Source organism: Hypomesus nipponensis, chromosome 18 (assembly GCF_054491055.1).
Source record: "Hypomesus nipponensis isolate SF chromosome 18, ASM5449105v1, whole genome shotgun sequence".
NCBI lineage: Eukaryota > Metazoa > Chordata > Actinopteri > Osmeriformes > Osmeridae > Hypomesus > Hypomesus nipponensis.
Genome location: NC_140378.1, coordinates 12423766 through 12699633, shown reverse-complemented (window position 1 = coordinate 12699633; position 275868 = coordinate 12423766). Strand labels below are relative to the sequence as shown.

The 275868-nt window shown below is 44.8% G+C and overlaps 30 protein-coding genes across 41 annotated transcripts in view; 14 read left to right on the top strand and 16 right to left on the bottom strand.

The window, feature by feature from the left end:
- Positions 1 to 5013: 5013 nt before the first annotated feature.
- Positions 5014 to 8319, top strand: LOC146252192 (uncharacterized). Of its 2 annotated transcripts, none has more exons than XM_084680853.1 (6): positions 5014 to 5147; positions 5247 to 5304; positions 5434 to 5512; positions 5785 to 6275; positions 7402 to 7542; positions 7680 to 8319. In XM_084680853.1, exons 1-6 carry the CDS (start codon positions 5014 to 5016, stop codon positions 8220 to 8222), a joined length of 1446 nt encoding a protein of 481 aa, XP_084536979.1. In that variant the 3' UTR covers positions 8223 to 8319. The 2 variants fall into 2 exon arrangements, with proteins under 2 accessions (XP_084536979.1, XP_084536978.1); XM_084680852.1 differs by having other exon boundaries at positions 5716 to 6275.
- A 3492-nt stretch (positions 8320 to 11811) lies between these two features.
- Positions 11812 to 18311, bottom strand: uckl1a (uridine-cytidine kinase 1-like 1a). Of its 2 annotated transcripts, XM_084679931.1 has the most exons (16): positions 18213 to 18305; positions 17316 to 17434; positions 16248 to 16432; positions 16047 to 16153; positions 15135 to 15305; positions 14935 to 15006; positions 14623 to 14812; positions 14323 to 14384; positions 14155 to 14171; positions 13832 to 13930; positions 13633 to 13726; positions 13456 to 13518; positions 13233 to 13355; positions 12851 to 12958; positions 12445 to 12601; positions 11812 to 12270 (listed from the first exon to the last, which is right to left on the bottom strand). In XM_084679931.1, exons 2-16 carry the CDS (start codon positions 17378 to 17380, stop codon positions 12188 to 12190), a joined length of 1596 nt encoding a protein of 531 aa, XP_084536057.1. In that variant the 5' UTR covers positions 17381 to 17434; positions 18213 to 18305; the 3' UTR covers positions 11812 to 12187. The 2 variants fall into 2 exon arrangements, with proteins under 2 accessions (XP_084536057.1, XP_084536058.1); XM_084679932.1 differs by lacking the exon at positions 17316 to 17434 and having other exon boundaries at positions 18213 to 18311.
- Positions 18312 to 18475: 164 nt separating this feature from the next.
- Positions 18476 to 24220, bottom strand: samd10a (sterile alpha motif domain containing 10a). The gene is made up of 5 exons (XM_084680808.1): positions 23984 to 24220; positions 22494 to 22675; positions 19327 to 19495; positions 19021 to 19161; positions 18476 to 18849 (listed from the first exon to the last, which is right to left on the bottom strand). Exons 1-5 carry the CDS (start codon positions 23994 to 23996, stop codon positions 18827 to 18829), a joined length of 528 nt encoding a protein of 175 aa, XP_084536934.1. The 5' UTR covers positions 23997 to 24220; the 3' UTR covers positions 18476 to 18826.
- A 4774-nt stretch (positions 24221 to 28994) lies between these two features.
- emilin3a (elastin microfibril interfacer 3a) lies at positions 28995 to 32463 on the top strand. The gene is made up of 4 exons (XM_084680965.1): positions 28995 to 29134; positions 29285 to 29404; positions 29529 to 30085; positions 30349 to 32463. The coding sequence occupies exons 1-4, from the start codon at positions 28995 to 28997 to the stop codon at positions 32310 to 32312; spliced, it is 2781 nt and encodes a 926-aa protein (XP_084537091.1). The 3' UTR covers positions 32313 to 32463.
- Positions 32464 to 43238: 10775 nt separating this feature from the next.
- On the top strand, positions 43239 to 45052 carry opn7d (opsin 7, group member d). Its single transcript, XM_084680580.1, has 5 exons — positions 43239 to 43487; positions 43583 to 43745; positions 43860 to 43987; positions 44078 to 44412; positions 44564 to 45052. The coding sequence occupies exons 1-5, from the start codon at positions 43400 to 43402 to the stop codon at positions 45050 to 45052; spliced, it is 1203 nt and encodes a 400-aa protein (XP_084536706.1). The 5' UTR covers positions 43239 to 43399.
- A 1503-nt stretch (positions 45053 to 46555) lies between these two features.
- On the top strand, positions 46556 to 52627 carry rad21l1 (RAD21 cohesin complex component like 1). 5 transcript variants are annotated; one of them, XM_084681318.1, is made up of 14 exons: positions 46556 to 48089; positions 48396 to 48567; positions 48783 to 48912; positions 49018 to 49117; positions 49282 to 49391; positions 49512 to 49619; positions 49741 to 49845; positions 50047 to 50154; positions 50240 to 50469; positions 50550 to 50637; positions 50768 to 50916; positions 51015 to 51125; positions 51240 to 51311; positions 51640 to 52627. In XM_084681318.1, the coding sequence occupies exons 2-14, from the start codon at positions 48418 to 48420 to the stop codon at positions 51832 to 51834; spliced, it is 1656 nt and encodes a 551-aa protein (XP_084537444.1). In that variant the 5' UTR covers positions 46556 to 48089; positions 48396 to 48417; the 3' UTR covers positions 51835 to 52627. The 5 variants fall into 5 exon arrangements, with proteins under 5 accessions (XP_084537444.1, XP_084537443.1, XP_084537442.1 ...); XM_084681317.1 differs by having other exon boundaries at positions 46556 to 48251; XM_084681316.1 differs by having other exon boundaries at positions 46557 to 48251; positions 48377 to 48567.
- Positions 52628 to 54031: 1404 nt separating this feature from the next.
- Positions 54032 to 56244, top strand: snpha (syntaphilin a). The gene is made up of 4 exons (XM_084680169.1): positions 54032 to 54075; positions 54249 to 54380; positions 54699 to 54848; positions 54957 to 56244. Exons 1-4 carry the CDS (start codon positions 54032 to 54034, stop codon positions 56191 to 56193), a joined length of 1563 nt encoding a protein of 520 aa, XP_084536295.1. The 3' UTR covers positions 56194 to 56244.
- A 1417-nt stretch (positions 56245 to 57661) lies between these two features.
- Positions 57662 to 59689, bottom strand: fkbp1aa (FKBP prolyl isomerase 1Aa). Its single transcript, XM_084680170.1, has 5 exons — positions 59547 to 59689; positions 59388 to 59435; positions 58648 to 58760; positions 58380 to 58551; positions 57662 to 58138 (listed from the first exon to the last, which is right to left on the bottom strand). The coding sequence occupies exons 1-4, from the start codon at positions 59581 to 59583 to the stop codon at positions 58423 to 58425; spliced, it is 327 nt and encodes a 108-aa protein (XP_084536296.1). The 5' UTR covers positions 59584 to 59689; the 3' UTR covers positions 57662 to 58138; positions 58380 to 58422.
- A 152-nt stretch (positions 59690 to 59841) lies between these two features.
- On the bottom strand, positions 59842 to 65122 carry mfsd2al2 (major facilitator superfamily domain containing 2a-like 2). The gene is made up of 14 exons (XM_084679012.1): positions 65006 to 65122; positions 64557 to 64676; positions 64291 to 64415; positions 64075 to 64207; positions 63567 to 63645; positions 63206 to 63372; positions 62396 to 62486; positions 62011 to 62132; positions 61821 to 61904; positions 61453 to 61536; positions 61227 to 61339; positions 60811 to 60954; positions 60373 to 60549; positions 59842 to 60261 (listed from the first exon to the last, which is right to left on the bottom strand). Exons 1-14 carry the CDS (start codon positions 65120 to 65122, stop codon positions 59946 to 59948), a joined length of 1872 nt encoding a protein of 623 aa, XP_084535138.1. The 3' UTR covers positions 59842 to 59945.
- A 536-nt stretch (positions 65123 to 65658) lies between these two features.
- On the bottom strand, positions 65659 to 68913 carry fam110a (family with sequence similarity 110 member A). The gene is made up of 2 exons (XM_084680688.1): positions 68730 to 68913; positions 65659 to 67445 (listed from the first exon to the last, which is right to left on the bottom strand). The coding sequence occupies exon 2, from the start codon at positions 67316 to 67318 to the stop codon at positions 66068 to 66070; it is 1251 nt and encodes a 416-aa protein (XP_084536814.1). The 5' UTR covers positions 67319 to 67445; positions 68730 to 68913; the 3' UTR covers positions 65659 to 66067.
- A 461-nt stretch (positions 68914 to 69374) lies between these two features.
- On the bottom strand, positions 69375 to 86233 carry prickle3 (prickle homolog 3). The gene is made up of 11 exons (XM_084681325.1): positions 85816 to 86233; positions 80624 to 80703; positions 73689 to 73872; positions 73448 to 73561; positions 73184 to 73321; positions 72859 to 73062; positions 72316 to 72502; positions 71812 to 72138; positions 71361 to 71663; positions 70820 to 71194; positions 69375 to 70725 (listed from the first exon to the last, which is right to left on the bottom strand). Exons 1-11 carry the CDS (start codon positions 85855 to 85857, stop codon positions 70280 to 70282), a joined length of 2400 nt encoding a protein of 799 aa, XP_084537451.1. The 5' UTR covers positions 85858 to 86233; the 3' UTR covers positions 69375 to 70279.
- A 1001-nt stretch (positions 86234 to 87234) lies between these two features.
- Positions 87235 to 94449, bottom strand: plp2b (proteolipid protein 2b). The gene is made up of 5 exons (XM_084679101.1): positions 94000 to 94449; positions 89939 to 90094; positions 89751 to 89849; positions 89547 to 89643; positions 87235 to 88543 (listed from the first exon to the last, which is right to left on the bottom strand). Exons 1-5 carry the CDS (start codon positions 94096 to 94098, stop codon positions 88530 to 88532), a joined length of 465 nt encoding a protein of 154 aa, XP_084535227.1. The 5' UTR covers positions 94099 to 94449; the 3' UTR covers positions 87235 to 88529.
- A 756-nt stretch (positions 94450 to 95205) lies between these two features.
- Positions 95206 to 103775, bottom strand: sypb (synaptophysin b). The gene is made up of 7 exons (XM_084679007.1): positions 103758 to 103775; positions 102288 to 102353; positions 98793 to 98917; positions 98363 to 98561; positions 97984 to 98175; positions 97406 to 97741; positions 95206 to 97281 (listed from the first exon to the last, which is right to left on the bottom strand). The coding sequence occupies exons 1-6, from the start codon at positions 103773 to 103775 to the stop codon at positions 97436 to 97438; spliced, it is 906 nt and encodes a 301-aa protein (XP_084535133.1). The 3' UTR covers positions 95206 to 97281; positions 97406 to 97435.
- Positions 103776 to 104578: 803 nt separating this feature from the next.
- cacna1fa (calcium channel, voltage-dependent, L type, alpha 1F subunit a) lies at positions 104579 to 122023 on the bottom strand. The gene is made up of 46 exons (XM_084679181.1): positions 122011 to 122023; positions 120494 to 120686; positions 120284 to 120389; positions 117870 to 118009; positions 117606 to 117751; positions 117315 to 117467; positions 116887 to 117083; positions 116672 to 116775; positions 116412 to 116554; positions 116176 to 116241; positions 116021 to 116087; positions 115882 to 115908; positions 115595 to 115755; positions 115253 to 115478; positions 114892 to 115099; positions 114680 to 114800; positions 114426 to 114498; positions 114250 to 114313; positions 114057 to 114114; positions 113877 to 113973; positions 113626 to 113755; positions 113328 to 113387; positions 113109 to 113215; positions 112893 to 112980; positions 112653 to 112760; positions 112502 to 112554; positions 112191 to 112337; positions 111836 to 112037; positions 111565 to 111723; positions 111254 to 111364; positions 111058 to 111141; positions 110769 to 110792; positions 110456 to 110584; positions 110268 to 110333; positions 110044 to 110135; positions 109483 to 109642; positions 109222 to 109349; positions 109025 to 109121; positions 108075 to 108177; positions 107835 to 107936; positions 107462 to 107697; positions 107063 to 107310; positions 106721 to 106957; positions 106089 to 106591; positions 105553 to 105995; positions 104579 to 105208 (listed from the first exon to the last, which is right to left on the bottom strand). The coding sequence occupies exons 1-46, from the start codon at positions 122021 to 122023 to the stop codon at positions 105008 to 105010; spliced, it is 6381 nt and encodes a 2126-aa protein (XP_084535307.1). The 3' UTR covers positions 104579 to 105007.
- Positions 122024 to 122735: 712 nt separating this feature from the next.
- On the bottom strand, positions 122736 to 124995 carry timm17b (translocase of inner mitochondrial membrane 17 homolog B (yeast)). Of its 2 annotated transcripts, none has more exons than XM_084680510.1 (6): positions 124748 to 124995; positions 124240 to 124339; positions 124083 to 124146; positions 123820 to 123948; positions 123571 to 123711; positions 122736 to 123487 (listed from the first exon to the last, which is right to left on the bottom strand). In XM_084680510.1, the coding sequence occupies exons 1-6, from the start codon at positions 124900 to 124902 to the stop codon at positions 123399 to 123401; spliced, it is 678 nt and encodes a 225-aa protein (XP_084536636.1). In that variant the 5' UTR covers positions 124903 to 124995; the 3' UTR covers positions 122736 to 123398. The 2 variants fall into 2 exon arrangements, with proteins under 2 accessions (XP_084536636.1, XP_084536637.1); XM_084680511.1 differs by having other exon boundaries at positions 123571 to 123681; positions 124748 to 124987.
- A 43-nt stretch (positions 124996 to 125038) lies between these two features.
- pqbp1 (polyglutamine binding protein 1) lies at positions 125039 to 126689 on the top strand. The gene is made up of 6 exons (XM_084680513.1): positions 125039 to 125298; positions 125398 to 125509; positions 125634 to 125734; positions 125882 to 126052; positions 126159 to 126216; positions 126323 to 126689. Exons 1-6 carry the CDS (start codon positions 125232 to 125234, stop codon positions 126471 to 126473), a joined length of 660 nt encoding a protein of 219 aa, XP_084536639.1. The 5' UTR covers positions 125039 to 125231; the 3' UTR covers positions 126474 to 126689.
- gpkow (G patch domain and KOW motifs) lies at positions 126683 to 130954 on the bottom strand. The gene is made up of 11 exons (XM_084680509.1): positions 130747 to 130954; positions 130442 to 130608; positions 130140 to 130279; positions 129514 to 129620; positions 128733 to 128937; positions 128464 to 128596; positions 127914 to 128076; positions 127597 to 127717; positions 127293 to 127362; positions 127079 to 127164; positions 126683 to 126969 (listed from the first exon to the last, which is right to left on the bottom strand). Exons 1-11 carry the CDS (start codon positions 130926 to 130928, stop codon positions 126841 to 126843), a joined length of 1503 nt encoding a protein of 500 aa, XP_084536635.1. The 5' UTR covers positions 130929 to 130954; the 3' UTR covers positions 126683 to 126840.
- Positions 130955 to 132681: 1727 nt separating this feature from the next.
- On the top strand, positions 132682 to 161344 carry magixb (MAGI family member, X-linked b). The gene is made up of 17 exons (XM_084680606.1): positions 132682 to 132764; positions 139860 to 140149; positions 142071 to 142187; positions 145601 to 145720; positions 146696 to 146896; positions 147902 to 148082; positions 148216 to 148286; positions 149371 to 149532; positions 150715 to 151258; positions 151345 to 151897; positions 151996 to 152059; positions 152157 to 152600; positions 157468 to 157668; positions 157835 to 157911; positions 158184 to 158330; positions 158412 to 158550; positions 159539 to 161344. The coding sequence occupies exons 1-17, from the start codon at positions 132682 to 132684 to the stop codon at positions 160570 to 160572; spliced, it is 4428 nt and encodes a 1475-aa protein (XP_084536732.1). The 3' UTR covers positions 160573 to 161344.
- Positions 161345 to 180238: 18894 nt separating this feature from the next.
- On the top strand, positions 180239 to 189617 carry iqsec2b (IQ motif and Sec7 domain ArfGEF 2b). The gene is made up of 14 exons (XM_084679178.1): positions 180239 to 180978; positions 181080 to 181359; positions 181483 to 181809; positions 182007 to 183055; positions 183218 to 183379; positions 183492 to 183614; positions 183707 to 183873; positions 184087 to 184226; positions 184421 to 184546; positions 184687 to 184786; positions 184966 to 185127; positions 185277 to 185471; positions 185815 to 185864; positions 186139 to 189617. The coding sequence occupies exons 1-14, from the start codon at positions 180929 to 180931 to the stop codon at positions 187306 to 187308; spliced, it is 4101 nt and encodes a 1366-aa protein (XP_084535304.1). The 5' UTR covers positions 180239 to 180928; the 3' UTR covers positions 187309 to 189617.
- Positions 189618 to 190359: 742 nt separating this feature from the next.
- kdm5c (lysine demethylase 5C) lies at positions 190360 to 203512 on the top strand. Of its 2 annotated transcripts, XM_084679176.1 has the most exons (29): positions 190360 to 190682; positions 191987 to 192134; positions 192278 to 192355; positions 192463 to 192585; positions 192751 to 192921; positions 193080 to 193214; positions 194547 to 194603; positions 195502 to 195625; positions 195871 to 196148; positions 196458 to 196616; positions 196769 to 196888; positions 196967 to 197125; positions 197290 to 197471; positions 197633 to 197795; positions 197892 to 198011; positions 198110 to 198304; positions 198486 to 198667; positions 198764 to 198888; positions 198975 to 199122; positions 199245 to 199335; positions 199453 to 199817; positions 199940 to 200078; positions 200215 to 200394; positions 200570 to 200689; positions 200815 to 201579; positions 201730 to 201772; positions 201874 to 202073; positions 202161 to 202352; positions 202436 to 203512. In XM_084679176.1, exons 2-29 carry the CDS (start codon positions 191991 to 191993, stop codon positions 202442 to 202444), a joined length of 4767 nt encoding a protein of 1588 aa, XP_084535302.1. In that variant the 5' UTR covers positions 190360 to 190682; positions 191987 to 191990; the 3' UTR covers positions 202445 to 203512. The 2 variants fall into 2 exon arrangements, with proteins under 2 accessions (XP_084535302.1, XP_084535303.1); XM_084679177.1 differs by lacking the exon at positions 194547 to 194603 and having other exon boundaries at positions 190361 to 190682.
- Positions 203513 to 204705: 1193 nt separating this feature from the next.
- LOC146252172 (PDZ domain-containing protein 4-like) lies at positions 204706 to 216101 on the bottom strand. 2 transcript variants are annotated; one of them, XM_084679179.1, is made up of 8 exons: positions 216042 to 216101; positions 209923 to 209976; positions 209086 to 209396; positions 208771 to 208858; positions 208549 to 208647; positions 208392 to 208454; positions 208144 to 208245; positions 204706 to 206697 (listed from the first exon to the last, which is right to left on the bottom strand). In XM_084679179.1, exons 1-8 carry the CDS (start codon positions 216099 to 216101, stop codon positions 204706 to 204708), a joined length of 2769 nt encoding a protein of 922 aa, XP_084535305.1. The 2 variants fall into 2 exon arrangements, with proteins under 2 accessions (XP_084535305.1, XP_084535306.1); XM_084679180.1 differs by lacking the exon at positions 209923 to 209976.
- A 10804-nt stretch (positions 216102 to 226905) lies between these two features.
- Positions 226906 to 230968, top strand: LOC146252171 (uncharacterized). Its single transcript, XM_084680501.1, has 2 exons — positions 226906 to 227004; positions 229111 to 230968. Exon 2 carries the CDS (start codon positions 229124 to 229126, stop codon positions 230057 to 230059), a length of 936 nt encoding a protein of 311 aa, XP_084536627.1. The 5' UTR covers positions 226906 to 227004; positions 229111 to 229123; the 3' UTR covers positions 230060 to 230968.
- A 380-nt stretch (positions 230969 to 231348) lies between these two features.
- On the top strand, positions 231349 to 236082 carry LOC146252170 (protein-serine O-palmitoleoyltransferase porcupine-like). The gene is made up of 15 exons (XM_084680168.1): positions 231349 to 231504; positions 232073 to 232228; positions 232369 to 232561; positions 232703 to 232746; positions 232855 to 233036; positions 233154 to 233284; positions 233378 to 233398; positions 233713 to 233727; positions 233842 to 233967; positions 234070 to 234170; positions 234358 to 234434; positions 234519 to 234582; positions 234759 to 234844; positions 234947 to 235057; positions 235170 to 236082. The coding sequence occupies exons 2-15, from the start codon at positions 232093 to 232095 to the stop codon at positions 235269 to 235271; spliced, it is 1389 nt and encodes a 462-aa protein (XP_084536294.1). The 5' UTR covers positions 231349 to 231504; positions 232073 to 232092; the 3' UTR covers positions 235272 to 236082.
- Positions 236083 to 237780: 1698 nt separating this feature from the next.
- Positions 237781 to 242415, top strand: wdr13 (WD repeat domain 13). Its single transcript, XM_084681362.1, has 11 exons — positions 237781 to 237948; positions 238156 to 238278; positions 238800 to 238893; positions 239001 to 239232; positions 239553 to 239662; positions 239810 to 239940; positions 240021 to 240328; positions 240516 to 240696; positions 240818 to 240959; positions 241097 to 241215; positions 241481 to 242415. Exons 3-11 carry the CDS (start codon positions 238853 to 238855, stop codon positions 241663 to 241665), a joined length of 1449 nt encoding a protein of 482 aa, XP_084537488.1. The 5' UTR covers positions 237781 to 237948; positions 238156 to 238278; positions 238800 to 238852; the 3' UTR covers positions 241666 to 242415.
- Positions 242416 to 242954: 539 nt separating this feature from the next.
- On the bottom strand, positions 242955 to 249143 carry LOC146252168 (putative G-protein coupled receptor 173). The gene is made up of 3 exons (XM_084681364.1): positions 246705 to 249143; positions 246422 to 246569; positions 242955 to 245707 (listed from the first exon to the last, which is right to left on the bottom strand). The coding sequence occupies exon 3, from the start codon at positions 245484 to 245486 to the stop codon at positions 244305 to 244307; it is 1182 nt and encodes a 393-aa protein (XP_084537490.1). The 5' UTR covers positions 245487 to 245707; positions 246422 to 246569; positions 246705 to 249143; the 3' UTR covers positions 242955 to 244304.
- Positions 249062 to 251220, bottom strand: LOC146252167 (uncharacterized). Its single transcript, XM_084681363.1, has one exon. The coding sequence runs from the start codon at positions 250614 to 250616 to the stop codon at positions 249285 to 249287; it is 1332 nt and encodes a 443-aa protein (XP_084537489.1). The 5' UTR covers positions 250617 to 251220; the 3' UTR covers positions 249062 to 249284.
- On the bottom strand, positions 250478 to 255004 carry LOC146252166 (protein phosphatase 1 regulatory subunit 3A). 2 transcript variants are annotated; one of them, XM_084681367.1, is made up of 5 exons: positions 253360 to 254995; positions 251877 to 251917; positions 251633 to 251709; positions 251241 to 251267; positions 250478 to 250616 (listed from the first exon to the last, which is right to left on the bottom strand). In XM_084681367.1, the coding sequence occupies exons 1-4, from the start codon at positions 254193 to 254195 to the stop codon at positions 251241 to 251243; spliced, it is 981 nt and encodes a 326-aa protein (XP_084537493.1). In that variant the 5' UTR covers positions 254196 to 254995; the 3' UTR covers positions 250478 to 250616. The 2 variants fall into 2 exon arrangements, with proteins under 2 accessions (XP_084537493.1, XP_084537492.1); XM_084681366.1 differs by lacking the exons at positions 250478 to 250616; positions 251241 to 251267 and having other exon boundaries at positions 251337 to 251709; positions 253360 to 255004.
- A 152-nt stretch (positions 255005 to 255156) lies between these two features.
- tspy (testis specific protein Y-linked) lies at positions 255157 to 259968 on the top strand. 2 transcript variants are annotated; one of them, XM_084681360.1, is made up of 8 exons: positions 255157 to 256726; positions 256810 to 256887; positions 257002 to 257113; positions 257321 to 257475; positions 257588 to 257664; positions 257814 to 257977; positions 258284 to 258328; positions 258496 to 259968. In XM_084681360.1, exons 1-8 carry the CDS (start codon positions 255785 to 255787, stop codon positions 258660 to 258662), a joined length of 1740 nt encoding a protein of 579 aa, XP_084537486.1. In that variant the 5' UTR covers positions 255157 to 255784; the 3' UTR covers positions 258663 to 259968. The 2 variants fall into 2 exon arrangements, with proteins under 2 accessions (XP_084537486.1, XP_084537487.1); XM_084681361.1 differs by lacking the exon at positions 258284 to 258328 and having other exon boundaries at positions 255164 to 256726.
- A 4204-nt stretch (positions 259969 to 264172) lies between these two features.
- On the top strand, positions 264173 to 273176 carry LOC146252164 (semaphorin-3F-like). The gene is made up of 18 exons (XM_084679738.1): positions 264173 to 264460; positions 265501 to 265631; positions 268646 to 268806; positions 268915 to 268977; positions 269097 to 269216; positions 269298 to 269391; positions 269480 to 269599; positions 269754 to 269899; positions 269974 to 270088; positions 270184 to 270253; positions 270409 to 270553; positions 270650 to 270872; positions 270977 to 271065; positions 271168 to 271209; positions 271301 to 271458; positions 271561 to 271628; positions 271734 to 271861; positions 272089 to 273176. Exons 2-18 carry the CDS (start codon positions 265520 to 265522, stop codon positions 272494 to 272496), a joined length of 2262 nt encoding a protein of 753 aa, XP_084535864.1. The 5' UTR covers positions 264173 to 264460; positions 265501 to 265519; the 3' UTR covers positions 272497 to 273176.
- Positions 273177 to 273263: 87 nt separating this feature from the next.
- The window catches only part of LOC146252163 (actin nucleation-promoting factor WAS-like), a 3766-nt gene continuing 1161 nt past the window's right edge, over positions 273264 to 275868 (bottom strand). Inside the window, exons 3-11 of the mRNA XM_084679739.1 lie at positions 275842 to 275868; positions 275622 to 275715; positions 275430 to 275465; positions 275286 to 275321; positions 274929 to 275112; positions 274511 to 274686; positions 273859 to 274385; positions 273632 to 273743; positions 273264 to 273502 (exon numbers count right to left, since the gene is read on the bottom strand). The exon at positions 275842 to 275868 is cut by the window's right edge and continues 60 nt beyond it. Of these exons, the coding sequence (XP_084535865.1) occupies positions 273444 to 273502; positions 273632 to 273743; positions 273859 to 274385; positions 274511 to 274686; positions 274929 to 275112; positions 275286 to 275321; positions 275430 to 275465; positions 275622 to 275715; positions 275842 to 275868 (1251 nt within the window). The 3' untranslated portion in view covers positions 273264 to 273443. The remainder of the gene's footprint in view (positions 273503 to 273631; positions 273744 to 273858; positions 274386 to 274510; positions 274687 to 274928; positions 275113 to 275285; positions 275322 to 275429; positions 275466 to 275621; positions 275716 to 275841) is intronic.

Sequence of the window (275868 nt, the reverse complement as noted above, 5' to 3'; positions counted from 1 at the left end):
CTCCATTCAATCCCCGACACTTCTCAGCCCTTCCGAATGATGACGCTAGACGCAAAAGACAATCATAATTGGGGGTCTCCAGTTCTCTCCGTCACATGGAACCACAGCCGTGCCGAGGAATTGAGAGCAGGCTATAGGGATGGAGGGGGCTTAAAAACTGTGGAGGAGACTATCGGTTCGACATAACATTGGGCGGAACATAGTCGTTTGTGTGCTTGCTTTTCTTTTCGGAAAGGGAGACAACAGGGCGCGTGAGGGATTGGGGGCGTCGTAGAATGCCAAATGCAATGCTGCATTTATGTCTTCACATGAGAACGAGACCCAAGCAATCGACTTTGATTGATTATGCTTGCGGAGAGTGCATGGTCCGAGTGGAAGCAGAAATTGAAGAAACCGACCAGAGTAGATGCTGCGCGCCGTCGCGCCTCCAGAATCTTTGAACTGAGTAAGTAACGCAATGGTCAGCCCAAATGTCGCTGTCAGCCTGGGAAATACCCATCTCTTCCCATAAGTGCATATATATTTAGTTGAATGTACATCAAGATAAGCCTAATTATGCATGGTAGGTATATATATTTGGTGCTCCAGCAGTTTTCACAGCTCGATTCTTTGTGTTCACAGACCCACCGCCGTTAAATCTGATAGCCATACGATTATTACAGACACGTGTGCAGGATTTCCAGTTACTGCATTGCCTTTTGTGATTGCGTTGTTAACCAGTTCATCAGAGGACTTCATTGGTATTTCATGTGTGGAACATTCAAAGAGACGCCTTCCGATGAAATGTAACTGATATCACCTTGTATGTGAGTCGACTGTGTGAATCATTAAGGATAATTAACATTAGACCCATATCATTAATGGTTTGCCCCCTCCCCTCCCTCTTAAAAGGTGGTGTGGGGGACTGGCTTTGTCATGTGCGTTGCAACCTGACCTCAGGGATTCAACGCTGCGCGCATACATTTCGCTTTGATCTTCAAATGATTCAGAAATGCCTTGATGATCACGGAAGAACCATCAAAAATAAAGATCAACTGCTCTTTATCTAACAAGCGTTTCTAAGTGATGGTGGGAGAACACAGCATCAATTTGAAGCTTATTTGCACAGATAAAATGGCATTCGTGTTTAATATCGCTACCTGGGCATGCCACATTCGACTTTCATCTCTATTCCTCTGTTCACGCCCAGGTTTGCCTGTCAGCTGCTATCACTGGGTCCACTCAGTGGTGTTTTTATAACCTGTTGTGTACAGAATTGTCGCCGTTTGAGATGTCAGGGTTCTTTCTCACTGAAGAGATGGAAAAGCCCGTTCTAACCACGACGTGGTAGCATGGGCGCGAATCATTAACCACAAATATCGTATGATTGATTCTCAATGAAGGGGTTGAAGAGGAAATATAACAACCCCTCTCGCCCTGGCGTGGGGTTATTCTTAGAATATAAATGTAAGTAGAATTTGGGTTGGTTTAACACTCCTGTCAAGTGAACAGTGATCAGAGATTTGGCTTTCGATGTTAGCACCAGTGAGTGCATAGGCAACCCAATTGGAGTTCAATGAAAGAGACTTACAAGACTGTCACGCAGTGGGGTGAGCTTGTCTCATAATTAACCTATTCATAGTACCTGTGGATGAATAAATTAGACATGCAAATACACATGAAAGTTACAACCTTTTTTACCAATTCACATAATCATGCAATTTTCCACACACCAAAGACGTTGTTGGTCTTGCCCTCCCGGTACTCTACATCGATGCTGCCAAATAACAATGATGTCTTTGAGTGGCCATACTGACTCACTGGGAGTGATGTGCTTCAGATCTGTATTGGTTTATCATGAACCTATCAGATATAGGTTACTGCCATGCATACTGTGGATGGGAGATTCTAAATGTTTTGATTGAGAGTTATTATAAATTACTTACTTCTAACCACAATTACTCATCTGACATGATGAGAACCAAACGGTGAAGACATCAACTTGCCCTTTCCTCTGAAGAGTGTGTGATTGTTAATTAAAACATTACTATTACTGTTGGGTAGTGTAAGTCGCTCTGGATAAGAGCGTCTGCTAAAATGACTAAATGGGTTGTCCTATTATCTGATAACAATACCATATATCTTGAGCAAGGGCAACAGGTGCATGACCTTTAGTCTGTTACCCCAAAGCAGTGGACCTTGAATAACAACTTTTTTTCTTGCAAGCTAAATAAGGAAAGTGCCCTAACTGAGGAGAGAGACATTTTGGGGGGGGTGGGGGGGGGGGGTACTGGACACCTAGATTTGAGAGAATAGAGACAGAATAATTTGGATGGTGTTGATGGCTAATGATCCAGTTTGTTACTTCTCTTCTCCCCCCCTGACCTGACTCACGCTTCCTGGGATGTACAGGTAGGCCAACAACAGGCCATGCATCTACAAACAGGGACATGCAGAGGAACATATTTTATCTGACTGTTCTGGTTCAAGGGCTCAGTGTTGTGAGTGCCGTAGACGGGGCGACGTGGTCCATGGCTTGGGAGAGGGCTTTTGTTTAGCAGGCAAGCTGCTGGTGGAGGGCCATTTCACTGCTCTGCTCTGAGAACTACGTCCAATTGGTTGGCTCGGAGAAAGCTGCTCCAGGGCCAGAGATTACACTGCAGTGCTGAGGCGTCACTCTGCCTGAGCACCGCAGGGGGAGGCAGGGGGATAGAGAGAGAGAGCTACTGAAACCGTGTGTGAGAGAGAGAAGAATGGGTGGGGAAGTGGACAGACTGAGACAGGAGAGTAAGGCAGGGAAACCTAGTTGTTGAATATGACAGGCTCTTCTCATCATCAGCTTGCTTTTAGCTTCTTCAAACACCTGCCACAGGACACCCACGCACAGACTGATGTGCCTGGCTGTGTCTCTGTGTTCGTCTCACCCTTCCACCCCCTGCTTCTCTCTCCTTCACCATGCTCCTGACACTCTATTTCTTCTTTGTTCCAATTAGAAACTCATTCAGATATAGAAAGACTTACATTGGTCAACATTGTAAATGAATGTAATATTCAGCATAGGTTTAAACGTCCAAGGTGTCAATGTTATAGACATGGCCATGAAATATAATGACATTGTAGAGGAAGCCAAGAACATCTGAACATTTGATTAGAAGCATTGACATTCCTTCTTTTTCCCTAAACCCCCTACTGTTGTGCTAGGCTATACATTGTCTGTTTGTTGGCGTTACTGGAAGTAGCTCAAGGGAAGATGGAAATGTTTTAAAGTGTGTCGTCCTGATATGTTTATTGGATTACCAAGTGTTCGCACAAAAAACTGGATCAGAAAAAAAATCTGACTAACGTGTACTAATATTAATCATAACATAGATAAGTCTGGAGTCAAGGAAAGCTCTGCATGTTTTTGTACTTGGTCGAGGCAACTGCACTAAACATGATTTTTGGAGGCATGAGAATGAATGAATCCTCACCCACTTGGTTGTACAATGTATCAAATATTCCCTCATAGGATTCTACAGATCACCAAATGGCAATACTAAGGCTGATTTATTTGAGCTGCTTCAGCCATTTTGGATTACCACACAAGTATGCTAATGAGCTACAATACCATCCATGTTAGCACATACCAAATTGGCACATAAGTTGTAAAAATCTACTAAATTGTGATAAAGGCACTTGATGCTGTACAAAAATCAATGTAAGTACATATATTATTTTGTCCTGGAAACATAAACAGATGTACATATTTGTTTTAGACAAGTAGGACAATATAGCTGTTGGCAAAGAAGGATCCCTGTTTGAAAGCCCTTATTTCCATTTGGTGGTTCATCATTCAGAGCCTCATCTGTTCTGAATGGGAGTGGATGATGTCAGGACATCACTCATAACCCCAGTTGTCATAGCACACTTGCTCTTCGCTTAATAGTGAAACAGAAGGATTCCCTCTATTCTCTGTGGATATAGATATCCTCTGTTTCACACCAGACTGTAAAACAATTATACTTCCTTGTCTGTTTCACCCCAGACTGATTGACAACACTTTGCTGTGACTCGGCAATCATTTTCATATTTATGCTGTTGTGCAAGAATTATGAAAGCATTGGACGGATCACAATAAACACAGGGATGAATCTCAGTTGCTCATCTTGTCATGTTTGTCAGTAACTGTGTGTGTGTACGTGCGTGTGTATGTGTGTGAAGCATGCAGACCCACAGTGTACTCTGATCTGTCACCAGAAACCTGCTGTCAATATGAGATATTGCTGTTCTCCTTCCATATCCTCAGCCTACAAAGTTATTTTGTGGTTCATCTGCTGGATGCAGGCTACCTGATGTGTGTGAACCTGCCAGGGTAATAGAAAGTTCAAAAATCCCCTCAAACCCTCCGAACCTGGGGGTTTGAGACAGATGCGGTTGAGAAACAGAACAGTCAATGGAGAGGAAAACATGGAAGGCAGGAGAGAGGACTGAGCCAATGAGGGTGGAGAGACTGGAGGTTTGCCTGGGTTGGTTGAAAAAAGAAATACTGTAAAATACATACCCTTTCAGTCTAATGAGGTGCTAGGCAAAGAAACGATTGACCTCATTAAGGGAAATATATTGTAACCTGTTGTGATACATGGTTCCGTTGTTTGTTGTGCAGCACCAACAAACAGCACTTTGATATTTTGTGACAAGTTTGTGTGTCCCATCACAGTGGGAGTCTTTGGCTTGGCTTTGTTCCTTGTGGCCTGTGTTGAGTTTATTTACACTTGTGCTGGCATTGGTGAATAGCAGTTCCTCTATTCTTTTATTCTAAGTTGTAACATGTTCCTTGTCTGTTTGTTTGCCCTAGTTCTGCTGACTCGCTGTTCAATGCGCTTCTGTAAAAAGATCAAATGAGCACAGTATCAAGCAACCTGTACTCCCTCCCTCCTCTCTTTGGTAGATCCCAGGGAGACTGTGGCACTTCCCTGTGTGCATGTGTGTAAGGGTGTGAGTGTGTGTAAGGGTGTGAGTGCGTGTGTGTGAGAAAGCGAGCGTCAGCGCTCCCACATGGCCTCCATGCAGGACGGGCTGAACTTCACTGCTCCTCCCTACGGCAAGGTCCTGCTGCTGGGCGCTATCGCTGCTGCCTCAGCCTTCGTTGTAACTATCCTGATCGTGGTGCTCTGTGTGGGCTGCCAGAGGTGAGAGCCCCCCCCCCCCCCCCCCCAAGATTACACCCCTAAACTCACATATTCACACACAAATGTATTACACATACTGTAATTGATATCTTTATTTAGGAAAGGGAAGGCTCATAATGTTTCCGGCGAGGGTGGCAAACACAGGTTGATGGACATGGTGAGCATTAATCTGCAAATCCTCACTGCAGCCCCCTACTTTATCACTGGCATGATACCTTAACATGTATGTATCTGTGGACCATAGAGACCCCCCCCCCCCCCTCATGGCTGGTCTGTGTGTTCTCAGGGTATACTCAGGCAGTCCAAGCTGCGCTCCATCAGCAAGTCGGACACTGAGATGAACAAGCTAAACTGCAATGGCAAGAGTGAGTTCAACATTTAGTTGTTGGGGTTCTAAAATCTTCAAATGGTCAGTCGGCCCCAAACACGTGTGACACATTTTTGGTAAAGAAAAAGATCTTCCCCTCCCAGACAACGTCCTCATTCACATGCCCCCTGTTGATACCAGATGATGTGAGCTGCCAAGGAGCTTGTTTCTAATTGACTATGATGTTCGTGTGCTTTACAGAGGCTTCTAAAAAGAATCGTCCAGCCAGTATGGATCTCCTTCTGCTGCCCAGCCGCAGGTCCAACTCAGACCTGCGCTCCCAGGGCCGCCAGCTGCCCCAGATTCCCTCGGGCACCGGAGAGGACGGGGAGCACACCTACTCAGAGGTGGGGCACCGCTCCTCTCCCAAACGTGGGACTGACGATACCCTTTACGCCATGGTTGGCAGGGCTGGGCAGACGGACACTCCAGCCCCTCCGGCTGTCCCTGCCAACACCCCAGCACCCCCTGACCTAGATGGGGATGGGGTGGAAGGGGAACTTCCTGAGCAGGAGCCAGTGGCCCAGGTGATGGCTCCACCCCACCCCCAGGAGGCAGCAGAGTATGCCTGTGTCCGGAAGCTGCGCAAGGCAGACAAAGCCCCCCAGAAGAGGGATAGCGGGACGGATATGGGGGAGCCACCGGCTCCACCCCCACGCCACGCCCCGCCATCACACCCTGCCCCTCCACCGCCACACCCTCATAGCCAGAAGATGCCCCGTAAGAACATGGAGGCTTTCAATCTTCCTAGTTTCCCCAAGGTTAGTGGCCCAAATATACAGTGTGAAATGATAAACAATGATTGATTGAGAAGTTCTATGTGCCTCATGTTAGCCAAGTGCACATATATACTGTACATGTTTGCACACAACCTCCCTGTGTGTGTTTTGTGCTGTGCTGTGTCTGCATGTGTGCATGCAGAGAGTATACATTAGTGTTCACGGTATAGATTTCGGTTCTGTTCTCTCAGCAGTGCTGCTCAGTCTTGGTGGATGGTGTATGGATGACGCAATTCATTGAAATACACTTTAGTAGTGCATAGACAATGCTGCTTATAGTACTGCCGAATGCACAGCAAGCTGCATCATTCATTCAGCAAATTTCAATATGATATGTCAACAAATATGCACTTCTCAAAGCTGTTGGGAAATGCAGTATTTTTTAAATGTCAAATATTCCATGTGTCTCAATATTATGCAAATTGTCTTTGCATAAACCATCTTGATCCTCTATCAATACCTCATATTCCCATCTGCAAGGATGTTGAAGCAAGAAGGGATGCACATGTGTATATATATATATATAGCATATATTCATCTGCTAGTTACCATGGTGTTTTGTTAATGACTCTATGGCAGTCAGAGGGAACAAAATTCATGTCATAGCGTGCCTGTTTCCAGGCCAGGGATCTGTGTCTGCGACCTGAAGGAAGCCGTCTGAATAATGGGTTGAGGGGGTGCCTGGGGTCATGTTTAATGGTACTTGCTCTGCATGAAATGATCTGGCCAAACCGTTTTGGAGTTGGTTCCTATTGGAGGCAGTTAACATGTTGAAGACACTGGGGGAACATGTAAGCCACAACAGAAGGTGGGGGACAACAGAAAGCGCTTTAAGTTTGCATATGGCGGAAAATCTTTGTTGGGAGCGTCTGTGGGTGTCAGTAGTGTGCTGTTCAAAGCTCAGTTTATTGTCCGGTGGTAGTCTGAGGTATCTGAAGCACTACACCGTCTCAACAGCTTCATTAATGATGCAGATGGGGTTGTGGGTGGAGCTTTGCTGTGTGTGCTGGAATTGTTAATGAACAGTTCTGAAAGTGCATGTGTGATTGGCAGAATACTTATTATAACATTTGGTGACAAATTCCTCGCTTTTCTGATTGGCTGACAGGAAGCAGTATTTATGGGTAATGGCGAGCAGTACATCTGGAAGCCTCCAGAAGATGATGACATCGCCATGCTCCAAAACAAGCCTTTAGGCCCTCTGAGTCCTCACAGTGGAGAGAATATCATACAGCCATCCACAGCTGCGGTGAGTCGGGATGGAACGAGGGCTCTTTGTTGCTGTTTACAATGCACAAATTATCTGTGTATGTCTCTTTGTGTGTGCAGAGTCTGTACGTTCAAATTTGATTTATTTGTACTGAGTGTGGTCCTGTTGGCCTGCAGGTTGCAGAGATGTACTCCAAGGTATGCAAGCCGGGTAAGAAGAAGAGAACTGTGCCTGGGTCTCCCCCAGCCAACAGTGGCTTCCGGACCTTGGGGCGTGGCGACCGGGAGCGAGATGGGGGGTTCAGTGTGGTGGTCAAGCCCCAGACATGGGCCCCATTGGAGGGAAAAGCAGTTGGAGGACCCCCCGGCGTATTGGATGACCACTGTTATGAGTCCATTGGGACGGAGGAATGCGATGCGGCCTATGAGGCCATGGATGGAAGTGGCGGCTGGAAGCGAGAGAGGCCCCCCAACACCTGTGCCACATTGCGGCCCCGGAGGAAGAAATCCCAGCAGCCTTTGCAGCAGCAGCAGCCTCCGCCACCACCACCTACGCAGCAGACCCCCAAGTTACAACACCTACCCGCCAAAGCCCTTCTGCTGCCAGGGGAGAACCTCTATGAGAGCATTGGGGACCTAAAGCAGGGCTCCACCACCTCCAGTACCACCACCATCTTCACCTTCAACGACGGCATGGAGATGTACGTCACAGGGCTTTAAGGCTGACCTGTGCTATGACACCTCATCCCCGCACAAAGAACAGCACAGGGAGAGCAGGTGGAGAAGCCTCTCATGCTCACTCACGCATACTGTTTACATTTGAGTCATGACATCCTGCCTTTCAGAGCCTACAGAGGCCTTAGGGCAATCGAGTTGGCTCGATGACCTGGGTTACAGAAGTCCCTGGGTGCAATCTATACCTTAAAATGAATCCAAAGGTAGTAATCAAAACAAAAAAGAGCACAACACTATTACAGAAGTTGTTTCTGTATGATCATTGTAGCACTTCTATTTTAATGATGTGTATAGCACAATTTAAGGGAAAAGCCTAAATTATTCCCCTATTTTAGTGGGTAGACATTGTCCTTGTCTAACCTGGACCCCAATTAGGAAGTAGCACAACATTGTGTTCACTCCTTTGGTAGCACTTAGTCTGGGTGTGGCAGACCTTCCCTGTAGTTGGTCAAGATGTGAATCTGGAAGGAATTGAAATGATAATCTAAAGAAGATAAATATTAATCAGAATACTTGAAAGCTCAGGGACTAAGAGTAAAATGAGAGTATAATTACAAAATTGCACACATTTCGCATTCCTCCTAAAATATATAGAAATAATTTTGACCATATTCATATATGTGAAAAGAGGCCAGATATTTTACCCTTTTTCATATTATGTTTCATATTACATGGACTACAAAACTGTCTCCACTGCCGTCTGTAAATGAAGTGTTTTAATTTGTCTATCCTGTTTCTGCACTTTGCCTGCTAAAACTTGCATGCTAAAAAAAAGAACGAAAATTGAACAAAAAAATCAAGCACCGTCACGTGATACCTATATTGAATGGTTTCTTTTTTTACTGTTGTTGACTGTTTAGTTATTTTAGCGTTGCTTTGTATCTCTTTGAGAGAACTATGTTAAGTAGATTCAGCACATGTTTGGTCACTGAGCCCGTGGCTGTGAGTGGAGTCAGGTTCCTCTCCGCCCACATCTGTGGCTTGTTAACACGAGACTATCAGAACTGCTTGGGTCAGACAGGTTGAGGCTGGCCACACCTCTCTTCCTGCTCCATCCTCAGTATCAACACAGTGGACCAATCAATCTGCTGTGTGGTCATACTGGGTCACACCCTGCTGCAGCCGTGGAAGCTGGTTAACCTGAGAACCACTACATTAGCAATCTTTGGCTTATTGCTATAATGATGAACATTCTTTTTTCTGTCTCTCATTCTCTCTCTCTCTTTTTCTCTCTCTCTTTTTCTCTCTCTTTTTCTCTCTCTTTTTCTCTCTCTCTCTCTCTATTTCAGTGATGTCTTTTGGAAAAATATGGAACAAATAAACAACAAGACAATGATGTGAGCAAAAGACAATACTACGGTATAGTTGTTGTTGTTGTTGAGGAGAATATCTTCTGAACTTGGACACTAAAGAGGAATTTATTTGACCAAATATCCCCAGCACACAATGTGATTATTCTGTATGTTGATGCAATGTGTATGTACGTTACAAAAGAGAAAGAATAATAAATATATAATTGGTGTCAAGAAATCTATCTTTTACTATTATGTTTAATTGTGTTTTTGGAATGACTTTGTCTGGTTACAAAAACGGCAAAACAGCTACAATGTGAATTTTGATGTTTTGTTTGTTAATTTTGAAGCCATTTAAGCTATGGTGTGTTCTTTGAAAGCCCAGCTAAGTTTAATGTGGCAGCTAATGTTGTGTGTTTGCTATTCAGACTACAGGGTCTTGTACTCGAAACGTGTAATTAAGTGCTAAGTGCAAAAGATTGTAATGTTTTATATCAAGATTACTATTCATGAAAATGTCAGTCAAGTTTATACTTTTGTAATAAAGTGGCACTTAAAAAAATATGACCTCTTTCATAGTTTCACTTTTTAATCCATCCTACATGTGCCTTAAAACCGATTTTCTACTGAAAGTAGTTGCACTAACTACTAACTTTTTCAAGCCACAACACAGCATAAACAGATGTCTTCCCAACAATCCAACCATGTGATCAAAGCCTTAAATCAAACACACAGCAGTATTTCTGATGCTCCCTCTACACCAAAGATACGATTCTTAAAGTAACATTAAGCAGCTCTGAAATCTGTTTTTACAAAGTACAAGACATGCTGTTACAGATGAATTCTTATTGCTTTAAAGGCTAACTGTAGCTTTATGAAGACAGATCGTAAATGTTAGAATGAGTGTTCATTGTTGTAGTTTGCCCAAAATAACCGAAATTGTAACGAACGACTAAACCAATTTTCACAGGCTAAATAATGCACATACATGTCATTATAATATTCAAGCTTTTTTTCAGTTGTCACATATAAGTTAGACCTAATTATCCAAATTCCGTCGCTTATTTTTCGTCTTGTTTGTATGCATGCTCTTTGTGTATAAGAATATCCATATTTGTGTGTGCGCGCGCGTGTGTGAATAGTGGGGTCTGCGTCTGAGTAGCTGTAGAAAAAATAGGTCACCCTTAAAACAAAAAGCTTGCAGTCAACGTCGCAACCGTCTGCTGAATTTTCATTGGTGGACTTGTCTCCATAGTAACAGGTTAACCTTGAGGCAGTAGTCACATGGGCAGGCAAGTCTATCGCATTAACTCTATGGTCTATCGCTGTCTTCGAGAATACAGCATGCATCGCATGACATCCGTGATCACGGAGTCTGCGAAGGCTGAGAGATAACCCCTTAACAGATCTGTCTTACGCTTCCGTCTGGTCACCAGTGGCTGTAAAGTACATATATTTAAGCTATATGCAATGTCTATGGTTATATAGAAACCAATGAAATCAATATCAACAGCTTACGAAGCATAGAACGCTAAAAGATAAGGCTAGAATTTGTTGAAATTATCATAAAATAAGTATGTCTTAATGTACACATAGGCCAACAGTAGACCTATATGTCGGCACGTTTGTTGTTTTGTTTTTGTTTTTTGTATGAAAAGGCCTTGGAGATTGAGGGGTTTGAGTGCACACTAACTTAGGTTAAGTAAATATTACCTGGTGTAGGCCTACGCATTATATGCATTATAACAGCAAAATACCATGTTATCAAGGGAGGGTGTGAAACCATTCAATGGCATTGAAATGTTGAGCAATTTAATCTTCTTTATGAATATAAATATACATTTCCTTGACAATGACGTGAATGGAACCTAATAATTATTCATATGACAATGCTGTCTATTATATGGTTGGAAACAACAGACAAAGTACTCCAAACACGTCGGCAGAAAATATGAATTAACCATACTTGCCCCTACAGGTCAAGCAGCACCTTGCAGGGGCAATCGTTTCACCTGTGCCTGACACACCACAAATCCAGACAACCGTAGTATGTTTTATTTGTGAGATGCGTGTGTAAGCGAATCGTATTTCCTATCAATGTGTCAGAATTGCCAGTTGACAAGTCCAGACTGAGCTGTCTCAATGCTGCTGTTTTCAGTCCCACATCAAATATCTCCACGTCTGCTTAGTGCATTATTTCTTTATACTGTTCACTAAGCTGTTGGATACTTGTGTATACAGTATCACTATCCACTATGATAAAGGATACTGGACACCTCTCATTTGGATTCATTTCAAATTTATTATAAAAATTTCAACCACTACTGTAGCTGAGATGACATAATTCGTATTCAAATGCACACTTGAGTCAATTACAGTACATACTATAAAGTAACATTAACTTAATCCTCAGAACAGAGGAGATCCAACTGATTCCGTTTAGTCGTTCCCAGACACAGATAAACTAATCTGGATAGAGAACTACTATGTCTAATAAAATCGCTACAATACAATACAAAATATCTTTATATACATTATACAGAATACTGACTTTGTATGTTTATCTTTGTATGTGCAGAGTACGACCTGAGGGGAATTAGGAATAGCATGGCTGTGTAGACCTGAATTGAAACTCTCCCATGTTAGGTTTAGAATGTGTTAGCATGAGGTTCTCTCCAGGTCCTCTTCATCACTCCAACAGGACGACCCATCTGTCCCAAAGTAGCGATCTCCAAAGTCACCTTTGACAAAACAAAAGACACAGAGTGAGATACATTGTTGATAACAGGTTTTGATATAAGAGCAAAGATGCAAGGACAAGTGGTCACACCTCTGTGTTCAAATGCAGTTCAAGACCAGAGCTTCAGTGGACTTCAGATATGTGGCCCATGTGTTTGTGTGTTAGCTGGACCTACCTATCCCTGGGATGACTTGCAGCATGTTGTCTAGACTCTTGTCCACGGCTGTGGTGATGATCTTGACCTTGGGGAAGGCGTAGGCCACAGAGTGCACCCCCAGCTCCGCCATCAACAGAGACACCAGGGCTATCTTACTCTCCTGAACCTCATGGTCCTTCACATACACAGCACGGTCACAGTAATCAACATGATTATTGATCATGTGTAAAGGTGGAGATGGTGAATTTGTCCTCAATAATTTATCCTATGTAAGTAGAGCCCATAGTTTTTCTTTGAATGGAAACATTTTGAGTAGAAAAGGTTCAACCTTGGGCCCTATCAATGACTACTTTGACATAAGTTACATTAGGGAGCTGATGGGTGGGTCATGTTCAGAGGTGTGTCTGTCAATGGTACCACCCACCAGTAAGACCCGTACAGCCATCATGGCTGCAGCTCCCGTAGACACGGTGCTGTCCATCAGGATGACATGGTCCTCACTGATGTCTTTGGGCAGACGCAGGTAATGCAGCTGGCAAGGCCAGGGAGAGAAGGAGGAGACACAGGGTTACCATAGAAACAAAATCAGGAAGGGGCAAATCTAGTTACCAAGGAGACAACTCCGTGAGGTGGAATAAAATAGAAATAAAGAAGAGATTTTTTGCATTTTTATTTCGAGGATTTTTTCAAGACACAATTCCACAGGCAATTAAAATGGCAAGAGGTGAAAAAGAAGCAAACACGTAGTCACGTCAGAGCGGTACCTATATAAATATCGGACTTCTCTTTCTCCCTCACCCGCCTACCTCTGGTTCTCCTGAGTCCAGGTTGGTCTGGATAAGAATCTTCCCGATACGGACATCCTTACACACAGCTCTCAGGGCAGGCTCCATGGTCTCCCCTGCCCGCAGGATAGACACCCCTGTGATCTGAGCACAGGAACAGTCTACTTTAACATGAGGAGGACAACTCAAAGGACATGATGACAGATGTTTTCCCTCGAAGGAGTAGCAGGGGGGTGTAACTCACCCCTTTCCCACTGTAGCTGCGCCCCTCATACTCCTCGCCTTGTGGAGTCTGCACCCTGCAGGACTGTCACAGAGGGCAGCAGAGCAGAGTCACACACATGCATGTCCCTCACCATGTCACAGTCAAACACAGCATGTCATTAGGTAAACAGGTGTCCAGTCAAACACACATACACACCTGAGTGGGTAGAAATGTTAAGGCATGCTCAATGAGAAGGCGCATCAGTCTCTTTGAGTAGAAGATGAACTCGTCTCGGCTAGTTTCCTTATTCCTTCATGGGAGAGGAGGAAGAGAAGCATAGGGTTGTTGATGAGCCTCAGTACACAGAGCCGGGGTGGAGGTGCCATGTGAGCACGACAGTCTGGTGGTGTCTAACCTGATGATGGTGTGTAGACCTTTGACCTGGGGCGTACTTTCTAACACACTGAGAGTCTGGGGGAGGGGCTGGGTCTGTTGGGCTGATGCCAACACAGCTCTGGGACCATGGATAGAAAGATAAAGAACGAGAGAGAGAGAGAGAGAGAGAGAGAGAGAGAGAGAGAGAGAGAGAGAGAGAGAGAGAGAGAGAGAGAGAGAGAGAGAGATTTGTGTGCCTGGCATGTCATTTAAATAAACAATTAATCACAACTACAACATACAGTATAAGCTAGCTGGACGGTACAATACACAGGAAGGATGAGGAGAGATGTTCAGGCTTACCGTACACTGAGCTCACGCTGCATAGAAGGAAAAAACAGAGAAAGGCAGAGAGAAAGAAAGAGAGAGTATCAAGGAGAGACGCACTGGGAAATATTTTTACTACTCCGCCACAGGGTGGCGCCCTTCTCTGATGAATCAGCAGGCTCAGTGTTCCTGTTCCTGACTCACCTCCTCCAGCTGACTGTGGACATGTTGAACAATCAGATCAATGGCCACCATGTTACCTCCACCTGCGGAAAAGAAAGGGAGAAAGAGAGAGAGAGAGAGAGAGAGAGAGAGAGAGAGAGAGAGAGAGAGAGAGAGAGAGAGAGAGAGAGAGAGAGAGAGAGAGAGAGAGAGAGAGAGAGAGAAACAGGAGAGGATGAAGTGATAACTGTGAAAAAAAGCCAGGCTGTTGTTGCAGGGTGACTGTGTGGACACAGTTCAGTAGTTCTGCGGAGGTATCGACCGCCAGACACCACCACTGACCTCTAGGCACCACTATGTCAGCCAGTCGCATGGTGGGCTCAATGTACTGCTCGAAGGCTGGCTTCACAAACTTGTTGTACTGCTTGATGACGCCCTCGATGTCCCTCCCCCTCTCGGTGATGTCCCTGCGCAGCCGACGCACCAGACGGATGTCTGAGTCCGTGTCAACAAAGATCTTCATGTCTAGCAGCTGCAGACACACAGTACTGTAGCACTGAGAATAACCTCTGACACTGAACTGGACGCAAGAGTGCTTGTCTTCTCTTTCTTTTTGTGAACCTATCTTTGAATGTCAGTGGCCCTCTGTCTTACCTGCAGAAGCTCCTTGTCTGCAAATGACATGATTCCCTCAAAGATGATCACGCTGGCACCATATACCGTTTTCTACACCAAGGAGAGAGAAGTTTGAGTTTGGTCCCCCACAGAATATGCTTCACAGCATAAGCTGCTGGTCAAGTCCAATATTTAGATAGGCTTCCTCTTTGATATGTAGAGTGTGGTGCTGTGCTTACCCAGTCTTTCTGTCTCCCGTGTGTGGTGAAGTCATACACAGGGATCTTGACACTCTTTCCCTGTTTGAGTCTGCGCAGTGTGGCGACCAGCAGCTCAAAGTCGAAAGCCCCAGGGTGGTCAAAGTTGTAATCATTACTGGCTGCCAATGTCTGCTCCTCAGGAGACAAGACCTACAGAGGACAGGATACTATCCTCAGCACATCACTGAAACGACAGCACATTCATGGAGATGGAAAAGGGACTGATGTCAAAGGAACGTCCCCGCTGAGGCGAGTGTATACGTGAAAAGAAAAAAAGTGTCTGTGTTCAGAGTCAGATGCCTGAGCGGTGAGGGAGTTGGGCTAGTAATCAGAAGGTTGTCGGATCGATTCCACGCCGTGCCAAATGACGTGTCCTTGGGCAAGACACTTCAGGGAGGAATGTCCCTGTACTTACTGTAAGTTGCTCTGGATAAGAGTGTCTGCTAAATGCAAATGTTCAATATAGGAAGGTTTGAATGGGAATATTTATATGTGTGAGTGGATACCACACAGGCCAGCATGTTAAGGGTTGTTCTATAAAGAGAAAGGGCATACGGCAGGCAAGGGATTAATCTGCCATGTGGGACAGACTCGAAATGAACCAAGTGACTAACAACATTAACATGGTAGGATTCTGGATAGCCTGAATCACAGGTTCAAGCTAACCTACTTAAGACACAAAGAATGACACTTGGCCCCTCAAAAGCAACAGGGTTATCTAGAATGATGGAAATGCCATGGTAATCACTACAGTAATTATAATGATATTAGATGGTGATTTGGGGACAGTCAAATAAATGTTAAGGTACTGGTAGTGTATCACAGAGAAAGAAAGCAGTGGGGCTAATTGGAACTGAGGCTAGGAGCACCCTATACATTCAGACATGTCACCTTGTAGAAGGAGTCCATGGAGAGAAGAACCACCCAGGGCACATCCAGAACCTCGATGATCTTATTGGCCACTGTGGTTTTCCCTGAAGCACTTCCCCCACACAGACCTACACAGCCAACCAAGGTCCACGTGTTTAACGCAGCATCCATGGTATTGGATTGGCATTATATTGGTAACAATGGCATTCATGACCCACATACCGATGACAAAGGCCTCTTTGGACTGGGTGCCGTGCTCATCATACCAGGGGGGTCTGCCAGCGGTGTAAATGGTGCGTGTGCCGGTGCGGAGCAGGGGAGGCTCAGTCTTACTCAGGGACATGCTCTTCCTGCGGGGGGTGGTGATGGGGGGCAGGAGCCGGTCCAACGAGTCCTCCCCACTTCCACTGGAACAGACAGCAAGGGCAGGTCTCAGCAGGTCAAAGCACTACATCACACTGAGCTGTTGATCAACACACTGGGGAGTTTGGCAAATGCTAAGTCATGCTATTATGAGTGTTTCCAAAACATTCATGTGAATGAGCGTATATTGACCTGATATTTTGTAAATAAAGAATCTGTGCGAGGGATGTAGGGCTAGATCATTGTCCACAGACTAGTGACACGATATAAGTAAACATGTTTGAAAAAACTGTAAGAAAAAGCTGTTAGAAGTTCCCTTCTAGATGGAGGAGAGAGCAGAGTATAGAAGTTGTTGATTTCATCCTTCTGAGGGAGGCTAATCTAATGTTCTGTGCTGTGCTGTACTAAAGCACGAGTTCTTACAAGCTCTGATTATAGTATTAATCCTACACCCCTATTTACTATCAAGTCCAACTGAAGCCTAATTGTCAACTTAGTTTGCATACTTAGAGAACAGGGTATTTGTCTCCTGTTCTAGCAAGTGGAAACATTACACAACGTTAGTTTCCTTGTTGATATCTCTGGTATTTGGTCGTGCCAAACAGCTTAAGACAACTGCCATGCAAACGTCAGTCAAATTGTTTAAAAATCTGCCCAATGAAACAGCCACTGACAAACAGTTAGTTCAACCACAGTGTCTGAACTCATGTATAACCACCATTCATCCCACTGCAACTATAAAACACCTTGAGTTGGGAAGCACTGACCTCACCCAACAGACTCAACCCACTGAGCCTAATGCCTATAGCCCTTACTTTGCTTGCCTGATCACAACAAAGACAGCATTCATAGTGCACAAGCTCCCTTTGCACATTACAAATCTCTGCAACTCAGAGGACATAACCACAGTAGATACAGGGCTCTTACCTGCAGTCAGGTCTGAGAGACCAGCAGCCTGATATTCTTGCCCCTGTGTAGTCTGGCAGAGTCATGTCTGCCTCAGAGAAGGACTTCCAACTGCTCTCCAGTTCAGCTTCTATAGGCAACTATCCCACAGTATTTCACAGCTGGACACTCTCACTAACATTCAGGGAGGTGTGTCACTCTGAAAGCTAAGGCAGTATACATTGTGGCAAAACCACTAGTGACCCTGTCATTTTGAGGTAAGGGGAAATGCCCTAGCTACCTCTCTCTCCTTTCCAACTACAAATGTTCTGAGTTTAAGAGGATCACAGTAACACGCGGACTGCAGAGCGCTGTTTGGCTGGTATTTTTGGAGACTTATAAGCAAGGGACATCCTCTGAAATCCTGTCCCAAGCGAGTGCAATAATGGTCCATGACAACAGACAGAAGCGGACTACCAAGACATGGCTGCCATGCTCTAAATAAATAAAATACATTATTTTCTGTGGGCATAGACAGAGAAACACTGCTCTTCGATGTTTGAGAGAGTTCAATAACGATAAAGCTAAACAATTATAAAATTGACAAATAAAATACACTTAGCAACGACTACATTTACATAGGGTGATTATCACGTCCATAATTAATAATACTTATCGCCCATGTGAAACTGTAGCATAAGTATTAGATTCAATACTTCGAACAATGATCGGAGCAGGTGGGATTTATGGCGTACAGTATCCAACACCCGGTCCCTGCGCTCTCGAGGGGGAGGAAAACGAGGTCACAAAGCTTGCAGGGCTACTGCCGGTTAAGACAGCATAGGAGTAGCCTACTGAATGAGTTCCTAAAATATGCGTTTGATCACAATAAGCAAATTGGAGAAATCATGTTAAATATCTATTTGAGACGAAGGCTACCTGTCCGAGCGCGATGACATCTTTTTTCCGCACTCCGTTTCCATGGGGATCCTGCGCCCTCAAAGTCGGTACTGGATGGCAAACGCCATGAATTCTCCGTAATCATTTTCACAGGATTGTGGGAAATGTAGGCTAGTTTCTCGCCAAGACTACAATTCTATGAGAAAACGAATCCATTCTGTTTCTTGCTTTACCATCCAAACAGGGCCACAATATGTTAATTCATAAAAACAATGTATTTATTTTTTCAGAAAAAAGGTTTGTGAACGAGATTTACTACAGATAAAGAAAGAGAGAGACGTAGAGAGTTACATTTTAGCAGACAACTACATTATTTAAAACATACATTTTGCACAGCAAATGTAGGCTAATGGGTGAAAAAAGTGGAACCATTACAACTGACCACACTGAAAAGGAACTGGAGCTGGCAGTACATTAGTTCCTTCATGTATGATCTCCACGCTGTCAAATTCAAGAAAAATCCCTGTTGTAATGTGAACACAATGTTCTTGCTTTTTCTTGTGCTTCACATTTCCGGCAGGCTACGGTTGAAGTAGGCTAAGTCCAATAATTCCAGAGTATTCACTTCTTGTAGTCTGGAGTTGATATATTTGTTATGATAGGTTTCCAAAAGAGCCTATAAACAAATACAGGAATAGTGCAAATGCAGTTTCACCATTATTGTGTACATTTATGATCACATTCAGTATTTTCCCAATCATTCAAATTAAGTCAAATAAATGCTCTCTCTCACACACCCACACTCACACCCACACACAAACACACAAGCACACACACACAAACACACCTCTGCTAAGCAGCTGCAGATTGCGTCCCTCTTCTTGCACCTGCAGTTGCAGAACCTGTTGTAGGAGCTCCTGTCTCAATGTCTCCTGCACTAACCCCATCCTTTCCAACTTCTCCCCATTCAGACGCAGCAAAGCACGGCCTGGTGGGAGCAAAGATATCTGAGACACTACAGACATTTGCTTTAATCAACAGGTTTTGGTACCAATTTTTGTAATAAGCTAACAGTTCAACATCCTCAAACCCCTTGTGATGATGATGTAGGCATAGCTTTGTGTGCTTCAGATCACCCTGTTGCCATTATTACCTGTGATAGCATGGTGGGAGAAGGCCTCGACGTAGGTGAGGTAGTTGTGAGGACAGTGTTTCTTCAGCCATCGGCAGACATCTTGCTGAGTCCACAGTACTACAGGCCGGATCAGGCTGGGCTGGGAGGGGCTAGTATGGTATATTCCATAGGAGTCACTTGACCGATACTGTAATAAACACAAAGATTATGAGTGGAAGGGACTTGAAACATCTGCATGTGCCCCGTTGCTGTATTTTTATATAGTTCTTGACTTTTCCTCCGTACTGTCATCACTTTATGTGTGTCTGCTCTGTCTTTGACCTTGGGTGTCTCAGGGGATGCCAGCCCCTCCACTTCACTCATGCTGAAACATATCCATCAGGCAGTGGGGCTGAGACACCCAGGGGGCCTCCCTCACTGTACATAAGAGACCACTTCCCTGTCATCATGCTCAAGCATGATGCATCTCAGTCCAAAGGAATGAACGTCAGTAGAGATTCATTACTCCCTTTGTGCTTACACACTATATTTTTTAATAAAGCTCTGTGGCACCTCCGTCTGTGTGGAAAAAAGAGTGTACATGTCACATCCCGCCCCACTCTCTAGTCATGTCTTGGTTTTGTGTGTGTACTCTCCTCTTATTTAGTGTCTCCTACCCTGCCTGTGATTGACCTCCCCAGCCCTGATTGACAGCACCTGTTTTCAATTGAGCCCCAGTGTATTTAGCCCTTGTGTTTCAATCTCTCATTGCTAGTTTGTCTTTGTACCTCGTGTCAAGTCTCTGCCTTGACTTCTGTATCCAGTAAAACCTTTTTTGTGAAAATTCTAAGTCGTGCTTTTGAGTCCACCACCTATTGCCGTTACAGTACAGAGTTTAACATGTTAGAATGTAAGGAAGCACACCAAGACCCATAAATGAGGATTATCACTTACAGGTCCCCGTGGAGATCAAAACTATACTTCTGAGAGAAGAAGAACATGCAACAGTTCTGAGATGTCCTGCATCAGATAAAGGTTCATACATCGGCTTTAGTTCTTGGATGAATTTAGTCCATGCTAGAACTAAACTCCTAAATTTAGAAGTATGCAGTATGTGGAAAAGCGGGCAACTAATCAAATGAAGTCTTTCATCATCTATTCTGTTTTTTATCCATGCCTCTAGTCTTCTCTTCTTCTCTAATCTTCACCTCCTATGTGGACCATCCTACTTAAAGTTTTAGAGGTTGGCCCTGCTGAGCTCATGCCAAGCTTTATACATCAAAGTGACCAGCATGAAGCAAACAAATCTCTCTTCGTGGTTTTTATTTTACAATAATATAACAAATGAGCGTTCTGAGGTGCACATCAGATCATTGAAAAAGGCCATAGGAATGACATACAGTAACAGACTGTATAAATTGTCTAAATTGCAACATGGGCTTCACAGCCTCAACAAAGTACTTCTGAATGTGGAAGACATGAGAGTGGAACTGCACCCTGTTTAGGGCCCTGCCTCTGTCCCTGCCTGTCGGTGCGGCGTCCGCAGTGATGCGGGCTCTGCATCAGTCCGTCGTGGTGAAGAAGGAGCTGAGTCGAAAGGCGAAGCTCTCTATTTACCAGTCGATCTACGTTCCTACCCTCACCTATGGTCACCAACTATGGGTAGTGACCGAAAGAACGAGATTGCGAATACAAGCGGCCGAAATGAGCTTACACCGCAGGGTGTCCGGGCTCTCCCTTAGAGATAGGATGAGAAGCTCGGTCATCTGGCAGGGGCTCAGAGTAGAACCGCTGCTCCTCCGCGTTGAGAGGAGCCACTGGGAAGAGGCCCCGGGGAAGACCCAGGACACGCTGGAGGGACTATGTCTCTCGGCTGGCCTGGGAACGCCTCGGGGTCCACCAGGAAGAGCTGGTGGAAGTGGCCGGGGAGAGGGAAGTCTGGGCCTCCCTGCTTAGGTTGCTGCCCCCGCGACCCAACCCCCGGACGAGCGGTAGATAACGATGACAACGTGCTGATCTCTTTTTTCCATACAGAAGAACACAAACACCACAGTCTGCCTTTATTCCAGAGAACAGGAACAAACTATATCTTCACTGCAGCTTTGCCAAAGCTTCCATCCAGTGTAATGAAACCCCCATTCATGGATCCTTTCATTGGCTGAAGACAAAAGCAAGGGCACATCGCAATAAAAGGATTTAAAAGTCACTTTTGAGCTCAAAAGATATGACTTTCTTGGCGGCTGCTGTAAAACTGTATAACAAGGACAATTCACTTTATCAGATCATCAGAACCGGTAATTGGACTGCGTTAAATGACAAAGCCAGACCAAATTTCAGATGAATGGTTACTGAAACTATGAATGTGGTCAAGTGTTGTAAAAGAGAGGCACACTCTCTCACAGTTATCTGCAAGAGCAAATTCTGCCTGCTTCACACCAGCCATTAAGTACTGTCCTCCATATAGCTCCCCTTAGCTTTCAGTCAACAGAGCATTGCTTCTGCTGTTCATACTGAGGGTCAGGTCTATTTAAACCACTCTAAGAGCCTATGAGTGCCCCAGATCCCTCTGGGGAAACGTCCACTTCCATTCTCTATAACAAAGTGCCCATTAGTAACAATGGACAGTGACCATGTTTCTGTTTGTTTGCTTTCTGAATAAAGTCTTTGTGTAAATGAATTAAAGAGCATCAGAACAAAGGTTACACGCAAGTTGATCGCATGATGGGAAACTAAGGATTTCTATGACTGCTTTAAGATAAATGAAACTTGTGAAGCTGCCTTGTTTCCTACAGTAAATCTACATTATAAAGACAAGAGCTAACTTATTAAAATCAGAAGGAAGTGCTTTGATTGCTCAAAGGAAACACTAAAGCACATTTTTTAAGTGCAAGAGAAAGAGGCAGGGTTTTTCAAAACCTACCAGCAAGAGCCGACAAAGGGGGCAAATCAAAAGGGCATCTAACTAACAAATAAGGGTTTAATCTATCTTAATTTATGCACACATGCTGAAAACACTCCAGACATGTTTCCTCTATATACCAGGCACCTTTTAAATCACAGCAGGATAAAGGTACTCAACTAATGGCCCATCAAAATCCTTTGATGAGCTCAATGCGATGTTTTCTTTGGATGGGATCAAAACACTGAAGATCATGCACAAAACTGTTGATTTATTGTGAATTTCCAAGGTGGTGTTGGTTCTCTACCTGGTGGGCCTCTGTCCCTGGCTGTTGGAGTAGCTTCACAGTCCTCCCCCCAGCTGTCTTCTGACCACGCCCGTCGTGCCAGGTCAGGTTCCCACCTGTTCGTCGGCTCAGCTGGTGCTTAAAGTCCTCAGGCAGCGCCCTGTACTCCACAGCTGGACGGCAGAAACTGAAGCTGGAAGCAGCTGGACACACAGAAGTGGGCACATGCTGAGAATTCGACTGTTGTGTACAATATCAACACATTCTGCAAAAGCACATTCTACAACACATCTCATTACCAGTTTTAGAGGTTTGAGAATCCTTCACTATCCACTGTTTGTGCTGAAAAGCCATGTTTCTGTTGACTATAACCTGCGTGTCACTGATGTGTAAAACTATCTGGGGCCCTTGTCATTTCAGAATGATCTCATTACTGGGTGTTTTCAAAGAATAGCTCGGATACCCAAGCTGCTATGAGGTAAAATTCCAAAGAATTTCAAAGTCTGTACTCACATAGCTCCAAGGCAGTCCCAAACACACAAGTATCACAACATGGAACAGCACATTATATTGTAACTTCACTGTTTCAGCTGTGAGTTTTGCTTATCATTATAAGTAATCTTTTCTATCAATTTTTCTAGCAGGTGGGCCTAGAAGAAAGTGGTACCAGAATAAACAGGCTGTTACTGCAACACACCCTGGCAGTAAGCCAAGAGTCATTACTTATTCATGTGCCAGATTGGGTAGACGTTCTTGTTGTGTTTGAGGCCATCTGAGCCGTGTGTGATGCTCATTTAAATATATTTCCTCTAATTGACACAGAGGGTTTAATTGAAACAAGGACAGGATCAGATGGAATGGAGATTAAAGTCTTTGGATGCTCCTGCTTTGTAACTCTCCTCTGCATCAGTCAACAGCCCACATCCCAGACCTCCAGCAGAGATCAACTGTACTGAGGCAGCTCACTTTTCACTGTGAACATCAAGATTGTGCCTACAGAACTCATTATAATCCTAGAATGGCATTCGATGTGAATCTTTGTGTTCCACAGTACATAAGTAAGTCTGGAGTGTGTAGGAGACACCAGAGCCATGTTTCTTTCTTTGCACAATTCTTTAATGGTGATGTCATCACGCCTGTGAACCAACGATCCAAAGATCCACTGCTGTCTACATTCCACACACAAGGTGGCTTGCAATGCATAAACCCAGGGCAAAACATGTTTCACAATTTCTGATATATATATTTATTTTGTATTATAAGTCCATGGCTAAAAGGACACCATAAAGGTCGCTGTCCATTTCAGCACCAGCTGACCAGCCCTGGTTTCTCCATTAACTCACTTCATGAACTGAGAGTAAGCTGCTCACAACCAGTTAAACCATAATATCAGCCAAGCAGGCTGAAGTGAAACTGTATTGTTTAATTTGTCAAGAAACTATATTCATCAAGACACACTGCCTCATAATTATGACATAAGAAGTCAAAATGTAATTTAATGTCTAAATTACCGTCCACAGCCATGGCTCGCGCTTTCCTGGTTTCCCCGTGACTGTTCTAGCAAAAGTATCTCATCGTCTCCGATGACCGCAGTCAGGCAGACAGAAAGGTTGTTTCTCACCTCACCGGTTTTCTATGCAGCCAGTTGTCCAAAACTTTATTATACCACTGCTTTAAGTAATATGCTCATCTATAAACTCCGCAGATATTCTTCCTGTAGCCTACGTCTGTGCCGTTGTGCCGGGAGCGCCCAACTAGTTATATCAGTTATTGCGCGTGTGGTGAAGGCTGTCCGGAATGCCCCGCCGACGTTACTTGACTAATTCTGCTGGTGCGGTGTATGTGTGTGTCTGCATGTGTGGCTATGGTTTATCTTGTCGTGAGAATCAGATGCAAAGTTTTTTCTCAAGAACCAGTTACAGCGCACTCAAAGTGCTGCCCGGGGCCCTATAATTAAAGCAGCCAGTGCAGATACTTTGAAAACAGGCTGATGAAAAGCCAGCGCGCGGTTTACACGCGAAAGGCCAAGCAGTATGGGGGAAGCTCAACGTCAGGGAATTCCCATGTTTCTTAAAGAAGAAGAGCTCACTAAGTATGCCAGCCGGGGACCACTGCCATGATGGAGTTTTAGTGAAGTCTTAAGCACGAGACCCAGGGGGTGACCTTTCTGTAGCGGATCCAAGGACTGAGCACATAATTGCTACAGGTCCAGGATAAAGGTTTTGAGGACGTTAGACTACTAAAATAGCACCATGAACGGGTTATGCCATTTTAAAGCAAGTGTAACCAAGATCATTTTAAGCTCGCCCAGTTGATGGATGGTATAACTATTGCAATAGTCTTAGTCTTAGTCAATAGGATTCTGTGCCAACCAAAGCCACCAAAACACAACAAACAGATAAGTTAATTACAGGCCAGTGTGCATGGGCACAGCTTTTGGCCACGTTACCATGACAACAGAAGCATGGAACTGATATTTGAGTGGGCACATGGGGGATGATCTTTTAGGTTAGCTGGGCACATGTGCCTTGGCTAGAGGGTAAAAAGATGAAAGGAATCCTTTTGAATTAACAGTTTCCACAAGAGAGAACATCAAAGAGCCTTAAATATTAATAGCACAGTATTTCTGGTGAGGGGCTTTTTTTTGTTATCCAGTGTAAAATTGGTCAACTGTTGGTATTTTTTCCAAACTAGATCATTTGACCAGAAACATGGTATTCTAATTAAGAAATACACGAACACACTCAATGCAAGCAATCTCCACTTGGCTGATGGTGGAGTGTTCTGTCATGTCTTCTTGAGGTAACTGTGGATGTAATCTCCAGCCTCCCATTCTCTTCCACAACACCAGGGGGCAGTCTCAACATTCAGGAAGTGGGTGAAAAAACAAAAGTTTTAGTCAGCTGGTCCTCACAACAAGCACAACTTTTTCCCCTCTGTGAAGCGCATAGTGTTCTGGTATAAAATGCGCTATATAAATAAAGTTTGATTTGATTTGATCCACTGGGGCCTAGAATTTTCAGTACAATTGTCTTGAAACTATCTCTCTCGATATCATCCCATCCCTTAGGCAGGGCAGACTTGACATGTTTGTTGATGGATCTTCTCATGGCAGTGGGGTGCTCACATACTATAGAGTGAGATGGGTTCTGGTTCTACAGCCTTTGGGCCAGCCTCCTCAAACATATAACCTCTCACACTGCTGTCAAGTGGGAAGGAGAACCTCATTGTGTTGCCAAGACATGGAGTTTACTCACACCAGTGTTTGCCAAATTGATTAATATATGTCAAGATGTGCCTTTAAGCCGTAAAAACAATCTTTGAGATATCACACAAAACAAGATGACATTTAGACACAAGCACATTTAGAAACATGTTTAAAAAGTAACATGATTGTATTTTCAAAATGGTGTGCTTGGTGGTTGTTGGTCCATGGCTTTAGAAGTGTTGGTACTGTTGGTCAGTGTGTTCCTCTGACTGCTTCAGACAAAGGGGTTTGGTGGGGAAGTGGGATCAATTAAACCTATTTGCTCTTCCACATGGCTGTCAACTGACAGTTACGGATGCAGGCTACACTTAAACACACAAGCAAACAAATAAACAACTGTAAATAATGCAGGGTTTAAAGTTTTGTAACCTGCAATTTGCTGATACTTTTAGTTTGTCAAACTCCCTGAAACATGATTTGCCAGTGGTTGCTACACATAGACAAGGTTATTTTGTTATTTACTCATATCATCTGAACATATATGCGTATAAGGTAAATGCTAGGTAAAAAATCACTTCTCTTAAAACACACTGAAGGTCAAATAAACAGAGATGCTATAAAACTCACTTAAAGTGGTCTGCAATCAGGCAGACTTAGAATGTAGACCTCTGGTGTCAATAGTAAACACAGATTGGACAACTACACACACATACACCCACACACATACACCCACACACATACACCAACACACATATTCATTTGTTTAATTCTCAACACTTTTCCGCGCATGTGGACAGGCAGGTTAACTGGGCCCCATCCTGTTCAAAATGGCTGTGATGATAGGTTTGTGAATAGCCAACAAGTGATGTCAATCTTACCATGGCTGAAGGAATGGAGTCCGAAACAGCTGCTACATTGTGAGATCATTTGCTAGATGTCTTTGGTGGAAAGGCCTGGTGTGGCTGCTGGAATAAAGGTGTGCTTGTGTCGAAGGACCTAACATTGGTCCTGTGTTAAACGTCTAAAATGTTTTACATTACACAATGAAAGCTTGTTGACGGATGAAGTGGTAAAATAGCTATGGGAATTAAAGTGCATTTTAACACATACACACATGCACACACATACACACTGTTCTGTTGTTGTACACTGGCAAGTGACAGGGAGTTCCCAGGTAGGAGGTGTTCCCTGGTACAAACAGGATACAGGAAATGACATTTTAACAAGGACCAATCCCTTTGGTCCTTGAGTGCTCTAAAATAATGGACACAATGTTAGTTCAGTTTTTGAAAGACTGCCAGCTGATTAATTCCAGTTTGTGATTGATATGCAGAGAAAGCAGTCCACAGCATGTGTGACTCTCACATTAACTCTGTAATACACATGTGAAAAACATGAAATGAAAACCAAATCATGACAAAGAAGCATTACACATATTTGTGGTTTGCAGACTTGAACCTACATAGTATTTAATAGAAAAAAACAATCAGAGGTGATGGTCAGGACTCTTGACAAGACCCCTGGACTTCAAACTTTCATCATAAATCATATATCATACATTGTACATGCTTGACAGGGTTGTCAATGTGCACTGTCAGGATGAGTTTATTGTTGTCACTTTTCATTTGTAAGCTAAATGTTGTAATACAAATATTTTACCAATCATCTAAGGACAAACTGAAACTCACAAAACACTTTTCCCTGTAAGGATAAGAGAAACGTTGTCATCACTCAAGTTTAAAAAGCCTCCAGTGCTGAGGACATCCAATCTGTTCCATTCGTCCTTCAAGGATATCTGAAGACATCACACCAATTCAAAAGATTTTGTTCAAAAATTGAGACCGAGGTGAGATACAAGGTAAATAAAGAACCAGTAAAATTGGACAAATTGTACTACTGAGACATTTGTGAATAGAGCACATTCCCTAGAAACTCCCATTAACTTCAGCCAATACTAGTGAACAAAGATGTGTTGTGATGGAGTGGTGGGTGGGGGTTTGTTTGTGTGGGTGAGCCATTCAGAACGGTGTGTGTGTTTTTCAACACAGGGCATCTGTACTTATTTGTTCCGCAGGCCTGGTGACTTGCCGTTAGGTTTAGTGTGTGTGTGTGTGTGTGTGTTTGTGTGTGTGTGTGTGTGTGTGTGAGTAGCAAAATGAGACAACTTTAACGAATATGTTTTCAAACCAAGTTCTGTTTGGTGGTGGGTCAATCTTAGGAAACTGACATACAGCTCTGTGTTTTGACTTGTGGGTTTGTAAATCCTTCACAAGGCCATTGAAAGTGACCTGACATCTACATGTGATGTAGCTCACTGTTGCATGCTGGGCAAAGGAAGGCAGAAGAAGCGTCTTGCTTAGTTTCCAGCATGTCCACTTTGTTGTATAGCAAACGTGTTTAAAATATTTGTAAGGGTTAGGGAGTCCAACACTGTGAAGCCGTTGAGGCAGTTTGTCAACTCTTCTCAGTGTCGAGGCGTATAATGTCACCAGACCAAGAACAAGAACACAGCAGAAACAGCAGTCTCAATGCAGACAGTGATGACTGCTCAATAAGAATTGTCATTTATCATTATCTTGCTGAGCGTGACAGGTTTCGACAGATGTGTCTTGCAATTTTTATTTTATTTATTAGTAATCTTAGCCTAAATAAAGAGGAACAGAGGGAATACAATGGCTAATAACTCTACACTGGATAAAGAGCTTGAGGTTGAAGTATTGGCGGTAGAAGTGTGTATGGGTGTAAGAAGGTAGTAATGAACCTGAACACAGATGGTGGAGATGGTACCCTTCCATTCTCACTCCTGTGTGACCGTCAGCAGGCTATGTGGGAGGAGAATATGCAAATATTGCCAAGGGAGGCCCTATTAGGGGACGGTAGTGGTGCCCCAGCTCACAGTAGACTGTTGTCACCCTGACAGAGAGTCCACCACGCCCAGAGCCTTAGCCAGGGTCAACACAGACAAGGAGGCAGTCTGCTACACCTTCCCTCTCAGCATTTACTTTCTCTATTTTCTCCTCCGAACAACATTTTTGTACTTTCCTATTGTGGATCTGGATTTTTATTCATTAGTGTTTAAGTCACAGCCTTGTCATTGAGAGGAAAAACACTTATCCACAGGCTCTTTGGTGGTGAAATGCAGGTGTGTGTGGGGGCTGGCATTCCAAACAGACATCCATCTCCCATCAGTTGGACACTCCAGAGGAACCAGGGCCACTGATCTCCATTGATTATTTCATTGTTTCTGTTACTCTTGGAGGCAAAATCTTTGGGACTTAAGCCTCTTTTTCCCTGAAGATAAAAGACAAACAAAGATGCACACAGTTCCAATTCTGATCTTGACAGTGATAGTGTCACTGGCCGATGCCAAATTCTACAGTCCAAACCAATACAATCTCTACAAGGCAGGGGCAAGTCCACAGCATGGCCAAGGGAACCCAACAGGCAGACACAAGTAAGTAGTATCTTTGTCAACAATATGTCTTTCTTTGTCTATATTCTTGTTATGCTCTCTTTTTTTTTTTCGCCTTATCTACTGTGATTTTTACCACTTTAAAACCCAAAGTATGTGTTATTTGATGGCTTCTTGCTTCTCCTCTCCTAGGAACCACTGTACATATGTAGTGGAGAAGAGCGTGTCTTTCACCATGCAGGATGGGGCGGCCCCCTATGTGAAGGCTGAATATAACAAGTGCTCCTGGGGTCAGAAGTGTCCAACTCTCATGTGAGTCCTCCTTTATAAATGATTTCCAATAGTAGCATGGTCATAAATAGACACGGACCATTCCTGCCACAACCATGTTGAGTCTGTATGATTTTCACGGGCTCGTTTGTAAATGCCCTTTCAGATATCGCCTGATGTACAAACCACACTACAAGGTAGCATATAAGACCCAGACAGAGCTGGAGTGGCGTTGCTGCCCAGGATACTCTGGCTATGGCTGCATGGAGGGACCTCCAGCCTACCACCACCCCATGAAGATGATGCCACCTTTTAAGGGCTCCCCATTTAAGGGTCCACCTTTTAAGGGACCACAGTTCAAGGGTCCACCTGTCCACCCTGGTCTCAAGGCCAATCCCTGGAGTCAACCCAAGGGACCTCCCAGCAATGTCAAATCTTACCCCATGCGTCACTTTGGGCCTCCCATGACCTCCTACACAGAGACCTCCTTTGAGCCGTTTCCTTCGGAGCCAGAGCCAGACCACCACCCTCAGCAGCAGCCTGAGCCAGACCACCCTGAGCATGAACGTGAGCATGAGACTGAACAGGAATCTGAACATGACCATGACCGTGAACATGACCATGGCCGTGAACACAACCATGAGCACGAACAGGAGCATGAACAGGAGCGTGAGCGCCGCCCCCAGGAAACACCCCCCCCTGGTGGCAGCCATGATGTTGACGGTGAGATTGGCTGTGCATGTGTTTCCAAAGTCATAGTACGTTCATACCCACACGGGTTGATTACAATTACCACAAAATTAATTGTAGTTCATGGTAAAGTATCACATGCATGCTCATTCAAAAGAATTACTGTATTATAATTCTCATCTACTCATTCCAGTAGACTTACTGTAAAGTGTTTGGATTAGGAAGTGTGCAGTATGTGTCCAGACTTTTGACTGGTACTGTATGTAAACAGCTTCTACTCTCTCTACTCTCTCTAGGCCAGGATCCTGACAGTGAGACTGAGGAACGTCTGGGCCGAATGGAGGAGGACGTGCGGCGCCTGTCCCAGGGCCTGGAGACACTGAAGGGGACCCTAACAGGGTTGGAAGACGGCCTCCGTGCCTCTCTACGCGAAGACGCCAACAGAATGCTGTCTACCCTGCTGTCTGCTGCCCCCGGCCCTGTCCCTGCACCCGCCCTGGCCTCTAGCCACTTAGTCGTGGGCTTCGGGCACATTCCTGGTGGAGACCCTGAAGCAGAGGGGCTGGATGGGGGCCTGGCTTTTACAAGTCTGGGGGAGCTGACTGGCAGGGTGGAGGAGCTCAGAACAGAGCTGAAGGTCAAGAGCACTGAGCTGCAGGAGCTGAGAGGAATGGTGGTGGGCCATGACGGAACCCTGAGGAGGCTGTCTGGTGACCATAGCTCAGCCCGCTCTGCAGGTAAGGGTTCCCAGAAGTTTACGGAGGAGCTGCTGGATGGCAGACTGGGTGCTAGCAGGGCAGAGATCCTGGGTGGGTTTGAGCAGAGGATGGAGGTCGCTGAGGGCCGCTGTGAGGAGAAGGCTGGGGAGGTGAGGCGACAGTGCCAGCGGGAACAGGAGGAGGCACAGGAGCAGCTGGAGCAGGCCCTAGAGGGGAGTGCCACAGGCCTGAAGAAGGAACTAGGACATCTCCAGGCTCAGATCCAGCGCCTGGACACTACAGAGGGCTGCTCTAGCAGGATGGTTGGCTTAGCTGAGAGGGTGCACATGCTGGAGCAGTCCGTGGCTGGGCTCAACCAGTCCCAGGGCCACTTGAGGGTAGAGCTGGGTGGGCACAAGGATCATGTGGAGGGCATGCTGGAGGGGCGGCTAGGGTACGTTGAGGCCTGCCTTAACCTGACTGGAAAGGTGAAGGGGGTCAGCGGTGCCACTGCTGCTGGTGAGACCAGAGTTATAGAAAGGCTGCTGAACACCACTGAGGTGGGATTGGATTTGGAGGCTCGTCTGGAGGGGAAGCTGAAGGCTCTGGAGGGCCGTCTGCTGACTGCAGTGGAGGAGTTGGGCAACGCAACGGCCCCGGCCCTGGTGGAGGGCCACGCCGTGCCCACTCTGGAGACAGAGTTTGAGTCCCTCCGCCGGAGGCTGGAGCTGGACGTGGACAGAGTCCAAAGACAGCTGAGCGGCCTTGAGAGTCTTTGCACCTCCTCCTGCAGCTCCTCCCCTCCCTCTGGCCTGCAGGGAGATGCAGCCTCATTACACTCTCGCCTGGTGGAGGAGGAGGACAACATGAAGGGGCTCCTGGATGCCCAAGCTGAGCGTCTGACCAGCCTCAACAGCACCCTGCAGAACCTACTGGTCAGACTGGAGCATAAGGACCACCAGCAGGAAGACGAGGCGGGGAACTCTCTTCAGGGAGAGCTCATGGTGCTCAAGTTTAATGTCCGCTCTGTTAACCGCACTCTCCGGAGTCTGAAAGATTCGGTGGGGTTGGTTGCGCGGGAGGTGGGCCGCACCAACAGTACCTGGCAGGAGCGGGAGGAGCGTCTGGCCCAGCAGGTGAAAGGGGTGGTGCAGCTGGTGGGCCGGCAGGCATCCATGCTGGGGGCTGGGGAGCGGAGGCTGACCCGGCTGAAGGCAGAACTGCAGGAGCTGAGGAGGCGTCTGGCTGGGGAGGTGCAAGGATGCAAGAGCACGGCGCTGGGGGTCCAGAAAGAAGTTACTGAGGTGGGGGGCCGGGTGGCCAGCGTGGAAGGCCAATGCAAGGGTCTAAGTCACTTGGCTGAGGACCTGGAGAGGATCAGGGCAGAGCTGGAGAGGCAGTCGGATGGACACCTATCCCAGGTCAACGGGACCCTCAGCAGCCACGCTCTGCAGCTGTCGGAGCTGAGAGACGGCTTGAGAAACTGCACAGCCAAGCTAGAGCTGAGCCACCAGAGACAACCTCAGAGTCTGGAGCCAGAGCAGAGGAGAGGAGATCAGTAACCACAAACATATTACTGTAAAAGGGAGGCCACAATCTGAGTGATGCTGTAATGGGCCATTATCTAGAACTCCAGAGACATGGGGTTGACGTTGATCATGTTGATGTTGGGAAATGTTCAGAAGTTCGTTGTACAAATGTATCGCACTGCAAGTCCATAGACAATTTCAAATTGTGTTATTGAGTTTGAACTAGTCCAAAGTTTTATATTGATTGATTTTTATATTGATTTAGCCATTGTTTAGAATATCCTTATAGTATCCAAGATACATGCTTTTATTATGTTTTTACTTTGCAAGTAAGTAAGTATCAGAGAAGCTTGTGATTCACTTTCATTCTGGTATTTAAATGTTGTTTTTCAAATAAATAGTCATTACATCATTTGATCTATTGGCTGCATATTATGTGAACAGAAATTCGGTAACACAGTAAACAAAGGGAAATGAGTCCACCAGAGAGCAGTAGAGATGCGCTATGTATCTCAATCACTGCCAACAGTAAAGCTTATTAGATGAGCACAAGGCTGATTCTGCATGCTCTGTGTGGATCTGTCCCTCCCTGTCACCTCATTCAGGGGGACAGTGTTTACCAAGCAGGAATGATAAAACACCACCACTAATGATGGGTACAGCATTAGTAAATCTTTTAAGATTTTCAAAATGTGAGTAACCACAAATATGAGGACCAACCATTTTGCTCCCCCCACACATTAAGATTTCTGATTGTTAATATTCAACATGTTGAATATTTTTTATTTGCAATCTAGGCGGCTCCAACGTTCTTCCGAGCAGTTTTGGTTGCTGTCCTCTCTTGTCAGAAGGGGGAAATCGGCCCGATTATCCTGTGTTGTGTACCCAGCATTAGGTGGGACAGCCAGACTCTGAGCCCTTCTGTCAGGCAACCAATCACAGTATCTCTCATTATTCCCTCCCCCTGTTGCTTCATCTCAGCTCTGATTGGAGTGTATGATGGGCCATGGGTGACCTTCCTATTAAGCCTCAGACGTCAGCCCCAGTGCCCCATCAGACTCCTGGGCCATTAAAAATGACATTTTTGTGGGAGATGAACTGCTGTTATAGGGAAGTGTTTTAGTCACTGAGCTGAGGCATGCAGTGCATAATAATGGAGCAGAACAGGAGAAGGAGAGCAAAAGAGAACACAGCGATGTTAGAGGAGCTGGAGGAGACACACATACACACACACACATGCACATGCCCACACACACACACAGTATCCAGGGGGGCCTTGTCACACATGATCACTTTCAGACCATCTCTTTGTAAGCACTCACCCGCTCCTCTCCATCTTTCAGTCCCTGAAACCATTCCTTTCTCCCTCTGCATCTTTATTACTTCATCATCCTATTTTTGCTTTACCTTCTGTATCTGCATCTCTTGGCTTTTTCCCAGTTCTTCCCCTAGTCTTTCTTTTTTTCTTTCTTTCTTTCTTTCTTTCTTTCTTTCTTTCTTTCTTTCTTTCTTTCTTTCTTTCTTTCTTTATTTCTTTCTTTCTTTCCCTCTGCTTCTCTCGCTCCATTCAACCCTCAACACTACCCACTCTTTCTAGCCTGCTACACACTAATCAGGTATTTATCCAAGCAGATAGTCAGACCGTAAATAATCACCTCTCTGTTGAGTTTGTCCCTCAAACAGAGGGTCCTTCCTATGGCTCATCTCCTATTTTAGTCTCCTATGTCTGTGTGCCTCACTCATGGCCTTTGGCCATGGAATGTGTTTATTAATGACTGGCAGCCGACACAGGCACACAAACAGTATACATGGCGAAGCATCTGATTGGAAAGACAATAGACAGCATTTATCCTAAATATGAATGGCTTTACTCTGTATCCCTCTGAAGATAATGGGAGAAGAAAATAATTGGCCACATAACAGGGAGAGTTAACTGTGTTGAAAACAGCAGGGTCTTAGATGAAATGATTACAACAAGCAGGCCATGTATGCAAACCTCACAATCACACTCGAGATTGGCACACAGTGCCTGATCTCATCTAGCATCTAAGAACTGTGTGGGAGCTTTGGGAAATATTTGGCAGCTAATCATTTTAGCATTTTACAATATAAATGTCCCCCCTGGCATGTCATGTAAATCCCCACTGCCTTCAACTAACCCAATGTAGGACAAGCTGGAGCGTCAGATTATTTTCCCACTTCAGGAATCATCAAATAAATTAAAACCATTCCTATATTTTCATCAGAGAAAGTACGCAAACGAGCAAGCTTGTTATCTCACCTCAGTCGAACCACCGAGCATCAAAATTCTCTGAAGTTTCATGATGTCCTTCTCCGTCAAACATTCAAGCAGGCATGGTGTTATTCTGCCTTATGAACATGACTGTCACACGGAGGTTAACAGAACTATTTCAGTTATGAGATAAAGGTGCAAATCAGTCTAAGACTTTTCAATGTAAGGCACACATTTAGCTTCTCAAACATGGCAATTGGTTTAGCCCACATATGCATATTTTGTGTGGCACCTGCTATTTTGTTTGGTCCTTGGAGAAGGGAGAAGGGAAGGAGAAATAAAACAGGACTAACAGTAGCATTTAACCCAAAATTAATACATGGAGAGTATCAAGCAAGAAGATACCGCTGTGACCCAAATTCCCATGGTGTGATCTCAGCTCTCACTTTTACTACAGTGACAGGAAGGAATGGTGATTCATGTAAACACAACAAATAAGAAGTACAGTCATTACTAGATTATCTTGTTAAATAGTTATTGTGCATTATTTGTCGACCATTTCCTGAATTTTGTTCAGAAAATAAACCTTCTCATGGACCAAAGACAAAAAGTAAAAAAGTAAATATTGAAGGTGATGAATTGGTATGAACATTTGGCCAGCAAACATTTTTAGCATCAGCAATTTTATTTCTAGAATTTAATTTCATTATAGTCATACAAATGCTTTCAGGGTTACTGGAACCACTGTGCTGTATGTCTTGATGAATTATGTTGTTTATATTATTTATTTAAATTAAGTGAATTAGAAATAAAGTTTTGGTTTATGGATGAATATGATATCTTCACAGCCGTTCACTTGAATCATATCCATTTTGTACCTAAATTCTATTTAGTCTCTGCAAATAAAAACATTTCCACCAGAATACAGTTGAAGTGCCTAGCACGTCTGCAAGAAACAGCAAGAAAGTTTCCTAAGTTCTTGGAGTTCTTTGGAAATAGAATGTCTTGAAATTGAGAAGAATATATAATTAAAGGAAGGGTTTAAGATGCATCTGCAGTAATGGACACAGCAAGATGCTGTCAACTGTGAGGACTTATGGAAAAATGATTGTAAATGCAAGACTTTTCCACTTTGTCTTTCTTCAGGATCAAACATCCTCATACTGTTCATATATAATGAGCAGAGACTTTATGGTGCACTGTCAGCTGTTGACTTTCATAAGCTTGAGAATGTGTTTAAGAAAATCCCCCTTGGTGCTTTCACAATCCCCAGATATTTCTTGGCTATGGACAAACCTGTTTTCAGCATTGTTCCCACCGTCCCTCAGATGCACTGTGCAGTAGAGACCCAGTTCAGCCCTTGGCTCCTATACTGGATCTCGTTGATGGTTTGTCTCATCTATACACACTGCGGTATTCATAAACCTTCAGCTTATTAGTGAAACAACCGTTATGCTTGGTCCTATGTAGACCAACTGTCTTTTAGTGTGATGTTCGTCATGATTGTTCTTGCTCATACAATAATCAATAATCAACCAGAAAATGAATGGCCAATTATTTCTGTCGAGGCCAAGTGTTTCCTAATGAGGGCCGACTGGTCATTGTAATCATTTCTGATAGTTTTCTGCTGGACATCAGATTAGATTAGCTCACAGACAGACACATGAGCTCTCCAGAGCAAGGATGTGGTCCAACATTCGTCTAAGTTAGTCAGAGGAGGTGAAGATCGCTAAAGTTCCTGCTGAGGCATGAGTTAATATGACAGCACTGCTTTTCATGGTTCCCTGACAGGCCCTGTGCCTCAGGACAGCCCAGTGAGCGTGCCCACAGGCCCTAAACTGCTTTCCACGCCTGTCAGTCCAGTGATGTCCAAACCCAAACCAACCTTATGTGTGGGACTGATAAGGATGGTGGGAGCAAAGCTTCAGGTGCTGTGGGAGGGTCATTGTTACAAAGTGTCAAAGTCTGTTTTTCCAGATGGGTTTAAAATTTCATAATTTTATTTTTGCCCTGAAGAAACACAGTATGAGTTATGAGTCACCTAGTAAGGTGGTGTTCAGCAGCCAAACATTGACTGACTAGTTTTGTTTTTGGAATGAAAGCATTGGCATCCCTGTATAACAATGACTGGCCAAACATGACCATGTATATCAATAAAAAAACTTCTAGCAGAGAGGTAAGATTAGCCAAGGCTACAATATGGGTATTAGTTGCCTTGCTTCCCAAAATGAATCCATGTTCTTAGAGAATCAGCACATTTTCAGTGTCAACTCATAACACTGCTTAGGGGCTTATCCACCCCATTTATGTTTGTATAAAAATCCATCCTCTATTCAGAGATGAACTCCTTTGAAGAACACACTTGAAAATTGAATTTAAAAAAAAAACCTAGAGACCTGATTTTCTTGATCAATGCGTTTCTGAGAGCATACTGCAGTACACTGCAGGTAATCTCAACCTAAATTATTTTGTTTTACAGCACCGCTATATGTCAAATTACAGTAAGGTTAAGGCTCTTGCTTAGAGAAATATGGAGACCACTGGAGATCAGGAGTGATAACAGGAAAAGGATGGAATGGACAATATATAGTATAATATATATAATAATATAATATGGAACAGGGACAGAGAAAGAGAGTGTGTGAGAGAAAGAGAGAGAGAGCAAAACAATTAGAAGGGGAATAGAGAAAGGGTAGAGGGGAGAAGGAAACAAGTTGTAGATACTGTAGATACTGTAAAGAGCACAAAGACAGACAGCAGGAGCGAGAGGCAGGGAGAGAAAAAATTGTGTGCGAGAAACAGAAAGAGAGAGAGAAAAAAAAGAGAGATAGAGAGTGTGCTGGAGAAAGAGAGTAGGGGGTAGGGTGGTACTTCATGTCATCAGTGACACTCAGAGCTTTCCAGTAATGTGCCGTTTCCTCCTCTTCCTCTCAGTGGTTGGACTGGTTTCCCTCTGGGTTGAGCCTCCTGCTCCCACACGCTAGGACCACTGCTGCTCCACAATCAGGACTTCATGTGACCGTGTGTGTGCCAGTGTGTGAACGTGTGTTGGTCCGTCTCTGTGGCTGCTCGTCTGCTTGGATGAGTGTGCATGTCAGAGAGGAGAGAGGCTGCAGCTGGACTCACAGTGTGGGTCTGTGAACCTGGTCGGGTCTTCCTCTGTTCTCTCCGTGGCTGTCCGAGCTGGTCTCTCCCGTGGTGTGGCAAGGGGCAGAGGCTCTGTCCTGCTCTCCACCTGGCCTCCATGAGTTTATCTGAGGACACACATCTCCTCCCAGGAAGGTAAGCATGGCGCGGGCTCACCAAGGATTCTGTCTGCTGTCGGCTCAGCTCAGCACTGAGGGATTAGTGGATAACAAAGCTGTTACTGGGAATCACAGGCACAGGCTGATCTGGGCTCTTCCAAGTCCTGCTGTTATTTGTGTTGGCTGGTGGCGGTGTCAAAGATAACAAATATTTGATGTTTGATGTTTTCATATTTTGACACAAAAAAATATTTGATTTTTTTATAGGATAAAGTTGACACATGTTGTAGGTTGTTTTTCTCATGTTAGCTTTCTCGAGTCCCGTATGCTTGCCTACGTCTGTCTCTGGATATTTCTGAGATGTGAAGACATTTTTGCTGCTTGAATTGAGTGGGATCTAAAAATATATAATTTGGATCTCCAAATTCAAAGGCTTTTCCTTTCCTTTGAAGAGAGAGCGATACAGACAGAGAGACAGACAGACAGACAGACAGACAGACAGACAGACAGACAGACAGACAGACAGACAGACAGACAGACAGACAGACAGACAGACAGACAGACAGACAGACAGACAGACAGAGATGCATTTTAATAGCCTGGATACAAAACTCTGTTTGACCCCTTGAAAGTCGTAACCTTCAAAAACTCCACATGCAGATGTACAGACTCCATTGCACAAACGTACATATGCAAAACGTCCTTTTAGAGTGTGGAAACTGAAATGTCGCTGTCATATTCATCCACCTATAGGTCAGTTTAGAATGGGAAAGGTTGGCAAATGATCATATCAATAATAGTGTAGTCTCTTTAATTTTGTTTGTAATACAGTCAATAACTGGTTGTTTATGTAACATGGTGGTGTAGATAGTGGGGGGAGGGAAATACATAGGAAACAGACAGCGTGATGATGACACAGCTTGGCCAGCAGAAACATTTAGATGCATTCTTTACAGCTCATCTGTTTCTGAGAGTCTTGGGACATGGCCTGGAGGTAGGCCAACCCTCACATCCCCCTACGAGCATGGGTGCAAAATCCACCATGACATGGGCCAAAGGTGATGCAATCAATCTATGTAGATTAGTGAGTCAACTCAGATCCGGTTGCTGTCATGGACATTGGTCTGTCACACTGTCATGCCAGACTGGGTCATACACACATTTGCTTACTGCATAGCAGTATTTTAATCACATGCCTCCTGTGCTGTATATTCTCACTCATTCCTCAGCATTACACTCAAGTGTAAATACCACTGTTAGGTAGCAAAGCTGTCTGAAGCAGTGTATGGGAGGGTTGCATTGCGTGCCTAAATCAGGATTACCACAAGTTCAAATCCCGGTGTGGGCAAGAGAAGGAGGAAAAGTGTACTGACAAAGCGACACAATGACACCTGTGATAAATGCAGTTTCAGAAACTCACACTATCTGCTTGTGCATAAACAGTACATCTAATTGCAAAAACATCTGCAGGCTTTTTCCCATTCCCATCAGCTCTAACTGGCCTGATCAGGTTACCTCCTGAAGTTTCACATTCCCTTGAACGTGATGGTAATATTCTCACTAAATTCTTAAAGTCGATACGATTAAGGACTTAATTTTGATCAATAACTGCCAGAGCATAGTGCTCCAGATGAATCCCAAACCTGTATTGGTGGATTGATCTCTTGACCGTTTTTACAAATGCCTTTTATTTAGTCTTTGCCTTTTATTAAGATTTTGTCTACATTTAACCACCTACTGTATATAATGCACACCAATTTCCAGTAAAATACGACACTCGCACCCCATTGAACTGCCTCTGAATTAAGGCAGCAAATATACTGATGGATGTTTCTTTGTGGCACACCAGAGTCCACCTCTTTTCACTTTTTAATTGGTGCTCCACTGGGTATGGGTGCTCTGGTCCATACAGCCAACATCAAGACATGCCATCATTCTGCAGTGTGCCTCTTGCAGCATGTGCAACTTAACTTAAGTTTGAGACATGCTAGTAGGACATAGTGTGAAACTGCCCCGTTGTGAAAACAGTTCTGGAATGAAGAGCCAGCTACAAAGAGAACACACAGAGAACACACACACAGAGAATGCACACGGAAAACACACGGCTCACCTCACTCCCGTGACCTTGTGGAGCCTCGGCAGGCCTGAGGGGACATGACACACTCATCTAACCACATGTGACACGTGTTACAATGCAAGTCAACAGGGTTTGCATTATATTACATAAGGTACCATCCAATCAGAATAGCATGCAGCCTGATGCACAGCATGCTCTCTGGTGTGGAACAAAAAAGCATTTAGAAACACACCTTGAATTTTTTCTTGCACCCATAAAGCGTCATTCATTCATTCACACAGTGACCGTGAACAGTTGTGAACAGACACATCCTGCTTCAAGAGGACAGGTTAATGAGACAGAAACAAACACAGTGAAAGGTTTGTTAAGGTTTAGTACAAGTCAGACAGACAAAATAATAGTATCAACTAGAAAAAACGCCTCGAGGTTTTATGTCTGCGCAAACCCGTCAAGTTCACATCCCTGTCTGTCCAGACTCATACTTATGTAAGGGACATCCAAACAAAGGGTTTGGATTTGTATTAAGGATCTTGTCTTATGGTTGTTTTTGATGGATGTGTGCGCAAAATACTACATTAATTTGTGTGAAATAGGCTTTAAGTATCATGTTTGTTGCTGTCAGTTTTTATCTAGCTGGATCACTATATTAAGCCATTAGGTTTGTTTGTCTACCTGGATCTTGTCATCTTGGCAAAGATAATTAGCTAGCCAGTTTTGACCAAGAGGTCTTCCTCCAAAGACCTCTTAGTCCTGGAAGAACTTCAAAGAGTCAGTGCAAGTTGTTTTGTGAAACAAAATGTGGTGTTACTGATATTCATTTGATGTTATTAATACTCTTCAGACATTTTTTACCATTTCAATTACAAATACTTTATTTTTAACCTTGGAACACCAAATTCTAATCAGTTTAACCTTGAATCCAAGTGGACATTAATGCCAAATCTAAATCAATTATTTTCATTCCATTTTTATATATTGTGTTCACGAGAATGGAACAGAAGGATGTGTGGACAACCTTAAAAATTATCATGCCTCTGGCTCAGCTGTTGCTGGCATAGGCATCACAACACTCACTTGCTCACTCAAGCAGTGCCTCTCCCAGGCAATTACACTCCATATACGGCCAACATGGTGCAAACAACTCGGATTGGGCGATTATTTCTCTTACCATCAGACAGAAGCAGTTGAGGGGCAGTTCCAATTCCTGTGGTCAGTCTGACTAAAAGTAGAAGAGGAGCAGAAAAGTCTGCCTGGAGACAAGAACAAGATTGAGAGGAACTATTTACTACACTGATCAGAGCCTCTACATTTCTATCGCTGAAAAATAAACAACTTCTTTGTTTTGCTTGTGACAAATAACAGAACAATTTACAAAGGATAGTGGAAGGTTTACAACGTTAAATAGATAGGATAGAATGAATGTGTGTCATTCAAATATTAATTGATTGCAGACACAGTTTGCTTTAGTATGTACAATCTGAGGGTATGGGTCTTGCATTGAACAAAGTCATTTGATTATGCACAGTTGAAGAGTACAGCTGTCCAACAGATCGCAAAAACGTGTCAGCAGTGTCACAGCTCAGTCGCTTTATAACACACAATCAGCCACAGCTGACCAGCTCCTCTGGGCATCCATCTCTTTAAGGTGTTCACACACACACACAAACACACATAGACATAGCTGACAGGTTGCTCTAGGGTTCGTTGTGAGAATCATCCTCAGAGTTCAGTGGGCATGCGCATTTTACATAAATGAACTCTGGAAAAGAACAGAGAATGTTTGGCACTGATGACTCATGGTCATCTGTAATGAAGCCTTGTGATTCATGTTCAACAGGATCAATTAGACACCCTTAGCTTTTAGGTTGTTTATGAGAAATACCGTCGACTTTGCAGTAATCAAAAATACATTCTGAAATGTGATTGTAAGGTGGACCCTCAGCAGTGAATGAAAGAGCTGTATGAAGATTTTCTGTGAGCACCAATGAACCATGTGTCTTCAATGAACAAGGGAAACAACCTCAGCTTTATGCAACATCTGAAAGTAAAATAGGTTGAGAAGAAGGGGGAGAAATATCATGAGCTCATACTGTAGCAAGCTTGTTTTGTGTTCCCATGTCACTTTGAGTTTGGATTTATGTGTATGTGTGTGTGTGGTTTGGAAATACTGTGTAGAGTTTGGATGCTGATTCAAGGACCATTCTAGGGTCATCCTGTGATTGAATGATAACCTTATTGTTTATTTTTTTAACATTTCATGTTGATTCTCTGTCTCTGCTCTGTTTATGTTAGATAAAAAGAGTATAAAATGTTGTACATGTAGTAAGAATGCAACATCTATTATTAAGATTACATTTGCTTGCTTGAAACTATGTACTACTGTCGGTGTACAATATTCTTTTACTTTTACATGTATACTGCACATGACATAAACTGTAGACATAGCCCAAAGAAAAAAAACATGTTCTCTACTAAAATTAATTCATGGTGATGATAAACCTTCAGTCAGGCATATCTGTACAATGGAGAAAATGTAGGACCATGAAGACTATGTTAGTTCAGTATTAATCTTAACACTTCTCCCAACCCTTCATGTCAGGACTTGTGATAACAGAGGTATTGCTTCCTCTACATTACATACACCATGACATACAATATCATACATCACATTTTCAGGTTTAAAATGGTTTTGTCTTGCACCTGTCATGCTGTGCTCATGGTGAAGAGTAGAACCATCTGGCTCCTAAAATCCATTCCAGTTTAAATCATGTCCTAAACCATGTGTCTATATGTATCCATGTATATATTTTGTATATTTGATTGTGTGTGTGTACAAGCAAGCCTGCACAGTAGTCATTTGATGCATCAGACGTAGAAAAAAAGTAGATGATCTGCTCTGTGAAGCAAATTTAAATTCAAATTATCTCAATCTCCCTTGCCTTCAACACTGCCTTTCTCTATCTGTCACTATCAATCTGCTCTGCAGGACCGTTTGGCTCTTTAAAATAATCTGACTTTTACGGAATTATAGTTGGTCTGCAACTACATAAGCTGCAGGCACTATGAGGCCCAGAATCTTTTGGCTCTCCCATTTGATTTCCCTTGGACACAATGTTTCATGTTTCGCACATGAAAGCATTAAGCAGGAGTTCAATGTGGTGAAAAACACATTGCATCATTTTCACAACTCTCTTTTTATGTCTGCAAATACGTAAATGGTGGTAGTAATATTCCTAAGGAGGTTTCTGATGATAAGATCTTTCTTGGCTTTGTCTCTCCTGCAGCAGTGAATACAATTAACCTAACTAAACACACTGACTGCAGCCTGTCATGCCAGATACAATCCTGGTCATTCCCTGCTTCTGCTAATCACAGACAGATGAAGTGCATACGGAACCTTTTTTTTTACTTGACTACTTTCTCCCCTCAATATGTCTTGACTTGACTCTGAGTAAACAACGGTGACAAGACTTTTAATTATCTACAGTACTGTACAGATGACAAACAGGCCTCTAAGTAAACTACTGTACAGCTCAAACAATAACCTTTGACTGCTCTTCCTCAGATGGGAAATGCTTCAGACTCAACCCTATTTGTCTCAACTATCTCTAAGGAGTATGATATCCTCATGGGTACATTATATATCCTGTTCTGTAAGTCCACTGTCTCATTTTACTCACATTTATACCAATGTCTCTGTTTGTATCCTTTTCTTTAATCTATCCTATTTTCCCACCTTATCTTTCAGGTGTTATGTCACTCCTGGGGAATGGTGTCCTGCTACTTGTTGCATATCAGAAGCGGTCGACCTTGAAGCCGGCTGAGTTCTTCATCATTAACCTGGCCATCAGCGACCTTGGGATGACCATATCTTTGTTCCCTCTTGCCATTCCTTCAGCTTTTGCTCATAAGTATGTTGTATCTTGCTCCCGTCACACTCGCACAGGATGATTCATATCATTCCCCAATGATAACCAGCAGATTTTTCAATAAAGTGACATTCATTCTCTCTTCCCTTTTTGAAGGTGGCTGTATGATGAGGTTACCTGCCAGATCTATGCTATGTGTGGGGTTCTGTTCGGTCTGTGCAGCCTGACCAACCTCACAGCCCTCTCATCTGTTTGCTGCCTCAAAGTCAGCTTTCCCAACTACGGTGAGTTAACATAGGGGTACACGCATCTACTAATGTCTACAAATAAGCGATGGATAGAACCTCATCATTTACATTCTCCCTTGTGACCAGGTAACAAATTCTCTTCGTCTCATGCCTGCCTCCTGGTGGCTGGAGTGTGGTGCTACGCCTCTGTGTTTGCTGTTGGCCCCTTGGCACATTGGGGACGCTATGGGGCGGAGCCTTACGGCACAGCCTGCTGCATCAACTGGCATGCTCCCAACACTGAACCGACGGCCATGTCTTACATTGTCTGCCTCTTCCTGTTCTGTTATGCTCTGCCATGCACCATCATCTTCCTCTCCTACACCTTCATCCTGCTGACAGTACGTGGCTCTCGACAGGCCGTCCAGCAGCACGTCTCGCCCCAGGCCAAGACCACCAACGCTCACGCCCTCATTGTGAAGGTAAGCCCTGGATTAGCAGACTATCAGGCTCTTTTGCATGTGAAAGATTCACTGCTTTCTTACAGTATGTGAGTGCATGCAGAACATGCCCTGAAGTGTCCTTCTTTGTTTCTCTCTCCTCTCGCCTTCTTGTGAGTGTGTCTCTCAACAGCTGTCGGTGGCAGTGTGTATTGGCTTCCTGGGCGCATGGAGTCCTTACGCTGTGGTGGCCATGTGGGCAGCCTTTGGGGATGCCACTGCCGTACCTCCGGTTGCCTTTGCTCTGGCAGCCATCTTTGCCAAGTCCTCCACCATCTACAACCCTATTGTGTACCTACTTTGCAAACCTAACTTCCGTAAGTGTCTGTACCGAGACACATCCACGTTCCGTCAAAGGATCTGCAGGGGCAGTCCTCGTCTTGAGCAAGCCGATCCTTTTGGATCCACCTCCCAACGCAACAATAAGGACATGAGCATTTCTACGCGCTTCTCCAATGGACAGCCAGAGTGCCACGGGGTGTGTCTGCACTGTGCTGAGGAAGGAACGCCAGGCGGTCACTCGGCCACGCCCCAGAAGACTGCATGCATGATGACAGGCTCCACCTTCACTGCGGTGACTGTGGGTGAGCTCTCGGCCAAACTGCAGTCTGAATTTCTATAGGGCATCATCCTCTCTGAGGAAGACAAGGAGAGACAGACTGATGTGGAGAAAAAAGTTGACATGGGAGAGACAGTGTAAACAACAAATCGTTGAATTGTACATGACTGGTGAGTCTGTGTCAGCAACAGAGAGGAGTGCTACAATGACAAACCTTTGACAGCCCTTGAGCAGGTGCTGCCAGGGCTGCAAACAGCATCCTTCCTGGACTCTGTACCCTCCGGTGCCAACCCATCTGAAATATTGGTTGCTTGCTGTCCAGGGTGCAGTTGGTGGCTGTTATCAGTACCATGTTTGTCAGTGCCTCTGTTTCAAAATGCAGGACATCGATGAATGCAGTAGCAGGTATTATAAGAAGATAAGAAGAATAAAATTGAAAAAATAAGAAGATAATTCTTATAATGTTTTATTGTCCTTCAATATCACCATGGACAAGGGATGCTTCAAGCAAGCTCGAGTTGGTGTTCACAAAAAAAAAAAAAATGTAACACAAGACAACATAAGAAGATAAAGTATTTAACATCAGAGTAAAATACTATAAATCAATTCCAAGTTTTTTATATGAGAAATGTACTGTGAAAAAAAGGGCAATTAATTGTCTTAGACAATCAAAAGGCTGGAAAACAGACCCAAAGGGAATGTAAATAACATATCATAAAATAATGATCAACTTGTCTGGTGATTCCATGCCTGTGTAGCAACAGGCCTTAGCTGACTTTTCCCTATCATACTGAAGTTGTGAAGTAGCTGTAGTGTTTCCTTGGACTTTTGTTTTGTTGTATTGTTGACCTTGATTTGAGAATAAAATCAGAGAGCATATGATTCCCTGAATAAAAATCCAAATTAAAAACATTTAACAATCTGCATGATGCGTTAGTGTGGTTTACAGTGTTGTAATTGTTATTGGTTACAACTTTGGGAGGTTAAAGAACTGTAAATAACTTAAGTCCTATATAAGTCATTAGTGTATCAAGGGAAACCCATCTCATTGGCCACAATAGTTCAGTAAACACATGGACACATGTTAACTGCTTTGCCCTCCCAAAAATTGAATCTAATAATCATAAAGTCAAGACTATGAGCTGTCTTAGGAAAGGAGGAGGAGGAAAGGAGGAGGAAGGACTTCTTATTTTTGGCAAAGGAGCAATGGATCCGGGCAGTTTTGCCTGCTTGTAATTCTAGACAGGTAAGTGTGTATGAGCAAACAATACTGAGTCAGGTTTGCATCCAAGTTACTGCTGAAGGAGTGCCAACATTGTTAGAATATGTTAATGATCATTATTGCATCTCTCTGTAAACTTAATTGTCTTAAGTCTGATGACAATAGCTCCTGAGTGTAAATCCTCTACTGGATAGTGTAGAACTGTTGCAAATTTGGTGCAAATCCAAAACATGTAAATCTTCTTTATGAGAGTGGCTAAAAGAGAGAGAGAGAGAGAGAGAGAGAGAGAGAGAGAGAGAGAGAGAGAGAGAGAGAGAGAGAGAGACAGAGCTGTGGGGTTCATATACAGTACAGGTTGAATATGTAATTAAGTGCAGAGTGAGCATTTTCCTCTGAGGTAATTCTATCTCAGTACCCCCACAGTGTGTAAACTGTCTGTTCTACAATACCCCTACAGCTTTGTGTCTTCTTAAGGCGTGTGACTAAACCCTTCTGACAAAATCCAACCTGACAGGGTAAAATAATGAGCGCTTCATAGAAAAAGCAATTACATAAGAACAAGTTCAATACACACGCTGAACTCAAGTCCCCCCCCCCAAAAAAAATCAACAAAAGTTTTGACAATCATTCCAGACAAGGCGGGTGTAGCCTACTAGTTTGTCTTATCTGGATAAGCAGACAATCTAACATGTTATCTGTGAACAGCAACACTTCTTATAGCATTCATTTTGTTGAGGAAACTCTGACATCAAATTCACGTGCACAGCAAGTATAATATGCTTTCTCCAAATAACATCTTGCTTTATCTTTGCCAAATATCTTCACCCTCACTTTTCACTGCTCATTATTCAGCAATTTCTTCAGTAACCCTCCATATATTTTTCTTGTTATCATGCTAAAACCCTCTGGTATTCATACTGCATTGTGGGGGTTTGAAGACTTTACAAAGACTTGCCACACCAGCTGTTCCAAAGCTTCCCCATTGCTCCAGGCATCAGCTACTTCAAGAGGCAAATTTATCTTGGCGTGTTGATTTCTCAGCCTGCTGTCCATGCCTCAGCAGACACTAGGGAGGCAATTTTGCTCTGGAGTGTATGCTACTGTGAGACTGTGCTTATCTCTCTAACTCTTTCTCTCCATATCTGTGTGGTCACACAAATTAGAAATTAAATTTCTCCTTGGATATGTAACTGGGAGTTGTATAATAGAATGGCAGAGATAGCTCCCCTGCTCACGTTGGGTTGACCCGTTCTCCTGATAATTAGGGTGATGATGTGTAGGCTACTTGTATTAGCTGTCACTGTGAATCCTTCAACTTTCATAAATTCCTTCTTCTGAACTTTTATAGTTTAATTCGTTGGTCCAGACAGGCAGGCTTTTAACTTTCATGAGTAAAATCTCATGGAAATGAACACTTTTCAGCTCAAGCAAGATTGATCAGCACTCCCATTTACATGTTTGTGTCCTTGTGATGCTCAGCCAAATGCTCGTATGTTTTTGTCATTGTTCAAAGTCTACTCTTACTGTGGAGGCCGACAGTAGTCCCTAGCCTACTAAACTTGTTTTCAAGTTTCCTAACCCTGAACACGGAATACTTCCGAACCATCCACCTCGGACGTCTCCATTCTTCTCATTCATTGTTGTTTCGCCTCAACACCTGTGTCAATCACCCTCCACCCGGTTGTGATTGTTCGGTGTTCCGCAATGTTTCAGTTGGAAAAAAGATAAATCCTTCGAAGTCGCTCATGCGAGTGATGCAACATTTTGGAAAAAGTATTAAGGCTGCTCGTGACCTGTATGCTCTCGTGCATGCCCAAATGCGCGGTACAGCTTACCCGCTTTATTGTTCCAACTAAACACGAAGTATTTTGATAACGTGTGAGTAGCATAGAGTGAAATAGACCTAGTTAAATATATTATACAGTTGTTTGATATCTAGTTAAATTAAAACTACGTATATAAGTTGACTCGCTTGCAACTGGAGCTTGCAAATAGGCTAGCCTAGTTGGATGTGGACTGTTGAGGCCTAAAGAATATACTGTGAGCTTTATTTTTCGTAGCTGGTCTAGTTGGGTCTTTTTTGTTTGTCATAGTGTCATAGACGGTGGTTAACTTCTACCTACTGTATTTCGTTTTTAACGTTACTGGGACTTTTTTTGACACAGTTTTTATTGTTGGATGAAGGAAACAAACCAAGGGTTTCACCATGACAGCGTTTTACACTCAACTCTTCACTTCCAAACGTGGATCTATGGCTAAAATATGGCTAGCTGCTCACTGGGAACGGAAAATCACCAAAGCTCATGTGTTTGAATGCAATTTGGAGAGTACTATCAAAGACATCATCTGCCCGCAGGTAAATTGGCAAGTGGCATGCTAACAATTGCCCGTATAGACACATATAACGCTAGCTAGCTACATACGTTATTTCAAGTCCTGTCATAAATGTCACCAATCCTGTTACAGTAAAGACTGCATGTCTAATGACCAAAGCCCAAAGGATGTTTTTAAGTAAATACTATAGCCAAAGGTCAATATAACAGGTCAAAGTATGTTTGTTAAATGTTGTAGATCAATATTGGCTTGCGGACCTCTGGTCACCTACTCTTGGGTGTAGTGCGGATTTATTCCAGAAAAGCCAAATACCTCCTAGCAGACTGCAGTGATGCAGTGGTCCAAATCAAAGTTTCATTCAGGCCAGGTTGGTCATCAATACTTAGTGCTTATTACAAGGGCAATGTTTCATTGATGTCAATAATTGGAAGTAGTATATAGAGCTCTCTGAACTCCTTTGCTATTCCAAAAGGCCAGACTGACTTGCCGGTTGAGGGACTGGAGGCCACCCTCAAAGCTATCACATTGATGGAAAATTTCCCTGACTTTGAGTCACAGCTACCAGACTTAAAGTATGTTTGTCCTAGTCTCCCTCATCTCACTCACTCAATTCATAATGTTTTCTGCTCTCAGATTATTGTTTTTTAATTTAGTTTTTGTTATGTGATGTGTATGTCGAATAGGCAGCCTATGTCATTATTTCTGCTGACTTTTCTATAATTCGTTTTTAACATAGCACCATAGACGATGTGGACCACTTCTCACTGAATCAATCTCGAACTGAGGAAATCACTCTCAAAGAGGATTATGGAAATGCTTTTCACACATTCAAGGACATTGCTGATGGTCAGGACTCTACTCAATGACTACGCCTGTGTCTCGAACCTCAAATAATTACATTCCCTACAGTTACTTTCAGCCATGTTTTTTTCTTAGTCCTCATTTACTCTGTATGTATCAATGTAGGAGATGAGAGCCAGTCCTACCATGGGGGTATAATGGACATGAGCTTCCAAAGTCTGACCCACCATGGAGATGGTTTTGGTGATGAGAACAAAGGATTTGACATCCTTGGTACTGTCTTATCAGATGTTTTTTTATTTATTTTTTACAAAAGATTAAAGTGATATGTTCTTTGATTCTTTCTCTCGCATACAATTCTCAATCCTTGTAAAATCTCTTAATTTCTTCTCAGATTTCATGTCCAACTCCAGTGAGCATACTCTGTTGACGGGCATCCTCCCATATGAACCTCAAAATGAGAGACCCGAGACTCCACTGATAGCTATAAACCACAAAGGTATTGCTATGTGACAGATTCATGTTTCCAAATGTCAATACTAAATATGCACTTATGCGTTGTTTAATATCATAGAAAGTGAGCATCAATCTGAATATGAACCAGTAACGTTGGATTGTGGAATTTTGATGCTTGGAAGTCAGCCCAAATGAGGATTACATCAAAAAAAGACATCTTAACATTGTATTGTCTGTTGTTCAGATGTGAACAGCACAGAGGCCATGGAGGAAAACCCCCCTATATTAAATGAGACCCCTCTGCTAGTCAACGAGGCATCAGCCTTTGATCTGGAACCTGTGGATGTCACACGTAGGTCTAGATCTTTCTCTTCATACAGTATGTCTGATCCAAAATACGAAGCAAACCCCTCAATGTAGTTCTTGGCTGTCCTCAGCCTCGTCTGAGAAGAAGAGGGGGAAGAGGAAAAGGAGACTTGTGGTGGATGGCACCAAGGAGCTGTCCAACAACGCCATCAGGGAGCAGCTCACAGACTGGCCTGACTTGGAGGTTGCCATGGACATTGCCCCTCCCACCCGCCAGCTCATGCAGTGGAAAGAGAGTGGAGGAGTGGACGAACTCTTCAGTCACCTGTGTGGTGTTATCATACATCCACAGCTGCTGCAGGTACTGAAAAGGAGAAACCCAGTCCGTAATCAACTTTCTCTGAGTAGATTAGGATCTGGATGCAACCCTTGTCTCTGCAGCTGTACACCAAGTATGTGTTCAGAGGGAAAGCACATACAGCTGCTAGTGAAGTTGATCAAGAAGTGATGCGAGAGGACAGACATTTGGGTGAGAACCGCTTCCGAAGAACACAGAAATGTCTACCTCAACACAAGAGGCCTGATATTGTAGGACTTGGAATCAAACAGGATATTAACTATTCATGACACTGAACACTTCCAGTGCCTGTTCTTTACAGATCAAAGCGAGATAGGTGATGTGCCTTTTGTGAACGCCAGTGTTCTCCAAGAGTCTGTTGGTCCCGAGGCAGTGAGGCACAACGTTGAGCTGACTCCTCTTCATCACATGACTGACAACTCTTCTGACCACTGCTGGGACACTGCAAATGTAAAGGGAATGTACTGTTCACACATACATGGAAGATGACCCCTATCATTCCTCCCATCCCATTATTTCCTATTCCCTCATGCTGTCTGTTTTCCTAGAACGGGAGTAGGTTGGAGGTTTTTCACCCTGATCTTCCATCTGAGGATTCCATGCTTGTTCATCATTCTGGATTCCAGGAAGCGACTCAGTCCTCTGTGATAAGGACTCAGGTGCCTCATATGCTCTGAGTACTCTCCCACACAAACCTTTGAAAATCCCACATCATCATTACTGTCAGTATAGGTTTGCTGTACCCTCTGATGTGTTGTCATCTGTAACCCCAGTCTATGCTGGACAGTCAGGACTTTGAGAGGAGGATGAACAGTCGAGCACAAAACCTGCTAAATGCTCTTAAAGTAAGAAACAACCACACATACAATATACCCAACTTGCAATCATTTTTGGACATAAGGATACAAGAGCATCATTAACATAACTTTAAGTTAATGTATTTGAATTGTGCACATATGAAGTTATATACACACGTGCACACCTTCACAAGCACATATTTTATGATCTCCTCTCTCAAGGTACCCTACCACAGAGCCTCCGTATTCCATTACAATCAAATGCAGTCACAGAGGACAGGGGTTGAAATCTTAAAGGGCCAGAGCAGGATTAGGGGGTGAGAGTGGAAAGAAACTAAATAGCAGTGCACATGTGTTTTGGTGTGTTGTGTCACAGAGGCAGAGCAGCAGCAGCAGCAGCACTGCCATGTTCAGCTTGCTGACGCTGTGCGAGGGGAGCAACCGCTCCCAGGCCGCCGCAACCTTCTTCTGCCTCCTGGTGCTGAAGAAACAGCAGGCGCTCAGCCTGCACCAGAACGGGCCTTACACTGACGTCACTGTGACACCTGGACCCCGCTTCCACCTGTCATAGAGCAGGAGCTGTCTTGATGATACGACATGCTGATATAGAACGACTCAATGCTGGTGTGTCTTACCAGCAGTTTGACTTTGCAAGCCTTGTGATGAATTCTGCACCATCATCTGTAGTGGACATTTAGATAAACAACACTGATGGAAAGATATATATATATATATCCCACTTCTGTAAAAAAAAAAAATATATATATATATACATATATATATATATATATATATATTTTTTTTTTACAGAATCGGGATTGTGATTGTAGGTCACTCTTTCAGCCATTTTTGAAATGGTTAAATCGCCTTTGCTATTCACAAAGGGATTAGCTTCCTTGTATTCCTTCCCACATGCACTGTTTGAATGGTTGACTTTGTGCTAATGAAATGTTTAGTTCTGCATTTTAGTTCTGCAGTTTCATACAATTAATAACGGAGTCATTTTGTTTGTCTTGTTCATTATGTCAACTTTGATGGCAGCCCTTTTTAATAGTGTTTAATCCATATACATTTAATCACTAAATGTGTACACATGTTCAGATATTTATACCTACTGAGATATTTACTAAATTATATAATTCTAACCCTATATTATATAACCCTAACCCCATGTTATACAGCCTCAACTTTAGGCCAAATATGTTATTGAAGTCCAGATTTAATGTGGATATGTTTTCATTTGATAACACCAACCACTAAACCTGTACTTATCGTAGTCAACATATTGATGATAGTGAGAGAGTAAGTGACGCATTTGCCCAATAAATGTTTTCGAAAATAACCGTAAACCATCAAAAGCGTCATTGTCTACTAGGCCACTGTTTCTTTAAGACGATGCGGTATACGCAATTGACTAAGCTTAGGAATGGGCTCTCATCAGCAGCACCTTATGATCAGCATCAGCACCCATTTACATGCTTCTGGTGACGTTTTTGCACCCATCCACAGGTCCAGCGAGGACACATTGCACACCACGATGTAGGACTGTTCATTGATCTGGCGAAAATGGTAAATTCTCAGACTCGTGCTTTTGTCAGGAATCTTTCGTTCCGGGTATGTCTGCATCCAGGATTAAATCAGGCGATACCCCTACAGAATCGTAAGTAGGGCATAGCTAGGACGAAATTAGTTTGGCCAGCTATTCCTGTCCTGTCCAGAAGATTTCACAGTATTTTTTTATTCATCATGTAAAGACATGTAAGATTAAGTGTGAAAGTATACAGGCCGTGCAATATAGATGTAACCTCTGTCGCAGAGCAACCAGAAGTATTTAGAGATTTTACTATGAATCCAGTTAATACGCAGAATTGTTGAACTGCTATGGTGATGTAGCCTATGCCGCTTTAAGCACTGGCGCTATATCGGTGTCATTGTTTTTTTCGCACTAATAGACATGTTCATTCTTGGACTAATTTTCTTATCTATATGGCAACATGTTTGCTTATTGCACGGGATTGTTCCTTCAGCTAGGCCTTGTTAGTAAGCCACCTTGTTCACCTGTCAACCAAGTATACCGCTGATGCTCACACACGTTACGTAAAGCATTGCGTGTTTCAACCACTTGTTGCGGGGGTCCACGCGCAGTCTTGGTCGGTATGTGTCTCACAAAGTAGACAATTCCACTGCCATGCTCCGCATAATTAAAATGATTAGAATTAGAAGGATTAAATGTTATGTTTGTTTTTGTTAGTTTGTCACTTTCAATTAGTACTTCGGTTTAAACTCAGTGCCTGTAAGCTGTCCTCAGATCCTATGTCAATGAATCTTGTTTCTGGCCATGGTTATCAGAGATGGCAGGCAGTGCTCACTGCAGTGATGTGGCGATGAACTCACTGTGTTTCCTTGTGTCCTGCTCTGGTTTGTAAATAAAGCCATTATTGTTGAAGAGGTCCTGAAAGCCAGACTGCTAGCCCTCCCATCAATGATTGCCAAACAGGCTGGCCAAAACAGTGCACTATACATTCACAAGAACAAACCTGTTTTATTGTCTTTGGTCTATGTGTTAGTGTTCCATCACAAACTTAGAGGTGGTTCAAATACACTGCCTAAGAGTTGATCAGAGTTTCCCCAAAACAAGTATGTGAAGATACAGGGCTGATATTCAGTGGTATAAAAACACTTGTTTTTGCAATATGCTTGATTTCTGTAGCTCTAAGGCATCCATCTAGCCAGTAGCCACGGCAGCAGATGTAGAGGTTGGCCACACCATGTCTCTCACTCCTAGTCGAAAGCCCTCTGCTGGTCAGCGCAGGTACTGCTATTTCCCTGTCCTCTGCCAACAAAAGTGATGTTAGGAATGATTGTATTATATATTACATTTTATTTAAGGATTTACAAATTGTTGTTTTGTTGAGAATTTTTCATTTTTCAATGTTAATAACAGTCTTGTTTCAATGTTTTAGTAACATTACATTTCTTATCTAGGCGGTCGGTGGGCACCAGTGGAGGAAGTGGGCGCCACTCCCACAGTGATGCCTCCAATACCAATACCTACCCCTTGTCTGGCAGGGGTAGTGAAGGCAGCCCTACAGCCCGGACATACCCTGGCACACCCAGGTAGGATGCAAGCCATCTGACTTATACCAGTGGGGTAAAAATAACTTGGGTCAGCCCCCACCGCAAGGAGACTTCCTGCACTCTTGAAAAAAAAAAAATCAACATCTACTTCTGACCATTTTTGCTGAGAAATGCAGTCTTGCAATTCATAATTTATCATGAAATATGGAAGATAGAGAGCATGCGCAAAATCACTGTCAGCAACTCGATACAGGAATAAGACAAATACAGGATTCAACCTTCAACGAACGACAAGTTCATTCGGTGCCTATGATAATCGAATGCCTGCCACCACTTTGCACCACCATGTAATTGCAGGCGCCAGGCAAAACAGACCACATGCAGTGACAACCATGGGATTCGACCGCCCACTCCAGAGCAGTACCTCACACCCCTACAGCAGAAGGAGGTCTGTATTCGACACCTGCGTGCTAGACTGAGGGAGAATGTGGACAGGCTTCAGCACAGGTGAGTCAGTGGTGATTTGTCTTTAAGGCTGTACCACCCATGTGATATCTGACAGACAAATACATGTTGGTCTTCAGATGGTAATAATCCACACTCCAACCCCACCAGGGACTGTGAGATTGGTGAACTAAGGACCCAGCTGTGCAGAATGCAGGAGGACTGGATCGAGGAGGAGTGTCACCGTGTGGAGGCCCAGCTGGCCCTGAAAGATGCCCGCAGGGAGATCCAGCACCTCCAGGAGGTTGTCGAGTCAGTAAGAACTAACCTCACCACCCGAGAACAAGACCCCCATGACCATAAGCCATACCTAAGGCCACAGGGACCCTGGTCTGGGAAGTCCAGATCCTGTGGCTGCTCTCCAGCCAGCACACTGAGCCGCAGCACCACATACACCCGGCTCAGTAGTGAAGGGCTAGCTCTGCAGCTAGACCGTGACGGACACGCCCCGGACTTCTGTGGAGCGCCACGTGTTGATGGGCGAACCCACCTGCTGTTGGAGGCTGCCCTGCTGTCAGAGCAGGCCACACCAGGCCATGCTCGGGGGCCCCCCACTGCCAGCGTACCACGCTCCTCCACATACGAGAGGCTGTGTAGTGGGGGGGCTGTACTGCCCGTTTCCCACTCCTGCCAGTCTCTCAGTAGCAGCTGCAGGTGCACTGGGCACACGTACCTCCCACACCACCACCTGTTCTTGCACTTGCCCCAGGAGGAGGCCCCACCAGCACCCGTAACTCCAGCTGCTGTCCCTGTTCCTGTTCCTGTGGCAGAGAACAAGCCAGAGGTCAGATCCCAAGCCTGTAGCCCCACCATCACTTGGCTTTCTGAGGAAGGAGGGGGCGAGGAGCTGAGTATCATCTCTCTAGCAACAGCCAATGTCACCCCCTCTGAGACACAGCCATTCCCTTCCTCCTTGTCTTCCTCGCCCCCTCCCCAGCTGGCCTACAACATAGAGCCACTGCCTCCAGACAGACCTGTGGAGATCACAGTGGTGCCGACCATGGCCCAGACCTGCCAGCCCTCTCCTGGGGTCCAGCAGGCAGCAACCGTTGTGGAGGTGGAGGCGGAGGCTGAAGCAGAAAGTGAAAATAATGTGGAAGGAGAAGAAGGTCCTCCACAGCGGAGCCACTGGAGCAGATACTTCCTGGTGGATTTGTTCGCTCTGGCCATGCCAGTGGTACCAACAGTGGCCTGGCTGTGCCGTGGGGCACCACGGGAGGTTCTGCCTGTGTACCACATTGGCTCTCTGTTAAGGGGCTGCTGTGCTGTAGCGCTCCACTCCTTACGCCGAAGGGGCGCTGGCAGAGGTCGTGGGCCTACCACCATGAATGGTGCAACCTTTATCTGAGTACCGCTTCACCTTGGATCTCTTTTAGTTGCCATGCAACCCCACCTCCAAGAACCACAGCCACAACTAGTATTACTTTAGTCTTTCCTCTTGTCTTAACCACATAGTATGGCATGAGGATGACATGATCGTTCTGTTAAAACTGTTACAAGACTGCAAGGTTTATTTACTAGGTGTTGTATCTTCCCAGTCATGCCTTGCTATTGAAGAAGAAATCAAATGCAATTTCTAGTGCAATTTCAATGCTCTGCATTCTGAGCTGCTTCTCAAACTGAACATCTCATTGCACATATCCCTGGTGATACTCCCCCCCCCCTCCACAAACCATTGAACTGAACTTTCTAAACACAGGACATATTTGACCCTTGAACCCTTTGATGCAATGCATCCCACTGCTCCTTGAACTCTGAAACGTTTTTGTAACACCTGAACCCAGTTTGTTTTTCGATCCAAATCATTAACAGTGTTTCCCTCTTGTATGAACAGCTAAATGAATGAAGACCAGAATGAGACAGTTCTTGTCAAATGTTGAATGTTAATAATTATTCTGTGGAATCTTGAATGAAAAAGCATAATTTGCACGGCTGTGTAAGATAATTATTTTATTTCAGGGATCCCTGGTTTCATTGGTTAAATTGACTGTCAAAATCAAAGACTAGGTAGTAATAGAACTGATGTCACCATAAATACCAAATGTTACATTACAGTGAGGATGCCACTTAGTTGGAACGTCACTTTTCATCTTTATCTGTACAGTTATAAAGCCGAGACCAATCTTTATTTCCAGTAGCTTATCCCCAATTTTAAAAGAAAATTAAGTTGCTTTGTATATCATTAAATCCTGTATTAACTGTATTATAGTGCTATTACTGCAACAGTAGAATTTCCAATCATTAAATACAGATGTCAAAAGGAATGAGAAAAGCAATGTTGAAATGTGATGAAAATGCACAAGCTGTAGAATACACAATTTGAATAGGTTTGAATATCTTGTTTCCTTTGAAAATAAATTGGAAGTTGCCTTGATTTCTCTTTTCTTCTTAATACTTCTACTTCTTGCATGCTACAAAACAATGCCTATGGGAAATCAGGGAGTTTGATAAATTAGACGACTCCCTCCGAAGTCTAGAAAAACCCTCTCCAAACCTCCAAAGGGAATAGAAGAAGAAGTGCGGTGTGAAGTTAACACTGATGTGTAGAGAGATGCACAGTGGAGCATTGGAAACATCCAGATTGTTGTCTAGAAATTAAAGAACATTTTTTAGAATACCTACGAAATACTTTTTGATTATAGTAATTGATTGTGGCATGTCCCGTGACTGCTGCGAACATGGGGTTAATATACCAATACACGTGCAATATTCTTAAAACATTGTGTCAAGTATTCAACAAATATGAGAAACTCTAGAAGCACCATATAGACTAAACTAAAGCCAACTTGTTTTAATATACTCATACAACTAATCCATGTGGGAAACAGTCATTTATTCTTTTTTTTGTTTTGTTTTTTACTCTTCAATCAATTTTTCATAATTGCAATCAATACATTTTCTAAAGCAAGGCCACTCCCTGACCCAAAGGAATGAGATTGATTTAACATTTGGGTAATGACACTTTATCCAAAATTGTGTTTGTGTGTGTGTGTGTGTGAGAAACCTGGTCCTGGTGGCAGCTAGGACTAGCGAAATTAAAGGAAAATACAAAAAAAAACATCACCATTAAAATAAAAAAAACATGACATCTCTAAAAAGGTATGGCCTATGAATTGTTACAATACAGGTTCTACATTACAGCTAGAGAATAATTGAAGCAAGTGACAACAATTTGTATCTAAAATGGAAAGGAGAGTGAAGTGGTGAAGCTATAGGCATGAGTCCTTTACAGGAATCAAGTGCAGAAATCTTCTGTTAGCTTTTTCCTCCATGTTCCCGAGATAGGAGTCAACCTGGGGACAGTGATTAAAAAAAACAGTGCTGTGATTTACCAGTAGAGACACAAATGAGAGGATTATAGGAGATGAGTACCAAAGCTTATTAAAACACACACGATTATCACTTAAACTCTCAATCCTGTATAAATGTTCCCTAAGAGTTTACACAGCATCTGAGTATTTGCAAGCAACAATGGCACAATGAATAATTTGATGCTTGCTTAGCTTCTGATTTTAAACAGTTAAGTGCTCTCACCCTGAAAATCTGAGTGGAATTAGACAAAGTGAGAGCATGCGCTTCATTCCAGGCCAAGCAGCTCCACATCGAAGATGAGGGTAGCATTGGGTGGGATTATGCCTGGGTGTCCTTTGCTGCCATAAGCAAAGTCTGGTGAGCAGGTCAACTTTGCCCGCTGGCCAACACTCATCTGTAAAACAATCACAATAATTTGAAATTAAATCGTTTGGATTGTGTACAGTTTAGATTACTATTTAGGACATGCTTTAGCCAAAAAGACGCATACCTGGGCAACTCCTTCCTCCCAGCCACGAATAACCTCCTGCTTCCCAATCTTGAATTTGAAGGGCTTGCCCCTGTCCCGGGAAGAGTCGAACTTTGTTCCATCCGTCAGTGAACCTGAAATAGCAGTAATCAATGAAAACCATTAGCCTTCCGCTTGTTTATTTATACATACCGCGAACGATTCACACCTGAGTTCACACAATTGCACGCCCTAGTAATACATTTGTAACCATTGGGAGCGCCACTAAATGATCATAATATCGGTTTAATCCGTAACTAGTTCCAGTGGTGCACGAGTTAGCACTATCTACATAGTATACTACTGCTTTTGGTTGAGCTAGCTAGCTAGATTTGGGCCTAACCCGATCAGTTGGCTAAACTAATGTTAGCTACAGTAGCAACAATAGCTGGCCAGCTACCTAGCATTGACAAAAAGAGCTAGCTCGGAGGCTAAATACAGATCCAATTTAGGATGTGGATTTATCATCAGTAACCACCCACTTCGAGGACAATGGTATACCAGGATTTAGAAAAACAGAAAAGTGTGAAGCTAGCATTAAAATAAAAGAAACATTTGTAGGGCACAAGATTGATTCACTGATGACAGCTAGCACTAGCTACGCCCTAAAAGCTAAACCAACATTCATACAGTAATACGATATAGCAATGTTAGCCTAGTCACACTGGCTTAGCAGTTAGTGTAGCTATGCCATTCTCGCTAACCCTCGGAAACTGACTCACCGACATAGTGCACAACGACGGTCTGTCCCTTTTTAGGAAACGTTCGCCCTGAAAGAAGAAATATGGCGAAAAAGCAGATATAAGATGGCCACATTCAAAATCCAAATCTTCGTATTTCTTGTAAAAAATAACCATTATGTCAAAGCAATCATGCCTTACCATCACCAGCGGTTATAGTCTCAATTTCTACTCCCATTTTGCTTCTCTCTCTCCTCACAATGCAAGCGGAAGCCGGAGGTTCAGCGGATTTAAAACAGGGGGAGGGCCAGACATAAATAGGCCAGAGATAGATGCAAATTAATATCCGTTGTTGTGAAACGATAAATGGTGATAGCTTACAGACATCCAATTACAGCAATTTAAATCAACATCATGACGTTTAAAAAATGTCTTTATTGTGGATTTAGCGTAAGAATAAAGCTAATAACAATTGCCTAATACTCAAACGTGTATTTGTAAAACATTTTACAGCGTATGATTTCCTTTCTTCAAACAAATAGTCTCATGGTTAATCAAACGTCCATTAAAACATATATCTACGTGGATTTGTAATTTGGGCTATACCCACGTAACTTTAGATTTAGGATTATGTTGCTCATCTTGTCCAGAACCTAATGAAGGGTATCCCGGGTGGCTCTCACATGAAGAAGAATGGAGATTCCCATCGTGAATACAGTGAGTGGGCACGAAAAAGGTAACACATGGGTTTTTCAACTTGATGTGGTTTCTATCATAATTGTGAATTGTCTTTGCGTAAGACTTGACTGAGCTGGACTTCAGAATTGGCTGAGACTTCAAGCCTGATGTCTGACTGGATGGTCTGCGTCTTGATTGGGCATAATTTCCTCCATATGTTGGTAATACAGCTTCTAGCCTGATGAGTAGAACAATGGAACGTAACTTTTTTTTAAACATTAGAACATGTTTGAATTCCTTTATTGTGAGCTCTACTGATGAACTGTATGCCATATACAGGAAAACGCACCGCATTCTGGCCAGCTCTGATTGGTTCTGGAGGCGGCGTTCCTCATTGATTGGGTAAAAGAAAAAAAAGAGCAACCCCACAAGCAGCAGAATGATGGGCACGAGGCCAAACAGCACAATCAGAGCTATCACCACATTGTCACCATGGCTACACCCACCCGCATTGTAACCAGCAAAACTGTAAAACACAATACAAATACAAATGCATTAAAACATTCACAAACATCCACACACAAATGTCACTGACTACTACAACTGGTAAATGGCAATAGAGGAGGAACATAGAAGGGAACAAGAGACAGAAGGAGAGAGAGAGAGAGAGAGAGAGAGAGAGAGAGAGAGAGAGAGAGAGAGAGAGAGAGAGAGAGAGAGAGAGAGAGAGGGTAAGAAAGTCAAGAAGGAGCAGGTGGATGGAGGGACTGATGGAGGGATGACTCACTGTAATACCATGGTTGAGATTCCAGCAGACAGTCCCCCCCCTAGCTTACTGCAGAATGCATAGCAGGAGAAGAACAGGGGCTCCAGCTCCTTGCAGCAGGGGTTTCTTACAGCAAAGTCGTCGACCACATCTGGGAGCATGGACCTGCAGAACAGAGTAACATTGCTGGTTCTAATATCCCAACTAACGATTCTTGTATTGCATGAATGATCAGTTTTCTAAACTGTACGGAACATTCAACACTTGACAGACAGGCTGTTCAAGAAGGGAGGGTTATGTAAATGAATTGGGTGCAAATCTCAACACACTGTTGTTGCTCTCAGTGTTGATTCTCATTAGGAGTGACAGAGGCCTAGGCAGAGTGTAGCAGCGAGGCAGGGCTGGGGGCTGGGGGCTGTGTCTGAGCTCTGACTCACCACGGCAACAGGAACATGGTGGCCAGACTGCATCCCATCAAAACGCACATGATCATGAAGACTGGCAGGTTGCTTGGCACAGAAGCTATGACCACTACAGCAGGGATGAACAGCTACAGGATGTAACATACACAGACACAATACAGGAAGCAAATATGATGCAATGCCATCTTAATTGTGATGCAGAGATTGACATTGTAATGAGGGGGGGAAGCCACGTGCTTACTGATAGGCCGACGAAGAGCGTAGTCTTTTTCCCAACTCGTACCAGAAGGACCTGCCACAGTGGAACTGTTATTGTTGCTGCAATCTGGTAAGATGCAAGAAAAATATATGAAAAGCACACAGTTTGCTTGGCAGATCAAACTTTCACATATTGAAACCTCCCCTAGGCCGTGTTTGCCATTCTATGCTCCTTTCAGTGTATGCTTGTGTGAGATACATCTTGACATGGATGAAACTATAGGGCAGTCAGTGGGATGGCGGTGGCTGTGTCGTCACGTTTGTGCCTGATACATAAAATGGACAAAATGCCGTGGGAATGTATGTGACACAGCCAGGGTCTATTGTTTTCATCAATTGGTGAGATCTAACCAGAAGAATCAACAGAAGATGTTGGAACTGAGCTCCAAGCCCAGCTGCATGGCTGCAAAACAGGGCAAAGTTCCCCAAGGACATCTATGGAAACAAGGAATAATAGATAAATGACCAGCCACATGGAGAAAACTATGATGATGTATACACAAGTTATGTGATTAGTTACTTGATTCAGGCAAGACCTTACCTGGAAGGAAAGTGCAACAAAGAGGAATCCAAGTACCAATCTTTGATATGGAACGTGGCCCACAAGCATCTTAAGAGAAGATAAATAGGATATGCGCACTGTCTCCTCCGTGCAGAGCGGAGCTGCAAGTAAAACACAAAAAAGAAAAAGGAGAACCTAGAATTAACTTGAAAATATCTGAATTTACTGTGGCATAACTTGCTTAATATCCTTCTTCTTTAAAGAAGTGGAAATGCAGTTTGTGTTATGAAATCATCTTACCCCAATGCCTCTCAGCACTAAGCTCTTGACCCAAAGGTGGCGTTCTATGATGTTTATTTGTCGTGCCTCGTAGCCCAGAACTAACCCAGGATTGCCCACCTCTGACCTCTCACCCCTGACTCACCCTGCTGCTCTTTCACCCCCAGGAACAGGACCAGGCAGGAGAGGAAGAACAGGCCACTCATGACCAGGGCAGAGGTCATGAATGCCTTTCGCTGCAGTGAAAAGCACAGAACTCACATTAAAAGATTCTGCAGAGATGGGAAGTAACAAAGCACAAATACTTCATTACTGATTTTTCTAGTATCAGTACTTAATCTTACTCTTTATTTTTTGAACTTTTTACTTTCTCACTGTCATTTCACTGTTATTACACTGTTCAACAGGACTGAGCATAGAGACATTCCTGATCACCCATGGCCATATATGAGGGAGATGATCAAAATTGTCTGCGTCAAAAAAGGATTCCTGGCAAATGTATTCATATGATGTGAGGTCCAACTACTGGCGTGACACTAAAACAGGTGTCTACTAACAGTAATAGTGATGGATATTTTTTACGTGTCATGTTATGTGTCAGAGCCCATGCTTCTTTACTTTAAATTGAGTGAAGAAGTGTAGTCAGTACTTCAACTCGTATTATTCTTTTTAAACATGAGTATCTGCACTTCTACATGAGTGAAGAATGTGTGTTCTTTTGCCAACCTCTTGAGATTATGTGATGACTGTATATTGATAAACACACAGATTGTTGTGTATTACCCATTACACTCACCCACCGACCCACACACACACACAGGTCCAACAAAGCCCTTTGTTAAGTAAAGTAGAGGTAATTTTAGTGTAATGCTATATCCCTGAGACTGCCAGTGTTTGTGGGCAAAGCAATTCTCACACCCAGCATTGAGTGTTTGAGGTACATAGATAGGGTTACCGTGGGCTGCAGTGTATCTGTCTGTGGTGGGGTAGGGATGTTCTGAGCTAGCTCGGTGCTCTGGTTCACTTGTGCACATGCTCCTTGTCGCTCAGTGTTGTATACTGCCACAACCTGGCCCTGAATCATTGAGCCCACAAGCATGGCCATCATCTCCACACTCATTCCTTGGCAGAGGGGAGAGAGAAGAAAAGACTTGGGGAAGAAAATGTTGTGGATAGACACAGTCACTTCAGGAATGCTATGTGGGGTCTTACATGTGTACAATCAGGACAGAAATGAAAGCCAGGGAGTCAGGAAAACCCAGGGCTGACACTACTGAATAAGTAACAGTGTGAAAGAGAGCATGACAAGCTCTTACTGTAGGCAGTGGCAGAGTCTCTGTCCTTCTCATCTCCCCCCAAAAACATGTTAAGTGAAAGGTAGGGCACATGGAAGCACTGTGAACAGAGAGGGACAGAAACCATGGTGACATTGTAAACTAGGGTACTGTGAATTTGAAGGATGCTGTAGCCATAGTGACAGTGCAGTAAGCAGAGCTTGAGGCATGCAGCAGTAACCATGGTCACAGTAACAAGGGAAGAACATGACATTTGATGCAGTTACCATGGCAACACTGAAAAAGGGAAGAATATGGCGCATTACATGTAATTCATTTTCTAAAAACATAATCCACATGATAACAGACATATTCATACTCTTAAAGACAGTAAGATTGCAAACCACTGCATTTAAATAACACAACACCGGTGGAGCCTTCTAATCATGTTGAAGGGGATGTAACACCAAGAGATGAAATGGGGGCTGTGTGTGGGAGGTGAGAAGTACTGTGTGGTTGCAATGGTGTGTGACAAGGCTGTACATCTCACACTCATGAGGGTCTCAAACAGACAGCTGGCTGTGAGGTACCACGGAACACTGAAGGCCTGCGACATGGAGCCCCGAGGCACAAACCACAGCAGAAGATAGGAGAGGACTGCCAAAGGCATGGAGACTACCACCCTGAAAGATACAGAAACACAAGCTGAAGATGGAAGACAGCATGACACAACATGATATCAGTTTTGTCACTGAGAGCCACTGACCATGGCATGAATTTTCCAATGGGAGTCCAGCGACTCCGGCTGACCAGATATCCCACCAGCGGGTCAGTTACAGCATCCCAGGCGTGACTCACAAACAAGATCAGAGACACATAGAAGGCATCCATCTGTGAAGAACCAACACTTACATGACCGACCCAAGATAGGGGTTCACACAGACAGTCAATAAGACAGTAGACTGACAAAGTAATGGCAACATTTGTAAGCACAAGTAAATGACATCATAAAGGTCTAACACCCATACCCACCTGTACTACATCCAGTAAAAATATCTGTATGGAGAAACCTATGGCAACATTTGTCATGTTATTGGGCACTCCTCCAACTGCATAGCATAGCTTCCTGACCAGAGGAATCCCTCCTGGATGCTACAATGACCAGATACCAAACAGAGACAGACAGATAAGTCTTACGTAGAGAGGGAAGAGAACAGGAAATGTTTGGGTATTATATGTCCATGTTTCGGCCATCCTAGTAACAGAACCCCGGCAGAAATCAATTTATGTGTAGTGTGCCTATCACAATGTTGCTGAATAAATTGATTATGACCATAGCGAGCATATTTCAAAAGTATTTTCAAGAAGAACAACATTATCTTCCAAAGTTAGTAGGTATATTTACAGTGTAATATGCTATGCAGACACAAACTAACAAATGAACAAACCCATAAAATAATGATTTAGTTCAGTGAGCTTACGTTTGTCTGGGGCTGACTGTCCGTGCACTTGTTTCTGCTCTGACAGTCAGCGCCACCGGCTGGTAGCTGACTCTTCAGGCTCTGTAGCTGATCTGTCAAGTTCTTGAGGCAATTCATCTTCAGACAGTGAGCAAAATGCCCTCACTTGTACATTCAGTCCACTCCAAAAGATCAATCATACGCCTTGCTACAGAGGCTCTGTTTTAAACTTTCAGCATTGTGTCTTGCTTCTGGTGTTTATATCAACTACTATAGTGTTTCTCTGTCGGCAATGGGTACTTAACTAACATATTACCCCACCAGAATCTGACCTAACAGGAAGAATTGTCCCATTCAAACATAAAAGTTCCATTCAAAACCTGTAACTCACACCACCAGAGGCTGAGAGCGTTACTCAGAGTGCCCCTTGAGGGTAAAACCACTCAAACCTGCTCTAAAGCCATGTTCCAAGACTCTTGAGTTGAACCAAGTCACAAGGACTGTTATGACCTCTAGTGGTTAGTAACTGTAACATAGGCACTCACTCTCCCTTCCAAGTTGACAGGTTGCAAAAACGGACGATGGTTCACCTCAAAGTTGACCACACTTTGAAGTAAGTTTTTGGAATCTATAAAAAAAAAATATGAACCAAACGAAACTATTGAGACACCAAGTTTGCTTCAACACAAATCTTTATTGCCATCCATGCAGTGAAAATATATGGAACTGTACAATTACATTGTAATCAAACACAGGGACAACCAAAAAGGAAACCTGGACACAACTCTAGAAAGAAAACACATCTACATACATTTTTGTTTTGTTTTTGAGGGCCATCCTAAAATAACCACACTTCCAAATGATTTCACAATTCAAAATGACATTTCCACAAAAACAAAAAGATCCTGCGTCATAATTTTGAAAAGGATCAAATAAATCAATAAATAATGTATCGAATGACAGTACAGTCACTTTGGTCTCCAACTTTAGTACTCATCAGTGGTGTCAGCTTCCTTATCATGGTTTCCAGAAAGTTCCTCTCCTCCCATCATCATGGGACTTTTAGGAGGCGTAGTATTTATTCTACATGTTGGTGCTCCTCGCACTGTCTTTAGCCTGACGGAGGCCGTAGAGCCATTTGATCACCCTGGCATTCCTCTCAATGACAGACACCCCATACGGTGTCCGCTCTGCCACCTCGTCTTCCTCCTCTTCATCCTCCTGACCAGCACCTGCACACTCGGACCCCGGCGCACTGGCACTTCGGAGACGGGCAATGGACACAATGTCAGAGGCGGGTCCGGCCAGCACCTGCAGCTCTGTTGGGTCCAGACCACACAGGTTGAAGAAGCGCTCCAGGTCCGTCCCGGCCCGGGAAAACCTGTCGCTCATGTCTGACTTGGAGCGTGTGAGGGAGGGCCGCTTTCTGGAGCAGGAGGAAGACTGGCGGGTGACAGCCGGGGAGGGAGGGGTGAGTACCAGGGGGTCTGAGGAGAGCAGGGCAGCAGCAGCAGCAGCAGGGGGAGGCACAGTGTGGTTGTGGGTGGGTGGACTGGAGACAGATTTCAAAGGAGAACAGCCAGGGGCTGTCCTGAGATGCAAGTGACGCAGGCGTGAAGCAACAATGTTGAGTGGCAAGTGAGGGTGTAAAGGCGAGGGCTGGAGGGGCTGGCGGACCTGCTGCTGTAGTCTGGAGGTTGTCCTCAGGCCTGGTCCCGAGTGGGGCATGACATCTACTCTCCGTACAGTCACTGCAGTGGGAGAGCCAGCAGAGCCAGCAGAGCCAGGGGGCTCCCCCTTCACTGGGCCATGGGCTTGCAACTTCATCTTAGCTGTGCCAGACCAGTCTAAACAGGGTGAGCAGGGCGTCCCCTCCCCTACTTCCCCCCTGACAGATAAAGGCGAGGGGCAGGTGGGGCTGCTAGGAGTACAGTTGGGGGCCTGGCTTTCCTCTGCGTCATCTGTGGTAGGGGACAGGCTTACGTCACTCACCCCATTGATCAGGTTACTCAGGTGTTTTAGGTCCAGGGAAGCGGCCCCTTGCTGGGGGCTGGAGCAGGGCAAGGGGGTTCTTCGAGTGGGGCGCAGATCTGCCCTCGGGGACAGCATGGGCTTAGACATGGTGGTTGGTCTGATTGGCTGCTGCTTGGTAAGGGCCCCCTGACTCTTGACATACTTGGCCTTGTCTGCTTCGAGCCTCTCCACAGCAGTCTGCCTACGGCCGGCTGGCTGTGCTGTCGCTGCCACCGCTGGCCTCTTGATAGGTAGATGGTTGGGAGGAGATGCAGCCTTTAGCGGCCGTCTGAGTTGGGGCTGGAGGGTATCCACAGACATCCTGGAGGGGGGGGCGGAGAGCCTGCTTGTCCACAGCTTCTTTCCCACTGTCGCTTTCACTGACCAGTCAGGACTGTGGGGAAGTCATCGTCAGTCCGGCTAGATGAATGTTAAAAGCCTGGAAGTTCTGAGGAAGAGGAAGACGGCATTAGTGAAGAACAACACACACACACTCACCATGGCAACCTGGAAAATGATCTATCATGAGTAAAACTTGTTATCAAATCGTGCACTGAACACAAACACACATATACTGCAGACCAACCAAGGATATCTCTGTTGAGTCTTTGTTCAACTGCTCCACTGAGACACACCAAGGGTTCACTCATACACTAAAACACCTCAAGTAGCAGTGCTTGTCTCAAACATAATTAAGAAGTTAAATCTCCTCCAGGAAACATCCAAATTCATCCAGTCTGGAGAAAATGGCGGGTCCAAAGAAAAAAGACTGATGGACTAAATTCAACAATCTATTGTTTAAAGAATACTTGTATCACACATAGCAACAGCTGTTAGTCGACGGGAACAATGACACTACATCTGCTCCTAGTTGCCAGGCTTGTATTGGCTGACCTCTTTAGACGGAAGACCCGGATTATTTAAATCTGTGAATCTATATGAGAAATTGTTACCACACGTTTATGTTCTGAATAGCAGAAAGCACAAACAAGCTTTTATTCTGGGAGAAGCAAGGCCAGGAGAGTGTTCTTCTAAAGATTTTCCTGTAATGTGTTGTACAGAAAGCACATCGAGGTCAACCACCAGTTAAATATATATGGGAGGAGAATGGAGAATGCCCACGTTTTAAAAGACACCGCTCAAACCCTATGTATTAGACAGACATTCTCAACATGTTTCTCATTCCAGCAGGAGCCAGGGCTAACCCAAGCAGAGGATATAGCTCCACAACTGTCTCACTGCCCAATCTCCTTTCCTCCCTGCATGGCCCAATTCCTTCACCTCCATCTCCCTTCTTCCTTATGTACCACACAGCATGATTCATTCACTTTACAGACCATTAGGCAAGCACACTTTATGGTGCGTCCATAAAGTGCACTGGTGTAGCAAACACAGAGGAATGTAAAGTGGTATGTACATAAGAACAACCAACAGATACCTACATTCAGTGTCAAGTCGCCACATGTTTTGTTTTGGAGAAGGTAAGGCAAACACCAATTTGTTGAAACAGGCTGATCACAAAAGACAAACGGAAACTAAAAACCCAAGTGAATATATGAGACTGAAAACATCTCCCGCATACTGTAAATACACACACACACCCATGCAGGCCTGTACAGAGTCTTGCCCTGGCAAGCTCAGGCCTATCTTTATGTAGGCGTTAGCAGAACGCAATCTTTAAACAAACCAAGCCTGTAATACTCTTGACCTTTCACTCCTAGGAACACCTCACCTTGAGAGTGGCAGCTGAAACTTCACGCTGTCCTGCTGAACTGTAGGTCTCTTCTCAACCAAGTACGTCACACAGGAGAACTGCAGAATTCTACTGTAGAGTGTGAATGTGTCTGGAACCAGAGAACACTGTGAGCAGCAACATTCTGGCCAAACCTGTTAGACTACTACTCGTGTGCTCCTCCTCCACCCTCCCCTCACAACAACTCTAGCCAATCCCTACCACACCAGGAAGTAGCCGGCTTCTGAAGTCATGTGACACTCTTCTTTCCCTGTGGTGTGACAGCTTTCCCATTATCGAAACACATCGCTGTTTGCTGTTTAAGATCATGGCACTGTGACTGGTGATCGGTACCAACTCGGACAAAAAAGATCTGATTTGACATCTCAAAGAACTAACATCTAAACGACAGTAAATATACGTCTTAGCTTCCCACTCATTCTGTCTTACCTTTCAACACAGTCAGGTACTGGATGTCAATTCTGCACTACTACCACTCTAGTAAATCATGCATTTTGACTTCAGCTGCCTGACATCGTGTATAGCTAGTTTAAGGTTAATGTGCAGCCGGCTTAACTAAAACTCCCTCTCTCAGCCACGCAGAACTGGAATGTGAAATGCTTTACTAAACAGAAACAGAATAAGGATGTTTCACAGAATTTATTGTCTCTACATTTAAAGCAATGTACAGAAATGACCTGTGCTCCGTTTCTGAAAAGGACTGTTTGATTGCAGTGTTTTACATCTTAAACATAAACCAAGACCCCAGAATACAAAAATGACAGCAGACAACACCTTAGAAGTATAAGAATGTGAAGTGTTTTGTCCACTGACCATATCTTACAACATATAAGTATACAAAGACACACCGTACATTCAGATTCAGCACAAACCAATGCTTTAGAATTGTGCAGTATGGAAATGCAGTTTGGTTTCGGTTATCATTTCATCTTTCCCAGACGTCCATCCATCCGATGGGCTAAAGTAAGAACCAATCATTATTTTCCAACATAAATATTTGAATCTGAGAAGGAATGCCCCCATCATGTCACCTGCTGTCCCATACAACAGTGAATGTCCACTGGACTAATGTTTGTCTCATCACATCTTTGTGTGTTTGTTCAAACACAATTAGTATGGACAGTTTAACACTGGTAACTCCTTCTTAATCTAATTGTGAGATAGCACTTTGAGTATGAAAGTGAACACAACAAAAATTAAAGCACATTTAGAATATGTCGTATTTTCCCACTGTGTGGACACAACCACCCTTTTAAGCGAAGGCTTCCTATCTCTATTATTGGATGTATGTACATGCTGTGCAAAAAAAGTGCCTGAACCAACAAAGAGTATGCTATATAAAAGTTGGAAAATGTATAAAAAATCATCACTACATAGTCACTGGCATGTATAAATCATCACTACATAGTCACTGGCATCTTTCCAAAATGTGTTTCTTAGTAATCCTTTAACTACCACCGTTTAGAAAGCCAGGGACGGGAGTGAAGCCAGACCCAGGGCAGAGGTCAAAGATCAGGGCAGGAGCAGGGTTAGGAGATAGCACAGTTCTTGTCTTTGTCCTTTGCTCCGAGGCTGCTGGTCCTCCTCCTTCTCCTAAAACTGTTTCTCAGGCCCCAGTCCTTCTCTGCTTCCCTTTCCCCCTCCCTATCTCCGTCATCTGACGCGGGCCTGCGGAGCTGGGGGGGCAGGGGGATGCGCTGCCCCAGGAAGTAGCCCTCCTCCTCTGATTCGGACGAAGAGGAGCAGGTGGAGCAGGAGTCTTCGTGTTTGTACTGGCCAGGCTGGAGGGTGAGGGAGGACGGGTCTGTGCAGGCCATGGAGCCCCTCTCCCCCTTCCACTCCAGCGTGTCCAGTCGGGGTCGGTCACGCCGAGAGTGGCGGAAACGTTTCTCGGTGCCCAGGTGGAGGGGGGAGTCCGAGGACATGCGCCCACGATTCAACCCACGCCGCAAACTACGATGGTGGTATGACCCATCTGTAAGGAGAATGGTTAGATCATCAGTCACGGGAAATGGTTTCAACATTTTCATTAACAGAGCCCAAGACAAGAAGTGATCCTATTCTCTTACCTAGGAGGTCCAACTGAGGGGGAATTCCCTTCTGGAGGCGGAGCTTGTGCCCAAAACCCCCCTCCATGTCCTCCGCCTCCTCTTCTCGCTCCTCCACTCCGTTTACTTGTTCTTCCTCAAGCTCCTCTTCTTCCACCTCATCCACAGAGTAGCTGCAACTGATTGGCTCCCGAAAGCTAACCCTAGCAGTGCCGCTGCGCCCTGATTGGGGAGGCGGCTCAGGGAGGCTGGGCTCTGTATGGGGAAGACTTGATGTGGCACCAGGGGTTGTCTCGCGTGCCTTGATGGGGAGAGGGGGTGGGAGAGTGGGTGAGACAGGGGGCTGGTCGGCAGGGCTTTCCTGGGCAGGCAGGCTGTTTCTCTGGAGAGGGAGCTCTGGGGTACAGAGAAGAGACACACACCAGATCAACATGAATACAGCGACACCTTTAGAGAACAGAGTACATCCCTGAATATCATCGTGAAAACAGCTGTTACACCTAGAATATGAAACCCAGCTTTGAAGTGATCCTCTGTAGTCCACAGGCCTCATGTTTGATACCTTTCATGAACTGGCCGTTCCTCTCCACCCAGTTCCTGCAGTCCTTAGCTGTAGACGTCCCTCTGGAGGTTAGACTGTTGGACAAGAGGCCAGTGTAACCATCCAGCTCTTCCAGAAACTCCAGACTGCTGACTGGTTGTGTGATCCCAAGGTGCATGCTGCTATGTGATTGGTCGCCAGGCCACAGCGGCCCCCAGCCATTGGCTGAGTGACAGTGGGGCAAGGGAGAGTTGGAGCCAGTGGGGTTAGGATGCCCATTGAGCGGGGGAACACCATTTGGGAGCTGAGTAGAGCAGTGGACTCCTGAGATATAGAAAGAGAAAAAAAGAGAGAGTGAAAGAGAAAATCTGTGTCAAACATAACCATAACCCACCTGTGACTATGCATTTGACAAATAAAGACTAGGACATGACCTATATAACATGCCCATACTATATACTCTCAACAGTACCTCGGCTTTCTCTAGCAGTATGTCTGCACTCTTTCCCAGAGACAGAGGGGATGATGGCGCCCTCTGGTGGCTGCTGAGGGGAGCTGCGCTGTGGCTGCTGGATCTCACAGCGCCGGTGCTGCAGAGACCGGCTCTGCAGGGCCGAGTCGCAGGAGTCGGAGTTGTCAGGGTCCTCCCCCAGGGAGCAGGGCCGGGAGCAGAAGATGAGGCCGCCCCGTGGGAGGAAGGGCCGGCCCAGCAGGGGGAGCCGACAGCGGGCACAGCAGAAACATGACTCAGCAGCGTGCCAATGTTGGCCCTCGTAGGTCATCTGACCTTGGTCTATACCTGCAGCCCACACACGGGGGGGAGGTTACACGTTAACTAAGCCGACATTTCTGGACTCTAAAGAAAGTCTTTTGACATAAGTGTTTAACAAGCAAACATTGAACACCATTCTATTTCTTGGAAGTGTCTGAAAGGTCTGTGTCTGTGTGTATCCAGCAGTGTGTGTAGCGGGCCTACCGATATGTTCCCCACACGTGTCGCAGTACTCTGCGTAGAGAGACTCGTAGCAGGAGCAGCAGTAGGGCCGGCTCTCTCTCATGATGTAGCGCTGGCCGCCCAGTGCCGCCTCACACTCGAAACAGCAGAAGTGCTTCATGTGCCAGTGTCTGCCCTCTGCTTCTGTACATTCGTCTGCTAGTATGATCTGGAGGGAGCCAACAAATAGAGAAATGACACAGACAGACAGCAAGTAAAAAACATGGTTATCTTAGCAATGAAATCAGTACAGAAATGCCATGTTTTTAAATCCCTTTAAATACTGAGCGCGTGTTGGGTTTAAGACACTTTGGCACCCTGTAGGTCTAAAGGACGTGTTTCGGTCAGGCATGCCAGATCTATAAGTGTTCTTCCACTAATCCCTTAAGTCATGGATGGAGAGGGTATTCAAAACAGAAGTGCAGGACCAAGACTAGAGTGATGTTGCTCCTGTAAGTCTACACAGCTGTTCGAGTAGGTCTGCACAGCTGTTCCTGTAGGTCTCCACAGCTAAGCAGTTGTCACCTCGTCACAGGCCTGGCACCGGGGTTTGAGCCTCTCAGCGTGGTGCCGGCCACAGTAGATTTGCCCGTCCTGGTAAAAGTAGATGAGGTCAACCAGCAGTTCGCTGCAGGAGGCACACTGGAAACACTGAGGGTGCCAGCAGGTCCCGTGCCCTGCCCGACTGGCGAACACCGCAATGTCCCCGCCACAGATCTGCCTGCCACACTGAAGAGGGACATGGCACATGATTAGACACCGGGAAACCTGTGGTTTGAATCCCCCTCACCCCCCTGTGGCTGTCAGGCCTCCATCCCTGCCCCCCCCCCCCACCCAGCTTCAGCCTCACCTGCTGACAGATGGCCCCGGTCATGGTGACAGGGAAGAGCCTGACGATGCCCCGGCCCAGGTTCTCTCTCTTCCTCTGCTGGCTGAACAGACGCAGCTCCTTCTTCTCCTCCTCCAGGAGGGAGTTACAGTACTGGGGCTGAGACACACACACACACACACACAGGTTAACATGCCAAGTCCCATGTGAGAAATGCAGATGATAAGTTAAGGCTTCTAGCAGTATCACCACCATACATGTGGGATATGGTATGGTTGGTGTTACCTCACTGTCATGGGCTGGCAGCTGGTGGAGCAGCTGTTTGATGCGGTACCTCTCCCCTGGACTGTTCACATAGGGCACCCTGTCCTCTGGGATGCAGCTGAAGTACTGATACACCTGCAACACGACATGGGGACATTCATACCCAGACACGCTGTCTCCAGGCTTAATGCTTCACTTATTGCGTTTGATGAATACTTTGTGGACGTTTCAACAAATGATTTGTGTGTGTGTGTGTTGTGACCTGCTCAGGTTTGAGGCCCGGGGGGACCCAGGCATACTCCTCGGAGGCGCAGCCAGAGTCGTCGTCGGAGATGGAGTGTCTCTGGAAGTCAGACACCAGCTTCATCATCATCCTCTCCAGCTGACCAGGCACGGGACGCACAGCATGCTCCTCACGCACACACTTACAATGCACACAGATCTTCCTGGGGGGCACAAACAGAAGGATGGGGTGAACTACACCTGGCTACCTTGGCAATCCCATGACGCTGGTTCGCTAGGTACCCACAACAATAAACCACTGCACGAGAGATGCTTTACCAATCCAAGGCAGGGTTGTAAACACATTCCTCAATGCATAAATCTACTCATAATGAATCATACAGAGTATCAAAAGTATGTGATGATTAAAACAACACACCCTGCGCCAGTACCACCTACAACACCCGCACCCTGTGGTCATGTGATCAGGAACAGACTTTGCGTTGGAGACATGATGTCAATCCCCACCCCCAAACATTCTTGTCTGGGACTCAACCCAACTCCCTGCAGCAACATTATACTGCCATGACAAACAGATGTTCCTAACAAATGGCACATAGTACACAAAGAAGTCTTTAAAATGCTTCTTTTTTTTTTTTTTTTTTTTACAATTCGAACCATCACAAAGAGTAACTCAAGTTAGACACATCTGGCTAAGACAACTGACAACTTCCTTATCTGTGGTTACCTGGACTCTTTGGCTGTATTCTACTGAAGAGCACTGACCCCAGAACTGTGGATGGTGGTCTGACACCCTCTGTAGCTAACACAGAACTCTCTCATCTACCCACATCCCCAACGTCCCATCACTCCACACTGCCCGCAGGAAATGAGGTCACCCATGTAATCCTGGCCATGCCGTAGCGGTTGAAATAAAGGGTGGAAGAAGATGGCTGGAAAGTAATCCTCCCCCTCCTGCCCCTCCTCCCCCCTCAGGGAGTTCTTAACCGCCTTAGAGTGATCTGTGATTGGCTGTGCGTGTGAGTGTCTGCTGGTGACAGAGTATGGTATGTAGGCTGGGCGAGGAGTTCTATACTGTGTGCTATATGATGTGGAAGTATAGCTCATATGATTGTGTAACAACCCCTCAGCTGGTATTTGTGGCTCAAGGCCTGGTCTTCAGGCACAGATGGAGGGCAAAGCTGCTTTGAGTAGATATGCCCCCCCCCCCAACACACCCACAACAGCACACTAAACACACACGGCATGTATGCGCAAACACACCCGCACACCGTACCAACGCAAACAAGCAGACCCTTTGCAAAAGCCGATCCTTTAATGTTGATAAACTGCCTCAATCCCCTCCGACAAAGTCTCCCAGAAATCCTTTCTATTCCCTCCGTTCTCAGAAATAAAAGTGCAGGTCAGGCATATCCCATCCCCTCAGCTGATTTGGCAGAAGTGTACTCCTAAGTGTTCATGCCTGTATAAATACCTAGGTTAAACAAGAAAAGAAAGGCCAGCAGCAGCTCTCTCTGCGGGCCTTGGGGTATTGTACCGTCCTGGGACACACAGGCTCCTTATTTGGCTGTGACTGTCTGCATGTCCACTCTAAATAATGGTAAACACAGCAGGTCACCTGAGGATAAGCCTGGCTGGCAAGTCTTACTGCCCGCAAGCTGGCCCCAGCTGTTTGTCCTCAGTCTGTGTGTGTGTGTGTGTGTGTGTGTGTAGGAGACACAGTGGGACATGGGGCATGTGAACAGTACAGATGGCCCGAGACAGCAGTAAGAGTAGCTCTGCAGATGTACCATTCTACAATGACAGACATCATCAGCAGAGAGCCCTCGATCACTGACCTCATGAAACCTAATAGAGATATGACCACGGTTGAGTATCTAAACCGTTCCCCATCAAGACATGTGCACATGGCATTAACCTCAGGAACCCCAAAGCATATCTCTGGCATCTTGCAGATTGCCAATGTTTTCCACATACCAGTCAATGTGCCAGCATTGACAGGTCTGGGGACATACTATTCACATGTCTGAGGACCAGTGCCAATAGTGTCACATGCATACCACACCCAGCTTCTGGCCTATCAAATGACTAGCGTTACCAGGGTAACGCAGCAGATGCTCGTCTCTGATCTGTAGCGGAGGTAATCTGCGTCCGAGTCATGGTTACATCACGACCTGCTGGACTTGGCATGTCAGGGCTGCTGCTGCTGCTGTTATTGTTGTTCAGGCATTTTTCTGTGTGTTTATTGTTTATGTAAACACGGCCTGCTGGCTGGAGATAATCCTGCGTGGGGCTGTAAGGAGGTCCCAGTCCTGGTTGACCCTGCAGCTTGAGGCCCCACCACTTGGGAGGCACAGACACAATCCCAGGGAGGCCTGGATGGGTCCTCCATATGGTTTGCAGCTTTGAAACATCCCCATGTCACAATCAACGCTCAACTTTCTGTGGTCCTACAATGGGTTTTGTGGTACTATAATCTGCTCTAAGCTGCTACACCACTTAAATGGTGTGCATTTTGAAGAAAAACTGTTACAGAGTGGGTCACAATAGAGGCTGTCCCATTAAAGTTCTGGGATATGTAATCCAGATCTAATCCCCTATTTAGACTCAGAACACACAGAACTTCTATTTAGACTCAGAGATACAGTAGGCACATCTCTGTTTGCTGTCACAGTTGGTTAGAAACCCTGTTCTTCTGAACCTCCCAACAGAACAATTGGATTGTCCCTGTAGCAGACAATCCACAAGTATATCGAGCACATCAATCAATTTACATTAACATCACAACTACTAATGATGGCATTCACCTCTGCATCAGAAAATATCACGTAATCCACAATACCTTCATCCCAAAACAACTCCTAACTCCCGATCCCGTCCACTATTAAACAAACTTGTATTGAAACGTCCGATTATCAAAACCCAACATTAATACACGACTCACAACGTTACCTTGCTTCATTGTCAGGTGTCCCATTGTGCCTTGTCAACATCCTCCCATCCAGATTAGAGATCTACTGGAGCTGCTTCAGCTAGATCCCTTAGATCCCAGTCAGTCTCTAACACTCACATAGTCACCCTCCTGCTTGCCTGCCTGCCTGCCTGCCTGCCTGTGTGCGTGACAGGCTGTTAGAGAAGGTCATTCTAAGGCAGCTTCTTGCCAGGGGTAATGAGTTTAAAGAGTCTCTGGATGTTGCTTTTCAAATGCTCCCATCCTCGCCTACCTCCCTCCCCCACTCCAGCACTCTCCCTCACAGCCGACAGTGTGGCCCCTAACAATAGGTGGCACACACAAACACAGACACACACACACACACGCACACACATTAAACAGAAAGGTTGTCCTTTCAAAATGAGAAAAGCTAAGTAAGAGAGATACTCACAGTGCCACTGAATATCTCTCTGAAATGCCACCCTAAGTGAAAAGGCTACTGAAGTACAACAGATGATGCGTCAGTGCTGCTGTCATTTTTATAATACAAGACATGACTGGAGCAGATAACCGTGACGCATCGTTGCATGTGTGCCATTCTTCTGCCAACTGAAATAAAGAGGAGCATGTGTGATTACAAGGGCCTGTGGTAAGAAACCGTGGTTGTTTGCTATTTCACAGGGGCTTGTGGACTAGCTAGGGGCAGAGCAGTGAGAGAAAACTCAAATCACAGCATCTGAGCTGACCTCCCTGTCAATCGTAAGACAACCCACTAGAAGAGCTGTTGTCCTTTAAAATGTGTTACTGGTTACACCTGTCAATCATTCTTTTATCTCTCTTTTTTAAATGTCAAATCTTCCTCCTAATCTTAAATCGGTCTCTTTCCGCCAACACCAACACCCTGTTCAGGAACCTTTAACAAGGGTAACTGAACACATCCCCCTTATAAAAATGAATAGTTTGTCATGCATTAAAAACACTCCTTTCTAGTATGTTTAGTGGGACACAGTGAACAGTGCTCCAAATAAACGTGTCCCGTCGTCCTGGGGATTTTTTTTTTCTTTCTCTGAATTTCAACCTTTTTAAACTTTTTTCGAAAATAGTTTTTTTCAAATTTTTTGTAGAAAACTTTTTTAAACCTTGAGAAACTTTTTTTTCAAACTTTTTTTAACCTTTAGAAACTTTTTTACTACAGCCACACAACAAATTGTGTTTGAAAAAAGCAAGAAAATGGTCTATTCTATTGTGTATGTATTCACATTTAAATTTCAGACACTGATTTGAGCCCCACGACAGCATGCATTACTTAAATAGTGTTGCAAATAACCTAGACCCATGTCAGAATGCAAAAACAAAATAGTTTCCATTTTGGGACAGGTCAAGTTCAGTTTGGGACCATTCATTTTGCCGCATTTCGAGACGGTACTGGGACACTGAGGAAAAAAGTTAGTTGCGAGCCCTGACAGTGAGTAGTCTGTAGCCAGTCCCAGCCTGATCTCCTGGTTCGGAGGCTGATTTGCAGATAGTGGTGTGTACAGTCCTAGTGTGATTAGATAATCCTCAGGGTAAAATGTGTGTACTTGTGCTGTGATTAGCCCTGACTGAAAGTGAGTAGCCTCATTGGCGTGTGCTGCTGTGCTGCTTCGATCCCTCTGAGGGAAACAGATGGACATTGTCCCAGTGCGCTTCAACACTAATTACAGACTGAGTAATTGCTGCCTAGCAGCCCCATCTGATTGGGGTGGCCATCCTAGCCACTTCTACGGTGTTGTTGAGACCCGTGGGTCAGAGGTAACTCAATTGCTTCTGGGTGTTGCAGTAGTGGAGCCATCTGCCCCACTGCCTACGCCCCAGACGTGTCTGAAGACATTCGTCATGGAGATGGATCGCTCTCACTCTGCTCCCCAGCTGAGCGTCCTGGTACTGAGCTGCCCCAGACACAGGCCTGGGTGGAAGGCTCTACGGCCGTTTGAAGGACATCAGATTCATCAGAGACTGTGGGGTCTTTCAGCTGTGACCCCCATAAATCTTAATTATTTAATCATTCTTCCCGGCAACAGATTCCACTCTCTTCTGGGTCTGACAAAAGACGGGAACATAAAAACAACATCCCCAGACTAAAATCCCCTCTCCTCTGAAGAAAGCCCAACCCTTCATCTCTAATATTGACTGATAGCTTAGCGTTGATGTTACACAGATTCACATGTTTGGTAAACATGATGTGGTTGTGGATGTAGAACTGCTTCAGATTAAAACCCTGGATACTGTAGAAGTCGACCTGAACACAGGGACAATATAGCCACAGGCACAAGCACTCAATTAGAATCTTTTGGTTTCATGAACACCAACCCCTTTTCTTTCTTCCAAGTTTATGTCTTGTATCTATTGTGGTATTCTTTCAATAAGAATACGTGGTTGGCTTCATTCCTGCAGGGCTAATCTGTGTTTGTGTTCTGAATCCTGTATTATTAAACTCTCCTCTCATTCTGCTATTCCTTCATCATGACTAACTTGCCATGAAATCCATCTAGAATTCCCTTTCACTAAAACAACTCAAACACAGCACTCAGTTAGGGGCACATTTGTATGGGACAATGAGGCCTGGGATTTACCAACTAAAAACAACTTGGATTTTTTACTGCCGTCCTTCAGTGAACTAGTAGTTAAAACTACTGTAATTGACTTGTGTACGGGGAGGGAAGCGTGAGGTGAGGAAGAGAGAGAGTGGAGAGTGGAGGGGGGAGAGGAAGTAGAGGAAGGGGAAGAGAGGGGAGAGGGATGAGAGAAGGGGTAAAGTGGAGAGAGGTGGGGGAGAGGGAGGAGATGGGGTGAGAGGGAGAGGAGATGGGGTGAGAGGGAGAGGAGGGGGAGAAGGAGGAAGGGTTACGGCTCTATCCTGGCAGTGGCAGCAGTAGCAGGAGCAGAAAGGGCTAATCTTATTAGGGTGACGGACAGGATTAGGCCCAGCCGAGAGACCCAGCCGGCTGGACACACTAAGGAGGGGACGGGGGGTCATACTGAACAAACGCAGAACAGAACAGAGAAGTTGTTGTTGCTCCAAATTACAGTAATACACAAATGATCAAACTGACGCCCCAACAGACCAGCCATGTAAGGAGTATGGAGCACTTCACCAGGCTGTCTTAGACACGGGAAACAAACGTGTTCAGTATCCTCCTGCACACACAGACACACACACACACCTTCCCCCGAACAAAGACTCGGACACACTCTTCTGAGCCGTGTGGAATTCCCTTCCTGTCCACAAGAGTTTGTTCCAGCTGGCCACTCAGGCATTCCCTATTCTTCTGTGTGTGTAGGCACAAATCAACATTACATGTTTTATCAGAGTGGTCTTTGATGCTTCCATTTACTCCACGCAACCTACTTATCTGTTCTCCTTGTATATGTGTGCTAAATACATTATACAACATTATATATATTTAATGTTGTCCATCTATAGAACAGTGGTTTAAAGGGATGTCCTAATGCCCTGTCCAGCTATGGTTTACAGCATGTCTCTGCCATCAAATCTTTCAGCAGTTTGAAATGATTATAAAACACTGCATGACCCCTCGTAATCCCTCAACCAGTGTTCTAATGTATTGCGTGTGTCTGGAGTGCAGGGTATCAGTGACCTTCACGCAGTGCTGTGAACCAGTGTTGTGGCTGGATAAATGTCTGTTTGCACAACACTATCTAGTCTACACAGGGGTGTTCTAACAAGCTCTCTGAGGGCAACACTGTGACCCTCTCCACTTTGACACACTAACACAGAGAACAGCTGGCTCATTTTTTCTCATTTTCACATAGAACTGGTCCTCCCTTACAATACGGAATAGAGGAACAGAACCGGCCCATCTAGTAGACCGAGACTTTGTCCTCAGGAGAAGAATGATCACACTACCGAGACCAGCCGGAGAAGGAGGAGTCAGTGTGTGGTTTGTGAAGGTACACACCAGTAGTGTGTCAGAGGATGCAGTAGGGGTGACTGTATGAAGGCACATGAATGAGTAGCCTACCTCCATCCATGCATGCGGAAGCCTGGACACTGGTCTCCACAGCGCATGCACGGCTGCCCTCGGTCTGGGTCCTCTTCCTCCTGTTGACACATGCACACACACACACATTAGTTGACTACCTAGAGTACCATGAAACATACGAAGAGTATGCATTCCCTACGTGATCTAATGGTCGGCAGCAACATTGTATATGTCTGTCCATCTCGAAACAAAATGCAGTATGGACTTAGTGTAGGCTCATCCTTTTTGCTACACTTTCCAGAGCCTTTGGATGGAAGGAGCACACCATAGATTATTCTGGATGATTCTCTGAGTCGATTTATGGTTATCCTGAATGGATCAATCCACTCCCCTCTCATGTGTGGCTTTTAAAACCTTGCACCAGTACTTCTGACCATTTGTTTGCATAATGTGTCTGAACCTTGTTCAGACAAGGTTTCACAACCACAGGGACTGCTGTTACTAATCTATATTATGACATGTACAATACTATCAAACGATTATTTATACTTAATAGACCTGTGAGTGTGCATATGTGTGTGCGTGCATAAATGTGTGCGTGTGCCTGTATATCAGCACTAGTGTCAGTGACAAAGACAGTCAGTGTATGTTAAGAGTTCTGTTTGAATGACCAAACGTACTGTATGTTGGGGTGTGTATGTATGTGGTAGGTCTGTGGTGGGGGGGCTTAGGAATCAGGACAGCAAGTCCATTACTCAGTGTGGAGTGGGGGGATTACGGCCTGACTGCTGCTGCATGTGTGTGTGTGTGTGTGTGTGTGTGTGTGTGTGAGATAGAGGGGAGGGGGGGGTGGGGTTGCAGGGGACGGTTGGCATGGAGAAACAAGAGCTATGGTCTGCTACACAAGAGACAGCACTGGATCCTGGATCTTGTGCCAAAACACTAAAAGTCCAATGTGTGTGTGTGTGCGTGTGTATATGTCTGTGTGTGTCCTGCTCCAGACTGTCTCTTTATAGAGGTATCAGGAAGGAAGTGAAGGCTGGAGGAGAGCTGCACCCTTTCCCTCACTGCAGTCACTAGGTCTGCACTTTCCTTTCCTCTCTCCGCGTCATCCTGACACAACCACGTCCTCGCCAACCAGTTCATCTCCATAACATCCAACTCAGCCAGTGGCTCACTCCACGACCTCGTTCTACTTTCAGTTTCTACCTGTTTTTGTGATGTGTGTAACAATGGAATTGACTTGGGTTTCACGAAAACAAAAAGGCATTCGATTCCTGTTCCAAGAGAGAAAGAACGGAAGAGCAGTGCATGAAACCCGACTGGCTCGGGATCCTGGTAGACACAGTGTGACACAGACTCCACCAGTCAAGCAACCATGTGAAGAGAGTCAACCTGGAGACTCCCCTGTGTGTGTCCACACACGTGTGCACACACACACTCACACACCAATAAAGCAACGCCATGAGACCTGGGAGGACACCTGTGCATACCTGTTGAGCTGGGTTTTGATCTGTTCTGTAACCACATGCAGTCTCTTGGAGCTCAGCTCGGAGCTTGATTTGCAATCAGTATTCACGTCAAGTTATCCAGTTATCCCATTCGAATGTATAGTTGTGAGTTTACCTAAGGTTATAAAGGTAACAGCTCTTCTCAGTATCATGCAGTGTTGTATTAGCTAAACCAGCCAACCAGGGGAAGCGTGATTCTTTAACTATGTGCATAAGCACTCCTTCTGTATCTACTTTAGAAGTATGCGACTCGATTTGCGTAGGAATTCACTCATTATTGTTTTTCATTGAGCCAACTGACAAAGAATGAGAATGGTTCCTCATGAGGGTTCCGTCTGCGATTTTACAATTAAAAGGTGTTACATAATTACTCAAACAAAGACCTAATTGCATAGTATTAAGCTAGAACAGGTTGGCCTGACACACAGTCTCACGCTAAAAGTTTCCATTAAATGATTCACACGCCGTTTTACTGCGACTGACAGACACGCACATGCATGCTTGCCGCATACAGAACATACACACAGGTATCTATATCTGAGAGATAAAAATGATCATAAATAACAGCCACAGGCAGAAACATCTCCTGGGATTGGATTAAACCTGTATTGAACCCGATAGCAGTGTGGCTCCACAGAACATGGGCTGCTACACTAACTAACTAACTAACTAGTAACTACCAATACCAGATAAACTGTCTCTTACCAACCACACTACCAGTTGTTTGGATCTGAGGGGTTTCAAGCCGTAGCCGTGGCAACATCATAGTACAGTTTGAAGTTAAGTTGCGACAAGGTACAGGTAAATGATGTGTAAAGTTGATTTCTGGATGACAGAACATTTCTGCTCTCATTTGCTCATGAGCTTCTTAAACTCTGAGTGACATGGTTACTAACCTGGGGAACATGGGGGGACATACTCTAACCCAACAGTAACATATTCATACCCTGTGGCTTAGTGAGGCCTGTGCTCAGCTCGCTCACACTGAACACACACTCTTCTGTATGTTTTCCTGGGAGTTAAACACTGCTCAGCACTCAGCCCAGAGTTACACTCGCTGGATAATGTCCACAAAACCAATATACAGACACTCTCTGTGGGCCTAATGTGTCTGTGTCCCTGCTTGGGTTTAAGGGAGAAGTGACACTGGCCTAAACACCCCCTCACACTATAAAACACACATGATCTCACACACACTACTACATGGTGAGAGTTGACTCTTTTGTCTCCAGGGAATGCGATCCATGGTAACACGTGTGCTTGAGCAAACAGTTAGTGCAGCCTCCTTGCCCTCCAACAGACCACTGATCCCTGACTTGTGCAACAGAGCTCTCCACTAGAGTGTGGACACTCAGAACAGCCCAGAAGGTGGAGAGAAAGCTGGGAGGGACCAATCATGTTGCATTGGAAAATGGGGGATTAGAAATTGTGTGTGTGAGAAAATGAGAGAGAGTAAGTGCATAAGAGTTTAGGTAGAGCAACTACAAAAATGCTCACAAAGCATGATAAAGACTAGTAAAAAGTTACATTCAGTACAATGAATGAGGATGCATGAAGAATTATTACATAACATGTTTGAGCACATGGACTGAGGTTTACATAAGGATTACATCATGCATGTAAACACACGCGCTTTGTTCATAACACAAATAATTAATAACAATACCATATGATCAAACTCCATCAGCATCATTAGGCCAATTTCCACCTCAAAGAGTGACTTGGAATGGTTGGTCCCAACTGTAAACTGATCCACATATGCTTTCGAACCCACCAAGCTGGTTCTAATTAGCATTGCATAGTGCACACAGACTGGAGATGTTCTGTTCACATCTCTCCGATGACAGATCCGTATCCAAATACTCTCTAGGAGAAACCTTCCATAACAACTGAAGCTATTGTGTTTCCTCATGTGTAAAATCACCACCTCTGACTTAAAACAAATGTGAGCCATATGTTTTGTGGGAGGTGGATGAGAATCCCAAGTAAGGATGTGGTTACGTGTGTTTCCTTTCAGCCCTCTGAAACAGATGATACGTCAGGTTTAAGTCCCAACAAAGGCTTCACCTACTTCACCTACTGTTCCTCAGTAGGAGCTGTGATAAATAGAACACTCAAGTTCCCAAAGGTTCTGTTTGGAATATCTCACAAAACAAACTTTTATTGTTCGGTTTATACACCTCCCACATTTATCAAGCTCCTTTCTTGTACATTTATTCAACAAGCTTGTAGAGGAAACTTTGTTCTTTTTCTCTTTTTATAGTAAACAGGAAAATTAATTGCCAAGGCAAACTGAGAACGTGAGAGTGCATTTGCAGCAGACTATCACGGTTTAGACAGGACGTTTTAGAGCACACAGTCTCAAAGCCCTTTACATACACATAATAACTACATCAGACTGCAGGAGCAAAAAAAGCAGACATATGCTCTGTAAAGTGGCAGGGTAATTTTGTGTTGAGCTCCGTTTGAGGGGTTAAATATCAACCCAGGAAAGGTGAAGGGTCATGGGGCTGTGTAGCCCTGGCATGTTGGCTGGAGAGGACTGTCATCATCGCTGGACAAGATCAAACAGACAGCCTGCCTGGAGGACAGGCAACTCTCTACCCCTCTCATACCACATACATCTTCTCTCTGGGATGGAAGGTAAATTAACATATTAATATTACCATTTGCTTTGTAACATCTTGTAGATAATATTGATTGAAGGTCTCTTATGTGTCTCACTTTTTAGATGCTACATGTGATTGAGTGAGTCCTTTTAACCAATTGGGTCTACAGGACACCTGGCATTTCCTCCAGAGGGATATATTTTCAGGTTTGTTTTGTTTTTCATGGATCATGAAAATTGAGCCATTCTTTGATAAAAATAGACTGACGTCAGTGTTTAAGATTTATTACGCAAAGATATTAACACACCAACCTCACAGTTCTAGAACGAGAACGACAATTCTCTTTGAAAAACATATAGAGCCATACATTGGCCTGTTTTAAACTAGATGGTATAGACCCCTTTTATTTCATGACACCCAAGCAGGTGTGTGTGTGTGGTGAGCTTCACAAGCTACGTCCCACTTTAAGTACAGTAGTATTTGCAGTTAAGTACCAAGAGCCATATCTTTCATACCGAACAAAATGTACATTAGACCTCACTCTGACAAACGTTTTATAGCCAGTCTATAAACTGGGAAGCAACAGCTAGTGGAACAAGATTTCATTCCACTCAAATGCAATTAGTATTCTACAAAATCAGCGTTTAAATAGGATGTGAATACAACAGCATTGTGAGTAGCGTGGGGAGACGTGCAAAGGCCCCTAACCTGTGCAGGTAAATTCTAAATACCTATGACGTAGTTGACCATCTACCCAACGGCGATCCATCTTGGTGAATCGACTCATAAAACAAAGGAAACAACTTTTCACAGCAAGCGAGTTTCCCATATCTATTTTACTCACTTACCATCTCTATAATAATCGAAATAAAAAAAAGTATCGAGACTATGATATATTTACAAAAACTATCAGGTCAAGGTAGCCGAACAGTGCTACTCAAAGTTATAGCTATTTTACATGCCATTAATATATGAATCATGTAGTTATGGAACGAACACATGTTATAACGAAAAGTAACAGAAACAATACTCAAATAGGTTCAGCACTGAAACAACTTGGGAAGGAAGTCACGGGTATGTCCTGAAGTTTATTGTACGCTATGCTACTTACCGAGCGATTCGACCGTCGCTTTTTAGATCCACGCGTGAACATGTTGATTGTTCCAATACCCGCGTCGTGGTAGTTTTAAAGTAGAAAAAGGGGACTGAAGATTCCCCTTAGTACTCACGTAGGTCAACAAAATTCACCGTATACCTTAAAACTACATTTTCTTTCAAACATTGTCCGGGCTACTGTAGCTGTCGAACTTCCAGTCCTCTCCATGGACTTTTACGCACGGTTGACTTTAGAGGGACTGAAAATTACCGACGCATACGTAAGCACGCTACACACCTAGATGACTGTAAACCATCCAGTAGCTTAGGCTACAGAATTTACCATCCAACAACAATGTACAATTTCCAACCCCCTGTTCTGGCCCTGAACGGTGCGCCTCTCTGGAGTTGAGTTTCTCATGGCTCATCTAGTGCCAAAATACATCGGGAAAACATTTGGACTATGGGAGGAGTTAACACGCGGTGTTTCGAACAATGAGTACAGTAGGCAAACATAACTGGAGCTTTTTACCGAAGTGGAATGTTAGGGCAGGAATCATGATGATCACCCATATGGAAAAGGCTAACGAAACTTTTAAAAGGTGTTTACTCGGTTTGATTAAATATATACTAAATCTCAGCACGTCCAGTCTGGAACATCAGGGATTAGTGTTCAAATTGTTTGTCTTGTCTATGACCCCAAACGGAGGATTATTTTTTGCCCACTGTCCTGTTAACGACTGAATCAAACATGAATGTTTTAAAACAGAAAATATAAACCCTTGTGGTATTAATCTCTATATGTAATATCAAAAGTAACTCTAAAATTCAAGATTGTGTGTGCTCTGGGCGGTTTGCACATTATAAAAATTCCTTTTTCAAAATATTAAAATGTGCAATTGTAAAACATGTTCATCTTAAATTGAATTTCCACTTTACATAACATCTTAAACATGCTGAACATCTGGGGACCGTTCAAGGCTTAAGTACTCTTAATTATTGGACGATAGCATTACATATGTTGTGTATTTTACATATGACAATACAAACTGTTGTACTTTTAATATAAAATGTATTCCATGCAGTATAAAATGTCCATTGCTTCTTCTCTGCGGCCTTTAATAAAAGTTCGTGGTGGTCCCTATCTGAAATCCAGACTGAATACTGAATACCTGCTTCCCTCTAGTGGCTGGATATGGGCTCTCTTCATGAACTAGGCTCAAAGTTGTTCGCCTCATGCCTCCATGTAGTGGCAGTATAGTGTTGATTATTTTTTTGAGACCATTGTTCTTTGATTTAGTAGTTTCCTTATCTAGGCTACTTCCACTTGTGATTCTCAACAATTTATAATGTCCACACACAAAAATAATGTATATTTTGGTTTACTGCAATATATATGTGAGTGTTTTTGAAAAGTAAAGGTTTCATACATGTGTAGACTAACAAATAGCTTTAATTCTTAAAACATTGTGAATGCCTCACTTACAAGCCACAACAATGGCAGCAATGTAAAACAAGTTAGAAATAAAAGCTTGATGCACTATTCTACAGAATTTTAAAAATTAATTTATAATTTAGACTCATGAAATGATAATTGAAAAGGGATTGAAAATGCATGTTGTTTTATAAATCAACCACTAAATGTCTCAATGGGCATCTTTCCATGTCAACCACATAATGTCTTCCTTTGCCCATCAATGGGTTTGTAGTCATATCATTGGTCATTGATCTTATGCATACAAATTCCTTCCTAACAAGCATTAGTAAAGGAGGTACATTCATACAGAAAATTATCAAAGGAAATTAGAAAACACATTATGAAATGCACATTACACATGTTTCAGAAACACTTAAGTATGAGACATGGTGACCTGAGTAAAATTATATTAAAACCAAGATGATAAAAATATATTTAAAATATAATTCTGCCAGAAATCTCATGAGAAGCTCTTTGGTGTTAGCTGCCGACTGAATGCATGCAATATATGAGAAAAGTATTATTAAAAAGGGTCATATTTGTTCTGTTCTTTGTCGATTTACTTTAATTCAGGACGGCAGACATCTACGTAGAAAAGAGATTTTACTAAATGGCTAAAATGGTTGGTCAACAAGACAACAAGGCACATTTTGACAACATGACAGACAGTACAGAGGGCTATAAAACTGAAAAAAAGCTTGACACCTACAAAAGAGATGCTGCTTTGAGGCAATCCACACCAAAACTGTAAAAATAAACTGATGAGAAGTTATTTGTGTTGTTGAATTATTCTCAGATCTAATAATGTTATCTGTACAATTTCAAAACAAACCTTGTGTGGACATGAAAGAATACAACAGCATCTCCATTGTTCTTTTAACAGCAGTCTATTAGAACAGATCAATTAAAACTAGGTATTCAGGTGAAAAGTGGCTTTTGGTACAGGCCAACGCATTTCACTTTGCTGCATGATATTTACATCTCTTTCCCTTTTTTCTTCCGACCAAAAATATACGGTAGTACGTGTCAAGTGTTCAACATTGAAGTACAGACAATATCATGATCAGATATCAATGCTGTAGTTCTTTTCAAGCTTAACCGTAGTGTGTAATTCTGTGCTCTGAACCTAACAATTGTTACTTTTCTGGTTTTAAATCTGTCAATGAATGTATCATTTGAGCACCAAATTTGGCTCCACTTCTTTCACTCTTCTTTTGTTGATTTTCTTTTCCCATGTACAGTTTCTCTGAAGTCTACACTCTGTCATCTGTAAGCAAATCAGAGATCAAAACAAAGAATATTCCTGTTCAGATTGACTCTTGGTCTGAATGAATCTGTGAAAATATTGAAGTGACATAACAGGAGGGTGCTATGAAGCAAGATTTGGAGTTAGCGAGGTAACTTCAGGTTTAACCCTGGTTTTCAGCGTCACAACGGTGGTTCTTACCAGGGTAGATTGCATGGTAACTTGTGCTGCACACCTAACCTGCTGCCTAGCAGGTTATGTTTGAGACAACAGATCAACGTGTGTGAAAGCACTGCCTATTGACCAATAAATGATCTTGGAAAATGGCTTTATCTTTATTGTTTTATTGTAGAAGTGTGACCTTGTGTGACCTTGGTGCGCAAATAGTGAGGGCAAGAGTTTGTAAGTTCCAAAATACTATGGCTTTCCCCAACAAGTACATTTGAAGCTTATATAGCCAACCAATATCATCCTAAAACAGACTGATTAAAGCACCAAAAGCCTTGTACTTGTGACCTTTCAAGATTTGAAGCAAACATTTACCGGTTTAAATCATGTTTTATGTTCTTTTTTTGCTCCCATTGTAACAGTTGTGCAGCTGGAAGAATAAGGCTAAACAGTCTTACACACCTTAAGAAAGCACCTAAGAAACACATTAATTTAATAGAATACACACTTGTAATAATATAATCAAATCTACTTGTGCCTTAATGATGGGGCAGTGATATTGATAAGCGTATTAACTTATGCATTCACACACTTGGCAATTGTTTGACATCTTTCCTTCCTGCCTTTGACAACAGCAACGGTGTTACTTTTCACCATTTTATATGAAAAAAATCATATTGGTTCATTCTATAGTTTGGCCATCGTGTGTAAAATGTGCCCGTTTTATGTGATTCCGCTCATCGCTAGATCGGAAAAACCTGGATTGATCAAATTGATAACAACCGTTGTGACACTGCTAATGCGAAAAGTTGATAGGCTTAGTGAAGCAAGCTAATGAAAAGAAATCTAAACATACCAGTGGAAGCTGCTGTATGCTGCCTGGTGCTCTTGACCTCCAGGTAGATGGTGTAGGCATCGTATGCAAATAGAATACTAGCTAGTAAGCCAAACACCTGAAAGAAAGTAAATAAACAGCTATAAGTAAGATAGTTCTAATCAGCAATGATTATCAAGTTCCTTTCTAATTAACTCTCTGTAAGAAAATATATATTTGACTTACCCCTCCTGCAATACGGGCACCGTCACCTGATCCACCAATTACACAGACCAGGGAAGTGATGATGTAAAGAATCGCACCAATAGCAGCACGGAAAAGATCCTGCATTAAGATGGGGAAAAACAAAAGAATGGAACAAAAGATCTATAGCTATCAAATGTGAATGTGTGCATGCATGTGTGTGTACTTACACTCCAGACCCAGTTCACCACCAGGAATTGCTTGTCCATTTCCATCATGAAAATGCCAAAGAAGATGATGGCAAAGACCATCTCACAGATGGCCACTGCTGAGTAGCCTCCATAAGTGGAAGCGGCATAGCAGATGATGATGATGAAACTGATGAGCTGAAAGACAGAGACTGTGTTCAGAAGTGGCACATGGAGTAGATTCAAGCAAAACCTATGTATCAATGATGTGGTGTTCGTAAAAGAGAGCTAGTGAGTGAAAGTGAACTGAGTGAAGACTGAGTGTCTTTGACAAAGAAACAGAGAGCGAGAGATAGAGTCTGATGAGCTGGCAGGAAGTCATGGGTATAGCTCATGAAAGTTTAGGTCATGGGGAGTATAACAGTAAACAAAAATGCATTTGTTTACATATCAAACAGAGGACAAAATGAACTTGACCTTGGAATGTTTTTCACAATTATTTCCTTTTTAGGACACCTTGGGCAATCCCTGAGTCACTGCCACATATCCCAGAATTCTTAGGGAGCACTGAGCTGTCAATTAGGGTCCACATTCTTCCCTGCCAGTCAGGTTGACTAGAACTCTAATGAAGGCAGGTGAGTTCAGCAGTGACCAGTTGTCTTGGTGTGATTTCTGCCACAGCTGAGTGAGGCTAGGCGTCTTGGGGCGGCCTCTAATGATGTTCTGCTCTCTAGTCTCGTCTCTGGTCCTAAGTGAAGACCAGACTGAACAGAACTTTTGTCAGCCTCCTAAAAGCGCAAGTAGGATAAGCTGAGGATGAATTCTGATATTCTTATCTTATCACCATTTCAGTTACTAGCATAGTTAAAGATTATACCCTCAAGATAGTTTTACGTCTTTGATGTTGGACTTTATACAAAATAATTCGTACATTTCTTTCAGCAGACATGGTTTCAATCAAGTAAAAAATGATTTTTGATGAAGGGAAAAATATTCCATGGCATTCTCTTTCCATTCCACTGAATCTCTGCCAGTGTGGAGAGAACATAAACTTGGACTGCCCACACTGTAGAACCAATACCAGCTTGGTCTGAATCCCACTATTGTTGTTGCTTTGAAACTATGATTCGAAGTGGGTAGATGCATTCAAATGCAGCTTTGAGAAGGACTTGAAAGAATGGTCACATTGGATGGTGTCATTACACATAGTTCCTGTGAGAAGAACTACAAAGATGTTACTGAGAGAAGCATTTATGATTGATGATAAGATATTCAATAGTGACAAAAACAACTTGCAGAATCTATTTGTTGTTTATTTTACTTTTCAGAAATGTGTAACATCACCCAGCCCTGCTTGAAAAATAAGAGTTTTCAGACTGTGAAAACCAGCTAAAGGTAGGCTATTTCTTCGGAACATGATGAAACTTGATAAAGCAGCTAGCAATATCCTCCTTTTGCAATAACAGAGCAGTTGCTGCTCACAAAAATAAGTTACAGTAAGGATGTATGGGTCTTTTATTCATGTATTTTAATATGGCCCTTGTCTTACCAGTTTTTGTTTTGTATCAGTCTAATATAGTGTTCAGCAGTGCTGCCTCCACCATTTCTCCTTACACACACACAGCCGCATCAGTGCTTCATGTGTTCCAGAGACTGGCACAAGCTGCCTCTGTGCTATAGTGGGGTGGCCCAGGCCGAGGGCCGACACAATGAGCCTCTATTCTACCATCAGCCGGCTGCTGTCAGGACAGCGCCTACCGAAGAGACCATCACACTGACAGAAACACCTACCACAGTGAAGCCCTTCATAACAAGAAAGACCATGAGAGGCTGACTTCACACCTCTATGTTACACCACTGAAGAACAGTTTTTGTGTGACAACATAAGCATAGCATAAGCAACGTAAGGCCAGCAGTTTGAATCGGTTTCAAATCTTCTCCAAGTCAGTCCTTCTATGTACACTCGTAGAAATTGTGAATGGTAGGCTAATTATAGTCAATAGCTACAGGGAAGAGAGCCTGTGTCGCAGACAAACGACTATCAAATTACAACCACTGTTTCTATATGTAACGGAACAACTCCTGTATGACTCAGAGGGCCTGCAATGATTAGTCACCAGGCCCCAACGTTATGAGCCAATCACTGAAGGAGCCCGCTAACTGGGTGTGTGACATGAAGGTAGTACTGTAACTACAGCACAAAGCACATTTAAAACAGATTGTCTTTGTTTGATTGCTCAGAGTCTCAAAAGTTAACTAACCTAGAGGGAAGGAAAACTAATGGTAGTGTTAGTTCAAACACACACCTCATAAACAAAGTAAAACATCTGCTCAAAAGGTTTTTATTTATGAATCACAACTGTCTGGCAATATCAACCTTTTCCAGTCACACACTGGATCTCCTAGACATTTAATCAGGGTGGGTCTGACCTTTGATTAAGGGTGTAGAACACTAGGAGAGAAAATATTATATTTGGATAAATCATTCATAACAGAGAGTGTTTAGGGTTGGCTTCCTGTTGAGGTCACATGCTTCTCTCCCTTCACTTAGTAAACTATTTGAGGTGTCCACTCTGTCGACTTTTAGAGTTTTTACCAGGCTGCTGTGATGTGGCACATTGGGATCACCAAGCTGAGTTACCAGCACAGTCTGAAATTATCTATATCAACAGGCCAGCTCTGGCCTGTTGTAAGCTCTGCCACTCATGCACTCTTTGTCTCGAGCAAGAACCTCACGCATCTGGAATTTCCATTACCTCTGCAAAAAAAAGACCAATGTGGGTGTAACACTGACCAAGATCTGAGTTTGGAAAAATACTATATCCTTTTAGTGTGGTTGCCTATACGGTAGCCAAATATGGCCGTCCCTTTCTCAGTCTTATTAAGTTATAATCTTCACTCACTGTAATGTTATTCAGGCTAAAAAGAAAAACAATCAAAAATAAGATACTTAGTCTGTTTAAACTGTAGCAGAAATACAGAGTAACAATAATATGTAATTTTACTGTAACACAGTAATTATAAATTCTGAGGGATACTAATAACATTGTTATAACAAATGAACAACACAAATCAACACAGACCATGTGTCTCACGTGACTCAAGTGGCTTATTTATCAGATTGGCATGCTTGTTCTGAACTGAGACCAACCCTAATGACAACAACACGTAAGATATAGGACATAGGAAATGTGAAGTATGCTGAAACAGGGCTCATGGTTACAGAAACATTGTGTTGCCCACATGTGCAGGAAGTGGGAAAACCATTAAAACATATGAATACTTATGGCCTGATTATGATGAACAGATTCATGCAATAACTGTGGCGAGACTTGCTTAACATAATGTGGAAAAAATATAAATTACTGGCTTTTGCATTGTCAGCATTTATATTTCCCTTACATGAGCTACTTTCTAAAAATGTTTATAGCCTATATGCATTTAGTAACTGCATATCCAGCAAATCTTTTAATTGGAGAGACATAAAGCAATGCTAACTATTATAACTACACTATCTCTCAAAGATTCAGAGTGAACCATGGGAAAGATGTGTAGTGTCTGCATAACAAATACACTATAGTCACCATAACAAAAGTCATCAGAGAGCGGATCAGGAGGGTGTTAAAGATTACATTAGAAAGCTCCTGTTGACTATGCCATTAACTCATGCAACGTTTCATCTGCAACATTTTACTTAAAACATTTGCCAGTATGGTGCCAAATGAAAAAAGCTTTCAGGCCTCAATGACAGGTGGAAGCTCTTAACCCCATGCCCTGACCCCCCAACCTCAAAGACACATGGCCCTCATTCCATATCCAGCTCCCTAGATCCACAAAACACAGTTAGGCCCATAACTGATCCCTTGGTATAATAATACATCAAAAATACAATTCAAAATAAATGTGTCCTCCTAATGTGTAGCTATGATTATAACTTAACGCCTTTATAATTTGATTGACAATTCACTATGGCATGTGGTGATGACTGCCAATGTTATTTTTGTAAGCACACTAACCTTCGAAATTTACGGATATAGGCTACGGCTGTGGACAGTGTTTTTTCAATTGAATTGCATTGAATTGATACTATTTGCTAAACTTACTATTTCTGCAGCAAGAATGGTCCCCTTTCTGGTCTTCACGTAACTCTTAAGTTTCTCCAGGCAGTTCGCAGCATTACCGGTTTCCGTTGTATCAGCCATAATGAATGTAACTTGAAGTGGACTAAATCAGCAAATATTTACGCTTGGAAGCCAAGAAAGGCTTGTTTCTTGCGGAAACTTTGAGTAGTCTGGCAGACACGGCTTCAGAAAATCGGTTACTTTCAATGACTAAACTATGGTCTTTGGTCAGTGCTGTTGACTTCTGGGTTGCTGGATTGGCTAACTAAGACTATCCGGACTTCGAGTAAATTAAGTTAAACAAAATCGGTAATGCTGCCATATACAACTTGGTGAGTCCTAATCTTGACAAGAAGGAAAGCAAGATCGAGAAGCGGGGCGTTGGCTTTCTCTTTTCTCTAGAGGTTTGAAGGAGGGTCGGGGCGGGGGCGGGGGCGGTTGTTGGCACTCACGAGTGGGCTTTCCCATTGCGCGCAACTTGTTGCTTGATTCTTACTGTCGATGTCACTCACGACGTGGTCTTTCTATGGTAGACCTAGGCCTATATGAATAAATGAGCGTTTGATAGGGCTCGATAATTATATTAATACACGTGCTTCCTAATCTTAGGCTTAAATAGGTTACTACACAAATATCAGCGAACACAATAAACTGGACACAGTATGAGTTTTTCATGTGATTATCGAGTTTGACAATTGGCAAACTCGGCAACGAGATTTTTTATATGGCCCAGAATCTATTCGTTTAACAAGCCTGACGACGCACCACACTTTCACTGTGGTCGAGAGTAGAATACGTTTAGCCCACAAAACAGGGAACAGCTGCCAAATGCATGCCATGTAAGCTACCCACTGCAAACCCATGCTAGTACTGGTAGACGAGAATGGTATATAATGGACGCATCTCAAAATGGTGAATATAAATAGAACGTTGTAAAACATCCGGTCAATTTATGATAAAACTAGCACTTGATTTACACTGTTTATATGATGCCATCATGTGGTAGAAACATAACATTGCATGCAAGTTGTTGCTATATCAATGGCACACACGTTCTGATACTATGACAGTATTCTGCGGAATTTAAAGATGCACATAACACATTTAATCTTCAACAGAATAATTTCAAGTTTATTTCGTTTTGTTTCACATGGATTCCATAGAATAAGAATACAGTAGAATTCTGGAGAATCTTGGATTTTTTTTCTTCATACTTATCATTTTCATAAATACTAATAAGAATACACAATACACACAGCACTATCCAAAGGCGTAGAGAGTATCACAAGACATCATTCACCACTAACAACATACTGAGTATATTTCATTTGAGCATATTTATAAGAGCTAAAGTGAGAGAAAGACAGAAAGAGACAGAAAGCAGTGGAGAGAGAGAGAGAGAGAGAGAGAGAGAAAGAGAGAGATTTTTTTTTTTACCACAGAGGAAGAAAGAAAGTGAGGTGCCTCTACACCACCTGATTCAAAGAACCCTGATAAAAAATGAATCAATCCAATGGATCACAGATGGAACACACGATGAGCACTGTGGACGTAAGACCCCAATCAAAAAAACCATTTGGCAATACATTTGACTTCTACCCAAACCAACGATTGGCAGTAAAACAGGTATACTTGAAATTATATGATTTTAGCACCTGTATCTATGCTTTGTGTAAAATATAGTAGTGCTACTATATGCTGTACAGTACCCTTACAATGGCCAAACGTGTTATTATTTAGCAATATAACTTTAGCAAGTCTTAGTTCTCTGTTTTCTTCAGGGCTGTTTTTGGACAAGAAGTGAGACATGCATAAACACCTTTGTAAAGGGGCATGAGAGGAGAGGTGTGTATGTGCAGACATTTTCCAGACATTTTCCAGGGAGATATTTTTCAGAGCACTTTACTAAACACTGTGTTTGTTTCCTATGTATGGCCCTGATATTGTGCCCCATTAGTTTCCATCATACCTAGAATGTGATTATGACTCAGCTTGGCTGGATATCAGACTGTAGATTGATGATTTTAAAACTAAAGGACTCTGACTCATTCATGGATCACATAAAAGGCATTATCAGAACACATCAATGTTTGATAATGAAATCTAATCCGTCTGATGCAAATGTCTGATGAGAAATGTTACACTTAAAATCTTCACAAACAAATGCCCCTAAACTGTTTCTGACTTCCCTGCTTTCCCTATATCTACATTGGTAGTGCACTACAGCATTTTTTAGAACAACTTAGTATTAGCCAATTCCAGATGCTACCATGCTAACTACTTTTCAAAATCTTAATGCAAATGAACCTTTTACATCTCAGCGTTTTTAAATTTCTGTGTAGCATGAGAGTAGTTCAGTCATTGCTGAAAAGTAATATTTCTTTAAAAAAATAAAAAATATGAAAAGCTGAAATGTAATCTATACTACCAAAACATTACCCACTTCTTACATACATCACTTTAAGATGCTATCACATCACTTTTCTCTATACGTTCTTCCTTTTTGCTTTCTTTTTTTGCTTTAAACTTCATCCATCATCTCATCAGCAACCGTCACCCCTATGATGTCCCCTCCAACTCACTCAGTAATTTTGAACAAATACAAAAGCACAATGACAAAATAACAAAGATGTCCCTCTGTTGTGAAAAGAATAAATAAGAATATTTTGGAATGAGTCATACATAAAAAGGGAAAACAAACAAACATGAGAAACAACAAGAGGGTTGAACTATGTGAGCTCCTAAACAGAACTGAAGTAAATGCAATTGAATAACTCTGTGCTCAACATTTGTTGTATAACAACTAATATGGAGTGCACAATTATTCAACTGTGTACATATAGGAATATATCCATATGTCATTATTTACACAGCACAGACAAATACATTCTCCCAAATTAATATTACTACCATTATTTTCAGAAATGTATGTCTTAGTCCCTTATATCTTAATTGTTTTTCCATGAATGTTTTGGTATTGTATTCCAGTTTTTCTCGTATAACCAAACGGACAATCCCCTGTTGTCTTCTACAGTTAAATACATCACGAGAATAAACAGCATGTTACAGTTAGGACCCAAGTTCCCTCTCATCCCATAACCCTATCCTAATATAGTTCCCTTTCCCCAGACTCTACCTTTCTCTATCCCTCCATCCCTTCCTCCCTCCCTCCTCTTGTCAACTCACAGATGCACAAAGACAAACAGAGGAGTGTGGAATTGTAGGTGGTGGTCAGGCACCACACTTCAATATCACAAGGTTACCCTAGAGAGAGAGAAAGAGACAGAGAAAGAGGAAGACAAAGAGAGAGCAAAAAACATGAATAACTTGATGCATCAATGCAGTGCCTTTTGAAAGCCATCATGGTATACTCTCACTAAGGACTCACCAGCCAGAAGCTGTCCTTCAGTGGACAAGCTCACATCTGATTGGCGAAGGAGGTGGGGCCACCCTGTTGCTCGTAACCTCCCTGGTTGTAGTCTCCGCCCTCGTAGCCTCCCTGCTGGCCGTACTCGGGCTGGTAGCCTCCCTGGGAGCCAGCATAGGGGTCCTGTTGCACATAGCCCTCCTGGCCATACCCTGGCTGGGCAAAGGAGTCAGGCGCAGGCTGCTTCTCCTGGGAAGGCTGGGCGTATGTGCCGGCGAAGGCTCCTAGCCAGCCAGTCTCCTTGAACACAAACCACAGGTTTCCTCCCCACAGGATCAAGTTAATAAATCCAAAGGCCTGTGGAATGGCAGCAGGGGGTTAGGGAGTTAGAGTGCATGAAGGACAAAGGTTCAAGCAGTCTTCAGGTAAACAAACTATGCACCAATTTGTGACTATAATCATGTCAAGAACTGAATGCATTATTTGTCGTAGCAACAGCTTTTTACGGTAATGGAAACGCTTGATCGCTGTTGTTTAACGTGTTGTGCACACAGATTGTATCAGACATTCAGTGGGATGAGTCCAGAGAGGTACTGTACCACAGAAGTGTTGAGGCCTGAGACTTTGGGGTCGTGGACCTCACGGCAGCGGTTCTCCTCTTCGTCACAAGCGGTAATGAGAGTGATGACTCTGTCTGGGTCCGTGGCTGTCTTCACGTCTGACAGGCCCTTGGCCCAGGCAGCCGAGCTCACCAGCCACATGAAGGTGAACACAGCCGTCACCACAAAGTCCTGAGGATCAGCAAGGCAAATCACTGGGAGGATTCTCTTCATCACCGTCATTATCACCATTATGATATTCATGGGATAATAATGCATAGAAGACATTGTCAGTAATAGTGTGTGTAATGTGATGTGGTATGACGGTATTGTGCACAGTACAGTACGGTAAAGGACATGAGAAAAAACCCCAACTCACAATCTGGGCGCCCTTGTTGTTTTCACGGTATTTCTCCAAGACAAAAATGTATGCGGAGAGGGCTACCATGGAGTACAGGAAGGAGAAGACACCGATGGTGACAAAGAACTCGGCCGACGAGGAGTAGTCCCCGACAAGGAACAGACGCTCAGGGTTCCCCCCCTTACAGGTCGGGGCGTCGAAATACACCTGATGGAGCCTGGCCCGGGACAGAGGAATAGTGACAGCAAGGTGGGGAGAACAAGAGGGTGTGGGGTCGCAGGGTGTAGAGGAATAGAGAGAGAGACAGAGGGAAAGAGAGGTGAAATGGAGAAATACAGAAATGAAGAAATGTGATGTGAACACTGGTTATAGTGGTGTCCCATGTATGTGAGAGAACATTGGAGAACAAAGCTGCTGTACTACAAAGGCAGGAAAAAAAAATACTGACCTGAATGGATACTCAAACTCTACTTCAATACCAAGGTCACTCTCTGAGCGGTTTTTACACTCCACACTCATCTTGAACATGCCAGAGTAGCTGCCACATGTTGAGAAAGCAAAGATAGCGAAGATCTGAAAGAAACAGAGGAAGGCGGAAAAATAAAATAAATAAAAATAACAAGTTGAGGTTACATAACAAAGAATGTATTATGAAACTGTTTGGTGAAATTTGAGGAAGTTGATCTTCAGCATGCATTGCAGCTTATACCGACAGGTTACAGAGTTACTGCACCTGTTGCTATGGTTACTCCAACAACTTTTATTATAATGTGAAGAACACACTAGAAATGTACACACAACCATGTTATCGTTGGTGGTGCTGGGGTGGTTCCATTACTTTGTAGCCTTTACTGTTTATAGCCTTTAATTACTGCCCACTCCCACTGTGTATCACACCTGAGCTGTGAGCACACAAACAAGCTTGCTTACGCTCTCTCTTACTCACACACTCTCACACGTAGAAGATTAGTCAGTCAGACTATTTTTACCACACCCTCCCTTCCCGGTAGACCAGATCCGATTGGATGGAAAATCCGGCTATTAATCTGAGGTTCTCCACCATCTGTCACTAAACACAGCTACACTGAGTGAACTGTACACCCGGCATTCTCTTCCTTTATGTCTCTCCCTCTCTCTCTCTCTCTCTCTCTCTCTCTCTCTCTCTCTCTCTCTCTCTCTCTCGCTCTCTCTCTCTCTCTCTCTCTGTCACACACAGATCTACACATGCACACTGTACACAGGTGTAAATGCACTCACAGCACAAACATTTCACCAATTATTCAATTGGATGTCTACCTGTACAAACACAATACATTCATCTACTTACTGTAATCTGCTTTTGTAAAGTTCCAATAAACAATTTACAAACATAATTGTAACTTGGCTATAGAAAGCTAATTCATAATTCTATACAGCTTTTTCCATCACTTCTCAATGAAACTACTTATGTCTATCTCCTCTGCTCAACACGACCACACCTGCACAGCATCTGCTGACTAAAGGTCATTATCTGGTGTTAAGAATGAGCAGTGTATGTGTGTAAGTGTGTGTATATGCGTGAGTAGGTATGTAGTGCTGATGGCAGAAGAGGTGTAGCAATCATCCTGACAAGACATTCCAGTGAAAGGAGAAAAAAAGGGGAGAGTCTCTCATGATTCATCTGTACAATGATGAGTTGGAGACTGTGCTTATTTAAACCAAGGCTAAACCAAGCCTTGCACAAATGTCATTGAATACACCCAACCCATACACAATTCGATCTATGTATCGTAGGGTTATAACTGTGTGCATTATATAATGCAGGGGTATAAAGGATTACAAGCCGCAACATTTCTGAGGCTTAGTTTTGTGCAATCTTTGTACATCTTTCATTCTGATTACATCCGATTCATATCTTATAAGTTCCCTATCATTTCGTAAACAACATTGGGATTGACAAATTATTCTCCTGATCACCTGATGATTTGGTGGGATTGCTACAATTCCAGTGTTAAGTGAAATGAAGACATACACATGATCACCATTCCAGTACTTCTAAGGGAGGGGTTGTTGGAGAAAGAAAGAGCTGAGTGCAGGGGACAGAATGAACGGACAGATGCACAGGAGGGAGAGATGGATGGGTAGGCAGGCTGAGAAAAGACATGGCTGCACACAGTGTCAGGTGCCATGGTAACGCTATTGGCAACATTACACATTGAGGGTGGGTGGCAGGGAGGGTGGAGGGGGGGGGGGGCACAGGGCGGTTTCTACTGTCACTGATGCAATGTTGCATTGCTGGCAAATACTCTCACACCCACACACACACACAAAGTACACACCAAATACCACAGTACCACAGCATTGACCAACTAAGGACTACGGGGACACAAGCATATCATAAATCACTGACCACTCAAACAAGTAAGCCAAATAAGAGCTAAATATCCTCCATATTTGCAGGCAGCAGTGCAGGGTAAAGACAAACAAAAAGCCTCTCATCTTGAATAAATTTAGCTTTGGGCGAGAGATTGTTTAGGTAGACACTACAGCCTCAGTTTGGTTAAGGGATAACTCAATGTCTACCATCATCCATCAAAAACAGGCTTCATCAGCACAGTTCCCAAAAAGAGAGAACAACCACTACATGACTCATGCTCACTCACATGCTCTCTCTCTCACAAACATCCCCATTCCCTTTCTCTCTCTAACACACACACACACACACACATCATTATTGAATAAAGGCACACAAGTTCATTATGCTCAAATACAAAACAGAACAGTGTATCTGAAGTAACACAAAGACGCATGCTAGCATGTATAACTTCCATTTACAGGTCCTCTGTCTTGTTTTTCCATGGAGGGATTTTCCCTGGACCTTCTCTTTTCAATGGATTAATAATTCAAACCAATAACATCCATGTGACCTTCAAATCCATCAGACTCTCTGGCTTTTAGAGGACAACTGGGTGTCTATTATCTTGTGGTCTATGATGTGTGGTAACATTGTGTGGGACTAAGTCAAACATAAATGGAATTATACAGCTATATGACTTACTAAATTACTGTTAGGTTAGCTGTAAATGTAAACACAGTCTGCACAACAAATACAGCTGGATACACACTGCCTGCTTTCACCTTGTTTGCAAAAACGCCAATTCAGTACCACATGACCAGGACCACATGACAACATAACAACTGCAGGTCAGAAGGGATGTACAGATGTATGAGCATGAACTACATGAAGAACTATTGATACTGAAACGTTTAAATTGCTGACTTGCATTTTGCATGTGCACTATTGTTCTGTTTGCGAGAAAAAGATGCATTATGACCTACCGAGGCAGTAATGTGATGTTGAAGACTTGCACAGCTCCAGGGAAGGACTACAGTGTCATGTACTTGTGAGCTGACTACTCTGTTCAGAGTCACATGCTTCCATGGACGAATGGGATGTTAGTTTGTTTTTACAGTATGCTAGAGTAGCTTTTTGAATTGTTCCTTTTAGAAGATATAATGTCCATGTTTGCTGGATCGCCCTAGATGCTAGACATATTTTTGTCTAGAATACTAAAGCTCACTTAATAACACTAGACATAGTTCAGTGTAAAACACTATAGACATAAGACAAGAGATGAATACAGTCAAAAACTGTCAATATTTAATCCAAGTCACTGGATATTAAAATAACTGTTCAAACCTGACAAACTTGGCATGACAATTTTGCGTGCACAAAAATATGACTGGCCAACAATGCCAGAACATCTTTGCAAAGGAAATTTAGGCATTGACTTCAATTAGGTCCAAGTTCCATTTGGTTAAATTTGGTCAAATTTAAAAATCACTATAAGCATCGTCTCTATCTTGGTACACATTTGCACCCTAGCACGCATGCGCATGGAAATGAGCGCTCAACGGGGAACGCACTCACCGTTATGCAGAATAAAATATTCGGAATACTTACCCATTGTAGGGCCTTTATGAATCCCAACGGCTGCTTCACTATAGTGAACTGCCCGGTAGCCACCAACTGTCAAAACAGTAATTAAACGTCAAACCGACATAATGTGTAACGTCAAGGTAGTTTAGCTAAACATATAAATGCAGTCCCATAGTCTCTAACGTGGGCTACTACTGCTACTACGGTAGGCTTCCGCAGTACTAGGCTACTTATCTTTAAAAGTTGTCAGCATGTTGCCAACACACTTGCCCATAACATTTGGATTTGATTACTTCCATATATAATTAAGTATTGCTAAAATGTTGTTTTGCAATTGACTTAAAGCGTGACTTGGTCAGGTGACAAAGGCCTTATAGGGGACATATAAAAGAGACAGGCAAAGAGAGAGAGAGAAAGAGAGAGAGAGAGAGAGAGAGAGAGAGAGAGAGAAAGAGAGAGAGAGAGAGAGAGAGAGAGAGAGAGAGAGAGAGAGAGAGAGAGAGAGAGGAAGAGCGACTTTGCAAGCATTAGAATTAGATAAAGCTGCTTATCCCTCTGTTTTCACTCGACAACACCCTGCTTACATTTTGAGGACTAGGCCTATTTCACATCACCTGCATATTCTATAAAAACAGCGATGTGCAGGTGAATGCGACAATGAAGGAACTGCGTCAATAAAGATATACGCACTTGTATTCACCTCAGAGATCTGAGCGTAAAAAAACAGTAATGTCTGCTCAAATTTTGACATAAATGAATCACCGCCATTGTCAACTCTGGAGAGGTGACGCACGACGTCTATTTTGCGAAATTAATGATTCGGGTCTCTTTTGCGCGCTCTCCTCCCACCCTCCTTGAAACGAGATGATGGCCTGCACTCCGACAAAACCAACCAGAATATACATCTTTCACCTCTCAAACGAGACCGTTGTGTTTATTTTCTAAATGGATCAAATTGAAAAGCCTTGTGTTTTGGAATACCGATTATTCTTTTTTTTTTTGTAGCCGACCGCAGCCAAACATAAATGGGCCTTAAATATTCCAAAGCAGTTCTGTCCTTAACTGTTAAACTCAATATGCTTAGACATGAAATATAAATGTAAAACTAGGGAATACGTCCTCAACTCATGGTCTTGAAATGGTTTGGTGCAAGCATTTGTGAACATTGAGAGTATGGACGGCCAATCGCTCGATTACATGAACATGCATGGTGCAAAATTGGTTAAATCTCCACCAATCTATAGAGCATATATTGCAGTGTATAATTGACAAATCGTGTAGCCTACTTGATAACCCCGGAAAGCACCGCAATAGAGTCAGCTGCTCAACTGTTATAGAATTACATTCTACAGCAGTTTAACGTTCTTAAAACGCTATTGTTTTCCCCAAAATACAGACTTAAATAAGCCTCATACATACATTTTCCTTTATAAATGACGGATATTGCATGCACATGAATACATTTTGGTCCACTGATTTATTTCATATCCTTACCTGGTTCACAACGTCCATCTTGGCCGCTTACTTGTCTGTAAGAGGATCAGAGTCGAGGCGGGAGGTTGTTGTTACATATGGAACAGCCGACAGGGGGAATAGACACAAGATGGGAATAGCTGTATTACGTCAAGAGCTGGTTGAGGGCATTTGGAGCGTGAGGACGTCAGTGAAGGCATTGGACAGAGTAATGACGAGGTCGACTCCCAGTCCAATCATAGAACAGCATTAGGGAACTACAGTTTTTTCCTGGGGGAATAACAGGGAGACTTCATTAATGTGTGCAATGCACATCTCTTACCAATGACTCTACTCGTAGATCAAGCCAGTAGAAAAAGATTAGAGGGTGGGTGTATATTTTGCATTGGCCTATATGTTCGTTTTTAAAATTGTAATTATTAGACGCAGCTAGTTAGTTTGACTCCATATCTCCATAAAATTGCATTCAAAAACGTTCAAACTGCATGTGAAAACGCATCACTCCATATCACCATCAAAATGCGAAAACTACTGGAGCCCATATGCCACAAAATATTGTCTCTGTAATTAAAAAATAATTACTAAATAGAGTCAATGAAAACAGCTGTTCTTCATCTGGTGATGCATTGATGTTGTTTGAGTTCCCATGTTTCTTCATGAAATTAAGCATTAAGCAACAAACATTCAGGCAGCAGATTTGTATTACACTTCCTGTCTCTCTAAATGTAATTTCTGTTTCTTAGCAAATAACATGAAAACCTTGAGAAAAACATACTTTATTGCATACACAGTAATAACTTATGTCTTTATGTAACAGCAAAACCAATATTAAACATCTATAATTTTCAAGTTTATGTTGTTCTTGTTCTGACCATACAAAAGATACATACTTTTTTTTAGCTTCATAGGGCATATACTTTCGGAATGAGACATATCAATTTCCAGTGGTTATAAATGGACTGTACCAGCAGAAACTGTACAATGTATCAATGCTTTACATCTGCTCTATAAAATGATGGGTACAATGCAAAAATCCCACTTTTGAAAATATCAAATGATACTTGATGACAATGTGCACAGGACTGTAATTATATTCGGCAGGCTACAGTACATTATTTAGCACTCTTACAAGAAACCATGTGAGTCTATAGAGCCTCAGCAGTATATGCAATGTCAAATACACTATGTTTTTATCTGGCTCTCTATCCAATCTCATTAGGTGTACAATGACCAACTTTCCTTTTGCACCCCCACTTCTTCCAGTCTCTGTTTTAGTAGGAAATCATCATTTCATCCGCCAGCTGCTCCTCAAGGCGTCCTATGGCCTGGCTCGCTCCCCGGGTGATCAGGTCTGTGGCAGCATTCTCCATCTCATCAATGGTCATGTGACAGGCCTCAGCTATCTCCCGCTTGGCAAAGTTCACAAACTTGGGATCCCTGGCATAGAGGCCTAAGCCCTCTGATATTAAGATCTGAGAAGAGGAGGTATTGATAAGTGTCATACAGCAGTATGAGAGTGTCTGCTCAATATTAATGAACCCTACAGTGAAGATAATTTACTCATCAGCTACAGTACATCTGTATTTCTGAGGATTATTGCACCCTGAATTACCGAGGAAGACCGAGCAGGTAACGCGTATACACATAGACATAGGCTGTTGAAGTAGAAGTGCCTTTCAAACAGTACTCAAATGGTAAAAATAATGTTATCATGTCTAACCATGAAATAAGACAAGGCCCTGATCCGAGACCAAAACTGAGGCCCAAACTTTATGTTACTCAGGCAGTGACACCAATGACAACAATCACCACTCACCGACTCAACCAGGCTGTCTGCGCTGCCTTTCTCCACATAACTTTGGCTAATGGCCGGCGTCCGCACACTGGTGTAGGTCCTAGCCTGCGATGGGGGCCTGGTACCAGCCTGGGCACCAGGGTACCAACCAGGCCGGGCACTTGCTGGCAGGCTGGGGATGTTGCTGGAGCTGTCGCCCCACATGGCCTGCTGGGAACTTTCGGCCCCATCCACTACGATCATAGGGGTGTAGAGCAGCCTCCCTCGCCGACCAGCCCCCCCAGATATGCTGGGGGCAGTGGTGCCTGCTGTTGTGTTATTGGCCCAGGAGGACGAGGACAGGGAGGACACGCTACTGCGGCGAGAGTCTAAGCGAGAGTTCCCCTGGTAGGTGCCTGGGACGGGGATCTCATCCATGCTGGTCTGCGGCCTTAGACACTGGAGGTTGAACGCAGGTTTCAGACCTGCAAGAGAATCAACACTTGGTGAATGAGGCCTGCCGTTAACAGTTGATGGGATGGGGTGAAGACGTTTTTTTTGTAATCCTCTTATCTCACCTGAAGGAGTGGCAGGCAGGAGGCGTCTTCGGACGAATTGCATTCCGTTACCGATTCCATTGTAGCCATTGCCTGTGCCGTCGTTTCCGGTACTGCCATTTCCGGTACTGCCATTTCCTGTGTAGCCGCTGACTATGCTGCCATTTCCATTGTAGCCGTCCCCATTGTAGCCATTCCCATTGTAGCCGTTTCCAGTATAGCCACTGATGCTACTAGTGATGCTAGCTGCATACGTGCTGTTACCATTGATGCTGTTGTTGCCATTGTATCCAGTAACAGTTAAGCTATTACCATTGTGATTCCCATACGGTGCACCGCCTGCAGTCCCATTGGTGCCGTTGGGGGCTGGGCTCTGTTCGTATTGTGTCTCCGGTGGTACAGGGGTGGAGGGTACAGGGGCATAGGGTACAGGGGCATAGGGTACAGGGGTGGAGGGTACAGGGGTGGAGGGTACAGGGGTGGAGGGTACAGGTGTTGGCTCAGGGACCTCCTGATACACATACCTAAATGGGAAGAAACAAGCTCATGTAAAATATTTACATATGTGCTTTTTGAGTATTGACATGAACACAGCATTTATGGAAGTTCCCTTTAGGAAAATTGGTATATATTTTGTGTGAAGTTGATCTCACCCTTCTTGGCACACTGTGGTCTGTGCGGCCTCCTGACCACTGTAGTATGTCTGCTCTGACGTGTAGGTTTCACCTCCTCCTCCTGCTTCACCATTTCTGGCATCAACCACCTGCATTTCAGATATCACTACTGCCACTGCTGCTCCTCCTCCCTCGACTCCTCCACCTGTCTCCACCACTGGCTCTGGAGGCTCCCAGGTAGGCTCTGGAGGGTACATTTCTTGAACTGAGTCCATCCTATTAGAGAAGAACAAAACAATATTATGAAAAAGGAAGGAAGGTAACTCGAAAACTTAGAGGGTGAATATGCAATAATTTTCACCCATAGACACACATACACACCGGTTAGGGACAGGATCAGATCTCTGGGGCTGCTCCACAACAACGTTGAAATTTGACACCTGGGACTCTGGTCTCTGGTCCTCAGACATGCCCATCACCTGCTCTGTGATCACCTCGTCAATGACCTCCTTGGGCTCAGGCTCGATGAACACGCTAACCTCCTCCATCTCATGGGGGGGCATGGGGGTGGCGGCAGGGGTCATGGTAGCAGAGGTGCCTGGCTCTCCACCATCAAAAACGTTGTCATTCTAAATCAGGAATGAGCCCGAATGAAAACCACAGAGTACACGAAGTAGTTAGCACTTAATATGATTGCAATAATTTGATATGTTTCAGATGCCAAAGGTTTTTCCGTGGTAATCGGATGGACAGTTAAAAGTCTACGATAGCTCTGCTCACCCTCAAGAACTCTTCATCCACCTCTCCCTCGAACCCTTCTTCATCCTCCAGGTCACAGACCATGGCCAGGCGCATCTCAGGAGCCAGGTCCTGCAGCGTGCGCAGGCCCGCCTGCAGAGCAGCAGATTTGTCCTTCCCCTTCTTCTTCCTCTCCCTCTCCTTCCTCCTGCGGAACTTTTTGAAGTAGTCCTGGATAAGGAAGCTGGCATAGAACTTCCCACATGTCACCTCGTCCCCTGAACAAGAGAGAGAGGTGTGAGGAAACCAGAAGAAAGTGAGAGAGGACAAAAGATAGAAGAATGGGGGATGAATACAAAACATCTTCAGAAGGCCTCGGATCTGCGTGGTGCAAGTTGTAAGTGCTGAGGTTTACCTCTAGGGGGTGGGATGACCTCGTCCAGGAGCTTGGGCTTAGTGCGCTTCCATATCTTCTTAATAACTGCCTTTAACTCCTCGTTCTCTTGATCAATAGGCCCTAGTGGAGAGATTAGGGTTTAGGGGTCACATAGTTGGCAGGTTTCAATGGACTGTGGAATCTGCTTTGTTATGTGTGTGTGTTTGTGTGTGAAGGCTGGGGTTGGGGGGGTAATGCCTTGCATGCTAAGGGGCTAACCTTCAGTCTTGATCTTGAGTGAGGTCCGGACAAGGGCAAACAGAGTGGCGTTGAAGGTGACTGTCCCGTCACTGTGTAGTGGCACGTTCATAGCAACCAGCCTCTGATGGAACAAGCAGATGAGATGATAATGAGAGAGGAAGGAAGGAAAAAGAAAAGGAGGCATGGGGGCTCCTAATTGGATTGGCAGAGGGAAGAGGAGGACGGACAGGCCAGACTGAGGGAGGAAATAGGACTGCCAGGGTGAATTTGTCAGGTGCTCACTTAGGAAAATCAAGAGTGACTATGGGAGATAGTGTTCATCTGACCTTATGTGCTGCAGATTCTGGGTGGAGGACATATGTGTGACAGTCAGGTCCCCCTGCCTCAGAATATTATCACCAGAGTATTAAGAGGGCACGCCCTCTCTCACACCTGCACACTGTAAGAGTAATGAGCCCACTCCCCTGCTCCAGTACTCAGTGTATTTAAGCCTGTCACTCCCTTCACTCCTTGCTAAGTCTTGGTGATCTCGTGCTGACCATTCTGAGCAATTTCTGACAGAGATACTTCGAAATACTGACCTTGTTTTTGCCCCCAAGCTTGTCTCTGCTTTACCTGGATTAATGCTGGATACTGTGATCCCGACCTGGCCTGTCCCGTGGAGCCTGAGCCAGCCTTTGCCTTCATTGACCACTCGGCCCCCGTCTGACCTGCGCCTGTGACCTGACTACCTTTACAGATCTCCTCCCTGGCTCTGATTTATCTGTGTGTGACCTCTGCTTGTCTGACTACGCCTAATAAAACCTGCACTTGGATCCGATACCCTCTGTCCTGGGAGTCTGTTACAATATGCATGTACCACACCATGCAGTCTTTTTTCATACATTTTTTTATGCATTAAAATATAGATTGATCAAGTTGATTTGACTCTTTTCAAGTTAGTGTCCCTCTTGATGGGTGTGTGTTACCTTGCAGGCCACACGATGGGGACACAGCTTGCCAAAACCAAGAGGAGGTTGGATCCTGCGCAGTAAGGTGACGACATCTATGTGTTTGATTCGACCCCTGAAACAAGTTGACCAAGACAGCATGTATTAACAATCATCCCTGTATACCTGGGAGTGAGTTGACTAAAGGTAAGAAAAAGAAGGGAGAAAGGTCTTACGTGGCTTCAGGGTCGTAGTCAGACCACACCCTCTTAAACTCGTCCAGGTGATGGGTTCCCAACACAGTCCAGTCTCTTGTTAGGTACTCAAAGTTGTCCATGATGACAGCAATAAACAAGTTAATGATCTGAGTAGAGGGACACAGACACAAAAAGACAGAACCAGTTAAAACTGAGCTCCAATTCAGTACCTGAGAGGGACATTCAGTGAACTCTATGCAGTGAAATGAGAGGGAACTGAGCCCAGGGTTGCTCTCTCACCAGGAAAGCACAGAGCATGAAGAAGCTGATGAAGTAGAGGTAGGCCAGGTTGCTGCCGCAGGTGAACTCCTCCCCAGGCTCAAAGTCTGATTCTGGGTCACAGCGCCTGCCTGGCAGGGCAGACAGCATGATCTCCTGCCACTGCTCCCCAGTGGAACACCTTAGAGAAGAGCACAGACATGAGAAGAGGAGAAGAGAGGTGAGTAGAGGTGAAGAGAGGAGAAGTGAGGAGAGAGGTGAAGAAAGGAGAGGTGAGGTAAGGAGAGGTGAGGTGAGGAGAGAGGTGAAGAAAGGAGAGGTGAGGTGAGGAGAGGTGAGGAGAGAGGTGAAGAAAGGAGAGGTGAGGTGAGGAGAGGAGAGGTGAGGAGAGAGGTGAAGAAAGGTGAGGTGAGGAGAGGAGAGGTGAGGAGAGAGGTGAAGAAAGGAGAGGTGAGGTGAGGAGAGAGGTGAAGAAAGGAGAGGAGAGGTGAGGAGAGGTGAGGTGAAGAAAGGAGAAGTGAGGAGAGAGGTGAAGAAAGGAGAGGTGAGGTGAGGAGAGGTGAGGAGGTGAGGAACGCTCACCTGAACAGCAGCAGGACAGACATGAAGAAGGTCTGGAAGTTGTTGTTCCTGTTAATATGTGTGTTGTCGTCTATAGCCACCTTTCCAAATGTCTGCAGGGATGGAGAGCAGAGTTCAATTTCACACACCTTGTACAAACCAGGGGCACTGTCACACCGTCACAGTGGGAATACAAGCAGAAGGTAATACAAAAAACACGTACAGCACACAGAGATCTCACATACCTGCATACCAATCACAGCATAGATGAAAAAGATCATAGCAATCAGCAGACCAACATACGGCAAGGCCTGAGAGAAAGAGAGAGAGAGAGAGAGAGAGAGAGAGAGAGAGTGAGCGAAAGATGCACTGAGATACATATGATGCACTGTAACAAAATTATCAAGTGTAAGACATTGTAAAAATTACTGACCTGTAGGGACTTGACAAAGGTCCATAGAAGGATTCGAATACCCTCCCCTTTGCTGAGCAGCTTGACCAGTCGCATGACTCGAAATAGACGGAAGAATGTGATCGACACTTTAGAGCTTTCCCCTTTGCCCTGCAAACAGATAGACAGGCACAGAGTAATAACAGAGTTATTGTGAGAAACGAGAGAGAAAAAGAGAGAAAGAGAGAAAAAGAGAGGTGTTTAAGGAGGACATGTTAGTGTTATGTAAGAAGTGAAGCTGACAGTTACACACACAGTGTTAAAGACAAACCATTCTGTGGTTTAAAGCGCTTACCTCTCCATGACCCCCACCTCCACTCTGGATCCGTAAGTAGAGGAGAATTTGTAGGATGAAAGAGAACACAACACACGTTATATTATTGTTGAGTCAATAATCAGAACATTTTCCTGGCCTACTACAAACAAGAGTTTCAAGAGACTTTTCACGTGGGCATACTGTATATGTAGCTATATGTAATGTTGTTGTACAGATGTTATAATTAATTTGATACACCTGGATGCTTACTTTTAATTGTGTGTCTATTCAAGTTCCCTGTTTGGAATGGTAAAAATGTATAACTCACACTTAATTCGGACACTGCAATGTCCAACACACTCCCCACAACAATCAAAGCATCAAAGGAGTTCCAGGCATCCATGAAATAGTGCTGCATTCAAAAACAGGGTCAGACTTAGTTAGCAGTAGCACACACTTCTACCACACAATCATGTCATGACAGAGAGGTCTGAACATTTTGAGGGGAGAAAGTTGAACCTTACAGCAGGTCTGAGGGCCAGTAGCTTGATGATCATCTCGAAGGTGAAGACAACAGTGAAGATCATGTTGAGAATGTCCATAATGGAGGTGAACAATTTAGATTGCTCATAGTGCTGGGAGGACAACGTAACATGGTTTTATGTGAGTGCATGTTCACAGAATTGTATACATTCAGTGTTGAAATATTTCCTGCTCTCAAAAGATTATTTAAAAGTATAAAGTTCACACTACAATAACTTCACGTGATTTCATACACTGGGTTTACTTGTATAATATTTGTGTTGAGAGAACAGGGTGCACAACAGTCTCATACCTGCACAGCCAAAGTGAGGGTATTGAGAACAATCAGCACAAACATGATGTATTCAAACTGGCTGGAGTTGATGATCTTCCAGAACTTCAACTGAGATGGGTTTTTGGGAATGTAGATCTTTATGGGCTGAGCTTTCAGGGCGTAGTATACGCATTGTCTCTGTAGGGAAACAGTGGAGTGATGGAAGAGAACGTATTTGCTTAATTTGAAGTTGTTGTGAGACTAGGTTGTGATGTAGCTTAATTCAACTGTAATATAGAAAAGTTCTAACTTGATTTTTGTTGAGTTCACAATTTTTGAATTCGGATTCTCCCTGTTCGCGGAATGTGATGATGACAAAACCCACGAAGATGTTCATCATGAAGAAGGCGATGATGATGATGTAGATGATGAAGAAGATGGAGATCTCCACCCGGTAGTTATAGATAGGACCGTGGTTCACAGCATTGGCATCAATAGCTTTGTACAGGAGCCTAGGAGTTGGTATGAGAGATAAAGAGACCAATCATCTCCATGTTCTGAAAACATACCTTCTCTCAATCCATTTAAGTCATTGTTTTCATCCTCTCAATAACCATCTTTATCATGCTTATCTACAACAGGAACAGAATCATCATGTCACTCACTGAGGCCAGCCTTCAAACGTGGACACTGTAAATAGTGCCAGCATGCCCATGAGAACATTGTCAAAGTTGAATTCACTGTTCTCCCAGATCCTCTCTTTCACCATGGGGTGATTCATATCACCATCCTTAAACACCACAAATGTGCCCCTAAAATCACACACACACACGCACACACACACACACACACACACACACACACACACACACACACACACACACACACACACACACACACACACACACACACACACAGTGTGAGTGATACATTCACATTGAAAAAATAAAATAAAAAATTACATAATGACTCATACTTGCACTCGTATGGATTATGTCTTGCTTCATCAGTACATCTATAGAATCTCCCCTGTAAAAGAGTTCATAAACAAATTCCTTTATGATAATTGAAAAAATTATGACAAAAGTTGCAAATAACACATTCTTTGTCATGTACGAAGTAAGTACCTTGAAAAGCTGCACTCCAATGCAAGCGAACATGAACTGCAGAAGTGTTGTGACGATCAAGATGTTACCAATGGTGCGGATTGCCACAAACACACACTGCACGACATTCTGTTAACAGAAGAACAAACAAAACCTAATTAGTAAGATTGGTTTATTTATATATAAGTATAACAAGCTTTTGAAGTTTCACACGACACATAGAGCAAGAGGGACGGCCATCAGTGCAGTATTGACTCTTACCTTGAGGCCCTTGGCTCGGTTGATGGCTCGAAGAGGCCTGAGCACTCTCAGCACTCTGAGAATCTTGACCACAGAGATGGCACTCGAACTGAAGATAACATCCCACACAGTGAGAAAGAGGGAATAATAGGCATCTTCTGTATAGGAGCACAAGTGCTTGAAACATGCTAACGAGTCAGTCAAGAGTCAGTCCTGTACATGAGCTCCTATACTCACTGGAGGAAGAAGGAGGCGAGAGACACACTGACGACCACCAGGTCGAGCATGTTGAAAGCGTTCCTACAGAAGGACCCTGGATGCAGGAAGGCTCCGTACACTGTCACCTAGAGAAGACAATGGAAAGGAGAAGAAGGAGCTGTGGCAAGAGCAGTACAAACATCCTGGTTCTGCTGATCACAGACACTATCTAATACTGGATCCATAGTGTGGACTTACCTTCAGTACAATCTCCACTGTGAAGATCGAGGTAAAGACGTAGTCAGCATATCCTAACACCTGACAATAGGAGAAATATTAAGCATGAAATATTTAGTGTCTTCAAGTGATAATGTTAGTATGAGCATTAGAGCAGATGTGTGGTTAGACCATGAATGTAGATAAATGATGGTGGCTCTGGACAACAAGGTGATGCAACTGGATAGTTGCTATGAGTGTCAATACTAGACAGTGAGGGTGACAGTCGCTGGGTTAACAGTGAACAGAGAATGTGGAAGACTGGTGATGGGGGCCTTACATTGTTCCTGAAAGAATGAGCCCTGATCGGATCCTCAGCAGCCAGTGAGATACTACCGAGGATGATGAAAACTAGGATGAGGTTGGTAAAGTAGGGGTGATGGATGAGGTTGTGACAGGCCACTCGGAGACTGAGGTGAAAGACAGCAATGTCAGGATTGGTTCGACTCAAGTACTTTTTTAAGAATCATTCAAAAGTATACCAGTTTCACACTGATGGATCTGATGATGACAGCTGTGACCACGACTGACCAGTTTCTCTTCCCCAGCAGGAAGAAGGAGCTTCCATCAGGAATGGGGACAATCTTCTCTTTAGGTGGGGAGAAGTCTGGCTTGAGCGGCACCACCCCTGAGACAGGAAGCAGACCAGGGGGGGTCAGAGAGAGTACCACACACTGACGACCACAACAAACGGTGTGATGTCACACTTACCTTCCAGCCCCTCGATGGCTCTCAGTTCCTCGTTCTCCTCCCAGTCATCCATCTCATTCTGCAGCCACAGAGCAGGCAGGGGTGAACACACACAGGATCAGACACAGTGAGATCCAAGCCCAGATATCTCACCCCACGAATGAAGCAGATCGTAAACAGCATGCAGCAACCACGGAGAAGAATGGAGGCTTACCGCAGCATCTTCATCTTCTCGTTCCTCATCGTCTTCCCACTCATCATCCTCCTCTTTTTTCTCCCTGCAAGACAAAGCTCCATCAGCACTGAGGAGACTTAGTGCTGCACAGACTTCTTTTTTTTGCTAGTCTCTTTTCTCTTTGTTCCTGGACTTGTGTGGTGTTTAGTACTTACTCCACCTTCTTTTTGCCTCCATCTCCAGCCAAGTTGTCTACAGCAATAGCCAAGAAGACGTTTAGCAAGATGTCTGAGCAGGGGATAAGGACAATGAATGTGACAGCATCAACTTAGTGCAGCCTCATTCAAACAGTCAACATGATGGTACTTGGATGGGTCTATACATCTGTATTTTATGGTTAAATCACACATGAGAACAACCAACGTAAGCAGGAGTAGATTCAAATGCTTCAATGAACATAAAAGGATACAGTTGCCACAAACGAAGAGGATGACAAAGTAGACGCACACAATCATGTTTGGGAATAATGGTCCTCCATATGCCATGATGCCATCATACATGACAGCATTCCAGTCCTCCCCAGTAAGAATCTAGAGAGGGTGTAGGAAGAGCCAGCTCTGAACAAATGAACAGCACAGGATTGTAAAGCATCATAAGGAGGAACCCTGAGTTAAACAGCACCTGGAAGCAAGTAAGCAGAGCCTGCGGGAAGGAGTCAAAGGTGCTCCTCTTCATCTGAGTCTCATCAAAGTTGAATTTGCCCCCAAACAGCTGCATGCCCAGCAGTGCGAAGATGATGAGGAAGAGGAAGAGGAGGAGCAGCAGGGAGCAGATAGCCTTCATGGAGTTGAGTAGCGAATTCACCAAGTTTGACAGAGCAGCCCAGTGCCTGAGCATGAGAGCGGTGACAGATCAAGGGATAGGTTATCTTCACAGCGGGGCCACGATTACAAAACCGTTGCAGAAAAAGCCCCTACTACAACTGCATAAATCCTGTTAATGTCAACAGACAACGACAGCAGTGATTGTAACTATCAAGTACCGCGTCACTTTGAAGATCCTGAGCAGCCGTACGCAGCGCAGCACAGAGATACCGATGGGAGGGATGAACTCCATCTCCACCAGCAGCGTCTCCAGGATGCCACCGCACACAACGAAGCAGTCGAAGCGGTTGAACAGGGCCATGAAGTAGATCTGCAGCCCGAAGCTGTACATCTTCATCAACATCTCCATGGTAAACAGCATCAACAGGATTTTATTCGCTCGCTCTGGTAAACAGGAGGGCATAGGGGGGGAAAAGCATTGAGTGCTTTGCTTTCAAATACATCAGGTTTACACATAGAGGAAAGATGGAGTGACGGAGAGGGGGGGAGGGGATACTGACCTTGCACATCGGTGAGCCATTTTGGCTGGCCGTAGTGTTCGGAGGCGCTGGCCACTGTGTTGAGGAACACCAGGATCAGCACCAGCCAGTAAAAGTTAGTGGACTTGACTGCGACACGACAGTTCTTCCTGAAGGCATGGTTCAGCTGACACAGCTGGTCACTGGGGGAAGACAGAGTGACGGGTCACCAGGCGGGGACAGGGCAGACAGACACTTCTCACCAGCTTTGTCACAGTAGAAGTCTTTAGTCTGTTGTTTTACACTGCTGAGATGTCTGAGAAGCTTACCAGAAACTGTTAGCCATCATCTTAGCCCTGTGAAGAAAATGAAACAAGCAGAGCATGTCTTCAGAACATTTCATTACTGAATATTATTGATGGTGAAGACCACAGTCCCAAAATAAAATGTTTCTTTCCGTCTCCTTACATGAGTGATGCGCAGAAGCCATTGTCATCATCTAGATATGCCTCAAACTCCGAGTCTGAATCTGATTCTGTAGCACACAGAGGAGAGCCACTGGTGTCAGACAGAAGGAACTAGAATGCAGAGCTTTATGGACTGGGTTAACAAACTGACCATACCTCCATCCTCATTGTGTTTGTACCAGCCAAATTTCTTCATCATCTTCTTTTTAGCAACAGCAGCACCTGAGGGAGATGCGAGCAGAAGTTTAGGGGTTTACTGGTGCATGAGTGAGTGTGTGTATGTGTTTGAGTGAATGTGTGTGTGTTTGAGTGAATGTGTGTGTGTTTGAGTGAGTGTGTGTGTGTGTGTTTGAGTGTGTGTGTGTGTGTGTGTGTTTGAGTGTTTAGCTCACGTTTGTTCCCATCCTCGTCTTTCTCCTCTGCCTCAATAAGCCAGTCCATGTAGCCACACATATCCTCCTCCATCTGCTTCTTCTCTTGAGCCATCTGAAGTTCTCCACGGGCCACAGCCTTCTCTCTCTCCTTGGAGAACTCTCTGGACACAAATACACACACATATACACACAATCCAAAACCAGAATGAACACAAGATAATGGCCTTCACCAACACGTTTGGTTAAAACAAAAATTATCCTATATTGACATCACTGACCCGCTCAACACTCCCAACACAAGGTTGAGGACAAAGAACGAGCCAAAGATAACCAGAGACACAAAGTAAACCCAGGGAAGCTCAAAGCCGATGGCGTCATTCATCTGCATTGAGAAAGAGAATAGAGACACAGGGAGAAAAGGCTTAACCTATCTGTCCCTCCAAAATTTACAGAGTGAGATTGGGAAGGTTAAAGGGGAAGATGTTCCTGTTACCCAGTAGAGCACGTCAGTCCAGCCTTCCATGGTGATGCACTGGAACACTGTCAACATGGCAAAGAAGATGTTGTCAAAGTTTGTGATCCCACCGTTTGGCCCCTCCCACTTGCCCCTGCACTCAGTCCCGTTGCCGGCACACATGCGTCCGTTTCCAGCGAAAGCACACGGTGTGGGATCGTCATCCACGTTCAGCTCTAGGAGAGCAGATGAAAAGGGATAGCCATAAAACATCTGTTTTGATGGACAACTTGCCCTTTCTAATAAATGGTTTGGTTCTAACTCTGAATAGGGTCTTAATCGTACATTCAATATTCAATGTCATATACAGTACCAGTCAAGTGTGGACACATTTTCCCATGTGTCCAAACTTTAGACTGGTACTGTACATGGCAGGTTTGTAGGTGCGACTGAGCAGATGTGCAGACCTGTGCCTGAGAAGAAGCAGGTCTTGTGCATCCTGCCGATGAAGAGCTCCAGGCCAATGATGGCGTAGATGATGATGACAAACATGACGAGCAGACCGATGTGAAGCAGGGGAACCATGGCCTTCATGATGGAGTTCAACACAATCTGCAAACCTGGAAAAACACAGACAATGCTGAGATTCACTCCAATTGTATTCATATATATATATACCATAACTAAATGATAACGTTCCGAACATTCCATTCAAAAAAGCACACATGCACACACACAAAGTCCATGTCCAGACTCACTAGGGACTCCAGACACCAGCCTCAGGGGTCGGAGCACCCTGAAGGCTCGGAGAGCCTTGACGTCCAGGCCTCCTGGCTTTCCTGCGGCATGGTGGGCCTCCCCAGGCTTGTGTTCTGTCATTCCCTCACCCAGCACACTTAACAACCTGGAACCATCCAACACACACACACACACACAGCCATAAACACACAAACATATATCCTGAAGAACAGTGATGGTAATGACAGGGGAAAACAGGAAGCAGAAATATAGTAAAAACATACCCAACAATGACAATAACGAAATCCAGCAAGTTCCATCCGCTGCGTATGTAGGCACTGGGGTGCATGACCAAGCCGTAGGCCAGAATCTTTGTAAAAGTTTCAATGGTGAAGATGACAAGAAACACATACTCCACTTGTTCCTGAAATCCCAGAGGTTATGAGTCAGATTTGTAAAGCAGTAAGGCAGTTTGTCACTCTTGAAACTGGATAAATGAGGCAATAGCTGATAAAATAAAGAATAGTTTAAATGTCTTTAAGGAGTCAGTTTGATATAAACCTATATTTTTGTGCTTTACGATACTAGTAATGATATTGTTGGTGTACAGTTCATGTGAGGCTCAACTGAACACATTTCTGGAGCAGATTGAAACAGCTTTCTACCCTGATAACCTACTGCCGAGGACAAGCTTAAGCTGGTCACCAGAGCCTTGTCAGTCACCTTTAGCCTAATGCTGCTAATCGCTAGCACCAAAGTTACTAGACTTCTACTTCAGCCTACTGTATATTTATAACTTTACTGTTAATTTTACAACAATGACATCCACTGAGTGCAGCCTCCAAGTGGGGGTAGCTGTACCTGTGATCAAGATGCCAAAACAAAATGTACGGAGATCATAGAGACTTATCTGTTGTTTTTGTCCTTATGGATATGTGAATATGTCTATTTGGAATCTGCTCATTTATTTGGAATTATTGTGGATGGAATATTACAGTAACTTGTGACAATCCACTCTAGGTATTACCCTCCAAACTAAATCCAATATAGGGATCTACTCCCAAGAGTAGAGAGGGAGACCAGGGATCATAGACCAACACCTCAGCATATGGTCTGTGGGGGTCGGGCCAGTGTGCTGATCAGCACAGGTGTTCTCTAATGATATCACCTGCAGCTCAATGTAAACTATATAGTAGAGGACTTAATTAGTGAATCACCTGCTGCTTCTACACTGGACACCTTAGTTAATTTGAATGTTGTGATCTCCATAATGCTTGCCTTACAGACTGTAAACATACTCTGGATAAGAGTGTAAATGACTAAATGACTAAATGTAAGTGTATTAATGTAAACGTGTCAATCTATACTACTACTAAAACACAGAAAGAAAGAAAGAAAGAAAGAAAGAAAGAAAAGAAGAAAAAGTGAGAGTGGAGAGAGAGAGAGAGAGAGAGAGAGAGAGAGAGAGAGAGAGAGAGAGAGAGAGAGAAAGAGAGAGAGAGAGAGAGAGAGAGAGGTGGGGATGAAGCAGATGGTCAGTTCTTAAGTGCCATTATCTCTGACTGGCCTATATTCCGACCACAACTTTTCTTCTTTAAATCCATGATGCTTGAACCAATTAAACTCCCTATACTTCTTAGAATATGCTGAAATGTTATTGTACCTTGTTCAAAAGACCTCCCTTAAAACATTTGCAGTAAAGATGACTAATGCTGGGTACACACCACAAGATAATTGGGCTGATTTTGGGCCGATTTCCCCCTTCCGACAATCCTAGATATTGTCCCGACAATCTTAGACATTGTCTCGACAATCCTAGATATTGTCCGGATTATCTACCTATTATTTTATTAGATGTTCCCTTGGTGTGAGGTGTGTTAAGAGTGACCGAACCTGCTCGGAAGAACGTCAGAGCCGCCCCGATCGCGAATCATAAATATTCAACATCAGAAATTCTGATGTGTGGTGGGAATCCCGAGGACAAAGACCACACACTATAGGAGCAAAACGGTTCAATCTAAGATTTTTTAGTAATTTTTGTCTCTCACATTTTTGAAATCTTAAAAGATTTAAAAAATATTTTTGTGTGTACCCAGCATTATGACTATTCATTGTTTGTTTTCATGGCCTAGTAATGCTGGGGACACACCACAGGATAATCAAGCCAATTTTGGCCCTTCCCACAATCCTAGGTAATGTCCCAATTATCTTGATGGTTCTGCAGATTATTTTATCAGATGATCCCTTGGTGTGAGGTGTGTTAAGAGTGACCACACACTGTAGGAGCAAAACGGCTAAATCTAGGATTTTTTGTCCTCATGTTTGTGGTCTCTCACAGTTTGAAAATCTTATAAGATTTTTAAAAATTGTTTAGTGTGTCCCCAGCATTAGTGACATCTGCCTGAGCCTAGGTGGAAATCCCGGGAGGGACAGGGGGGAAACAACCCCCCAATCCTGGGAAAAATATGATTTGTCCCCCCCAATAAATCACAGTAAACATAACTATGTATTTCAATACTATTAATAATACGCAATGAAAGCGCTTTACTGATTATGGACGCAATGGCCCTTTTTTATGTGCTATGTGTTACAGCAGTAATTTTGGTGTCCCTCTCAGGAATTGCTCTTGAGAAAATGTCATATAATTGTCCCCCCAAAAGTTGATAGCAGATTTTTGCCACTGTGCCTGAGCCCTCACCAGTTGGTGGTTGGTGGCATTGGAGTCATCATCAGGGTAAGGTTTGGTTACCCCCATGGCTACACAGTTGGCAAAGATGGCAAGTAGAATGAAGATATCAAAAGGCGTAAAGGAACTGTTAAGGATGAACACATTCAATGGCATGCAGTCCTAACACGAATAATGGTCACAGAGTAGCAAACACAAAGCAGATGAAACCTAGAAGGATATTTCCATTCCACAAGGGCCAGGGCAGCCATGCGAATGGGGTTGCTAAGGGTGAGGCAGCAGAGAGCTCTGGGGGCGCGGAGAGCAGACTTGTTGGCCTGCATGGCCTTCTTGGCATTTGCTCCTCTCTTTCTGGCTCCAGCCGCAGCGGAGTCTGCCTTGGCACCCCCATCCCCGCCCGCCCCATCAAGGCCGTCTGGAGAAGAAGAAAAGGCAGACACGGATAGTCTTGAGAAAGAGGGCAGGCTCTGTTTTAGGGGACAACCCTCTGTCAAAGAGGCGGCCTTCCTTTCAGCTGCCATGAGAAAATTGAGTCGAGCTGTGTATTGTATACAAGTCCTTGAGTCAGTGTAGTGGGTGAACTTTCACTTAGTTTTGACCTAACTTTTAATTGATCCTTTTGATCCTTTTTAATGTATTAGGGGCTCCTCTGACATCTGAATTTTTCTTCAGAAATGTATAAAGTTCTTCCTTATCTAATCTAATTTTGTGGGTTAACTCAACAAGAGTCCTGTACTGGATTTGTACTGTCTGCTCTGCAATGTCTATAGACATATTCAAAATATTAAATGTATTGTACCTATGTATTTCAGTCCCATAGTAGTGTATGTGTTTATTTTTAAACCCCTGTGACGTTCAAATGAGCAAGAATCCCACAATGAATTACATTTTCTTTAACACTGTATTCATTTAGCAGATACATGTGTCCAGTTTTTTGCCTAATGCCTAAACACTGGGCTAGTTAACACCTAGGTATGTACTGATAAGGTATTTATTGTAAAAATATTATATATAGATAATATTATCTAAATAATCTAACTGGGTCACATTATAGGGGGTAGTTTATTGACATGTGGCCATGGTTTATAGTTGGTGGGTATTCAGCATTCTCTCCTGATAATGACAGTTTGAGACCAGGTGAGGCGCCATATTAGAAGACCAGATGTGACCTACTTCTTTATAAAGCAGCAGCACGAGATTTAACACAGTGCAACCCCAGGGTAGGGCAGCCTGCACCTGTTGAACAAGGCCCTAAAGGTTTCACATGGCCCCTGTCCAAATGTGACATTTTCTTTATAATATATTGTGATGCAGGCTAGTGCAAGCGTAACCATTAACAACCCTTTGGATGAGTTTTACTACTAAAAAATTACCCTGAGGTGTGTTTAATATGTGCCATAACTGAGAGAATACATGGGGCTATTGGTGGGATATACCTTTATTTGTAAACAAATAATGGGTTTAATGTTATTATCCAGGTTGTGGTGCATTATACAGAATAATACTCCTTCATGCCCTGTTCCTAGTTTGGACATATGATTATAGAATGTAGCTTTACTGTTATGATAATGTATAGTTACACTGTAATTTATTTGCACAGGCCCTTATCAGGGCTTTGCCATGCTGTGGCATGCTTACAATTACCTGTGTGCAATTTATACGAACTAAGATCACATCACACTGAGAAATAAACGATGGGGATATTCAAAAACAAATTAGGCATAAACGAAAAATCTTACCTTTTCGCTCCATGTTGTAGTTCAGTACCACAGTATGTCTTCACAGAAACCCACCATGAAATCCACAGATAGGTTTTGATGCGTAACTAACAACACAGGAACGCTTCTCTGGTGGAAAATGTGGATTCCTACATAGGCATTTCACCATTTACGTGCTCCATGTGCCATCTTGGCCCAATCTCGCAATTGAAATGGTTAGCAAGAATGTTTGCAAGAACATGTATAATTGAAAACTACACAAGGGTAGACAATGCAGAGGTAATGTTGGAAGAAGAAAAAAAAAGATAGCCTATAAATCCAAAGACTCCAGGGACCCACTCGGTTCAGCCTTGAACTCAGGATTAAACTAATTGAGCCGTTTAAAGGGATGACCGTTCTGAAATCTATTAAAGGGAAGGGTGGAGTGGAAACTTAAGAGAAACTTCTGGAAAACTTGATTTAAAGATTCTACGATATCAATCCATATAACCCATGGCTTCTTCTTTCGAGACTGGGACACCACCTGCGGCTTCTGGAGCGGGTATTCCAGTACCATGGATGGCATCCCATCGATTTAGCCTGCTAGGACAAAAACAGGTATAGGGGGCGCACCTAGCTTACATTTGTTAATCCGCTGAGCGCTTGAACGGTGAATTTAGAAGGCACCTAAGCACCGAATACAGAATCATGCTTTAGTCGGACTTCTTTATCAGAGACGTGAAAAAAAAGAAGTAGCCGAGTTCCGAGTCATTTAGAATCTTTATTTTTGTCAAATCAAACACGCTCCTCATTACAAAAACGTTCAAATGTCATCCGTCTCGCTCGCATCCGTTTCAATTTAGTAGTGAACGGAGAGGATGTCTGAAAGTGCTTCTTTGCCATAAAGTGCCTAGATTTTTGAAAATATTAAAACGTTATAGTTATTAATGAGCTTCGGCCATCAATATTTCCCAAACGAAAATACTTGATTTGTGCACACAATACATTGATTTATAATGTGATTAATTGGGTAGAAAAGTTACCTAAAGGAATGTTTGAGATGTAGGTGTCCTTACTGTTGAACACATACATGAAAAAAGACAAACCTGATTTTCATTAGATTTCTTACATTTCAAAGCCTGTCTCCTTTACTTATGTATGCTGACAACAAATTCAACAGTAATTCCACAATTCCACCACTTCACAAAAGCAGTCCCTTTTTCCTTAATTTCACTGAGCACAATCAATTAAAACATGATGCATGTACATACAGAAATAAATAAATTAATAGATAAATAAACATACATACAATAACCTATAATTCACAAAACGTCAACCCTGATAAATTTTGCTAAATGCTTATATAAACAATGTAAAGGACTAGGGGTCCACTTTTTCTTCCCTTGGCGTACGAGTCCTGGTATAGAAAACTATTGAAACTGGCCAGTGCCCTTGCTCCCTTGCTGCTGACTGCCATCTTTAGGGGGGAGCTGGTTGGGGTCTTCCATGAAAGGGCTTGCTGGACCAGAAACATAAGAGATACACTTAAAACGTTCCCACTGCACAGCATTTTGTGGTATGCTACGACTGTGCGCAACTTACGATTCTGAAACTGCTGTGCGGTGTATCTGGTGAGGAGGATGCCAAAGCCTTCTATCAATGCCAGCAGAATGCCCCCCATCATGGCTGAGCCCATCATCGCCAAAGGACCATCTGAGGAGATATGGCTGTAATGTAGCACCACTGAACCAGGATGAAAAACAGTTTTTGGGACTGTGAGCACGGAATGGTTTCAGATGATTAAGGATACTAGGTATGGTATATAATAACATGTTGTCCCATTTCACTCACTGCGTGCAGCCAGGACTGCACCAGTCATTGCTCCACTTGTTATAGAGTTCCAGGGGTCCTCTTTTCCTCGCAGATGAACCAGCCCACAGTCAATAGTGGAAAAAAGACCACCCCAGATTGCAAAACTACCTGTAAAAGCGTAACAAGAAAAGGCAGAGAAATGGTTCTGCTGATTAGCTGAATGAAGACCCTTGTTGTTATCAACAAATAGTTGTGAGACACCCAAACTCTGTCTCATATAGTTGCCACCTCAGTCTACCTACCACCAATTTGTGGAGCACGTACTCTCACCGCATTGGCACTACCTTTCAATCTGTGACGAACACCCTGAGAAGACATTTTTTGGGGCATCATTAGAATAATGTGACCTATCTATTATACTTGGGAGTGCTCCCTTTGGCTTCTCAATGCTGAACTCACCACAGGAGCATTGCGAAACCCCTTGATTGATTGGAACACCCCGCCACCAATGGCTCCCATGGTAAATGCTCCTCCACAATCATCAACTATCCTCCAGGGGCTAAGCCATGTTTAAGATAAGAAGGAATAGAAGATATTAGACAAAGTTGTTTAATGTGAGGTAAGATGCACATAGTAACCTACACAGTTACATTTCTAAAGCTGGAGTTAAGTTAAAGTACATTAACGAAAATTTTAACTTACAAACACCAATTGATGCCATATTGAACATGACATATCACAATATCTTAATTTATGAAATATAAAGAGGTTAAGCTACATGACCTCCCTATCTTTTGCTACTGTCAGTTATCCTAAATTCAAACCTCAATTTAAAGAGTTCACTTTCTTCTACTGAAAATCGTACCTATCAAAGAGAACATGCCCATATATTCCCTGCCGAAATAATACATAAATAAAGCAAGTAAGAATTATTGCAAACCAGCTAATCTGTAGAAAAGCACTTTACCAAGGTTCCCGGGCATACTCCTCCATGTTTGTTTCCCTAATGCTTTTGACCCACAACGGTTCATGTCCAAGCGCGTCTTCAACATAAACCGCTTGCAATTCCCCGGGACAAAGATATGTGTGGTAAATGTATTTTTTATTTAGGCTTGTATTCATAGTATAAAATATGACGTGTATACATTACTGAAACCCATGAACAAAACACAATTAAATCAGAAATACAATATTTGACTGCGCATTTCTGCTTCACATTGATCCTTTCAAACACTCCACCGACCCCAAGACTTACTGACGTAATCAAAGTGCGCTGAAGTAGCCGTTTCCTGTCGTGGTTGTGTTGATCACAACGAATATATGGGCAATTTAAGTTTCAAACTAAGAAGTTAAAATTCTAGTTATATATTTATCACACGCCTTGAGGCGATCAGGCACGTTAATGATTGGTATCTTTCTATGATAATTTAATTAATCTTACTAGAGACAATATGCCTCTGCCTCCAGCGTTACTCGCTCGCCTCGCCAAGAGAGGGATTCTGAAGCACTCAGACCAAGGTAAGTTGCCAGCAATACTTAAAGATACTGCAGTCTTTAAATACTTAACTCGTTAACCAACAAACTTTGTGACGTTTCTGTTTACTATATTTCCTTAAGAGGGGGATGAGGAGATCATTGCTGAGGATTATGATGACAACAATGTCGATTATGAAGCCACTAGAGTGGAGAATTTGCCTCCGAACTGGTACAAAGTTTTTGACCCTATCTGGTAAGTGGTCTCCATCCAGTCATTCGCCATCCCCAAAGACAGTCCTTTGTTCCTATTGTATAGATACCTTGGAGAGAAAAAGGTTTTCACCCTCACACATGGTATATTTTTTTGTAATCGTCAGCGGTCTACCTTACTACTGGAATGTGGAGACAGACCTTGTTGCCTGGCTGTCTCCAAACGACTCCTCATCTGTGATAACCAAAGCTGCCAAGAAAATGAGGGGTGAGAATCTCTTCATACTAATCGCAAAATCGACCATGAATGTTTCACGGCTGGGTCCTGTTTTACATTGAATAGGCAACCGTCTGCACAATCCATTTCATTCCACATGAGTGGTTGAATTTTTGAACATTACATTCTATTTTTCAGCCGAGGGGGGAGATGACAGAGTCGAGAGACAGTTTGAGAAGCCAGATAGAGAGAGGGAGCGAGAGAGGGAACGAGACCGAGAGAGGGAGCGTGAGAGAGACGATGTAAGGGAAAGAGACAGACGGATGCAGAGGAGAGAAGATGTTGCCCCCTACAGCAAGAACAAACGAGGTAATCTTTTATCCAAAGCATAACACTACTCAAATTCTCATTCCAGACTGGAAATATGCTCTGGGAAGTTTAACTGTATCATCATCGGTAAACATTTGTCTTTCAGGGAGGAAGGATGATGAAATGGACCCCATGGATCCGAGTTCTTATTCCGATGCTCCCAGGTCTTTGTTTTTGCCTACCTTTTGTAATGTTATTGGGACGATACAATTACAATGAACACCATTTGATCTGCCTTTTATTAATAGAGATTACCTTTCTTCTGTACAGAGGGAACTGGTCCACTGGGTTGCCCAAGAGGAATGAGGCCAAGACTGGTGCAGATACCACCGCAGCAGGCCCACTGTTCCAGCAGCGCCCCTACCCTAGCCCTGGAGCTGTGCTCAGAGCAAACGCAGAGCATAAGCCACCCAAAGAGTGACAACAGGTCAAAGGAAACTATGGAATCTGATCATTGTTGCTCCCTTCGTTTTTTTCTGTCTTATAAAGTAATTATAATAGACTTCAATGTATAAATGCGAAATTCCCGTTTCATGCTCCTCATCGGTATATTTTGTAAATATCACTTGGTTTTTGTATTGCCCTGTGTTATGATCTAATAAGATGTCTTCACTTAATAAATGTACCACATTTGTGACATTTGCATGACATGATTTTATTACAAAAGGTACAATACAGCAAGTTACATTAGTCATTTGTAGGATTTCATCAGCATAAGATAATATACCAGGAGCCAATACAGACATGGGGAGGATGTGGGTTGGTGAGGGCTTGGGATCAAGAAGTAGTTAGTGATCCCCTTCTCCAAGGTAGTGGCAGATGGAGTCATAGTCCAGGGTGAAGACCTTCTCCTCATACCTGTCCAGCTGAACCATGGCCTTGCACCTGTCCCTGTCTCTCTGAAGGATACGGCCCACCTGAGACAAAGTGGAAGAGAGATGTATTAACAGTATGCCTTTGACAACATGAACACAGATGCGTCAACCCTAACATATACAGTCCATTTTAATTTCAAACTTTACTAACCTGGCCCCTTTGTTCACCTAGTACGACCATGATGGCTTCAGAGTCACGCTTTGGCACAATGGTCTCCAACATTCCTTGTTTCACATCTGTGGAAGACAGATCATAGATCTGTGAAAAGTCACGGAAGTCACTACAGAAATGGACATTACATCCAATAACAGGATCTAGTTTGAGTTCTAAGGTAACAGCAGTGAAGGAAGCCTGAGAGGCTCACCATCCAGGAGTCTCCCCTCCTCAGTACGACACACACAGGTGTTGGGCGTCAACACATCCTCCACTCGCATCTACAAAAAATAATTTCATATTTTAAATAATACCAACAGTCTGTGAAACCAAACCCCCAACATATAAGTTACTTAATAAATAATATACATTAATTCAAGTCACAATCCAGAACTAGGTGTTGTTTCAAAGGTATCAATAGATTATACTTCTGCATTCTAGCATGTCCAAAAACCCTGGTCATTAAGAAGGATAAAACATTTGAGTGCTATGGTGTCAGTCAGCATTGTTAGTACCTTTGAGTTGTAGTACCGGCCCCCCTTGAAGGTCTTGTCTACAAAGCGTACTTTCAGGTCTCTCTGAAGCCATGAGGGGGCAGCAGGGGGCCGTCGCGCTTCCTTCAGAGGTGGCTTTTGTCTGAGAAAGACCCCCAAAATCAAGGTGAATGATGGAAACCTTTTCAGCTAACAACACATTCAATTCCATTACAAATCCCAAGCATACCATACCTGTATCTTTTCTTACCAAATATACCATAAGCTCAGCTGAGGTGAGCTGCTACTTATGTCTTCAACAGCTATTTTGTTGGATCATATTGCAGTGCATACCTTACCTATTGTGACTTGAGTCCTGGTGTTTTCTTTTCCTTTGATCCTTCCCTTCATCCCGGTATTTCCCCGTCTCCTCTCTGTCATCGCTCCTCCTGTCCTTCTCCGTCTGTTCTTTCTCTCTCTCTTTTTCCTTCTCCTTCTCTTTGTGGGCTCTGCTGAGGCGACCTGTTACATATACAATGTTGTGAGTTACAAAGTGCCAGCCTCAAATTCCTGTAGTGTCTCCTAAGTAATGTATCAATGTCTTTGTAATAGCATTAATATTGTAGAAAAGCAACACATTTAATGGATCTACACACAGGCCTTTGTATAGTGAAATGATAATTGTGAATCTAATCTAGTCAGGTAACCTGTTTACTGATAACAAAAGCAGTGACTGTTTGACTGTTTGGGGTAGAAATGGCCCATTTCCCACACAGAGGCTCAAATGTCATTGAGCTTAAGGAGAGACCAGCTCAACTCAGCACATCCTTCAACAACAGGCCAGTGCCCTTCCCTCTTTGGAAATGTCCAGGGAGCAAGGTTATGCTGCAGTTGCATTACAACACTTACTGAGGTCTTTGCTGTATTTTTCATATTCTTTGCGATCAACCAGCTTTAGTCCATACTGACTAATTGTGACAGTCTTGCTGCCAATAGCAAGCTTCACCACCACTCGTGCATTGTCTGGATCTACTCCTTCTATCTGAAATTGAAATGCAGTAAGGCAGGTGTAAACATTTTTTATGTAAAAATACAAATAAAATAATAACACAATTAAATCCTAACTACATAAGAAAGCACAGCTATTATACATAGACAAAGATGCCCACACAACTCACCTTGCCATACAGGTCTTTATGTGCTCCGCTCTCTACCAACACAAAGCCTCCAGGCCCCAGTACAAGGGTCTCTTCTTTCCCCTGCTCCTCGCCTGGTTTGGGGGGCCGTCGGGGCCCATTGGGTTCCAGGTCTTTCACAGCAGAGCGGTCTGCCCCCAGACCCAGACCCTTGGGTCGCAGCTGGTTCTCAATAGGCTTCACATCTCTTTAAGGGGAGGGGACAGCATCCAATCAATACGCAGGCCATGAGATACTCTATAGGCTTCACATCTCTTAAAGGGGAGGGGACAGCGTCCAATCAATAAGCAGGACATGAAAGATAGGGAGGATGTGGTGTGAGAGGATAAATATAGAACCCAACATTACTAGACTTCCAAATACAGAGCCAACAGATGGCTGAAAGATTAACAGAAGAGAGCCTATCGCAGTAACACAGCATTAATGCTACCATTTGGTTTTTATTGCACTTTTAAAGGAAAAAAATAAAGAAAAAATGATCTCATGTTATTACTGACATTTCTGTAATATGTATATTTTAAGGTCCTTGTAGATTTGTAAATGTGTCAAATCCACAAAACTAAAATCATATGTCACAAACATTTCTGAACAACATATATATTAACAAACCAAACATTACTACAAAAGTACATTAATGCCAGCCGTGTGTCATTACGACTCAAGTAGTCAATTACCATTCCAAAGCTGAATGAGACAGCGACAAGCTTTTTGGAATGGTGTGAGAGAGAAAGAAACTAAGATTACAGGGGGAGAGAGTACTCACTGTTTAAATGTCCGTCCAATGCCTTCTCCTGCCTTCCACCCCATCCCCTTCAGCATGGCTAGTCCATATGCCTCGACAGGAACACTATCATAGTCTGCCTCTGTGGACTAACATCAGCGACACATTCTCTTAGCAGAGTAAATTGAAACATATTATGCCTTATGAACTGCAAACGATTCTGGCACATACAAAACAAGCCTTCTACTAGAAGAATCAATTTATGTTTGGTCCGTGTAAGTTATCCATACAACTTGTACAAAGTCTATGTTTGTTGAAAAAACATGACAGTGATGAGAAGTCGGGTAGTCTTCTAAGAGGGAGAACAAGTTGTGACTCTGCTATCTGGGGCAAGGGAAAGAGAGGGCCATCTTGTACAATGGGAAAATCTGATTTCTCCAAGGACTGCACAACTTGGTTGGTGGATATAATCCGATGTAAGCCCTTTATTACAGTAATGTTTTAGTCTTACTGATACCTCTACAATGTGGCAAATGTTCATGTTAATATTGTAAATCCTCCATTTAACCAACCTTTAAACACGTTCAATAAAATCTGGCTGATGATATCCTATGTTGCATAAACCATGTGAGCCCAGAGCATTACTCTGTTCAACTCTTTAGACTTACAGACTCTGGTCGCAGATCCACCTTCACCCGGTCTCCGTCCTCGAAGCCCTGAGGAGCTTGGTTTTGCATCAGCAAGGGGATCGTGAGGTTCGGGTCTGCCTGTGAGCCATTCTGCCACTGCTCCAACTGTCTCTGAGAATCTGAATTGTAGGTGACGTTAAACGTGGGTTCTAATCTAGCCCAAAATAAATGTTTTGTGTGCACATTGTGTGGTCAAATTGAACAGTGTGGTGCGCACGCTATACACACACACACACATCATTGACGAGCTACATACACTGTAGAGACCCTCACAGACACACCTTCAATAATTTCTTTGATGGCTTGAGATTCCACCGAATTCGATTCCTGGGAAACATTTGTCTGAGGTTTAGTTTCGTCTCCATCAGCCCCTCTATCCGGCCTGCACCATCGGTTCTTCTGTATCAGGGGGATAATGAGCTCCTTTGGTTTCTTCTGAGGCTTGGTACTGTGCCGACACATAAGCAGACAGAAAACGTTTACACAACGGACTTAACTTGGCTAGGCACATTAACGAGACTATACATTTCTTACAAACTGAATAGTTAGCAAATGCTAACTTGGTTAGCCTAACTGGGTCGCGTACCTGAGCAATTCTTTCCCATCAACTCCGGTTAAATAATCTCGCTCATCATCTTTGATGGGACCTTCACGGTTGGATTTGAATTTACTAACAGTTTTGTTAAAACCAAACGATACCGCTGTCACTTTCTTTTCTTCTTGGTCCTGGGAGATGCCGACGTTGTCTTCGTCCCCGCAAGACGCCATGTTTGTTTTGCGAAAACAGCGGAGAGAGCAAGTTTTGGTTTCTGTAGTTTTCTGGAGGAGGAGAGAGCCATCTTTCCCAAACAAGAAACTCAGTTTCCCAGCGGGCAGCACAATATCCACGACAATTTCGCGTTGAGAAACCTTCAAAATAAATCGTTTGAAACTTGGATTTAATGACGTCCAGTTTACACAGGACGAACTTCAGCGGTATTTCAGAATCCGTATTGGCCCTCCCTTTCTAAAGCAGAGCTATTGAAAAAGGCTCTGGCTCTGCTGTAAAGTAGCCATACTAGTATAGTGGGCAGGGCCTGCCCTAGGGTTTGGGGAGGACCTAAACTAAAATAGTTTATCATATTTATATTCTCCTTATATATATATATGGATATATATATATGGATATATATATCCATATATATATATATATAGGGGGGGGGGGGGTGAACCAATCACGTTTAGTTTGTTTATTGGTTCGGGACAGCCATGATAGTGGGCATAATCCAGGAAACTTTTGTTTTGAAATTTAGATTTTTTTTTACATTATTTGTCGAATCACGAAATGTGATTGTCATTGGGGTTTTTTCATCCCATGCCTTTGGATTCAGTTAAATTTCTTCAGGTATTTGAGAAGCACTGAAACACCCTAACCTGTTTGCAATTATTCTAATCACAGGTCAAAATGAGTGGGGCAGGCATTGTTATATTTGTTTTATTGTGCTGTTTAAGATCATGTTTTGTTACAGTCCATGGCCCTAAATAAAAAAGTCGGACAATATAAGTTGTAGGCCTTATTTATTTTTGGAAACTGTTGACTTAACGGTTTAATCGAGGACCCCGTGCGTTTATGCAGCTAAGAAAGTTTGCCAAGATTTGGGCCATAATTCCTCGGGTGTAGGAATAGCGCACCGACACGCGGCAGGTGTTTTGAAAGAGGCGACTTCACAGGGGGCGGTTCTTTTCCCTTATGTTCACTTCGTCCTTTCATGCACCTTTCCAGCCACTCATTCACCTTATTTCTTCACAGCTTTTGTTACGAAGAACAAGGCAATAGTGTAATTATTCTAAATTCTGAAGTCTTGCACAGTCATTGTGCAGCCACCCCAAGGTATGACTATTGCACTTGCGAACCGTCTAAACACAGCATCTGCAGTTCAATGACACTGCCAGTTAAAATCAATACGGTCGCCGTGGGTGCCTCCTTTCAATGGGGTTCAGTGCCTATTCAATCCGTTTCATTTTCTGTAAAAAAAATGATCGATTCGAGAAGATTCAAATTAAGGACAATGCCGAGATGAAAACAGGTAGGCTATGAAGGTGAGCATTTGTAAAATGTGTTAGATAAAGAGCCTTAGCCTACTTTGTCCACATTTAGCCTATGACTTATTCCCTATACATCGTATCAGAAGTTTTAACTTATTTATTCTGCTTAACTGTGGTCTATACGCTGAGTTTTAAAAGCTCTGAATTTGTAATGCAAACGCTGTCAGATTTGCTGTTCTTTTGCCCTACTGTTTTTTTCGCTCCCTGATCATCACGGGTCTCGTGCTTAGATATAGAGTAGAGCATCCTCGCCACTACAGTCCAAATACTCCTCTGGCGTGCACATCGTCAGAGTTTCTCTACATAAAGTAGACTATTACGCTTTGTTGTCAGTAAATTGGCTTTATTCAAATAGCTATACATATAATACGCTGGCCATTTAAAAACGAGAGTTTAGGTTATCTCGCAGCAATTTAGAAATATTTTATTCGGGTCAATGTATATAGACGCGTTTAAACGGCTTCTCTTTGAAAGGCTGAACTGCTTGAAAAGAATGTGTGTATGTCAGCGACAAGGCAGGTCAGTATGTTTCCTAAAATATTGCAACCGTGTGAATACGTGTGTGAGAGAATGTATGCTTGTGAGACAGAATGAGGGAGGGGATGATGCTGATAAAGATCCATCACTGATTAGAGTTCACCTGCAAGTTTTAGGTCATGAAGTTGGGTTTGTTATGATAAAATTGTAGTTTTCTTCACTAATTGTTCAGTTATTATAGATTTGTATTACTTCCCTTAAACCCATCTTAATGCAAACATCCCAATGTTATCATTCCTTGTTTAATTGTCATGTCTGTCAAAATATGGAATGGTCAAACCATTTGTCAATGACAAGTATTTGCCCAATTCAAACTAATTCAAGACCTTATTCAGGTACTTGGCATCACACAAATTGTGCACCATGAGCGTGTGTGTGTGTTCTTAGAAACTTCTTTGCTCTTTTCTATATTATCATATAAGGAATCAGGATAAGGGTAAGGTAAAAGTAAGTAAACAGTATATGGTTTTGTGTGTGGGTGTGCACAAATCTTTCTGTCAGTGTGGGTTTGCAGGGTGTGTCCCGGCTACTGTAAAGGAGCTTGTTTTGAAGTGATGGATGTGTGACCCTGACTTTAAAGTGTACGTTGCTCTGGGCTCTGGGAGCAGTCAAGGTTATACTGTTATTATGAATCATTAATTAAGTGGAAGAGGAGACACATGTGGTGCTATTAAAGATGTCTGCTTTAGGACTTGGATGTTAGTATTTTCCTGGGTCCCTGCAGGTGTTTCTGGCTCCCCAGCTTGTCACCTACTACACCCCCAGGTTTGACCTATTTGGGACTGAGATTTTTTAAGTACTTGTGTGCAATTTCCCTACTGCCAAGTTTCCATCCTTCAGAAGCAATCTAATCAAAATGGAAATGTGACCTATCAATTTACTGTTTTCTTTAAACCACGCTAATATGAAAATAGGATGAAGAAAATCCTCTCCTGTAATTATAATGCATGTCACCAGAGAGTTGTTGATTCTCTAATTATGTACACATTGTGTCCTTCACATTCATGCATATTCATGTGGACATTTTAAGGTGTGGTTAGGGGGAGGGGGTGTGTGTGCGGCAGTTTACCCTTGACAGGGCAAGACTACACAGACACTCCCCCATCTGTGGACTAAACCTTTGCTCTCGGCTCTTGCATTAGAATTCTCTGGTTGTAGCCCCATGTATTCTAAGTCATCATTAGGTTTGCAGACCATGTTTGGTCTGGGCAATACATTTGACAAAGAACTAGTATTTACGTTTTAGGATTTTAATTATTTTAAATATCAAATAATATAATTCATTTAAATAATTAGCATTAAATACTCGTAATAGTGTTCTGAGTGTTTGCTAAGTGAGCAAATGAATATGTCTGAAATAGATTCTGCCAATCAATGTAATGATTAATCAATAACAATGTGTGAAATAACAGTTGCACAGCAATATTTAAAAAATGTCAAGAAGGCTCTGAAGAGCATGCTATCCTTGAGTCAGAACTGAGTTGGAAAACTGGGATCAATATCAGGTGGTGATGGAGCCGGTGGGAGCGAGCCAGGGTCACCTTCATCCATCCCTACTGAATCAGCAGTATCCCATACACAAAAACACACACAAACTAACACAGATACACTCACTACACGTACACACACTAACTCATGATCGGGTTACCACTATGTGACCTCACAAAACACACAGGTTAAACAGACACACAACTCTTATCTCAGCACTCCTTCAAACTGCTTTGTCGTTCCACAATCCCTTATTTCCTCATTTCCTCTCAGTTTTCTCCTCACTTCTCACTGACTGTTCACATCCATTATCCTTGTTAAGGAGTTAAAATGCCTCTCTGACTCTTTTAATTAAACTGTTATCTCTGCCTGATGAGAGCTGTCTTGTCTCAGTGTAAAGGGTCTTTATTGCTTCCTGACAGACTGTAGAACTGTTGTTTCTGCAATCAAAAAAGTAGGGTAGTACTGAGTTGCTGAACAAAACAACACTGTCTTCCTGTCTCCTGTATGACCTTGTTCCTCTGAGATTTAACTTAACGATTTCATATTGGCTTCAGTAAGATGGCGATACGGCAGCTTTGTGTGTGTGCATGTGTGTATCTTGTTTTGGGGTCATATCTCTTTCCTCTCCAGCGTTATACTCCGTCTGACATTGTCAGCAGGTCACAAAAAGGCTTGTATAAGTAGTGATGCAAACACTTCTATGGATTTATGGATGAACATATTTGTGGTTGAATTTCAATGATCAGAATTGCATCGTACAATGGATTTAAGTGTGCCACAGGTTGTGTGTGTTTGTGTGTGTACCTCCCTGCCTCATAGCGTGGGTATGACAGGGAGTTATTTTGTATTTTTCATCCAACAAGCATTTAATCTTTTATTTTTAAATCTGCCACTGCAGTCTGTTTTGTGTTGAGCACTCTCGTGCCCTAGATTTAAAAGTGAGTGAGCAGCAGGGAGTTTGAACACACCCTTCAATCGTTGAGCATTTTGTGTAAATATTCAGAGGCGGAGTTCAGAAGAAAGATGCTGAATAAGGTGAAACAATGAGCGCTAGGAGAACCCTCATTTGCATTTTCTGTCTGTTTACAAAGAATTTGGGGTCAATTATTATTTCAGATGCTTTGCTTGGCTGACCTCCAGCACAACTCAGGACAGGATGGTGTGAGATTTAGAACTGAGTCTAATACAGGTTCGAATGGAGGGACGAGCTCAGAGCCCAGGGGGAATATATGGTGTGGCTGGGCTTATGGTATTATCTCTCTGATCCATGTCATGGCTTTTTGCATAGACACTATGACTGATACATTCATCCAATTCACTTACTAGGATGCACCTGAGCTTATGAAATATCAGATTTACTGTGAAAGTATTGAAACAGACTATAGATGCTCTTGCCGCTGCTCAAGCAACTAACCCTGAAAAGTATTCAAAACAGAGCAGATCGTCGTAATCTCATCTGTTTCAGTTTGTGTTACTTAACAGGCATAGTGTAACGTGTGTTGTTTCAACTGCGTGGAGTTTGAAGAAGTTTCCCTTCCTCACAAGGCCATAGTAAAGTTCCTGTGGTCAGAACTGATCATGTCAAAGAGAGCTCCACACCAGTGAGGGCACAGTGATGCGGATGAGAGACGGCAGCTTGATTGACAAGAGGAACACTCAGATACTCAGCAGACCTGACACCATGCAGTCTGAGTGGGACATGCTGTAGGTTCAGCAGCAGAGCTGGGAGTGAGCTAGCCACACAGGAGGGGACACCAGCCACATGCTAACGTGAGATATAGCGACAGGCAGCCCAGAAGTTGTGATGTTTTTTCCTTGTTGAACATGTGCTGATTTAAATGGCGCTTGACTAACTGCTGCCCCTTGGTCTCTTTCTCTTCTGATGAATCTGTCCAGCCCCACCATTATTCCACTGCCCTGCAGGAGACGCTTAGCTGCAGAATACAATTACACACTGTCCTAATTGCTGCGTTTTTGCTTACATCCCATTCCTTGAATGTCTTTGAAGATTAGTGCCCTCCAATGTCAAACACAATCTTGTGCCCCATGTTTTATCTTGACTTTGAATTATTGAACTGTACCACAAGACGTTGTTGTAGTGTGTCATTTGTGTTTTGAATAAATTATCACCCTGGAGGTCTAACCTGAAAAAATGGTGTTAACAATTTGATGTTAAATGTAGATATTGCGTATATACCATAGACCTGTAAATAGATCGGTGGATAGACCATAGATCTGTGAAGTTCTTTGAGATAATCATAACATATTACACTGTTTTCTCTTGGGAAGTTAGTTTCTTATCTTTGTACAATGACAATTAAAGAGTCATGGGGATGATGAGGATGTTGAGTGTGTTCGGTTTGATTTTAGAATTAAATTCTTTCAAGTGTTAGATGTGTGCTATGGCAGAAAAACAAATCAAAAGCATCATGTGGTGGTTTAGTATCCAGAAAACAAGCATATGCATGAATGTTGCTGGGAGCTAAAGGGCATCATGCTAGAAAGAGAAATAAATACAGCATGTCCCTGCTGTTTACTTCCCCTGCTGTCCCTCACTATGTGGCTTCCAGCATCAGCTGTAAATAAAAGAATGGAGCGTGGAAATAAATATTGACCTCTAAGATTAGCTTCTCAAGGGAGTGTGTGGAGCTTCTCCCCTTGTCAGATTGAGCTGGTATGAAATAACGCTGGAAGGCCAGGATGGCAAGGTGGAGAGACTAAACAGATCGCTGGGACAGAGGAAGTCTGTGAAACTGGATATGTGTTGGTCAGCTCTTTCCCGACCCAAGGTCAGCGATTTCAATACAGGCTTTTAATAGGGTTAGATATCCTTGAATTGGTACGGTGTTCTCCTCGTCCACGTCCTTCCTTTGCAATCAGAAGTGCTTGTTATGAATTTGTAATATGAGCCTTAGACAGGGTATTTTCTTACACTGCTGTCCCCATTTGCATCGGTTTGGATTTTCTCAAGTTGCTGAGGTGGGATTGAGAAAGCAGATCTTGTTTTGCCACATAACTGAGAAGAACAAAACAAAAACATATTTATGCAACCAGTTGAGAGCACAGGGGCCGTTAAAATGTTGAAAGACTCACCATTAGTATTGGTGACTAGAAAAAGCCATGTCTCACTTGTTCAACGTGTCAGTGTGTACGTGTGCATGCTTGTTTGCATACACTCCACACATACTGCTGGAGTCCCAGCCTCTGCTGACCCAACAGACCCCTGCTCATGAAAAGACACATGAGGTCAGGAACACAGCCATGATCTCCACAGTGGGCTGTCTGTTGCATTTAGACCACAGCCAAAGCCACATAACTTAGGAGAACAGGAAGGGATAATACCACAGGGTCAAATCAGCTGGTGTATTTATAGCATTTTAAGCATCTATAGATGTGATTCTCAGAAGACAAATTCTTTAGACTATTCGCCTGGAAGCTTATTGTAATATTATACAACTTAATGCAGTCAGTAATGCTCTCTGTGTGATGAAGACTGCACGTGTCAAATTCTTATATTTCTCAGAGATTAAGGTTCTAAAAATGCTCAGTATGATTGTTGTTTGCGTTTAAATGACATGTCAATGTTTCGGTGAGGAAATTGATGAATTTCAGGAGGTAGACCTAGTAGCTGCAGGTCTCACCATGCGACACAAAAGACTGACGATGCAGCGAGCACCAACGTACTTGTGTTTGGATAACATGATGGAATCTCCAGTGTTTAGACAGACTGGCTGTTACGGGCACTGACTCATGTCGCCTGAGCTGGAGGCTGGAGCCCTGCAAGGTCAAACTGGCAACTCCACTGCCAACCCCAGGCTGTGTACTCCATCTCTCACCCTCCGCAACCTCCTGCCTTATCTCCTTTTCTTTGTCTCTTTCTACCCCTCGTTTTCTTCCAGTCTACACCTGTCTCTCTCTCTCCCACTGTCTCTCCCTCTGCTTCCTCCTCGCATTTTCCCCTCCCTCCCCCCTCTCCATCTGTCAGTCGCTGCTCCCAGTAAACCAGAGACCCTCTTCCTCTGTCAGCTGTGAAGCCACCAGGGAAGAAGAGACAGAGGAGGATACATGACCCATCAGCTGCTCCGTCAGTCGAGTGGAAGAAATTAGCTGTGTCCTCCTTACGCTGTTTTAAACAGCCTCGTTAGGCCTGCTGGGCCGGTGGTTGGGCTAGTGGCTGGAGATATGGCTGGGTGGCTGGGGACGTGGCTGGCTGGGTGGCTGAGGAAGTGGTTTATTAGATGGCTGGGGGGGTTGAGAGGTGGTTGGAGAGGTGGCTGGAAGATGGCAGGGTCCTTTGGGCCTGAGGGGATCCCCTGCTGCACTCGCTCCCCTTGCCCTGCTGTCCTCAGCCTCAAGTCACAATCTCACAGAATGTTGGAGCTACTGCCACAGGCAGGGATAACTATGTTGCCACTTGCTATTGAAGGATATGGATACAATTAATGATACATTTAGTTAAAATAAAAGACTTCCTTTGTTGTCATGGTGTCTTTATGATAGTGTTATTGCCTTATATAAACTGTGTGTACAGTGTGCCAGGTTCTCCCACACACTGTTGTGTTAGCGATCTGTCTCTGTGCCAGTGCAGTTCCTGTCCTGTTGTGCCAAGGTGACAGTGCTGCTCTAATACTGTCAGCCTATACAGGAACACCCACCCTTCTTTCAAAGCAGCATAACCCAACAGAACATCTCTATGTGGCCCAAAAGTTAGCAGTTCGGACAGTTGGTCTGTGGCTGAACTCCCAGCTTGAATTCAAGCCATGAAAGCCCTTATTTGAGAATGTTGAGCCTTTTGACTATATATTTACATATCTTATTGGTGATTTAGAACTTGCATTATAATTAATTGCACGTTTTCCAAGCAGATGTTAAATCAGCCGGAGGATCAGCACATGAGAACATATTATAAAAACATGATCATAAAAAAAAAAAACATAAAAAAATGTGTTTTTTATAAGGGTCCATTATTTGTGTTTCTGCCCATAGAGTATACAAAGGCAAATGTTTATGTATGGGAATTTTGTTTGTCCCAGCGGTTAATCTAACATATTGCAATGGGTCCATTATTATTTTTTGTATCAAATGAGGCATGTCTTTAACACTACATGTTCCCATGAGATTCTGAGATAAATTTCAATCTGTGGCTACCTCTATCTAGGCTGCGTGTTTATACAAATACAATAGTCTAAGTAGAACCATAAGACAAGTTTTGTCTCAGCAAACAGTATGACCAAACAATCTTGTTTGACAGTTTGTTGATTTCAGTTCAACCCTCACTTGACAGCCCTCACCTGTGTTTGCATAACACACACAGTTTTCCACATCTTCCTAGCTGATATGCAGGTGCTTCAAAATTTAATAATGTTTCTTCGGCAGTTTAACTTTTTTGTCATAATAATGTTCTTTTCACATTTTGTCAACGCATTACTTTTTTTTTTGCTGTTGACTCCATTGTTAAGTGCCATCGAATTGTTTGCCTGAAGTCTTGTTACAGCCTAATAAGGTCATATCAGTGACATCCTGCTCTGCATTTCTCTGTTTCACACTATCGCTCTCTCTCTCTCTCTCCTTCTGTCTCTCCCTCAGTTCATTTACCATGTCTAAGGCAGCGGTGAAGAAGCTGCACTGGCGCTCCAAGGTGCTGGAGACCTTCGTCCCTCTGCTGGGCTCCTCTGGGGACCTGGGTGTGGCAGTCGGAGGTGGGGCTGACTATGGAGAGTTCCCATTTGTCACCTCCGCTCCTGGGGGAGGGCTCACAGTTGGCGATGTCATCCTAGAGATTGGAGGAACACCTGTGCTAGGAATGACGCTGGGAGATGTCCGTGGTGTCCTCAACTCCTGTGCCCATCCTGTTCGCGTCAAGACTGTCTCCCCAGGTAGGACTGGCTCCCTCCTCGCTCCTCTGTCCAGAGAACATTCTGAATGTGGTCAGCATTCAGTAAACAGCAAGCGTAAACACAAATGTTAGAGTTAACATCCGTTGCACATGTTCAATTCAGAAAGCCACAAATAATATCCAGTGAAGCTGGCCACACCTCCATCTGGCCACTAAAAGAATTATGTTCCATACATGGATATGTATCCATACGTGCTGTTCTAGTGGTCCTGAAGTTGATGCTAAGTAGACATTGACACTGGAAGATCCAGCAGATCTACAGCTCGCTGTTGAGGACCTGCTCCGTTCAATTAGTCAATCAGGGGTGTCAATGGCTGCAGTCGGCACTGGTCAATATGTGGGAGGAAGGGGTTCAGATTCCTGATGACATGTGACAGGCTTCAGGCCAGGGATGTGGCGATACAGTTGTCTGTCACCCTCGAGGGGCCTTGGTATTTATAGATCGGGGTGGGGGTGACGGATGTCTTTGTTAGGTCTGAACAGAGCAATATGTCACCAGTGTGTCACCTGACCACGGCTCCCCATGGCCTTGCTGGCTAGATTGATGGCTAAATGGCCCACAGGAGTGTAAATGGGGGGCTTTACTCCTCGTCCCTTTGCCACTGCAGGATCCATTATCATTCCGGGGCCTGACCAGCCCTCCCTGGGTACTCTGACTGCATGTAGTCTAGGCAGTGATGGATGATCTGCTCTCTGCTGCTGTATTGGCCCTTCTCCTCCTACTCTTCCTCCTCTTCTTGCTCCTCCTTCTAAACAGAAGTCCACCTTACAGGCCCTCAGAGAGAGTCAACGAAGGCTGTACTAAAACTAGACGTTGCTGATCCTATCAGCGACATGCCGTGCTTCTGATGATTAGGGCCAGTCAATATTCCCTGTGTTTGTAATGGCCACTACTCGGCTAGCTTTGATAACCTTGAGGGACAGAGGAAAGCACATACTGTATGTGGCATGTAGCTTATGATGCACTGAGGATTTCAAAGACGTTGATCTTTTGCTTTCATGAAAGCATTTTTCATTAAAAAAGTCAACTGTGCCAGCATTCCATATCATTAATGTGCAGCGCCGCATTAGCGATACCAGAGTCAGCTTTTCTTTTTGATTCATTTGGGACGTGGATTGGCAGCTGTTTCATATTGGGAACAAAAGACCACTATTTCAGCCAGAAGGCTGTAGGTCAGGCGTTTTTTCCCCCGTAGCACTCGCCATATGTTGACAGGTACGTGTGTTTTGATGACCGGCCTTGCTAATAAAGTTTTATTACAGAGGCGCTTTTAATATTGCAGCAAATCCAATCTGCTCTGGGGCCCCGCCTAGGCTGAGCCAGTGGAACAGCAGGTTGGGGGGGTCAGAGGAGTTGGCGGGGTGATGTGGGAGGGGGGGGGGGGTCCGCAGACGAGAGGGTCAGAGCCGGAGGGGTGCTCGTCCGTCAGAGCGGCAAGCTGGAGATGCTCTCAAGCCATCTATAACTGCAAGTGACCTGTCATCAGAGACCATAAAGCACTTGAGATTAAATGAATAGATCAGAGAGAGAGAGGAGGGAGATAGTCTGCCTCTGGCCCTGCCTCGCTGTGACAGCCCCAACATTGGACTTTGTGCACACCTCCTCTGTCTTACATGCTGTGCATGAGGGGCTGGGAAATGCCTCGTTAAAGAGTGGGTGGAGGAAGGTGGTAAATCCCGTCTGATTATAAACATGAATGTTTGCTTGGCTTGTCAGTTTCTGTGGTTGATGTGCCATAAACACCTTTTAGACAAATGAATATTGCTTGTGGATATACGACTGGGGAATTTGCATGACATATTTCTAACTCAAAATATCCCCCCCTCTCTTTCTTTTTTTCTCTAACCTGCTCTCTCTTTTTCTCTCTCTATTTCTTTCCCCCTCCCCTCATCCATCCCAGGCTCTACGCTGTGCCGGGATCTCAGGTTGTATTTGAGCAAGTGCTTCACCCCTGGCTCCATGGACAGCCAGCTGCAGCAGGTGATTCGTGAGAACCTCTACCTCCGAGCAGTTCCCTGTAAGTGCTAATGTCACCTCAAGACCTAGTATTACTCTAGGATCTGCTGTCACCTATAGATCTAGTACTAGGCACTTTAAGGCAAATACATCTGAAATTATGTGACCAATATCAGACATGCTGCCGTATCCACCTGTTCTATCTTAGTTTTTGTTGACTAAGTGGACTTTGTTCATGATCTTGGAGGAGAGATGCGCCTGCCTCCAGGAGAGTACTCTGGTGTTGATTGCTGCTCCAGCAGAGCCCTGGAAGCTCACCCTGACACCTCTGTGTGTTAGTATATTCAGTTGGTATATGTGTTGACTTAACAAAAATCTCACATCATTTGCCTCAGCTTTGTCACCCAGTGCAGGTTGAGGTGAGAGAAAGCACCTCGAAGAGTATTCATTAGCATTTCCATGGCAACTGTTTGAATGCCAGTTTAAATTCACTTTCTTAACTTCCCTTTTTTTTTTGTTTACTGGCTATAACCCCCTGTTAAAAAGGGTTGTCAACTTGTGTTGTCCAAAAATCAATCATTTATCTGTTTATAATATGATATGCTATCATAACCCTCTGTCGGAGGGCATTATTTGGCCACAAGAGGATTGTGTGTGTGTGTATCAGGGCAGGGGGCACCATGCACCATGGCTGTATTATTCTGCTGTCATGGAGTATCTGGCATGGTCTAGTCTGAGCCAGCCCAGACCCAGTCTAGACAGTGGCAGTGTGGTGTTAATCTCATCAGGAAGTAGGTCATTTAGAGCAGTCTGCCACCATGCCACCTCACCTACCCCAACCCCACCCTCCTGACACAGGTCACTACTCCAAGATGAGGCCAGGATGGAAAACATTTGGTCTCCGTTGTGACGCACCATAAACACTGCCACTCAACCAGGCACACACATACGTGCTTGCACTCTCACACACTGACACTCACATCCTCTATTAGTTGCTGATAGTGGGTATATTTCCCCAGTGTGCAGTAATACTTTCATCCATCCATTTGGTAATTAGATTGGAGGGCTGATGGCACAGCGCCACAGAGCATTGTGATCTTTAGCCTGCCAGAGGTTCCTGCATCGGCACTATAAATAAGCTGTGTGCCGGCAGATTAGGTGATCCTCCGCCATGTCTGCACGAGCCTGTTCCCTACTAGTGCTGCGAAACCCTGTCGTCATGACACAACTTCCTGTTGCTCAGTGAATTCCTCTAAGTTGGAGTGACAGCGAGGCAAGCTCTGCCCCCGGCTGCATAATCCTCTGATCTGCTGGAGATGTCTCAGTCAGATGGCTCAGTGAGATGCTGCAGCTTTCCTGCCGCTCTCTTTACTAGCAGACTAACTCTTTATCCCGACAATACGTGGAATCCATTACATCCTAATTCAGCACCACATTGTGAATGTGCTAGCAAGCTAGACAAAAGTGCGGTCATCAATGAAAAAGAAATCCATTTATCCCCCAAAAAGGTGAAGACTATTTTGCTTTTTTGTTTTGTTTTGTTGTTTTGCCGGGAGGAAGCAGCCATGATGGATAAATCAGGAACTTGAAGCTGAGGAGTTCAACAGTGGCTCAGTGTGGCCCTCTTCAGGACCTACTGTACGTTCCTCTGATACACTACTTAGAGAGCTCTTGACTAGAATTTGATATTTGTTTTACAAATGTAGAACCACTGAATGTACCGTAACCAATCTTATTAAGGTCTTAGGGACAACAGCAGGGGGAAATCTACATGAATATAACCCAGTCTTAATGCTTGGACAGTACCAATGCATCGCTATGCAGGCCTGCATTAGTCTCAGATCAGTTTGTGTTTACAAAGTAACAATAAATTTATGTTGACTTGACGGATGGACATGAACTACATCAAAGATCTTTCACCAACGTTGGGTTTGAAATGTAATATGTTGACCAGTGATATTTATTTACAGTAATTTACAAAACTACTTTTTGTTTTCTTTGTCGGAGATTATGAATTGTGTGTTGGGATCCTAATACACTGAAGTTGGTAATAATGAATGCATCTGTCATGGGAGAGTTGGGATAAACCTGAAATCCCCTTATGTCTTTAAACAGACAATGTACTCTGCTAATGTTGGCAAGAAACCCAGTTTATAAAAGCTCTCACACGATGACAAGACATGAAAAATTGAAATACCTAAAAGAATTAGGCAAAGGCATTCATAAATTATTCAGAAACATAATTAAATGAAAAGCTGATGTGTTTATGTCTGTGCCAGAGGATGAGGAGACTTATATCTAAAGGCTGTGGAACATTCCACCACACATCCACATACCGTTCACATAGATAGAACACGTCATCAGTTTACTGCTCTGTGTCCGTGGAGAACAGAACATCATGAACTATGTTTCTAAAATCCCCATCATCAGTGTGTGAGTCTGTGGACATGTCTCTGCGTGAGATGACTCAATGTCAAGGGGACTGTGACCGCTGAAGGATGGAGTTGTCTCATTGTGTTTTGAATGACTCAGAGATCAGACACAAAGCAGTGGATCTTACGAAATGGCTGTGGCCCTCAGTGTCGCCAGGCCATTCTCCCTACTGTAGGGATCATGTCTGTCTATCCACACAGCCATCTTGACTGGCAGCTCTCCCTTCGTGTTGATAAGGAGCCCTGTGTAATTACCCCTGCCACTATCTCTGCTCTCCCAGTGGCAGCCTGCCGTGCGTGTGTTTGTTGTGCCTGCGGGGAGCAGCAGGGAGAAAGATGTCAATAATCCAGCCTGTCACCTGCTGACATGTCATATATATATCTGTGAGGAGGCAGCATGGGTAATGAGGCCCTGCCTCCCTCAGAATCATCATTAGAGAGAGTGGCCTGAGGACTGACGAAGAATTACACTGCCGTCAGAGGCTATCGGATGATTTGCTATCACTTGTTCAATTACAGATAGAGTCTGCTCGTCTCCCACTGATTGAGGCGTATGAACAGACTTAGAGGAGAGAAGGGGCCGGGGGATTTGTAGTCTGTCTAGGTCTGTGTGTTTCAGAGGGGGAAACTGTGTGTGTGTGTGTGTGTGTGTGTGTGTGTGTGGATGCCATTGTGGCTGGGTGTTTTGCTCTTGAGAGAGCAGTCCATTAATCATAGGTTTTATAGAGTAACTGGGCATGACTTCCCTCCATGGTTCCCTCTCAGCCATGATATGTGGTCCACAGGGAAGGAGATATGACCTTTGTTTGTAAAAGAATTTGTAAAATTCAAGGTCAAGATTGTTTTGTCTATCATGGCCCTTTGCTATGTGTTCTATCATACGATCTTACCAGACACCTTTGTTTCTAAACTCTGGAGAAGTCACTGTCTCAGTGTAGACTGAAGGGAACGGGATCTGGTCCACAGATGTACGGTAATGTGTTATTCTCTGTTGGCACCCTACCTCACCTCACCTCACCCCCACCCCGCCCTCCCCCTTCAGGCACAACCAGACCGCCAAGGGACGGGGAGATCTCTGGGGTGGACTACAACTTTGTGTCCATCGAGGAGTTCTTTGCCCTGGAGGAGTCAGGAGCTCTGCTGGAGAGCGGCAAGTTCAAAGGTGAGGAGAGCTTCCTGTCATATCATCCACCTGAGCTTTCAAGTCCACTGACCGGTACTGTGAAACACAGTCTCAACCCTGAAGAGACACCATCCATTGTATGTGCTCTTTCCAAGGTCTACAAAGTGGTTGAACAACTAATGGTGCAACATGGCAACTAATTATCCTGAACAACAATAACGTTAAATAAAGTTCATGTATCCGCCTCCGGCTAGCTTGAGGATATGGCACTGAGACTCAAACTACAGCGTAGAAACACCATCTCCCAGGAGGCTTTACTAAGCATTTCTGCATGTTAATGACATCAGGTGTAGGATAGGCTCCCCTCTCACCCCAGACTCCGCCCCCCAGCTGAGGGTTGGATCTCTTGCCCTGATTAAAAGACTACTGCAGATTTGCATCCATAATTCATAAGAATTTAACGGGCGCAATAAATGTCATCTTCACCTTGCCTTGCGTGTGACATTGATGGACGTCCTGCTACTGCAAAGCAATCAGGGGGACCAGGGGCAGAGCTTCAGAACAGGACCAGGATGGTGCCTGCTACTGTAACCTTGGTGAGGATCAGCAGCCTAATGTTTCACCCAGCACTGGTCTCCACGGCAGCAGGGAGAGAGGGAAGGGATTTGTTTTGCTACCAGAACAGATGGATAGACTTGAGTAAAAAAAGAATGGACTTTGCAGATCCCCATGGTGAGAGATAATCTACACGGTCTGCTGATGTGTTTGTTTTAAACAGAGACGCCTGGTGGAAATATGCTTGCCATGTGCCATGGGTTCTGTTTCGATCCCTGCCCTCTAGACTAGATTCAGTCCCACATTTTCTGAGCAGCTCTTCTGTTTGGTATTGCTGCCACGCAATGTTGCTGTACAAAAAAAGGAAGTGAATACAGTATATTGGAAATGCAAAAGGTACACGTGGATTTTGATTTGTTCCAACCCCCCCACCCCTCCCGATGTCTGGTGGTCTCTCAGGGAACTACTACGGCACCCCCCGGCCGGTGCACATCGGCCCAGAGAGCCCCCCCATCACCTACCAGGAGCACCGCAATCTGCTCAGGAAGTTCCGCACGCGCAGCAAGTCCCTCAGCAACCTGGAGAAGGCTGCAGACGAGGGGGACGACAGCGAGGAGGACTGCGGCCTGGCAGGCAGGTGTCCCTCAGACAGACTGCTGCGTAAGACCACATGGGTGACCAAGTTTATACCACGTTCATAGTGCATTTGGCAGAGGCAATTTGTAGACCAGGAGTGATAGGATTGTACTGGTCCAACTCAGTCACGTAGTTAGACTGTAGGAGGAACGGAGACTATAGCAATACCCTTTTCGTTTTTTAGATCCAAAAGGTTTGACTGATTAACTCATCTTCCAGTAGTGGTCGTGCTGGCCAGGATCTGGAGACTCCATAGTCCCTCAGTCTGTATCTTCAGACTTTGATACCCCAATGAATCAATCATTAGCATGATTAGTATGCTCCAGATTTAGTGTGACTGTGGCCTCATCGATTTACTGATTTCCTCCAGGGAGGGGTCAGCCTGCTGCCCAGATGCAAGCAGAGAGAGAGCCAGGCAGGGAGGCAGGCAGAGACACAGAGAGGGCATGGAGAGAGGGAGGGAGGGAGGGCAGGGCAGGGCCAGGGAAGGCTGAGGCAGGGAGGGTAAACATAGAGGCTCGTGGCAGTGAGCTGTCCATGATCCTGACCTTTGCTGAGTCATCTGTGAGTCTGGGCAGGGGGGAGTTGGACTGTGCAACACTGCATGTGCAGTGGAGCACAACCTCTCCCTCCTCCTCCTCTTCTCGGAGAGAGAACCAACAATATAGAGGACAGAAACAAGGGCAGTCATGGAAAAGATGCTTATTTTCACCCAGCTGTCAGTGCAGGATGCATGCCTCAGCCTCACTTGGACTGGGCAGGACAGAGTAGGATCTGCCCCCTGTTGGTTAAGGTCAGAGATCAATCTATTTCTATATTTTCAAATTACAAAGCAGTTTTCTTTCAGATTTAGAGGACATTCCAGGCTAGTTCCCAAACTCAGATTAGTCAGCACTCATAACTGTTAAGCATGATATGACACGATACATAGATTTATTTTTCAGCAACCTTTTCCAATAACCCATCCTCAGATTATGACTCCATTCACCAGACATGATTGGTCTCTTTCCCTCTCTTCCCCTGTTTCAGGGGGCTCTGCGGGCATCAGGGGTGCGCCTCCTGCCCCCCTGTCCTCCCCCAGGGGCTCCAGTGGGGGGGATGGTTGTGCCATGGAGAACGGGGGCAGCAGCAGCAGCAGCAGGTTGCAGGCGGTGATGTCCGAGAACTGGGAAGTGGCCTTCAGTGAAACAGGAGAGCCTTACTACGTAGAGTGAGCCTGACCACTAAAGTGCTTGATTGCTATTCAAGACGTTTTGTAAAAAGAAGCCCTCTGTCTATTTCCAATGCATTGACGTGATCGTTGCTATTGTGATTTTGATGAGGATGTGCTCTCTCTCTTTCAGTCACCACTCAAAGACCACCAGCTGGCAGGATCCTCGAGCCCAGAGGAGAGAGTCTGTGGACACAAACGAATGTGAGCTGCCATTCGCTTTTCCTGTCTCTCCCCCTCTCTGCATCTCTCTCTCTCTCTCTCTCTCTGTCTGTCTCTCTGTCTCTCCCCCTCTCTGCATCTCTCCCCTCTCTCTCTCTCTCTCTCTCTCTCTGTCTTTCTCTCTATCTCTCTCTCTCTCTCTCTCTCTCTCTCTCTCTCTCTCTGAGTCTATCTCTGTCTCTCCCCCTCTCTGCATCACTCTCCTCTCCCTTTCACTCTCTCTCTGGGTCTTTCTCAGTGTCTATGTCTCTCTGCATAATTATAGAAACGCTGTTGAAGAGTTCAAATGCGACAGAGCTTAATGAAGCATGTCTGTAGCCACATAAGTTAAGCTAGGAACCACAGACCTGGCTAGTTGACCTGTTAATAGAATTCAATTAAATCCAATAAGCTTTTTGTTGAATTCAGATGTGTTTTGATTTTGGCCAGAACAACTGGCAGGGTTCCACCTGTTTTGACTAGCCTGGCAGATTGCATGTGTTGGGCATGTGACTGACAACTTTCATTCATCATTTTGTCATGCGATACATACAGATAAAATAAGTACAGCGTAATGTGATTTCTGATATATGTACATATAGCTGATTACCTCAAGTGAAAGCAGCTCCATCTGTTGTAATGCCATGGAATAGGCTGGCCAAACTGAGTTGCAGTACACTATTATGGCCAACAGGGGGAAATGCAACTCAATAACAGGAGGGGTTGCCTTGTGAAAGGCAAGCTGAGCCTCCTTCATGGGCCATTATGACAGGAAAAACACTTAGGCTGCATCAGTTCTATTTATTTCCAAATGTTTAGGACTAAGTGCCATCTGGTGATTGGTGCGTTGTTTCGTGTGTGTCTCTTGTTCCTAAAACCCCAACACATCTCTACTCATGTAACCCACCAACTCACTGCCTCGCACTCTGGTAGACGCTTCACGGTCACATTTATATTCTGAGAAGCGGAATTGCACACAGCTAAACTGAATCTCTTCTTGTGCTAAGCCTGTCCTCCTCAGCTTCTCTCTCTCTCTGTCTGTGTCTGTGTCTCTCTCCCCGTGGCTGTGTGTGTTGGTCAGTGGCAGGGTTTACAGAGCAGCCGTCAGAGCTCAGGGGCTTCTCTGTCCACACGCGGCTCTCCAAGGGCTCCAGGGGCTTCGGCTTCAACATCGTAGGGGGCAGCAGACCCAGGGAGTTCCTCCAGGTTTACAGCGTCACTCCAGGGGGGCCATCTGCACTCAACACAGGTAGGACAGCTGGCCAGGAGCAGGAGCATCCACACACTGCTCACTGGAATCTCATGATGGATTGAAAATCGTTTGTTGCAAAGCCTTAAAGAGTAAACTGTAAGAAAGTTTGAAACAAAAAATGCTCATTATTCTGGTGGTTCCTAGCTTGCAAATTATTTTCGATGTGCAGTATTCAATAGAACTGCAGAGAAATGTACAGATGGATTGGAGCATACTGTTATCATGAATTACTTTGAATTTTTTGAGTTTCACACACAGTTATTGGTCAGCATCCAGAGATGGTGACAGACAGAATACTTGATTAATAATGTTCTATTGACAAATAGTTCCATGGAAAGTTTACCCATACCAGCTAAACCATGTGCTATTGGCTGGTACACAGTGACTAGCATTTCCAGATGGACTTTGTTTACAGCCTATACCCTTGATTTTTTCCATATCTGGGGTCAGTGTGACGTCTTCAAACAGCTTGGAAAATAAACCGTCTCTTCTTGTTTTATAAGAACAGTGTTGTCTCTACAGATGTGATACTCTGTTTGCATTGATATTATGTGACGACAGTTTGCTTTACAATCTACTTACAACTATCAATCTCCTTCTCTCTCTTGCTCTATTGCTCTCGCTCTCTCTCTCTCTTCCCACTTGGATTAAAATGGAGGGATTGTTTAGTTTAGTACTGAGCATATATCTCGATCGGTCACTAATCCTAATGGACATGTTGCCATAATCTAGCTATCATCACATAAAGCAACACACGTCCACATGCATACACACACACACACACACACACACACAGACACACATAAACAAGAACAGGCAGGCGCGCACTCACAACACCCACACATGCCCAGGGTGACAGCCATCACAGGCTCTCCTCAGAGAGGCTCTCACTTTCTATCAGATAATAGGCTGGGTTAGTGAGGGATTAGGTGCCTGGATTAGAAAACACCCACACGCACGCTCCAATTGAAATACACAAATAGTGTATGACTTATGAACCCCATTGCCCTGTAACCTCTTCCCAGCAATGACTTCCAAGTAGAGGATTACTGTGCTCAAGAGATGTTTCTGGCGAAGTAGATTACAGAAATGCCTTTGGTACTATATTTACAAAGTGCATCAGGTTTACCCATATGATTTGTGCGTTTGCATCAGAACTCCCTCTCTCTGTCCTCACAGCTGACATCCTGGTCTACATCAGCGACACGTGTGTGCTGGGCGTGTCTCATAAAGAGGTGGTGGAGATGCTCCAGTTGGTGCCTGTGGGCCACAATGTGGACGTGGTGGTGAGGAGGGGCTACCCCATGCTGTATAACCCTGACGGCTGTCCCAAGCAGCCCCCTCCAAGGCTACCGGACAGCAGGGACCCCCTGCTGCCCCCGACAACCACACAGCCCCAGCCTCTGCACCAGCGCCTGCCTGCTCTCCTCCCCGCGCCGTCCCCCTACACCTCTGCTCAGCACCTTAACCTCAACGGGGTCTACCAAGGGGGCTACATGGGTTTAGGAGTGGGGTCGGGCTTGGATGCCAATGGAAATGCCCCCCTCCTAGCCCCCCGACTGCCCGCTCCCTCCTCCAGGCGCTCCAGTGCCAGCTTGACACCCTCCACTGCGCCCTCCCGCCCACCCCACTCCCTGAGGGGCTTTCCCAGGCTGCAGTCCCTCGACAATTCCCTGGGTTGCCAGAGTGACAGTGAAGTGGTCTCGGCCCTGGGCTCACACAGGTAACACGGTTGATAGTATTTCAATCTATTTTCTAGATCATGAAATCACAGGCAGAATGTCATACCTGTCCCTTCTCTGTCTGTAGGGCATCAATGATTCGCAACCATAACAACAATACCCTGTCAGCGCCCCATCGTGCCCAGCGTTACGGTAACTGCAAGTCCTCTGAGAGTGACCTGTCCACCTGCACCCTCCCCGTGTCACGGCTGCCCGTCCCCCAGTCCCCCCAGAGACCCTCCTCCTCACCCAGGGGGCCTAGGGGGGCTTACTCTCGCCTCATCAGACCCCAGACCTCCCTCCTCAGACCCCCTCCCACCCCTGACAGCCCACAAAACTCCTTCAATGGCTACCATGGCAACACCAGTGGCAGTGCCAGCCCCAGCAGCATGTCATCTCCGGGAGCAATGAGTTTGGGTAGTGGGGGAGGGGGTGGGGGTGGAGGGGAGTTGGTGCCCGTTGCCTTAGCCCAGAATGAGGGGGGCAGGGGGCTGGGCTTTGGTGTGACCGCGGGGGGCCAAGGCGGCCAGCTGGCTGTGGTCAAGAGGGTGTGGGACAGGAGGCAATGCTCCTCCCTACAGCCCGGAGACGTCATTGTCAAAATCAATGGAGCTGACATCCAGAGTCTCAGCTTTGCACAGGTACTGCATGTGAAAAGAGTAGAGAGAAAGACAGACATGTTGTGTAAAGTCTGCAAAAATAACTGCTCAATATTTATATTCCTTTGTTCTCGTCCCAGGTTCAAAAGGTCCTTCAGGAACACACCAAAGTAGGAGAGGTGGTCTTATTGGTTTACAGAGGGGGTAAGAGGAGGATTGCTGTTAGACAAACACAGTTTGTTTGCGTTTTTGCATCGTTGATAAGGCCCTCTACAAACCTTGTATTTTCTCTTTCTTCTAGGCACCTACCATCCTTCCATCTCCCCCAACTCCATAAGAAGACTGCCCCCACCTCTCCTCCGTCCCCCTCCCCCCCCTGCAGCCTCCGACAACCCTTCCCCACCAGCACGCACCCAGCCACTGTCACGCACCTCCGTCACCTCTGCCTCCTCTGCAACCCCACCTCCCCATGCCCCCGGCCACGCCCCTGGACGGGGGCACTCCTCTCTGGTCCAGAGCACCAGCTTCCTGGAGTCTGTGCCCGTCACCCTCACCATGGAGCCCAGAGACTGGCAGAGTGTGGGTCTGGAGGATGAGGTAGAGAGAGGGGCAGCGCCCGCTGCGTCAGGACAGGAGGGAGTGGGACGGGCGCGCCTGCCCAAGGGGTTTGAGGTGGAGTTGAAGAGGAAAGCGGGAGAGGGCTTTGGATTTGTCATCGCTTCACAGGATGTGGAGAACGGCAAGGGTGAGAATGAAGAAAGTCACATATCACACAACACATTCATCGTGATGCATTGTGTTCTGCCATGCTCGGGCAATAATACCGATACCGCAGTATATCCATGAAGAGTCATGGAGCTTGTTAAAGTGAGACAGACGCCCCTCTTTCCCATTGTTTGTGTATTCAACATGGTGATCACTGTTTTATGGGTTACCTACACTACACATTTACAGATTCAGCAGACTTGTACAGGGAGGATGACAGCATAGAAAGTGACCCATTTTAAGGGCTGCCCTGTTTCCATAACTTCACTACCAAAGGCTTTTTGGCATATTTACGGGACTATGACATACCATGTCTTTAGAAAGGGTAAGGCCTCCTAATGTTTCTACAGCACATCAATTTGTTTTAACGTTTTTTGATACCCCCATTGGATCATAAAGATGTAATATTGTCTCCCCCCGGGATTTTGTTCTGGACTCTTCCAGAAGGTGAGAACATCAGTCCCTGCTTTTGGGCGTGGATGTTCTGTGTTTTGTGGTGCAAACATCTGTAATGGGGTGTGTGGGTGCGCTTGATTGATGTGTGTCAGAGTTGTGAGTACATGCGTGTCTTCGCCACCCTTATTGGAGATCGATGAAATCAATAGGCAGATTATCCGTGAAGGGCTGCTAGCTCTGGGACATTAAAGCTAAGCTGCATCGGTTTTATATGTTTCTGTTCTCGTTCTAAATCACCCTGTCAGCCCCTGCTCCCACACACTGTAACCTCTGGATGATAACCTGCCCACTCTCAATACAGTCATGACACCTCTCTGCATGTGCTGCAATAGCCAGACCCCATACAGCTAGTTTATGTCCTACCTGTGCAGGGAATAGAAAAACACCTGATCACGCATTAGGCTTAAGTGTATTGAGCATCCGTTTGATAAATGACCTAGTCTTCTCTCACACAGCCCGCCCCCCCCCTTCCCAGGCTCTCTGGGGATTGGCTTCCCTCTGTTCAATCCTCATGCAATTCAATTTGCTTCATGGACTGAGCTTACATGCATTTATATTGTCATGGTAAGATTAAGGTTGTAGGTCTCCTCCTCTAACTCACTTTTTCTCACTCTCTCTCTTTCTCGCTCTTTCTTTCTTTGTCTCTTTCTCTCTCTCTCTGTCTCTCTCTCTCTCTCTCTCTCTCTCTCTCTCTCTCTCTCTCTCTCTCTCTCTCTCTCTCTCTCCCTCTCTCTCCCTCTCTCTCCCTCTCTCCCTCTCCCTCTCTCTCTCTCCCTCTCTCTCCCTCTCTCTCTCTCTCCCTCTCTCTCCCTCTCTCTCCCTCTCTCTCTCTCTCCCTCTCCCTCTCTCTCCCTCTCTCTCCCTCTCTCTCCCTCTCTCACTCTCTCTCTCTCTCTCTCCCTCTCTCTCTGTCTGTCTCTCTCCCTCTCTCTCCCTCTCTCTCCCTCTCTCTCTCTCTCTCTCCCTCTCTCTCTCTCTCTCTCTCTCTCTCCCTCTCTCTCCCCATCTCTGCAGTACAGACTCCCTCTGTCTCAGTGTCCTCATTCCTCCCTGCAGCTCACCCCTCTGACAGCTCCACCACTCTTCACTCTCCTCAACACTCTCTTTTTACGCTCTCCTATCTCCCTCTCTGTATCTCTCCATCTATGTTTCTTTGCCCCCCCCCCTCTCTCTCTGTCTCTCTCTCTCTTTCTCCCTAAAGCTCCCACCCCTCTCTCTCCCCTTTACTCTGCAGTAAAAAGATTTAGTCTGGTTTCACTAAAGATTAAAATACTCTCTCTCTCCCTCACACCCTCTGTCTCCCTGCATCTCTCTCTCTCTATCCACCACCATCCACTCTCTCGTTTTCTATCTTTCTCTCTTTCTTTATTTTTCTCTCTCTTTCTCTCTATTTGTTTCTCTCCTTGCTCTCTCGCTCTCGCTTTCTCTCTCTCATCTGTTCTCTCTCACCCCTCCTCTATTTAAAATGCTTTAGTGAGACGCTATACTGAACATTTCCCCAGCAGAGAAACAACAGTGATCTGCTTGACTTCTTGGTTTTCATCTATTGATCCTTTTGGACCTCCGCATCTTCAGGCTGTCCTGCTGGAATATACAGTTTGACCTTTTTGCATGATATTCAAAGAGCCATGTTGGAAAGACTACAGTCTGCTTTGAAAACTGTGAAGGACTCCAAACGTAATTGTGGGCTTTTGTTGCCATTTAATGGACTGTTATGATTATGTGTAGTCGTTTGTGATTTGTTCTATGAAAGAGTGAGCCTTGCTGCTGTTCTGTAGGGGCATGTGCTGACTTTATTATCATTTGGTTGCGCTGAGGAGAGGACTATTGTGTGTATGATGACTAATATATAACATCTGTAGCAGGGTCGTAGATGGACATTTCGTCTTCAAGTGTTTTGTTTGACCACCAGACTTCAAACTGGTACTCTGGGGTGCTATAAGAATGGTCAGATGCGTTTGTGATCCTACAAGTGGTATGATAGCGAGAGAGAGAGAGAGAGTAGGAGATAACGGTTGGTCTCCCAAACAGGTGCAGACACTGCAGGAGTGGAGCAGGGGCGGTGGGAGAACGCCTGTGACAGCAGAGCTTTGCAGGTGCTTTAGAATTGGTAGTGGTAGTCATTTCCATGGCAGGTGTAATGATGCTGTCAGTTGCGATAGCCTGAGCAGCGGAACGCAGCGGTTCAATTAGTTGCTGTTGTGTTGGCTGTAACAAGCTGGCAGCTGTCCCGTGGGGAATGTGACGTGACTGCAAATGAGTAACCCCTAGTAAGGTAGGGAGTCTGCCGCGCTCTCCCCTCTGCTGAGGGTAGGATGGGGTGTTCTCCCTATCTGCAGGCTCTGCCGGCAGGCTGGAGGGGGTCTCTGCGTCTCAGCTGCAGAGGGCTTTTACGATGGAGGGGAGGGGGGCTGTTTTCACCACTGAGAGGTGATCAGTGCAGCACGGCTGGCTGGCTGGCTGGCTGGCTGGCTGCTGGGCATAACCGCAGTGGGATTATTCTGGGCAGCAGAACAAGGAAAGCCAAAGGAAATACACTGTATATCATGAAGTCCATTTATATTTAGCGAATTTGTGTGTGCAGTATGTAAGCGGGTTATTTCTGTGCCTGTTTGCACATTGGCACGTTGATGTATCAGTCTTGAACTACTGATGTTTGATGTATGATAAGACTATGTGAAAGTGCCTCTGCTTTGATCTGACCTGATTGCAGTTTGGGCCTGGGTCACCCAGATTCTGCCCAGACCTGGAGATGTGTCCTCTGGCCAGGAGTCAGGGCCTGATTACTGACTAGATGTTCATCTGGATGTCATCATCACCGGAACACTCATGGAAGATTCATAGGCCCTAATTAATGTCACGTTGACTGTCAACAGGAATTTGAAGTGTGTAAAGGCAATGTTTACCTGCCTCCTGCTGGTTACAGGAGGATATTTGAGATTGTGAGCCCTCCTGATGGAGGACTGGTGCCGGGATGTTTATGTTGTTATATAATAATGTAGGCAACATGGACTCACCAGCTGTCACTATGGAAGGGCTGACACTGGGGTGTCAACTTTTGGCCAGAATAAGGATGAAGGGATGAAGGAAGGGAGGGAAGAGAGAAGCCAGATGGAGGGGGATGAATGTGAAGGAATTTTGAAGATTTCTGGTTAGTGCTGGAGTTAATTTAGCATCAAGGACAAGATCTGATTGGTTTAAACGGACAGAATCAAAGAACAAACTGAGATTACATAACCAAACCCTAACCTTAACTCACCGTCGCATAACATATTCGGACTAGCTGTGTTCCATCTCTTGTAATCAAGGGTCAGTTTGCTCCAGTGTGCACTAACACACACAAACACATAGTAACACACACATATGATGCGTCACATCATGCATCACCTGGATTGCACTCTCAGTTCGTCAAGGCATTTTGGCTTGAGTCAGTGTGACTGATGTGTGACTGACGTTTTGGACGTTGAGGGTAAAGGATGGAAATAAGTGGACTCTGCTCTTCTCACATAAGAAAATGTTGAAGCAAGCACAAACATCAAAGAGTGAACGAATGCAGAGTGTCTGGATGTGTGTGTGTGTGTGTGTGGTTAGTTTATGTATGGGTGTGAGTGAGAGAGAGAGAGAGAGAGAGAGAGAGAGAGAGAGAGAGAGAGAGAGAGAGAGAGAGAGAGAGAGAGAGAGAGAGAGAGAGAGAGAGAGAGAACACTAATTGTAGTCTTATGAAGGCTTTGCCTTTGAAAAAGAGTTGCTGATGGGGATTTTCTGTGGAAGAGATATGGACTGAGAGAATGTCTGTGTAGAGAGCTGGAGAGTGAACCCTTCTGCAGCCTCACTGCTGGTGTGAATCCTCACAGCTCTCTACCTTCCGGACCTTGGAGGAAATGAGGTTGAGCGACCCTGTGTTAGAAGACAGGCTGTACTTGAAAACACTGCTGAATCAATGAGCAGAAAAAACTGCTCCCTGCATGGTGTGTCAGCAGACAGAGAGAGGGCTTGATTGATGGTCGGATGAAGGAGAAAAGGAGAGTATTTTAGGAGGCATGGAGTGGGGGGGGTAAAGAGAGGATATTTAGTGCAATGATTTATAATATAACCACTGTCAAATCTCAGCCAAGTCTTGTTTTAGAATTTGGCTCATATCTTTACGATTTAAATCTAGAGTTGGCATTCTTGTATGCGCCTTACTTTTGACCTTACTCATTAGTCACTCTCTAAAGACTTTTTCATCAGAGGAGAAGTTGTATAGAGGGCAAATGGGCCTCTGGTCTCTTAAGATGAGCTCAAATAGTTTTCTCCCGAGAAAACATTTTCACATCCTCCTCAGCTAAATTTGGTAAAATCGTGGAAGTGTTCCTTCAGCACCCTAACTCTCCCACCCTCTCTCTCTCCAGCCACTTCACTCCTCCCTCACCGGTTTGTGACGGTGCGTCGAGGCAGCCCGGCTGCCCGGAGTGGTCAAATCCGCCCTGGTGACCGGTTAGAGGCAGTGGAGGGACGGTCGGTGCTTAACCTGCCCCACCGGGAGCTTGCCCACATCCTGCGGCGAGCTGGAAACACTCTGCGCCTCACCATCGTCCCCCGGCCCAGCACCTGTAAACACAGAGCCTAGCACACTCTCTCTCTCTTACACACACACACACACACACACACACACACAAATACACATGCTATAATCAAGCTCAGTTAAATTCAAAAGGATTTTCAACTATCTCCTGTTTTCCCATCCACAATTTAACCTCATCCAATTCTCTCCCCCAGACTCCTCTAGCCTATCAGAGTCCACAGACTACGACCCTAATCACAGAATCAGGAAAGGTCATAGGTCTCGGCCCAAGGTAAGCATGGAGGCAGCCCACTATCTGTGTCCGAGTAGCAATGTCAGTGTAGGCTCAGCGAACTTTCAATGAACCATGACGTCCTTTGTTACTGTACCTCTCTGCCTCTCTCTCACACAAAACAAATAATGGACCGAATTCATGTGCACATTTAAGCCTTTGCCTCTAACTGCTTCACCTTAACTTGACTCATCTAGTCTTTGTATTTCTCAGATAGTGGCTCTATGTCTTGCATTGTTCCATCCATTAAGAGCCTTGTGTGTTTGTCCTAGCATGACTCTAGGTATTACAGCGTTGACCTGGACCGTGGCCCAACAGGATTTGGATTCAGTCTAAGAGGGGGAAGTGAGTACAACATGGGCCTGTATGTGCTGGGACTGATGGAGGGAGGACCTGCCTCACGGAGCCATAAAATACAGGTGTGTGTGTGTGTGTGTTTCTGTGTGTCCATGTATGGATGTGCATGCTATCCATGCTGAGTCCTGTGTTATGTCCTGCAGGTGAGTGACCAGCTGGTGGAGATCAATGGGGACAGTACAGTGGGGATGACCCACAGCCAGGCGGTGGAGCAGATACGCAGGGGGGGGCACCGCATCCACCTGGTCCTCAAGAAGGGCAACGGTTACGTCCCTGACTACGGTAAGCACCTCCAGAAAGCCACTCCTCCTCCTGCTGTGTGGAAGACAGGATATGCTACCACACAGTCTCCAAACTCTTTCAACTTTTCCACATATCACTTAGAAGGGTATCTATGCAAAACTCTTCTTCCTCTGCTGGTGTGGTTACTGAAACTTGGGTCTGTTGGGGTTAATCCTTCTTTCCCTTCTTCTTCTGGGTTGGGATCTTTGTTCTACTTCCTCATAACCAGCTTCTGTTCTTCTTTTAATCTCTCTTTTTCATGCTTCTCTTCCTCTACTTGCTTCTCTTATTCCCTCTATCCCTTTCATCTCTTTCTCTCCCAGTGGAGCTCTCCAGTCTGTCTTTGTGTATGACCAACTCCAAGCTAGGGGAGCCTTGCTTCTATGTCATCGGCCGGACAGAGAATACGCGGTTGGTAATTGTTCCTGTTAGTTTTCCATTTTTCTTGTCCCCCTACATCCCTCTCCTCTATCACTACCAACTGTGTGTCGTCTTGACTCGTTGAAAATACCTTTTGTGTCGCTGTTTGTTGGCACCCCCATTTTGAAATCATGATCATTCACAAATGTTTTGGTTGGTGATGTTGACCCTGACTGATGAAGGTTCTGACTGTGTTCTGACTGTGATAGCCTCAGTCCCAGTCAGTTCTTTCAGTGAAGTTTTGATGTTTTATTTGAGAGAGGAAAATGAACATTAAAGGCATGTTGTTTATGAGCAGCATTTTGTTTTTGTTCATGATGGGGGGTTGATGTAGGGGAGGAGCAGTTCTTACACAACCTGGCCTCACTCTGATGGTCTCTCAGATGGACTTCTGTACAGTATTTAATGGTCTGGTTATATAATATACCCTGCCAGAGCCCTTTCTCCCTCTTACATACCTGCTCAATCTGTGTGTTTTTTTTCTTACCTGTCCTTATGTCTGTGTGTGTTTGTGCGTTTGTGTATGTGTTTGTTTGGATGCTTGGTGGGGTGCTGTGTGTGTGTCCAGGCCGTGAGCGCAGAGTCACCTCCCCTCCCCGCCCACAGCCCCCCCAGGAGCAGGGTCTGGCTGCAGTAGGCCCCACCCACAGAAGGAGCCACCAAGCCAAGACCAAGAGAAGAGGGCGGTCTTCACAGGGGCAAGGGAAGAGGAGAGAGGGGGGCTCAAGGAGGAGGGGGGGGCGGCGGGATTCAGGGAGAGAGGCGGAGTCAAGTAGAGAGAGCCCAACCTCCGAGTCAGAGGAGGAGAATGTTGGCAGAGGACAGAGGGCCGAGAGGACGAGGGACAAAGTACGCTCTCAGAGTTTACCCAGAGAGGCCCTCCGAAACCTCCGCAAGAAGGACACAGAACAGGAAGCAGATGAGGAGGAGGAGGAGGAGAGAGGGAGGAAGGAGAGCAGAAAGACAGACAGGAAAAGGAAAAGCAAAAGTGAAGACAGAGTTGGTAAGATTGAGCCAGAAAAGAAAAGAGAGGATGAGGAGGATGAGGTGGAGGAGGTCATGGAAAAAGAACAACCTGATGCCATTTTACCCATCCCTTACCAAAGACTGCCCAAACCCAAACTAGACTGGGAGGAAAGTGAGGAGGATTTGAATGAGGAACAGAGTGAATGGGAGACGAGAAGAGAGAGGGTATGGGAGTATGAAATGATGAGAGAGAGTGATCTGGATGGTGAAAGGGGAGAGGAGAGAGAAATGGACAGGGATCGACTGAGGAGAGAGGAAGACGAGACGAGCGAGTGGGAGGAAAGGCCCCAGCCTGGTCTGGTCTCTCCTGGTCCTGTGTTGAGTCCTAGGCTACAAAGAGACCACTTCTCATTCCTCACGTCCACACAGCTGGAGAGCGCCGAGTCGGAGTCCGGAGATAGCCTCTCTGATGGCAGCGTGTCTGCTGCCAGTGTGTCGGGCCTGTCCCTGGCCCCGACTGGGGGGCCCCGGCTGCTCCCTGGTCCCTGGCTCCCTCCCAGCTCCCCCAGCATGGCCCAGCTCAGACAGGAGAGGAGGCTGGCTGGCGGAGGAAGAGGAAGAGGACCTGTTTCGTGACTCAGTGTCTCAGAAGCTATAGAAAACCTTATCGGATCCTTTACTTCACACCCTGAGCCAGAATCAAGCCAATACCTCTGTCTCTTGTTAGAAAACTACACGTTGACTCTATTTAGTTTTCTGCCACTCTTTTGATATGTAGTTTAAATATTCTTTGTGCCTTTTGACAGCTGTTTTCTGGCTGATGTTAGTCAATGTTCACTGTGTCCATTTGTAAATAGTTTGGGTGACCAGCATACTGTACAGGTACATTGAACAGGAACGAGCAACCATCATTTCACATAGTTCCTCTTATCCTCTCTTCATGGAAGCTCTCTGTCCATTCTCCTCCAGGATGTGCAATACATAATGTAGTTTTAGGGGCATTGGAAGAAGATTTGAATTTGTTGTTGAGGATACCTTCATGCTTTCAGCCACATCCAGTCGCTATTCCTCTAGGTCCCCATTCTATCTATGGTGGCAGAGGCTACTGTACCTACTGTTGGTGCTCTAGAACCTTCAGCTATACAGAGACAGAATTTTAATTTACTCATACCTCATGAACCGAGCAATAAAATGCTCAAGGGAATTGGTGGTGCTCTGTTTGTTGTTATTATTCTATGTGGACACACAAAAAATCTCCACAACGTTTCATGTATCTGGTTATTAGATTGTGATGGGTCGAAGAGCATATTAAACTTTGTCAGCAATTGTGTGAAATCTATATCCTGTAAAAACAAAATATTTTTTATGAAAATAAATTACGAAAACAACTGCTAAAATACAATATTTATTGGAGCCCTAATTTATATGCTGGCACTGTTAAATTAAGATACATTTGATATGAATACTAATGACACCTGTTAATAATAATACAATGTTTGACTGGCAGTAGGCTATACTGAAATTAGGATTTATAACAATATATTAGATTGATAAACAAATATTGCAATAGTGAATGTGGTTAATACACTCACAGCAGTACAATGTGGAACAATTGATTTTGTTTATGTGTATGTGTGACATCCAACATGAACATCTCATATATGAACCAGTTTATCAGTTTCAGTATTATTTACTTGAAGAACATTCTGTGGCCACTGTTTAGCCAGGGATGTGCCCCTCTGGTGCAATGCACAGTTGCCTTGGTAACACAAACCACATTGTTTCAATCTCTGAACCATTTCAACTTACAAACTGAATCTTGAAGCTTTGAAAGGATGTCATTTACAACACAGAGGTTGGTCATTTCGTCGGTTCACTTATTACTAAATTACAATGACATCTGGCCAGTTGAGGGTAGAGGTGGAGAGATCGTATTTTTCTACAGAAGTTACTTTTCAATCCTCAGGTTTTTTAGATAAACATTTATGGATTCATTGATACAGAGATATAAATATTAAGAAATACACTTTTTTAACACACTGTTATTCAAGTAGCAAACATTGTGATGAGAACCTAGAATACAGTATATCTCTATGGAAGCACTTGGTGTTTGACAGAATCCTCTGTAGCTACAGATTGTGTCTTCCTATTAACATATATATATATATATATATATATATATATATATATATATATATATATATATATATATATATATATATGTATAATTCCATACAGTTTATTCTCTGCTGTAGTGAGCAGAGAATAAAGAGTTATTATTACAGTGGCCAAAACTGAATTGTAATATGAATATGTGGAAATAAATTGCTGGTTGTCCCAGCCACTACCTGTCACCGTCTTGGAGGGGGAGCTCATTAGAGTAACTCTACCCACAGAGTTTGCCATTACAACCATCAACATCTGACAACCTGACCAAGCCAGGACAGTCTGGCTTGGATAAATATCAAGACCGTTATTGGTTATATTAACATGTTTCTTTACTTTTAATGAAAATAAGCCTATACATTGTTACAATTATCAATAAACAAAAAATAAACTATTTAAATGGATGGGAATATTTGTCTTGACTACCAGTCATTCGCCATATTTGAATTTGTACATGTTCTTGACTGAATGCATGGAGTGAGACTGTGTTCAACAAAAAGCAGTAGATGGCAGCAAAATATTAAAGGTGGTTGTACTGGTGAGGAATGAGAGTTCAATTATTGTTAGCACTGAGCTTTGTCACATCCATTGTATGTTCATGACGCTGTACAAGTGTGTGATTGTGGGGGGGTATTTATGTGGATTTGAGAGAGGTCTTTCTGTTCTTTTTAACAAGAGCACATGGGGACATTGTTCTACCCTGAAATCATACTGTCAGCCTTCAAATATAAATCATTAACAGCACATTTTGTCAGGCAGGGCTGGTGTGTGTATGTGCATGCGTGTGTGTGTGTGTGTGCAAGGTCAGAGGGGCACAATTTGAGGCACAATTAGAAGTATATAAACTAGAATGAGCAGGATAGAAAGAGATTTATGAAACTGATGATTAAAAGAGAGGTTTGAAGTTGATTTTTCAGAAGGTGAGATACCATGATAAACCTGAAGGAGAAGGCGAAAGGTTTATCGCTATGTAGCACATGAATCATTTATCATACTCTATAAAAGAGCAGGGATTTCAAATTTCTTAGGTCACTCACTCTAATATTAATACAGTACATTCACTCAGTGCATAGCAAAAGCCTCACCTGTAAGCTATAAAGATAGCCAGAGAGACAAGGAGAGAGAGAGCCTGCATGCACATGGTGAATCTCAGATATGACATTGAGGTTTTAAGGCAGTATGGTACAGTTAGATAATCCTGTTATACTAAAAATAACGCTGTGCGAAAGGCCTGCTTTTTCTCACTCTATTCCTACAGATGTAATTCAATTAAATCTACTAAAGAAAGGATCTAGATCAACATGTTATATATTGTCGAATAGTTTTATCAAGACTCACTGACTTTTGATAACAATTAGCCTATTTAACTATAATTTGGGAAACGGAAGAAACCAGCGTCAAATACTTAATTTGCCATTTATTACAGGGCTATTGTAACAATGTTGTGATCATTAAATAGGCCAGCGTGTAAAGTTACCACAATTAATTTCTGTAGAGGAGGTGGAAACTTCATTCATATTGTAATGTACATGTGCACTCTAGAATGTTACTCTGTTGCGCGTCGCACACCAGCGCTCATCTTCTGCAAGCAACGCGCGCGCTCAGTGCAGTTCAGAGATTTGACGAGTCCATCAACGTTTTGTTATGTGCTACAACTGGGTTGTCAAAATGGATAACTTATTCTGAATATCATCGGGAAATTGTCTGTTCGATAACTTTGTTATTGCATAGGGACAGGGTGTAAGCAATCTAGAAACTATGAGTTTTGAACAACGTCAGTTTCAGGATTTAGGTGAAACCCTCAACTAAGAAAAATAACAAACATATGCATTATTCATCCGGGAAGAAGTTGGACTATCCAAAGAATATTCGAGGGCTTGTAGTTTGAAGACGTTTGGTTGGATGCGCGGTGTGAAAATAAACGGCAGTCTTCCTGGACGAACATTTGGACAAGGGCTGTGAGTTCAAGCTACTCGGATGTGTTCAAAGCAGGGCACGGGCGAGGACCTGAACCTCAACAATGAAGTGAACCGGTCATCCAAAATCTTTACCTTGTCTTTAACAGAGACAAAACTAGTCATGGGGTGAAAACCATGAGCAAACTGCGGGGATATTCTATGTGGGAGGGAACATGGAATATTCTGTATTATGTAATGCTTGACAAAAATTGACAATTAGTGGATCATCTATCTACATTTACCCCTCTCTCCCCATCCTTGCTGAGGTAAGAGGCAGGTAAAATATGGTTTGAGGAAATACTATTTTGCAGATATTCAACTTGCTTCTACCTATTCTTAAGGGGGTCTTAAAATCAGAACTGTTCATTGGTAGTTCATAAAGGTGTTTATGTATGGTCAGAAATCTGGATATTCTTTGCTTTATAGATCATCTCTCAGCCTTACGATTCCTCTGTCTTAGTCTGCCTCTATCCATCTTTCATTTTGATTCTGGTTAACTGATGACACATTCTGGTTGAAGTGTGATGACACATTCTGCTCAAACTCTTGAACTTCAATCCCACAGATTTGGAATGGTCTTTCATGATGCTTAACATGAAGATATTGGAGATTCAGCCAGTCCTACCCAGTCATTATTGCCCTTTAGCACCTACATGGTGTAGACAGCCTTGATCCATGTAAAGAAATTCTAATTATTGTTTTGCACTGGGATTCTGGAATATGTAATCATACAGACCATCTTGACACACTCTGCTGTGTCATTCCTCTCTGAATCGCACACAGGTTTTGATTGAATCTCTGAGGTCTGAGATCATCTTCTCGTTCGTCTTCTAGCACCCCTGTCTCTTCATCCCTCTCCCCCCCCACTCATTAGGGCTGGTGGGGGGAGTGGATCTGGCGCTCCAGGGTCCTAGAGGTGGTACCCTGGAGCCGGGCCTCTCAACATGGAGACAAGCCCTGAGAGCCCAAACCGGGCCGTGGAGTACCTCCTGGAGCTCAACAACATCATTGAGAGCCAGGCCAAGCTCCTTGAGACCCAGCGTCGGAGAATCGAGGAGCTGGAGGGCCAGCTGGACCGGGTGAGCCAGGAGAACAAGGGTCTGAGGCTGGAACGTCCTCCACGAGAGTCACAACCCCCTGAGCAGAACCACAACCACAGCCAGCCCCTCTCCTTACCTGTACACCCAGGGCCTGTTCCTGGTCCTGTGCCCGTGCCTGTGCCAGTGCCTGTGCCTGGTCCCAGCCCTGGGTCTGGTACTGGTACTGGGCCTGGTTCTGGTTCTGGGCCTGTGCTTGGCTCTGGCAGCACCCCCGCTCCCACAGCACCCACCACTGGGCCCAGTAGGAGTCACACCAGGCTGACCCGAGGCCTGTCCTTTGGCTCAACCCCAGCTGAGCGGGAAAGGCTGGAGCGCACAGACAGCACCGACACCAGCAACAGCTCCACAATACGCAGAAAGTGAGTTCCTCATTGTTCATCGTTTATCTTTATAGCCTGGTGTTCTCTTAGCTGTTTTAATTCAGTTGCGGTCTGGGGATGCACGACACTGTGTAATGTACAATTACCCCAAATCTTTAATATTGTTGTAAATTGTAATAATTACACAAGCAGATGAGGTGTGTGTTGAAAAGCCCCTCAGAATAACAAAAAATTATCTTGTTGTAGGTTCTGGTTAATTAAGTTCCATGATGGCATTCTAAAATATTGAATATAATAAAATGTTTTTTTCCCAGCAAAGTAACCCAGTATATAGTTTACATTAGGCCCAAGTGTAGATCAATTACCTACTTCCACTCCTTATGATACCTGGGAGCTAAATGCAATGCTATGCTCATCCAGATCATCCTAGAATGAGGAGGAGTGTGCTTACTATAAAGCCCTCTATGCATAATAGTGTCTAATGTGTTCCATAGTGAGTGTCACACTTTGACTTCTGGGACTTCCATTCAAGGGGTGTGTGGGTGGTGGGGGGTGGGTGTCTGCCTGTATTTCCACAGGCAGTTTCCTAATTAAGCATTCAGTATGTTCAATGTAAAGGCAATGGGTGGGCTGATAATGCATTAGCTTGAGTGTTATCTAAGAAAGAATAATTTAATGCATTGTGTGATGTGTGTAGGTTGATTTAGGGTGGATGTGTAGTACCCAGAGAAAATGTGGATATGTGTGTGTGCCTCCCCGTGAAATGTTTGTGTTGTGTTCATCCTTCCATCTGATTAGTAAAACCTAGCCTTCTGTTATCTCATCGACGCAGTTCCACATCTCTTTCTCAGAGCTCTGTTATTTTCTAGTTAAGACAGGGTCAACTTGAGGAAAATCTGTCCTTGGTTATTTCATGTTCTATCTAATTCTATTCTGGGTGAAATATCTCTAATTGTGGAGGCAGAAACCCAGGCAAGTTCCTTTGTACAATTTTTATTTAGTAGATATTGACCTACAACAACGGTAGAATCAACAGAACCATCATCATTATCATCAGTTTGGTGCCTTATGGCTGAATCCCCTACCCATGTCTGCGCACTCTTATGTTCTCAGTCCCTTATCAATGTTTGATTTAGACTAGTCTAAATCCCCTATTGATTAGGGCTGTCTTTTCTTCCTTGCCTTTCCTGCATGCCCCACTCTCTTCGTCCCATGGGGCGAGTTAGTCATTAGATGGGAACACATATCAGTTATTTATGTGGGTGGTAAATGCAGTGATGAATCGCAGATGTAGATCTTGCAGACCCCCCGGGCCCCCATGCTAAGGGTGTGTGGTGTCTGGAGCAGTCTGGTGGCCTGCCTCTACAGTGCCATTCTGCTGCTGTTCATGTTCATTTGATTTGTCATATTTGATACACAGTTGACACCTGCCCCCTGCTGAGATCTACACAGCCTCACATTGTCCTCCTCCAACCGCAGGCCCCAACACTCACAGGCCTTGCATTGGGCCACAGCATTCTAACTTCTAATAGATAAAGGTTACGATCATAACATTGTCTGAGCCCTACATTCACAACATAGCAGGTGAATGATGGAAACAGGAGACAGGGACGGAGAGGGAGAAAACATGACAAGAGGAATGGAAAGAGACGAGAGCGACCCCATCTCAGCATGAGTCACTCGAAAAGAGAAACGGTGGAACACACACACTGATTCACCATCTGCTAGCAAGGGGGACAGAGAGAGAGAGGGGAGAGGAGGGATGAGAGAACAACACGACTAGTGAGAGATGGAGTGGACAGTATTTGCGGTCACAAGGTTCAAGTTACTCCAGCGGCGTAGCTCTACTCTGTGCTCTAGTGCCACGTGTCATTAGGATAAGGCGTAGAATTAGACTCGACAGACAGAGATGGTAAACTGTGTCATGTCCTAAACCATAACAAGAAAACAAGCTAGTTTAGCCCAAACAGCTGTCCCATATTCTAACCTACTTCCTTCCTTCCTTCCTCCTCTTTGGTTAATGGAAATGTGAACAATATGAGTCTGAAGCCTTCGGGTTAGGTATGACGTCAAGTCTCCTCTCTAACAGAGACAGAGACGGGCACCAGTGATTAGGGCCTCACTGCCACAGTTTGAACACAGCTGTTTTGTTGTTATTTTTGGAGAGTTTATGGGACCGAGAGTGTTTGTTTGGGGGCTCTGTGCACTCGCATGTGTGCGTGTGTGTGTCATGTGTAAAACAGAGAGGGAGACGCACACAGAGGGAGCTAGAGAGATTAATTAGTGTGACCAGAGTATAATTATTGCTGGCCCAGGGGTGATAATTACTGCTGAGTTTGAGTGTGTTCATGTGCGTGTGCATCAATGTGACTTTGTGTGTGTGTTTGCGTGAGTGCTTGCCTGTGTACTTGTGTGTGTAGGGTCAAGTTCACGTGTGAGGGTATGTGTGTGTATGTCATATCTCCTGGGACGTCCATTATTAGACAGCTAATGCCATCCTACAGACTGTAGTGGTGGTTATTGGAATGGGCTGACAGTTCTTGCTGGGTGAGAGATCACACCGTACACCATGTAACACACTTCATCTGCCTCTAAACTGCTTGCTCTAAATTCCCTCTGGATGAGGAGGGGAATGTAGAGGTCTCGAGGACGAAAAGTTGGAGTTGCTGACTGATGTGTTGTACTGAGGCGTATTATGTCATGTGTAACTGACTGAAGCAGCTCTCTCTCCCTCCCTCATGATGGTAGCTTTTATTTCGTTTATTTTGTGCAGGTGGGACTGCATCGTCTCCTCTCACTCTTCAGCTTTTGCTCTCTCCCTTTCAAAATTGTACGTCTCTCCTCTCCAGGGAACTGCTTGGATATAGCTGTGCTTAGTAGGTTGACATTTAATCTGTTTTAGAATGCAGAGAATAGTAATGGGTTTTGTTTCAGCCAAAGCTAATTTTGTTCCACTTCTCCAAAATGTTCCCCTCTGTCTCTCTCTCTCTCTCTCTCTCTCTCTCTCTCTCTCTCTCTCTCTCTCTCTCTCTCTCTCTCTCTCTCTCTCTCTCTCTGTCTCTCTCTCTCTCTCTCTCTGTCTCTCTCTCTCTCTCTCTCTCTCTCCCTCTCTCTCTCTCTCTCTCTCTCTCTCTCCCTCCCTCTCCCTCTCTCTCCCTCTCTCTCTCTCTCTCTCTCTCTCTCTGTCTTTCTCACTCTTTTTTCTTGCTCTTTCTCTCCTGCTCTCTCTCATTCTCTCTCATTCTCTTTTACTCTCTCTCCCCCTCACTGATTCTGTTTCCCACTGCTGCAGATATGACTCAGAGGAGCTGCAGAAATTACTTTTGTATCCCTCCCTCACACACTCTCTCCCTCCTCCATCACCATCTGGTTTTCCCTTTCCCTGTATTGAGTGAAGGAATCAAGGAGCGATAATCACTTGTGATGAGATGATGGCTTGCTCTTTTCAAAGCCCCTACAGCACTGAAGCACATGCCAAACTCCATACACTGTGGTACTACTAGTGTATCAGACAGACTTTTGTTTTGAATATTTGGAAATAAAAACCATTATAAATTACAAAATAAAATACCGGTACTGAAAGACCAAATAGATGGGAAAGCATGGCTGATTCCGATGTACTTGACCGGTTCAAGTACGTTACTGTGTGATAGAAGATAAGAGGTTCTCCTTGGGCCAATGGAAATAGGCTGCAGGCTGCAGTCTCCTCAGCAAGTTGAGCACCTCCCATTCCACTGCTACTCTACAGCAGCACTGTCAGTGCTTTGAGATCAGAAACTCCGCTCTTTGACATTGTGCAATGGAATACCCATTCCACAGAAGATTCATAATGCAAAGATCGGTGTCTGTTTTCATGGCCCGGTTCTGAGCTGATGAAAGTGGAGGAGATCGTGCAGATCTTTCATCTCCTGGGACTGTTGTTCTGTGTCTAATCATGTGTCAGCATGAGGCCGGGCAGTGTCACGTTCATGACTGTCCAATGAAGCCCCTGCTTCCTGTTTCCAGTGTGGCCTGACCAATGACCTTGTCTCTCCCTGCTCATGCTCAGACTCAGCTCTCTGTGGTAGTTTCCACCTCATTGCTCAGTCTGAGTATGTAGCTCTGTTCCCCAGGGAGACACACGCATCACATGTGCTTGTTTTGGTGTGGAGTTTGATCATACAGTTCATTTAGCATCTCAGCTGATCCGCTCTGATTATTTTTGTGTTGTTACCAAGATCAGAATCCACAGCAGCATCCCGAATCCTTACATTACTAACTGTAACATGACCTTGTAGACACTGTTGAATATCATTATCGATTTGTGTTGAAAACTATAACATTTTTAGCTGGGATTGAAATTACCTTGGCCTAGGTTGCTAGAATTCTGTTAAAGACATGGTTGCTGTGGAAACTGTAAGCTTTCCCCGAGGCAGTTCTGATATTGTGTTTGCATCCATCCGCCTCGTGCCCCACGTCCCCCGCCCCCGCCCCTGCCCTCGCAAAGCCCTCTCACCGCCCTCATCTCTCTTTACCTCCCACATTCACCCAGGCACAAGCTGAGTCAAACACCCTACCACACAGCCCTGCCCTCCCCACCCCCACCGATGGGAGTCCAACTGCTTGGAATGGCAGCGATCACCATTAGTTAAATTGGAGGTTGTGTGCGGATAGCAATAATTGTCTTGGAACAATGACACATGCATTCTGTCACACTATTATTTTCCAAGGGTCTCATGTGGCCCTGTTCTTCACACCAGGAGGTTACATGTGACTTTTGATTTGATGCACTCTTGGCCTAAAGTATCTCCTGTGGTTTAGGGGTTTTCCACATCATAAGTGGACAAGAGGAAGTGTTTTAGATCAGCTTCAATAAATTGCTCCAGCTCCTTCTAAACACGCATAAATTATTAGTAATGTGCACAATATTACACTATATCACTTACGCATGAACCGATGGCCACATGCACCCATTCACACCGCTGTTCAGTATGGACCCGGATTCTTCAAACTGGACGGGGATTAGCAGTACTTTTTGGGCTTAATTTATGAAACTGTCCTTTTTGCCCTTGGTACTGGTTGTAGTAGTTGCTCCACCCTGTGTTGCTTAAGTACTTTATTCACTCTTCTATCCAAATGCAGATAAGTGCCTCTCTGACACGATACGTGTGAAACACACATGTGAATGCTCTATGGAGCAGAATAGAGAGACTGGTTACCGTGGGAACAGTGTGAGCTCTTCTGTGAAGAACCCTGTGGGCGAGTGACAGAATAGAGAGAGGGAGAGAAGAGAAGACATGGTAGGAGTGAGAGACAGAATAGAGAGAGGGAGAGAAGAGAAGACATGGTAGGAGTGAGAGACAGAATAGAGAGAGAGACAGAGAGAAGAGAGACAGGGTCGGGTTGAGACAACAGAGAGAGGGATGGAAGACAGGGTAGGAATGAGAGACAGAGAACAGAGGGAGGGAGAGAAGAGAGACGTGGCAAGGGGGAGAGGACGGTGAAAGACATGAACTGATATGAGTGATAGAAAGGAAGAGAGAGATGGAGGAGAAAAGCTATGCAGAGAAGTGCGTAAGTGACAATCTCTTCATGGACTCCAGCTGCTAAGTTGAATCATTATTTTTGGTGGCCATGCACAAGCTATCAGAATGGTCTCTACATGATTAATTGTGTCATTAAACAAACCCCAAACAGACCAGCTACCTTCCTGAATATCATGTCCCCATTAGTCATGTCAGCCTTGTGAGAAATCCCTCCCCTCGTCACCTAATGTTTCATCTCTGAATAAATCATAAATCACAGCTGATGAACAAACAGTGCCATGCTGGAGCCCCCACACACACAAACATGCACACGCGCCCACACACACACACACACACACACACACACACACACATAAACACACACCTAACCACCCCCGCACACACACGTTCACTCACACACGATGGATTGTTTATAGGTGTCCAATAGTACCAGGTGTGGATACATAGAAGATGGCGTCGTATGGTAACTGTAACTGTGCCCCTCCTCTACTCTGCCTCCGCCTGGCATTGAGCACCAAACGCCCACACAGGCAGTCCACGCTGTTGCCAAGCAGCGGGAGACTGAAACCCGGAACGGGGGGGGGAGGGAGAACACACGCGTAACTTTAGGCTACAGCGCAGCAAGTGTGGCTATCTAAATGTCTCCCTTCCTCAGCAGGAGTCACAGGGTCATCCGCTGGAGGTGGGAATGACGCAGTCAGCCTCCACATGTATGGCTCTAGACCATGAAGAGAATGGTGAGCTGCAGGTTTTGACAGAGAGGCAGGCTAGATGGGTTAGGCTGCTCCACGAGCAGAGCCTTGTGAACGTGAGTGCTCTCAGCTTCTGATCCAGTGTTCACAGTGGGCGTGGCGGTTCCCTGAAACAGGTGGTTCGGTATGGAGAGCAGGCAGAGAAGACTACTTCGGGGATTTTCTCCACATATCATGTTTGTGTGAGTGTGCTTCCCCACACCTTTCTCGTTTGGGGTAGATTCACCTACACTCTGACAACTCTTGCCGATGTATCCATCCTGCTGGGGTTTGGAGGAAGTCTTTTCTCTGAGCAGCGGGTGCCCCAACCCGATTTCCGCTTCCACCTCCTCCGCTACATCTCCACTCCTCCGCTCCTCTCCTCTTGATTATTTTCACCCTGGGCCTCCTCCGTGTGCAACCTCTGCTACTCTCCTGTACTTCACTCTCCACCCACGCCTCCCCCCCTCCCTCTCTCCAGTCTTCAGCCTTCCTGCTTTAAATACACACCAGCGCAGTGGTACTCTGTCAATTCACTTGTGTTTGTTCCATCCTCACCTTCCTCTATTCTCACTGTCCTTCGTCAAGAACACCACCATTTCTTTTACATTTACGTTTAGGCATTTAGCAGACGCTCTTATCCAGAGCGACTTACAGTAAGTACAGGGACATTCTCCCCGAGGCAAGTAGGGTGAGGTGCCTTGCCCAAGGACACAACATCATTTGGCATCGAACTGGCAACCTTCTGATTACGTAATAGCCCGATTCCCTAACCGCTCAGCCGACCCCCTTTTAACATGAATAGCTTAGTGTTGTTCTGTGTGCATACATGTTTGCCTGTGTATGCACCTGCGTGCTTGCGTTTCTATATCTGTGGAGTGTCTGCAATAATTATCCCTGCCCCTTTCTGTCAGGCAATCAGCGCACACCAGCAACTGTGTGGGTAGTGTGTGTAGTCACTGGGTGTATTGTGTGTAGTGTGAGTATACAGGATATGTGTGTATACACTGTGTGTGTGTGTTGTGTGTGTGTGTACGGAGGAGGAGTGGGCGGATGGCAGTGTGTGTGTGGGCAATGCGTACGCAGGGAATTCAGAAATAAATAGGGACAGTCATGATGCATAAGTCAGTTCCCAGATAAGCCTGTCATTACTGTTCTCCATGAAGGATGTGCAGTAGTAGACATGGTTTGTAATATGGGACAGGCAACTCAGCCATAGTGTTGCATAGCATCTGCACCAAACTGTCACATTTGCGCTCATTGGGGACGTAGGAAAAAGTACATTGTTATTCTCTTATGAAGATAATTACTTTCCCACCATGTTTGTTTACCTGTCTCATAAACAGGGTCCAAACTGCCTCCTATTGTTTGTAGACTTCATTTAGCACAGCTTTTTTTCTTTCAGATGTATTTGCAGTAATGTGATTTTTCAGAACTAAGATAACTTTGAATAACTTCTATTGAGTCACTAAAAATAGAGGGGCTGTGGGCATAGATAAAACACGCTGTTCAAACTGCTGCTGACAGGATATTTAAATTGGAGCTCTTATCACCCACCTCCTTAAACATAATTATAATCTTAAACACTCATTTTGAAGCTGTCAAATTCAAAGGCCCTCTCTCTTACTAATCACCCAGGTTGGGCTGATATTCTGGTGTCACCTTTAGCAAAACGTTTAAAGATCCAGCGTGTGCCCTCTTCAGCAGACAAACTGTCAATGGCCTGTAGCCTTTTATAAACACTTCACATGCTTGTGTAACTTTCAGGTACTTGGCTAACCCTGTTGGTGATTTAAACATTGAACTCTGCTAGGTGTGTTCCAGGTAACCTGCCACAGTGCCAGCTTTTGATCCTGCTGCATTGGGGTGTCTGAGTGGGGATGAGCATCTCTGTTTTCTCCCTCCCTGACTCTCTCTCTCTCTCTCTCTCTCTCTCTCTCTCTCTCTCTCTCTCTCTGTCTCTGTCTGTCTGTCTGTCTGTCTCTGTCTCTGTCTCTGTCTCTGTCTCTGTCTCTGTCTCTCTCTCTCTCTCTCTCTCTCTCTCTCTCTCTCTCTCTCTCTCTCTCTCTCTCTCTCTCTCTCTGTCTCTCTCTCTGTTTGACTCTGTACCTAAGTGACCAGGACTGTGTGTCCTTGTCTGACAGCAGCTGGCCCCAGTGAGAGGCCTACTATTTAAATACTAATCTCAGACCACAGTTCTCCCCTAAGAAGCAGAGATTTCCAGATAGAATTCGACTAGATTCAAGGAGAATTTAAACAACTTTGAAAGGCACGTGTTTTGCTTGCACTTCTTATGGCATGAGTGGTTTTACAGACAGCAGAACGTCTTCCCTGTGATGTGTAGGGTTATATAATAGGTTAGAGTGGTTGAGCTTTAAAATGGAATTCTTCCTCTTTTCTTCTCTAGCGCTCACCAGTTTTTTATCTCTCCCATATTCCCCTTGGTGTTTCTACTCCTTGGTCCGGCAAATAAAAAGGGCTTTCTTGTTCCTCTCCCTTCTATGTGACTCCTCTGCAAATGGTCTTGCAATGTTGGATGGAGGGTAGTTAGAGCCACTGGTTGACTCACTCCACTGAAAAACCTAGTCGTATTCATCACTGTACCTTTGTTGCATATCCAAAAGCTATTAGACACCTCATTTTTCCTTTCAGCAAACATCCATTACAAACATTTCCATTGCTGCTTCACAGTCAACATGAATGTGCTTCTTCAATTCGGTGTTCTGTTTCTTCCTGTCCTCTGTTTTTGTCCTGTTTTTCTGTGTGCCTTCTCTCTATCTCTCTCTTTTCCTTTATCGCTATTTTTTAAGTGTCAGGCAGTCATCTGTGTCGAGCTATCCAACCTCTGCTCCCACCACCCCTACAGCAGCCAGTGCTGCCTTTGCCACTGTCCTCCCCTCCAGTATGACTGTTCACAGCTTCTTCAGCCTCCATCAGTACTGTTGCCCCTCAACTGACAAACAGTCTCAGCAGGGAAGGTAAGGGCTTCTACATGGCCTGGAGTAGACTTCCAACCACCTCTCACAAACACCCCTGTGTCAACCCCAAGATCTCCAGAGCCTGTCTCAACTCCCCGCCTACCACTGCCCCTGGTCACCTCCATCTCCCACCTGTGTGGTACATTTCATTCGGTGCAGTTCCCATGGAACACCATACCTAGGCTTAGTTCTATTAGCTCTCACCCCCTTTCTATGTTCTGCCTGATTAACCTGTTGTCCCCTGAACACTTGATATATGATTCATCTTCTCAGTGTCTGCACTGTGGACCACACCAGACCTCATCAGACATCACCACACATCACCAGACCTCACCAGACCTCACCAGACCTCACCAGACCTCATCAGACATCGCCACACATCACCAGACCTCACCAGACCTCACCACACATCACCAGACCTCACCAGACCTCACCAGACCTCACCAGACCTCACCAGACCTCACCACACATCACCAGACCTCACCAGACCTCACCACACATCACCAGACCTCACCAGACATCACCAGACCTCACCAGACCTCACCAGACCTCACCAGACCTCACCACACATCAACAGACCTCACCAGACCTCACCACACATCACCAAACATCACCAGGCCACATTCATCCTTGTCACCCCTCCCTCTTCCTCTTCTCTCACTCCTTTCCGCTAGGAGCCTGTTATGTGCTCCCTTTGTGCACAGTGGGATTGAGGTGGGGGAGGCCGGCTCTTTAGCAGATTAAAGGGAGAGTAAGCCCTTCACTTAGAGAGAGCAATCATCTTCAATAAGAGAGACGGCTGAGGGTGGGCTGACTCACAACTGAGCCCACTGAATCCTGACGCTCTCCCTTTGGCTGGGACTCTCTCTGCTCACCTCTGTGTTGTCCTGGAGCGGAACGCCTCGTGCTCCAACACTGCCACCCAGTGGATCAGATCCTAACAGCATGTTCCTTTACCGCCTGCTTTGTTCTGCCTCGTCTCACGTTTCTGTCTCATGTTTGCATTATCTGCTATGCTGTGTTTACGCTGCTCTTTTTCTGTGTTGCCAAATGTTTCCTACCTTTCCCATTCTGTCTGTCTGCTTTTCTGTCTGTCCTCCCTTTCTTCGCCCGTCCCTGTTGGTTTCATAGAGAGGAGTTTGTGGATGATGCTGCCCATCAGTTCTGTTGCCCCGCCTCAGGGTGCAGTAGCCCCTCCTCTCGATGAGCCGCAGCTTGACTGATCTCTCATGACGTCAATCACGACCCTTCAGCCAATCGGCCTGCTTTATGGGACTCTGGAGGGACCCTCACCTTGACTGAGAGGAAATGGAGAACTTACTGTGTCCATGATAATTGCACACCATATAAACTAAGTCTGGTGTTTTTAATTAGACTAGTTGCATGTGAATTTGTGTCTCAGTGAGAGTGATTTTGCAGTACAGTGCCTGTTTTTCAAACTATCAATGTTTAGCATCATGAATGTGGATATTGTCGTAGTTGTGTCCTTTGGCCTCTTGTCTGAGTTCATCACTTCTCTATGTCTTTCACATCTTGTTCCATCTGTGGTGTGTCAGTTCAGTTTGGACTATACTATAGCATGATAAAAGATGGTCCTTATTTCACCCAGTCTTTGTTTATTATAAGAAAAGCTATAGAAAAATGACCGCTTGGCAATGACCACTTGATTATTATAAAAGAGTAATATCTGTTTTTGATGTCTACTTATTTCTAGCCATAAATGTTATATGATTTCTATATGACTGTAATAAATGTTTGGCCCCTTGTTTGGCCTCCTCTCACTCTGTTCTCATCTGACATAATGTCATGTATATTACTGTGTGTGTACGTATGTGTGTTTGTTTGTTTGTGTGTGTATGTGTGTGTGTGTGTGTGTCCATGCGTGCACGCTGAAGTCAGTTTAGGTTGAGGGTGGGGTGAGTAAGCCCAGAACTGTCAAAAGACTTTCAGGAATGTTGCCTGTACAGCTCTGCATGGTGAGTAACCAATCGAAAAAGTCAGTGTGTGCGTGTGTGTGTGTGTGTGGTTATGTGCGTGTGAATGAGAGAGAGGGCGTGTGTGTCAGAGGGTGTGTTTGTTATCACGCACCACCAGTCCCTGTGGGACTGGAGCCGCATTAGCACCAGCAGCAGCACGGTAAGAACTCCTGGGTTCTGTCTTTTGCTTCCAGTAATGTCAAGCGTTAGGACACTCCAAATGGTATCTGCTATTCATTTGACTAGTTTGGACTATAATTGCTCTGTGTGTCAGGTAATATACTACATGTGTACAACTCAGTCTTTTGGACTGTATCAGACATGATGTCTGAGTGGGTTCTTGGTTTTCAGACAGACCAAGTATGTCCATCTTAACCTCCTATTTGAACCATTAGATGCTTTAATCATCCAGAAGTATTTGATGAGGGTCAGTGAGAGGTGCCTTCTGCATGTACTCTATGTTGTGTGTTTACTATAGATAGAACTAAGGGAGGAAGTAGAGCAAGATAAATTCAGTGAAAGACAGAGCGTGATAATGAGGGTGTTACCTGGGACGGTTTCCAACACTCAGATAAAAGAGCGCATGAGATCACACTTGAGCACATACATTGTATTTGACACTTGATCTCTTTTGTTGTCATGGCATACACGGACACATCTGATCTGCCCCAGGGGTCACCCACTGAAGCAGTGGAGAAAATAGTGGGTAGCATTAGTGACACATTCATTTCTTGAGGACAAATCAAATGGAAATGTAGAGTTTCCCCTTTTCATTTACTGTGCATGGACAGAAATAGTAAACTGGACAGTGACATTTTGTATTAGTACTGATGTGATGTGATGGAAGCTTCTGATGCACATGTTGCCTCTGGTTCTCTGGTGTGGAGGTCCAGTTAGTGTACTAAGAGGTTTTGTGAAAAGCACAGACAGACAGAATGTCTTGAGCTAGAGTTGGCGGTAAGGGAATGCTGGAATCTGACAGATGAATGATGGGATTGTTCTCTTCACAATATTAATTGCGTTTTCTGAAGAACCTTCACAATGCAGGCCTCAATGCGATGATAAAATGCTGCAGTCATTCCCTTATTTACATAAAGCCAAGGCCTGCGTCATCACTTTCTGTAAGTCTCAGAAGAAAGCTGAGTGAAGATAGCCATGTCAAATCAAGAGCAGGTTCATACTGCCCGGCTCAGATCATCTCATCTATACTACAATGACTGTTGCTCTTTCACTTGTCCTGGATGTCGCACATAGCTGTGCACAGGGTGACTGTTGCTAACGCTTTGGACACTCTCACCACTGGCGTCTGTGTGTGGGGGTGTAAACACCAGGGACAGAACCAAAAGCTGTTGGCCTCCGAAGACCCTCAAAAGGAGAGAGAGGGGACATAGAGGAGTGCATGAAGTGTGGGATCAGGAAGTCCTGATAGCTGGTCCCCCAGGGCACCTGAGGGACAGGTCTGTGATGTACACGAGCCTTTCAGTGGCCAGTGTGGTCACACAGTTGTTCCGTCCTGCTGCTGCCTTACACACACACCACACACCCACACGCGCGCACACGCACACTGACAAGACATCTTTAATGGATGAAGGAGGGACAGGAGGTAGAGGCAGGAGCTGACCTGATGCTTCAGTGCACACTGCTCCTCTCAGTTATCCCAACTCTCATCTCCTCACCGCTCCTGTCCTTACTTCTCCTCGTCTCTTCTCTTCTCTACTCTTCACTCATATCTACTTCTCCACTTTTCCTCTCTGTCAGCTTGTTATCTGTCAGCCACAGTGCTATACAGTGTCTCTCGTCACAATGTCACCGGCGTCTGTTCCTAGAAGCCTCACTGGTAGGACCTTTGAGTGGCACTGTAACAGGACTACACTGTTTACTGCATAAAACATGAGGCTCCGATGCCACCAGTGTTATGGCCTTACTCATGACTTATACAACAATCATTTTACTCATATAGCCACCATGGCCTACCAAACCACACTCATGGACAATAAATATATCACCACAGATATGAACTGTGTTTTGGCATATTACGGAGTTGTATATTAGGGAGCCAAAAATGTAGAAATGCTATTCCCTTTAATGTGTGGTGGCTGTGGCAAACTTATGTCCCTACCTGTCCTGACCTGTTAGTGTAAAGCTTTGACTCCAGTTTCCAGTCCTTAAAGGGAGCTCTAGACCACCGAGGAAATAAGATGGGCTATTTATACATTCTAATAAAACACAGGCATGTTCAAAGCAGTTATGAAAGTGCAGAATAATCGGCTTCAAGGTGTAGGTTGGTGTATGTTTTGTGCGTACAAACACACGTTTGTATTGTGGGAGTGAAATAAAGCCATCACTGCCACAACCCACAACACATCTACACCCACCTAAACGGTGTTAACAGTCAATCTATCGCCATGGAAACAACGCTCCTCATCCCATCAACTGCCTCACCGCCCACAGAGGTCTCACAGCAACCGTCACCAGGCAACCCCCCTAGTTTCTCCATTTGTGAGGATGTGGGGGCAGAGAAAGAAAGGATCAGAGAAGGAGGAGGGAGAGATGAACCACAGGGGAAACTGTGAGTAAGAGGAAGGAGAGGAAGTCAACAGTGGACTCTGTGAAAGCTGATCATAAGGACAGTCGACAGAATTAGTCAGCGCCGAAGAAGATGTAACTTGAAGTTGAGGAATCAATCAACCAGTTGAATTATTTCATTCCAGGTCAATAGAAAAAAACTCAAATATTTCAAAAAAACATATATTATTATATTTCAAGTAGATGGAGCCTTTAGGAAACAGAGTTGCAGTAAGGCGAACCTCCCAATAGAGGTCAGAGTTTCAGATGTAGAGCCCCAGTCTGAGTCCTGTATTATGTCACCAGTCCTCTGTGTGATCCCACAGGGGGGCTGCTCACAACCTCACTGTTAACAGATTGGAAGTACAGTGAAAACCGCTCTCTAGTGAGTAAAAAGCTCCCACTTCTCCTTACATTAGAGTCCTCCCTCAGCCACATCAGATTCTGATGATGTTGTTTGTCTGTTTTTTTCTCCTCAAGAGTTTTCCTTCCTCTTTCATCTCATTTGAAACACAGGAAGTTCCTGCAGCCAAGGGACAGGGAGCAGGAAGGGGAGAAGACAAACATTTGAACATTGAAACTTTCAGCCTAAAGACCGACTCCACACACATTTGCTCTATAAGGTGCCTGCTTAGTAGGCTTAGTTTGTTTGTTTGTCTTCTCCAGTTTGCACATAGCTAAACACTTTGTCTGAGCCTTTGATTTCCTCCTTTCCTAAACTGCTCTTCCATTTCCAACCCTAGTCGGTCTTCAGGGACAAAGGAGGTGTGGCTAGGGAAGGGAGGAAACGTGGGCTGGGGCATGTGACCATGGTCAGGCTGGGCTGGAGAGCTGGAGGAGTAGGCTGCCCTCACTCTCTTACTGACTGGCTGGGTGACTCGTCCTCTTCATATCACACATGGATTTGGGATAGAGAGGATGCTGGAGAGCTTGTTGGATTACCTGGATGATGTCAGTAGATCTTAATAGACAGTCAAAAGTGAATTGTGAAATATTTGATTGGATTATCTTTTGTTGGAGCATGCATTGCTGGTGTTTACAGTTCTGAGACAACCTGTGTTTGTGTGGTTGGGAAGCATTGGCCCAGTACAGTGGGTGAGGTGTGTGTTGATGTTGGCGTTATTTCACAATGCATTGTTGGAACTGTAGTCTGGGTCATCCATGTGACTGTCATATGATGGAACTATTGTGGCAGCCTGGTTTTTCCAGTCAGGTGTGGAGTTACAAGTATGTGGTAGTGACTAATCCCTCACTGATTTAATACCAGTTCTGAATGACAGGAGATAGAGGGGAAGAGACCGACTGGATATTCTAAACAAGATCATTCCAACACTAGTACGCAGTACTACATAAACCGCCCTCATACAGGACAAGGAGGGAAGAGAGCAGAGAGAGGGCAGAACTCTTAGCCCCCTCAGAACTTTGGCTTCCAAAGCAGGAAATGGCATGTGATGCAGTCTCTCTGTTACAAGCAGTGTGCAGGGCCATAGGACATCCTGCTCACATGGTGTTTTATGATCACCAGTTGGACTGGAAGGCTTGTTCCTGCAATAGTCTACATATTATAGCACGTGTGACCTTTGTCAATGAGTTTATGTGAAGTGGAAAGGAAAGTATCTCGACCATTTTTGAGTTATTCTCTGAGTTATTTCTGAGTTCAGTCGTGTTCCTTCATGTCATCCAGCAAGAGACGTTTTCTGCCGCGTCGGTCTCATGTCTACATGTGAGTGATGTCTGCCACATCTACAGTACAACTCAAGATAAAAGGGACAGTATATCTAACTCTGTGATCTAACGGGTCTTAATCTCTCTCTCTCCTGCCAGTGTGGAAGGGCAGTCTCAGTGTCCAGAGACACACAGCCCGTACAACCAGACTCCCTTCCTGCGCGGCTCAGAACGCTACACAGACAGCAGCACCGGTCCTCCGGGCCCGAGGGGCCCCGTGTGCGTGGCTTCCCCTAGCACAGCAAGCCTGGCCTGGGCCCTGCGGACACGCCACCAGCCTGCCAGCCTGGCCCTGCGCAAACAGGAGGAGGAGGAGAACAAGAGGTGCAAGGCCCTCTCAGACAGCTATGAGCTCTCCACAGACCTGCAGGACAAGAAGGTAGCGACTCTCGTGCTATAGTAGTGGCGACAGGTTATGGCAGTCGAGGTGTGGCATGGCTAAGCTAAATAACTACACAGGACTCTATAGCTATTAGTAAAGCTCCTGTATCCTGTGTGTCAGGTGGAGATGTTGGAGAGGAAGTACGGTGGGTCCTTTGTGAGCCGCAGAGCAGCCCGGATCATCCAGACGGCGTTCCGCCAGTACCGCATGAACAAGAACTTTGAGCGGCTCCGCAGCTCAGCCTCAGAGAGTCGCATGACGCGACGCATCATCCTGTCCAACATGCGTCTGCAGTACTCGTTTGACGAGCGGCAGCCGCAGGCCCAGACGCAGACGCACTTTGCCCACAGCGTGGGCATTGGGCCGCCCCACTCCCCCGCGTGCAGCCCAGAGAGGGACACCGACCGGCCAGACTACACTCACCTGGAAGACTCCTTCTCCAAACAGGTCTGTTGGCATTTCAAGCAGCCATCTTGTCTCGTATCGGCTTGATGAATGCCATTGACTGTATAAGGAGGCGCTTTTTATAATGCTGCAAAATTACTTGTGTTCATTCCAAGTTGACAATGTGAAGTAGGGGAGGGTCCATGTTAGAGACCAGTTTGTTTTCTCGCCTCTGACTGACTGCTCGGTCTCCCCCCCAGGTGAAGTCCCTGGCTGACTCCATAGATGACGCCCTGACCTGCCGCCCCGGGAGGGACGACTCCCAGGACGGCAGCAGGGAGGGCGGGGGCCTCAGCGAGGACTTTGGCGAGTGTGTGTGGAGCAGCAGCAGCAACCCGTCCTCTCAAAGAGGCCTGGGAGACAGGCCCCGGGGGGGGGGCGGGGGCCTGAGCATGCACGGTGACAGCACGGCCACCTCCTACAGTGACGTCACCCTATACATGGATGACTGTATGCCCTCTTCGCCCCTCTCCCTGGACCGCGCCCCCAGCAGCACGGATACAGAGTACTGGGGGCCCGGGGGGGGCGTGGGAGGCCGCGAGGACAGCAGGGACACCGAGGGAGGGGGCAGCAGCAACAGCCGCCGGAGCACCCCTTGCACAGAGTGTCGGGACTATCGTCTGAGGGGCGCCCACCTCCCCCTCCTCACCATCGAGCCCCCCAGCGACAGCTCGGTGGACATGAGTGACCGCTCGGACCGAGGGTCCCTCAGCAGACAGCTGGTCTACGAGCAGGAGCCTGGGGGAGGAGCCGGCTCTCCTCAGGGAACCCTAAAACACAACCCTAACACGGGGCCCCGGGCCTCCTCCACGCCCGCAGCCCAGGGCCAGACCCGCGCCCCCGGCCGGCCCCTACCCACACACATCCCCCATCACGTGGCACACCACCACCACCACCACTCCATCCACCACCACCAGTACCCAGACACGCCCTCCTCCTCCTCCTCCCCCCAGCAGCCGCCCACCACCCCCCTGTCCTCCTCCTCCTCCACAGCGCTGCCCTCTGGTGGCCTGGAGCAGCCCTGCTGCTCTGATGGAGACAACGACTCGCTCAACTCCACCACCAATTCCAACGAGACGGTGAACTGCAGCTCTGGCTCGTCCTCCCAGGACAGCTTGCGTGAGCCACTGCCCCCGCTGGGCAAACAGACGTACCAGCGGGAGAGCCGCCACAGCTGGGACTCCCCCCCATTCAACAACGACGTGGTCCAGAGACGCCAGTACCGCATCGGCCTCAACCTCTTCAACAAGTAAGACAGGGAACACGGACCTGTGCAGGCTGGAAGAGTCTTGTCGTATGGAATGCAAATGTTAGCTATGCTTGAGGCAAACATGTAATGGCTTTCAGTGCCGTAGGGAGGGTGTTGTGATTAAGGTTTGTGCGTAACCTGAGATCTGACTTCTGTTCCCAGGAAGCCGGAGAAGGGGATCCAATACTTGATCGAGAGAGGCTTTGTGTCGGACACCCCTGTCGGGATCGCTCGCTTTATCCTGGAGAGGAAAGGCCTGAGCAGACAGATGATTGGGGAGTTCCTGGGAAACCGGCAGAAACAGTTCAACAAGGATGTACTGGAGTAAGGGAGACCAAATTAATGTATACAGAGTCAAATTGAAGGAAAACAAAGCCACTACATAAACAACATTGAATTCTGCCAGTAACTGACTCTCCTGTCTCCTGTGTTGTAGCTGTGTGGTGGATGAGATGGACTTCTCAGGGATGGACCTGGACGATGCACTGAGAAAGTTCCAAGCCCAGATCAGAGTTCAAGGAGAGGCCCAGAAAGTAGAAAGGCTTATAGAGGCTTTCAGGTGTGTATGTGTGTGTCTGAGAAAGAAAGAAAGTGCCTACTTGTGTATCTAAATGGCAACAACGTTTTAACCTATTCCCTTCTGTCTTTCAGTCAGAGATACTGTGTGTGTAACCCGACCCTGGTCAGACAGTTCCAGAACCCAGACACCATCTTCATATTGGCATTTGCCATCATCCTCCTCAACACTGATATGTACAGCCCTAACGTCAAGGCTGAGAGGAAAATGAAGATAGAGGACTTCATCAAGAACCTGAGAGGTGACATGGAACTACTGGAAATACATGGAAATACTGTGCACACACCACACACACACACACACACACAGAAAACACACACTGGACGTTCACCTAGTTTCCTATCCTATTTGATATGACTCCCCCTTGTGGTTGATGCTCATAAGCTGTGTGTGTGCGTGCATTGCGTGTGTGTGTGCGTGTGTGTGTAAATGCCTGTGTGGACGCGTTTCCCAGGAGTGGACAATGGTCAGGATATCCCCAGGGACTTGCTAGTTGGCATCTACCAGCGCATTCAGAAGTGGGAGCTACGGACCAACGATGACCATGTGTCCCAAGTGCAGGCTGTGGAGAGAGTCATTGTGGGCAAGAAGCCTGTGAGATATCTGAACAAAAATATTATTGTTGGGCATAACATTTTGTGTTTGCTTACTAGGTTATAACTTGGGTCCGGGGTTTCACCTGGTCATGTCACCTGATCAGGTCACCTGATCAGAATAAACTCCAGACGTTGGTTATAAATGGCCTTGTGAAGAGTTATTTGACTAGTTGTCCATGTTTGTGTGTGTAGGTGCTCTCCCTGCCCCACCGCAGGTTGGTGTGTTGCTGTCAGCTGTATGAGGTACCCGACCCTAACCGACCCCAGAGAACAGGGTTGCACCAAAGAGAGGTCTTCCTCTTCAACGACCTACTGGTGGTAAGAACTCCTGGGAATAGTTCTCGACTTTAACCTCTACCTGAGCATCAAGGCCCTAATTGTGTTTACAGCACGTTGTCATGACTCCAGCAGTTTCTTTTCCCACGTCAAAACCCTCCCTGTCCCATGTGTCTCCTTAGGTGACCAAGATCTTTCAGAAAAAGAAGACCTCAGTGACATACAGCTTCAGACAGTCCTTCCCTCTGGTGGAGATGCAGGTCCACATGTTCCAGAACTCCTGTGAGAAACGGTCTCCCCTTGGCATACCTAAGCTTCCTCCTCACTATTACTGGAGTGAAAATGTGCTCCTTGATCGCAGAATAATTCAACTGTGGCAGTTTTTGAGACTGTGGGTGCATCGTGTTTGGCAGCTGGGAAATATCTCTAGGTAATTTTTTATTTCTTCCTGTGTCTTTCAGACTACCCTCACGGCATTCGTCTGACCTCGGCAGTGCTGGGTGGGGAGAGGAAGGTCCTTATTGTCTTCATGGCACCCAGTCAGCAGGACCGCACCCGCTTTGTCAGTGACTTGAGAGAGAGCATCGCTGAGGTACAGGAGATGGAGAAGTACAGAGTAGAGTGTGAGTACCCCCTGCTGGTCTGGATGAGAAACTACAGCTATTTATGGACACTAAATTACATTTACATTTAGCATAAACATGAAGCTCACTGACTCTTGTTTCTTTCTCTCTCTCTCTCTCTCTCTCTCTATTTCTCGCTCTCTCTTTAGCGGAGTTGGAGAAGCAGAAAGGTGTCATGCGTCCCAGCTTGCTGAGCGGAGGTGGGGTTGGAGGAGGTGTGGGTGTGAAGAGTGATGTGGTAAATGGCATTCTGGGAAGGCCCAGTCTGGATGACAACTATTCTGCGGGGGAGGGGCTGAAACGCTCCGCCCTCAGCTCCTCTCTGAGGGACCTGTCAGACACAGGTGAGGCTACACACTAAACACAGAAACAACTCTGTCTAATATCCTGTCACCAGGTTTGGTCAGGAAATACCTGAACAGGACTGGACGTGCTATGATGCTAATAGATCTGTAGACAGACAGGGGGGTCTGCTGAGAGAGCTCATGTTGTTTTCTTTGCTTCATCTGGGCGCATTTTGTTCCGTTTCCTCCGGCACAGTTAAAATGCAGCTGCTGCAACTCTGATCTCTCTTTCACACAAACACACACGCACACACGTAAACACACACTCATTAGCACTCTTCTTGAGGATTCTATTGCTATCTTTTCTATCTTTCCTAACTTGACTCCTCCTGGGCGGGTGCAGGGAAACGTGGTCGCAGGAACAGTGTTGGTTCTCTGGACAGTACCATGGAAGTAAGTCTGAGTGGATAGACCTGTCCCGCTAACATACCAACACATCCCTAATCCCTTAGCACACCCAAAGCATGCAGTGTGTGTGTGTGTGTGTAATGCATGAGAGTGACCTTTGCATCCCTGGCATGCCTCTGTGCTCTCACTAATGCTGTCTGTTGGTTGGTTTCTCCTTGAGTCACAGATGTGTCCTGTGTGGTAATGCGTGTGTCTGCCATGATTTATTCAGACATGACGTCATAGATACAGATGGTTCTTCCTCTTCTCCTGCTCCCAGGGCTCCATAATTAGCAGCCCGCGGCCTCACCAGTGCTACACGGTGCCAGGAGTGGTCCCTAGCTGCTACGGAACAGAAGATTACCGGCCTCACCGCCCCATCCTGAGCCCCGGAACAGGGGTGGGGGGTGGGCCGGGGCAACAACACATCCCTGCTGGGACGGGAGTTGGGGGAGTACCCAGCAGTGTAGAGAGGGGGGGGGTGGGGAGCGGCCCTGGGGGGAGCAACACTGGTTCTTTCCTGGGGTCCCTATTCGGCAGCAAACGCGCCAAACCGCCAGGGCCCCTTATCCCACCGGGGCCACCCTACCCCGCCCCTGTCCCCCCACCCACCACTGGAGGGCCCCCTCCTCACTCCCCTTCATCTCTGTGCCAGTCCGACGGGGGCCCTTCCAAGATCCAGGCACTCCATGCACAGTACTGTCACACGGGCAGCGTGCAGCCCCCGCCCCCTTACTACCATCACCATCGCTACCACGTCCAAACTGGCCCCCCTCCCATGCAACCCATGGCCTCTCATACACTACAGAGAGGGCCTCTACACTGTCGGCCTCCGCTTGGCCCACCACACTTCCAGCACCAGCAGCTGGCCCATCTCTCCCAGCTCTCCCAGCATGGCATACAGGCTCGCTACGCCAACATGGTGGTGGGCTTTCCTCCCCCCCTTTCTCCTCACTCCCCACACTCCCCGAGTCCTCAGTTCGCCCTCTACCACACACAGCCCACACACTCTGTCAGGGGGGGCATCGCCACTGGCACCAAGCCTCCTCTGACTTTGTCACACTCCCACCCGCACCCCCACGCACACTCCAACACCCACCCCGGACACGTACACACGCCCCACCCAGTCACCCACCCCACCCATCAGGCACATTTCATCTTCGGCACGTTGCCCCACCAGTCAACGTCCGGCTCCGTGAGTGCCCATCACGCAGCCTCCGTCGCCCCGTATCTGCCCCAGTACCCTCCTCTCTCTTCCATCCCCCCTCCCCCCCACTCCCCTTTACCCCCCCCTTCCTCCCCCCTTACCCCTCTTACGCCTCTCTCCCCTCACCCCCCCCAGCACCCCGGACAGCCCCAGCAGGGGCCCCAGGTAACGGGAGCTGGGGCAACAGGCACAGGGGGCAGTTCCAAATCCAAGCCTATCAACCGGATCAGTACGGTGGTCTGAGCAGGATGTGGCCACACAGAGGTCTGAGGTCCGAAGGGAGAGTGGGGGAGGTGGCCAGGGTTAGGTCCAGGGCTAGGACGGAGCAGGACAGTAACAGCAGCAGCCCCAGTGACAAGAAGAAACGCAGCCTACTTCGCCTCTGTTACTTCCACCTCCGCTTCCCGCACATGTAGAGAGAGTAGTCGGATCGACGCTGATTGGTGTGCGCCATTGGTGTGGCTGCAGTGACAGACATACAAATCTGAATTTTATTTACACAAAGATGTTAGCACAATCATGTCGTCTTTAAGATGCTACAGAGTGTTGCAGGTTGAGTTTCATTTTCTCAGGTGTATGAAAACGGCTTCAGGAGGAAAAGTATTAGAGACGTGAAAAGTAAAGACAGATTGCGTCCACACAGGCACACACATACATAATTAACTATTTCTATAGCCATATGAATGATGATAGTAAATGTAAATGTAGATTGCAGCCCAGTGTTTCACTGTCTGAAGTTTAGTTGGGGTAAAAGACTGCACAGAGACATGAGCAAGACTGTTTACACACTTACCATCGTGCAGTGCTGCAACAGAACTAAACATCTGAGAGACCAGCTACATCCAAATGGATGTATAAAGACTTCAACCATTTAATACATTCCAGCAGGGTTGTACATTGTAAACAGCCATAGAGGAAAGTTGCAAAAAGTGTCCCTTGACTTTGCAATAATTTACCTAGCTTCAAAATGTATTTGTCAGTTTTCACAGGTCTTCATCGCTGAAAGGTATCCTTTTCTAATGTAGACCTGTAGAAATGTTTCTTTGTCTCATACTTTTATGATTTTTGCACGGTTTATGACAGACTTTGCCTCTATGGTCTTTTACATGTCAACATGAGTCATCTGGTTTCATAGAATTTACACACACTCCCTACAGAGTGTAGAAATTAATGACACAACAAATAATATATTTGAATGTTTTTCAAGCTTTTTGCTGTTGTATAGCCTAAATGTTATATATACTTGCTATGAGTATGATGAATATTGTCTAATAATTGTTTTGACCAGTGATTAATGATATAAACATACTGTATATTTGGTTGTATATGATTACAGAATATATGCACATACAGAAATGTCCTCATACCTTGATATGACATGAGGCTGTTATGATATGTGGAGTGTGGTTTGCTTTTGTTCTTTAAGAAGATTGCCATTAATTTCCTCTATTATCATAGCTATTATCATTGATTGTTGAAAATTTTAACATTAATTACTATTTTGTTCTGATAGAATTATATACCTTTTACTTATTCCTTTTTTTTAACACTGGTGATTATGTGAGAAAGCAATGGCACTGTTTCTAAAATTGGGTCATTGTCCAATGTCATTTGAACAGAAAAGACAGCTAAACTTCTATTTTAATTGATAGCTTTTCAGGATTTCTTTTTATTTAGACCGGCTTCCCAACATTGCAAAGGGCTTTGACCTGGTCATGTAAAATGACCCCAATTCCATCGGTGACTGCCACTCCCAAGGCACTTGACATGCTCACTCTCTCATAAGAATCTAGTTATATTGAAATGAACTCATGCAGCGTGTTTTGGGACAGTCAATGTCTTCAAACAAGCACGCTTCTTTAATGCAGTTTTGTGGTTTTGCACACATGTGGTGTCTTAAGTCAATAATGGCCTTCTTTATTCACCAACTCCCCATGTAAATCCCAGATATCTCTCCCTTCATTCTCTGACACCCCAGTATGCCTATAGTCTTGTAAATAGAACAAACACTACCACATTACGCTTCTCTACAATTCAGGTCCTCTCTTCTTTTCTCATACTATCCAACTGTCTAGAACACCGAGGGCCCAAGGGGGACCCAGGCCAGTGCCAGTAGACCTGAGTGAGATTGGACATTTAGTTGAAGAGTGAAAGCTTCAGAATTGAAATGTGTTAGTCCAACAACAATGGAGAACAGAAATACGGATCCACTAAACAAAACAAAAAAAAAGCTGGGTACGGATTTGGTGATATAGGAAGATTTTCTGTGTTTGCTATTCCTCTGTAGTGTCACTTTTTGAGCCTTTTGCATGAATATATCTGCACTTATTGAATGGATTGTACTGTATAAACCTGAGTGTATATACTATACAAATACATAATGTCTACAGGATTAATTATTCTTATTCTGTTCTTCTGGTGAGTGTGTATGATTTACAAGGTGTGTGTGTGTTTGTGTGTGTGAGAGAGTGTGTATGTGTGTGTGTGAGAGAGAGAGAGAGAGAGAGAGAGAGAGAGAGAGAGAGAGAGAGAGAGAGAGAGAGAGAGAGAGATGGCTAATAATGGATGGCAAATACAATTTAATCATTTTATATTTTAGAGGTGAAGGTGAAAGAATGCTGTGCGTACATGTGTTTGTATGTTTGAGGATTTATTGATATTATTTAAGTCACATCCTACAAAAAGTATGATTTCTGAAATATATTTTTATGTAGTAAGTGTTCTGAAAGAATAGAGGATTGAGATGTTCTATTTATTGCTTCTGATATATATTAAAAAGTGTCCTTGCAGTGAAAAATGTCGACCTTTATTTGTATTGAAATGTGTATAATAACACAATAATGTATGTTACTCCCTCCTCATATTATAACGATTGGTGAGGAAAATGTTGAACCGGTATCAATAGAATATACGGACTATTTTTTGATAAACGACAATGTGGAAGGATTCATCACCACTCTGTTCAGGGTAAGCGTGTTTTATACGCCGGCGATCGCCACAACTCCTTGATTCTGAGTCGTAATCATTTACTAAAGACCCGGAATTGCAAATAGTCCAAATTTGTTTGGGTATTTTGAGGAAAGGTTAACAGATAGCCTAATCCATGTGCACATACTTTCTGAAACACACGTTACGATGGAATAAACACTTGATCAAATTAAATCCTAACCCAATGTGCTGAGAACCGGATGCCCCTAGCCCTTAAAAATGTATGACTAGTAGTCAGCTAGCTACCTTATTTCCTCTTAGTAGTATGCGTAGTAGTGCTATCTCTAGCTACGCTAGCTTGTGGGCGTCTAGAGACTTTCGGCTGTGCTTCGGCTGTGATGAAACTAAGATGGCGTTTAGCTTAGACAGGATGAACGGGGGATAGTGATGTTGGTCACATATTCATTCGATGGGGACACATCCAATGAGCTCAGGCACACTCATTAACATCCAAATGAGTCTACCAAGTGAATGTTTTTCAGTTCATAAATAAACGGAACGGAGTACACTTGTAAAATAAGCTGAAAACGGCCAACTTCGTCGGTAGCTAGCCCTAGTGCTAGCTAGCTAACTAGCTTAACTGGACCAAGCAAGCCTGCTAGTTCTCTATCAAACAACAACAGAGTGAGGTAAGACAGTAGCTACGCTAGCTAGCGTCAGAGTGCAAGGAGAAGGAAGTGTGATTGCATGGAGTCAATTGAACCAAATGGATAACTACTGTTACCATTAAACGTCAGTTGTTAACAGACATGGGATAGTTCTTTGGTATCTAATGCAGCTGATTGCAAAGTTTGCATTGCTGCCCGAGAGACGGGGCTGCTGGGATGGGCTGCTATGAAGTGGAGGCCGTAACGTTAGCTGCAGCCACCTTATCGTGACCCAGAGCTGAACAAAAGACCCCTCGAGCTCGCAAGACACGAATTGGATACACCACATTATCACCAACTTTTCATTACCTTTGGCCCTATTTGACTGAACGTAATATGACCAATACGGGGCCGTCTCCCTAATAATGTAAATAAGCCAGCTAGCCAATCTAAACTAATCAGTGTAACGTCTGGTCAGTATGCTTGCTAGCTTGTTTTGTAATATTTAGTGCGCTGTCGTGGACGTTTTACTGTGGCATATCCTTCTTTTGGCAGTAGTTTAGCCAACATCTTTTAGTAGTGGTTGCGATGTAATCAAGAAATAGACCAATATCAAAATTCTGCTTGTTTGTATTTTGCTGTGGTTTGTGTAGGTGTTTAAATGGCTTTCCTGCCACTGTGATTCAATAGGCCCAGGTGTTAATTAGAAAATCAGATAGGAGTGGAAACGCTCAATGTCTGCGTTTGTTGGCTTATACATATCGAGGAGGGGACCACCGTGGTACGATTAGGCAATCAGTTGGATCTCACAAAACAAACTCCATAAATGGGTTAAACCAAATATAAACAGCAATACATTTGCCATGCACGTGTTTATTTGGGTTGATGTCCAATACCCTTTGGATATAAATCCAATAACAAGCTAGCGAAAGGAAATTCATTTGATTGTTGTCTGTGTAGTGTGGGGGAGGGGTAAGAAAAGGGACCAGTGACGTGAACTCCTGCCCCAATTGGGGTTAACCAAGGTCTGGAATTGTATTTATTTCGAAATTAAATTGGAGTGTTAAGTTGTGTAATGTAATATTGAGCAAAAATTACTAGTAACAATTGTTTCTTCCAATTGGAAGAACTTGGAACCTCTCTGTAAAGGTTTAAGTGTGGCTCAATTAAACCCAAGGGGGAGTTTAATCCCTGTCCAGTCCAAACGGTTGATGAGAAAGAGGTGAACTAATCAAATGTAACTACAGGACTGCAGTACTGCAGGAGTGAACAATATAGTTGTTTCCATATCTTAACTAATAGTGATGCACTCACTCACTTGGGTCTTTTTGCCTTATTGTTGTCAGGGCGATGGAGGGGGAAGACTTTGTGCCTCCACCGGAGTGCCCAGTATTTGAGCCCTCATGGGAGGAGTTTCAGGATCCCCTGGGCTACATTGCCAAGATCCGTCCAATAGCTGAAAAGTCTGGAATCTGCAAGATTCGCCCACCTGCTGTAAGTGCTTTACTTTCACACACCTTTCAGTGAACCCAGAGTCATTTTGAACTGATAGTATTCTTAAGCCTTTTGTGTTTTGAAGTAAATGGTGTTGGAATTAATGTAGAGTTAAAGCTGACAGATGACTGTGCACCCCACAGAACTGGCAGCCCCCTTTTGCTGTAGAGGTGGACAACTTCCGCTTCACACCTCGCATACAGAGGCTCAACGAATTGGAGGTTTGTCTCTCTTCTACTTCTGATATATGAGGAGGACCTCAGGACTTCTTTCAGTCTGTTCAGAAGATTTCAATTCATACTGACCGTGCCCCTCTGTCCACCCATAGGCTGAAACCAGAGTGAAGCTCAACTACTTAGATCGGATCGCCAAGTTCTGGGAGATCCAGGGATCCTCTTTGAAGATTCCTAACATTGAGAGGCGTATCCTGGACCTCTTCAGCCTATCCAAGGTGCTGCAGACACATAAATGCACAAAACCTCCTGCATATGCAGACCTGTGCCAGCTATATCTTGGACTCAAATTATATATATATATATATATACACACACCATATGATATCTAAACTGTTCCCTTATGAAACTGAGCTAAGCAAATGGAGTATGGTCTGTTGCAGATTGTGATCGAGGAGGGGGGCTTTGAGACGGTCAGTAAGGAGCGCCGCTGGGCCCGTGTGGCCCAGAAGCTTGGCTACCCCCCAGGCAAGAACATCGGTTCTCTCCTGCGCTCGCACTACGAGAGGATCGTCTACCCCTTTGAAATGTCCCACTCTGGTGCCAGTCTGACGGTAACTTTATACTGTCCACTTATCTTTTTTGGGGGGGGCTTGCAAGGGTCTATCAGATCATAGGTGACTTTCACACAATGTTTGGCGCTGTTCATGACTGATGCCCATTGAGCTTTGATGGTTGTGGAAGGTTTACCGCTGTGTTTGTCTCCGTACAGCAATGTAAGCCAAAGCTGTACGACAGTGAGGAGGTGGATAAGGAGTACAAGCCTCACTCCATCCCCCTGCGCCAGTCGGTCCAGCCTTCCAAGACCAGCAGCTACGGACGCAGAGCCAATCGCCTCCAGCCAGACGTGAGTGGCACCGTGACAACAGTGACCCATATTTAACCCTCGACCTGGAGAACCCCACATGAATCTGTTTCCCCTCGATGCATTCTGTTCTGTCCAAGATCACTTCCTCTTTTGTCTTTAAAACAGGGACGATCACATTCCCAGCTCATTCAAGGGGAGAACTAGACATGTTTAATAGTCTAGCTTCTGAAACTGGGTATCGAAACTTTCTAACACATCTGTTAACAGCTGAAGAACAAGCACCTGCTCTTGCTATATTGGTTTCCATTTTTGAACATGTTGCAGTCAGTGAACCAATCTTCCCTTTTCTAAGTGTACTTGTGGTGTTGACTGACTGTCTTAATTCTAAATTGGTAGCTAACCGAAATGCAATAAACCCAATCCTTCCAGCTCGTGCCAAGTGGAGAGATCCAATACGTAGGGGCACTCAGAGCACATCCCAGCATGCCTTGCTCCATGTGCTGCCATGCTGCTGCAATGCATTCTGTCTGCTACTTCTGCCGTCTGCCTCATGTCTTTGTCTTCGGCTCCCTTATCTTCATTTGAAAATGGGTCAAGCAGACACACGGACAACACTTAAAATCATTATTCTAAACAGACAAAGTTTACTTACAGTTTACTTCGTTTCATGTTTCGGCCACAAACCATATAGGCCTACTATACACACACCATCTCTCTGTCTCTCTCTCTCATATAAATGCTCACTACATAAAGATTGTTCATTGTGTGACCATTACCATAGACCTCCCTCGCCCATTGTAGTTACTTTAGCACCATGTACTTCACCCATACACCACTACTCATACAGCATTGGTCTATTTGTTTGTGGTGTGTTAGGATCTTTGATTTGCTTCCCATGAACCTAACTCAAGTTGATATAACATATCATATAAATGTCATATAAAGGATACCAATAACCGGAAAGCTTTTTTACTGAGAAATCATCAGATGATTCATTTTCCTCCATACATATCTGATGATAGGGTTCAAGTAGGCTTCATGTACTTGGTTCCTCCATTTTTGCTCTTATTCTTTTAACTAGCTGTGCATTCTCTTAGTTTTTGTAATGAACTAAGAAGTGCTTGCATTGTCAAAATAAGTATAACCATGTTTGACAAGAATCCTTTTGTAGGTATCAGAAGCCTCTTGGCGGCACCCTGACTACTAAGCTATAAATAGTCACACATCTAGGTTGATGTATCAAATGAGATCCCTTCCCCATACTGTATATTTCCAGATTCTTTTTCTTCTGTGTACCTCTCCCCATCTCCTGGTCCCCTCCCCCCTCCCCATGTCTTAGTCCATTGTTGCTGTTATTGTCTCCCCATGCAGGGTCCAGAGGATCTGGCACCCCACCCTCTCACCACTGGCTCTCAACACATCTCTGCGGTACTGCCTCTCTCTGGAGCGCACATGTGTGCTCGCTCGCCTGCTCTTGGCTCCTATGTCTACCTGTGTCTGCTTTTAGACACAACCCCCCCCCCCCCCCTTACCTTGTCATTGATGGCAGACAGCTACTCTTACCTACAACTAACAACAAGAATGGTTCAACAGCAACCTGGCTTACTGGAGCTGTTTTTGTGTGTTGTCGTCTCACTGTGTTGCTTCAGTCCATCTGTGTTACGGCACCAGCTCACCTGTCTGTCCAAGTCTGCTTCTCTTTCTCACTCACACACACTCACACGGTGCTTTCTCTCTCTCACTCACTCTCGGTCCCTGGGTGAACTCTGCTTGGGTTGCTTTACTGCTAGGCAGTCTTGTGTGCCTCTATGCTGTGCTGATATGCCTGTTAGTGAAGCTCCTAGTCGCTCAGTGTTGCAGCATTACCGTGTGACTGCATGTGTTCTATTCAAAGCATCTCTCACGGTTGGAAAGGGGAAGGTTTTTGTGTGGTTCCTCTGTAATGCAAATCGTTTTGATACTAACTTAAGTTCAGAGTGCAGAAGATGCCCCAATAATTAATTTACCAGTTAGTCTGTTGAAGATCATTTAAGACAGTGTACCCCCCATATTGCTCCTTGTTCTTCTAGTCATCCGTTGGTAAGTGTGTGTACGTCTCTGGATGGTATTCTTCTCCATCCCAGTCGTGGATGCTCCCCCAGGTTTCCCAGCTTTGCAAAGGAGAGCCTGTAGTTCCCCTTTCTGAGCTAAGCTAGCATCACAGCCTCCAGTGGTCCAGAGCTGCGCTTTGTCCCTCCACACCCTGTATCCATCCTCTAGCTACTCTTGTTCTCTCAGCAAGGTGTCAGAGATGAGCCCGTGCTGACCTGTGACCTCTGCTCCTCAGCCGGACCCCACAGAGGAGGACATAGAGAAGAACCCGGAGCTGAAGAAGCTGCAGATCTACGGCGCGGGCCCCAAAATGATGGGCCTGGGGCTGGTGCCCAGGGACAAGGGCGTCAGGAAAAAAGGTATTCACCTCACCACCGTTATCCTGTGCCAGGTCCGTCACCTGAAAGCTGGGTGAACCACAGGGCGTGCAGGCTCTGATTTCAGCTCAATGACGGCACACCACTTTAGTGAGTCGATTTTGATGGAGAGTACCAAGGGCTGAGCCATGCAGAGTCCCTTACAAGACTGCTGGTTTTAACCACAGTAATGCTACGTAGCCTATGATCCAGTCAGCATGTTGACGGTCACGCTGTTGCTCCCGTAGAAGAGCTGCCTCAGACAGTGACCGTCCGTGACCCCGCCTCCGCCGCCGCCGCCACCACCGGCCCGGTCAAGGAGGAGCCGGGGGAGGTCCCCGCCAAGGAGGAGGACGTGAGCACGGCGCCTCCTCCTGCTCCTCCCTCTGACGTCACGGTGAAAAGTGAGGTGAAGGAGGAGCCGGAGGAGGAGAGAGGAGATGGGAAGGACGAGGATGGGGAAGGAGAGGGGCCCTGCACCAAGATGACCATGAGGCTCAGACGCAACATCAACAACCCCCAGTTTGTAAGTAGTAGACGCCTCCTGCATCCTTCACCACACCTCCCCTGCTCTCTGCAGTCTCATGGTGGGAACTAGAGTACAGCGGACCTACATTGGAAAGAGATCTTTTGCTAGAAAGCAGGCGCATGTTTGAAAGGTGAGGGAATGTTCTGTTTGTCTTGTATGAAGGGTAATCATCGCTCTGGTTTAATCAGGGGCTCGGTGTAGTATGAACATTACGTCTCCTTCACCTGATACATGTTAGATAAAGAGCCGGCCTCCGTAAACAAAGACCTCCTATCTTCACACAATCCCCCCTCTGTCCTGTCCCAGGTGGACTCGTTTGTGTGTCGAATGTGTGGCCGTGGTGACGAGGATGAGAAGCTTCTGTTGTGTGACGGTTGTGATGACAACTACCACACCTTCTGCCTGCTGCCGCCCCTCACCGACCCCCCTAAAGGCAACTGGCGCTGTCCCAAGTGTGTGGCTGAGGTGAGGACCACCATCAAACCCATGCAACCCTCTGCGTGCATTCTGCGTTTGTGGAGACAAGTGTTTGTGACAGTTTGCCAGTGTGTGACCCTGTGGGCCTGGCTGGTGACTAGCTGACCACAGCCCGTGACATCAGTCTGTTGTCTCCTCAGGAGTGTAAGAGGCCTTCGGAAGCCTTTGGGTTTGAGCAGGCCACGCGGGAGTACACTCTGCAGAGCTTTGGGGAGATGGCAGACACCTTTAAAGCAGACTACTTCAACATGCCCGTCCATGTGAGTCCAGCTCTATACCCTCATATATAGCATAGTAATCCATCTGTGCCACAGTGTAATCTAAGCGCGTGTGTGTAGATGGTTCCCACAGAGCTGGTGGAGAGGGAGTTCTGGCGTCTGGTCAGCAGTATAGAGGAGGACGTGACAGTGGAGTACGGAGCAGACATTCACTCCAAAGAGTTTGGCAGCGGCTTCCCAATAAACAACGGCTTGAAGGACCTCACCCTGGAGGAGGAGGTACCAGCTGCATCCTATCCCCTCCCCCACCATCAATAAGACACTAGTCCGTCTCCAGGTTCTGGCTAGAATGCACAGTATGTCAGTACTTTCTTACTTACAAATGCAATGTGTTTATTTTTCATAAAACCATCAAACTGTGCCGCCATGCTGGGTTGGACCAGGAGTACGCCCGCAGCGGCTGGAACCTGAATGTGATGCCGGTGCTGGAGCAGTCGGTGCTGTGCCACATCAACGCTGACATCTCGGGCATGAAGGTGCCCTGGCTGTATGTGGGAATGTGCTTCTCAGCCTTCTGCTGGCACATTGAAGACCACTGGAGCTACTCCATCAACTACCTGCACTGGTGAGACACCCAGGGCTGTTTAGCAGGGGTTTATCTGAAGACAGCTTGTTGGGTTTTAGACGAGTCGCAGCAGAAGGTGTATAGTTCACCTGACTGCTAGATGTAGTGGGTGATGGTTAACCTGTGTGTGTGTGTGTGTGTGTGTGTGTGTGTGTGTGAAGGGGCGAGCCCAAGACGTGGTACGGGGTTCCCTCGTTTGCGGCCGAGCGCCTGGAGGAGGTGATGAAGAAGCTGACCCCTGAGCTGTTTGAGTTCCAGCCTGACCTCCTCCACCAGCTGGTCACCATCATGAACCCCAACATCCTCATGGGCCACGGAGTCCCGGTCAGTCTCTCTCACACTCGCATTCACTGAGCTCGTCCTGGGATTGGACCTTGTAGACTGAGGGACGCCTTTGTTTGTTTCTATGCCTCTTTGCAGGTGGTGCGTACCAACCAGTGTGCTGGCGAGTTTGTCATCACCTTCCCCAGAGCGTACCACAGCGGCTTCAACCAGGGATACAATTTCGCCGAGGCTGTCAACTTCTGCACCGCAGACTGGGTGAGCTTCTCCTCCTTGGTCTTCATGAACGACTCCCCCGTGTCCTGATATCTCTGTGAAGTGGGTCATGTTGTTCTGCCCGTCTCCCTCGGTACCAGCTCCCTGCAGGCCGCTCCTGTATCGAGCACTACCGACGCCTCAGGAGGTACTGCGTGTTCTCCCACGAGGAGCTCACCTGCAAGATGGCCGCCTGCCCAGAGAAGCTGGACCTGAACCTCGCAGCAGCCACCCACAAGGAGATGTTCACCATCGTCCAGGAGGAGAGGAAGCTGCGCAAGGGGCTCCTAGAGAAGGTGCTCGACACACGGGACATGGGGAATGGCTGCGATGTGGATGTTTGTTTTGACTGCTAGTCTGTGGTCTACGTTAAACATTTAGATTACGCCTGTGGCTGGAGCAGGATGGGGAGCAGCAGCGGGGTTGTGGTTTCCTGAAGGCTGATGTGTGTGTGTGTGTGTGTGTGTGTGGCGTCAGGGCATCACGGAGGCGGAGCGGGAGGCCTTTGAGCTGCTTCCTGACGACGAGAGGCAGTGTGACAAGTGTAAAACCACGTGCTTCCTGTCTGCGCTGGCGTGTCAGAACTGTCCGGAGCGCCTCGTCTGTCTCTACCACACCCAGGACCTGTGTAGCTGCCCCACTAGCAAACTCTACCTCAGGTACTCACCCCCTACCAGGGTCTCTCTCTCCAACTCTCTCCTCCCTCTAATTGGGGCCCCCTCCTCACACTCCGGTCTCCTCTCTCCGCCTCCCAGGTACCGGTACACTCTGGACGAGCTGCTGTCCATGCTGCACCGGCTGAAGGTTCGAGCCGAGTCCTTTGACTCGTGGGCCAACCGGGTGAAGGAGGCCCTGGAGCAGGAAGAGGGGAACAAGATCGGTAGGAGAGGATCGCCCTGTAGACACCGATGCATGGGCCCAGGAAGTAGCATGGTGGATACTGAGGGTTTGTTTGCTGCCGTGCAGGCATCCAGGACCTGGAGGTGCTGAAGCAGGAGGCCGCAGAGAAGAAGTTCCCCGACAACGAGCTACTGCAGAGACTCAACACTGTTCTCACTGACACTCAACACTGCCAAAAGACCAGCACGGACCTCCTCAGCAACCCTCAAACCAGGTTACTCACACACACACACGCACCGTCCAAAGTGTCACAGCCACCTTCTGCACACGCAGCAAACGCCGCGCCGCCCCGCAGACGCACGGGGAGTGACGGGCCGCTGTGTGGTTGTGTTTCAGTGAGCAGCGGATGACCCTGGCTGAGCTGAAGGCCCTGGTAGAGAGGATGCAGAACCTGCCCTGTGTGATGAGCCAGCTGGAGGAGGTGCAGGTGAGCAGAGACCCACCGGCCCGGCCTGTTGACCCACCCCACACACAGCAGCCGCCACACGTCTCTTCCACTGTTAGCGTCCAATTGTCAGTTCATCGGCCGTCTCCTCCCTGCTAGGCGGTCCTGCGGACGGTGGAGGAGTTCCAGCAGCAGGTTCAGGCCGTGGTCAGTGACAGGGACTGGCGCCGGGACTCCCCTCCCGCGGAGCAGCTGCAGGCCCTGCTGGAGCAGGGGGCTGGCCTGCGGGCCGAGGCCCCGGAGTGCGAGCAGCTGCGCGGCCTGCAGGAGCAGGGCCGCTGGCTGGGCGAGGTGAGGCGGACCCTGGGGGGCGAGGTCACCCTGGCCGTCCTCAGGAACCTGATGGAGACGGGGTGCAACGTGACGCAGAGCGTCTCCGTGGAGACGGCCATGGCGGAGCTGCAGGAGCTGCTGACCATCGCGGAGCGCTGGGAGGAGAAGGCCCAGATCTGCCTGGAGCAACGGTGGGGCTGACACACACACACACACACACAGTCAGTCATGAACCGGGTCATGCACTGGGGTCAGCTTGTCTGCTGTAGACCTCTTACACCCCCACTCTCTCTGTCTTCTGGTGGGCGTGCAGGCAGAAGCACCCTCTCTCCACCCTGGAGGCCATCGTGAACGAGGCCCAGCTGATCCCAGTCAAGCTGCCCAACATCCTGTCTCTGCAGGGCTGCCTCAGCCGGGCCCGGGCCTGGGTCACAGACCTGGAGGAGATCCAGGTACTCCGTCACACCACTCTCCATAACTAACAGAACACTGACCAGCTCTTACAGCCCTCTTATATCTCCTTGTGAATTGTAAAAGCCTCCTGTTAGCTTGTCTCCTGCTGACTCTCGCATGTGTGTGTGTGTGCAGAATGGGGAACACTACCCGTGTCTGGATGACCTGGAGGGCCTGGTGGCCATCGGCAGGGACCTGCCTGTCTGCATGGAGGAGCTGAGGCTGCTGGAGCTGCAGGTGGCCAGCGCCCACTCCTGGAGGGACAAGGCCACCAAGACCTTCCTGAAGAAGAGCAGCCAGCACAGCCTGCTGGAGGTCAGGAGGGGCGCGGGGAGGAGGGGAGATCCCAGACACACAACCCATCTGTACTTTCATGATTGCAGAGGCCAAGTCAGATTAGTAGAGTTTCAATAAATATAGTAGGCTGACCTTTAGTGATGCATCTTGGGTTGTTGTGTGTGTGTGTGTCTAACCCCCCGCTGCCCTGCAGGTGTTGTGTCCCTGTGTGGAGAAGAGGAAGGAGCGGGGGGAGGAGTCTGGGCCCTTGGAGGAGTCTGACGTCAACACCCTGGGCCTGTCTGCTCAGGACCTGAGAGACCCTGGAGCCATAGTGAGTACCCTGCCTCAAGCCCTGCCCCACTCTCCAACCTGCCAACCCTCCTCTTGCCCGGCAACGGAACAGGGGAGTGTCCTTCCTGTGTGTGTAACATGCGTGTTGCCTGTGCCTCTGTGAAGGTGATGGCTTTCAAAGAGGGGGAGCACCAGGAGAAGGCTGGCATGCTGCGGCTCCAGAAGGTAAACCTGGCCAAGGCTGGACCGGAGGAGCTCCCCCACCACGAGGACAAGGAGAACGGCTGCTGGGGCAAGGACGCCATGGAGCTGGACACGCCCCTCTGCCCCGAGAACTCTGTGAAGGAGAACGGGGGCGGCGCCCGCACGTGCGTGTGCGGCGGGCGGCCCCGCGCCCCCCAGCTCCGCTGCCACCTGTGCAAAGACTGCTTCCACGGCGGGTGCGTCGCCTTCCCCTCCGTACTGCCCTCGTCGGGGCTGCCCGCCGACCCCCTCTGCTGGTGGGACTGGGACACTCGTTTCTTGTGCCCGCGGTGCCAGCGCTCGCGGCGCCCGCGCCTCGAGACCATCCTGGCTCTGCTGGTGGCCCTGCAGAGGCTCCCTGTGCGCCTGCCCGAGGGCGAGGCCCTGCAGTGTCTGACCGAGAGGGTCATCACCTGGCAGGGCCGAGCCAAGAAGGCCCTGGACACTCCCGAGCTGCAGGGGCTGCTGCAGAGGCTGGAGGAGCGCAGGGAGAGCCGGCAGGGAGAGCCGCAGGAGCAGCAGCAACAACAGCAGCAGCAGCAGGGCAAGGAAGAGGAGAAAGGCAAAGGGAACTCGGTGATTGTGCTTTCAGATTCGGAAGGAGGAGAGGGAGAGGACGGAGTGATTGATCTGACGGAGGAGGGGAACTCTCCCAAGAAGAGTGCCAAGGAGCTGAACGGCAGTCGGGTAAAGGACTCGAATGTTACCACTTGACCTCCCTTGCTAAAAGTCACTCAGGAATTTAGTTGACATGCATCCAGTTGAGTCTGCTGTTGGTCAGTGACACCTGTCAGCCTGTTTCTAAACCCTATAACCTGTGTGTGTGTGTACTTGCAGACTGGATGTGAAAATGGCATCAGTAAGAAGACACATGTTACAGGTAAGCTGCTAGCAGGGCTCTCCATCCCTCTGGTCCCCTAGCCAGCCAGTCCCGTGTCTGACTGTCCCCCCCTCTCCCCCCCCCCCCTCTCCTCCCCCCAGACGTGGGCTCCCTGCTGGGCCTCCTCCCCTCCCTAAAGGGTCCTGTGGTGGAGCTGTCCCCGAGCACCAAGGCCCAGCTGGAGGAGCTGCAGCTGGAAGGGGACCTCCTGGAGGTCACTCTGGACCAGACCCACACCCTGTACCGCGTCCTGCAGGCCGCATCCACGCCCCCGCGCCCCATGCTGCGCACACTCATCCAGGTGAGAGACCAGGAGGACACGTCAGCCACCAGAGCACAGCACAGTTCTGTGGTCATGTCCTGAGCCCTCTCTCTCCTCCCCTGCCAGATTGAGCTCCAGGAGCAGAAGGGGGCAGGTCGCGGGGGGCGGGCCAAGGACTCCAAGAGGAAGAGGAAGAGCCATCGGGGCGACTCAGGGGGAGAGGGGGGGCCACGTTCCCAGGACGCCTCAGAGTCCAAGAAAACCCGCCCCCTCAGCCACACCCCCTCACCTCACCTACCTGTCCAGACCCCCCCTGAGGTAACTGTCCCTCTCCTGCTCTGTTCATGTCCCCCAATGTCCGCCTCACCGCTGCCCTCCTAACCTCTCCCTCTCTCCCTCAGATATTGTGATATGGTTGGGGATGCAGCTCTCGAGGGAAGGAACGGCTCAAGTGTTGGAAGAGAGATGGAATGGACAGATCATTATGGGCCAGGAGACGGTGTCAAAATGTTGAAAAGATGCAGGACACCCCCCCCCCCCCCCCCCCCTGTCTCCCCTGTTCATCCCTCTCTGACACGTCTCCCCCTTCAAACACTAACTGACAGATCCGCATCGTCTACACTCCGCCCATCTTCCCCTACCCGATCTCTATCCACTCCTCCCTCCCTCCTCCCCTGTGCTCTCCAGCCACCCCCCCTCCCAGTGAACGTGTTTGGAGTGTGTGAGCTGGCATTGGCACAGGAGTGAGGCTCTCCGTCTTAATAGGGAAGCTGTCTCAGAGGTCAGTGGTCAGTATGCTATGTGTTCTCCGCTGTATTACACGGAAGTCCAACTGGCGCCTGTCAACGCAGGACAGTGCCGTTCAGTTGATCTCCCCGTCTTACTGAAGTAGACATGAATCCTTGGTTTCCTTTAGTCCGTTCATGGGTCATGAGTTCTACAGCGAATTGGTGACGGGGCGGTTTTAGATAACAGCACCGTGGTAACACTTGTATTTTTTGTATTGACTCTTGTGTTTGTTAAGGGTATTTGAGGGGACTTGCATTTTGAATGAATTCATAGAATATTTTGGGAAGTGTGAAAAACAGGCATTCATGTTTTTGGTGCTACTTTCCCAAAATAGACTTCTGGACCTCTTTTTCTCTCCTCCATCAGGCTCTCATTTTGTGGATTAGTTTTCACCCCCATCTGGACTCATTCTGATCCATTCTGTCTTTTACAGTCTGATCCTCTTTCTCGCTCTTTCATTTGCTCTCGCGCTTTCACTCTCAGAACTAAATTAAAGTTTCACTGTAACTCACTTTATCACAATTTACTTGTTCTCTGGGTTCAGATTATATTATTATTATTATTATTATTATTATTGATATTGCAGACACGCAGATGTCGTGAGTTTGTGTATAAACTTTTCATTTCAATGTTGCCTTTTGTTTCTTTTCACTCTTGTTAGAAAATAAAGGTTTAGAGTTGTTTTAGGATTCCTTGACTCCTGTCCTCTTTTGGAAAGTCTTATTCCTGTAATGAAAATGAAATGTATTCACACAGCAAGTTTCTTGAATTATATTGAAACCCTGAAACACCCTGAATTAAACCATTTCATTAGAAAACATTTTATTGTGAAATGTTTATTGAACTCATCACAAACACTACTGAACAAACATCACATCATATTTCTAGTCTTAACAGTTTTCACACCCATAAAAAGTAACACAGTCACGTCCACAATTTCACACAGATTTGACTCGTTTTCTTACGTACAGTATATGAAAAGTTGTTTTTAACATTTATTAAACATGCAAGTAACAGACTATTGAAGAACCCCTTTAAAACCTTTGATTGTTCCTTTGTACCACAGCAAATGACCAGCAGTATTGTAGTATTTGACCCAAGATGTCCGTGTCTGGTTGGTCCACTGAGTACATCATTCTGTACCTAACCATCTCCAGATCCTGGTGTTGTCTTTCTGGACCTGAGCAAACATCTCCAGTGATTAAAAATCATTCTGACAGCTGGGAGTTTGGCGTCCATTTTCAAAGGACAGTATCTGTCATGGAAGGAATTAGGAAATGCTATTCACTTCTATCTGCAAGGTGCACAATGTTTAGCCTTCCTGAATACACATGTCCTGTAGCAGTCATGTGACCTGTGCCTAGGGACTACCTTTGTACTGTGCTGTACCCAGCAGGCATGTGCTTCCCTGTTCCTCCTCCTGTTCCTCCTCCTGCTCAGTGTGCCCAGACGGATTATTATGTGCCTTTAATGTCACGTCTATTTTGTTAGCATTTTTCATCAAGTACCTAGAAATAGTTAGCATTCCCTCCTTGGTACCCAGTGTGCTTCTAACATGGCGGATCACTCCCAGTCACCACACACTCTGAAGGCTCTGTGGGCTTGATCTGTTCCTCACCTGCTTTCTCACTCAGGCAGCTTCTAATCATTCTGGTCAACTGTGGTTGTTCTCTCTGTGCCGTACAGTCCCCTCTACCAGGCTGTGATGACTAAGCAGGAGCAGCTGGTGTTGTCTCTCTCACGCCACCTCTCTCTCCTATCTACAGTGACAGAGCACAGATGGTGCTGCTGTGAGCTTCACAGCCCTTCTCAAGAGTCAGTCCCACATTTCTCCCACTTCCCTCTCCTCCTCCGCTCTCTGTCCGTCCGCGCATCCTGTCTGTCAGACGGTGGTGACTGACAGCAGGGGGTTGTAGACCTTCTTCCCATCCGGTGACCTGGTGCCGTGAGCCAGGAGCTCCTGGATGGTGATCCAGTTGTCGAGGATCCGGCGACTTCGTTTCTTCATGCTCCTCCGGTGGCAGAGCTCCAGGATGGTGGCGGGCTCCTGTGGCTGTGGCGCCCCCTGCTGGCCGCCCCCACCCCCCTGCTCCCTGTCGCGCTCCCTCAGGCAGTCCAGGCGGCTCTGCATCATGAACTCCCTGCGGCGGCGGTGCTCGCGGGCCCGCAGCAGCTGCTGCTTGCGCTCCTCCTTGCTCCAGTAGCGGCCCATCTTCATCTCGCTCACGGCGTCGTCGTCTGTGGTCATGCCGCTGCGCTCCTCTCTGATCTTGATGGCGCGGGCCTTCAGCAGGCGGTCCCTCACGGGACGCTTGGCCACGTAGCGCGAGCCGTCGCTGCGCACCTTCACCTTCCACTCCATGCGGGGGGAGGCTGGCGGCAGGGGCGGGGGGACAGGTGCTGGGCCCTGGGGGATGTCCTTGCAGGTGCTTCCTAGGCTCATGGGGCTGGCATCCCCCTCGGTCCCCAGGCTGCCCTCTCTGGCCGTGTCCCTGCTCCCCAGACCCTCGGAGGCAGAGGGGGAGTGCAGCTGCATGCAGCTCTGGTAGCGCTGGGGCAGCCTGGAGCCTGACTGGCGGCGAGACAGATAGGGGCTGTTCTCTGCACTGCGGCCCCCTCCGCCCTCTGGTGTGCCGTTAGCCTTGGGGCTCCTCTTGGCCGCTCCGTCTGAACCCCTCCTGACCCCACCGTCACGGGACAAGGATCTAAACTTGGCCCCTGGGCTGGAGGTCTTGGCCCCCACTCCTCTCCTGTGGCTGGTTGGTGAATATGGCTGGTTCAGGTTAGCCTGTCCCCTCTCGGCCCTCTCTCCCCTCCCCACCCTCTCTCTGTGGCGGCTGGGGATGCGAGGCTGCAGCTGGGAGTCTGCCCCCTCCAGGCTGTGTCCATGATCGTTGACCAGAGGGGTGCTCCTACAGCTCTCTCCTCCAGTGTTGTATGCGCTGGTGCTGTCCTTGTCGGAGCGCTCTCTCTCAGGGACCTCATTAATGTCAGACAGCTCGTGGTGACAGGACTCCTCAATGAGCAGCGAGGGCCCGGCCCCCCGTGCGGCCCCGGCCCCGACCTCCTCCTCCTCCAGAGGCCAGGCCTTTAGACAGCGTTCCCGGAGCTGCTGCATCTTCTGGGCCCTCAGGATGTTACGGCATTTGAACTCCAGGTGGCGCAGCTCCTCCTCCAGCAGGGCCATCTCGTGCTGCATCATGCTCTCGTTCCGGTTCACATCCAGAGGCAACGGTCCCCCGCCGCCCCCTCCTGGGCCCCCCCCTCCTGGGCCCCCCAGCGGCAGCAGGGCGTTACCGTTCTTCTCATAGTAGCACTTGATCTCCAGCAGCTCCCTGTACCTCTCGTACTCCTCGTCTGTCAGCCCAGGCATCATCATCATCACAGGGTCTACCGTGTAGGCTCTCTCCCCTCTCTCCGCCTGCTCCAGAACCCCTCCTCCCACACACTCCAGCCCCAGCAGGGAGTCGGCACTGAAGTGGAGGTCGCGAGAGTGCGTCAGGGGTGGGGTGTCCCCGCGGCCAGACAGAAACTTGCGCATGCTGCCGGGCGTGTTGGTGGCGTTGGTGTTGGACGTGCTGGTCTGGTCGTCTCCCAGGAGGTCATGCTCAGACGACTCCTCGTTGCGTGTGCTCTCGTCGGTCCGGCCCACGCCACTGTCCAGCTCCTGGCTGTTACTCAGCACGGTGTGCAGTAGGCCGGGAGAGTCCCTGTTCAGGGGGCGGCCTCGTACCCCCATCACACTGCCCCCCACGCCCCCGGGTCCCGTGCCCAGCATGGAGGGGCTGTTCCTCAGCCTGTGTGGGCTCGGCAGGTGGACAGAGTTGTCCAGAGGCTCCAGTTCCAGTTCGTCTGGATCCAGCTGGTTGTCATTCTAAGATGATTGGTTGATGGAGTTGATTGTAGATCATTTTCATTGTGGAGTGTTGAGGGAAAGGGAGAAAAAGACATTGACATAAATGTTTTAGGATTGTTTATGATCCTTTTCACTCCCCATGTGTAATGTTTCTCTACCACATCTCCATCACTAGGTGGAGCCAGAATAACGTGAACCCTAAACATTGCTAAAGATTCTGTGGTGTGGGCTGTTTTCTCTGAATGGGTTGACTGGGTAAGAGTGAATTTATCGTCAATGAAATACACATGATATACGAAATCAACAAGAAGGAACTGAACTATCTCCTTTGAAATTGATATCTGTAGGAGAACACAATGGCCAAACAACTGTCAATATAATGTTGTTGTTATGTGTGATCTTTTTAATGTTATTTCTTTTATTTTTCTGCATTACCATTGTGATTGGCCTCTGCAGAGATGCTGATCAAATGTATATGCAAATAATCTAGTTTAATTTGGCAAACAATTCACTGCTTTAATCAAAGTTGATCACCCCTAATTGATTTGATTCTAATTGGAATTGTTTTCAGGCTGCGAGACAATAGCATTGATTGTCTTCATCTTCATTTGTAGTCTAGCAGGCCCTTTGCTCCATCTCTGTCTTGCTCCCCAGACAGGGAACTAAGCCCCTAATCTCTGCTCATATATTTATCCTGATCATTCTCACTCCGCCTCCCTACCTCGGTGTGTTAGGTGTGAGACTAGGTTGATTAAGTAGATCTTGTAATCATAGTTCAATGTTAGCATACTACACATCACAATTCTCCCAAGATACAAAAGCTCGGAACATCTCTGCAGTAAAGTGTGTGTGTGCACGTGGCTGTGTGCGTGACTGTCTGGATTGGGGAGAAGACTAAATTTTAATGGCCCTCTTAAATCTGCCCTCTAGCTTTTTCTTGTCTGCCCATGTGAATGGAATTCCGATTTTCTCTGTGTACAATACCCATGCACACATTTTGATGTGTGTGTACTCAGTATTAACATGGTAAACAGTGCCGCCCCATCTGGTTGTGTGTGTGTAATGTCTGAGCTCAGTGACTAGCTGTTTGGGAGTGGGACTGTGTTCTCAAATTTGTTGAGCAGGGTGACCTTGAGGGAAACAAAGCAACATGTTCTTAGCACAGTGAAAACCATCCGTTTCTCCCCTTAATGCTCGTTATCTTTCCTTCCCACTCCCTCTCTATCAGTTCTTTCACCTCACTCCTTGTCTTTACTCCTTTCACCTTTCTTGTCTACTTTCAAGTGCACTTGGAGGGAAGGGATGCACAGATAGACATTTGTGTAAATAAAGACGGTGGTGCAGTGTAGCTGAGCATCAGTATACTGTGGATCATCTGTCATCTGTTACTGCAATACATCCCTTCTCATGTCATGGTAGCAGCCCCTTTCCCAGGAACATAGCAGGAGTGAAGGTGGGCCTCACCTCAATCTCAGGCCGGGCCAGCAGCAGGGAGATGTTGGTGCTGTCCTCCCGGGTCAGAATGGCCACGGCCTCTTCCCTGTTCTGAATGTCCACCCCGTTGATCTGAGACAAACACCACAATATGAAACAGAGCTATGGCACCTGTTCATTATTAAGGCCAGTTGTCTGTTAAATTGCGGCATTTTTACTGGGTGTAAATGTCACAGTGAACAGCGGTGATTCACTGGTTCAGTACAAAAGGGATGTACCTGGAGGATTCTGTCTCCCTCACGAATGCGGCCATCTATTGCAGCTATACTGTTTGGGTTGACCTAGACAAAGGGTGACCGTGTGAATGCTGGGTGATAAGCATCTTGAATATCGTAGAGACGATATGTGTCTCTTTAACCTTGAAGGCTTCCTCACCTCTCCTACATATATGCCCAGATCCTCCTCCTCATCTGTCCTATAGCACACTGTCAGCCCCAGCTTGTCCTGCTGACGAGACTTATACAACTCCACCTCCTAATTCAAACACACCATGACACACAAAGGGTCTGAGCTGAGAACACACAGGTACTGAAGCAGAAGATAAACAGGCTGATCATGGTCTAAGTTGGACAGTCTGAAGAGAAAAGGAAGCAATACCTCATACTCCAGATCATCCTGTCTGTCCACCTCATGATGAGTGATGTCAAAGTAGTCGTTGGGATCATAATATTCAGGCTCTATGAGCCTGTGAGGGAATCATGAGAGAGGGGGTTTCAGTAATGAAGACCAACAGGCTGCCCTTTTCTTCATGCTCCATGAATGGATGGGATGAGACTCTTCACATCCACTAATGTCAGGGGTTTGACACTGGCATTAGGCTCTCTCTGTCTCTATCTTTCTGTCTCTCTGTATCTCTCTGTCTCACACACACACATTCAAACATGCACATTCACACACTCACAGTGTACTCACAGCTCGTTGAGTAGGTAGGGCTCCAGCAAGGGCGGAAGAGGAGGGGAGGGGGGTGGGTGGGGAGGAGGCGGGGCCCCACAGGGGTGGTGGCTGCTCTTGCCCAGGGTCAGCATGTGCTGGAAGCTGATGTCAGTCTGGGTGCAGCTGTCCACACAGTCAGCCATGGCCACAGTCAGGGCCCCTGGCCCCCCTAGGCCGGCGGCCAGCCCAGCCCTCCGCCTGGCACCCCGCCTCAGCATGTGGGACAGCAGGGGGTCCCGCACGTCCAGGCACGGCTCCCCAGACACACGAGTCAGCTCCTTACCATTCACCTGGATCACAGAGATAACACCGATCAGAGAGGAGGGGAGGGGAGGGGAGAGATTGGTGGAGAGGGAGAGATAGAGAGTACAGAAAGCCAGGCACCACATTGTAGAGAGGCAGACGGTAATGAGACAGGACAGGTCTTGAACTAGTGCAAGGACAGCCTATAATATGCAGAGGGTTAGGTGAGCAGATGAATCGACCCTCATCAGCTGTACTTTCAGACAGGCAAGGTTAGTTCACAGTGTGCCGCGCTGACCCACATAAACACAAACACTCACACAACATGAAGAGAGAAAAGCTGGTACTGTAGCAGTATACACATACAGATCAGAAACAGAGATCTACTGTAGAGTGGTTAGTGTATCAGGCAAAAAGGAAAAAAGATTGTGTTCAGATCAGAGCGCCCGGAACACATAATACTACATACAGTAGTATCTAAGTAGCTTGAAAGAGCTACACATGTATCACCTAAGAGTGGTTCATACATGACATCACACAGAGCAGGGGGATAGTAAATATGTATACTGTAACCTTCAATCGACCGTCTGCATCAAAAGAACACAGCATGCTACTGATATGACTCTTCTGTGGAGAGAGGAGGAAAAGAGGGAGGGGAAATTAAGAGTTTAAATGAAGTTGAAATGATGAATACATGTAATAATCTGTGAGAAACCCTGGAGGAGACCAGGTTATGATCAGTTAATGACTGTTGAGAATCCCTGGCATACTGCCGTAGCTTGGCCAGGCTGTGGTCTACATGACTCTCACAGTGTGGATCCACACAGTTTACATACACTAAAGAACCAGATACCTGCAGGTCCTGTCACAGCAGAAAAGACACAGTCTCTATTACACAGGTGACCATTTTCAGTCCTCATGATATGAGTCTCTCCCTCCCTCTCTCTATCTTTGTGCCTATATCTCCTCAATGCCCCCTGCCAGTTCACACAGGGAGAGCCAGAGAGAGTGATTCATAATTAGGGATTAGTGAGTGTAAATCTGCTGAAGAAGTCACATTTAAACAGCAGGAATGTTGCTCTGGGGTGACTGAGCTGTGTTCAGGAACAGCATGTACAGCAGTGATCCTGGTTAAAGGGAACCAGACTTCTCACCTTAATCTGTTTAAAGGTGAAATATCAATTTACATTACTGTTCCCATGAAATAATAATGATATTAGCAGAATCTAAGATTATTCTAGAGTCTTATCAGAATAAAAGGGATCATGCTTGTACATGTGTGTTTGTGTGTGGAAATGTTAGCCCTTCCATGTGTTTTATGGAGAGCTGTACGCAGCCTTGAGAAACAGCCACATAGCCAGACAGCCATTGTGTAAGTACACAGTGCATACACTGACCTTGGCTGTCTGAGGGGGTCCACATCTTCACTACCCTCCCTCTCTCCCTCTGTCTCCCTTGTACCGCCCCCTCTCTTGCCTCCCCCAACCCCCATTTCTTTCTCGTTTTCTTGTCCCCTTCATATAATTGCATGTCAAATTGATGTTCCCCAGTGCAGCCAACCACAAAAACTTTCTTGCCACATTCGCCTTCCATTTGGTGTTCTTGCCCCTGTTCTTCCCTCCCCCTGTCTTTCCTTCCATTCCTCTCTCCCGTTTTGCCTAGGTATCTCTGTCTGTGCATTCTGTCTGTTTTACACCGTGTGTCCTGACTCTGTCTCGTTCCTTTCAGTGCTGCCTCAGCACTTTTCCTTCCCTAGCCCCTCCCTGGAGATGGCATGAGCACAATACTCTATTCCAGGCCCTCTCCTCTTCTTCCCCCTCTCCTCTCTCCTCTCCTTCCCCCTCTCCTTGCCTGTTTGTCCTTCCCCATGCTAATGGCCTTCCATAAATCTCTTGCTGTCCTTCTGTCTTAATGGCTTCTCTCACTTGACGACAAATAAGTAGAACGCTTCTTCACTTCTCATTCACAGTGAAAAGGAATTTCCATGAAGCAATGCGGTGATTTTAATTTCAAGGTATATTGAAATTGTATCAGTCAAATAGCTTGTCATTCTTTAGGAGGAGACATTGGCTTTCCATTTTCATAAGCTTACTCATTTTCACAGTCTACCTCTATCTTTTCTCCCTCAGAATGGGTGTTTCCCATTGTTCCTCCAGCTTGCATCCACAGGAAAACCATGAGTTGTTTTTCCAACACTGATCTGAGTAGCGGTGAGAGGCGGGGCCTGTTAGCAGATTGCCCTTAGGACATGACTGACAGGTCTGAGAGCACTAGGACTGAGGGGGGTCTCATTCATTATCTATGAGAGCTACTGAGATTGCTCTGCGTATGACTTCATACAAGGTAATGGTTGTGGTGCATTAGAGGGACACTCTTGACATGTGGAATGCATTATACACCTCACTGGCCTGTTAGCACACACAGAGGTTAGGAGGTCAACACCTCCAGTCTGACCTCTGAATTCTTCCGCTAATGCCACTCTACAGTCATGCCCAATCCTTCAGCAAGGGTGTGTTCTATACGAGACTGAATTGATATTAGCTCTGATGTATATTCCTGTCATGGCGTTGCCTACCTTATTCTGAGTTACACGGCGGGGGGTGGAGGTGGAGGCAGTGGAGATAGTGGGAGGGGGAAGATGAAAGAGAAGCATAGTTCAAAGGCATGAGCGAGAAAAATTCTGGGTAGATGCTGATGGAGTGAACAGGGGGAAGGGGAGGAAGGATGAAGGGAGGTGAGGAAAGAGTCATGAAATAGAGGGACAAAGAGAGACATGGAGCTTTTGAGGAATGTTAGTGTGTGTGGTAAATACTGAGTGAGAGTGACTTACAGTTTTAAACTTTTTTTTTCCAAATTGCAGCAACACGCCTAGGAAGCCCAGTGTGTGGGCCCTAGTGGCTGAGGGATACATGAGAGGATTATCTAAGCTCCTAATGTGCAGACTCAGGTCTACAGTACACCAGACACCAAAACACACATACACGCATATGTAGTCCACAGAGGGGTTTACACAGAATACAAAATTCTGCATTACATTGTAGCATAGTGCTTAACAATGGCATATTGTGAACGTCCAGAGTTTTTTTTTATTGCAGCAGCTCCACAGTGCCCCAGGCCTGCCCCCCACATATTGAATTCTACTTGTTCGGTAATTGATTTTTCTCATCTCCCATGCTTTGAAGGGTGCAGCTTGCACCTCTTCAGAAAATCAATTAATCCAGAGACACAGGTCATCTCCACCACTGCTAACCCCAGTTGTTTGATATCACTGGGGGACATTTATGTAGGCCACTGGATATCAGCAAATTGACAAATTCGAGCTACTATTGATTTAAAGACTATTTACACATTTAGACAAACTGGGAAAAATGAACGAACAGGGAAGGGATAACCTATCAAAACAAAGGAATTAGAGGATAGTTGGTTTGGCATCAAGTCCAACTGGGTACGTAATTCTTCTGTCAATGTACAGTAAATTAATACTTCACCATCTATCTTCAGAATGTACCATTTAATGGTGTCTATCTGTCTGTAATTCTGTCTTCCTAGCCCCCCCTCTCATTCTAAATCTCTGTCCATCTCTTCTCGCTCTGTCTCTGTCTCCTGTTCAATGCAGAAATGGGAGAGATGTGCAGCCCACAAAAACTCTCTCCATCTGCCCTTCACCCGATCACAAGCATGACAAGCCTGAAGGTGAAAGAACTGGAGCACATCTGTCCACATATACACACACATGCACAAACAAACTCACACACTAACACTTACACAGCAAACACACACTCTCAGGCACACTTTATCAAATACAGTTCATAAACAGGGTGACAAGCAGATATTAATGTTGATGCTTAAAGTCCAGCAATGCAAGACTCCATATAAACTTTTAATAGGTGTGTCTACTGCATTTAATTATCCAGGCAAAAGGCCCAGGAGGTGAGGCAAGAGTGATTAAGATATCGATGGTATCGACATCATGCACATATTATTTATCAAATCATTTATCTATCCATTTCACTTATTAATACATTGATATGTCTGCATATTGAGATCCCGCCGATTGAGTGTTTTTGAGTATATCCAGTTTTGGTGGGTGTGTTCTAGTCTGTGTGTGTTGATCTAATACATGTTTGTGTCAGCATGTTATTGATATGTATGGGTGCTCGCTGCTTTCACTCTGTGCATGTCAGTGTCTTTCTGTCAGTGTCGAGAAAAAACACATTAGGCTTGTTTAATGACTTCCGTTGCCATGGCAACTACCTCCCATTGAAACCCATTCTACAGAGAGTAGAGGGGAAAGAGTCTGAGGGGCCTTAGGGGTGGTGAGGGAGTCTAGGGTGTGGGGGGTGCAACACAAAATGGTTACTGGGGAACATCGATCTTCTGGTTAGTTTGTTAGTCATGCACTGCACCCATGTGATGTACTGTAACCAAGGCCTCTAAATGTTATAGGCTGGATGGTATCCAGTACCATCTATCTCTTTAGTCTAGGGAAAGAGGAGGCAGAAGTGATGGCATTTATTATTATGGGCGTGTTCCCTTGTGAACATGTGCAGCACTCTGTAATTATTACATCCTCTGGCAAACGAAAGTGCAATAGATTACAAAATCTGCTCTACAGAGTGTAGATAGACCCAGTCTGTTTTGATGTAACTGTGAGAGAGTATACCACTCAGTGGACTGAGTCTAATTTGCTTGTGTAATTGGGCATGTTTGTAAAATATACGAAACAAAGCAGAAACCCTCAAAAGAGCCATGCAGTGATTCACAAACCCGTGAAATGTGGAGGTAATGTAATGAAGTATTTTTGATGAAGAGAATCTCTCTGTACTGTGTTTTTGGCATGGCGTTTGAGCCAATCAACCATCTGTTTTGTTTCTAAATTACTGTCAGAGTAACAGAATCCATGGTAATTACATTTCAGGTCAATTAGTTAGCCTTTTTGACTTTTTTTGCTTTAAATTGACAAAGGCTCCTTTTTGTAGTTGTTTACTCTTGACAAACACTTCAGAGTAGAAAGAAATGCACTTTGTGTTCTTTGTGAGGATTGGATCCAGAGTTCTAGATCTGATAATACACAAGCACACACACCCCTTCACCACCTTAAAGGAACCTCATTCGCTTTGATTGAATCTCATTCACCGTAAAATAAAACAATGACAGACATGTAGACACAACTGTCTTCCATGCTCTGCTCCCAACCACACCCATGTCTGGAAACCACAGTCAGTCTGGGGCTGCGGTTGTCTGGAGGAGCAGGGTGCATTGTGGGCTGCTGGAGCTTGTTCCCATAGGCAGACACACCCTTCTGCACTGCTGACTTCACAGAAGTTTAAGCACCTGATCGGTGGCATGATTTCATTTATATTTGGAGTCGCGTGACCTGCATATGGTCCGTGCCTTTATATCTGACTCCTGTTAAATAGGGGTCGCTGAATGCTGAAAACACTGCCAGGCCTTTCAAACTACAACATGCTCTCTGTCTCTATCTCTGTCTCTCTCTCTCTGTCTCTCTCTCTCTTTCTCTCTCTCTCTCTCTCTCTCTCTCTCTCTCTCTCTCTCTCTCTCTCTCTCTCTCTCTCTCTCTCTCTCTCTCTCTCTCTCTCTCTTTCTCTCTCTGCCCCAGGGATCTGTAAAGTCACTCAAGCCTCCATATTCGTCCCTGTTCTGTGAAGCGCTCAAATCAATTACTTTTGTCATCTGAGGGCAAACATCAGAAAAATAGCCCTCTCCATCCTTCTTTCCCCCAGTTTTGTCTTCAATCTGTCCTTCCTCTCAGCCTCATTACTGTACCTCTGGCTGTGCTCAGCCTCCTTCAGTCCTCTCCTCTGGCTTGGCGTGGCCTCAGGCACCAGATGCAGCTCTGCTAACTGGCACACGCAGAATCCCAAAGCTGGGCTCCACCAGAACAATAATTTGAGCCTCTGACTGTGGCCAATGATTGGTGTTTTCACCAATCTTGTTTTTTTGGTTGTTTTTTTTTACATACGCAACACCAGACAGAATCCTTTCAGTAGAATTGTTCTGTTAGATGTGCTTAAACAGGGACTGTACAGTCTGGCTTCACTTGGCAGACACAGCTGAGGTTGTAACCGTGGCAACCTTAGAGAGCACCCCTTACTATAACTCTTTAGTCAGCCTGTAACCATCCCCCTGCTTCCTTCCTTCTCTCTCTGGGCCTCGCTCAGTCCCAGAGGATGCATGTTCCAATCTCTTCCAATCTCCCTCTCATACTCACTTTAGCACTTCACACAGGCTTTGATGAAAGTATTAAAATATGAATCAGTATAATGTCAGGATTATTTTGAGGATGCATAAGAGGTTGCAATGTATTTTATGATCTTATCTATGTTTTTGTTATCACACATTTCCTATCTAGGGTCTACTAATTATACAATCATCATTTCAATGACATTGTGAACAATGATTTACTCAGCCAAATTGAGTAATGAGTCGTACAGTAATGAGTTGTTGATATTATTGTTCAGACATGTTCATCAATCCTTAGGAAGGATTATGGTGCTTAATATTTATGGTGGGATGGGATCTCCAAACCAGTGAGCATGCTGATGCTGGTGAGCTGATTGTGATGGATAACTAGTGCAAAGAGATGTCATCAGCTTAACAGAACGGTCCGGGTGTTTAGAAAAGAACCAGGTGTTGGTAAAAGAACCCAGGGAGGAAACAGGCCCACTCACCTGGAACATGACCCGGTACTGCTCCTCCGGCTTCTGGACCACACACATGTTGCATCCCATGGTGACCAGGATCTGGCTCACCCAGATGATCAACACAGATGCCCAAATCAACACGTTTGTCCTACCCAGACCAACAGAGTTTGGGTGTCGCTTTGTGTGGAGACACTTGTCACCTAGACTCTCTCCTTTCAGGTCTGGACAGTAGAGAGTTTCCCAGTTGATTCTTCTATCTTTTCAGTCCGATTTCACATTTTACAATTGAGAGGAGATCCTGTACAAAGTGTTCTCAGAGGCAGTAGCGAAACAAATACAGCAGTCCATCCATCAGTCTCTGTCTCCATTGCAGAGTGACAAAATGCTGATAAGTTCATGTGGACAGAGTAGCTTCAGTCTCAAATCACGTTGTCGGCAACTGCTTTGCTTTTGCACTGCTGAGTCACGGGTAAAAAAAAAAGGAGGTTTGTAGGAATCGGTGGAAACAGAGAATGAGGTTGAGTACAAACAGCAGTTTTTTCCTTTTATAATTTGTATGTACATTAGACTGAATGCAATGTAACAATTTTAGATGACTTGTCATTGTTGGCTGCTTGACCTCCCCTGCAGCTACATGACGTGCATGGCTGTGTCGTGTTCTTATTTGGTATACAGCACAGAGCCTGACTCTATGTTCTGAGAGAGGGGAGCTTTTCCCAGTAGAACTTCCACTGAACTCGCCCACGCTCACCCCCAGGTTTCGTCCTCCGAGCTCTAATCCGTTCAACAGCGCTCTGTATGAAACACTTTCAAAGTTTCAGAAACCAACCGCGCTGGTATCAAAGAGCCTCTCCGAGTTTCTTTTTTCTTCCCGACTCCCACACTGAGTTTCCCAGCTCCTTGGCTCTGCTCTCTAGGTTCACAGGGGAATGGCTGGGACGGGCTCCTGAGATAACCTCTCTCTGCTCAGGCTCTGACACGGCTCTGTCAGCTCTCCCACCGGGACTGTTACCTGCTCAGCACTTTCCTCCCCCTGGTGTTGGGGTGGTCACTGACACCTCCTTATTTAGGTCCATTGAAACCCTCCAGAAGGAGAGGTGGGGTGTGTGGGCTTGGCTAGGCTAGGCTGAGAAAGAGTAGGGGGCCTGCCCACTGAAGCATTCACTCCCTGGATCTGAGCCCAGGCTGTGGTGCCTAGATAAGCCGTATTCGCAAGATAGACAAAACCTAATAACACGCACACATGCACACGCAACAAAGCACAACAGCTATGGCTGTTCTCTCAACAACTCTGTCTGACGTGCTGTAGCTGTCAGCCACAACTGTCATTGACAACCACTTAAAACATGAAACTGTTTCCACACTGAATGGCTGCATTCAAAATGCATGTGTGTGTTTCATGTGAACAACATGGTGTTTATCAGAAGCACAGCTGTCTGTGAAAGACTAACTGAGATAGGCTGAGAGATTCAGTTGGATATAATAAGATCTATTCATTCATTGATTATGGAAGCCACTGAATTTGTATTTAACCAAACACTTCAGGGCTATTGCTTAAGGGTGTTAGTGAGCAGAAGATTATAATCAAATTACGGACCTCTTAAGCAGAGATCAGACAGCCCCCCAAACTGGTAATGTGTAAAAATCAATATCAAGTCTATGAATTGAACGTTGTGTTTGCTGTGCTATTGGAAAAATCAAGATGGTTTACCGTCAAAGATAAACCATTAAATAAACCATGTGCTTGTTCATCCCAGTGTCTCCTTTGCAATTGTGGGTCCTGTCCTTTCTAACACTAAAACATGTTTTTTCTTCTACAGCTGTCTCTCATACAATTGTCTTATTTTAATCAATCCTCACCTGATCGAGAAGGCTAAAAGGCTATCTCTCTTCCCTTCAGTCTGTGCTTTCTTCCGTCCTTAGTTCAAATTCATGCATGGAAAAAAAATACTGTATTTAACCTTTCCTTGTGTCTTTCTCACTCCACTTCTACCCTCCTCTCCCTCTCATCACCTTTACTGAGGTTGTAACTCTTATCTCTGGTCCCCCAGATAGACCCTGCAGTCTGGACATCACTGAGCAGTGAGAGCCAAGTACATGACTTGTATCCCTGCTCTTAGCAACAAGGTGTTAGTGTAATCCTCATTCAAAGCTTTTCCACACCTGCATGCTCCCCAGATAGATTGTGGAAGATCCCACACTGTAGTCACCCACGGGCTCCAGCACACTATGTCCCACCAGCTCTCTCCCAGTAACCAGAAACACAAATCCCACTCCTAGAAAGAACCACTCCCCGCTTGTTTCCCAGACAGCATTGCAGCCTGTAGACTAGATAGCACACATTCGTCTGTCTAGCTCCAGAACTGTGTCAGACACCCACAGCAGGTGCTACAAATCAAGCAGGCGTGTCAAATGTCCCAAGGCTTCTCTACTCTCTCCATCACCATGTGAAAATTGGACATGAACACTACACCTACCTGCTTTCTAGAGTCAGATATCTGCTGTCACACATTGCCTGCTATGTCACTGGCCTGGGGTCAGGACCTGGAACAGGGGAAATAAACTAAAGCAGGAGAGAGCACATGGAAAATGTGGGGATGATCAATTTTATGGGAAAAAGTATTGTCCTCTTTCAGACAGGAGTAATATGTGAGCAATGAAGGACTTCTGTCACATTGTGTCCTGTGCAGGGCTTGAAAAAAGTTATTCCTTCTTCCTCTTGCAGAGGAAGAACGCCAAAGCATTGACTCTGTAGTAATCCACCGTCTGTCTGCTGAACATTCAGTAAGAATCCAATGTTTGTCTTGATGAACAACAGTGCTGGGATTATTCCAGGTGGTTGCTATGTTGAGGAGAGAGCAGAGCATCTGTTAGGTTGATCATAAATCACCATCAGCCAGACTCTGAAGATGAGAGAAATAACTGGCGACTGATTGGAGGAGACTTCTTGGCTTCTCCCCTCAGGCGCGACGGTAAATGCACTCCCCCACTGCAGCGGGGAACACAAAGGCGGTTCTGCCCAGCGGTAAGGAGCCTGCTGATCTGCACGTCGCACCATGAAGCATGACTGCTGCTGAAGCTGAATTCTTCTGGATGCAACACTGTCCTCTCCTTCTATCCCTCTACCCCTCTCTCTCTCTCTCTCTCTCTCTCTCTGTCTCTATTCCACCCTCGCTCTTAGTTTCTCTTCCTCTCTCTCTCTTTACAGAATAGGCAACCGCTCCCTCCTCTAGCCCCCCATATTTTTGCCCTCACCTCATTTGCTACCCTCCCACCCTCCTCCTTGTCCTCCTCCTCCTACATGCTACCCCTACCTCTCTCTCCCTCTCTCTCTTTATGCACCTCTCTTTTTCGTTCTGTCTGCCTCTCCACAGGCTAGTAGGAGCAAGCTCCAGTATGTCTTTTATTTTATTCCAGCCAGTACAGGTGGACTGGGAATATGCAGGAGACGAATGATATACATTAAAGCTAATGCAGTATCAAGGCACTCATGCCGTATCACTATCCGGAGACATGTGTTAAGTTCTCATTTATCTGTGACACAAACAGGCAATTCAGAGTCACCTTGAGTCCCTGGGAGTTGAGATTCAATTGGATACATGATAAGGAAGTAGGAAGTGCTTGGATACACTGTAGATAGAAATGCCTAAAGCAGGTAGAGCACTCATGACTGCCTGTGAATTTAAATGAGGAGAAAGGTTGGCACACAGAGAGTGGGAAGAGGAGAGGGAAGCGGTAGGAAGACAGAGAAAGTGTATAACAGGTGTGACGGGATGAATCTACAGATATGGAATGATGCCAAGAGATGTGTGGGAGTGGTGGAGGGGGGTGGATGTGGTGGGGTGGACAGAAGGTATTTAGCAGTATGCACAATAACAAAAAGTGTGCTTACTTATTTGGGCTACACATAAGGACAGTGGGTCATATTAGCACAGCTATGCACGTCCTCTATTTTGCCTTTAGTATTTTTCTTCCCGATTTGCTCTCCCAGCACGTATGTCTCCCCTCTGAATAGTCAGCTACATTTCCAAACTCCTCACTTACTAATTTTCTATTTAAAAGAGCTTGGATGGCACATTTGTAGCCATCTCACTGCCAAGTACTGCCAACATTACGAGACAGTCTTGGGGACTGGGGATTAGTTCAGTCAGGCCAGACACAAAGCATGGTGGTGTTAACATCAGAAAAACAATTTAAAAAAAATAGCAGTTCTATGCTCTTGTTGGGTTGGGCTTCTGTTTGGTCATTTTATAAAATAAAGGTTCTGCTATCTGTCTCCTTCCCCCTTCCTTTCTCCCCATCATTATCTGTCTGCCATCATCATTGACTGTCATCAGTGGCAGTTCTAGACACATTTTACTGGGGGGGCCAGGGGGGGGGGCAAGGGGGGGGGCAGTGTTTAATCAGAGGGGCACATTAAAATCGGACACAAATTATATACTTAACATCATCAAATACTTTAAAATACTTAAATTTTGCTTTACATTAAAATCATACAAACGGCTCTGGCTCTCCCTCTTCCAGCTCCTCAGTTCTCCCAATACCTTGATATGTTTCTCTTTACTTTAACTTTTGTATTTACTGGGGGAAAAAAGCCTGCAATTTTCCTTCCTCGTTTCATGAAGAGTACTAGAAGAATATATTTTTTTTTTTATTCTGTCAGCTCAGGGGGGCCACAGGGGGGGCCAGGGAGATTTTTACAGGGGCACTGGCCCCTGTAGGCCCCCGTGTAGAAACACCCCTGACTGTCATCACTCTCACCCTCCCATTTACCTCAAAGTCATTTATCAGTTGACCAAGGTGCAGAGAACATGCCATTGCTTTGTCAGCACGCTGCCAGTCAACTCTAACCCCCCAACTCTCTCTCTTTCCCTCTTTTTCTCACTCAGACACACACTTCCCTCCTTGTGTAGATAACTCCACTTGTAGTCACACACACACTGTCTGGCTACACTCTGTGTGGTGTATTGAGCTTTAGACCCTCTCAGGGAGCCAGTTTGAAACAGGATTTCACGGTGTCTGTGTCTGACTCAACAGGCTTACCATCAGTTCACCATGTTGGACTACATTGTAGAGTTCATTTTTACTGAACGCGTACATACACACACACAATACAATACACACGTACATACACACATACGCACACGCAATTACAGACAGACACAAACATGCACACACACACAGTCACATCCTGCCCTAATAAACTTGGCTGCAGTGGATCTCTATCTCCACAGAAAAGGTCAGACCAGCAAAGAGAAATAGTGGAAAATATCAGCTGTCTCCTCTTCATGACATGTTAGTAGTCTGAGGCAGCAGTACTGCCAGTCTATAGGCAAGTCTAAATATTAGGGGCTGCCATCTCACCATCCCTTTCACTCTTGCATCTTTACAAAGGGCAGATGTTGTCACTAGGGCTCCAGCTGTGCTACAAAGATGACCTTAACACACAGTTGATCAGTCATTGAATTCTGCACCTGCTTGTCTCTCTTATGTATTTGTAAATCTAGACCAAAAACAGTGTAGATGTTGAATAAATAACACAAACAGACAATGATATACTAGGCTAGGGAACTGTGAATGTCTGGAATCTGGAGTCTGGTATGGAGAGAACCAATCATGTCTTGTCAACATTTATTGAAAATGCCATGCATGTATACGTGAGAAAAGGAAGGCGAAGGCGGGATAGATTAAAGAAAAGGTGGGATAGGCACATGTAAAAGTGGTTTCCATCCCTTTCTGAATTATCTTTGCTTTGGAGGGAGCAAGGAAGAGAAGGGCTGGCAGAGAAAGAGGGAGCGATGGAATACCCGAAGAATTTTAACAATGTTCTCATTATTTATTTACTGCTTCGAGGGATAGGCTGTCGGTAAATAATACACTTCAATGAGACTAGCAGGCTATCTATCGACCATGTATACCTGTGTGTGAGGACTCACCTGTCATTTGAAGAATATATACTGTCACTGAATAGGTGAGTGGTGTGAGAGAGTGGGGGGAGGGGGCAGGGAGGCAGGGGAAACTGGGCGGACCAGAGGAGGTTCCTTGAAGCTGCATCATCTACATTCCAGAGGCGCAGAGCAGGGAGAGCTGGTTTCACAGAGGAGGGGATGACATGAGTGGTGATAACCCCAGGAGACAGCCAATGACGGAGGGTGTGAGGTGGGGACATAGAAAGATTGAGGGAGCGGGACAAAGGATGAGGATGAAAGGGAGATACTGGGTGGAATGATGAGAGGGAGGATGGCTATGAGAACGATTGTGTGGCTTTAATCCAATATACTGAGGGAGATTTAGTTGGAAGATGAGAGAGACATTACCTCATTGGCAGAGAGTGGAATGGATCAAAGTTGACCAAAGATGCTATAAACCACGGTCTATCAATGTAATATTATTGGAGGGAAGATTAGGGAAAGAGGGTGGACTAGGCTAAATCTAGTATTCATCATACGCAAGGCACTGCTTGCTTTCATAAATGGCTCTTTGTGGCAATCAGATAGAGGAGGGGCCTCTGGCTCTATTCCCTACTGTCAGCCCATCAGTCTCTGGTCCACACATCACCACTCCCTCTCCTCCACTCCTAATTCCCAGCTCATTCCATTATCATGTCACAACAGACTTAACATGGAGGAGGTGGAGTAGGAGCAGAGGAGCACACAAGGGAAAGACGAGTGAGGGGATGGATTAGCACTGGCTGTGTGTGTGTGCGTGCATGTGAGTGCATGTGAGTGCATGTGAGTGCAAGAGAGAGATAGAGAAAGAGAGAGATGGAGAGAGAGACAGAGAGAGAGGCTTTATTTTCATTGAAGAAGAAAGCTTCTCCAATATCCAATATGCTACTGGACTACATTTCCTTAATTAGGATCCAGCAGAGAGAACACCGTGTTTGTGGCTTTACAAGGAGCAGAGAGAGCAATAGAGGATAGAGCTGTGGGAATGTGTGGGTGATAGAGGGCCAACAGAGCATGAGAATAGGGATAGGTGGATATTTTGGGAGAAATATGGTTGAAACTGAGAGAGTAGTATGAGAGACAGATCATAGAAGGCTGACACTGCCCAGGAATAAAAATATAACTTTGTTATGTATGTGTATGTATTTGTGCGTGGACTTCTCAAGCGGGGATAGATATTACCACAGTAGCAGGAAGGAGGATGAAGTGCTGGATATTCAATATTCTATTGGAAATCGGCAAAGCTTTTACTGGTTTATGCATTCTCCACATGCACATACGCCTACACTACACAAACATACACACACACTTATGCACTTTCACACACACTCACATCCTAAATCAGAATCAGAATTTGGTTTATTCGCCATGTATGTTACACAAACACAAAATTTTCTGTGGCAGGAAGGTGCAAACAATAAACATATACGGATCTTAAATTAAGTAAAAGTACAATAGTTTAACTCATTCTAAGAACTAAACCATCTAAAAATAAAACAATTTAAAATATAATATATATTTTAATATAAATATAATGTATATATATATATATAAATAAGAATAAGAATATGAGTAAGCAGCATGAGTGGGCAACATAGTGCAAATGAGATACTGCGATAAAGTTGGCTTGTGCATAGTGCAATAGGTGTCAGATGGACTTATAATAGTTAAATAAATGTCAGTGGGAGTCCTTGGCCTTGTTGAAGAGGCCAGTAGCAGATGGAAAGAAACTGTTCTTATGGCATGAGGTTTTGGTCCTGATGGACCGCAGCCTTCTAGATACACCTGGACACAGAATTAAAAAAGTAAATAAGTACATTGCTTTCTTTCTCCTTATCACTCAGTCCTCAGTGATGTTACATGGCCTTTCTGCTCTTGAACAGGCAATATTACTGGTCATACTGACACTGTTCTCAGGCATTAGCTCTACCTCAAGGAACCAATCGACTGGTAAATAAAACAGTTTACTGTATGATCAAGACAGTGACAGCTGTGTATTCAATGATGGTGGAGGATAGGTACTCTAAGAGGTGAAGTGTAGTATGAATATGCATGACATACCATTGACACACATCCCAATTCCACTGCTGAAACGATATGAAAGCCTGAGGGATCATTCTGACCCAGGTACTGAGTGAATGATGCATGGAAGAGGTGTGACATTTGACCTTCCAGCATTGCTGTAGCACAGGCTTCTGTATGGTCCTGGATGCAAAGTGGATCCCTAAAAATACAATAGGGCACAAAGTATCCAACTCAGGTACAGTAAAACCCTTTCATCTTGCATTTCTCAATCTCTTTCTCAATCTCTTTTTTACACCCACACACACACACACACACACACAATTAGAGTTATTTGGCCCCAGGCTGAGCCAGATCAATACATCATTAGCCAGTCTTTCCTTCACTCTCTATTCCTCGGTGAGAGGACCCCAGTTAGTTGAGCTATACCCACCCCACTGTCTTCCTCTCTCCTCACCACATTACTTCATGTTCTTTTCTCTCTTTCCTCTCTCTCCAATCCTTTAGTTCAGTGCCTCTTTCATTTTTCTCCTCTGCCACTGCACTATACAGAGAGAGAGAAGGGAGAAGAGAGGATGAGAGGCAGAAAATGAAAGGGCGGGAAAGAAGGACAGACAGAGGGAAGGACAGAGTAAGACTTGATAGGAGGAATTTGAACCATGTCAAGAGGTGATGGAAGGGAATGAAGGAAAGGAGGGAGAGACTATAGAGAGGGAGAGACTACAGAGAGGAATTGTGTGTGCAGCAGGGTATGAAAGGGCAGAGAAAGAGAGGCAGAGTGAAAGAGAGAGGGAGGGAGGGAGGTGTGGTGTGGTGTGGGGGAGAGATGAAGTGGGGGAGGGGAGACAAGCAGAAATAAATGTGTAATTGTGTTGTAGTAGCTCAACCCTTCACCACACGGCTGAGTGATGGCGTTGCAGACAGCTCCGACTTTCCAAGCCTGGACAAGCTTGAGCCCCGTGGGCAGAGTGGCTCAATATTAACAGAGGAGGCAGGCTGACAACAATAATACAACATAGGTAACAACACGCCATGTCTGAGCCGCAGAGGAGTCAAACATGGGGCTGTGGGACTAAGCACGGAAAAGCCCCCATTCACAGCTAATGGGCACAAGTGGTAAATGAATAGGGGTCACTTTAGCCATCGAGAGGACAATTATGCGCTTAACTGTAACACACCAGAGAGGCAGGTGAGACTGTACACGTCCTAGATAAGCAGTGAGTGTATTAGCAGACTGTGAACAATGATAGGAGTATTCTTAGCCTGTCTCTCTCCCCTCTTCTTCCCTCACCACCACTCTGCCTTCACCCCAACACAACACAACCGACCACACACACCACCTCTGTCAGTTCCTCCTCTCCCCAGTCTTTCTCTTCTACCCCTTAGACAAGGGACTGATGCAAGAAGGGGTGAAGTTAAGGGTAATTAGACTGGGGATGTTGAGTGGGTAGATGAAGGAGGCACTAGATAAACAACTACATTGCACGATCTGTCCTGGAGAGTAAAGAAAGTCACCTTGGCAGTGGCTTAGATGATGCTAACATTAAATGACAGATTGAGTGTACTGTCTGGTCAGAGTAAGAGAGATAAAAGTGGTTATTTCAAATAACTTTTACACCACTCTATTGCGGTGCTATGTCTCTTTTCTCTCATACACACTCACATCCCTCTCACTCACTCACTCACTCACTCACTCTCTCTCTCTCTTTCTCTCTCTTCTCTATCTCTCTCTCTCCCTCTCTCTCTCTCTCTCTCTCTCTCACACACACACACACACACACAACCCGATTGTTTCAACATTAAAGTCCCTTGTTACACTTTCCAAACACAAGACACGAGACAAGCATGTGAGATACTGACAGATATCAGTGTTGACAAAGGAGTCACAATCTGAAATGAATCCCAGAATTGTTGTAGTGAGGACTTTTAAAGGGGGATTGGCAAGAGAAAGAAAGGGGCAGATGGAGTAGAGTCACCTTGAGGGAAGGAGTGAGGAAGAGGGGGGAGGAAAACAGCTAATGCCAAATATTTGAGACACAAGCCAAACAAAGAACCATTTACAGGCTAGTCCACTCCACAGGTAACCCATCCGCTACCAGGGCTCACAAGTTCAATCAGATAACAAATGTTAAAGCAGCATAGTCCAAGACAGGTCAGCGAGAGTCTGAGTGGTGTTGAGGTCTGTTTCTCTCAGTAGAGTAAACAATTATATGATACGATATTGATCGACTCCAGAAATGTCCACGATTGTGTCTGGACTGCAGTCTATGATCAGTCTCTTAACACTTCTCACTCATAGCTTACAAACAAAAGTCAACAGGTCTGAATTAATTAATTTAATGGAGTCAGATGGCTGAGCGGTTAGGGAATCGGGCTAGTAATTAGAAGGTCGCTGTTTTTCCCGGCTGTGCCAAATGAAGTTGTGTCCCTGGGCAAGGCACTTCACCCTACTTGCCTCGGGGGGAATGTCCCTGTACTTACTGTAAGTCGCTCTGGATAAGAGCGTCTGCTAAATGTAATGTCAATTAATTTAGGCTACAGCGACACCTAGCAACATTTTCTTCTTAATGCAACAACAACGATTATGTGAATGTGAAATGCCAAGCATTTTCGTATGTTATTGATTTATAGTGGGATACACAGTTCTGATTTCAAATCAGTAGGCTATATCTACAACCAAATAGTCTGTGTCGTCTGCTGTTGTAACCTATTTTGGACAGTAAATTAAGTAGTCCCTAGACTAATTGTATTTACACGCGTGCTTTTTTCTGTCGGTGTCAACAGATACAAAAAAATCAATGCCAACGATTGCACGGCAGAACTATTGTCTGTATTTCTGCTTTTCTATTAAGTGAGATTAGTTTCAACAGGAACTATTTTACATAGGAACCTACATTGCATCTTGGTTTCACGCGGATTGGGTAGTTGCACCAGAAATATGTAAGTAGCCTGCAGCCGTCGCACCGAAAACAGATCCACCTCAAGTTTCCAGCTGTTCCTATTGGATCGTCGATATAGCGGTAAGACCCGGACAAATGTGGCTATGGTTTAAAATTATGTCTGTACGTTTTTTCCATTTCTTAACTACTGTATGTATATCCTCTAAAACATCCGGAACCCTCGCTGTTTGCTTTGCATTATTCACATGGTCAGCTAGGTTGAGTTTGGCCTCGTGGTAAGAGCGCTGCTCCCTCAGTGTAGCTAAGATTGTGAGACCTCGTTTTAGTGGAAGTATATGCATATTGAAGGTTAAGGACATGCTTTTGCAAATGGGAAAGGGATGGCCACATTTGAAGGCTGGCAAAACTATAGAAAGATGTATGTGCCTGTGTACACCAACTCTCTCACATCTGTATCTATCTGTCTATCTAGCTCTGGCAATATATCTTTATCTCTGGCTCTGTCAATGAATGTATTATATAGCGTCCGTAAATATGTCTCCTCTATAACCTACGAATATTAGTGATTTCTTTTGTCTTTTAAGCGTTTGAATAAAATGCTGTTTGTCTCGGATCCTAATAGACTGTAGCACCAGAGAATGTCTAATAAAGCGAAAACTCCCTCTCTCGGGAACTTCCGGGTTCTTAACTGGTTGCAGTTCCACTGTAGTTCCATATGAGGGCGATAACGGTCGAGTGCAGAATGAATGGAGGTCTATCGCTATACCCAGAGCCTGTTTAAGGAGAGCCTTGTCAAGCCCCTTTGTACCGAATTTGGCTGCAGTTCCACCAGAGTTCCACTGGGGGTGATCGCGAGCGAGTGCATGTTGAATGGGAGTCTATGGAGCTAAACGGCTAAATTTGTCTCTTTCGCCTGATTTGTCGTCGAGAAATCTCCGATTTGATGTAGTTTTTGCATGTTCACAATGGATTATTGGTCGAAAGTTGAATGAACGGAATCAGAATGTCAGAGCATTAGCAACATTAGCAACAACATTAGCAAGCCAAAACTCTTTATAGCATGTGTATTGACAGGAAGAGCCTAACCTGTCAGCTGTGTTGTCGATGCCCTGAGAGAAAAAAGTAGGTGACCAGAGCTTGCCGTAAAGCAGTAGCTCTGGTCGTACGATGTGTAGGACGTCAATTACATTTTCAAAAGCTTTTTAGGACAGAAAGGCGACTTTAAAACAATCTAACAGCCAGCAGTGTGTATTTTTTTTGCCTCCCCTTTCGAATTCAGAATTCAAATTACGAGACAAAAACATATTTTTTATTATTAATCATATTATATTACCCCTCAAAATCCTATTTTCTCAGGATATTATTTTTTGTCTAGTAATTTGAATTGTGTATTCGAAAGGGGAGGCAAAAAAATGAACACCGCTGGGTGCTAGCCCTCTGTGACATGCTTGCGTGTAAAAAGGGCTATACAAATGAATTTTATTTTGTTAGATTTTTTTAAAGTCGCCTTTCTGTTTTAATAAGCCTTTTAAAATGTAATTGACGTCATAGATATTGTACGGCCAGAGATACTGCTTGACGGCCAGCTCTGGTTACGTCCACTTTTCTCTGGAGGCATCGACAACACAGCTGACAGGCTAGGCTCCCCCTGTCAATACACATGCTAGAAAGAGTTTTGGCTTGCTAATGAAGTTGCTAATAATCTCTAGTTGTAGTCAGTCCTTCACTAACCAATCAGCATTCATTAGCAGAATGCTAGCGTGTTATGGGCAACAACGACTCACCCTTTAAGAAATCAAAAGGACATAAGTACTCGTTCATTCAACTTTTGACCTAAAATCCATGTTGAACATGCAAAAACTACTATCAAATCTGAGATTTCTCAACGACAGTCATGTGAAAGAGACAAATTTAGCCGTTTAGCTCCATAGACTCCCATTCATTTTGCACTCGACCGCGATCGCCCCCAGTGGAACTCTGGTGGAACTGCAACAAAATTCGGTACAATGGGGCTTAATAGGGAGTGGCAAGGCTCTCCTTCAACAGGCTCTGGTAGAACCACACTGTCAGTGTCAGCTGCTTGTGTGACGTCCGAAGCTTCCACGGGTGATCAAGTGTTATTTGCTCGACACTTTAGTATCGGTACCCATTGCTTCGAAAGGTCGATCCCGCTTCATGAACACGGCTCACTAATGTATATCATTTATTTCGTTTTTTTCCCCCCAGAGTTTGAGCAGACATGGCGGAGGAGATGGCGGCAGCGGTGAAAGTGAACGATACTTTGCTTTCGGTTACTGAAACAGAGCAGTACAAACTGCCAGTGATTTCGAAAGTGCCGTCAACACCAACATTCAAAATACCAGCACTGCTGCCTCAAGTATTCAAGCGCCCCCTCCCGGTGCTGATACCACCCACAATGGACGCTCCTGGGAGCTACTATCACTGTGACAAATGCCAACAGAACTTCTTTACTTTCCCTCAACTTGTGAGACACAAGCAGTTTCATGATGAAGAGAGGCCTTTCCCCTGTGGCGTGTGTGGTAAACGCTTCTTGAGCCGCAGCCACTACAACGAGCACCAGCGTGTCCACACAGGTGAACGCCCTTACCCTTGTGACCAGTGCGAGCGCTCCTTTACCACACACCACAACCTAAAGCGCCATCAGTCTATCCATTGTAAAGAAGAGATTTACCGCTGCAAGACATGCGGTGTGCTGTTCTGCCAGAAGCATGTGCTCCCGTTTGGGGAAGGCCCAACTCTACTTCCTCCTGACTTGGAGCATGACTCTGACTCTGACCCAGAGCCTGTTCCTTCACAGGAGGTTGAAACTCAGACTGTGGTTTTGGCTTTAAACCAAACACCTGCCTTGCCTGATCACATGGCTCATAAGTCTGATGTCCTGCGTCAGTATAGGCTTCAGGACAAACTGCAACAGCAACTTGAACAAAAACTCAGTCAAATGCCTAGGTTGACTAATCAGACATCATTCAACTCAAACCGCTTTTTGCCAGTAAATTTGAATGTGTCCAAAAAGAAGAAAGAAAAGAAAGAGATGAAAAGGCATCTTTCTGTTCCTATGACTTCAGCCTTGGGGCAGGAAGAGGAGTTATGGTCTGTGCACAAGAAACCACCCAAAATGCATCGAATAGCTTATGACATAGAGGTTGTGCTGTGATGACACATGATCATTATGATCATGTCAAAGTTATAGATTGTAATACTGTATCTTCACACATACTTTGTCAATGCATCCACAGATTTATGTAATATTGTATTATCATGCAAATGTTTTGAAAGCTATTTTGATAACATTTTAATGGAAGTCTACTAGAGACTATGATATGAAAACATTCTGAGCTGCACTTTAGTATTCCATTTTTCGAATTCCATAATATTCTTTTAGGTGGCGTCTCTTCTTTTTGGGGGGCATTGGCAGTTTAAGGTTACTCATTGTTTAAAATAACTTGTCTTCTGTTCTTCATCACAACATAGCTTAAATGAAACTGGCCGTTATTTAAACATTCCTAGTGCCTGTATCGATTCTAACCTCCATTCTATACAATGAATGTAACCATGATAACCTTGTAAATGTAGCCAACCTGTAAAGCATCATGTAAATATGCTGTATAGATGCCTATTTGAACAGCCACATGGTAATGCAGTGGGCTAGTAAACTACTGACCTTGACACCTCTACCTGATGTGTGCGCCTGTTCACCACCTCCAAGGATTACAATCTTGTTGTTTTGTAATGCATGTTAAAGGAGGAAACCAATTAATTCACTCAGTAACACATGATGTTGATTTAAATTGAGTTACCCAATGCCCCAGACTATAGGTTGCATCAGTATAACATATTGCAGTGGCTTTATTAACTCCATGTTCAGTCAAGTCAATTACTATCAAGCAATTGTAGTAGGAGACTCCTATGTAAATGAAAGTATGGTTTGTTGAATAATTACTGGATTAAAGTTTTTCCTTATGTCCTTGATGTTAGACCGTATATAATAGAAGAGACATGCAACTTGGTTCAAAGATTCAAATTGGACAGTTACATTTTAAAACAAATAAAAACGCCACCCATGTGTAAAGTGTGTTATGTTGTCTCACAGATAGTAAACTTTTATCACCCAATGTTATTCACAGAGGTAATCATTATTTAAAGAGCGTATAGTTGCGTAAAGAAAGTCAGTTTAGTTTGATTAAATTATAGTTTACCATGGCTAACTATGCACCACCACTCCTCGAAACTAGTCCCGTATCGGTTTGGGTTAGAGGGCGGAACATTTCATTTGGTGTACGTATCTCATTGGTTCAAACCAACTACCGTTGAATAATATTGTTTATGATTCGCTCCGCGGGTGCACTTGGTGCCAAGGACAGCAAAGATTGGTTACATTTCTCGAGCAAAGAAAATGATTGGACCATATATATCCTACGGCAGCTCTGAATGAATAGGATCATGAGTGACAGAAGCTGATGATGCTGTTGAGTGCCATTGGTGTTCTTCAGATTACCATCATCTGGATCTAGTGTTAATGAAACAGATGTGTCAAGTTATGTTTTAAGAGACGGGCTGAATTACACGTTTTACGGAACAACTTGCTACAGATTTATTGGGGTAAGAAGCATTTTCACTGAAAGTGCAGCAATGAGTGTCTGTGACAGTGATGTGCTGGGGGAGAGCAGCCTCACATGAGAGGTCACGTAGACTATTTGAACTGCTTGCTTCTGTGAGACCGGTTGTCTGGGTTCACGATTGACCATTGTCACCAGTAATAGTCAATAACCGTTCTAAAACCAAAGGGTCTAGTTATGGCTAAACAGATATGAAGACAACTGCACTGCGCATAATACAGGGAAGCTAGCTCAAGATCTTTACAGTGAGCAATGTGTCTCCCCTGCGATATCGTCAATTTATAGCTCCGTTTTTTAATGGATTTACTTACATAAGTGGGTAAAACACAACGATAGCTTTTGTACTCATATGAGATCGTTGACATCGTTAAATTCCGCAGTGGATGGTTACTGCACAGCACGGATGTGGGGGGCATGTCTGGTGTCAGTCGCGGTGCATGGTGGGATATGTCGTTTCTCGTCTGGCTGCCGGCACATTTCACATTGAGATGGTGACAACTGAAGGGTTGGTTGGTACCATATGAGTTACATTGATTTGTTTTTCCTGTCAGGTGTGTGAGTGCATGGTGTGATGGCAGCCTTTAGCAGACAGGAGTTCTTCCAAGAACTTGCAGAGGGCTGCCTGCTGCCCACGGCTCAGCAGGGCCTGGAGCAGGTGTGGCAGCTTCTGGTCATCTGTCTGCTCTGTCGACTCCTCTGGATGTTGGGTGGGATTCCTCTTTATTCATCTAAAAAGTTGCAGGTTTTTGATGTTTGACCCAGCTCCTTTTAACATTCATGAAATAAGGATTTGTAAGATGCCTAAGAATGACAGAAAGAATACTCCTTTGTTTTTGCCTGTGACCAGGTCTCCCATCTTATGTAAAGCACCTAAGTACAGTTGCAGGAGGATTTTACACCCTCTACTTGTTCTTTGAGCGCCACATGGTGTGGGTGGTGCTGCTCAGCCTTCTTTGCTACCTCATCCTCTTCCTGTGCCGACACTCCAGCTGTCGAGGCTCCTTCATATCCATCACTGTGCTCATATACCTGCTGCTGGGGTAAGTGAGCCCTGGGCTCAGCCCTCTCTGGCACTAAGTCACCTGTCAAAGCAGATATACATTATTGTGTTTGTTTTCCTATTTGTTTAACTGTTAATTTGAATCCGGACTGAAAGAATGTGTTCCTCTTCTTTTCTCCAGGGAGTTGCATATGATGGACACCACCACCTGGCACAAAATGAGAGGCAGGTCACATGCCTTAAGTCTTAAGTTGTTGTGTCTGATGTCTTTGGTGGGTGAACAAGACAATTGGTATTCAGTGAATGTTTCATAACTGTAATCTGTTGGTCCAGGTTCCCAGATGGTTGTTGCAATGAAGGCCATATCTCTGGCCTTTGACCTGGACAGGGGCATTGTGACCAATGTGCCATCACCTATAGAGTTCATGGGCTATATCTATTTTGTGGGAACTGTCATCTTTGGTCCCTGGATCAGCTTCAATAGCTACAGAGAGGCCCTAGAAGGGCACAAGCTGGTAAGATCTTAAACGTAAAGAGGAGCGTTAGGATAGATCAATGAGGTAGTGGAAACATGTGGGAAAACAGAAAAGAAGGACAAATTCTGGTGTCTGTGTTTCTCTCCTCGTTGACAGAGTTTCTCCTGGACAGCCAAAGTGTGCATCAGCTGGGTGAAAAGCCAGCTCTGTCTGGTCATCTCTAACTGTGTTGCCCCCTACCTTTTTCCTTATTTCATCCCCATCTATGGGGATAAGCTGCTACGCAGGTTGGTTGACTTCCTAACTCCATAGTACTTGCTGACTGCCTCATTAGTGTTGCACTAATGCTTCCACATTCTCTCATTGTTTCTGGGCTCCAGCAAAAAGAGAAGAAAGATCAGGTCATTATGTATTTTATTAATAATATACTATATATACTCTCATTGCATTTTTGTTTTATGTGTCCTGTTTCATCTGTTTCTGTACTGCATGTGCATTCCCAATTTACCAGCCGGAACACCTCCCCCATCACCTGCACGTCTGTACCCCCATCAAACCCACCCCAGAATTTCCACATCCTACTTACTGTCTCTCCCTTGCCCACACACACCATGATGCACACAGACATGGTAAGACTTTCAAATGTGTGTTAGTTAGATAAGTGTTGATCAGTGATTAATTGCTCAACATTCTCTTTTAATGATGTGGTTCTCAGAGGCTCTGGGGCAAGGTATGTTTTTCATTCCTCACTAATTAACAACAAAGTTTATTTTACACGTTGATGTGTAACCTTTGTGTTTACGTTGTAACAGAATGGTATGACCTTCTTCTGAACTTTGTTTAGGTGGCTGCTGGCCTACGAAAATGCAGTCTCCTTTCACTTCAGCAACTATTTTGTCAGTTACCTAAGTGAAACGACCACTACTCTGGCAGGAGCAGGCTTCACTGAGGAGAAGGACAACCTCAAATGGTCAGTGCCATGAAAGCAGCTTGATACCAGACTAATCAGTACACATTCATTCAATTCAGCTGTCAGATTTCCCAGTATGCATGTCTGCCCTTTATTCTTCAGGGATATGACTGTGGCCAAGCCCCTGAATGTTGAGTTCCCAAGGTCTATGGTGGAAGTGGTAACTTCCTGGAATCTGCCCATGTCCAGCTGGCTTAACACCTGTAAGTTTTAATGTGAACATGGGGCTGAGCGTTTCAAAAATGTTCTTCTTCATTTGAACACTGTGCAACTTTACTACATATATGTTGCAAAAGTTTTTATTTTATTGGTTTTGAATGTATAGTTTCTTCATAATAATAACAGCATGTCCTGGCTTGAGAACTGAAAGAATTGTTTCTGATTGAACAGATGTTTTCACAAGTGCTCTCAGTCTTGGAACGTTTCCTGCCATCCTGGTGACATACACAGCCAGTGCACTGTTGCATGTGAGTATGTTGTTGTACCCTATTCCAGCCAAGTATGACTTAACCTCCTGAGTGTTCCTGACTCTTGAAACTTTTGATGTGAAGGGTCTGAGCTTCCATCTGGGTGCAGTCCTGCTGTCGCTGGGCTTCATCACATACATCGAGCACGGTAAGATGCCATGTGACCTAGTCCTTGGTTTTCTGCACTTGGCACAGGAGAGATGTCCTAGTGACAATTCAATTGACCTCACTTGGTCCCTTATATAATTTTGTAAAGGCCTGTGCTGGTGGGATATTGCAAGCGTTGCTCTGTCTCTCTGTCTCATTGTATTTCTGTCTTTTCAGTTTTGCGGAAGAGACTAGCAACAATTTTCAACGCATGTATTCTGTCAAAGAAATGTGGGGCAAACTGCAATCACCAGAACAAAAAGGTATTGCAATAATTTAATCTATGTGGATCTTACCGATCTGAGAATATCTTTGCCTGTCTGTCCATGTCTTACTCTATAACGTTTCCCCCTCCCTCTGAACAGGCCCTGTGGGTATACATCATTAATATTGCCTTCAGTGCCCTGGCAGTGCTCCACCTGGCCTACTTGGGCTCTGTCTTTAACTCTAGTGTGGACTATATGGATGATGATGAGGTAGGTACAATTTCAAGACTACACAGTATGTGACTGTGCAGTTCACACGCAGAACTGCATGCCTTTACTTCTAGCCCTTCATAGAGGTTCCTCCCTCCGTCTCCCTCTACAGGGCGATGTGGCCAATCACACGATTCAGAAGTGGACTGACCTGAGCTGGATGTCTCACTGGCTGACTTTTGGTTGCTGGGTGGTCTACCGCATCATCCTTTAATAGAGCTGTGGACTGAGGGAGAAAGAAGGCGAGCAATAATGAGAGGGGCTTGATGGAACAGGGGCTTCCCTCTTGCACTGTGACATCCTTGTGCACGGGACACGCAGAGCTCATGGCTAGGCTTTCAACGTTCTCCTCAAAACCAAAAGTGCTCAGGACATGACCTATCCAATCTACTCTACATCCTGCTGGTGACTATTTTTGATACACTTGAAATAATGCCCTTCTCCGTCCTCAGAACATTGTTCTACCTGAACTGAATTTGTGACAGACGTTGCATATGCCTCTGCGATTCGCAATCAGTAACTGTCAGTATGGAGGTGATCAGCCTCTCACCCCATCCAAGGTACTTGTTATCTTGTTACCCAGTTTACAGCTGACTGGAAAAGGATGCTCTTCCTCTATGGTTTTTCCTTTTTTGAATATAAAGAAATATTTGCTATGTGTATTACACACTTATTTCTTTAGCATGCAATCCCTAGTTTCAAATAAGAGACCGTTTATCATTGTGTAGACAAAGCACAGATAAGAAGTTTAAGGTAGAATTTCATTGTAACTTACAATCCAAAATGTTTTTGCAAAATGTTTTTGCAAATGACAAGCTGTTATTATTTAATTATTTCAATCATAGAATATTTCTTGTGGTATGTTATTTACATTTAGTATGTGTTATTTGATCCTTTCAATGTGGTTGTCTGGTCAGTAATTGTACATCAGAACATTTTCAAGATATGTTCCCATTTTAATGTCGTAACAATAAATGTAGGACTCCCCTGTATCTCTGTGGTTATAAAGTGACAACTATTCAGTATGCTGTGGACTAGGTATGTTTCATTATTCATGTTACAAATGATAAAATGCACAAGTGTACAGCCTTACCACGCATTCTCTTTCCACTCTTCTAAAATATTGATCAAATTTAGTTTCTTTGTTGTGGAACTTTTACTTTAGATATTAAGTTACTGACGAGCTTTTAATAAAATTTGATAAGAAATCTAAATTGCCATCCTTGTTTTTTTGTGGCCACATAACATATTTATCAAGCAACTGCTGGATTGCTTTATGAAATAGTCATTTATTATCTTATGTATTTATACAAATGGATTGGACCATTAGACAGTTAGTCAAATAATGGAGTTTGGGGGAGAGGTGGGTTAAGATAGGGAAAGACAGTTTGGGTAAAGGTTTCAGTTTAAAGCTCAGATCCTGAGCATGACATTACGTTGTGTGTTTTCCCAAGCTTCAGTCTGGCCAGAGCAGAGTGTTGGAGGGAAGGAAACATGATGGAAGGTGAGGGGACTGGCATTGGGTAGGTGAACAACAGTGATGGATGGAGATCAAGTTCATGTTCTGCCTCAGAGTGAGGAGACCAGATGAGTGCTGTTGTTAGACTAGACAAGAGAGAAGCCTTGTCTGCAGGTCCAGGGAAAAAGAGGGGAAGGGAGGAGAGCTTGTTCTCATCCTTGCCTGCCCGGAGGACCCCCATGCTTGCGGTGGCAGGATCCCAGCAATGTCTCCAAAGCCATCTTTACGAATGCCTGGAAGTTATTGCTTCTCTCCCTTCGGCTCTCCTGCGAGGGGATGAAACACAGACAGATACCTTCACTGGAAACACACAGCAAACACCTACAAGCTCTGCAAACAGATGACTGGTACTGAGAATAAGTGGCTTGTATAGTTTAAATTACTTAAACCATAATGGTCACCACATTTTATTTTTAAAGGCTATAGGTTATAACTGAGCCCCAATCAGATGCAGTTATTCCTCAACTAGTTTAGAAATAATACATCATGTAAATACTTACCTCCTTGCTTTTGTTTGTTATCATCTCCTTTCTGATCACCTTTCTTCGGCTGTTCCTTAGGACTCTGAGGTTGCTTTACAAGAAATATTAAACTGTTTAGTCAGAGTAAAATTGGAACATTCTCAAATAAAAATGTACCAGAGGTTGATGACAGAAATAATCAACATAAAGACTGATCTTTAGTGTAGATTTTCTTACCTTGGTAGCTGATTTCTTGTCCGATTTATTACCTAAGAATGTCAATTTGAGAGAAACTAGAATTGAAACAGCTCAATAATGTCTTCCTTAATTCCGATATTTGATCAATATTGAAATATACTGCTGAGTTTGGCAATGGTTCCAATCGATAGCCTACAGGTTTGTGACAAACTCCAGAGGCTTTTTTTCTAAATTGGCCAGAATAAAATTATCTTTCTTGATAATGCAATGCAATCAATGATGGAAAAACAAGTTTGGCAATAAGATGCGATGAAAATTAAATGAATTATGTTTAATTAAAAGTATGTTCTCACCTTTTCCGGGCATCTTGGCTGCGTTCCAAAGTCCGTGCGTCTATTAGAAAATGTAGGCGAGTGCTTATGTGGCGCTCAACTCGCTCATTTATGGCTCTGGGTGCTGAATGCTCCTGTCACCGGGCCCCTTCCAGAAAGACCATCCGGAACAAGCAAAGAGCCCCGTCAGCTGCGCATGAGGACCATTCTGAGGGCCTTTGCTGAGCTCAGGCGAAACCTCTGAGCGCGCGACCATATTTTCTAATCCCACTATTGTGTGACTGTGAGGACAAACAATGACTTATTGTTATCAACATCAAGGAAGACATTTCATTAAATTGTAATCAATAAAAAACCCTGAAGTATTTCTTCGTTAGTATGGTAAGTTTGCCCTCAGTGTCTGTGATGGGGGTAGGCTATTGGAGAACAATTTCGTATAATTTGATATTAGTAATTGAATTGAACTAATTGAACATCGTTTTCTTTCATCGAGTCTTGCTATTGGTTTCCAGTATCATAAAATATCTTAGAAAGTTTGCCACCAGTGGTCATATTTGACTGCTAAATCATGGGGATTCGTTTTTACAGGGCAACGTAGCAGTTTACTGGTATACATGTTAGTGTATCCGGCAACTGGGCAGGATCTACATGTGTCACATGACTACATTTGACAGATACCGACCAACGATGGAGCGAAGCTAAGGAAGGAAGGTATGATGTGAGCTAACATTGGTGTACTTCATCAGTGTCAACGCAAGATAAATCATAAGAAGTACGCTATGTAGAATTAGATAGTAGCAATGAAGTACAAAAGACAATCTAATTTTCAGTTCAGTTTTCTTTTCTTTTCCTTGTACACAGTATCGAGCTATGCTAACGCCAGCCAGCCAGCTTTAGCTGGTTAGCAAATCATTCTGTCGCGATGAGACAAGCTATCTATTTGCTGAAGTCTAATTGTAAGAACGAGGCAAGATAATTTAATGATGTCCATATGCACACCAGCTTTCTATGTGTCATCCTTATTTTGCTAGCTACGTTATAGGTGATGGTGTTCTCAATTTCTACGTAGCCATGTAGGACAGACAGACAGACAGACAGACACACACACACAAATACAGGCACGCACGCACATACACAACGATTCCTGGGTCCCACTCTACACACACACACTAAATTCTTATGAACAGATTGTCTTTGAATATAAGGTATTCATGTCTTGTTTATGTCTCTAGAATCTGACATCTGCTAAGGCAGTGGCTTTCCCTCAACCCTGAGTGTTTGTGGAATGGCTGCAGTTTGGCAGCAAGTGTTGGCCGTGGACGCAAGGTAAACTTTAATGGATATTTATACCATTTCAGGTAAAAAGGCACACAATGTTTGCTTATATTTTTTTTACAAATACGCCTTTCTCCCCATTTCTCTCCATCCCACAGGTACAATGCTTACCGCACGCCTACGTTTCCACAGTTCCGCACGCAATACATCCGTCGGCGCAGCCAGCTTCTCAGAGAAAACGCCAAGTGTGGCTTTGAGCCTGGTCTGCGCAGGCAGTACCTGAGGCTGCGCAGCCAGCTGCTGGGCCTACGCTACGGGCCCCTGTCTGAGCAGAGCAGCTTCAGAGCCAGCAGTGTGCGCAGCTCCCGCACCACACTGGACCGTATGGAGGTCAGACTCAGACACAGAGAACAGGACAGAGCGGGAGGGTCAGCCACAGGGAGAGACAGCTGCGCTACTGGAGCGTTTGGAAGACTATCTCACATAATCATATGGCCACTTAGGTTCAGTAGGTGCACCGAGTATGAGAGGGAGGGATGGTGTTACCGTCTTTGATAAGGGAGGGTAGGAGATTTACCGATCACAGAGGAAGACAACAGTGTGAATTTGGTCATTTCAGGGTTGATTAAAGAAATGTGAGCTGCGGTGCTTTGTTGAACGACACTCATGTCCAGAGATTGTCTTTTTCTCTCTTTCACTTCCTCTCTCAGGACTTTGAGGAGGACCCCCGTGCACAGGGGGCTCGTGGCCACCGGCGTTCCGTCAGCAGAGGCTCCTACCAGCTCCAGGCCCAGATGAACAGGGCAGTCTATGACGAGAGGTACCAAGGAACACTCCTCACTCTCCACCCCAATTCACACAGAGCCAGAGAGCTACAGACACTTTCTTCAATCACATCTGTTTCCTAGTTCAGTTACGATGAATGACATGCCATTGAAATGGTGCTTGGGTTGGTTTGTGCTTACAGGCCTCCAGGCAGCTTGGTTCCCACCTCGGTGGCAGAGGCCAGCCGGGCCATGGCTGGAGACACCACTCTGAGTGAAAACTATGCTTTTGCTGGCATGCATCACATATTTGACCAACATGTAGACTCTGCTGGTAAGGAGAAGGGAGTATATGGGTTTAAAACAAGAAAAAAAAAAAAAGAATGAAACAGAAACATCCTGTGTTTTCTCTAGTCCCTCGGCTGCAGTTTGCCAACGACGACAAGCACCTGCTGGCCTGCTGCTCACTGGACGGCACGCTTTCCATCATGACCTTGTCCCCGTCTCCTCCCAGCGTGAAGGTCACTTTGAAAGGCCATGGCGGCCCCGTCACTGACTTCGCCTGGTCCCTCAGCAATGACATCATAGTGTCCACATCTCTGGACGGGACTCTGCGTATCTGGAACACAGAGGACGGCCGGTGCATCAGAGAGGTCCGAGACCCTGAGGCCAGCGAGCTGCTCTGCTGCACCTTCCAGCCCATGAACAACAACCTGACTGTTGTGAGTAACATCCACAGCTGGAGCCCCTGTTCTCGAGGTTCAAGTTTTTATTGTCAGGTGCACAGAACAGCACAAGGTCAGACTGGGCACTGATATTCTTGGGACAAAAACGTTTTAGTTCTCTCTATGCTGCTCTGACCACAGTCTGTAACTACTATCTGTGGTTGGTCTTTGTTGTGTTGTGCAGGTGGGAAGCAGTAAGCACCTGCTGCAGGTGGTCAACATCTCCACTGGAAAGAAGGTTAAGGGCGGGTCCAGTAAACTGACAGGTCGGGTGCTGTCTATGTCCTTTGATGCCCCAGGGAAAATCCTTTGGGCTGGGGATGACAGAGGCAGTATCTTCTCTTTCCTGTTCGACATGGCCACAGGTACATTGACCAAACATCCCGACCACTGTGTATAAAATCATACTGTAGGTAAGGTGTTACATGAGTAACCTGTCAGTATGCTAGCATCTGTGAAACAGATGGGACCCTTCTACCCCCACAGGGAAGCTGACCAAGGCCAAGCGTCTGGTGGTGAGTGAGGGCAGCTCCATCTGCAGTATATCAGCCCGCTCATGGATCAGTCGCGAGGCGCGGGACCCCTCTCTGCTAGTGAACGCCTGTGTCAACAAGCTGTTACTCTACAGGTCAGTGTCTAAGTGGTCATTGTTGGCCATTTGTTAAAGAATGCATAGAATAGGAATTCCTGAATCAGTCGTATTTCCCAGGTCGGGAAGTGTTACTTTTGATTAGAATGATTTGGGCGTTGTGCTGCTATCTACAGAGTGGTGGACAACGAAGGCACTCTGCAGCTGAAGAGAAGTTTCCCCATCCAGCATGGCTCCCAGCCCCTCCACAGCATCTTCTGCCCTCTCATGTCCTTCAGACAGGGAGCCTGTGTCGGTAGGAGGTTTTAGTCATGCTGTCCTATGCTAAGATTTAGATGGATTCTTCATCGATAGCTTCGTTCTTTGAGATCCTTATTACTACATAGTCAGCACATTTTGTCACAGTCATTTAGTCATCTTTATTTGAACATAAAACCATCCTTACAAATAACCTTTTTCCATGTGTTTGTCAGGTTTTAGTCGGCTTATATCCTTACTCTTTTTTTCTCTTTGTCACTCCCCTCTACCTTTTCTTCTCATGATATCCATCTCGGTCTCAGTGACTGGCAGTGAGGATGCCTGTGTGTACTTCTTTGATGTGGAACGCAACACCAAGGCCATAGTGAACAAGCTGCAGGGCCATGGAGGGCCGGTGCTAGATGTCAGCTTCAACTGTGATGAGAGTCTGCTGGCCTCCGCTGACTCCACAGGCATGGTCATCATTTGGAGGCGTGAACAGAAGTAGTCCACCAACCAAATGCTTCCCCATGCTCGGGAACAAAACTACTGATAAAGTTCTTGTCCGTCCAACAATTAGTTCTTACAACTGTACTAGACTGCTGAGGCTGCATTGATGGACAGTTACAACCTGAAATTTGTATTGGCTTTGTTGGCTTATTGTCAAGGGTGTTGGTAATATTAGGACTTCTGCGTAGGTAAACACTGCTACATGCAACAGCTGTGTCTTTGCAAACTGAAGAACACTAACCCAGAGAAACATGCATGTGCCAGGGCTTGTACTATTAGGATGTCAACTTAACCTGGTGTGCACATGTGCAGCATGAAATGTTATCTTTCAAAGGCAATTCCTTCACTATTTGTATTGCATAACCTGTTCTGTCAGACCGTTAGCTAACCTGTTATGTAACAGTTAAGAAGCAGTAATGAGTGACCTGACAGCCTTATTTCCTTAAATCTTACCAGTCCCTTAATCTTTGCCTATTAAGCATTCCTCAGTGTCATGGGTTGGTATGATGTGCATGGCACTAAATCACAGATCAAACTAAATTAGTACTGACAAATTCACTTTAAAACAACACAGAAAAAGACTGAGAAAAGTGATGTTACTTTAATGAAACTATGCGTGTCTTAAGTGTGTGTAGTTTGTGTGTTCTATATGCTAGTTTCTGTTTCATTCTAGATTAAATGATTCCAGATTAATATATTTATTATACGCGTACATTTAATAAACCCTAGCCTACTGTAATGTTATAAAGGTTGTGTAGTTTGGTCTTGTTTACATGTTCTGATATAAAACATCTTACAACCAGGGCACCCCTGGTGTGCAGAGCTTGAACTTTTTGACCAAATAATTGTTACAAGATACCCTATAAAGTTATTGTAACTCCAAGTCTATTTTGATTATATCAAAAAGAATCATTCTAAATTCTCAATCCAGCAGTTGGTTGCCAATGTATTTATAATGTCAACAGCTAGTTTGTACTGTTCAGTGTTATGAACCTATACTTGATTAGTTTTTTTGAATATTTTTCAATACCTTAATCTCCGAAGGTAGAATACCCACAGCTGAGTGATAATACACTCTTTGTGAAGACATTTAAATAGCAATACAGGTTTATATATAACAATAACTGCCTTTCCAGACGAACAGATCTTCAAAATATTATAATTTGTGTATTCCAACATAATTGTACAAAGTTTTCTTTAACTCAAATGTAATATTTTACATGTAACCTATATTATTGCCAGTGTCGTCAAATGTAGGCCAGAAATGAAAGTGCATTGACAGTGAGATCCAAATGCAACAAAAGTAGACTCTTTATTGATGTGTGGACAAAATAACCACTTCAATTATACTGTACAGAAACAAGACTATAGAAAATAACGCCATATCTGAAATAATTGACCATGTTTCACTTTTTTGTTTGAAATATGCACTTTAGTATGTTATGGGGGCATCCATTGGTATGGTTGACTTATTTAGGCTCTGGAGTGCTGAATATTAAGAAATGTCTAATGAAACACCAAAATACTTTGGATGCATTCCCTACAGAGTAATTTTTCAAACAAATGTGTTGGGTTGTTTACCAACTTGATCTAATTCAGCTGTATCGAATACATCATCATTGGGGCCAATCTCATGGGACCTCCTACAATGCACAAGATATGGTTTTCAGTAAAATTTTCACTCTCAATCATTGTCTGTAGTCTACCTGAACCTGCCCATCAGTTGCAGTCCCTTGCATTCATTCATTGCATCTCACTACATATTTGATCATCATTCCAAACCATACAATGACACCATTCTTTTGAAATATTCTTCTATATTGTAATCTGTCATCATCTTCTCTTGTTAGCTCCCATACTTTAAACAAACAAGCACACACACGCTAACTCACTGACACACACACACACATTAATAAAAAAAACACCATGAGTAGGAATATATTTTCCTTTCTTGACATAAGATCATACACTGTACATTATGAATCCAATTCACAATTCCTTTGTAAAAATAGTGGCATCTGCAACATGTGTTTTGTTTATAAAGAAAGTAACACAGGCATTCGTGTTTTATACAAACAGGAAGATGTCCACTTGATTTTTTTCAGTCTTCTCTGAGCCACATGAAGAAGGCGTCCACGGTTTAAGAATCCTCTGAGAAGTTTTAGCTGTATCATTTTTTCAAATCAGAAACAAGCCCACAATGATATCAATAGTCCAGTGCATGTCGCTCCAGTTGTTCAAGTCCTGTGTACAGTATGTAGGATTATCGTCCCATGTACAGCTTTGTGAGCAATACTTCCATTTAGCAGGTTTATCCATCTTAAGTGTAAGGCAATCAAATCTTGAAGTGGCATTTGATTATCAGGCCTATTACTTTGTAGCCTACAATGTCATTTTGCTCAAATGCAACTAGTTCATGCATCATTACAGTACATGTGAAGACATACACCCTACTCTAATCATGTACAGTACAAGTGTTCCTCTAATGCCTAGCTCATTTCAGTATGACCTTAAGAGTAGACTAATACACTGTATCTGCCGTAACACCTTCCTGGAGCATCCTTTTTGTCACAGCCTACTATAAGCTCTCTGAATGAATAAACAACTCCTCCACACACACTTTAAGCCCCCTCCTCATCACATGATGCAGTATGCCTCGTCTTGTGGCAGGTGTTGTTTGGTCCTCCAGTAAGCGGGCAGGTGGGCCCTCAGAACTTTCCTCAGGTCCTCGTTTAGTAGGAGACAGAAGATGGGGTTGACCCCAGCCTGGACGAAACTCATCCACACTGTGATGGTGAGGTACTTGTGAGGGATAGAGCAGGACTTCACGAACACCCTCCAGAAGCAGGCCACTATGTAGGGCGCCCAGAGGACCAGGAAGAGCAGAGTGATGGTGTAAAACATCCTCCCCAGCCTCCTCTCTGACCTCACCTCCTCCATGCCTAGCAGGCGCCGGTGTTGGGTGTGTAGATTCTGCCGGATGCCCAGGAGGGTGGGTGGCATGGGACCCCTACCAAACCCTGCAATCCAGTTGGCTGCAGCCTGACCTGTTGCCCCAGGCCCGTGAAAGGTCCAGTTTTGGCTGATGGCCGGAACCAGTTGAACAGGCTTCATCTTGCGATGCCGATATTCAAAGAGAAGGAGCTTGGCATAGAAGCCGTGAGTTGCCAGAACCACAACAGCCAACATCAGCATGAAGCCCAGAGTGTCATTGGTCTTCAGGTAGCGGTGCTCAAAGATGCACTGGTCTTCATCATGGATGAACTTGTAGGTCCCCACATCAAATACAGGCGGGAATGCCATAGCAACAGCCAGAGTCCAGACCATGCAGATGATGGCAGCGCAGGTCCAGACCGTCATACGCTTGGCATAGAAGCGGTGGTGAGCGATGGCCAGGTAGCGAGTGACAGCCACACAGAATAACATGAAGGCAGCATGAAAACAGAAGAGCACAGCCAAAAAGGCTACCACCTTACAACTCAGGGTGCTGTAGGTCCAGGCCGAGCTGTTGTGAACAGACACCAGGACGAAGGGAAAGCATGCGGCAGAGCGAACAGCATCGGCCAGGCACAGATCTAGGAGGAAGAAATAGGGGGCTTGGTGGAGGGCCCTGTCACGGAGGATAAGTAGGGACACCAACAAGTTGCCTGCCAGGCTGATACAGATGATTAGCCCCAAGAAGATTAGCTTGAAGTAGGCTGACACATCCGAGGCCGTGATTCCTCCACTACTGCTGCTGCCCCTTGCCAGTCCACTCTGTGAGGCCAGTACAGCTAGTAGACTCCCGGGGCCATCAATGCCAAAGCTCTGGTTAGCCATGTTCTCCCACTACCTAGATCTATGGATTCACTCCTCCCTCTCTCTTTACACACTTTTCCCTCTCTCTGTGCACACAGCTCAACTCTTCCACCTCCTGCAGCCCCCCTCTTCCTCGTCTTGGGTATTCTCTGTCTCCTCCTCTCCTCTTACAGGGAGGAACAGGGAGGATCCATTCTACATGACAGACTGGAAAAATGTCCCTCTTCTCTCACGTTTACCACCTGTAAATTAGAGACAGACAGCATGAGGGAGATGATGCTGGCAGTCATTGCAACATCCTTGTCTTGAAATAATCACCCACATAATGTTATTTAGAAAATAAAAGCCTGGCTTTCAATGGCTTCTGTTGGGCAACAATCTGTGCCTTGCTGTCTCTCTATGTCTGGGATCAGATCAGCAGCTCTACAACATGCCAGCTCCTTGGCTCTCTCAGTAATTACCTTGCCCGTTGCTAAGATACGACAGCTCACATACTTTGTGCAAGTGTGGGTGTTTGAGTGCATGCATGGGGGTGTATGGATGGAGCAGACAGAGCACATCGAATAGATATCAGGAGGCAGAGATAGTCTGACAAACTAGCATTCTGTTTCATGCTACTATGTCTGTGGGTTTGTCTGTGTGTAGTTGCTTGTGAGAGAGATGTATCACCTGTTGTCACACTATTCAAAATATTCAATCTATGCGAATACTTATAAAGTGATTTACATTTTATTACATTGCAGTGAGTTAGTTGGCCCTGAGGATTGTAGGTCCCAACATATCTCTTTTTAATTTTAAAAGATACATGACGAAAACATTGCAATAATGTGAATAATAGCTAGATGTTGATTATAACAATAATAAACAGTCGGCCTAGTCTGCTTTATAATTCCATCAGTCTGACCAGGCCTGTAGAGTAGGCCTAATCATATAGTGGCCATCCAAAAATAACTTACCTTTCATTTATGCACTGCTCTATAATTTACCGTTTTAGTTTGGTATTACAGTGTATTAAAATGAGAGGAAAAATATTGAAGAGCGGCATTCTCCTTTGTTGCCTGGCCCAACACCTGTTATATGCAAGCCATTCTCCTCGGGTAGGCACTGTGACACAAGAATAAATGATCATGTATAATCCAAAATGTTTAATAAATGAACTATTAATCCAACCATTGAGTGCGATCTCTGTTCAGTTCAGTCTCTGGTTATGCTCTATTATCATTTTGTAGTTTCACAGACCAAAGGTTGTTGTTTGTGTTCGTGTCCATGTCCATGTCATGTCATCCATCCATTTTCATAAAACTCCCGACTTCCACGTCGCATCATCAGGTCGAAAAGGGTCTAAGGAAAATTCGGATGTGGAAAAACACAATCTTGTTCTCTATCCCTCTATCTAAATGATGTCAGATTGTCAAGGGTTACCCACCCATCAACGTTTATAAAATAAATATATTTTCCACTGCGAACATCTTGACAATCATACTGCTCGTCCAATAATCGTTTCACACGGTCTGGAGGACTGAAAATAGCCATGATAAATTTCTGTTTGCATTATTTAGCTATGCACGCTCTCTATTTATCACGAACAGTTATTTGCAGTCTTTGTTATGACGTCCAGCGATGGCTTGTCCAACGAGACATTCGATTATTTCAACAAATGCATAATTGACAACAAAACATCGTAAAATTCGGATTGAAGAGATCCAGAACACACTAAAACGCAAAAACGTTAGATTTGTATAAATATAGCCTATATTTTTCATAATAATCCCAATCAAATGGCTGCTTGCTTGAAAGCGGTTCGCCTCTTCGCGGAGTCCATTCGGTTCGATTCGGGACGGAGAAAAAGAGAGAGAGAGCTAGACAGAGATATGGTATGAATGACCGTAGCCTATACAAGTCAAAATCTGTCACCAAAGTAAACAAGTTTTAGAATTAAATGATTAATTAACATCAAACGTATAGGTCATAATCCATGTTGTGGACTGTTTGCGGTATGTTCTCTTTTTGGACTGCAAAAAAAACAACAGCATACTGCCTTACAATGACCAAACAACAAAAGTATACACTGAAGTAAAACTGTGATTACACAATAGATGAGCCTAGTTAATAAAATGACCTAAAATGACCTGTCAGCAGTCAACCATAGGCCTAGCTTTTAAAGGGGCTTCACGGGGGAATTGTCGGCCTCTAAACACTGATCTAAGTTTACAATGACGGCTCTGCCCTCTGTACTGAAGTATGACACCATGACTTCAGTGCAATGCCTGACCTTTTAGCTAATATCAGCGGCTCATGTTGCCTCTGGTTATTTCCATTTATTCCAAGCTTGTACACAGACTGCAGCCGGCCTTAAGTCTCAAACACGAAAACTCTGATTAACTCTGCAGATATAGTTCAGTAGTTTATGTATCATAAAGATTTTAATCACATGATTGTACACATATAAACTATTTTTTCTTATGATTCTGAATGACAATGAGATGTAGTGAAGGATACTGATACTAATGTTTTGCATAAAAACTGTAGAACATAAACATAGGGAAATAAGAGTTAAAGACCTAATTGTATGGCCCACTTACATCCACAAATATATACACAGCAAACATACATATCTATCACTTCAAATATATATTAATTCATTATCTCAATCTAAATGGTCATGACTGTGCTACAGAAGTTTGGGAGAGCTTTTTTTTTCTCGAACATGCAGGTACAGACTTTTGACTGCTACAACAGAGTTTAAGCAACATGTAGATATGGGAACCGTGACATCAAAGTGTTTCACGTCAAAATTCTATAGGTCTGTACTGTACATAAATTTGAAAGATTATCTTAATTGGCCAAAGATGGCCAAGATGTCATTCCAACTCAAATGGTGGATAAATCGTTTTAGATAGACACATTTTACTGCAGAACCTTTGATTCTGTAATGTACCTTATCTGTTATACATATATGTCCTCGATACCCTGCTACATATTAGGGAGAGACTACAGGGATTTACAGGGGGGAAACATAACTACCCATGTTCTGTAAAGAAGATTTCCAAAAATCTAAAAACAATTAAACTAACATATTAATATTAATGATATAAAAAACTGAAACCTAATGTTGTCAGTAACATCATGTTCTTCCACCACAAATTGTAATGCCATGTCATTTAGAAAGTAAAGAGTAGAAGATACAGTAGGTGCTCCAGTCTCAAACTACCGAGACTTTTCAAAAAGGACTAAAAACCTTTCTTTTTAGCAGATCTTATGAGTTTTAATTAACCTCATTATCTAATTGTATTTTATATTGATGTTCTTACCTTGTTTTATAATCTTAACTGTAGCACTTTGAGATTTATTTCAAATATAAATTGTGTTATCAATAAAATCTGTTATTATTATTTTTATATCCATCTGTTTTAATTTCCACTTTTGGAAAACCGTTTTTACAATTTAAATCCTTTAAGTAAAAAGCAAATAATTAACTATCATCTTGACCTCATGTGGGATATCATGACGAAATATAACAGCAACTTTTTTTGGTGCGAGAAATCATACACACATTTACACCCTCACACAAGCACAAATAATCAAACAACAAGATCCACTTGTGCACATAATAATCATTATGTTTGTTTGGAATCATGAAAAGGCACCAGGCAGGAGGAACATGGCTCTTGGGTGATTAGAAACAGAGTGTGATGAAGAAAAGTCCCCTGAAGAGGAAAACACTGGGTTGATGGAGCACCAGTGTCATGCAGATCACTACACTCAGGAAGATAATTGATGAGATCAGAATCCTTTCCATGGTAGGCTCAGACTCAGGAATCAGAGGCTTGTGTTTCTCTGATAGGTTGCTTGACTGATCTCCCACTGTAACAGAGAAAACGGGTAAGACTCTTCTTTTTCAACTGCCTCACAACAACTAACTTTATGTGGGTCTTGTGTGGTCTTCTGTGGGTATTGGGGCATGGAGGCCCTTATCTCTGTGAAACCTTCTGACAGTGAATGGTTGTTTGTGCATACAGGTGAAAGTGTAGTTGTGTGCCGATCTTCCACCGGTGTCTGGCTTGTTACGGTAGGAGCACTGTCTGTGGAATCAACAGGTGGCAACCACATGCAGGAGTATATCTCTACTCCAGGTATATACTCTTCTGAGGCCTGCTGGCTGTGTGACCAGCACTCTGCTCGCAACACCAGATTCCCATACTTTCTCTGTAGGCCCCTCTCTATCCACATCAGTTTATCAGCCTCCTCAGGGGAAGTGGGGGATGACTCTGGAGAAATTCCGGTCTCAATGTCACTCTCAGTCCCAAGCTCACCATGGTCAGGGTCTGAGGACGGCTCTGAAAGCTTGATGGAGCTGGTGGGTAGCTTCTTGTTTCTTCTTACCAACCATTTGTCCTCTTTCAGCCTCAAATGTTCTTCTTTTTTCATTTCTGATCCACCCTCCATCTCCTGTTCTGGGATTGTAAGAAGATTGCTCTCATTTCTTTTATAGTTCAGTAAAGGCACATCAGCTTGGATCTCAATGTGTGGCGCGGGAGTAAAAATATGAGGGGGGTCTGTCCCAGTATCAGTATCACTCGGGTCAGTCACGGTGTCAGTATGGTCAGTAACAGCTTCACTAAAGTTCATCACAGTGTCACTAGGGGCAGTAATAGCATCAGTAGGGTCAGTTACATATTCATGAATGTCAGTGACAGTATCACTAAGATCAGTAACAATGTCACTAGGGTCAATGTTAAGGAGCTCATTAACAGTATGAAGGGGGGCACGTACTGTGTCTTTGAGGTTAGTGACAGTGTCATCCAGGTTGGTATGAGGCAGATCTATATTCAAGTTTGTGACAGAATGAATCAAGTCCAAGCAAGTTGAGTCAGTAGCAGTGAGTGTCTGTTCAGTATCAGTCACAGTTAGGTCAAGGTTTCGTTTGTCTGATTCATTGTCCAGTTTGAGTTCAGGCTCGGGTTCAGAGAGCTGTAGAGGTTGGTTTTCTTGAGAGGCTTCCAATGGGTCTTCAGTGGTTGGAGTTGTGGCAGTGGAAGACACGTCAGGTGATTGTTCACCCAGAGACACAGAGACACTGGACAGCGTTCCATCAGCTGATGGAAGGTCTGGGTTGTGTAGGACAGGAGAACTGGCTGTGTCATATACCATCTGCAGGAGATAACAGAGATAAAAACAGCCATGGTAACTTCAAGTCAAGGGAATCAGTCAGATAGAGATCTGAATCAAAGCCATTCAGAGAAAGCATACCAATACATACAGTAGGATGCTTTTCTTTTAGTAGATTACATGCTGTAAGCATTGTTTGAGTTCCCTTTAAACAAATGTAATGATGTACTTAGTGATATTCACTATCAAACATACAATAATATCTAAGACTAGATATATGTGGTATTCAGATACAGATACACATTTTTTGTGAATATCTAGTTAAAGATGACCATTTCACAAATGTCTGCAAATACATGCAAAGCCACAAATCCAATTTCTAAAACATCTTAAGTCTATACATAAACATTGATGTTTACATGTTAGTGTATTTACAGTTTATAAAATACAAATATCAATACCTCATAACTTGGCTGTGCTAGTTTCACGATGCAAGCATGACTTATAGAATTTAAAACAACAATAATGTACAGATGAAGTCAAGCCAGAAACTAGCTACTAGAAACAAACCAAAACACCATGAGAAAAATGATGGAGATATGCATGAGATGGTTGGTGCAAGTAACATAACAGAATCATGCATTTACTCTGACAATTAGATATTACCTAAGTTCTTGCTGAAGCTTCAATGAGCTGTGAACAACAGACAACCAAGCCATTGAAAGATAAACAAAATAATGTCAGTATATTGTGGAAAAAATCTATTTTAAAATCTCTTGGTTTACTTTTATTTATTTTTTCTTGGTCTTCATTTCATTTGAATAAAAATGCCTGCGTATACCCATAAACATTTTACAAAAGGACAAAGGCCTGGCCACTTGTTGCTCATTGTGTCATGTTCAAATCAGTTCCACACATAGTGTACTTATTTTAATTACACTGGGAGATGTGTCGACCAATGACAATCAACACACTTGCACAGAGTGAGCTGATTTTAACAAAGGGACTATAAATTGAATACAACATTTCAATATATCATCATGACCATACAGCATTACCTCCACATCGATCTCTGGTTGGATAACGTCTGGGCACATGGGAATAGGCCTCACTATCACAGAGCACTCTGGTTCACCTGCAACAAATACCATTAAAATAGTTTGTTCATGATCATTTCAAGCTCATTGACACTGATCGCATTCCAATTCATTCAAAAGGACAAGCACTAATTTGTCAAAACACATTTTGAACTATAACAATAGTACTGCTAATGGGAAATTTACAACAGCGGCCATATTGTACCTTCCTCCAGGTCTGGATCATCATAAAAGTCATCCTCCATACTGAAAGTAAAAAAAAACAGAGTTAGTATTTAATAAAACAGCATTATCTTAGATGCAGCCTGACTGATTGACAAACTGTTACTGAGACAGAAATAATACAAAGATAAAGGTAATATTACTATTACAGATCACACATTAATTGAAGACAGGACTTAATAAGGGCAGGACAACTCTAAAATGTGACATAAACCTTGTCAAAAGATGGGCAAAGTCATTGAATCAATACCCATTTATTAGCATTAGTCTGCCAAGTAGGTGCTAAATACAAGTGGGGCCACTGACAAGGGTTGTTTTGACTGCAATAATTGACTACAAAATTATTGATTACTGGACAAGCCTAAGGGACAGAGAGGCCTAGTTTTGACTGGACGTTACCTCAACATTTCCTCACTCTGCCCAACCGTTACCTGCCAAAATTAGATCATTGCTATAACCAGCCACATTAACTAGATTAGTTTGTACCCTAAACCCAGAAACAACAACAACAAACTCCTTAAGGGGTGTGTGATTATTTCTGGTCACACGATAAACATCATGCATCATATTTCATGTTTACTTGGTGTAAGTCACACAATAAATCATTATCGACATTTATATCCACACCAAATGTCCTAGCTCACCCAGCCTCAAATATTAATTGTGGAAATAGTCACAAACTGTTTAAATGAGAAACAATGAGGCAAAACACATGCATTCCCAATCACCCAGGTTTAGTTATGACAGTGTGTGTTTGGGTTGGCCAGGTGACAGTTTATGTACAGGCTTGTCTGTAAGTCTTGTCTACACAAAAAGCAGACAACACCTCTTGAGGAAGTGTGGTAACGTGTCATGTGAGTGCCACTCAATAGGAAAGAGCCATTAGGGCACATTCGCTGCTCCTATCAAAATGTCATCACCATCCTGCCAATCAAGAAAGTCAAAGAAAGTCATCCAGTTGATCTTTATGAATAGCTAAAGAAGAGGTGTTTGTCTGGGCTTCTACACAAGGTCATGACCTATACCATTGAAACAAGATTGGTCTGATTGAAAGGTCAGGGGTAAAGTCTTGGTCCTTGAAACGGCAAGGCTGAAAGTGACACCTGCCCTGTCCTATTTAGAACCCCACTTACACCCCTGGATGACTGGCATTCTGAGAGGGGTGTGTTCTCTCTTTCCAAACATGTCTCCTTTCAAAATGCCTAGAGACACTAGGACCTGGCTGTCTCATGCTCATTAAAGCTACTAGCCCCACATAATAGGCCTTCTGTAAGTAGGGTACATTTAGCATATTCTTCAGTGTTTGAAGTGCTTATGCTTTTGTATTGGCTAATAAGAAGTCAGCCTTAGCTATTCCTTACAGTGGTATATTATTGTGCAAAAGGGCTACTCTCTCATAATTTGGTTGTCTTCATTTCCTTGCATGCTCTGGGAAATGGACGCTTGGACGCCTTATTTGGGCCTACCTGTAGATTTTTCCAGGTTTCAGGATACCTTTTATGGCTTGCATATCATATCTGCTGGCTTGAGCCAATTCTTCTTCATAGGACAAGAGAAGGGTCACAACATAATTCCTACCATTGTTATTCGCCCAGTAATCTCCATCAGGCGTTTCAAAGCGAACCACAAACTCAATTCGAGAGCCATGGGTAACATACGGTGGGGCAAAGGACAGTCTAAAAGAAAACTTATCAGTCTCTCCATCGTGTGATCCCTGGACATATTCGGTTGGATAATCATAATAAGTGCCCCAATTGTCCATAGTTGAACGAATATAGACTGCTTTATTGAAGCTGATGTTTAAGACTCTGATAATCCCCCTGAATGTCAGTGGATCGTCTTCAACAGTTGACACCATTTCCACTTCTATCTTATTAGTGTGAACGGCGTGCGTCAATGTAGAGGGGGTGGGCATGTCGAACTCAGGCCTCACGCGGTAAATTGGGTGACGATCTGGCCCCTGGTACTTTGCTTCTTCTGCTTCATACGTTGCATCTTCCTCGTCCGAATCAAATGCGACAAATTCCTTCACATCCACTAGGTCTCCACCTGTTGTATCGGCGAATGATACTCTCCTTGCGGGTAGCACCAACCCCAATCGGATTCGTAAATATTCGGCGTCCTCGTCGTAGATTGATTGTCCACGCTTTCTAGGTATCGGAGAACACCTTGGGATGAGATGCACATTCTGTGTATCGTCATCATCGTCCTCATCCACGGAGGAGTGACCCTCTTCAGTTACCCTGCCAGTCTTCACCGAGGTGAAAAGACCCTCTGGTTCTGGTATGGTTAAGAAAGACATTTTGATGCTGCTATTTTTCTTGCGAAAATACCATGCACTGTACAGAGGACATCAGAGTCTCCGATACTGAGATTTAAACCCACTGTCCAATGTTACACAAAAAAATCCAGAGTTTAGGAACGTGTTGTGCAGCTGTGCACAAATGGAGTACCCAACAGAAAGTGCGATCACAGTCTCACAGCCCTTGTGACTGGCAGAGTTGTGCTGGTTCAAAAGATAAGGTGAAAGAGCTGTGGTGTGTTATGGTTCCGAAAGCAACCGTCTAAATTTAGCAATACGTTTAGTTCTAGTGACACCCTTGATCAACCCACATCGCCAATGCGCCTCCAATAGGCTTACAAATATAGCAGGCTTACAAATATAGCAGTCACAATGGCAAGCAATTACGTTTTGATCAATCTATTGTTATTAACATAGTATCCGAAGTGTCATAGGCGATTGTTTGCTATTGGTGTTGTGCTTTTTTGCAAAGCTATTCATTTTCTATTTTGCTCATTATATTAGGTCTCCGTCTAAGTAGCTAGGCCTATAATATAATTCAAATAATCTAGAATGTGGTTATTCTAGTATGTCACCCAACCGATCATTACTATCGTAATAATATGTGCATATCAGTGCCCCTTACCGATCAATTTCTTTACTTGTCAAAAACCCACGTCTATAATATAGCCAAGTTCAACTGTGTCCTTCTCTGCTGCACCACTCTGGCTTTACAAACTGTGTCTACAGATTATCCAGTTAAAGAATTACTGAAACTAGTAACAATTGGCAACAAAAAAGCACGGCTTGCCAAGCGCATTTTGGCAAAAAAGACGCTCAAGATGACCATCGACGTCTCAAATTGTCATGTCTGCCAGTCTCCTAGTGCAAAAACACGAGAACTTATCTATTTTATCTCCTGTATTCTATTTTACAATATAGCCTAGATAAATACTACATGTTGGCATTATAAAAATAATGCAAATCAAATCTGATATGACAAAATTGTTTTGCGCAGCAACCCGTGTGAGTAGTTTATTTGATTCATGTAAACAAGTCCGTTCATATGATTGGTTTCGGCGCGACGTACTGTAGCCAATCAGGGAATTGTTTTCCTGTCATCCTTGTAGCGCAGAAAGAATAGTGAAGGAAAGGACATTTACAATAATTACAGGACTACAAGGAAGAGCGTAATAATAGAACCATCGATTTTAATGTAATACATTTTAATTATTACTATATATTTATATTTAGTAGAGCTGTAGTAGTTAAAGAAAATGGAGCACTGCCCGAACAATACACGCAAGGTTGGAAGCTAAGCTACTCTGTAGCCTGCTATTTAGTCTGCCTCGGTTCTTTTCGCGCTAAGCTAGGCTAGTAGCTAGGCCTCGGAAAAGCAAAACAAGACGACCATTGCATACCTAGCTAAGAAGATAGCAAGTTAACAAGTAAGCTCACAAACGAATGTTTGCTTATTATATGTGCAGCCCACTGTTGTGTGGTTTTCTGATAAATAACTCTTTAGCAGATAGTTTGCTAGCTATTTTCCATATCGACATTTCCGCGGGAGAGATAATTAGCACACCTGCTAAGTTTGCTAGCTTGCTAACATGAGCGAGTCGTCGGACTGCAAACAGTCCGTAGACTCCGCGCCCAGGAAACGATGTCCGTCTCCTGAACAGTGCAGCGAGTCTCCTGCTCCAAGTAAGTTAACCAAACTGGACGAAACATCGTGTGGAGTGCGTGTAACTAATCAGGGTAACAACAAACAGCAAGACAACGGTACGGTGTCTGCTGATCTAGAAAAGCAGAATGGGAAAGAGGAGAGTGGACTTTCTATACAAACGGGACAGGGGGAAGACAGAAGCGCGGCTGTCAATGTCAGTAATCCAGTGGATGCAAATATTCCTCAGAAGACAACTGAAATTGGCGATGCAAAGGTTGATGCCAAGGACGGTACAGCTGCTGATTGCCGACCGTCAACTTCACTGGATCAGTCTGATTCGGCTGCAATAGCAGCCGCAGAAGCACTTGCTAGTCTCACAGGGGGAGATGGTGATCTCAAAAGAAAAGAGACTCCCTGTTCATCCAAAAGAGTTGATGTTGAGAAACAAGGAAACAAAATTAAGCGTAGTGATCGCGATTCATCCAAGGGAAGTTCTAAACTCGAGAGGTCGTTTCAAACACAGGCAGCTGCTGCAGACAGTTCTACATCAGCCCATGTTGACAGAGAAGGTACAGATGACATGCCAGATGCGGACGAGGAGGACGATTCCATACTTGAATCCTCCTCCACACCAAGTTCCTCCTTCCCTTCAGACAATGAGGACAACGACGACGGGGAGTGCGCTATTGTGTCAGTGAAGATGGCCCCGGAGATTCGACAGTCAGTGTCTCTTTTGGCACAGGTACAAATGAGGTTAGATGCTCTTGAGAAGAAAAGTGCGCGACTTCACCAGCGACTGGAATTGAAAATGAGTCGACAGCGACGCCCTCACCTGGACCAACGCAGCACCATCGCAAAATCCATCCCTGGCTTCTGGGTCACAGCAGTATCCTTGTCTGTGGTAGTTGTGTGTGTGTGTGTACAAGAAAAATGCTGTGTCTCCTTTTCCCTTAACTCAAGGCGTTATAGTTGTTGAACCACCCTCATCTCTCAGCCCACATTGACGAGACCGATGAGGATGCTCTCAGCTACATGACCGATCTTGAGGTCAGTACTGGATACTCTGTAATGTGTGACAAGTTTACATAGTTCTTCCTGATCCAGCAAGATCCATTGCCGGCAATTGATGTAAATGTTTTTGTTCTGTGTAAATCTTTCCAGATTGAGTCATTCAAGAACAACAAACTTGGCTACAGAATTGGGTTCCACTTTAGACGGAACCCTTATTTCCAAAACAATATCATAGTAAAGGAGCTTCACCTTGGAATGGGAGGTGAGAAAGAGAGATACTGGCTAGCCATCTGATTGAACTGGTTTGCTGCCTGGTTTCTACAAACCACCAGCTTTTTTGTTGTGAGACTGAAACAAAATATTTATTATTAACAAGAACTATGTTACATTTTAAAAGATATGTTTGGGAAGCAGAGCAAACCTGTTTAGCGTATTTTAACAGCATTCGTATGGTTGGCTGTGTTCTCAGGCTCTCCCGTGTCGTTCTCTAACCCCATCCTGTGGCATCGTGGCCAGAACCTGACGGCCAACAGTGAGCCCCGGCGATTGGCTCGGGGGGTCTATCAGACCTTCTTCTGCTGGTTCAGTGACCACAGCAGCCCAGGCAGAGACGACATTGCACAGGTAGGGATGAGCAGGACTGCTTGAGCTCGGAGACTGTGCCCGACTCATATGCTGACTGGGCCTGGCCTCGCAGGACATGGCTTACCTGACGTGTGTGTGTGTGGCTATTCAGATACTGAAGGAGGACCTCTACAGAAACCCTCTGAGGTACTACTTGACTCCGCTCTGGGAACCCAGGGAGAATGGAAGGTACGCTTAGCCATATGCCACGTTTCTGTGGTGTTGTCCCTTATAATGAAGTACTGCAACTCCTCCCATTAGGACAGTTCATTGGTTTGATTTAACGGAAGGAAGTATCGCTGTGTAACCTGCAGTCCTATGTCCCTGTTGTTCTGCAGTGGTACCAGGGCAGCGGATAACAGCAACGGGGATGAGTGTGTGGTTATCTCTGACTCGGATGATGACCAGGCGGAGTCTGGACGAGGCCAAAGCCGGGAGGAGGAAGAGGATGATGAGGATGAAGAGGAGGAGGAGGAAGAGGAACAGAGGGGGAGTGCTGGAGGTTGGTGAAGACAGGGTCAAAGAGAGGCATTCACATATACCCTTGCTGACAGATAGTTGTGGATAGCTCAAATCCAAAAAGGAGGAAATGGCCTGCTGGATGACCAACTCAGCAACAACTTGAACTGATGATATTAGAAAAACGACTTAGTAGTTTTAGCACAAACTTAATACAATGTCTTGTCTACAGTAAAAATTGTAGCAATACATTCTTTTTTAATTGGTAGGGAAGACCATCAGTGCACAGTGAGATGTGAATGTTTTAATGATCCAGGTTAACCTGAACAGACAGCCAATATTTCCCCAGATGAGAGCCCAGTGGAGGTTGATGACGGAGAGGTGGTGATTGACGGTAAGGCAGAAAGGTTGCAAACTTCTATCCACAATGGCCGCCAGTTCAGAATGCAGGTTGTGCAGTCCAGTGACTAAGCCAAGCTTATCATACCACCGGTCTCCTAGTCAGTCCCTCAGTTACCTCCTCCCAGAAAAGGCTCTAATGGTCGTCTCCTTGTCTCCCAGGTTCTGACAGTGACGAGGAGGCCAGAGAGGAGGAGGAGGAGGTTTCCTATGGGGAGAAGGATGAAGAGGTGGATGTTGAAGATGTAGACGAGTTCTCAAGGGCTCAGGAGGCCAGAGACCAGGAAGAGGAAGATATCGATGTGGATGAGGATGAGGACCAGAGCTAAAATCATGTCCTTCACAATGTTCCTGTTGTTATGCACAAAAACTAAATTGTTTCCATTTGATTCTAAATGTATTTTTATTCAGGGTGAAATTACAAAAAAAAAGTCAGGGCACCACATTGATGCCACTGTTTTATACAGAAGTACATTACCTACATATTTTGGTGCAGTCTTTTATCATGTGTCCAAAATAAGATTCCCAAGACCTTAGGTCTCAAACAACTAGGGAGCCAATAATATAATAGCTACCTGGAGGTGTAAATTGTCTCACACCTTACCTGATTTAACTGCCAGTGTGTGGGTATGTTTGCAAGTGGTCCAGTCAGGAACTTTTATCAATAGTTATCATCTCTAACATCGACACTGTCTTGGACCTTTTTTAGCGTCTTGATGAGGTAAAAGACAGGTTTCTTGAGGATGTAATATTCCCAGTAAGTCTCAGATGCACTCCGTACTGAACCAAATCTTGTTCTCAGGGATGACATTATGGGTTTTTCTTTCATATAAGGAAACAATAATTTGGAGACCATACTCTTTTTCCTCATCAGTTTTTGTTGGCTATATTTATGTAGGATATGTTCACTGTAGTTTTGTTGGCTATAAAGAGGTAAATATTGGATGATGCCCATTTGCCTTCCCTATTATTAGCTTTTTGTTTATCTGTGCACCAACACTGATACAAATGCACACATTATGTAGCCTATTTAAAGAGATAGTGTATATAAACAAGTCATTGATTGAATTGTGACGAAGACCTATATTTTGTAACAAGAGCCTGTTTAGCTGATTAAAGACTTAGACAAAATTGTTAATCTTAAGCGTGTTGAATCTGAAGTGTGTTTGTGTTCATGTATATTTTAGGATGGACGGCATCACATTTAATTTGTATTTTTGGTCATGTTTATTGATCACATAAGTGTATGCAATTAAAAATCAGATGGATTACTATAGGTTTATGGTTGTGCATTTTACAGCATATGCTTGACAGTATGTGGTATAAGAAATAGGACAGTAGCCACAGTTGATGAATTCTTACCTTTGTGTAACAGTCACAAGTTTATATGTTCTTCCTTTTCTCATGAATGGAGTGTAAATATTTCAACCTAATTTTAGAGGCTAAAGATCTGTTAAGAGTAAACTATACATCAAGTAATCTAGTGTTTGACTTTAGGATACATAATCAGAAAGCTCTATTTTGCGTGCTGAATTTTATAGGACACTGTAGTTTTGAAACCCTTCGTTTTTTTGCTTTGTTTTTTAAATAATGTCCACCTTTTGAATCAGACTAAATAAAAGTTATTTAACTGTGCTCCCTGCGTATGATGTTTGTCTTGCTGAAGGTCACATAGCAGGAACATTACTTTACATTCTCTAAACAGGAGACAAAGTTGAGCAGACCAATCGGAAATGTTTTAGAAGTTTCATAAGTGTGCACAAGAATACCACAAGATGGCAGCATACATCATAAAGCATCAATTCTAAATGTACTACTAATGTAAATGTACTTAATGTACAAATACATTGATGGGATGAAACAAGTCACGTTATAAGGTACAATTGTTTTAGTTGTGTAGGTGTCATACAATTCAAATTCATGTACACCTCATTCATGACATTATTGCATGCAGTACCAAGTATGACATGATTGATGTTCCGACATCAAACACTAATCCTACTTGAATGTGTAGGCTACTGTGTTTGTGTTGGGCAAATCTTAAACTGGCAACACACCAACACTATCAATCTATATGGAGAATGTTAACCTGTTTTCTATTCTCGATATGACAGAGTGAATGTGTGATACCACTTAAACATTTGCGTGTACTCTTGCCTCCACAAATAGCCCAGGGCAAGACATTTTTGGACAGGCCCAGACAAAAGAACAGCAGTCATGTTGCAATGGTACAGTTAAACCCTTGATTCCACTTTTAATGCACATCTATAAATATTCCACTAGCAAAAACCTGTCCTATAGTCAGCTTCAGTACAAAGAAATATGCAATTTATGCAGGACTATACTATATTGTGAGCTCTACTTTTAACAATGTAGCTGCTATACACTGTATTGTAAAAGGCATACTTAGAAAATCATGCCAAAACTCACCCTCTCATGCTTGTCTCTCCATAGTGGGATTCAGCTGTCATGTTATTGCAGTACCTGCCGTCTGTTTAAACCACAAATGCTTTTCTGTTTATGAATTAATGATGAAGGTGGTTTCTAAGGTATTGATCACAGCTAAACACGCACACCACTGGTTTCTAAGGTATTGATCACAGCAAACAAAGTGTTATTTGTTAAAGAAAATAAAGTCACTGGTAACCCAGACAGATCTTCACCTTGTGTTGGTTGGAAAGATGGAAAGAATGATGTCCCTGTGGGAGTAACCAGAATGGATTCCCAATGTTGTAACAAGTAGCAACTACCAACTTTTGAGTTCCTTTTGCTTCTTTAGTTGTACTTTAGCTATCTATGATGTCTTTCTGTTTCCCTGCTCTCTCACAGCCTTTCTGCAACTAAAATATGATGACAAAACAAAATAATTTCAAGTCTCTTCATCTTTGCTCTTTTGTCTTTGTTTGTTTGATGTGTGATTTGCTACTGTGATTGAAATTGAAGCGTTTACTTAATGGATATTGTGGTTTGGTGTTAGGGAACGTGTACACATCCCGGTAGACAGGTGATCTGACAAGTTAATGCAGGGACCTTGAAATACCAGCTACTGTGTGTGTGTGTGTGTGTGTGTGTGTGTGTGTGTGTGTGTGTGTGTGTATCAGTGTGCTGGGTGTCGGTCTGTGTGCGAGTGGGTGCAGGAAGGCATTCCTTTGGGGTTTTGCTGCACTGTGAAACTATGGAAATAAGAAGTTGTTGAAGCTGAACTGGTGTTGACGAGAGTGCAGAAGGGAGAGAGAGAAAAAGTAGGGACTGAGTGAGAATAGAGTGCAGGCAGGAGCGTGGGAGACACTGGGGGAAAGAGAGATAGATGACTGGAGTGATTAGCCCAGCCTCCCAGCTCCTAGTGCCTGACAGATATGCACAGCAGATGGATGACTCTTATCTGAGAGATCACAGAGGGCATGGTGACTGGTTGCTCTGCATAGTCACCCAGACGCAGGATCTCACCAGGCAGATGAAGAGGCCCACCCCCCACCATAAATATGCATGGAAAACCCACCCTTGCATGCTGTGCACTCCCCAGACCAACCACCATCGTCTACTGTGTGTGTGTGTGTGTGTGTGTGTGTGCATGTGTGAGAGTGTGTGTCCAAGTGTCAAGCCTGTGTTAGCAGTGATGAGCGATACTGCAAATTTGCACAGCCTGACTGACTTCTAATTGAGGTTTCACATGGAGGACAGAGATGTAAACATGGAGATTGATGATCATAACACATGAAAGAGATGGAGATGAAGTTGTGTCCTGATGTACCCCTCAGAAAAATACAAAAATAAATCAAAAACCTTTTGGACTATTATTGTCCCAAAATCACATCGGGAGAAATCCATCTTTAATGAGCAAGCGCATTAGCACACTCATCCATTCTGCTGTATCCTAAAGCTAATGCTAAAGTGGTGACAGATTTATCTTTCCAGAACCATACTTTCACTTATCCCTGGAGTGTTTTCACTATCCTTCATTTTCGACTATTTTGTAGAAATTATTCTTCAACAGCTGTCGATTCACCCAGCTGCATTTTATAGTGAGACAGAGTGCCAGCCTTGTCTCCTCTGCAGATGGTGACTGGCTGGCTGGCTGGCCTGGTGGACACGTGGCATGCTGTACTTATACAGACAGAGCTTTCTGGTTTTCAGTGAAGAAGCTGCCGCCTTCACTGTAAAACCTGCTGTAACCTCTATTCTACTACAGAACAAGCAAGTTCCAACTGGAATGGGCGCCACGTATGCTCTGCTTTTCATGTTGAAGATGTTTTCATAACTTGTTCTCCTTTGATATTCAATGGTGTGTGAAGTTCATGCATGTCAGATAAAGCACCTGTTTTCCTTTCTTAAACTAAGATTTTCCTTTTTTTTCCCTTTATGATTACAAATTATGTGCTAACGAGATCATTTCTCTTTTATACTGATCTTTTAGTGTGCATCATTATTATAATTATTTTACAACCAGTAAATCCAATGACAGCTTATTATTATTCCCCTGGGGCCAGGCCCTTGTTTTAGGAGATGCTGCTGTGATTGATGTGTCTGCAGGTCAGGGATTCTGCTAAAGGCTTTGAGTTGTCTTACAAGAATTCCTACTGCACCAACTAGAGATGAGAGCAGGAGGTCCAGACATAGACCAGCCTTGGCTTTCAGGCTTTACTGGCTCTAGACAAGACATCAACACAATGACACATAGTCTACATGTTAACATGTGTGCAAGACTACCATCCTTCCTGTGGAGAACATGTGTTTCAGTGGGGCAAAACCTCTATTCCAGTGTGAACTGTGGTGACGCTACACTATCTCATCTGTGAGTTTAGGTCATAGTGGGTGGGTCGGCAGATAAGGCCATTGAAAGTCCTATCAGAGGTCTCAGTGACGTTGGTGGTACTTCTAAAACAGTGGGAGCTGGTCAGTGTTAGGATGTCCATGGCCAGTCTGAGCGGCTCACGGAAACCTAACCTCAGCACTGACTCATGACTCACTTCCTAAGTTGGAAATAGGGTGGAAATAGGGAAGGACGTCTCCCACAGGGCAAGAAAACAAAGACTATGTCCACTCCCAACCTGGATGTCCTCTCAACACTGCAGAAGAGCTGCTGAACCCCCAATCAATGTAAGCGGTCAATGTCCTAAGCCCATGTTGTTCATATACCTCTGAGGACATCTTAGTATACCACATTGGGATAAGTGTCCATCTTTGTAAGAGTATAACAATAATTTAAGTGTTAATGATTTACTTGGCTGTACCAAACCTCCTCTGACATTTCACCTTCCTGGCAGTGACTGACTCAGTCTGTTCACTATGTTTGTTTTAGTTTTATGGTGTACAAGAGCCATTCCCATGCCTTTTTTGTTCTTTAAGTGCCTACTGCGTCAGTGCATACCACAAAGCCAGTGATGAAGTGAGGGGAATGCAGTTTATTTCAAAGTCAAATAAAAGAATGGATGTCTTCTCCATGAGGTTCCCCCTCCTGGTTACTTTGTGGTCGTTGTCGTGAGCCCAAGAGTCGTCTGAGGAGGAATCTGAGGAATCTTTTACGCCTTTCTCACTCTTCTGTGGAGATATCTCAGTAGAGACATCTGTCAGGACACATTACTGGGTCCCCATTAGGTTTGACATCTGAATTTACATTTTACATGAGAATCTACTGTCATGTAAAAAAAGTATGTTTGCCTATTTTTTTATTTTACGAAACCAGTCTAGATGTTATTATTTTGTAAATCTACTTTTCAATAATAATTTACTTTTGTGTCATCCTGCTATAATCAGACACACCAGCATCAAGTGGGTTAATCAGCTGATGATGAGAGGGAGGGAGGAGAGGAAGCCAGGGGCAGATAGCCAACCCAACACCTGCACTCACTTCATCCGCAGACGTTTACTGAACCAGACCCACATGAAAGGACATATGGACCTACATTTTTGTCTGTATGTCAGATGGTTTGGGGCAATGAGATCAGAAGATCAAGTTTCAAATGCAACTGCAATTCAATTTCTTTGAATTCGAGATGGCGGTATAGAACTTGACGAGCTGCTTTTCAATTGACACGTCTTCCAAGGGATTGTATTGTTTTCTTGAGGAACTTGAGTATTAACATCCAACCTTGGAACTCCGAGGAATGTACCGATAACATCTTATTATGTGAGTTTCGTGTCCCTTTCAGTGGGTTCTAAAAAAAGATAAATGTAGGCACTCGCCTGTCTTTAGAAACAGTTCAGCATAGGCTACTTGCTTCGTTTATTCACCGAGCGCGGGCGAAGTAATTATATTTTGCAACCGGAATCATCTCGCGCTGTTTTATAAAGTTGCTTTCACCGATCACTAAACTTGATGTTTGTGAATTATCTGGACTGCAGATTTCTCCTAATGCACTGAAACGAAACCTCGACGACAATATAATTGTCATCTTAATCTTGTTGTTCGCCTCTTGTTCAGATGATTTGAAGTTCTACAAAATCCACAACATGTATTAGTTCACGAATATAAATTTTGCATTTTCGTTATGGATTTACAGCAAACTCGGAAAATAAAGTGCAATTTTGGGCACGTGGGATAAGCACACCTTTGGGAAGACAATTTAATGGACGTTATGGACTCAGCTTTTAGTATTCATAATTCATGCAATATCCTCTACAGCAAAGTGCAGTATACATAATGAATGCTTGGGTTAAAGGATAACAGTTTGCTACCTGCCAACACTCCTAAACTGTCAGAAATAGTTTAGGTACCCAAAGAAACAGTTTCTAGTGACCGCCCTATACATTTCAATGATGCATGAAGAGTACATTTAGTCCATTGTGTCTCAGTTACTTTCCATTCAAATCCAGTGTGCAAACCTAGGTCCCAAATGGGTACCCACAGTGGGGTTTTGTATAATTGGCTTTTATACAGGTGCCCATGGTATTGGTCAGTCTGCCAGGTTTAGAAACAATTTATTTCAAAATCAGGCTCTTGAGTAGATATTGTCTTGGCCACAATGGTTGATATTTTCTCTCCACTTGTCAGTACTTATCCAGAGAGATCATCTGGAGTCTCCTCTGTCTGCCTGCTCTTTATAAACAGCGCGTGCTCTCTGTTTTCTCTTTGTTCTGTGGGCCTCATTCTCATTACACATGCAATGTCGTTTGCAGGTTTATCTTTATCAATGTCTAATTTATATTTACCCTTTCCTTTCTACCTAGATCGCCGTGGGCTACCTGAATGGATGTTGCCATGACAGCACCTGGGACCCTACTCCTCCTGTTGGGTTTGTGTGTTTGCAGTACCACAGGCCTCCAGCACTCTGCTCCACGGGTACGCCTGGCCTTCAAAGGTAAGCCACTGACACATGTGGCTCATCTGTCAGCTGGAATCGTCTTAACAGCCCAGTGTGGTTCTATTGTTATCCTTTTAGTCAGTGTTTTTTTTGCTGTAGCTAAATAGTGAGCACACATAAGCTCACTAGGAAGCTAGTGTGACTAGAAACAAATACATGCACTCACACGCACACACACATACACACAAAGCTTATGTTTCCTCTTTATATGTATCTAAAGAGTGTGGTTCCTGCCCACTGTTAAACAGCAAACAAAAGGTGGATGTGTTGGGTAGGGGTGCTTTACAATGCCCTCTACCAGGGACTTGACCCCCACAACCGTTGCTCAACAGTAACACTTTATTTAATTGCTTTATATGTTTATATGATAAGAAACATGTTGTCAACTAAAGAAGAATAAATAAAATACAGGATAATCAGAAAAAAATGATTCTATAACAATTTAGAAATGTGAAGGCAAGCTGGAACAAAAACAGTACTAAAGACAATTATTTAAATGTGGGATCTTCCCATTCTGCCTCCTCCTAGTGTCATTAGCTGTAATTGTACTGGATCCTCTTGCAAATACCTGGATGATGGCTTAGATCAAAACGGTACTGAATGATTATAGTTATTCTCCGTGTACTGGTGACTCCCCCAGTCTCAGATGTGTGAACACCTTAGCATGCACGCATGTACACTCCCATGACTCAATGTAATACCTGTGGTAATGGAAGATTGGAACTTACGGTATGAATCAGGCACTTTGAAATGTCCTTCTTCCATAGTTAAACGTGAGATGTGAAGACAGGTACAGGTCCTTTTCTGTCATCCCAGAGGAAGATTTTTAATGTCTCAATTTATTCACACACATTATCTGATACACATGAATGATGTGGTTAGTTTTAACTAGCAATATTATACATATCTAGCAAGAAAGAGAAAATTAAGGTCAATTTTTTGCTTGATCAATCTTTTGCTTGTTATTAAATACTTTAGTCTATTATAGGATTACTTATGGGAAGAGAAGGGTAAAGTTACCTTGATACCTTGTGACTATGAGGTGAATAGTTAATGCTTCCCTCTAATCACATCTTTTTGTGTCAACAGTAGTCTAGGTATTACAATAAGCATTAAGATTAGGGTCAAGGGTCAGGAGCAAAACATTGTGACACCATATTCAGACTAAATACAGCATCAACAACCTCAGTTACAGTACAGATACACCCAACACTGTAGAGTTGGGTTCATGATGGTTGAACATGTTCTTCAACTACAATCCTCGTTCCTGTTCGCACATGGTCACGCATAGAAGTACAGTTGTTTGGCTCTTAGGATTGTTATAATTGGACCAGAGGGAATTAGAATAGTGACATTATGCTGAAAAGTTGGTGTTTAGAGTGTCTCATTAAAATCAAATGAGCTTGTCGCACAAACATTTAGCTGATATTGGTGGTCAAACACTCCCAGTCCTCAATCACAATGATCCAGTCCTCGTTTCCAAGAATGGGCGGAACCTTGGACTTGCTCCCCTGCTCTCTGTTTTCTGCCATTCCGAGGATTAATTGTTCATTGTTTGGGACAGGGACACTCTTTGTTCCAAAGGCGCTTGTGGATGAGGGGTTTTGGGGAGGGGAAGAGCGTCATGTGACGCTCATGAAAATGCCTGTGGCCCCTGCCTGATCACGAGAGAGAGTGGGTGAGAGAGAGAGAGAGAGACTGGCCCATACAGGTGATCACAGTAGATAAGGAGCTGTGTCTGTGTCCTACATCCGTTAACTGTTTTCGACATATCAAAACCATTTTCTTCCTGGCATAATGACATGACACTGCCGTACTGATGATGAGGGAAGGTAGGACTGTGTTTATCAGACACTTCCGACACATTGTTGTTGAGGAGGATGATGGGAGCATGATGATGGGTGGAGTGTTGCTAGTTTTAGTTTCTGCCTTGAGTCCACTTTGCCCTACCGGGGCCTTGTTATCCTGTGTTTACCTCTGAGCAACAGAACCGGACCTTGCCCCGCCTCTCAAGACCCCATCCCTCCCAGGCAGGAGATCCGATTCTGCTGCTTATTTTAGCAGGCACCTTGACTGCATCCTGTTAACAGTATCCACAAACGGTTCACAGAAACAGTCACCTTAGGAGAAGATAACAAGTACTTTGATGTAAATAAAGATGTTTCTTCTCCGGCCAGTCTCTGTCCATATGTGAAAGCTTGTTGTTATTCACAAGCCTGTGCCAACTGCCATGAGTCAGAGATTCTACAATATGTCCAATATGGCGGTACCATGTGGAATGAGTGTAGAGTTGGACACAAGGCAGAAGGTTTTGCTCATATTTAGCCAGATGAACAGGTAAGTGGTTGTGTTTTTGGCCTGTGTGTCATGAATGAATAGATCCAAAACTGAAGAGGCTAAATGAGTGACTGACTAAAACTGTCACTTCCAGAGAGCATCTCACAGTCAGCTGAGAACTGCCCTGTGTTTAATATGAACAAACAGACAACACTTTGAAATGCAGTGTGAAACCATGGAGGGTCAACCTTCGCTGAACAAGATTCTAGCCTAATGAGATTTAAACATTGCGTTTTAGACCCTTTTGACACAGTATCCCCCTTTCTAATGTTTTTCTGTATGTGAATTCAACCTTGTGTGTGTCCTAAGGGACTTGCATTAAGACTCCATCCCCATTATCCATGCAATGCCATAAAGTCAATCAGAGGGTTTGAACTATTAAATATTAAGGTCTTAAAAGCGTGTTTCCTGGTGGAAAATGGTCTGAGAAAAGTTAAATTTAGCCATTGACATAGATATTTGTTGGTCTGGGGCAAGTTCAGCCAAGTATGAAATCAAGCATTTCTACAAGGACGCTGACCACATTTCCCTGTCGATACCAGACAGGAAGTACAACAGCTCCCCCTGCTGATGAGAAAGATGTACTTAAGGTCACATTTGCTACATTCAGCTCAAATATTTCACAACTGAAAAGTTTTCATGTGTGTCTGTCTGTGTGTTTGCATCCCTCCCAGAACTTCTGGACACACGGGCAGCACGTCCCTTCTCCTTCTCCTTCAACACCAGCGACTACAGGATCCTGCACATGGACCAGGACCAAGGCCGTCTCTACCTGGGCAGCCGGGAGTACCTGGTGGCTCTGGACATGCACAATGTCAACAAGGAGCCTCTTATAGTACGACCAGCACATCTTCTACCATCAGATGTATAGGCTGACACAACATTCACAATGCAGTGTGTATAAAGGCCTCTATCAACAGTGGCTTTGTGTTTCGTCCTGCAGATCCACTGGCCAGCTTCTGCCAAGAGAAAGGGCGAGTGTCAGATGACAGGAAAAGGAAGACAGGTAGGAAGTCTCTACCTGGCAGTTGAGATTGACAGAATGTTCTGTCGTAGTAATGCTCGTCTAACAAAAGGATGAGGCCTTCATCCATTAACTCTCTTCTTTCTGCCTGTACATGGCAGGGTGAGTGTGCCAACTTTGTGCGTTTGATAGAACCGTGGAACCGCACCCACCTGTACACCTGTGGGACAGGAGCATATCAGCCCATCTGCACCTTCATCAACCGAGGCTGGAAGGCTGAGGTGAGGACACACCTGTCCAAATATAGTCCATAACCAAAGCTGCTTCAATTTACTGATCATTTCTCAACGTTTTCACTGTAGGACTACGTATTCAGGCTGGTTCCTGGGTATGTGGACTCAGGGAAAGGCAAATGTTCCTATGACCCCAACCAGGAGAATATTGCCTCTCTGATCAGTAAGTTTTACTTTGTACTCTTTGTCATCTTCAAATCCTTAAACTCACTGTATTGTTGAACGCCTGTCTCTTTCTGTCCTTGTCAAAGATGGAAATCTGTATGCTGGGGTGCATGTTGACTTCATGGGCACAGATGCAGCCCTGTTCAGGACCATGGGGGGGAGGCCAGCAGTCAGGACAGAGCAGTATGACTCCAGATGGCTGAATGGTGAGTTACTGTACTGCCACTCATATAGCATGGTGACAACAAAAGCATATTTTATCACCTCTCTTTACATCTTTCTCACTCACTCTCCCTCTCTCTATGTCTCCCTCTCTCTGTTCCTCACTGTACCCCCTCCCCCTTTTCTCTCTCTTTTCAGAGCCTGTGTTCGTCCAGATCCACCAGATCAAGGACAGTGCAGAGAGGAATGACGACAAGCTGTACTTCTTCTTCCGTGAGAAGAGCCTAGACTCCAGTGGAGGGGCGAGCCCCAGTGTTCTGGCCCGGGTGGGGCGCGTGTGTCTGGTGAGACGTCACACCCTCACACTCAGTCTTCGTGAAGCTGGTCATCAGTTAAGGACTTTGGTTTTTGTTTCCAGAATGATGAGGGTGGCCAGAAGTCTCTAGTCAACAAGTGGACCACCTTCCTGAAAGCACGCCTTGTTTGCTCTGTGATTGGAGAGGATGGAGTGGAGACCTTATTTGATGAATTGAGTAAGGGACCTCAATAAGATGTTGACTACAGCACCGTTTCCCCTTATTTAGTTGATATCAGGACAGCATTCACCTGTTTGTCTCCATTCTTCTAGGGGACGTGTTTATCCAGCCTTCTCAAGATGAGCGGAATCCTGTGGTGTATGGCCTCTTTACCACGGCTGGGTAAGGTCTGAATTCAGACCACCTGTCTCCATCTCATGAAGATGTTCTTCATACATCTGTGCCAGACCAACTCTGATCTGAGTGTTGCTTCTGTTCTTGCCTCTCCTGTGTTTTTATGTACCCGTTTATCATCGACCTGTTGCTGTCTCTCCCAGCTCGGTGTTCAAGGGCTCTGCAGTCTGTGTGTACTCGATGGCTGACATCCGCAATGTCTTCAACGGACCATTCTCTCACAAACATGGACACAATTACCAATGGACAGCCTATACTGGCAAGATTCCCTACCCTCGACCCGGGACAGTAAGTTGCAGTCTCTCAACTGTTTAACCTTTCCCCTCCCCCTCTCTCTATTCTCTCTTCATTTACTGACTCTTACTCTCCCCCTCCGGTCCCAAGTGTCCAGGGGGAACGTTTACCCCAGGCCTTCGTTCCTCTAAAGATTTCTCTGACGAGGCAGTCAACTTCATCCGAGCCCACCCCCTCATGTACCATCCTGTCTACCCAGTCCATCGGCGTCCTCTGGTGGTTCGTACTGGGGTGGACTACCGCTTCACTGCCCTGGTGGTGGACCAGGTGGATGCTGTGGACGGCCGCTACGAGGTGCTGTTCCTGGGAACAGGTGAGAGACCGGCCCAGGGCTTTTTTTGTTGAATGAGCATGAGTTAGGGACTGTAGAGGTCAATTTAAGGTGAAAATAAACACTATTGGTATGCTACACTTCAGATCGAGGTACTGTTCAGAAAATCATAGTGTTGCCCAAGGACCCAAGCACCAGGGAGGAGCTGACTCTGGAGGAGGTTGAGGTTTTCAGGGTAAGCCAGGGTATTCATTATGTTTTCCATACACTCCTATAATGTCCTTGTAATTGGTACTCTTGTGATTTAAAGATGAGAAAACAATACATTTGATTACAGACACACGCTCCAGTCAAAACGATGAAGATATCTTCCAAACGGGTGAGATTCGTTTTTATTGTGTTCATTAGTCATGAAACGCTAACTGATTCCCACAAAAACTGGATCTCTTGTTTTTCTTTGGTCTCCATAGCAACAGCTATATGTATCCTCAGAGGCAGGCCTCACCCAGGTATCCTTACACCGCTGTGGGGTGTACGGTAAGGCCTGCTCTGACTGCTGTCTGGCCAGGGACCCCTACTGTGCCTGGGATGGGGACACCTGCTCAGCCTTCACCCCCTCCACCAAGAGGTCAGGACCACCAGGAAGACACACCACACCACAGTAGGGTGTTAAACCCCCTCAGCCAATGTGAAAAGTTGCTCAAAGGTTTGTCCTTTCCCTGTCCTTCAGGAGGAGCAGAAGGCAGGATGTGAAACATGGGGATCCACTGAGACAGTGCAGAGGCTTCAACGCTAAAGGTTTGGCAAGCTCTGTTTGAACACCATGTCGGTAAACACGTGTGCACAAGATTCGAGAAGCTCATTGTGTGTTCCGCCCCCTCCTTCCTGCCCTCCTTCCTGTAGTGGAGAGGCGGCTGAGGGAGACAGTGCAGTTTGGGGTGGAGGGGAGCAGCACGTTCCTGGAGTGTCAGCCTCGCTCGCCCCAGGCCACAGTCAAGTGGCTCTTCCAGAGAGAAGGAAGGAGGAAAGTGGTGAGGAGAACAAGACTACAACAGAGGGATTGTTTGAAATGCAAATATTTCTTCTGGCCCCTGGTGGCTCACCGGACTTATGCGTGCACCATGTAGGGCAAGGCCTCACCGCGGCGGCCTCTCCACTCATGTCCTCTTTGAACACAGTCGCTCTGGCATACCTAAATAATAAAAGCAGAAATGCCACCAAAAAATATGTTTACTGACGGTCTCTCTCCTCCTTTCAGCTCAACCGGGATGAAGTCCTGAAGACCAATCAGGGAATCCTGCTTAAGTCTCTCACCCAATCAGACGGCGGGCTGTACCACTGCCTGGCCACGGAGAACAACTTCAAACACACGGTGGCACGCGTGGCTCTGCGCATTCTGGACCGAGACATCGTGGTGGCCCTCACCTCCCCTGACGACGAGCTCAGCACCAATGCTGCCCCAGCCAGCAGGAGCCAGGACCACCAGCAGCCCCGCCACCCTGCCCCCCCTGACCTCGAGCCGCTGTTCACAGACCCCTCCCAGCCTGAGATCAGGCTCATCCACCAGTACTGCCAGTCCTACTGGGAGCAGCTGGGCCTTCAGACGCAGCAGCCCAAACGCACCAGCCGGAGACACACAGAGAGTCAGGAGCTGGACCCTGAATAGACACCTATAGACTGGCTACACCGGACACTGACACCAGACAAGCGTAATCTCCCTTGATACAGTGACATGTGACACTCACACCACAAATGGTTATCTCAATATAGAGATGTAATATATTGAATGTGTACATATCATATGGTCATGACAGACCCATGCTTTATGAATGTATGATAATATAATAATATCAAAAAAAGATATTCCTGTTGCATGCTTTACTTGGTTTGCAAATTTGTACATTTTGATGTTTGATGCTGGTTGCTTAACCATGGTATAGATAATAATATTTGTATCCATTCAAACTGACTAATGCCTTTGAAATTGTAATTGCTGTGACTTGTCCCTCCTACATGTTTTGTGACCAGTGTTTGTTTATATGTGTATACAGTAATCTCAGTATTCCTTCAGTTATGCACTTTGATGGATGGTGGTGGTTTTAGAGATTGAATCTGCACACAACATTCAAGTTAAAATGAACAAGTTATATTCCAGCACAATTGTGATAGACACAAACATGTTAAATACATATTTATAAATGGGAACATTGACCTTTTGAATAGGAAAGGCAATACAGGTAGGTGTAAGTAACTCCTGTAACCAGACACCCTTCACCACAAACTGCGATGTGTTGTTCTACATTACACTGGAATTGTTGAAACTGCTAATAAAGAGTTCCTTTCTTCCTTACATGTCCATTTATTGAGATTGCAGTTGATATCTATCTATTTTAGTGAAGATGTTTGGAGTAAAATAACAAAAAAAAACAGATGGACAGTTTTCTATATATTTACTATTGTTCATGAACATTCAGTCGAAAACATTTTACCATAAGTCATGAAATGATCCTCCTTTCATACAGTTTAGAAAGGGGAGAGATTATTACAGTAGACCCTGACCAACCAGTGAGACAGTGGGTGGTGAAATCAACAAGACACAGCTTGTGGAGGCAGCTAGTCATCCCATTCATCATCCTCGTCATCGTCAAATCCACCCTCATCTTCATCTTCATCTAAGAGATGAGGGAGGAACAAATGTGATTCAGTTATTGCTTTAGATTTACAAAGGCAGTATATTCCTTCATTATGTTCTGTGTATGAAAGAAGAAGGGGCTTGCTTGGAGCCTGGAGGGCAGGTTTACCTGAGGAGTGGATGACTTTGCTTCTTTTTTGCATGACCATCATCAAAGCTCCAACGATGCCCTCATCAGACTCAGACTGAGCAGGTGAAGGGAGATCAGGACTCTCAGTTACCTATGATTCAAACACACAAACAAACACACAAACAAACAAACACACAAACTGAATAATAAAACCCCACTGAAGTCCACACAAGAAATGATATGGTTTGCAAGTTTAATTTACTGACATTTTTTAGCTTCTTTCCCAGGCGTATCTGGTTCAACAGATCCCCTCTCCCGTCACCCCCACCTCCCCCATTGGATGGAGGAGGAGGGGGTTTGAGAGTCCCACAGGGTGGAGGAGGAGGAGGAGGGAAGTCTTCTGAAATGTGTGCTGGGGGAGGAGGAGGGGGAGGAGGAGGGGGAGGAGGGGCAGGTCCTCCTCTGCGGGGTGTGGAGGCTGCAGGAGCAGCCATGGAGCGTTGGGTCGCGGGGGGAGGTGGAGGAGGGCTGTGGGAGTAGGACACGTTGGGTGGAGGTGGAGGGAGACCAGCTCGAGCTGAAGGGGGTGGTGGTGGCAGGAGAGTGCGTGAGGGAGGGGGCTGAGCGGGCGCTCCACGCTGTGGCTGCCCTGGGAGAGGAGGCAGGGGGCCGGAGCGATTCCTTGAGGGAGGCGGAGCACAGGCACTGCCAGGAGCAGGGGGTGAGGCGTAGGAAGAGACTCCAGGCACTGGAGGGAGAGGACCCTGCCTACCAGAGGGCAGGGGAGGATGATCTAATCCATGGGAAAAAGAGAAAACATTTGAGGTAAAATTCCCCATCAAAAATCGAGGGGCGCAAATCATGAAAATATTCGAATCACCGAGATGTGTTGAAATGTGGTGAAGACCGGATGAGCACCTTTGTTCATGGCCTTCTTGACTGCCTCCATGCCTCCTGACTGCTCGATGACGTTCTGGATGAGTTGGGATGTCTCCTCATCCTTCAGCTCCTCCTCACTGATGCCTGCCGTGGACAGCAGCTTCTTCAGGTCAGGGTCCAGGTTGTTGGGGTCCCAGCCCACATGACTCACATGTCTGTTCACAGGAAGAGAGGACAGACGGAATGAAGCAGTCACACACCACACAAAATGAACATGTCCAACTAGCTGTAACATGATACAGTATACTGATCAAACATATGTATGTGAATATGCAGTATTACTGTATATTATGTAGAACACATATCATACAATACAATAACATTTTATGGTATGGAAAAGAGGAAAATTCAGGTCCTTCTGCTACAATGCTGTGCTACGTTAAGAAAATGTCCTCACTTGAACCCACTGGGCGCTCCAATATCAGCTTTGGAAAACTTGCTGCCCTTTTTCTTGCTTTTCTTTTCCTTTCTGCTTTTGCCTAAGCTGAAGACAGATGGAGGGGAAGCCAACGAGCGGTAGCGCGAGGCCTGAATGTCTGGGTTCTGGATGTCTATGGTGGCCATGGAGGTACTCACAGGCCCTGGTAGGACACAATCAAGACACATGAGCTATCTTGGCTCCCTTGGACGAATCACCTTTCACCTAAACACCTTTTGGTAAGACTTTAAGTGAAAAAGATATTAATATGTTGCCTGATATCTTTGATCAAACACAGTTCAAAAAATACAGAAGCACAAAAGGAGGTATTCTCACCTTTGCCAGGTGGCAGTGGAGGTAAGCATCCCCTGTCTGCAGCACGACCAGTAGTGTAGAGCAGAGAAAGATTTGAAAAAAAATGGTGCAGTTCAAAACAAATACATACTGGACCTATTTACTTGACACAGCAGTCAGTCCTACCATTTGAAGCTAGGGGCCGTTGTTTCTTTTCTGAAGCTGCACGAGGAAGACAGAGGTTATGTTGTGAGAAGAAAATGTTTTGTAGTTCCCATCATCTTCAACGAACCATCAATATTGTTAAGCTGTTAGTGGTATACGCAGAACTAAAAATGAAAAACAAAAGTACAAAATATAAACTATTGTGAAACTGACCTTGACGGTCTCTTTGGCTGATCTTTTCTTGCACTGCATTTTGAAAGTTTTCAGCTTCTTGGACATTTGCAAAGTTCAGCCCGACTTGACAATTCTGCATTGTGAAGATGACAATGAAATACAGTGTATAAGAAACTGCTAACTCAAGTACATGTTATTCAGCATACATATGACCAAGACCTAATGTCAACACAGATTGATAAAGTGTGAGTATGCTTACATCTCCGGCAAAAGAGTGGAAGAAAGG

Bases quoted from the DNA above. Each gene is read 5' to 3' on its own strand.
- LOC146252192 (XM_084680852.1), top strand. From the start codon at position 5,014: ATGGCCTCCATGCAGGACGGGCTGAACTTCACTGCTCCTCCCTACGGC. The intron at 6,276-7,401 runs GTTAGTGGCCCA...ATTGGCTGACAG, and splicing joins ATCTTCCTAGTTTCCCCAAG to GAAGCAGTATTTATGGGTAA. The intron at 7,543-7,679 runs GTGAGTCGGGAT...GTTGGCCTGCAG, and splicing joins TACAGCCATCCACAGCTGCG to GTTGCAGAGATGTACTCCAA.
- uckl1a (XM_084679931.1), bottom strand. From the start codon at position 17,380: ATGACTCTGCCAGACTACACAGGGGCAAGAATATCAGGCTGCTGGTCT. The intron at 15,007-15,134 runs GTAAGCACAGCA...TCCTTGGTGTAG, and splicing joins ACGGGAGACAGAAAGACTGG to AAAACGGTATATGGTGCCAG. The intron at 13,356-13,455 runs GTGAGTTACACC...TCCTGTGCTCAG, and splicing joins GCAGCTACAGTGGGAAAGGG to ATCACAGGGGTGTCTATCCT.
- samd10a (XM_084680808.1), bottom strand. The intron at 19,162-19,326 runs GTAATAATGGCA...TGCTCCCACCAG, and splicing joins CTCCCACCATGCTATCACAG to GCCGTGCTTTGCTGCGTCTG. The intron at 18,850-19,020 runs GTGTGTTTGTGT...ATTTGTTTATAG, and splicing joins TCTGCAGCTGCTTAGCAGAG to GCTCTTTTGGAAACCTATCA.
- emilin3a (XM_084680965.1), top strand. From the start codon at position 28,995: ATGCACACAGTTCCAATTCTGATCTTGACAGTGATAGTGTCACTGGCC. The intron at 29,135-29,284 runs GTAAGTAGTATC...CTCCTCTCCTAG, and splicing joins AACCCAACAGGCAGACACAA to GAACCACTGTACATATGTAG. The intron at 29,405-29,528 runs GTGAGTCCTCCT...ATGCCCTTTCAG, and splicing joins CAGAAGTGTCCAACTCTCAT to ATATCGCCTGATGTACAAAC.
- opn7d (XM_084680580.1), top strand. From the start codon at position 43,400: ATGGGAAATGCTTCAGACTCAACCCTATTTGTCTCAACTATCTCTAAG. The intron at 43,488-43,582 runs GTAAGTCCACTG...CTTATCTTTCAG, and splicing joins TACATTATATATCCTGTTCT to GTGTTATGTCACTCCTGGGG. The intron at 44,413-44,563 runs GTAAGCCCTGGA...GTCTCTCAACAG, and splicing joins CTCACGCCCTCATTGTGAAG to CTGTCGGTGGCAGTGTGTAT.
- rad21l1 (XM_084681318.1), top strand. From the start codon at position 48,418: ATGACAGCGTTTTACACTCAACTCTTCACTTCCAAACGTGGATCTATG. The intron at 49,620-49,740 runs GTACTGTCTTAT...ATTTCTTCTCAG, and splicing joins CAAAGGATTTGACATCCTTG to ATTTCATGTCCAACTCCAGT. The intron at 50,638-50,767 runs GTGAGAACCGCT...TGTTCTTTACAG, and splicing joins GCGAGAGGACAGACATTTGG to ATCAAAGCGAGATAGGTGAT.
- snpha (XM_084680169.1), top strand. From the start codon at position 54,032: ATGTCTCTCACTCCTAGTCGAAAGCCCTCTGCTGGTCAGCGCAG. The intron at 54,076-54,248 runs GTACTGCTATTT...TTTCTTATCTAG, and splicing joins CCCTCTGCTGGTCAGCGCAG to GCGGTCGGTGGGCACCAGTG. The intron at 54,849-54,956 runs GTGAGTCAGTGG...CAACCCCACCAG, and splicing joins GTGGACAGGCTTCAGCACAG to GGACTGTGAGATTGGTGAAC.
- fkbp1aa (XM_084680170.1), bottom strand. From the start codon at position 59,583: ATGGGAGTAGAAATTGAGACTATAACCGCTGGTGATG. The intron at 59,436-59,546 runs GTAAGGCATGAT...TTCTTCTTTCAG, and splicing joins GACTATAACCGCTGGTGATG to GGCGAACGTTTCCTAAAAAG. The intron at 58,761-59,387 runs GTGAGTCAGTTT...CTGCTATTTCAG, and splicing joins CGTCGTTGTGCACTATGTCG to GTTCACTGACGGATGGAACA.
- mfsd2al2 (XM_084679012.1), bottom strand. From the start codon at position 65,122: ATGAATTGCCTCAAGAACTTGACAGATCAGCTACAGAGCCTGAAGAGT. The intron at 61,905-62,010 runs GTAAGGTCTTGC...TTGTTTCCATAG, and splicing joins TTGTTGCACTTTCCTTCCAG to ATGTCCTTGGGGAACTTTGC. The intron at 60,955-61,226 runs GTGAGTCAGAGC...TCTGTTCTGCAG, and splicing joins ACCATGTTCCTGTTGCCGTG to GTCCATGCTCCCAGATGTGG.
- fam110a (XM_084680688.1), bottom strand. From the start codon at position 67,318: ATGTCTGTGGATACCCTCCAGCCCCAACTCAGACGGCCGCTAAAGGCT.
- prickle3 (XM_084681325.1), bottom strand. From the start codon at position 85,857: ATGTTCACGCGTGGATCTAAAAAGCGACGGTCGAATCGCTCG. The intron at 73,873-80,623 runs GTAGGCTACTCA...TGTGCCCCCCAG, and splicing joins TTCCGCATGCATGGATGGAG to GAAGATCTGTGTGCATTGTA. The intron at 72,503-72,858 runs GTGACAACTGCT...GGCTCCCTCCAG, and splicing joins GGTGCCAGGCCTGTGACGAG to ATCATACTAGCAGACGAATG.
- plp2b (XM_084679101.1), bottom strand. From the start codon at position 94,098: ATGGCTGATACAACGGAAACCGGTAATGCTGCGAACTGCCTGGAGAAA. The intron at 90,095-93,999 runs GTAAGTTTAGCA...TCTGTCTTTCAG, and splicing joins CCATTCTTGCTGCAGAAATA to CTCATCAGTTTCATCATCAT. The intron at 89,850-89,938 runs GTAAGTACACAC...ATCTTAATGCAG, and splicing joins TGGTGAACTGGGTCTGGAGT to GATCTTTTCCGTGCTGCTAT.
- sypb (XM_084679007.1), bottom strand. The intron at 98,562-98,792 runs GTCAGTATTTTT...GTCCCGGGCCAG, and splicing joins GAGTTTGAGTATCCATTCAG to GCTCCATCAGGTGTATTTCG. The intron at 98,176-98,362 runs GTGAGTTGGGGT...GCTGATCCTCAG, and splicing joins ACAACAAGGGCGCCCAGATT to GACTTTGTGGTGACGGCTGT.
- cacna1fa (XM_084679181.1), bottom strand. The intron at 117,468-117,605 runs GTGAGTCTGGAC...GTGTTTTTCCAG, and splicing joins GCTGGTGTCTGGAGTCCCTA to GTTTGCAGATTGTGTTGAAC. The intron at 110,793-111,057 runs GTGAGTTATACA...TTACGGATCCAG, and splicing joins TTGCAGTGTCCGAATTAAGT to AGTGGAGGTGGGGGTCATGG.
- timm17b (XM_084680510.1), bottom strand. From the start codon at position 124,902: ATGAATACAAGCCTAAATAAAAAATACATTTACCACACATATCTTTGT. The intron at 124,147-124,239 runs GTGAGTTCAGCA...ATGTCTTCTCAG, and splicing joins GGTTTCGCAATGCTCCTGTG to GGTGTTCGTCACAGATTGAA. The intron at 123,488-123,570 runs GTAAGTTGCGCA...TTTCTGGTCCAG, and splicing joins CGCACAGCAGTTTCAGAATC to CAAGCCCTTTCATGGAAGAC.
- pqbp1 (XM_084680513.1), top strand. From the start codon at position 125,232: ATGCCTCTGCCTCCAGCGTTACTCGCTCGCCTCGCCAAGAGAGGGATT. The intron at 126,053-126,158 runs GTAATCTTTTAT...TTTGTCTTTCAG, and splicing joins CTACAGCAAGAACAAACGAG to GGAGGAAGGATGATGAAATG. The intron at 126,217-126,322 runs GTCTTTGTTTTT...TCTTCTGTACAG, and splicing joins TCTTATTCCGATGCTCCCAG to AGGGAACTGGTCCACTGGGT.
- gpkow (XM_084680509.1), bottom strand. From the start codon at position 130,928: ATGGCGTCTTGCGGGGACGAAGACAACGTCGGCATCTCCCAGGACCAA. The intron at 128,077-128,463 runs GTAAGTGTTGTA...TATATGTAACAG, and splicing joins AAAATACAGCAAAGACCTCA to GTCGCCTCAGCAGAGCCCAC. The intron at 127,165-127,292 runs GTGAGCCTCTCA...TGTCTTCCACAG, and splicing joins GGAGGGGAGACTCCTGGATG to ATGTGAAACAAGGAATGTTG.
- magixb (XM_084680606.1), top strand. From the start codon at position 132,682: ATGTATATAGACGCGTTTAAACGGCTTCTCTTTGAAAGGCTGAACTGC. The intron at 142,188-145,600 runs GTAAGTGCTAAT...CTCCCCCTTCAG, and splicing joins CTACCTCCGAGCAGTTCCCT to GCACAACCAGACCGCCAAGG. The intron at 149,533-150,714 runs GTAGGACAGCTG...CTGTCCTCACAG, and splicing joins GCCATCTGCACTCAACACAG to CTGACATCCTGGTCTACATC.
- iqsec2b (XM_084679178.1), top strand. From the start codon at position 180,929: ATGTCATCCAGCAAGAGACGTTTTCTGCCGCGTCGGTCTCATGTCTAC. The intron at 181,810-182,006 runs GTCTGTTGGCAT...TCTCCCCCCCAG, and splicing joins AAGACTCCTTCTCCAAACAG to GTGAAGTCCCTGGCTGACTC. The intron at 184,787-184,965 runs GTGAGAAACGGT...TGTGTCTTTCAG, and splicing joins CCACATGTTCCAGAACTCCT to ACTACCCTCACGGCATTCGT.
- kdm5c (XM_084679176.1), top strand. From the start codon at position 191,991: ATGGAGGGGGAAGACTTTGTGCCTCCACCGGAGTGCCCAGTATTTGAG. The intron at 198,668-198,763 runs GTACTCACCCCC...TCCGCCTCCCAG, and splicing joins ACTAGCAAACTCTACCTCAG to GTACCGGTACACTCTGGACG. The intron at 199,336-199,452 runs GTGAGCAGAGAC...CCTCCCTGCTAG, and splicing joins GCCAGCTGGAGGAGGTGCAG to GCGGTCCTGCGGACGGTGGA.
- LOC146252172 (XM_084679179.1), bottom strand. From the start codon at position 216,101: ATGGGATGCAACATGTGTGTGGTCCAGAAGCCGGAGGAGCAGTACCGG. The intron at 209,977-216,041 runs GTGAGTGGGCCT...CTCTCTCCACAG, and splicing joins AGTACCGGGTCATGTTCCAG to AAGAGTCATATCAGTAGCAT. The intron at 209,397-209,922 runs GTTACAGTATAC...TCTGTGATCCAG, and splicing joins ATGCAGACGGTCGATTGAAG to GTGAATGGTAAGGAGCTGAC.
- LOC146252171 (XM_084680501.1), top strand. From the start codon at position 229,124: ATGGCGGAGGAGATGGCGGCAGCGGTGAAAGTGAACGATACTTTGCTT.
- LOC146252170 (XM_084680168.1), top strand. From the start codon at position 232,093: ATGGCAGCCTTTAGCAGACAGGAGTTCTTCCAAGAACTTGCAGAGGGC. The intron at 232,562-232,702 runs GTAAGTGAGCCC...TCTTTTCTCCAG, and splicing joins CTCATATACCTGCTGCTGGG to GGAGTTGCATATGATGGACA. The intron at 235,058-235,169 runs GTAGGTACAATT...CTCCCTCTACAG, and splicing joins ACTATATGGATGATGATGAG to GGCGATGTGGCCAATCACAC.
- wdr13 (XM_084681362.1), top strand. From the start codon at position 238,853: ATGGCTGCAGTTTGGCAGCAAGTGTTGGCCGTGGACGCAAG. The intron at 240,697-240,817 runs GTACATTGACCA...CTACCCCCACAG, and splicing joins CCTGTTCGACATGGCCACAG to GGAAGCTGACCAAGGCCAAG. The intron at 241,216-241,480 runs GTAGGAGGTTTT...TCTCGGTCTCAG, and splicing joins CAGACAGGGAGCCTGTGTCG to TGACTGGCAGTGAGGATGCC.
- LOC146252168 (XM_084681364.1), bottom strand. From the start codon at position 245,486: ATGGCTAACCAGAGCTTTGGCATTGATGGCCCCGGGAGTCTACTAGCT.
- LOC146252167 (XM_084681363.1), bottom strand. From the start codon at position 250,616: ATGGTATATGACACAGCCAGTTCTCCTGTCCTACACAACCCAGACCTT.
- LOC146252166 (XM_084681366.1), bottom strand. From the start codon at position 254,195: ATGTCTTTCTTAACCATACCAGAACCAGAGGGTCTTTTCACCTCGGTG. The intron at 251,918-253,359 runs GTAGGCCCAAAT...TTTTACTTTCAG, and splicing joins AAACCTGGAAAAATCTACAG to TATGGAGGATGACTTTTATG. The intron at 251,710-251,876 runs GTACAATATGGC...TATTTGTTGCAG, and splicing joins TGATCCAGACCTGGAGGAAG to GTGAACCAGAGTGCTCTGTG.
- tspy (XM_084681360.1), top strand. From the start codon at position 255,785: ATGAGCGAGTCGTCGGACTGCAAACAGTCCGTAGACTCCGCGCCCAGG. The intron at 256,888-257,001 runs GTCAGTACTGGA...AAATCTTTCCAG, and splicing joins GCTACATGACCGATCTTGAG to ATTGAGTCATTCAAGAACAA. The intron at 257,665-257,813 runs GTACGCTTAGCC...GTTGTTCTGCAG, and splicing joins GAACCCAGGGAGAATGGAAG to TGGTACCAGGGCAGCGGATA.
- LOC146252164 (XM_084679738.1), top strand. From the start codon at position 265,520: ATGGATGTTGCCATGACAGCACCTGGGACCCTACTCCTCCTGTTGGGT. The intron at 270,089-270,183 runs GTAAGGGACCTC...CCATTCTTCTAG, and splicing joins GACCTTATTTGATGAATTGA to GGGACGTGTTTATCCAGCCT. The intron at 271,629-271,733 runs GTTTGGCAAGCT...TCCTTCCTGTAG, and splicing joins CAGAGGCTTCAACGCTAAAG to TGGAGAGGCGGCTGAGGGAG.